Here is a 288,358-nt window from a genome sequence, read left to right as displayed (position 1 = left end):
GATGGTGAGGAAACTTTGATCAGGTGAACAAAAGTGTCCTTTGGGAAGGTTTGCATGCACTGCCACCAGCATCCCAGGCTCTCTGGCATACAAACCAGCCAGCTTCTTTAGAGCCAGGCAGAGGCTTCCCATGCTCTCACTCCAGGGCACTTTTATATCCTGCAGACTTGATCTATGGATTGTCAATGCAGTAATCAATGGGCAAGTCCTTCTCTGTCCTTCATCTACCAATGAAATGTTTCCACTCTCCTCCCACCACAGGGGAGAGTGCTGTGCTAGTTCCACAACATGGATCAGGCACCTATAGTACTATTATAATAAGTATGAAATTCAAGTTTTCATAAAGGAATGAGTGAATGTAAAGATGTGATATAAATCTCTGTAATTTCCTTTAAATTTATAATATGCTTTCTAGCCATCACGTTGGTCACTTGACTTCCAGGTTGATGTAGAGCTACTCCTAGCTGCTTAGCCATCATGTGGGGACTTTGAGCTATCATGGATGCTCGCAAAACACCCATCTCCATCCCCAGTCATGACTGGAGAGGTGCTTAAGGAAGGGAAGGAAAGCTGGGCTCTGTCAGTGGTGTTGTTACCTAAGGATGCTCATCTTGCCCGTATCTTTGTGCCTGTTGTGATCTGTATCCAGTGTTCCTCCAAAGACACAAGGCATCGAGATGCCTTTCCCACATGTGATTCCACTGCAGGACAGCTTTCCCGTCTCTTTCCCTCCCACCTCATAATGAAAAATTTTCCCAGAGAGTGAAGTAAGTCTGGCTCAGATTCCAGGAGAGACCATATCCTGTCTTGGAGTCTTGAGTTGTTTGTTTTGGGAGCCTTTGAGTTTTGATCCTACAACCCATCAGAATGGAGAATGAGTATATGATTTTAATATGCTCATATCATTAGCCTATTTATTTTCTCATGTTAATATATTCGTATTTATTATTATTTAATATTTACATTCTTCCTTCTTTCTAAAGATTTATGAAAGGTATAATTTGCTTGGGCATTTTTATGAACATGATTGAAGGGGTTCCTGTCATTATGGGACTTACGACTCTAGAAGAGGATACACTAAACAAATAAATGAGAAAATAAACTGTGACTACTACAGAGTTTCCCTTAGGACCATTTTTATTCTATCACTTATTCTTCAAAGTGCCTGCCATGCACAAACATCCTTTTCATGTGCTGACGATAGGGCAGTGAATAAGATATTAATATAATGTTTGTCCCCAGCAGCATATATTTAGGGAATCAGAAGTTAAATATCAAATTATACAGTTGTTTTAAAGAAAACTCCAGGGCGCTAAGAAGGTATAAAATGAAGCGTTATAATTTAGACTGTCGAGAAATGCTTCTTCGCAGATAAAGTGCTGGCCACCAATGAATATGTTTTGCTGAAAACACACTCTTGTGAGGACCCCTTCTACATTGACTTGGGGATTGGTCATGGTTAGCTTTGCTCAGGAAATTACCAAAAAGAATGTTGAAAAAATATCAATTTTGAAATGTTGAAAAAATATCAATTGGCCTCTTTTGTTTGATATGTTTGTTTGTTTGGCTGCACTGGATCTTAGTTGCAACATGCAGGATCTTTGATCTTTCTTGCAGCGCACAGAATCTAGTTCCCCACCCAGACATTGAACCTGGGCCCCCTGCATTGGGAGTACAGAGTCTTAGCCACTGGACCAACATGGAAGTCCCTTGATTGGCCTTTTTTTGCTACATGTGGTTAGGTACAGGAAGACAGAGATGAGCTAAAGAGAGAACTACTCACTTTGTAAACACTTTAGAGGGACAATAATGTAACCAAGACTTTCTAAGTTGGAAAATAAAACTCTTTCATAACCTTTTTTCAAGTAAGAAATGGCCTCAAGTTCGATTAAATCAAGAATATAGCTCTATAATTCTTTGTTACTATCTCTAAAACATTTAAAGTTATGCTTAATAGGCCCGCTCAGCTAGGCAAAACTGTTTCTAGAAATTTTAGCAGCATCTTCCTATGCAAGCATAATCCCAAAACAGCCTGGATAGAAGGTTATCTCAGAAAGGAATTGTGGATGTGGATTTTGACTATTAGAGTGGATGCAATGTGATACACAGCAAACCCAAAAAAGTTTTAAGAAAGTTCCACAATCTAAGATTAAAGAAAATGGGACCTTCCTCCAAACCCCCATTTTCCTTTGAATAAGAAGTCTTTATTCATTATTTATTCTGTTACAGGATAACAGTAGCCTGAGGAACCTATGGGGAGCACAGTCAGAGTAGGGGGTCCTGACAACTTGCACCTGGTTGTACTTTATAATTTTGATAAATCAGTGACTATTCTTTCTTCCTTCTATCCTTCCCTTTTTGCATGAAAGTATGTATTAGTTTTTGTTTCTATTTCACCACTGTGATTAGTCATTTGGTGGTAAATAACTTGTCTTTTCATGTCTCACATCTCTGCATCCTTAAGGACCATAGTAAAGAACTGCTCTCAAGGAGTTTCATCTGCATCTAGCCTTAATGCAGATTAGAAGACTGTACACTTTTAGACTAATACCACGATAGAATGATACTTGGGGACCCTTCTTAGGGAATTAATATGTTTTGCAAGTTAGAGGGACATGAATCATTAGGGTCAGAGGGAAAACTGTGATAAGTCCTCTTTTTATCATGACTCCCTATACGCAGGCCTTTGGGTAGTCCTCTCACGCATGACTCTGGGCTTGGCCACGTGACTGTTCACTGATGGAACATCATAAGATGTGATGCAGGCAGTCATTTTGTGCCCTGAAACGTTCTTTCTTGCTGCTGGAGACTCTGCATCCATCGAAGAAGCTCAGGACAGCCTGCTGGGGACATGGCCCAGCTGAAAACAACATATGCCAGGTCATGAATTTCAAACTATCTATCTTCACTTGGTGACTTGGATGACTGAAAATGAGGCAGTGATCTTAGAAGCCAAGCAAAACTGCCCAACCCACGCTGTTTGCCCATAGTTTCATGAGAATAAAATGGTATTTTAAGTCACTAAGCTTTGAGGCAGTTTGTTACTCCGCCAAAGTGTAATAGATTTTCTGAGGCAAAAATATGTCAATTGAAATATGAAGGCTTCGGGGAGATGAGTTAGGCAAGGCAGAGGAGAAGCAATTTTCCAGGTAGAGGAAATAGCATTGATGAAGAACTACCCATGTGGTGAGTTTGGGCCATATGGAAGCGTGTCAGAGCAGCTAGAACAAGAAGAGTGAAAACAGTAGGAAGTAAGTTTGGTGAGGCAAGAGGCAGACAGATTATGCATGGCTTCTGTATTCATTAGCTATTGCCATAATACTGCTGTATACTAAGTGTAGTGAAAAGTCTCAGTCGCTCGGTCACGTCTGACTCTTTGCCACCCCATGGGCTGTAGGACCCCAGGTGCCTCTGTCCATAGAATTTTCCAGGCAAGAATACTAGAGGGGGTAGCATTCCCTTCTCTAGAGGATCTTCCCAACCCAGGGATCAAACCCAGGTCTCTCCTGCATTGCAGGCAGATTCTTTACCACCTGAGCCACAAGGGAAGCCCTGTACACTAAAACACTCCAAAATTCAGTGGCTTTAAGTGACTATTACCCGTAATGTTTCTGCTATCAAATTTAGGAGCAGCTGAGCTTACAGCTGAGCTTACAAGCTGAGCTCAGCAGGGCAGTTCTGTTTCAGGATTCTGGTGAATCTGGGCTTTGCTCTTCACGGTTGTTTGAATGCATGTCTTTTCCACTTGTGTTTTATGCTTAGGTCCAGGCTGTGAGGCAGTAACTACAGAGAAAACTTTTTTTATTTAATTTATTTATTTTTGGTTGCACTGGGTCTTTCTCGCTGCATGTGGGCTTTCTCTAGTTGCAGTGTATGGGCTTCTCATTGCCATGGCTTCTCTGGTTGCAAAGCACAAGCTCTAGGGCATGTGGGCTTCAGTAGTTGTGGCACACAGGCCCTAGAACTCAGGCTGAGCAGTTGTGGTGCATGGGTTTAGTTGCCCTGTGGCATGTGGAACCTTCCCTGACCAGGGATCAAACCAAGGTTCCCTTCATTGGCAGGTTTAACAATTAATGTTGTCAACTCTTAACCACTGAACAGCCAGAAGAGTCTTGGAAAACTTTTCAGGGTGACAGCAGAGATGCAAGAGAGAAACCTAACCACACAAGCTTGGTTCTGTTTATCTGTGAATATCCCATTGACCAAAGCAAGTCACATGGATGAACCCAAAGTCAAGATAGGAAGTACATTTCAATCATTACTATTTACAAGGAAATACTTTTGGCCAAAGCAAGTCACACTGCTCATAACAGCACTATTTATAGTAGACAAAAAGTAGAAATGATCCAAATGCCCATTAACTGGTGAATGGATTTAAAAAGACATATCCTTATAATGAAGTGGATTACAGAGGATGAGATGGTTGGATGGCATCACTTGACTCAAAGGACATGAGTTTGAGCAAACTCCAGGAGATGATGAAGGACAGGGAAGGCTGGCATGCTGCAGTCCATGGGGTTGCAAAAGTCAGACACAACTGAGTAACTGAACAACAGCAATTCATATAATGGGATAGTCTTTGACAATAAAAAGATAAAAGTGAAGGTACATGATACAATATGGTTGAACATCAAAGACATTATGCTAAATGAAAGAATCCAGATACACAGGACTGCATATCGTATGGGTATATTCATATGAAATTTCTTGAAAAGCAGATTAACAGAGACAAAAGCTGTATCAGTGGTTACTTGGGACTGACGGTTAGAGTGAAAAGTACTGCAAAGGGACAAAAAGTCAATGGAAATGTTCTAATACTGAATTTGGGTAACAATTATGCTGCTGCTGCTGCTAAGTCGCTTCAATTATGTCTGACTCTGTGGGACCCCATGGACAGCAGCCCACCAGGCTCCTCGTCCATGGGATTTTTCAGGCAAGAGTACTGGAGTGGGTTGCCGTTGCCTTCTCCAATGGTAATGATTATATAACTGTATTAATTTACTAAATGGGCTTCCCTGGTGGCTAAGACAGTAAAGAATCTGCCTGCAATGCAGAATACCTGGGTTCAATTCCTGGGCCAGAGATCCCCTGGAGAAGGGAATGGCAACTCACTTCTGTATTCTAGCCTGGAGAATTCTGTGGAGAGGAGTGTGGTGGGCTATAGCCCATGGGGCCGCAAGAGTCAGACATGACTGAGCTATTAGCGCAACAACCGCCACCGCCGCCAAGTCGCTTCAGTCGTGTCCGACTCTGTGCGACCCCACAGACTGCAGCCTACCAGGCTTCTCTGTCCATGGGATTCTCCAGGCAAGAACACTGGAGTGGGTTGCCATTTCCTTCTCCAATGCATGAAAGTGGAAAGTGAAAGTGAAGTCACTCAGTCGTGTCTGACTCTTAGGGACCCCATGGACTGCAGCCTACCAGGCTCCTCCGTCCATGGGATTTGCCAAGCAAGAGTACTGGAGTGGGGTGCCATTGCCTTCTCCAGCACAACAACAATTTACTAAAAATCATTGAGCTGCTTACTTACAATAAGTGAATTTTGTTAAAAATAAATTGTATTTCAGTACCAGTATCAAAATGTATAACTAATGGAACGGAAGATACCTTGATGTTGTGCTTATAACAATGAACATTTTCCAAAGCACTATTAAATAATTAATTTATACAGTGTATAAATATTTTCAAAACTCTGGCTGACTACTGTCTCTTTAAGCAACTGCTGAGGTTAAATTTTTTCTTTAAAGGTATTATTCCGAATTTTAGTCATTTTCCTTAGTTAAACAACTTTGGCTGTAAATAATAATCATTATTTTTTGTATTTTGTTCTTTGAGCTACTGCATTTTAAATTAGTGCATGTGGTATAAAAAATTGGCATGCATAAAAGCAGCTGCAATTAATGAAGCATGCTGTACTTATTGAGTTCTCATATAATATGTACAACAGAAACATGCTCTTATAAACAGGTCAAGAACTGTAAAATGTTCACTAATTGCTGGAATTTGTTCTTCTGTCTGAAATAAAAATGGATTTAACAGTCAGAATAGCTATTCAAGGGGTAATAGAAGCAGGAAGAAGGGACCTCTGTTATTAGCTAATCTAGCAATTATTCCCACATTGAAGCCTTGTGTTCTACATGAATATCAACCGAGTTTGTTGAGGAGGTGCAGCTGGAGAGGTGAAAGCAGCTGCCTACTCTAATGCAAAATTCCTTTGGTTAGGAGAATGCACTAACATTAATCTAAGAGATGTAGAATGAGCTTAAATCTCTGAGTGGAAAATGCCTATCTCCATCACAGGCCAACAGCAATTTTTCATACTTCCTTTCAAGGCACATGGAGAATGCACCCAACGTGACATCATCTCATTTACAAACTCTTCCAAATTATGGTTTACATATTAAGCATTTATATTGAAGCAAGGTGAATGTGCCTGAGAGCCTAGTCAAGAGTAACCTTAGGAAATTTTATTCTTTTATTAAGAGGCTGGGGAGGAAGTCACAACTAAGACTCAACACAAGAATAACTAAATGTCTCGGCTTACAAAACATCATCACAGGCATTGTTTCTAAGTTGATATTTATTCGATAAATATTCACTAATTCTGTTAGGTGCTCTACTCACATTATCTCATTCAAACTCTCTGAAGAAATTCTTGTTCAAATCCTTAAGTAGTTTCTATACTTGGTTCTCAGTTTTGTGAATTCTGTGTCGTTACAATGTGCATTGAAGGGTTTAGGAACTTCAAGTGCTTATGTATTTTTTTTTTAATGAGTTGATTTACAATGTTGGTTTCACTATGCATGACATAGTAGTTCCATGGTTTTATAGATTACACCCCATTTAGAATTATATATACACACCCTGTGCTTCACATTACATACTTGTATGTTATTTATCGTATACTTAGTAGTCTGTTATTCATTTTGTACCCAGGAGTCTCTACCTCTTAATCCTCTTTGTCTATTTTGTCCCTCCCCTACCTCTCTCCACTGGCTATCATTAGTTTGTTCTCTGTATCTATGAGTCTGTTTATGTTTCTTGTATTCATTCACTTTGCTTTTTTAGATTCCACACACAAGTGAAAATACACAGCATTTGTCTTTCTTGTCAGACTTATTAAGGATATTCTCCAGGTCCATTCATGTTGTTGCAAATGGCAGAATTTCATTCTTTTTTTTGACTATGTTCCAGTGTGCATAATCATATTCTCTTTATCCAATATTCTGTTGGAGGATGCTTAAGTTGCTTCCATACCCTGGCGATTATAAATAATGCTTCTATGAACATCGGGGTGCACATGTCTTTTCTAGTTTTCATCTTGTTCATATGTATTCCCAGGTTTAGAATTGCTAGATATTGTTATGGCAGTTCTATTTTTAACATTTTGTGGAATCTCCATAGTGTTTTTCTATAGTGGCTGCAAAACTTTACATTCCCACCAACATATATTAGAGTTCCCTTTACTCTGCATCCTCACCAGCATTTATTATTTGTTGTGGTTTTGATGATAGACATTCTGAAAGGTGTGAAGCGATATCTCATCATGCTTTTGATCTGAACCTCATGGATGATTAGTGATGCTGAGCATCTTTTCATGTGTCTGTTGGCCATCTATATGCCTTCTCTGAAAAAACATCTATTCAGGCCTTCTCATTTTTTAATTGGGATTGTTTACTTGATACTGAGTTTATACATATTTTTGGTATTAACCCCCTATTCAACATATCATTTGTAAATATCTTCTCCCATTCAGTAAGCTGTTTATTCATTTTGTTTTTGATGATTTCCTTTACTATACAAAACTTTTTAAGTTTGAATAGGTCCCATTTGATTATTTTTGCTTGTTCCCCTTACCTGAAGAGATAGATCCAAAAAAGTATTGCTAAGACTTATGTCAAAGACTGAACTGCCTTTTTTGTTTTTTTGTTTTTTTCTAGGAGTTTTATGGTTTCCAGTCTTATATTTATCTTAATCCACTGTGAGTTCATTTTTGCATATGGTATGAGAAAATGTTCTAATTTCAATCTCTTATGTATAGCTGTCTAGTTTTCCTAACACCACTCATTGAAGACAATGTCTTTCTCACCTTGGGTACATCTCCTTTGTTGTAGATTAATTGACCAGAAGCGTGTGGATTTACTTCTGGGCTATCTATTTTGTCCAATTGATCTGTGTCTGTTTTTATGCCACTACCATATTTTGATTACTTTAGCTTTTTATCATAGTCTGAAGTCAGGGAGCATGAAACCTCTAGCTTTGTTCTTTTCCCTCAAGATCGCTCTGGTAATTCAGGGTCTTTTATAGATTATTTGTTCTAGTTCTGTGGAAAATGTCATGGATATTTTGATGGGGATTGCACTGAATCTGTAGATGGCTTTGGGTAGTAAGGACATTTTAGCAGTGTTGTTCAAAGCCATGAACATGGGATATCTTTCTATTTCTTTGTATCATCTTCAGTTTCCTTGTTCAATGTCTTACAGGTCTCAGATCATAGGACTTTCACCACCTTGTTTAAGTTTATACCTAGGTATTTTATTCTTTATGACGTGATTATAAATGGAGGGTTGTTTTCTTTCTTTCTCTTTCCAATAGTTCATTATTAGCATACAGAAAAGCAACAGATGTCTGTTTATTATTCTTGTATCTGTAACTTTACTGAATTCATGTATTACTTCTAATAGTTTTCTCATGGAGACTTTAGGGCTTTGTGTATATAGTATTATGCCATCTGGAAATAGTGACAGTTTTATTTCTTCCCAACTAAGTTGGATGCTTTTTGTTTCTTTATCTCTTCTGGTTGCTGTGGCTAGAACTTCAAATACTGTGTTAAGTAGAAGTGGTGAGAGTGAACATCCTTGTCTTATTCTTGATTTTAGAGGGAAAACTTTCAACTTTTCACCATTGAGGATGATATTAGCCATGGATTTTTCATAAATAGCCTTTATTACTTTAAGAAATGTTCCTTCTGTATTTGTTTTGAGGTTTTCATCATAATGGGGTTTTGAATTTTGCTAAATGTTTTTCTGCGTCCATTGATCTAATCCATGTGATTTTTAAAATTTATTTATTTTTTAATTGAAGGATAATTGCTTTGCAGAATCCATGTGATATTTTACCCTTCTTTTTGTTAAAATGGTGTATCGTATTGATTTTTTTGGATATTGAGCCATCCTTGAATCCCTGGGACAAATCCCACATGCTCATGAGCATGATACTTTTTATGTATTGTATTGTGGAATCTAGTTTGCTAATATTTTGAGGAATTTTACATCTCTATTCATCAGGGGTATTACCTGTAATTTTCTTTTTTGTTTTTGTAGTGTCTTTGGTATGTGTGTAACTAATCATGGCCTCTTAACAGTGAATTTGAGAACATTTTCTTCTCTTCAATTTTTTTTTTTTTCTTTTTTGGTCTTAACTCTTCTTTATATGTTTTGTAGAATGCCCCTGTGAAACTATCTGATCTTGAACTTTGTTGGGAGTATTTTGATTACTAATTTAATTTCAATACTAGTAATTTTTCTGCTTAGATTATATATTTCTTCCTGATTCAGTCTTAAAAGATTGTTTGCTTTTAGGAATCAATCAGTTTCTTCTAGATTTTCCAATTTGTTGACATATAACTGTTCAGAGTATTCTGATAATTTTTTGTATTTCTGTGGTATTGATAATATGTCCTCTTTCATTTCATGTTTCCTCTATTGGGGTCCTCTTTTCCTACCCTTTAAGATTTATTTTTATTTTATTTTTTGCCTGTGGTGGGTGTTCGTTGCTGCACATCAGCTTTCTCTAGTTGCTGCGAGCAGGGACTACTCTCAGTTATGGTGGGCAGGCTTCTCATTGCAATAACTTTTCTTGTGGAATGCAGGCTCTAAGTGTGGGCTTCAGTAGTCGTGGCTTATGGGCTCTAGAGCGCTGGCTCAGTAGCTGTGGTGCAAAGGCTGAGTTGCTCTGCAGCATGTGGGATCTTCCTGGACCAGGGATTAAATTGATATCCCTTGCACTGCAAGGCAGATTCTTAACCACTGGACCACCAGGGAAGTCCCTGTCCCTCTTTCTAGTGAACATACAAGCTTAACAATTTTGTTGTATCATTTTGAAAAACAGTTCTTACTTTCATATTATATTTTTTTCCCTCATTCGTTTATTTTATCTCTGATCTTTATTATTTCCTTCCTTCTGTTGACTTGGGGCTTTTTTTGTTTTTCTTTTTCTTATTTTTAAATGGTAGGCTATGTTGTTTATTTGAGATTATTTTTGTTTCTTGAGACATGATATAAATTTTTCTCTTAGAATTGCTTTTGCTGCATTCCATAGATTTTAGAAAGTTATGTTTTTATTTGTATTTGTCTCAAGGTTTTCTGTGATTTCCCTTTTGATTTCTCCATTAATCCATTGAATTTTTTGTTGTCATGGTAATGTTGTTCAGTCATCGTGTGTTTGTATTTTCCCATTTTTCTTCCTGTAACTGATGTTTAGTTTCAAACAAACAGAAAATAAGGCAACAGAAGGCAACAGTTTTAAATGAGAAAATAGATTTGTTGGACTTGATCTATAGGACAGTCCATCCCTAAACAGAAAAAAACAAGTATTCATTTCAAGTGCATATGGAACATTCTCCAGGATAGATTACATACTGGGCCACAAGTCTCAATAAATTTAAGAGAGTAGAAAATAATTCAGACATATTTTTCAGCCACAACTGTATTCATGGTAAAAGATACATTGGTTAAGAGTTAGGAGGGCTATGTTTGAAGGCCCTGCTTATTTGCAGGACCTACAGAATCTTAGGAGATCCAATCACCCTGCTGAGTCTACATTTTCTTATTTGTATCTGAGGGCTGCTGCTGCTGCTAAGTCGCTTCAGTCGTGTCCGACTCTGTGCGACCCCATAGACGGCAGCCCAACAGGGTCCCCCGTCCCTAGGATTCTCCAGGCAAAGAAGAAGTAAAACTCACTATTTGCAGATGACATGATCCTCTACATAGAAAACCCTAAAGACTCCACCAGAAAATTACTAGAACTAATCAATGATTATAGTAAAGTTGCAGGATATAAAATCAACACACAGAAATCCCTTGCATTCTTATACACTAATAATGAGAAAACAGAAAGAGAAATTAAGGAAACAATTCCATTCACCATTGCAACAGAAAGAATAAAAGACTTAGGAATATATCTACCTAGAGAAACTAAAGACCTACACATAGAAAACTATAAAACACTGGTGAAAGAAATCAAAAAGGACACTAATAGATGGAGAAATATACCATGTTCATGGATTGGAAGAATCAATATAGTAAAAAATGAGTATACTACCCAAAGCAATTTATAGATTCAATGCAATCCCTATCAAGCTACCAACGGTATTCTTCACAGACCTAGAATAAATAATTTCACAATTTGTATGGAAATACAAAAAACCTCGAATAGCCAAAGCGATCTTGAGAAAGAAGAATGGAAATGGAGGAATCAATCAGCCTGACTTCAAGCTCTACTACAAAGCCACAGTCATCAAAACAGTATGGTACTGGCACAAAGACAGAAATATAGATCAATGGAACAAAATAGAAAGCCCAGAGATAAATCCATGCACATATGGACACCTTATCTTTGACAAAGGAGGCAAGAATATACAATGGATTAAAGACAATCTCTTTAACAAGTGGTGCTGGGAAATCTGGTCAACACTTGTGAAAGAATGAAACTAGAACACTTTCTAACACCATACACAAAAATAAACTCAAAATGGATTAAAGATCTCAACGTAAGACCAGAAACTATAAAACTCCTAGAGGAGAACATAGGCAAAACACTCTCTGACATACATCACAGCAGGATCCTCTATGACCCACCTCCCAGAATATTGGAAATAAAAGCAAAAATAAACAAATGGGACCTAATTAAACTTAAAAGCTTCTGCACATCAAAGGAAACTATTAGCAAGGTGAAAAGGCAGCCTTCAGAATGGGAGAAAATAATAGCAAATGAAGCAACTGACAAACAACTAACCTCAAAAATATACAAGCAACTCCTACAGCTCAACTCCAGAAAAATAAATGACCCAGTCAAAAAATGGGCCAAAGAACTAAATAGACATTTCTCCAAAGAAGACATACAGATGGCTAACAAACACATGAAAAGATGCTCAACATCACTCATTATCAGAGAAATGCAAATCAAAACCACTATGAGGTACCATTTCACACCAGTCAGAATGGCTGCAATCCAAAAGTCTACAAGCAATAAATGCTGGAGAGGGTGTGGAGAAAAGGGAACCCTCTTACACTGTTGGTGGGAATGCAACCTAGTACAGCCACTATGGAGAACAGTGTGGAGATTCCTTAAAAAACTGGAAATAGAACTGCCTTATGATCCAGCAATCCCACTGCTGGGCATACACACTGAGGAAACCAGAAGGGAAAGAGACACATGTACCCAAATGTTCATCGCAGCACTGTTTATAATAGCCAGGACATGGAAGCAACCTAGATGTCCATCAGCAGATGAATGGCTAAGAAAGCTGTTGTACATATACACAATGGAGTATTACTCAGCCATTAAAAAGAATACATTTGAATCAGTTCTAATGAGGTGGATGAAACTGGAGCCTATTATACAGAGTGAAGTAAGTCAGAAAGAAAAACACCAATACAGTATACTAACACATATATATGGAATTTAGAAAGATGATAACAATAACCCTGTGTACGAGACAGCAAAAGAGACACTGATGTATAGAACAGTCTTATGGACTCTGTTGCAGAGGGAGAGGGTGGGAAGATTTGGGAGAATGGCATTGAAACATGTATAATATCATGTATGAAACGAGTTGCCAGTCCAGGTTTGATGCACGATACTGGATGCTTGGGGCTGGTGCACTGGGACGACCCAGAGGGATGGTATGGGGAGGGAGGAGGGAGGAGGGTTCAGGTTGGGAAACACAGGTATACCTGTGGCGGATTCATTTTGGTATTTGGCAAAACTAATACAATTTGTAAAGTTTAAAAATAAAATAAAAAATTTTATAATAAAAAAGAACACTGGAGTGGGTTGCCATTTCCTTCTCCAATGCATGAAAGTGAAAAGTGAAAGTAAAGTCAATCAGTCATGTGTGACTCTTAGAAACCCCATGGACTGCAGCCCAGCAGGCTCCTCCATCCATGGGATTTTCCAGGCAAGAGTACTGGAGTGGGATGCCATTGCCCTCTCCAGTATCTGAGGGCAAATCATAGCTATTTGTCTCCTAAGCTCATTTCAGCAAGTCAAATTTTGTTTGGAATATTTGATGGACAAATTATATAGGCTAAGTCTTCATTTCATTGAAAGCTGAAATTTTCACAATGAACTTACATCACATCTCTTTCATGGTATTTATTTGAGGTAAATGTCATGACGTGGGCTGCAATTTTTTGTTTTATTCAATTAGTCAAAAGAACCAGTAAGATATCCGGAAAACTTTTTTAAAACTCTGAATGTATTTATGTTTGGAGAAGACACTTGAGAGTCCCTTGGACTGTAAGGAGATTCAACCAGTCCATTCTAAAGGAGATCAGTCCTGGGTGTTCATTGGAAGGACTGATGCTAAAGCTGAAACTCTAGTACTTTGGCCACCTCATGCAAAGAGTTGACTCATTGGAAAAGACTCTGATGCTGGGAGGGATTGGGGGCAGGAGGAGAAGGGGAAAAGAGAGGATGAGATGGCTGGATGGCATCACCGACTTGATGGACATGAGTTTGGGTGAACTCCGGGAGTTGGTGATGGACAGGGAGGCCTGGCATGCTGCGATTCATGGGGTCGCAGAGTCAGACATGACTGAGCGACTGAACTGAACTGAGCATTCTTGCAGGTTAGTTTTAACTAAGCTGAGCCATGGTGGCTCAGTGGTAAAGAATCTGCCTGCCAAGCAGGAGACATGAGTTTGATCTCTGGATTGGGAAGATCCCTTGGAGAAGGAAATGGAAACCCACTCTAGTATTCTTGCCTGGGAAATCCCATGAAAGAGGAACCTGGCGTGCTATAATCTATGGAGTTGCAAAGAATCAAACATGACTTAGTGACTAAACAACAACAGCAAATCCTCTCTCTATGCTATGCAATTATTTTTTAAAGATCTCAATGTCACTGGGGGTTTAAGGTTATTCTATAACTGTCTCATCTCTCATGTAAGAAGTTGCATTAATTTTTTTTTTCCAACATAGTGTTTCTGGTAAGTCAATGTATCTGACAATCACAGGGAATAAACTACTTATCTTTTCAGTTATGTTTGACTAATTTCCTTTTTCTGAGGAGAATTGAAGGAGGAGGCCTCTGGAATTGTCTTTAGCTCTGCGGTGAACTGCTAATTCGAAACCACAGGGTGCTCTTTGAGAAACTGCAGACTTGCATCTGATAACCATTTGATGGGAATGTGCCTTGGTCCTTTAGTTGTGGTTCCCCACAAAATGCCAAGATGAGTGACATGCTTCCAGCAGATGAAAGCTCCACAGGGGTCTGTGCCAGAGACCTCTGACTACATCACTTGGCATTTGCTGATTTCTGCCTATTTTCAGCATAAGTGAATGTCTCTGGGCTATGCTCTCATTTGAATCTTTGGTATTTCAGTGAAATTCACATGTGGTCTAATGGAAATGCTGTCTCCAGAATGATACAAAGTGAACCAAGAGAATTAGATTCTAATGTTTGAGAAAATATATAGAGAAGTTCTCCAGTCATTGCCTTTAGGTGTCTTTTTAGGAAGAGTGTTTTATTTGTAAGATGTCAGCACCTCCATAAGCACTGGCTTTTGAATTTCTGCTCAGTTAAGACAGGGATGGAAGTAAGTCAGAATAAAAGGGAGACAAAAATTAAATAATAGTTGTTGAATCCTAGGAATATAGTATGCATTTTTAAAATATAGTATACTCTTAGGGAGGCAGTAAAATTGCTAAAGAGCCCTACACTGAAACTAGACTGCCTGGTTCAAATCATAGCTCTATCATTTAAAGCCCCAGGACTTTGAGCAAGTCAATTCCCTTCTGTGCCTTGGTTTTTGCACCTATAAAATGGAAATACTTTAGTAGTATACACGGTTCTTGTTAAGAGTACAACGACATTGGAAATTATGAAACGTTTGTGATTTCTCCTGTAACAGATTGCCTTTCATGCCCCTAGCTCCAACAGGACTTGACATGCTCACTCACACAAGAGGCAAAAGATATGTTTGACTTCTATTTATTGATGGTGTACTCTGTGCTGATACACTACATGCCAGAAAATGGGCATTAAATAATACATCCCCATTGCCCTTCAGACATTTATAGTGGGATACAAGAAACACACGTAAGAACAAATATCTTACTATTGCTTTTATAAGCCTAGTTCTTTTATGGAGGAAGTGTATTAATAGAAAAAAATGTCTTGGTTTGCAGAGAAAATAACATTTGGGCTCTATCTGAAATAAATATTAGGGATCGGGCATTGCAGACAGAAGAAAAAAGCACTAACAAGACAGAGGCAGGAAAGCACATGGTGTCTGAGTACACATTTGCCAAGACTGCCTCGCCTTTGGTTGATCATGGACGTGTTGATCTCACGCGTTATATTTAAAATGGCCTAATGGCCAGCAGAGACCCTTTTATCTCTTCATTTCCTTAGCAGAATGTCTTATATGTGATATAAGTGCAAGAAATGAATAGTGGATTGGTTTTAACTGAAAATGTGACTTAGATAATAAATGCTGTAGGATTTCAGAAAAAAATAGTAATTCATTCTATCCTGGAGGTTTTATGGACAAATAAAGGATCGTGGGGTTTCCCTGGTGGTTCAGTAGTAAAGAATCTGTCTGCCAATGCAGGAGAGACCATGGGTTTGGTCCCTGGGTTGGGAAGATCCCCTGGAGAAGGAAATGGAAACTCACTCGAGTATCTTACCTGGGGAAATCCTGTGGACAGAGGAGCCTGACGGGCTACAGTCCATGGGGTCACAAAAGAGTCGGACATGACTTAGCGACTAAACAAAAGACAACAACAAAGGATCATGAGGATATTTTGCAAGTTAGATTTTGGTAGAGAGGAATCCAGTTAGAGCAAAAAACATAAGCAAATGAATTTTTGATCCCACCCTAGTTATCCTTTGGGTTCCAGGAGTCACAGCATCAGAAGAGTATATAAGCTAGCTCCGTGTTACTCATCTCCCCTTTGCCAACAGTCTTTCTCTTCACCTTGAAAAGTATCCTATTCCAAATCTACAGGGATGGACATACAAGATTCAAGTTGACATCTACCTGTCTTCACTGAGCATTACTTTACTAGTGTGTGAGATGAGTGCAATTGTGCGGTAGTTTGAGCATTCTTTGGCATTGCCTTTCTTTGGTAATGGAATGAAAACTGACTTTTTCCAGTCCTGTGGCCACTGCTAAATTTTCCAAATTTGCTGGCATATTGAGTGCAGCACTTTCACAGAATGATCTTTCAGGATTTGAAATAGCTCCACTGGAATTCCATCACCTCCACTAGCTTTGTTCGTAGTGATGCTTTCTAAGGCCCACTTGACTTCACATTCCAGGATGTCTGACTCTAGGTGAGTGATCACACCATCGTGATTATCTGGGTTGTGAAGCTCTTTTGTGCACAGTTCTTCTGTGTATTCTTACCACCTCTTCTTAATATCTTCTGCTTCTGTAAGGTCCATACCATTTCTGTCCTTTATTGAGCCCATCTTTGCATGAAATGTTCCCTTGATATCTTTAATTTTCTTGAAGAGATCTCTAGTTTTTCCCATTCTGTTGTTTTCCTCTATTTCTTTGCATTGATCGCTGAGGAAGGCTTTCTTATCTCTTCTTGCTATTCTTTGGAACTCTGCATTCAGATGCTTATATCTTTCCTTTTCTCCTTTGCTTTTCACGTCTCTTCTTTTCACAGCTATTTGTAAGGCCTCCCCAGACAGCCATTTTGCTTTTTTGCATTTTTTTTTTCCATGGGGATGGTCTTGATCCCTGTCTCCTGTACAATGTCACGAACCTCATTCCATAGTTCATCAGGCACTCTATCAGATCTAGTCCCTTAAATCTATTTCTCACTTCCACTGTATAATCATAAGGGATTTGATTTAGGTCATACCTGAATGGTCTAGTGGTTTTCCCTACTTTCTTCAATTTCAGTCTGAATTTGGCAATAAGGAGTTCATGATCTGAGCCACAGTCAGCTCCTGGTCTTGTTTTTGTTGATTGTATAGAGCTTCTCCATCTTTGGCTGCAAAGAATATAATCAATCTGATTTTGGTGTTGACCATCTGGTGATGTCCATGTGTAGAGTCATCTCACATGCTAGTAGTAATGCTCAAAATTCTCCAAGCCAGGCTTCAGCAATATGTGAACTGTGAACTTCCAGATGTTCAAGCTAGTTTCAGAAAAGGCAGAGGAACCAGAGACCAAATTGCCAACATCCACTGGATCATTATAAAAGCAAGAGAGTTCCAGAAAAAACATCTATTTCTGCTTTATTGACTATGCCAAAGCCTTTGACTGTGTGGATCACAATAAACTGTGGAAAATTCTGAAAGAGATGGGAATACCAGACCACCTGATCTGCCTCTTGAGAAACCTGTATGCAGGTCAGGAAGCAACAGTTAGAACTGGCCATGGAACAATAGACTGCTTCCAAATAGGAAAAGGAGTACGTCAAGGCTGTATATTGTCACCCTGTTTATTTAACTTATATGCAGAGTACATCATGAGAAACCCTGGGCTGGAGGAAGCACAAGCTGGAATCAAGATTGCTGGGAGAAATATCAATAACCTCAGATATGCAGATGACACCACCCTTATGGCAGAAAGTGAAGAAGAACTAAAAAGCCTCTTGATGAAGGTGAAAGTGGAGAGTGAAAAAGTTGGCTTAAAACTCAACATTCAGAAAATGAAGATCTTGGCATCCGGTCCCATCATTTCATGGGAAATAGATGAGGAGACAGTGGAAACAGTGTCAGACTTTATTTTTCTGGGCTCCAAAATCACTGCAGATGGTGATGCAGCCATGAAATTAAAAGACGCTTACTCCTTGGAAGGAAAGTTATGACCAACCTGGACAGCATATTGAAAGCAGAGACATTATTTTGCCAACAAAGGTCCATCTAGTCAAGGCTATGGTTTTTCCAGTGGTCATGTATGGATGTGAGAGTTGGACTGTGAAGAAGGCTGAGCACCGAAGAATTGATGCTTTTGAAGTGTGGTGTTGGAGAAGACTCTTGAGAGTCCCTTGGACTGCAAGGAGATCCAACCAGTCCATTCTGAAGGAGATCAGCCCTGGGATTTCTTTGGAAGGAATGATGCTAAAGCTGAAACTCCAGTACTTTGGCCACCTCATGGGAAGAGTTAACTCATTGGAAAAGACTCTGATGCTGGGAGGGATTGGGGGCAGGAGGAGAAGGGGACGACAGAGGATGAGATGGCTGGATGGCATCACTGATTCGATGGACGTGAGTCTCAGTGAACTCTGGGAGTTGGTGATGGCCAGGGAGGCCTGGCATGCTGTGATTCATGGGGTCGCAAAGAGTCGGACACAACTGAGCGACTGAACTGAACTGAACTGTCTTCACTGATTGTCCTGAGAAGGGCAGTTACCCAATCAGACGGAATCACCTCAAAGATGATATAATCACACACCTTGGTATTATCTGAGACCCTCCAAAATTTCACAATTTTCCAGGTACATTGCAAAATAATCTCTTTTTCTCTCTCTTGTTGGTTTATATTTTCTTTCTGTGCTTTCAAATAAAAGATTATACCCTAATATGAGATGAATGGCAAAGGTTGAGCAACCATCATTTGGGGAATTATCTCCTTAGAATCAGAGGTTTAAGTAGCACATGGGAAGAAATTTTGCAGGTGTGATCTTAAAAACAGCTAACCAAAGAAGCCATGATTGGACTCAACATAAATAACTGATTACTCAGGTACAATCTAATGTTGACTCTTCATTACAGATATTGGATAGCCTCATACCAGGACTTGAAAGTTATAGACACAAGCAACATCCTACAAAGACTACATATATAGTCCTAGTCTTTAGTTACCATGTACAGTTGTCATTAATTTATCACTCATTCACAGCAGTCATAAATGAATTGTCAGGCCATTCATTCAACAAATGACCATATGACCAATTTGTAGAGTGTGGGAGAGATTGGGTATATCCTAGAGAATGGGAAAGCTAACTGGTTTTCGAAATTATTTTCTTCAATTCCCTAAATTTGCCTGAAGCATACCTCCAGCCAGTGTTTCTGCCAACTACAGTTAAAATAATGTTGTATAATTGTTACAGGCTATAGTGGTATTATGACACCTGAAATATTGTCAAAAGACTTTCACCAGTTTCTAATTGCCTTCTGACCTTTACCCCTTCTTTCCTCAACCATGTACTTGAAAGAGGACCAGCACTCAACCTGATACTTTTTTAGCTACTTTGTAACACATCTAAACCGTGTCTTACAGATCTTCAGTCAGCTATCATAACTTTGAAAAAACCACAGGGTACAGTATAAATATAAATGAGGGAAAGGTGGCTCACGGTGAAGTGAGCAGCATGGTGGCCCATTGCAGAGCATTCTCAACTCAGGTTAACATGGTAGAAGTCATGTGTCATTGGCTGAGACCTTTCACAGTGTGGCTCACCAAATGTCACTGCCCAACCAACTTGCTGAGAGTCATAAATAAGTAAAAAGTATACTAAGGGCATAATGTCATGTGTTGACATATGTATACATTAAAAATATTATACGGACAAATAGCTTTCCACTAATCAATGTTGTATGTGGAGTCATTCAAGAGATGTTTTTATCATAAGTGAAGAAATTACATTAAGAAAAACCTGGTACTTAGACGTTATCCCACACACTATGCATTATGCCACAGAGCTGGTGTGATCCCACTTCTTAGTATATATCCAAAGGAAAGAAGATCAGTACCTGAAAGAGATACCTAAACTCCCATGTTAATTGTAGCATTATACACAATAGCCAAAATATGGGAAAAGCCTACATGTATACTGATGAGTGGATAAATAAAATTGCTTGTGTATAGAGACAGAGTGTGCATGCCTGTATTTATCTCTCTTCAGCAGCAGTGGTCTTTCCTCAGATTTCTGTCTGTATGGTTCCCTCTAGTTTCAGACTTTACTGGGTTGAAGAAAAGCTATAATCTTTCACTCAATACTCTTTCCACTATTCTATATATTAAGTAGAAATGGAACTCTATTGTTTATCCTCTCAACAAGTGTTTCTGGAGAACCCATGATATTTCAGTAACCTCTCTGTGTGCTGGTGTAACAGGTTGAAAATTTAGTTCCTACCTTTTAGATGCTCAGTCTTTTGAAATAAAAAATGTCTCATATTTTAATTCAACTTAGCAAATTCTATTACAGGAATATAAGCAAAGAACTATAGGAATACGAAACACAAAATGAATACTTCTACATAGCGAGCTTAAACTGGGTGATAGAAACAATTACACCTGAGTTGGAGTTTAAAGAAAAATCCTTAGCTCCGCTATGCAGTAATCGGAAAAGAATTTCATGCAGAAGAAACAGCATTTGAGAAAGCACAGTGCTGTGAAAAGTCTATTGTGTCCAAGGAGTATTCTGCAACTTAATGTGTCAGAAGCATGGGGGAGCATGTGACAGGTGTTAAGTAGAGATCATCAAGTATGTAATAGATTTTAAAGCAAAGCCATGTGGCTTCAATTGTTACTCAGTGTTATTAGTTTTGATACAATACATTTGGGACACACAGGTACTCAGGTACTGCTGGGTAGATTCAAGTAATTAAACCAAGTGACTCACATTTCCTTCAATGATCAGTCTGCTTTTATAGAATAGGTAATTCATGCAAGTTTATTTCTTTCATTCACTGGAATATTTTAATTCCTATCTCCTCTTGAATTTAAAAAAAATTAAAGTTCAGTTTATATCATGTGGAAATCTCTATTTAGAGCTTCCCACAAATAATTGGAAGTGTCAGCACTTCTGCCTGGGATTCTTGTATGGGAGTGATAGACTGGGGCTGAGAGGCTCTTTCTTCCTTTGAAAAGATCATGTGTTATCTCAGTCCCCACTGACATATTACCCAGAATCCTCAGCTGGCCTGCTTCACAGCTGGTCTTTATTCCCCTGGTCCCTGTAGCATTTTGAGCATCCTTGCTCTATTATCTTCACATACCCTTCTTATTATAAACTGGAACACAAAAGTAGGAAGGCAAGAGCTACCTGGAGTAACAGGCAAATTTGACCTTGGAATACAAAATAAAGAGGGTCAAAGGCTAACAAGAGTTTTGCCAAAAGAACACATTGTTCATTGCAAACACCCTCTTCTAACAACACAAGAGAAGACTCTACACAAGGACATCACCAAATGGTCAATACAAACATCAGATTGATTATATTCTTTGCAGCCAAAGATGGAGAACCTCTATACAGTCAGCAAAAACAAGACTGGGAGCTGACTGTGGCTCAGATCATGAACTCCTTATTGCCAAATTCCAACTTGATTTGAAGAAAGTAGGGAAAACCATTAGACCATTTAAGAATGACCTAAATCAAATCCCTTATGATTACACAGTGGAAGTGACAGATTGAAGGGATTAGATCTGATAGACAGAATGCCTGAAGAACTATGGATGGAGGTTCATGACATTGTACAGGAGGCAGTGATCAAGACCATCCTCAAGAAAAAGAAAGGCAAAAAGGTTATCTGATGAGGCCTGACAAATAGCTGAGAAAGAAGAGAAGCTAAAGGCAAGGGAGAAAAGGAAAGCTATACCCATTTGAATGCAGAGTTCCAAAGAATAGCAAGGAGAGATGAGAAAGCCTTCCTCAGCAATCAACGCAAAGAAATAGAAGAAAAAAAACAGAATGGGAAAGACTAGAGATCTCTTCAAGAAAATTAGAGATATCAAGGGAAAATTTCATGCAAAGCTGAGCACAATAAAGGACAGAAATGGCATGGACCTAACAGAAGCAGAAGATATTAAGAAGAGGTGGCAAGAATACACAGAAGAACTATACAAAAAAGATCTTAATGACCCAGATAACCACTATGGTATGATCACTCACCTAGAGCCAGACATCCTGGAATATGAAGTCAAATGGGCCTTAGGAAGCATCACAACAAACAAAGCTAGTGGAAGTGATGGAATTCCAGTTGAGCTATTTCAGATCCTGAAAGATGATGTTGTGAAAGTGCTATACTCAATATGCCAGCAAATCTGGAAAGCTCAGCAGTGGCCACAAGACTGGAAAAGGTCAGTTTTCATTCCAATCCCAAAGAAAGGCAATGCCAAAGAATGTTCAAACTACCACATAATTGCACTCATCTGACACCCTACCAAAGTAATGCTCAAAATTCTCCAAGCCAGGCTTCTGCAGTTTTTGAACTGTGAACATCCAGATGTTCAAGCTGGGTTTAGAAAAAGCAGAAGAACCAGAGATCAAATTGCCAACATCCACTGGATCATCAAAAAAGCAAGAAAGTTCCAGAAAAACATCTACTTTTGCTTTATTGACTATGCCAAAGACTTTGACTATGTGGATCACAACAAACTGTGGAAAATTCTGAAAGAAATGGGAATACCAGACCACCTGACCTGCCTCTTGAGAAATCTGTATTCAGGTCAAGGAGTAACAGAACTGGACATGGAACAACAGACTGGTTCCAAATCGGGAAAGGAGTACATCAGGCTGTATATTGTCACCCTGCTTATTTAACTTATATGTAGTGTATGTCAAGCGAAATGCCAGGCTAGATGAAGCACAAGCTGGAATCAAGATTGCCAGGAGAAATATCAATAACCTTGGATATGCAGATGACAGCACCCTTATGGCAGAAAGTGAAAAAGAACTAAAGAGCCTCTTGATGACAGTAAAAGAGGAGGGTGAAAACGTTGGCTTAAAACTCAACATTCAGAAAACTAAGATCATGGCATCTGGTCTCATCACTTCATGGCAAATAGATGGGGAAAAAACAACAACAGTGAGAGACTTTATTTTTCTCGGCTCCAAAATCACTGCAGATGAAATTAAAAGACACTTGCTCCTTGGAAGAAAGGTTATGACCAACCTAGACAGCATATTAAAAAGCAGAGACATTACTAACAAAGGTCCATCTAGTCAAGGCTATGGTTTTTCCAGTAGTCATGTATGGATATGAGAGTTGAACTATAAAGAAAGCTGAACGTCAAAGCATTGATGCTTTTGAATTGTGGTGTTGGAGAAAACTCTTGAGAGTCCCTTGGACTGCAAGGAGATCCAACCAGTCCATCCTAAAGGAAATCAGTCCTGAATATTCACTGGAAGGACTGATGCTGAAGCTGAAACTCCAATGCTTTGGCCACCTGATGCAAGAAACCAACTCATTGGAAAAGACCCTGATGCTAGGAAGAATTGAAGATGGAAGGAGAAGGGGAAGATAGAGGTTGAGATGGTTGGATGGCATCACTGACATGATGGACAGGAGTTTGAGCAAGCTCTGGGATTTGGTGATGGACAGGGAGGCCTGGCGTGCTGCCATCCATGGGGTTGCGGAGTCAGACATGACTAAGTGACTGAACTGAACCCCTCTCGTGTCTTTCTTCTCCCATCTCCCAGGCCTTACATGCCTGGCACAGGTCATGCCAGGATGGTCTTCATTTTTTAAAGTATTTATTGATTTATTTTTGGCTGTATCAGATCTTAATTGCAGCTCAAGGGCTCCTTTTGCATCACACTGGCTTCTCTCTGGTTGTGGCACATGGGCTTAGTTGCCCAGTGGTATGTGGTATCTTTGTTCCTGACCAGGGATTAAACCCTCATTCCCTGCATTGGAAGGTGGATTCCTAACCACTGGACCACCAGGGAAGTCCCCAGGATTGTCTTCTTTACATTCTCAAATCAGTTATAGCTCCTGAGTTGAATTTACCAGACACATTTACATTCATGATTTTATTTGAAACTCATCTATTGAGGTGTGGATAACAAATATAGAAAGTGTTTTATGTATGTGTGTGTATAAACTCGTGTGTGTGTGTGTGTGTGTGTGTGTGTAGTGTTGTTCAGTCACTAAGTGGTGTCTAACTCTTTGCGACCCCATGGACTAGAGCACACCAGGCTCCCCTGTCCATCACCATCTCCCAGTTTGCTCAAACTCATGTCCATTGAGTTGATGATACCATCCAATCATTTCATCCTCTGTCGCCCCCTTCTCCTCCTGCCCTCAATCTTTCCCAGCATCAGAGTTGCTTCCAATGAGTCAGCTCTTTGCATCACTTGGTCAAAGTATTGGAGCTTCAGCATCAGTCCTTCTAATGAATATTCAGGGTTGATTGTCTTTAGGATTGACTGGTTTGATCTCATTGCTGTACAAGGGACTCTCTAGAGTCTTCTCTAGCACCACAGTTCGAATGCATGTGTGCTAAGTCATCTCAGTCATGTCTGACTCCTTGAGACCCTATGGACTATAGCCCACAAGGCTCCTCTGTTCATGGGATTCTCTAGGCAAGCATACTGGAGTGAGTTTCCATGCCCTCCTCCAGGGGATCTTCCACATGGTTTAAATGTTTGAGGATATCAAGCCCATACTAGAGCTAGTAAATGACTAAAATTCAGCTAAAGACTTACATCTTTTGTCACTTAGTTTCAGATTTTTCTCTAAGACACTGGGTTTCACATTTCCAGATTTTTTTTGTATAATTCCAACCATCACTGAGCAGTCCACTCATTGCAATAGTCTCTCACCTCACTGCCTTTCTCCAGGTTTCCACACATTTTTGGTTTCCTTATTATGTCTTTCTCACTAAATTTGAGGTAGCCTGGAATGAAGTAAATGCAAATTGTTTTAGTGGTTTAAATATTTATACTCCCACCCCCCTCCAAAATCAACAAAATCTGCTGAGTCTTTAAATTTTAAAAGTAGAATTTAGACCAGTAATTATAGTTACAGAGTTAAAGAATTTTCAATGTTTTTTTTTTTTCTTAGACTTATCATCTCAAAGTAGAAATCTGAATTCCTGATCCTCTTTTCCCAGAATTTCATCTGAGAGGAACAAATCTGTTTACATAGCATTCCTAATGACCATTAGTAGGATAAATAAGGGGAATCAATAGACTTATTATTTGAGTCTGTCTTTTGAAACCAGCAACATCACATGACACATGTTCCCAGAGGAATTAACTGCCTTTTTAAGCAAGGTATGTTTTTAAGACAAGGAATGCTTTTTTATTCTCCCTAACCCAGAGGAAAGTGTGAGAATTCAGATAAGATCAACTCAAAAATGAATAATGTAGGTATTTGCTATTGTGTGGAATAGAAATAACTCACCTTTTAAAACATCGTTATTTATGAATTTGACTTTAGCTGCTCTGTGTAAATCTTTTTTTTTTTTTTTTTCCTTTCCTGGCCAAGTATTTGTGACATGAAAAATGGAATAGCATTTATCACTAGTTTGATACTTTTAGAAGTATATTAAGTAGAAAGAAGTTGACCTCAGTAAGTGAAAGGACATCACACCTAAGAATTCAAGGAGCAGTTCACAGCTATCCTCCTTGTTTTACCTGATCTATTCTACTCCGAAGCTTTCCTGTTGGAAGACATCATGGCAATTGTAGACTAGAAGACAAATTAATCCTCCTCTTTCATCAGTAAGAAAAATAAGCAAGGATGGTGTTTAAACTGGAGTAGAAAATGGCAACCCACTCCCGTACTCTTGTCTGGAAAATCCCATGGACAGAGGAGTCTGGCAGGCTACAGTTAACAGGGTGGCAATGAGTTGGACATGACTGAGTGAGCATACATGGTGTTTAAAATAATGATTTTTGTCAAATAAAATCATTCAGAATTTTGTATATATATGTGTACATATGTATAATGTGTGTGTGTGTGTATGTGTGTGTGTACACATATAGAGAGAGAAACAGTGAGAGAAGTTAACAATAAAAAAACTGGCTCCTATAATTATTAAAGTGGGCAAATTTTAAAATCTACAGAGTGAGTCAACCGTGGAGACTCAGAAAAGCCATCAGTTTATTTCCAGTCTGAAAAGGCCTGAGAACTAACAGAGCTGATGGTGTAGTTCCCACCATAAGACTGGCAGACTCAAGACCCAGGAAGTGTTAACATTTCAGTTTGAATCTGAAAGCAGAGAAAAGAGTGGATGTCCCAGTCTGGAGTATGGGTCAACGTTTTTCTTCTAGCCAGACCTTCAACTGATTGGATGAGGCTCACTCACATTAGGAAGGGCAATCGGCTTTACTGACTCTGCTAATTTAAATGTTCATCCAGTATTCTGGCTGGGAGAATTCCATGAACTTTATGGGTCCATGGGGTCACAAAGAGTCAGACACAACTGAGTGACTTTCATTTTCACACAACTGAAATGCATGTGGAATGTTTGAGTGAGGAAAAAAATACAAACATTTGAACCGGAAAAAGGGGACTTATTTCAAATTTACAAAATCTGGATTTGAGAGTCATTTAAAAAATGTATCATGCTAGCTGTATGAGCTTGTGCGAGTTAATTACTATCATTTAGCCAATTTCTTCATTATTGAAGTGGATATGTTTTTATGCTATACTCTGTTTTTCCTCTGGTTAGATAATTTGGTTTTCTTTTTCCCTCCCATCTCAGGTCAAGTGATTAAGGTAGCGCTGATATAATTTCCCTGCTCTTTCAGGGATTGGCATAGGTCTGGCCATGCAAAGCCATAGTGACAAGCTCAGGATGGAATGCAAGATCCATTCTATGTTCAGGAGAATCAGGTATAGGGTGTTTTCTGGAAGTACTGGGCAAGAGAAAGCCTTTTCTCAGTGAGATTAAAGCTGAGAGAACATAAGCCTAAAATTGCCTGTGGCCATGTGGTTATCAAGTAGCAAAAGTCTTAAAGCAAAAGCTTTATAAGAATAAAGCTAATAAAGAAATATAATTCTGAGATACAGAGAAAGGTGGATTCCTAAAGATACTGAACAGGTGGATCCAGCCTCGCCTGAAGCTAGACAACCCTAACTCTTATATGGGGCAATACATTTCTGCTTAAATCCATCTGAGTTGTGTTTCTGGTCATTACCTGATCCATCCAGCACCCAGAACAGAGTGGGGCACACAGCCAACTCTTTAACACTGATTAATGTGCAAGTGAGCAATTTTTGGAAGATTGACATTGAAATCCAAGGGGCAGGAAGTTGAAATATATTCCCCCACCCTGAGTCTTCCTGAACCCTAAAATTCTGTTTGGCTGCTTCCCAGAATATTTATTTGAGACTTGTCTTTTGAACTCCTATCCAAAATATTTAGGGATGACTTAGGCGGCTCACTTCTATTCATTCACCCCTATCCCCAGGCTCACTGCCGAGTAGGTGGGCCAAACTCATAAAACTCTATCGCTCACCAGCCTCAGGCACAGGAAACTGGCTCATAGAAGTTCCAAAAGGAAAAAAAAAGAAAGAAAATCACCAAGCATATAAGACCCAGAACAGGAAGCAAAACTAATGAAAGAATGTCCTTGGCTTTCACAGGAAATTATTCTCACTCCACCTCTATAAAAAGTAACAGATTTGACCCCTCATCTCTCCCTACCTCCTTCTCTCCATAACTTTCCAATAGAGGTGATGGGGGAGAGCAGAGGCGAGGCTGAGGCAATGAAAGACAGACCACTTTTCAGAAAAATCATCATCAGAAACCACTTTGTCAGAGGCTGCCACTGACAAAAAAAAACCCCACTATAGCCAGAGGCTTCCATAGCCAGAGTAGTTAAGGCTGGTGAGTTGCTGAATTGGACAATTTTGAGTGAAGAAATTCATAGCAGTTACCAGTGATCACAGAATCAAAGTATCTCTTGCAGATAAAAAAACTAGAGACCTGAAGGGGTAGGTGGGGGGGGAAAGTTCAGGGTTTTTTTCTCACTGTATTTCTTACTGTTCATTAAGGGAAATTCAAAACATTTTACATCAAATACCTTGATTGGATTTTGGTACTATGTGGAATTGAAAGGGAAAGGATAAAATGCAATCAATGATCCTAGACCAACAATGTCCCAGGCTGAAACCTCCGAAGAACCGGTTCATTCTGCACTTTTCTCTATAGCCCCAGCAGCTAGAATTTATTTTTTTGGCCGATCGGTCCAGAAAACAGTCTGCTATCCACCCCAGCTGGGGTAGGGGTGGGGACATTGTGAAAAAAGAGCCAGCAGCCATCACCGCCACGCAAAGAAACAAAAGGTTCAGGTGCAAGGTCGAGCCAACCATGGATCAAAGGAAAGGTTCAGGTACAAGATCTAACCAACCGTGGATCAAAGCATCAGACCCAGTAGACAGTCCAAGGGAGAAGGCAGGACAGGACAGGCACTGAAGTGCCACTCAGCCCAAACCTGGGGGAGTTTCTCAAGTCTCATCCATTGTGACTGATATCCACAAGGCTCAGGGCCACTTTCCTGTTATTTCCACTCTCCAGCATCTGCTATGTAGCTTGGCGGGTATATTTATTGGTTGAATGAATGTGTGACTTTTCTGACATGAAAGTGAAAATATTTAAGACTACATGATCAAAATGGAGTTAGAAAATGTTTTGGGGACACTTCAGTAAATGATTCCTTACACAGGCACACTGTTGTGTAGTTTGGGGTTTAAAAAGAGCGTTAGTATTTAATATATGATTTGGTCATCATAATCTAAGATGTCAAACAGGCCTGATATATTATTTCATTTATTCCTGAATCAACATATGTTAAATTACTGTTACTGCAGTCAGTTGTTAGTTATTTGGCATATAGGACTCCAAGCCAGGCTTCAGCAATATGTGAACCATGAACTTCCTGCTGTTCAAGCTGGTTTCAGAAAAGGCAGAGGAACCAGAGATCAAATTGCCAACATCCACTGGATCATGGAAAAAGCAAGAGAGTTCCAGAAAAACATCTATTTCTGCTTTATTGACTATGCCAAAGCCTTTGACTGTGTGGATCACAATAAACTGTGGAAAATTCTGAAAGAGATGGGAATACCAGACCACCTGATCTGCCTCTTGAGAAATTTGTATGCAGGTCAGGAAGCAACAGTTAGAACTGGCCATGGAACAATAGACTGCTTCCAAATAGGAAAAGGAGTACGTCAAGGCTGTATATTGTCACCCTGCTTATTTAACTTATATGCAGAGTACATCATGAGAAATGCTGGACTGGAAGAAACACAAGCTGGAATGGAGTTTGCCGGGAGAAATATCAATAACCTCAGATATGCAGATGACACCACCCTTATGGCAGAAAGTGAAGAGGAACTAAAAAGCCTCTTGATGAAAGTGAAAGTGGAGAGTGAAAAAGTTGGCTTAAAGCTCAACATTCAGAAAACGAAGATCATGGCATCCGGTCCCATCACTTCATGGCAAATAGATGGGGAAACAGTGTCAGACTTTATTTTTCTGGGCTTCAAAATCACTGCAGATGGTGACTGCAGTCATGAAATTAAAAGGCACTTACTCCTTGGAAGGAAAGTTATGACCAACCTAGATAGCATATTCAAAAGCAGAGACATTACTTTGCCAACAAAGGTTCGTCTAGTCAAGGCTATGGTTTTTCCTGTGATCATGTATGGATGTGAGAGTTGGACTGTGAAGAAAGCTGAGCACCGAAGAATTGATGCTTTTGAACTGTGGCGTTGGAGACTCTTGAGAGTCCCTTGGACTGCAAGGAGATCAGCCCTGGGATTTCTTTGGAAGGAATGATGCTAAAGCTGAAATTCCAGTACTTTGGCCACCTCATGCGAAGAGTTGAGTCATTGGAAAAGACTCTGATGCTGGGAGGGATTGGGGGCAAGAGGAGAAGGGGACAACGGAGGATGAGATGGCTGGATGGCATCACTGACTCGATGGATGTGAGTCTGCGTGAACTCCGGGAGTTGGTGATGGACAGGGAGGCCTGGCGTGCTGCAATTCATGGGGTCGCAAAGAGTCGGACATGACTGAGCGACTGATCTGATCTGAAGCTGTGACCTGCTCCTCTGTCTTCAAGTTTACAGTGGAGTGGAGGGTGTATATATACCCACACACTGATAAAAATGACAATGAAATATGCATTTAGACAAATAATTACAATAAAATATAGCAAGTGTTAATGGAGGAACCAAGAATGCACGTAAGATGTTGTGCAATTTGTCTATGGGAGCCAGAAAAGCTTCACAAAACTGATGATAGGTTAAATGAAGAAAAAGATTTTGACAACTAGGGCTTCCTCAATGGCTCAGCCATAAAAGAAGTCTCGTGCAATACAGAAGACATCAGTTCGATCCCTGGGTCGGGAAGATCCTCTGGAGAAGGAAATGGCAACTCACTCCAGTGTTCTTGCTGGGATGATCCCAAGGACAGAGGAGCCTGGTAGGCTGTAGTCCATGGGGTCACAAAGAGTCAGACATGACCGAGCACACACACAGGTAGGGCAAGATTTGCCAGAGAAATAGTACCTTAAACACAGAACACCATTTAATACAACAGAACAAAAAATACTTGCCAGTCAGTGGCAGAATGAGACTGGAAAAAAAGTTGAGGCCAAATCATGAAGGCTTGGGAAGCATTGAGCTTGAACCATGACTTCTAGGTCATGGGAGTCATTTAGAAATGTTAATCGGGATGTGTGTTGAAAGTGTTCAGACTTGCATTTTATTATCTAGATTTCCAGAAGAGGACTCTGAAAAACAAAGGTAATTTCTCTGGGGTTATAGGGAGAATAATAGGAAAGCCAAGGTTTTGCTGGGTTGAAATTAAAATGCCCTATGTCTACTTCCTGCTCAGTGCTTACTCATTAGAGACAATATTTGTCATGTGGAAAAAGAGTTGATTATAATCAAACTAGAAATTCATGTACCTGAAAATCTTTAGAAGGGAATATGTAGGGGAAGAAACAAGATAGAATAGCAGATACAAATCAGTTCTTATCAGCCTGGATCTGTTTTACATTTCATTCCAGGCTCTGCACATTAGCACCAACACAATGAATCTTTGTAAATTAATGAGGATAACAGCGGGAAAGAATCAATCAGCCACTCTTGTTCCAAAACCCTCCTAGGTAATAACCTGAAATGAACCTTAGAGTCATGACCCCAGACTAATAGCCTGCTTCATACTCTTTGAACAAAACAATTAAATAATCACATTTCTCATGGCCCAACTTCCTGAATGTATTAATTAGATTAAAACACAACTTGTCAGGATCCCTTGAGAGGAAGGGGTTTGCTGAGTGCATTTTGTCCTGCCCTCCAGCTGCCAATGGCACATCCTGCTTTCACAATGGAGGGAACCCATACCTGCCCAAGCAAGCCTCTTTAACACACATCTGAGCATATTCCTTCTAGACCTGGCCCCCTTACCCCTTCCCTCACCTGGGCTACTCCTCTGATCTAGGCTCCTCCTCATCTACTGGGCAAACATAGGCATTTCAACTCCAATTGCTTACAGATCCTATCTTAAAATATAGAAGCCAGTTGATAGCTCTTCTTGGCTCAGTTTTAACATTCATTCCACATCCATTCATTCATTTATCCCTCCAGTTTCTATGAGAGACGTGCTCAAATCCTGGTACTGCTACTTCCTATCTCTGTGTTCCTAAGCAAAGTATCTAACTCCATGGCTCAGTTCCTTGATCTGTAAAATGAAGATGATAACAAGTCATGCTTTGGGTAGTTTACATGAGGATGAAATGAGTTAATTGCTGTGAAGCCATTCCAGTGGTGCCTGGCTCATTTAATGAACAACTTCTCCTTAGTAGGATTTGGGGGATTCAAGTATGAAAATTGCACTGTTCCTGCCACAAAGTTCTAAAACACAGAATGGATCCAGCCATACACCAGGATACATGCAGTGACGGGTGCATATGTCACCCTGAGAATAATGGATGGGATGACTACAGCCAGGCCAGGGTACTCCCTGCCAGGGTTTCTGCGTGTGCTGCCACTGGTCATGTGATGCTCTTGTGAGAAACCTAAAAACTTCAGGTTTCTGCCAAGAAAAATGCCCTTTCTGATGCTCTGACCTGAAGTATCAGCACCCACCTCCCTGCATCATTCTGTCCCTTTCCTTGAATTATTTTTCTTCATGGCAGTTATCTCTAGCTGGCATTATATTACGCATTTACCTGTTGATTTGTTTACATCAGTATATTTATATTGCTCTCAAAGTGTGGTCCATGGAGCCAGGAAACTTACTAGAAAAGCAAATTCTCAGAATCTCTAGGTGAGGTGTTTAGAAAGCTGTGTTTTAACAGTTACCTGCAGGAGACTTAGATTCTTTCTAAAGTTTGAGAACCATTGGTTTATAGTTTGCCTCTACTTGAGAATGAAGTAGGAACTTCAAGAAATGAAGTTCCTTGAAGCAGAGACTTTTTGCTTACCACTGTATCCCTGGTGCTTAGATCTGCACTGAATGCATAGTAGGTGTTTAAACAGTAGTTATTGAATGAGTAATGAGTGGACAAATGAATGACTACATCTTAGTGGCTGAGCCAAAATCAGTATCTAGCTATTTCTTTATTGCCCAGGTCTATTTCCTCACAACCTGGCTCCAAGATATAATTTCTATTAAAAATACCAGCATGCTAACATAAAAAGGTAAATCATTTATATTCAAGGTAAAAGACAGTGGGTTTTTTGACATATATATTGATACATATATCTTTTTGCTGGAGAAGATACTTAGAAAATGCTTAGTATTTATATAGAAAGATATACATGAAAACAACTGTCAGAAGCTCTTCAAAGCACAGTCTTTGGAGCTTAATGCTGAGGCTGGTTTCATAATACTCAAGAGACACAGGGAAAAGGAGTTTGATAGAAATCCAGTTTGCAGCAGATTTTTGTTAAAGTAAACATTTTCAACCTGACAAGAATGTCTATATCCACCACAAAGAGCACAAACATATAAATGGGAAAGGAGAGGGGAGGAAGGCAGGTGTTGACGATGGAGGCAGAGGGAACAGAGATGAATGCCCGTGTTAAAGATCTATGGCCTTTTCTTTCTCAAGAAAGCAGGCGTGCTGTCTCACCTGCTAGCACCATAGCAACAAGCCCACATCACATACCACCCCCTCAGTCTTGAGGTGATTCCTTGGAAAGTTAAGAAGCCAGAGATAAGAGAAGCAGAAAGCTTTCCCTAGAGAGAAGGTTAAAGATGGATGGTGAGAGCATTCCATGTGGTGACCTGGTGCTCAGACAGCAAGTCATTCAAGTCCATTCCTAGAGAAGGAAGTGAACAAGCCCAGTCTGTGGCTAAATGTTAGCATGTGTGTAGGGTGGAAGGTCAGGGTGGGGGCAAGGCTGCAAGGCACTTTAAAGACCAGCATCTTAGCAAAGACCAAAAGCATCACAAAATACAAAGCAGTTTTTTTTTTCTCTAAAGAGGAGATGTTTCTCTTCTTCCCAACATTTGATGTGTTTGATATCAGCATAATTATACAAGCAGCAGCAGCAAGGAAAACAGTTGATCTCTCAGGCCTTAGAGTCAGCATCTTTCCATTGGGTTTAAATTTCCATTTTTAAAGGTACTTATTTTCTCACATTTGTATAGATACCATAGGTTCCTAATGTACATTATTTTAAATAAAGGTGCATGAAAAATTCTTGGTGTTGGGCACTCTTTTTAGCAAGCACAGGCTAGGTTCTGCTAAATTAAGGTATCTACCCAATTAGAATGACTTATCTAAAGTTTACTTATTGTTCAAACTACCTGTTCAATGAAATTCAGGGAAGGGGATGTGAAGCATCCTTTCCAGGTGGGTTTGGCATATCCTTCTCACTGGGCCAACTATTATAACCAATACACTCAACACCCTTTAAAATACCTGCCTAGCAACTTCTTACCAGGGGTCCCTAACCCCCAGCCTTCCAGGGTGCAGACTGATACTTCCTGTCAGATCAGTGGTAGCATTAGATGAGAAATAAAACACACGCCAAATGTAATGTGCTTGAATCATCCTGAAACCACTCCCCACCCCCACCCCTGCCCCGGTCCATGGAAAAATTATCTTCCGTGAAACCAGTCCCTGGTGCCACAAAGATTGGGGACCACTGCTCTAACTACCTGTAAAAGATGACTTTGATCTGCAGCTACAGATGACTATTCTCATTTGTAAGAGAGAGGGCATTCTACATGAGAAGACCAGTATAATGAAAGACAAGGAGGCTGGCTTTGAGTAGATTTTATATTTAAGATATGCAAATATTTCTCCTTGAAACTTCAATGTCAAGGCATTTTTAGACACATGGGTCAATGGCCAATAAGCCACTGTGGGTCCTGATACCCTCCATTCTTTTTCTGTTAAGCATGATGTTCCCATAGCAACCAGACAGGACATCAGCTCTTTCCTTTTGCCTTCTGAATGGTTGAAGGTGCTTGGGAAGGTAGAGAGGAGGAAAATGAAATGAAAGCAGAATGTGTGTAGCCACTGAATGCCAGGCCCTTGGACATCTGCCTTTCATGCCATATTCACTCCATTCATTCCTGAAATAAGTTTTATTTCCTCTTTATTCTTGATTCTGCTGGATTCTCAGACTCCAGTTTGTCCAGTTTTCAAGATATTGCCAATTTCATCACACTCTTCTTACTCCAGATATGGTCCTCAGGCCCCCACCATGGTCACGTTCTGGGAGCCAGTTAGAAATACAGAGTGTCAAGTCTTTCTCCAGGCCTACTGAGTCAAATCTACAGTTGTACCACCTTCTCAGGTGATTCAGGCAGATTTTAAAGTTGGAGAAGCATGGTGCTTTACTCATGTTTCTCAACTTCAGGTGTCCAGGAGAATCACTTGGAGAGTTTTTAAATAATCCCCATTCCTGGATCCCACCCCAAGTCAATTAAGTCATAATCTCTGTGGTTGGGACTAGGACATCAGTGTGTCTTAAAAGCTTTCCCCACCCCAGTGATTCTAACGTGTAATCAGAGTGAAGAACTCTTGTGCACCAATTTACTTCATTATGGAGAAATGTACTAACTCTACTTATGGTAACAGAACCCTCTTTCTACTAGAGGCCTGGATACCTAAATCAGGGTTGTTGTTACATGCTCTTCTCTTAAGATAAAGCCTACAATGCAACAGGACTAGGAGGACTGTTTGTTTCTGTTGGTGTCATTCTCAAGGATGTCAGTTTTCCAAGTTCAGCAAAAAAAAACATACTTAAGGCAAATGCTTCCTTGCTTTTCATTCATATTCCAGAGCTGTTTAAAGTCTGGTGAAAACATGCTTTCTAAACATTTCACACCCCAATTACCAAAATACTAGTAAATGCTATAGAGGTCTTTAAGTCCCATTCCTTTTTTAAGAGGAGTGACAATTTGTTGGAGGGAAGACGGTAAAATGTTGTAAAGTAAAATAGTTGAAGCCTGAAAATTAAACCCTTAAAATTATAATGACTTTCAATCTCAGGATAATGAGAAAATGTTCTTTCTTTTAGCATCTGGTGGGAGATTCCTCTTAGGGAAAGACCAACCAGTATAGTGAAAATATGAGTGGTGCTGATTTGTTGGTTTAGTCACTGAGTCGTGTCTGACTCTTGTGACCCCATTGACTGTAGCCTGCCAGGCTCCTCTGTCCATGGGATTTCCCAGACAAGAATACTGAAGTGGGCTGCCATTTCCTTCTCCAGGGGATTATCCCAACCCGGAGAATGAAACTGTGCCTCCTGCATTTCAGGTGGATTCTTTACCAACTGAGGGTTTGAACCCGGGATGCCTGAATTGCAGACAAACACTTTACCATCTGAGACACCAGGGAAGCCCCCCAAAATATGGGTATCCCCTGCTCTCTGAAAGCAGAGCATTCCTATGAAACTTTTTTGAAGCTGAAATGTCTAAAGTGAAGAAGCGATTGCCTTAGGACACCTCTTACTAACAGATGCACAAAATAAATCGAGCTAAAGCACAGATGCTCACAGACACAGTCAGAGATATGACAGCCTGATGCTAGATGCTGAATGTAGTCACTGCAGAAGGAGCTTGATGGAGCTACTCTTGCTGCTCAGAGCATGTGTTGCCCCTGTGACACTCCCTGCAAAACGAACGCTAAATGTTGTTTTCATTTTTCTCCTTTTTTCACAAAAGCAAAATTCTTCTCTGAATTTCTTTTGGTTAGCAAAAAGTATAGGTCTTCGGTAAACACAAACTGGTGTATAGAAAATTTTGAAAACCAGGGAATATGTGTATATAAAAAAAAATGCCCCCTTGACGTACGTGAGTCCTAAGTGATGTAGGTAGGACTGCTGGTGTGGCTTCAGATGTAGGGAATACTTCTGCTGTATAGGAGGAAAAAAGAGAGAAAGGACTTCTATGATTCTTTGTGCAGAGAGACGTGTCTCCTTATAATGAAACAGTGAAACCTAGTCCAGTGCTGGGTGTGACCGGGTTTCTCTTAGACAATGATTAAGGGACTTGGAACTTAGTTCTGCTTTTAGGTTTATATGGAACAAATTCAGAACAGAGGCTGAAAATAGAATCGTTAGTTCTTGAGCATTTTGCTAAAATCTTGGAGAAAACGTTGGGTAGTCCAAGCTGTGGAATTTAGCAGACTGAGGAAGTTCATCCTAAAAGGAGAAAGTTCTGACTGACTGTAGCCTAGTACATTGGGAAAACATGTTGCTTTCTTCCCTGCATTATCATAGTAACATTTGGGGATTTTGTTGTGGTAGTTAGTAGATCACATCTCCACCAAAATTTGAGAGTCATCTCCCCAAATGATGATGTAGATTTTTAAAAAATCAGGAGTTCACAAGGCAGTATGCAGTATGGGTATTTACGTAAAGTAGGGGCATCTTCCAAGGGACTGGAGAGTGGGTCCTTCAAATACCCTCTTTCTTCAGGGAGTGCTTTCCATTGTCTGTCATTTGGTAAGCCCACATGAACTTGTCAGTTTCCCTTATTTGCTTTGTTCCTCAATCTTTGTTAGTGTCTGGTCTTCACCTGGGGTCTGAGGTAGACCTGACCAGGACATTAGCAACCCATGAGCTACTAATTACCTCTGAGAATGAAGGAAGTTTTCCACTCAAAATCACACATACACACACATGGACAAAAACAGATGTAACTGAGAGCCAAGTTCGAAATACTTCAAGAGGGTTGCGTATCAGTACAGGTAAATTGCCCAAAGTTCTAGCTAGAGCTGGAAAAAGACAATGAAAAAAGTGAAAAAAAAAAAAAAAAAAAAGCTATGCACAAATGAAACACAGTCTTGAAGTGTATAATGCATTAGACTGTTTACCGTACCCTACCCCCCATCCTCCGCCAAAAGATATGTTCATGTCTTAATCCTTGGAACCTCAGAATGGAAATGTGTTTGAAAAAAGGGTTCTTGGAGATGTAATTACATTAAGATGAGGCCATACTGGATTAGGGTGAGCCCTAAATCCACTGGGGCTGCACAAAAGTCAGACACGACTGAGCACACACACACACACATACACACACACACACACTAAATCTTAGAACTGGAAAAATCACACACAAAGGGACAAACACAGACAAGAAGTCCTTGGGAAACACTGGAAGAGACTGGAATGATGCAGCCACAGGCCAAGAAAAGCCTGGAGATGGCTCAGTGGTAAAGAATCCACCTGCCAATGTAGCAGTTGCAATTTCAGTCTCTGAGTCAGGAAGATCCCATGAAGAAGGAAATGGTTACCCACTCCAGTATTCTTGCCTGGGAAATTCCATGGCCAGAGGAGCCTGGCCAGCTGCAGTCCATGGGGTCTCAGAGAGTTGGACACTACTGAGAAACATGCAAAGAAGAAAAAAATTCTTCCTTAGAAACTTCAGAGGAAACACAATGATGCCAAAACCTTGATTTTGGACATCTAGCCTCGAAAAATGTGATAATAAATTCTTTTATTTTAAGACATCCATCTTGGGGTCCCTTGTTACACCATCCCTGGGAAACTAATACAGGCTGGAGTATAATTGGGGACCATATAGGAAAATATATCTAGAAGTGAGCAGGTTATATTTAATCAGTAGTATTTCTTGGACTGGCTAGTTCAGATGTCCTATAATATTACACTGTATTGTAAATGTCCATTCATATATCCCAACCCTGGAGACTCCACTCGCTGACAGGAGAGATCATGTCTGTCTTGTTCAGGGCGTATCTTCAGCAGTAGGCCCAGTGCCTGCCACATAGTAGGTGCTCAATAACTCTATTCAGCTGAATCAATAGGTTGACCTGAGTCAGGCAGATCCCTATCTGGACAGAACACAAGCACAAAGATCCTCCTGATGCTGTGTTTCCCTGCCATCAAAGCAGAAACTTGCTTCTTCAAGTACCCAGTTTCTCATGTTGGCTGTCTTCCTCCCTTTTGTTTTGCCTGCATTTAGATACAGTGATATGCCTGTGGAAGCAGAAAACAATCTGTACCCTATCTACGTGCACACAGCATCAGTATCTCAAAGGATCTTTGCGTTGCTATATGCCAAGTGTTACCACATATGCACTGGCATCCTCTAGGATCTATAACCTGGATGCTGCCAGCCATTGGGATTCATCATTTTGACTATCCTCAGACCTCTCCCTTTCAAAAGCCAGTGGGTCTGATGGATGGGATGGCCTCTCCCAGGGGCTCTGCCTGCCTGCGATGCAATTTTGCAAGTCTGGCAAGAACTGGCTTTCATTTCAAGCACGTCTCAAGGATGGAGACTTTTAGAGGGGAAAGCAAATTTACCAAGGAGGAAAGACTGCAAAACTCCAGGTAATAAATGGGGTTTCAAATAAGCTTTATCTTCCTCCTTTTTAACACCCTGCCTGCATCTAACACCATTAAGTCTGTGTCTAGTTATTGGAATTAAGCAACAATAAACACAGTTTACAATATATAAAGTATAGGTGTTTCTGTTCAGTTTTTTTTTTTTTTTACTGTCTTCTTCACAGTTGCTACAGAAAATTGAGGAACAATCAATCAGTAGTTTCATTCAAATACAGCAAAGCTGTATCCAAAATAAATAAGGGGTTCAAGTGCTCACCACACAGGCATGTGCTGATAATGGCTAAGCTGTGCCCTTGAAAAGACATGATAAAACATAGTTTTGCCCTCAGCTTGGCAATGGATCTTGACTCTTCCACCTAGTACTAGCATTATCCCAGCAGGAAAGATTCCCCTAGACACCTCAAGGTTACTTTGATATACCTATTTAATAAAAAAAAAAAAAGTAAAATATGCTTATAGTGACTTAGTCTTTATTAACCAATCACAAATGAGTTTTCACACTATAAAATAAAATCATCATAATTCTATTTAGACACCAATAGAAAATTATATGATATACCTCTCATATATTTCTCTTTCTAGATTTATAGACTTGGAAACAGTCTAAAATAAAGTCATAAATACATACATGTGTATCACAGACAAATAGGTCTGTGTGAGTATATAAATGCTTTACACACAACCGATCAGCATCTTTATTTCAAAGCAAGATTCTCTCTAATAAAGTCAACTCATATATTATGCTCAGAATCAACATGTCTTCCTTTAGGATTATATTGAGTATGGAATGAGTTAATGTGTGTGAACCGTTAGAAGAATGTCTGGCTTGATAAAGGTCACTCATTTTCATGCTTGTTTGTATCATTTATTCAACTAACTTGTAGTTAGTTTGTTGAGCACCTATTATATTTCAAGACAAAGGTAGCCACTTCTGCTCTTTTGGAGTTTAAAACCTAGAGGAAAAATGAACACTAAATATCATCACTGTGTCCAATCAATGTAATTTAGAAGATGTGTGGTGCCTCTGTAAGAAGAGATTTGTGCTGACATTCAATATCACTTGTGCCCCAGGCCTCCTTCTAAACTATAGGTGCCTTAACAAGGTCAGACTTACACTGAATCGAATCTAGCCATCAAGATCCCTTTTCCACAGAGGGGTCATAGACCAGTGAATTTCTACTGGTTTCCTGCCATTCTTGGCCACACCTCTGCCCTTCACTGTCTCAACAGCTCTCAATGGTTCAACTGAGCTTTTGGTCAAGCAGCGCACTCTCTCTTTCCACTCTTACATCAAATATTATTTTAAGAAACATCATCTGTGTTGATCATTCATCACATTCTCTTCTTTTAACTTTCCTTCACCTCCCTGACTCCAGCAGACATCACATTCTGTTGCTTTTCAAGACCATTTTCTAATATAGACCATTGTAACCACTCTACTCCTGAAATGAGTTTTCCCATCTATAAAATCTTAAAGGTCAGCCTTTCAGGGTTTGACCATGACTCCCTATCCTCTGAGATTTCCCTCTGCCGTATTTCCACCAGGCCTGATCTTTGGCTTCATTTGCCCTTTAAGTCTATGAAATTTTGCTTTGCCCCAGAAGAATTTTTGTCCCTCTCTAAGTTTTCCTTCAGCTCCTACTGAGCCCAGGTCCCTAGGCACATCTCCAGTGAATCCTTAATGTCTTTGGGCAACATTTCCACTTGTGTGCCCGGGGAATCCCACCGGAAGAAGGTGCCACAGCCCCATTGCACGTTATCCTCTTTAACGATGCCAGCCGATCACACAGTGCCACGTGGGGGCCCTTTGTATACTTCTGGATGTGTTCTCACCATTCCTCCTGAAATACAAGCTTGGGTCTCGCCCACCAAACGCATGTTTTGAAACCCTCTCCTTCAATGTGATGGAATTTGGAGGTGGGGACTTTGGGAAGTAATTATGTTTGCATGTGCATGCTAAGGCGCTTCAGTCTTGTGCTACTCTTTGCAACACTATGAACCATAACCTGCCAGCTTCCTCTGTCCATGGGATTCTTCAGGCAAGAATACTGGAGTCAGCTGCCATGCCCTTCTCCAGGGGATCTTCCTGACCCAGGGATAGAACCCGGGGTCTATTGTGTCTCCTGCACTGGGATGTGAGGCGGGTGGGTTCTTTTACCACTAGCGCCTCCTAGGAAGCCCATAATTATGTTCAGGTGAGGTCATTGGAATGGGGCCCAGTGGGGGATGATAGGATTAGTGTCTTTATGAGACAAGGAAGGGATTAAAGTCCTCTTTCTCTCTCTTTGCCATGTGAGGTGGCGGTCTGCAAGCCAGCAAGTGAGATCTCACTATACACATCCACCAACCGCTTGACCTCAGGATTTTCAGCCTCCAGAACTGTGAGAAGTGTTTTTTAAAACATTAAATGTTTTTTTAAGGTCACCTAGTTGATGCTATTTTATAATAGCAGCTCAAACTAAGATATATCTCAACCAGTCTTCTCAAATTTTCTCCATCAGCATATTTTTGCTTCCTTCTTTTATAAACAAAATTAGTCCACATCATCTGATCCATCTCATCTTTATATTGTCAAATGAGGATTCATAATAATCTATGTTGATTAAAGTGGGATTTGTTTTCCAGACCGTTTTTTTCTTTTTTCCCTTTTGTATACTTCACCAGTGTGTGGACATCCTAAATTTAATCTGTTATTATCTTGTAAACTTATTTTTTTCTGTGATCTTTGTTCTATACTATATGACCAACCTCTGAATGTCATTAGATTCTAGGTGCTGAAGAACCAGAATGACTGGTAGAATATTTCATCTGATATATTCAGAGACACTCATACAAGGATATTACCATTTAAGAGGCAAATGAAAATCTTCTGACTCAAAACTTCTCATTCTGTCTATTAAGCAACTATGGGACGATAAACACATCATATTCCAGCATTTGAGTTGTGATGAAAGAACCACTGTCCATCAGCCAATGCTTGTTTAAGATCAGGATACTATGTTCTAGCTCTAAAGCCAACTTCTGCCATTAATTGACTGTATGACTTCATGCAACTTGTTTCTACTTTCTAAACCACTAGTCAATCATGTAGAAATTAAGTGAACTGGACTAGGTGACCCCTGAAGTTTTCTTTCAACCTAAAAATAGTTTAAAATTGATACTTCTATCATGATATTTGTGTGCAGGCATGCTAAGTCACTTCAGTCTGTCCAGGTTTTTGCAACCTCATGGACTGTAACTTACCAGGTTCTTCGGTCTATGGGATTCCCCAGGCAAGAATACTGGAGTTGGTTGCCATGCCCTCCTCTAGGGGATCTTCCTAACTCAGGGATCAAACCCGTGTCTCTAATGTCTCCTGCACTGGCAGGCAGGTTCTTTACCACTAGCGCCACCTGAGTTTTAGTAATGTGTTTAATGTGGGTTCCACGTGTAGCAAGTCATATGGAAAAGTGGAGAAAATATAAAATGTTGAGAATCTTAGACCCTGCTTTTGGGGCCTAAGATTATAGAAATTCAGTTTATTGGAGCACAAGTGAGGAAATCTGCATTCTAGTTCTAATTGTGGCACTAATTTTTGAATATCTGAGGGTAAGATACTGCCTTTTTTAGATACTGCCTCAGTTTTCCTTTATATAAAATGTGATGATGAGCAGTTGGTCTTTAAGTTCTGTGATGCTATTGTCTAGCTACAAGACAAAGATGAAGACATCAATTAATTCAAGAATAAAACACAGTGGTACAAAATTATCTCTCCCTATCACTGAGCTGCTTCTACGAAGGATACAGATGTGGAGTAATTTATTCAGCCACCTCTTTTCGAATGCTTGCTTGAGCTCTGCGGGAGCTGAGCCAACCCCTCAGTGTTCTTCACTCAATAGCTTGTCAGTTCCTCTGTTAATAGTAACATTGCACCCTCAATGAAGTGCTAAGGCATTTTTTTCCTTGCAAGATGAAAAGAGGTGGCCACAGACCTGGCACAATTCTGGGCTGCAGACAGCCTTCCAAATCTCTTTTCTCTGAGGAGCCAAATGATTCATTCAGGAAATGTACGAGTGCCCAGCATGGAGGAAATTAGGAAGATTATCTCCTCTCCCCTCCCTCAATTTCCCCCATCCTCTTGATGTTTGCATTTTGGTAGTTCTCAAAAGGTTTACTATCCGGTTCCTCAAATTTTCTTTCAGGGGTAGGGAGCATGAAATCACAATCTAATGAATGCAGTGAATAAAAGCTATGTTTCATTTCTGAAAACTTGGTCATATGGAGGAATATATGAAAAAGATACTGTTCAAAGATATAGCTGTCTATTGAAGAGGGGCTCCAACCTCTGCCTTTAAAGCCTCATCACTTTCCTGACATCTGTCCAGTAGCTTCCTGTGGCACTGAGGTTGGGGGCCAAAAAGCTCAGCTTCAAAAGCATAGATGACCTCACTTCCTTGTCTTTTCTCTTGTTCCTGCCTCCTCCCCTTTCTGCTGCCAAGTGCGTACATTCTTCCAACAGATCTCTGTGGAGTGTCTGAGAGAATGCATGGTGTCATGGCCGTTGGCTTGGGTTTGGATGGGTGACTGGAGTTCGTGTTCCAGACCCGGATCTGTGTCCTATGTAACCATGGTAGGGCTGTTCTTTTCTCTGTGTTTCAATCTGTCCATCTGTCATATTGTATTCCTCTGCCCATAATTAGTCACCCCAGGACAAGCTGTGACAACTCTAACTGACCAGAAACTTTTTAAAGACAGAAATGTGAAATCTTTTACCTCTGTATTCCTCACCTCTAGCAAATGCCTTACTCACAGAAGGTATTCACTGTAAATCTGCAAAATGAATAATTTAATGGCTAATCCTGGGGCTTCCCATCCTGCTGCATAAACTAAGGTGGTTGAGAGCTTCTGACAGGCAGGCAGTGGGATTCAAATGGAAGGAATGCCTCCAGCTATAGCACGGCATGTGTGCGCGCACACACAGACACACACATACACACACACGAAGCTCATATAGGTGCTCAATTGGTTGCTCCTATCAACAAACCTGGCCTTTGTCTATCTCACCTATTTCCATTAGATATATTTTTTCTCTACAATGATCTTTGTGAATAATTTTCTGTGATTTTACATAAGAATATAAGAAAGCAGAAGACATGTTTAATGCTGTATTTACCTGGGACTCATGAGCTCCATATATGATGGGTCTATGGGCAGCAAAATGCTAGGGCTATGGAAATTATGAAATGAAATCTAGCAAAACAGAGGCTGTGGGTCATTTCCCCTTGGGCTCATCCCCGCAATTCAACCTCCTTAACCAAGGATCTAGATATTTAAGTCCAAAAATATAAGATTCATCCCAGATATCAGATGACTATAATAAACTATAGCCAAGCTACTTCAACATTACCAAATATATATATATATATCTCTCTCTCTCTTCCTGGCACATCCTAAGGGATGTTGACTCACCAGGTAGCTTAAGCATGGGCTTTGACATTGGAGAGTTCTGGGTCAAAACTTAGCCCTGCCACTTTTTCAAATAGTGCTTTCTTTTTTTTTTTTTTTTCAAATAGTGCTTTCTTGAAAGTCACTTAACTTTCCTGAGCTTGAATTTCTTCGTCTCTAAGCAGAAGCTAGTGTAATAATAATATATTTATAATTGATGAAATCATATGGAAAATCAAGGTGGAACGTGGAATTTTTTTAAACTCTAATATGTGTTGATGATCATCAAGACCCTGGAGCCACGGTTTGTTTTGGGGGGCCCTATACTCCCTGGTGGCTCAGAGGTTAAAGCGTCTGCCTGGAATGTGGGAGACCCGGGTTCAATCCCTGTGTCAGGAAGATCCCCTGGAGAAGGAAATGGCAACACACTCCAGTATTCTTGCCTGGAGAATCCCATGGAGGGAGGAGCCTGGTGGGCTACAGTCCATGGGGTCACAAAGAGTCAGATACAACTGAGCGCTTTCACTTTCACTTTCATACTCCAAATGGGGAGACAGAGTGTCATCTCATGAAAAGGCGTGTCAACAAGTGAGGAAACATTGCAGGACATGACACGAGGCAGTGGCAGATTGAGTGCTAAATGAATGGACGGAATCTATCAGGCTGTGTTTTCACAACTCACTGCTGTGCCTGGCTCTCAGGGAGCCTTAGTTGTTTAAGTAGCTGTCTAGGGTTCCATAAAACATGTAGGAGCTTTGTCCAGTCCCACACAGAGAGCTTTAAAAGTTTAAATGGACTTTATCCCAACCTCAGGTTTCAGCTGAACATCTACGCAAGGATTCAGTTTAGTATCTTTGAGAGATTAAGGAGTCTCCGGGGCCTTCCTACTAGTTCCAGAATCTTGCTAGAGAAAAACACACTGGCTCAATTTCAGAATTAAAGAGACAGATGCTCCAAAGTGATCTTCCCCTAACGTCCTGTGCAGGTTGGATGTCCAAGCCTCGTGCCAACATTTCTCTTATTGGGGAAATCAGTGCTTGGACATTATCCTAACCTCCTGCAAAAGGATTGCACGGCTTGATCACTTGCAGAAGAGACCTCAAGCACATAACTGACATTGTTGAGTGAGACTGACTAGGACATATTTATAACAATGATATAGTCATAACAATTATTTATCGAGGGGTACCGTCAGCCACAAACTGTGCTAATCCCCCTTGATACTGTATTATTGACAAGACTGAGCAAGAGCTTTGTGAGCTGGGTATTTTATTTCTTATTTTCTGGAGGAGGTAACAAACTTCAGGAGGTTTTATAACTTTCCCACAGTTGTTTGGGGCTGGTAAGTGTCAGAGCCTAGACTCTGGCCCATGTATTTATAATGATATGTATTATTATAATAATCAGAATGTAATAATTACTAATATATCAATGACAAGAAAAGCTGTAAATGACAATCCACTTTTCTTGAAATAGTAATGATTGAATCTTTATAACAATTCCATCCTTTCGGTACCACCATCCTCATGTCATGTTTGAGGAAAATGGGCTTTGAGAATTTGTAGGTACATGATCCACAGTTATGTAACTGGTGAAGCGTTGTTTCATTCCCACGCCTCTGCCCTTTACACTACTCTGCACTCCATTCAAAGAGAAAACATGATTTATAGTCTCCCTAGGCAGGAACTTTGCCATTTCAATCAAGAGCAGGCTGCCTTGTAAGACATGTAGGATTTGTCTGATGGTGAGCGGGAGAAGTGGACTGTTTGGGTGTGTCTGGACAAAGGGCATAGAGTGAGGGATTTCCTACATACAGAAGCTCTGCCGTTTGATTTCATGTTGAGGGTATTTGCCCAGATGGTTCTGAGGATAAAGAACAGCTCTACATTTTCCTTCTGTGGTTTCCGAGCTCACAGCTCAAGTGAGGTTGATGACCATCAGATGTGAGGAACACACAGAATGGGCTTGGAGTCGAATTCAGACAAGGGCTCACAAACCAGGGGCTTGCAGCCAGGCCCCACTAACAGACAGATGGTTTTTATTTATTAAGACTGTGTGAACAAAAATGGAACTGGTTAACAACTTTTAAAAATCAAGAGATTCCATGAGAAAACCCAGATTGCAAGATTCTTGAGGAAAACAACAACAACAAACAAACAAAACTCAAAAGTTCTGGTGGCTCTGGGCCTGCACACCTGCATGGCAGTGATCAGGCCTCTTGAGATGATGGATGCTCCCGTTTGCTATAATGTCCTTCCTGCTCATGTCACTTATCTAGGATGCTTGGTGCTATAGATATTTGAGTTTGCCTCTCCTGTTCAAGCGTCAAATCTGCTACTAGCTAGGTGAACATAGACGAATCTCTTAATCTTTCTAAAAACAAGAGAGCATTGGATGAGATTAGCAGTTTTGAAAGTATTTTTGAGGCATGAATCACTTTCTGTTAATAAAACTTGCCCTTGAAACTCAAGAGTAGTAAAGGTAAAACATATTTACAATGAGTGGAGAGGATAGTACCATTCTCTCCCCTACTCATGGAAATACTCTGAATTTTATTATTTTTTTTAGTGGGTTGCAATGGGTCTTCATTGCAATATGAGGACTCAATAGTTGCCACATGGGTTTAGTTGTTCTAAAGAATGTGGCATCTTAGTTCCCTGACCAGGGATTGAACCCACATCCCCTGCGATGGAAGGAAGATTCTCAACCACTGGACCACCAGAGAAGTCCCTGGAAGTACTCTTTAAACATGCAGTGTTGAGTCCCCTGGTTCTAAAAACTGTAGACTTAAGGCTGTGTCAGAGTTGGGAGTGAAGGATTGGGAGGTTATTCTTCACTGGTATCTGCAAACTGATCGTTCTTGTATATCCATGGCTATCCACTGTCCTCTCATCTCAATTCTTTTTTCTGTTCCTTCTTCATTGTTTTTTTTCTTTCTTTTGTTGTTTCTTAAAAGGGCTTAATTTGGTGTGCATATCACACAATAATATTTTTCAGTTCTTAAAAATAAGTCAATAATTTACATGCAAAACATTTATCATTTATTTTACAGCCTGAGTTTTAACAAATTTATACAATACTAGCACCACAGTGTCAGACTTTATTTTTTGGGGTTCCAAAATCACTGCAGATGGTGATTACAGCCCTGAAATTAAAAGACGCTTACTCCTTGGAAGGAAAGTTATTTCCAACCTAGATAGCATATTCAAAAGCAGAGACGTTACTTTGCCAACAAAGGTCCGTCTAGTCAAGGCTATGGTTTTTCCTGTGGTCATGTATGGATGTGAGAGTTGGACTGTGAAGAAGGCTGAGCACCAAAGAATTGATGCTTTTGAACTGTGGTGTTGGAGAAGACTCTTGAGAGTCCCTTGGGCTGCAAGGAGATCCAACCAGTCCATTCTGAAGGAGATCAGCCCTGGGATTTCTTTGGAGGGAATGATGCTGAAGCTGAAACTCCAGTACTTTGGCCACCTCATGTGAAGAGTTGACTCATTGGAAAAGACTCTGATGCTGGGAGGGATTGGGGGCAGGAGGAGAAGGGGATGACAAAGGATGAGATGGCTGGATGGCATCACTGATTCGATGGACGTGAGTCTGAGTGAACTCCGGGTGTTGGTGATGGACAGGGAAGCCTGGCGTGCTGTGATTCATGGGGTCACAAAGAGTCAGACACGACTGAGTGACTGAACTGAACTGAACTGAGCACCATCAAGATATAGAAGAGCTTCATCACCTCCAAAATCTCTTCCTGCCTGAAACTAGTCTGTTCCCAGTCCCTGGCAATAATAAGTCACCTGTTTTCTGTCCCTATAGTTTTGCCTGTGCAAGGATGTCATATAGAGAGGAGCTACTCCATGTTCAAGGTCAGGAGGGGCAGCCATGAAGAGATACCCCTCATCCAAGGTAAGAAGCAGTGGCTATGCTTTGGTGGAGCAGCCGTGAAGAGATGCCCTACATCCAAGGTAAGAGAAACCCAAGTAAGACAGTAGGTGTTGAAAGAGGGCATCAGAGGGAAGACACACTGAAACCATAATCACAGAAAACTAGCCAATCTGATCACATGGACCACAGCCTTGTCTAACTCAATGAAATTAAGCCATGCCGTGTGGGGCCACCCAAGACAGATGGGTCATGGTGGAGAGGTCTGACAGAATGTGGTCCACTGGAGAAGGAAATGGCAAACCACTTCAATATTCTTGCCTTGAGAACCCCATGAACAGTATGAAAAGGCAAAATGATAGGATACTGAAAGAGGAACTCCCTGAGTCTGTAGGTACCCAATATGCTACTGGAGATCAGTGGAGAAATAACTCCAGAAAGAATGAAGGGATGGAGCCAAAGCAAAAGCAACACCCAGTTGTGAATGTGACTGGTGATAGAAGCAAGGTCCAATGCTGTAAAGAGCAATATTTCATAGGAATCTGGAATGTCAGGTCCATGAATCAAGGCAAATTGGAAGTGGTCAAACAGGAGATGGCAAGAGTGAACGTCGACATTCTAGGAATCAGTGAACTAAAATGGACTAGAATGGGTGAATTTAACCCATATGACCATTATATCTACTACTGTGGGCAAGAATCCCTTAGAAGAAATGGAGTAGTCTTCATGGTCAACAAAAGAGTCAGAAATGCAGTACTTGGATGCAATCTCAAAAATGACAGAATGATCTCTGTTCGTTTCCAAGAAAACCATTCAATATTACGGTAATCCAAGCCTATGCCCCAACCAGTAATGCTAAAGAAGCTGAAGTTGAACGGTTCTATGAAGACCTATAAGACCTTTTAGAACTAACACCCAAAAGAGATGTCCTTTTCATTATAGGGGACTGGAATGCAAAAGTAGGAAGTCAAGAAACACCTGGAGTAACAGGAAAATTTGGCCTTGGAATACAGAATGAAGCAGGGCAAAGGCTAATAGAGTTTTGCCCAGAGAATGCACTGGTCATAGCAAACACCCTTTTCCAGCAACACAAGAGAAGACTCTACGCGTGGATATCACCAGATGGTCAACACCAAAGTCAGACTGATTATATTCTTTGCAGCCAAAGATGGAGAAGCTCTATACAGTCAGCAAAAACAAGACCGGGAGCTGACTGTGGCTCAGATCATGAACTCCTTATTGCCAAATTTAGAATTAAATTGAAGAAAGTAGGGAAAACCACTAGACCATTCAGGTATGACCTAAATCAAATCCCTTATGATTATACAGTGGAAGTGAGAAATAGATTTAAGGGCCTAGATCTGATAGATAGAGTGCCTGATGAACTATGGACTGAGGTTCGTGACATTGTACAGGAGACAGGGATCAAGACCATCCCCATGGAAAAGAAATGCAAAAAAGCAAAATGGCTGTCTGAGGAGGCCTTACAAATAGCTATGAAAAGAAGAGAAGCAAAAAGCAAAGGAGAAAAGGAAAGATATAAGCATATGAATACAGAGTTCCAAAGAATAGCAAGAAGAGATAAGAAAGCCTTCCTCAGCGATCAATGCAAAGAAATAGAGGAAAACAACAGAGTGGGAAAGACTAGAGATCTCTTCAAGAAAATTAGAGATACCAAGGGAACATTTCATGCAAAGGTGGGCTCGATAAAGGACAGAAATAGTATGAACCTAACAGAAGCAGAAGATATTAAGAAGAGGTGGCAAGAACACACAGGAGAACTATACAAAAAAGATCTTCATGACCCAGATAATTATGATGGTGTGATCACTGACCTAGAGCCAGACATCCTGAAATGTGAAGTCAAGTGCGCCTTAGAAAGCATCACTACGAACAAAGCTAGTGGAGGTGATGGAATTCCAGTTGAGCTATTTCAAATCCTGAAAGATCATTCTGTAAAAGTGCTGCACTCAATATGCCAGCAAATTTGGAAAACTCAGCACTGGCCACAGGACTGGAAATGGTCAGTTTTCATTCTAATCCCAAAGAAAGGCAATGCCAAAAACTGCTCAAACTACCGCACAATTGCAGTCATCTCACATGCTAGTAAAATAATGCTCAAAATTCTCCAAGCCAGGCTTCAGCAATACATGAACTGTGAACTTCCAGGTGTTTAAGCTGGTTTTAGAAAAGGCAAAGGATCCAAAGATCAAATTGCCAAACTACTGCTGGATCATGGAAAAAGCAAGAGAGTTCCAGAAAAACATCTATTTCTGCTTTATCAACTACGCCAAAGCCTTTGACTGTGTGGATCACAATCAACTGTGGAAAATTCTGAAAGAGATAGGCATACCAGACCACCTGATCTGCCTCTTGAGAAACCTGTATGCAGTTTAGGAAGCAACAGTTAGAACTGGACATGGAACAAAAGACTTGTTCCAAATAGGAAAAGGAGTATGTGAAGGCTGTATATTGTCACCCTGCTTATTTAACTTATACACAGAATACATCATGAGAAACGCTGGGCTGGAGGAAGCACAAGCTGGAATCAAGATTGCTGGGAGAAATATCAATAACCTCAGATATGCAGATGACACCACCCTTATGGCAGAAAGTGAAGAGGAACTAAAAAGCTTCTTGATGAAAGTGAAAGAGGAGAGTGAAAAAGTTGGCTTAAAGCTCAACGTTCAGAAAACGAAGATCATGGCATCTGGTCCCATCACTTCATGGCAAATAGATGGGGAAACAATGGAAACAGTGTCAGACTTTATTTTGGGGGGGCTCCAAAATCACTTCTGATGGTGATTGCAGTCATGAAATTAAAAGACGCTTACTCCTTGGAAGGAAAGTTATGACCAACCTAGACAGCGTATTAAAAAGCAGAGATATTACTTTGCCAACAAAGGTCTGTCTAGTCAAGGCTATGGTTTTTCCTGTGGTCATGTATGGATGTGAGAGTTGGACTGTGAAGAAAGCTGAGCACCAAAGAATTGATGCTTTTGAACTGTGGTGTTGGAGAAGACTCTTGAGAGTCCCTTGGACTGCACGTAGGTCCAACAAGTCCATCCTAAAGGAGATCAGTCTTGGGTGTTCATTTGAAGGACTGATGCTAAAGCTGAAACTCCAATACTTTGGCCACTTCATGTGAAGAGATGACTCATTGGAAAAGACCCTGATGCTGGGAAGGATTAGGGGCAGGAGGAGAAGGGGATGACGGAGGATTAGATGGCTGGATGTCAGCACTGACTTGATGGACATGAGTTTGAGTGAACTCTGGGAGTTGTTGATGGACGGGGAGGCCTGGCGTGCAGCAATTCGTGGGGTTGCAAAGAATTGGACATGACCAAGTGACTGAACTGAACTGTTTGATTTAGAATAATGCATTTTGAGATTTATCTATGTTATCATGTATGTCAGTCATTTCTTTTCACTGTTGAGTGGTATTCTGTTATATACCAATTTTTTCATCCATTCACCAACTGATGACTTTTGGAGTTGTTTCCAAGTTCTTCCAAACAGGAATAGAGCCATAACAAATATATGCATACAGGATTTTATGCAAACAAAAGTTTTTATTTCACTTGGGTTTTTACCTAAGAGTAGGATTGCCAAGTCACTAATAATATACTGGTTTAAAGGCTGAGGTACCATTTTGCTTATATGTTAGCATCTGTGAGAGATTCTTTTTCCACATCCCCACAACCTTGGAATTGTCAGTTACAGAGAGATTTTGTTTAATGGCTTGTCTTGTCATTTCAATAGTCATATAACAGTATCGCACTGTGACTTTAATGTACATTTCCCTAGTGACTAATGATGCTAAAAAATTTTATGTAATTATTTGCCATCTATGTATGTTCTGAGCTGAAGTGTCTGTTCAAATTTTTTGCCATATTCTTTTGGGCTGTGTGTTTTCTTATTATGGGTAGAAAGAGTTCTCTACCTTTTTAGGTCCTTTAACAGATGTGGGATTTGTAAAAAATTATCTCCCAGTCGGTGGCTTCCCTAAATATCCTCTTTCGGTATCTTTAGAGGAGGATAAGTTTTTTATTTTGATGAAGTCCAGTTCTCATTATTTTTCTTGTATAGATTGAGCTTTTGCTGTCAAACTGAAGAATTATTGGCCTAATAATAGTTTACAAACATTTTTTTTTCTGTGTTTTATTCTTGAAATTCTTTTCATTTAATTTTTTCTTTTTTATTTTTCCTTCTGAAATTTTTATATTTAGTTCATTGTCAACTAATTCTTATGTGGATAGAGGTTTCTTTTTGCTCATGGATATATAAATATTCCAGTTCAAGACACTATCCTTTTTTCAATGAATTGCTTTTGCACCTTTGTAAAAAATGATTTGACCATATACGTGTGTGTCTATTCCTAGACTCAATAATATTTTGAAATGAAGTATCTTCTACTTAAACATAGACATGATATAAATATATAGCCAAGATTTCACTGTGTGGCAGAGAGAATAAACACAAAAAGAGTAGGGGGAGGATTTGTGGAACATAAAACTTTGCATCATCTCTAAAAGTAATGAGGAACCTGTGGATTATATAAGCAAAATTAGAAAGATCTTTACCTAGGCACGAGAAGATCTGCATTAGAGTACGAGTTCTGCCACCAACTAACTTCAAGAACTTTTGCAAGTTATTATAGTGGTTATCTGCCACAGTATTGAGAAAGACTATGTACATAGTTTAGTCTAGTGCCAGAGACATAGTAAGTATTCCAAAAAAATAAACAGTGCAATGATTATGAAAATATGGTCTCTAGGATTCATTCTAGCTCTAAATTAGGAATCCAACAAGGTCCAGTGAACTCAAGAGACCTAATTCTACTCCACAGTCTGAGGCCCACTGGCCTTGTGGTGAAGCAGTAACATTCAACTTTTTGAACGTCAATCTCTTTACATGTAAAACGGGGTAATTATGCCCCATCTGCCAACCACTAAAAGTGCTCATGAAGATTAAATGAATTTCTTTGTGAATGTATTTTTAAAATGCATATTGTATTGAAGGAATATGAAAGGTCTTTACAATTATCTGGCTGCATGAAAAACAGAATGATGAAAGGGTGTTTAAAATAACATCTGGGTAATAATTTGTCTTATATTTTGAAGTTTTAACTAAGTTATTTAAAACTTACCAAGAAACCAACTTACACGGAAAGGTCTTAAACAGCAAACAAGCTGTTCAGTTTGGAAAAGCATAGACTGTAAATGTCTGTGCCAGAATAATGGGAGTGAGATTGCGATCCACAGAAAGCGGTGAGGAATGAGATGCAAGGATAATGGGTAAACAGGTATTGTTAAAAGATAAACTAAGGCATATTAGAAAATTTTAAGAGTTTATTTCTGCAAACATGGATTCAACTGGGCAGCATGAAAAGCTTTTAATAGAAAAGACACAGAAGCAAAGCAAGGAAACTATTTGACCGGCTATAATGTAAGCAGTTGCCTTACATGGGAAAGTCCATTTGGCTTTTTGTGATGGGTTGTCTTCAGGTTTCAACTTCTTTTTTTTTTTTAATTTTATTTTTAAACTTTACATAATTGTATTAGTTTTGCCAAATATCAAAATGAATCCATCACAGGTATACATGTGCTCCCCATCCTGAACCCTCCTCCCTCCTCCCTCCCCATACCATGCCTCTGGGTCGTCCCAGTGCACTAGCCCCAAGCATCCAGTATCGTGCATTGAACCTGGACTGGCATCTCGTTTCATACATGATATTTTACATGTTTCAATGCCATTCTCCCAAATCTTCCCACCCTCTCCCTCTCCCACAGAGTCCATAAGACTGTTCCAAAGATCAGTGTCTCTTTTGCTGTCTCGTACACAGGGTTATTGTTATCATCTTTCTAAATTCCATATATATGCGTTAGTATACTCTATTGGTGTTTTTCCTTCTGGCTCACTTTACTCTGTATAATAGGCTCCAGTTTCATCCACCTCATTAGAACTGATTCAAATGAATTCTTTTTAATGGCTGAGTAATACTCCATTGTGTATTGTAATGCCTTAGCAGTTTCATGAACAAACCAAAACCTACGACTGTAAATGCTTCAAGGATAAGAAGTTGAAACCTTGGTGCGCCGGTTTTACACCAAGGTTTCAACTTCTTATCCTTGAAGCATTTACAGTCTTAGGTTTTGGTTTGTTCATGAAACTGCTAAGGCATTACAATAACCTCAGTCTAATGGCCTCTTTATTTAATTAATTTGACAACATGAAGACATTATCCAGAGGTCGAAGGTCCAGATGAACTTGTTAAAAAAAAAAAAAAAAAAGTTCAAGACAAACAATATGTTAGAAAATAGATGTCAGAACCACAGGAATATAATGGTGAGCAGGGGAAAACAGTATTAATATTTAATGTTTTGAGCGTTTGCTATGTTTCAGGTAATGTTCAAAGCACGTGACATGTATGAACTGTTTCAATACTCAGAACAGTTCTATGGCAAAAAGTAACTATTATTGCTCAGTCCACTCCCATTGTGAATGAGCAACCAGAGCAACAGGAGGGGAGGTGATGCCCTGGACTTCCTCCGTTTGCTTCTCCATCGTGTTCCGTGCACCATCTCCTCCACCGTGGAGCCAGTGTGCTGACACATGCTTCCTTGCCCTGTGATACCCAGTTGGGTTCAAAGCAACAGAAAACCTCACCAGGAGACCTCAGGGAGGAAGAAAGGGCCTGCACCCCTCCCAGCTAAGTCATATAACTGACTGCATCCCTCAACCTCTGTGCTGAAGGCTCAGCCTCTTGCTTCCCTAGGCAAAGAGGGTCACAGTAGGCTCCTGCCCAGAAGAATTATATGTCCCAGTTCTGGAGGATTTGGTGAGGAAATGGCAATCCACTCCAGTATTCTTGCCTGGAAAATCCCATGGATGGAGGAACCTGGTAGGCTACAGTCCATGGAGTCTCAAAGAGTCAGACTGACTGACTGACTTCACTTTCACTTTATATCTGTTCAAGGGTGGGGTTGCTGATAAGATTAGCTTGTGTACAGGGTCTGCACTCTTTAATCTTGCCTTGGGTGGGGTGGGGGTGGGGTGTCTCTGGTTGTCTCAGTCCATTCTGACTCTTTGAAACCCTATGGACTGTGGGCAAGAATATTGGGGTGGATTTCCATGCCCTCCTCCAGGGGATCTTCCCGACCCAGGGATCGAACTTGCCTCTCTTGCATTGGCAAGCTGGTTCTTTACCACTAGCTCCACCTGGGAAGCCTCTGTCTCTACAGGCTATCAAACCATGACAAGTGTCTCTGGAATGAGGATTGCTTCATCTTCCATTTGTTGGGGGGTTTACTTCTATAAGATCATTTCTTGGTGGCTCAGATGGTAAAGAATCTGCCTGCAATGCAGGAGACCCGGGTTTGATCCCTGTGTCAGGAAGATCCCCTGGAGAAGGAAATGACAACCCACTCCAGTATTCTCGCCTGGGAAATCCCAAGGACAGAGGAGCCTGCTGGGCTATAGTCCATGGGGTCACAAAGAGTCAGACATGACTGAACAACTAACACTTCAGGTCTGTAAAGAGTTCAAATATTGTCCCCCTGAGGCAGAACCCAGGACCCTGCCCCAGAGCTGCACTATCGTTTCTTGGCGGCTGGCTCGTCCCTTGTCTTTGCATCCCCCACCTCTTCCCTGATTAGCAACTGTTTGAATCTGCTCTGTGGAACTCAGGGAAGGTCTTGGAGACTGGACTGTGTTCCCTAAAACAAGGACCAGGGAACACAGAAAAGCTTCCATGCCCAGGAGCCCCACAGGGTCCTGCTCAGTTTCACCTGGGGGCTCAGGATCCCTTCTCTTTGGACAGTTCTCTTTGCCTTCTTCCTGAAGGTTTTAGGACAGTAAAGGAAACCACCTAGTAGTAACCCTGGGGTTCTGCATTGTGAACAATCAAACAGGCTCTCACTTGGCGCCTGAGAGCAAGGTGAAGCCATTTTTCATATTTTAAACAGGGAAGTGTTAATTCCATTTAGGATGAAGGCACTGCTTTAAGTGCTGAGCAGACAAAAAAAAGTAAAATTCTGCTCTCAAAGGACTGGCAGACTGGCTGTGCACATGGACAGAGTTAATATGAGCTCATAGAAGAGGAATATATGATCTCTGGAAGAAGGCAAATGAATGTGGTGGCTGGAGCAAGCTTAGAGGGCATGTGGCTTGTGTAAAATGATGTAGTGATCTTCCAGGCTCTTTGGATGAGGGCTTCTGAATGCAAAGAATTGCTTAGAGAAAGGTAATTCTTTTCTTTCAATGTTAAAAGATTTAACTATAAGTTAAATCATGATATAATCATGACAGATATACATTATTTTTTTAGGTTATGAAATATAATAAAAAATCAGATAATCAAAACCTATCCAAAACATATGAAACAATATAAATATTTTACATATATGAATATTGTTTATATATAAAACAATTATACAGGGTATAATACACCCTGTTCATTTTCATTTTAGAATATATGATGAGTCTTTTACACTGAGTTATTTTTATGTTATTATAGAAGCCACCCTAGTTTGCCTGCAAAATTGCATTTTTTTTCTAGTACAGTATTTAACCTATGATTTAATTTGACAGGCTCCCAACTTTTCTGAAACATATCCTCATAGTTAGAGGAGTTTTTGCCAGTATTTCAGGAAAATTTCCACATAGCTGTGTCTACTTAAGACAAATGTTTCCAGCCACAATAAATTATAGGGCCACAAAAATATCAACCATCTTTCAAAGAATGCCTTTTGGCCTAATAAGGCAGGTACAAGTCCTTTATCTATACACTTTTGGTTCATGAATAACCCATTCTTGGGAGACCTAGTCATGGTCATAATAATAAATAAGGTACTAATACATACAGTAAACAGGGAAGGTTCAGCCATCAGATTTTCATCTATTCATTCCTTCACTTATTTCTTCATTTATTCAACAAATATTTAAAAGGTGCTTCTATAATTCTGGTCCTGGAATGGCTTTGGGTTTGGGCTGTGCTGAGTCCAAGCTTGAGATTGTATGTGATGTGCTTTCCAGTGCTTGGTCTGTAGACTTGGTTCTGGAAACATCTGTGTCATCTGGCATTGGATACTTGAAGCATTTCAGACTAAATACTTTTTCATCAAGGCTACACCTCCCTGTCTATGTCCCTGATTTTTGCCTCTTTTGCACACTAACTTAAATGTCCCGTTACATAAGGCATTATTTACAGATGTTTTAAGTGTCAACACAATGTAAAAGTGAGGATTTGGGGTCATACCAATGCCTGAATACTACCTTTGCTATATATCATTGTATTATTTGGGTTAGGTCTGTAGCCCAGGTTTATATCACAATATTCCCAACCTAAATAAGGGCAATAACAATAAAAGATAACTCTTATGATTATATGGATTAAATAAAATAATCTGAGCATTCAAGATAGTCTCAGGAATGTAGAAAAGTCCAGTATCTATTATTTTGAATATTTTCACATTATTGACCAGGGGATTTTTGTAGAAATGAATGTCTGTAGCCTTAATATATCCCTAGTCAATATGGTGCTAACAGTATGAGGGAAAAATGCAAAGTGATTTTCAAGTGCTATGCAAAATTAGTCCCAGCAATCTACTGCACATACTCTGCTTCGTTTTTCCTCAGTCACTAAGTCATGTCCGACTGTGACCTCATGGACTGCAGCACACCAGGCTCCTCTGTCTTCCACTATCTCCTGGAGTTTGCTCAAATTTACATCCCCTGAGTCATTAATACTATCTAACCATCTCATCCTCTGCCATCCCATTCTCCTTTTGCCTTCAGTCTTTCCCACCATCAGGGTCTTTTCCAGTGAACTGGCTCTTTGCATCAGGTAGCCAAGGTATTGGAGTTTGAGCTTCAGCATCAGTCCTTCCAGTGAATATTCAGCATTGATTTCCTTTAGGATTGACTGGTTTGATCTCCTTGCAGTCCAAGGGACCCTCAAGAGTCTTCTCCAACACCACAATTAGAAAGCATCAATTCTTTGGTCCTCAGGATTCTTTATTGGTCCAACTCTCACATCCATACATGACTACTGGAAAAATCATAGCTTTGACTAGACAGACCTTTATCAGCAAAGTGATGTCTCTACTTTTTAATATGCTGTCTTTGTCTGTCATAGCTTTCCTTGCAAGGAGCAAGCATCTTTTAATTTCATGGCTGCAGTCACCACAGTGATTTTGGAGCCCAAAGGGGGAAAAAAAAAATCTGTCACTACTTCCATTTTTTCCCTTTTTATTTGCCATGAAATGTTGGGACCAGATTCATATTCTGCTTATCCAGTCTCTACTTGACATTTCGTCTTTGAATCTAGTATAGAAAGCTGGCTCTTGAGGTTTTGTGTACAAGATTCAGTCAGATACCTGAACTGAAGAAGAAACTGTGAGGAAGCATAGTCTTTCTTTTAAAATATGTAGAAATACTTTTCTCAGTGGAATCTTCTGTTTTACGGGAAAGAGTATCTTCTTTCAGGTTTTCAGAATTCTTCATTGCCAATCACATGGTGAGCAGCCGTCATGGAATTCACCTTCACTATTTACTTAAATAGATCTGAAATTACAAAACTGACTCTTAGATTATTTCTTTAAATTCTCTCCAGACCTAGCCTTACTTTCATGTTTTTATCTTGATTTTGCAATCTGGACTGGGGGGAAAAATACACATTCATATGATCTCTGATTTAGCATGACAACCTTATTGGTGATACAGGAGGAAAATGCTTTCCCTATAAAACAAGACAAAAGCTTTGGACTCTGTAGAACGGTCCAAAATGATATATTCCAGGTTTTATAAATTAGCTCCAGGATATCAAGGTCAGGCTTCCGCTATCTCCCATCTTTCGGATGTGGTTTAACTACATGATTCAAGATGGCTATGTGTCCTTCAGCTAACAATGCCTGCCTTTCAGGCAGCAAAATGGAAATACGGAAGAAGAAAGCTTGTCCCTTCTTTTAAGAATCCTCCAAAGTTACACAAAACATGTAACTTGATTTTAATGAAAATATCTTCAACAATGGCCATAATTTACATAAAAGGGAGCAGGAAATTATAGTCTTATACTGTGGAGGAGGAAATGGCAACCCACTCCAGTGTTCTTGCCCAGAAAATTCCATGGACAGAGGAGGCTGCCAGGCTACAGTCCATGGGGTCTCAAAGAATCAGACATGACTGGACACACACACACATACGTAGGTGGCAATATGACCAGCTGTAAATGAAGGTTGAACTTCCCAGTTGGCTCAGTGGTAAGAATCCTCCTGCCAAGCAGGAGATGTGGGTTCAGTCCCTGAGTTGGGAAGATCCCCCAGAGAAGAAAATGACAACAGACTTCAATATTTTTGCTGGCAAATCCTGTGGACAGAGAAAAACTGGCAATAGTCCACAAGATCACAAAGAGTTGGACACACTTAGCAACTAAACAACAATAAATGAATGTTATATAACTAAAGAGGAGAAGGCAATGGCACCCCACTCCAGTACTCTTGCCTGGAAAATCCCATGGACGGGGAGCCTGGTAGGCTGTAGTCCATGGGGTCGCTGAGGGTCAGACACAACTGAGCGACTTCACTTTCACTTTTTGCTTTCATGCATTGGGGAAGGAAATGGCAACCCACTCCAGTGTTCTTGCCTGGAGAATCCCAGGGATGGGGGAGCCTGGTGGGCTGCTGTCTCAGGGGTCGCAGAGTCGGCCACTACTGAAGTGACTTAGCAGCAGCATATAACTAAAGAAGAATGTACATTTGTTATTAGAAGGGAACATATAGATTTACCTTCCACACATAATAATACCTAGGTCTTCCAGACTCACTCACCTACTCCAGCACACAGGCCTGGGCTCAAAATTAGGAAGAACAGATATTATCTGTTCACATTATCTTAATTCTTTTTTTAATAAAATTATTGCATGCAATTCCAGTTGAGTTATTTCAAATCCTAAAAGATGATGCTATGAAAGTGCTGCACTCAGTATGCCAGGAAATTTGGAAAACTCAGCAGTGGCCACAGGACTGGAAAAGGTCAGTTTTTATTCCAATCCCAAAGAAAGGCAATGTCAAAAAATGCTCAAACTCATCTCACACACTACTGAAGTAATGCTCAAAATTCTCCAAGCCAGGCTTCAACAGTGCGTAAACCATGAACTTCCAGATGTTCAAGGTGGATTCAGAAAAGGCAGAGGAACCAGAGATCAAATTGCCAACATCCACTGGATTATCGAAAAAGCAAGAGAGTTCCAGAAAAAACATCTATTTCTGCTTTATTGACTATGCCAAAGACTTTGACTCTGCGGTTTACCACAAACTGTGGAAAATTCTGAAAGAGATGGGAATACCAGATCACCTGACCTCCCTCCTGAGAAATCTGTATGCAGGTTAAGAAGCAACAGTTAGAACTGGACATGGAACAACAGACTAGTTCCAAAAGGGAAAGGAATACATCAAGGCTGCATATTGTCACCCTGCTTATTTAATGTATATGCAGAGTATATCATGAGAAATGCTGGGCTGGATGAAGCACAAGCTGGAATCAAGATCACTGGGAGAAATATCAATAACTTCAGATATACAGATGACACCACCCTTATGGCAGAAAGCAAAGAACTAAAGAGCCTCTTGATGAAAGTGAAAGAGGAGAGTGAAAAAGTTGGCCTAAAGCTCAACATTCAGAAAACGAAGATTATGGCATCTGGTCCCATCACTTCATGGCAAATAGATGGGAAACAGTGAGAGACTTTATTTTGGGGGGCTCCAAAATCACTGCAGATGGTGACTGCAGCCATGAAATTAAAAGACACTTGCTCCTTAGAAGAAAAGTTATGACCAACCTAGACAGCATATTAAAAAGCAGAGACATTACATTGCCAACAAAGGTCCATCTAGTCAAGCTATGTTTTTTCCAGTAGTCATGTATGGATGTGAGAGTTGGACTATAAAGAAAGCTGAGCACAGAAGAATTGATGCTTTTCAACTATGGTGTTGGAGAAGACTCTTGAGAGTCCCTTGGACTGCAAGGAGATCCAACCAGTCCATCCTAAAGGAAATCAGTCCTGAATATTCATTGGAAGGACTGATGTTGAAAATGAAACTCCAGTACTTTGGCCACCTGATGCGAAGAACTGACTCATTTGAAAAGACCCTGATGCTGTGAAAGATTGAGGGTGGGAGGGGAAGGGTATAACAGAGGATGAGATGATTGGATGGCATCACCAACATGATGGACATGAGTTTGAGTAAACTCCAGGAGTTGGTGATGGACCGGGAAGCCTTGAGTGCTGCAGTCCATGGGACCACACCAGACAAATGGCTATCGCTCAGTTGGAAATGACTGAGTGACTGAACTGAACTGATTGCATGCAAATTGTTTTCAAAATAGAGGAAAAAGTAAACCCAGAAGTGTAATATGATACACAAGCAAATTTTTTCTTTCCTTTTGGATTGATAGACCCTGATTCCATAAATGTCTCTTTATCAAACATTTTGTATATTCATCCAGAAAAAAATTTAACCCTAGTAGTGTACCTCACAAATGTTCCTACCTTTGTGTTTTTGTTTAAATAATGATGTATTTTTGTTTAACCATGTGTTCTTTAAAGGTTATATGGAACTCAACTATGAAACTGCATTGCTCTGATACACCTATTTTCCTGAGTATACCTTTAATCATCTTTCTAATTTCATTATCATTGATCTATTCAATTTTTCTGCTTCTTAAGAAGACATTTTGGAAATTTCCCCTAGATTTACAAATGTCTTATGTAGTCTTACGGAGCATATGAGCATACTTTAATCTCTTCATTCTTTTTTGTTCTTTAAATTTTCTTTTTTTTAATTGAAGGATAATTGCTTTACAGAATTTTGTTGTTTTCTGTCAAACCTCAACATGAATCAGCCATAGGTATACATATACTCCTCCCTTTTGAACCTCCCTCCCATCTCAGGCCACATTCCACCCCTCTAGATAGGTACAGGGCCCCTGTTTGAGTTTCCTGAATCATAGAGCAAATTCCCGCTGGTTATCTATTTTACATATGGTAATGTAAGTTTCCATGTTACTCTTTCCTTATATCTCACCCTCTTCTCTCCTCTCCCCATGTCCATGAATCTATTCTTTATGTCTGTTTCTCCATTGTTGTCCTGTAAATAAATTCTTCAGTACCATTTTTCTAGATTCTGTATATATACATTAGAATACAATATTTATCTTTCTCTTTCTTAGTTCCCTCTGTGTAATAGGTTGTGCGGTGCACCCACCTCATCAGAACTGACTCAGATGTGGCTGAGTAATGACTCTCATTGGAAAAGACTCTGATGCTGGGAGGGATTGGGGGCAAGAGGAAAAGTGGACGACAGAGAATGAGATGGCTGGATGGCATCACTGACTCAATGCACGTGAGTTTGAGTGAACTCCGGGAGTTGGTGATGGACAGGGAGGCCTGGCGTGCTGCAATTCATTGCGTTGCAGAGTCAGACTGGACTGAGCGACTGAACTGAATATTCCATTATGTATATGTATCACCACTTCTTTATTCTTTCATCTGTTGATGGACATCTAGGTTGCTTCCATGTTCTAGATATTGTAAATAGTGCTGCATTGAACAATGGGATACATGTGTCTTTTTCAGTTTTGGTTTCCTCAGGGTGTATGCCAAGAGTGGGATTGCTGGGTCATATGGTGATTTTATTTCTAGTGTTTTAAGGAATCTCCATACTGTCTTCCGCAGTGGCTACATCAGTTTACATTCCCACCAACAGGGCAAGAATGTTCCCTTTACTCCACACCCTCTCCAACATTTATTGTTTGCAGACCTTTTGATGATGGCCATTTGACTGGTGTGAGGTGATATCTCATTGTAGTTTTGAATGGCTTTTCTCTAATAATGAGTGACGTTGAACATCTTTTCATGTGTTTGTTACCAATCTGTATGTCTTCTTTGGAGAAATTTCTGTTTAGTTCTTTTTCCCACTTTTTGATTGGCTTGTTTGTTTTTCTGGCATTGAGTTGTATAAGCTGCTTGTATATTTTGGAAATTAATCCTTTGTCAGTTGTTTCATTTCCTATTATGTTCTCCTATTCTGAGCATTGTCTTTTCACCTTTTTAGTGTTTCCTTTGTTATGCAAAAGCTTATAAGTTTAATCAGGTTCCACTTGCGTACTTTTGTTTGTATTTCTGTTGTTCTAGGAGGTGTCATAGAGGATCTTACTTTGATTTATGTCATCGAGTGTTCTGCCTATGTTTTCCTCTAGGAGTTTTATAGGTTTAGGTCCTACATTTAGGTCTTCAATCCATTTTGACTTTATCTTTGTGTATGGAGTTAGGAAGTGTTCTAATTTAATTCTTTTACATGTAGCTGTCCAGTTTTCCCATTTATTGAAGAGGCTGTCTTTGCCTCATTGTGTATTCTTGCCTCCTTTGTTAAAAATACCCATAGGTGCATGGGTTTATTTCTGGGCTTTCTATCTTGTTTCATTGGTCTATATTTCTGTGTTTGTGCCAGTACCATACTGTCTTGATGACTGTAGCTTTGTAGTGTAATCTGAAGTCAGGAAGCTTGATTCCTCCAGCTCCATTCTTCTTTGCTTTGGTTATTCAGGGTCTTTTGTGTTTCCATGTGAATTGTGAAATTTTTTATTCTAGTTCTGTGGAAAATGCCATTGGTAATATGATAGGGATTGCACTGACTCTGTAGACAGTGATTGTCTACAGAGTATAGTCATTTTCACAATATTGATTCTTCCTACCCAGGAACATGGAATATCTCTCCATCTGTTTATGTTGTCTTTTATTTCTTTCATTAGTGTCTTATAATTTTCTGTGTACTTCTTTTGTCTCCTTAGGTAAGTTTAGTCCTAGATATTTAATTCTTTTTATTGTAATGGTGAATGGGATTGAGTCCTTAATTTCTCTTTCTGATTTTTCATTGTTAGTATATAGAAATACAAATAATTTCTATGTATTGATTTTGTATTCTGCAACTTTGCTAAATTCACTGATTAATATCTTTAGGGTTTTCTAAGTAGACTATAATCTCATCTTCAAACAGTGAGAGCTTTATTTTCCTTCTCCGATCTGGATTCTTTTTCTTTTTCTTCTCTGATTGCTGTAGCTAGGACTTAAAAAACTATATTGAATAATAGTAGGGAAAGTGGACACCCTTGTCTTGTTCATGATCTTAGGGGAAATGCTTTCAGTTTTCACCATTGAGAATAATGTTTGTTGTAGGCTTATCATATATGGCCTTTACTATTCTGAGGTAGATTCTTTCTATGCCCATTTTTTGAAGAGTTTTAATATTGCCAGGAGAAATATCAATAACCTCAGATATGCGGATGACACCACCCTTATGGCAGAAAGTGAAGAAGAACTGAAGAGCCTCTTGATGAAAGTGAAAGAGGAGAGTGAAAAAGTTGGCTTAAAGCTCAATATTCAGAAAACTAAGATCATGTCATCCGGTCCCATCACTTCATGGCAAATAGATGGGGAAACAGTGGAAACAATGGCTGAGTTTATTTTTCTGGGCTCTAAAATCACTGCAGATGGTGATTGCAGCCATGAAATTAAAAGACGCTTACTCCTTAGAAGGAAAGTTATGACCAACGTAGACAGCATATTCAAAAGCAGAGACATTACTATGTCAACAAAGGTCCATCTAGTCAAGGCTATGGTTTTTCCAGTGGTCATGTGTGGATGTGAGAGTTGGACTATAAAGAAAGCTGAGCACTAAAGACTTGATGCTTTTGAACTGTGGTGTTGGAGAAGACTCTTGAGAGTCCCTTGGACTGCAAGGAGATCCAAATAGTCCATCCTAAAGGAGATCAGTCCTGGGTGTTCATTGGTAGGACTGATTTTGAAGCTGAAACTCCAAAACTTTGGCCACCTGATGCAAAGAGCTGACTCATTTGAAAAGACCCTGATGCTGGGAAATATTGAGGGCAGGAGGAGAAGGGGATGACAGAGGATGAGATGGTTAGATGGCATCACTGACTTGGTGGATGTGGGTTTGGGTTTACTCTGGGAGTTGGTGATGGACAGGCAGGCCTGATGTGCTGCGGTTCATGGGGTCGCAAAGAGTCAGACACGACTGAGCTGAACTGAACTGAATCATAAATGGGTGCTGAATTTTGTCAAAGGCTTTTTCTGCATCTATTGAAATTATCATATGGTTTTTACCTTTTGATTTGTTAATATGGTGTATCACATTGATTGATTTGCATATACTGAAGAATCCTTGCATTCCTGGAATAAACCCAACTTCATCACCGATTATGAGCTTTTTGATGTGTTGCTGAAATCTGTTTGCTAAAATTTTCTTGAGGAATTTTGCATCTACGTTCATCAGTGATATTGGCCTATAGTTTTCTCTTCTTGTGTTGTCTTTGTTTGGTTTTGGTATCAGTGTGATGGTGGCCTTGTAGAATGAGCTTGGAAGTATTCCTTCCTCTGCAATTTTTTGAAAGAGTTTTAGAAGGATAGACATTAGCTCTTCTCTAAATGTTTGATAGAATTCTCCTGTGAAGCCACCTGGTCCTGGGCTTTTGCTTTACGGAAGATTTTTTTATCACAGCCTCAATTTCAGTGCTTGTAATTGGGTTGTTCACAGTTTCCATCTCTTCCTGGTTCAGTCTTGGGAGACTGAACTTTTCTAAGAATCTGTCCATTTCTTCCAGATTATCCATTTTATTGCCATATAGTTGTTCATAGTAGTCTCTTATAATCCTTTGTATTTCTGCATTGTCTGTTGTAACTTCTCCCTTTTCATTTCTAGTTTTGTTGATTTGATTCTTCTCTCTTTTTTTCTTGATGAGTCTGGTTAAAGGCTTGTCAATTTTGTTTATCTTCTCAAAGAACCAGCTTTTAGTTTTATTTATCTTTACTATTGTTTCTTTCTTTTTTTTTTTTCATTTATTTCTACTTGGGTCTTTATGATTTCATTCCTTCTACTAATTTTGGGTTTTTTTGTTCTTCTGTTTCCAGTTGTTTTAGGTGTAAAGTTAGGTTGTCTATTCGATCTTTTTCTTGTTTCTTCAGGTAGGATTGTATTGCTATAAACTTCCCTCTTAAGACTGCTTCTGCTGCATCCCATAGGTTTTGAGTTGTCGTGTTTTCATTGTTATTTGTTTCTAGAAATTTTTTTAATTTCCCTTTTGATTTCTTCAGTAACTTGTTGGTTATTTAGAAATGTGTTGTTTAATCTCCATATGTTTGTGGTTCTTACAGTTTTTTTCTTGTAGTTGATATCTAGTCTCATAGCATTGTTGTCAGAGAAGATGCTTGATATGATTTCAATTTTCTTAAATTTATTGAGGTTTGATTGTTGATCCAAGATATGGTCTATCCTGGAGAATGTTCCATGTGCACTTGAGAAGAAGGTGTACTTTTCTGCATCTGGATTGAATGTCCTGAAGATATCAATGAGATCCATCTCATCTAATGTATCATTTAAGATTTGTGTTTCCTTATTAATTTTCTGTTTTGATGATCTGTCCATTGGTGTGAGTGGGGTGTTAAAGTCTCCTACTGTAATTGTGTTACTATCAATTTCTCCTTTTATGTCTGTTAGTGTTTGTCTTATGTATTGAGGTGTTCCTGTGTTGGATTCATAGATATTTGCAATTGTTATGTCTTCCTCTCGGATTGATCCCTTCCTTGACCATTATGTAGTGTCCTTCCTTATCACTTATAATCTTCCTTCATTTTAAGGTCTAATTTGTCTGATATGAGGATTACTACTCCAGCTTTTCTTTGCTTCCTATTTACATGGCATATATTTTTCCATCCTCTCACTTTCAGTCTATATGTGTCTTTAGGTCTGAAGTCTGTTTCTTGTAGACAGCATATATATGGGTCTTGTTTTGGTATATATTCAGCCAGTCTGTATCTTTTGGTTGGAGCATTTAATCCATTTATATTTAAAGTAATTATTGATATACATGTTCCTATTGCCTGGGGAAGGAAATGGCAACCCACTCCAGTATTCTTGCCTGGAGAATCCCACGGACAGAGGAGCCAGGCAGGCCATGGTCCATAGGGTTGCAGGCAGTTGGACATGACTGAAAGGATTAAGCATGCATGCACGCACGCATGCATGTTTCTATTGTCATTTTCTTTATTTTATGTTGATTTTTTAGATCTTTTTTCTTCTCTTGTATTTCTTCACTATGTAAGTTGTTGTCAAGCTGGTTTGGTGGTACTGAATTATCTTAACTTTTGTTTGTCTGAAAAGCTTTTTATTTCTCCATCAATTGTGAATGAGATCCTTGCCAGGTACAGTAATCTTGGTTGTAGATTTTTCCCTTTCAGTACATTAAACACATCCTGCCATTCCCTTCTGGCCTGCAGAGTTTCTGCTGAAAGATCAGCTGTGAAGCATATGGGGTTTCTTTTGTATGTTACTTGTTGATTTTCCCATGCAGCTTTTAATATTCTTTCTTTGTGTTTAGTCTTTATTAGTTTGGTTAATATGTGTCTTGGCACGTTTCTCCTTGGGTTTATCCTCTTTGTGCCTCTTGGAGTTGATTGACTCTTTCCTTTTCCATGTTGGGGGAATTTTCAACTATAATCTCTTCAAAAATTTTCTCATATCCTTTCTTTTTCTCTTCTTCTTCTAGGACCCCTATAATTCAAATGTTGGTGCGTTTGATATTATCCCTGAGGTCTATGAGACTATCCTCAGTTCTTTTCATTCTTTTTACTTTATTCTGCTCTTAAGACGTTATTTCCACCATTTTAGCTTCCAGCTCACTAATCCGTCCTTCTATTTCAGATATTCTGTTATTGGTTCCTTCTAGAGTATTTTTAATTTCAGTAATTGTGTTGTTTGTCTCTGTATGTTTATTCTTTAATTAATTCTTTGTTAATTGATCCTCTCTGCCTTTTCATCATTTTTTTTTAACTTATTGTTTTTGAGGTCCCCTTTTCCCAGGCTTCAAGTTTGAATTCTTTGTTCCTTTTGGTTTCTGCCTTCCTAAGTTTTGCCCAGTGTTTTGTGAAAGCATAGTATAGGGTGAGATTTGTGCTGAGTTTTGCTTGTTTGTTTGCTTTTCCTCTGAATGGCAAGGCTGAGTGAGGTGATAATCCTGTCAGCTGATGATTGGGTTTGTATTTTTGTTTTGTTTGCTGTTTAGATGAGGCATCCTGCATGGGCTGCTATTGGTGGTTGGGTGATGCCCAGTTTCATATTCAGGTGGTTTCCTTTGTGTGAGTTCTCACTATAGGCAATGGCAACCCACTCCAGTACTCTTGCCTGGAAAATCCCATGGGTGGAGGAGCCTGGTAGGCTGCAGTCCATGGGGTCTCAAAGAGTTGGACACGACTGAGTGACTTCACTTTCACTTTTCACTTTCACGCATTGGGGAAGAAACTGGCAACCCACTCCAGTGTTCTTGCCTGGAGAATCCCAGGGACGGGGGAACCTGGTGGGCTGCCATCTATGGGATTGCACAGAATCGGATATGACTGAAATGACTTAGCAGCAGCAGCAGCAGCAGGGTTAGTTCTCTAGTGATCTAGGGTCTTGGAGTCAGTGCTCCCTCTCCAAAGGCTCAGGACTTGATCTCTGGTCAGAAACAAAGATTCCACAAGCATTTTTTTATGGCATTAAGTAAGATTAAAACAAATATCCAAAAACAAGAAATCAAAGATGAACCCCAGACAAATGGCAGTTATAAAATCAGGCAAATAATTAATATAGTATAATATACACATACACATATACACCCATAAGCAAAATCAAAAAATCCAACAAATATAAAGTATAGTAGATTGACCTGGCGAAAAAAGGAAACCAAAAATTATATTTACCAGTTAAGAAAAAAACTAACTGAAGCACAAACTGGAAAACAAAACTAAAGCAAGGTGTCAAGTGGGGAATAAAGCAATGGGGAAAAAAAAAAAAAAAACTAACAAATACTTTGAGAGGAAAGGAAAGAAAGAAAAGAGAGAGTAGACATGCAAAGTTAAATAGAGGTAGATGAAGATTTATATACATTAAAGATTAACTGCAAGGGAAAAAGAACAGTAGGGAAGTCAAAATAATAAATGTAGAAAAAATATAATAGGTTTTAAAATTTTTTTAAATAATATTATAAAAAAGAATAAAGAGGGAAAAAAAATAGAAGAAAAAAGAAAAGAAAAGAAAAAGTCCACAGAACTGCAAAAGCCCAACATAGAAGCAGAGGTTTATAACAACAATAAAAAGTGTGACTGAATATACACATATACATATATACCCATAAGAAAAATCAAGAGTCCAACAAAAATTAAGTACAGTAGATTGACCCAGCAAACAAAGGAAATCCAAAATTATGTCTACCAGAACAAAACTAATTAAAGCACAAACTAGAAAACAAAACTAAAGCAAGGTGCCAAGTGGGGAATAAAGCGATGAAAACAAAACTAACAAATATGTTGCGAGGAAAGGAAAGAAAGAAACAATAGATATGCAAAGTTAAATAGAGGTAAATAAAGATTTATATACATTAAAGATTAACTGCAAGGGGAAAAGAACAGTAGGGAAAGCAAACAAAGGAATAAATGTAGAAATAATAGTAAGTTTTAAAAATTAAAATTAAAAAAGAGGGGGAAAAAAAGGAAAATTGCACAGAAGTGCAAAAGCCCATGTAGAGGCAGAGGTTTATAACAATAATAAAAAATGTGACTAAGAAAAAAAAAAAAAGGCTCAAAAGCTTAAGTAGATTTCATAGTGGCAATAAAATCAACAACTACAACAGAGGGAAGATAAAAGGAAAAAAAGAAAAAAATCAAAAAGAATCTACAGAACAAGTGAAAACTTAAGAATAATATGTTTTTCTTGAGTCACTGTTGTCAGAATCCTTTCCCTCACTGGGAGTCACAGTCCACCTCACCTACCTAGGATGCTAATCTCTGGACCTGCTTTGGGGGCAGCTCAGATTTTAATTGGGTCCTACTCATGTGTGTTCTTGCCTCCAATGTCCCAGCTATCATAACTAATGTGTTTTCTTTTGTGGGAGCTCTCAGTGAGCTTTTATATATTCTATAGACAGAGTCTCCCTAGTTGATTGTGTGGATTTAATCTGCAGTTTTTACAGCTGGTGGGAAGGTTTTGGGTCTTCTTTCTTGACCATACTGCCCCTGAGTTTCAATTGTGGTTTTATTTCCACCTCTGCATGTGGGTCGTCCACTGGGGTTTGCTCCTGAGGCTGCCCTGGAGGACTTGGGTTTGCCCCTGTGAGGGCCAGGTGTGAGGTGGTGCAGCTGCTTGGGTCCCAGGGTTTCTGGCAGCACCAGGTACTCAGGGGAGTTGGTGGCTAGAGCAGCAGGAAATATACTGCTCTAGAAGGGTATGGCAATCAATATCGGCCAATATGCTCCAGTATTCTTGCCTGGAGAACCCCTGTCCCTGACAGAGAAGCCTGGCCGGCCACGGTCCACAGGGCCACAAAGAGTCAGACACTAATGAATCAACCCTGCGCACATAGACCCAAGACTTTTTTTGCCTCTGGCAGCTCTGCCCCAGTGAGAGTTTGAGCATGAAGGTGGTGCAGCTGCTTGGCTTGCAGGGACCCTGGTGGCACCAAGTGTGCAGCGACACGGACTGTCTCAGCCACAGGAGTTATGGCCCTATCAGAGTCTTTTTTCCAGCCTCTTGTATCTGGTGATTAGAAGGCCTCTTTGGCCAGTCCTTCTCTGTAGCTCCACCCATTCAGGCATTTAGAGGGCTCCCTTGCCTGGGGTCCTTCTCTGTTGTTTGGCGCGTCAGGCACATAGAGGGGGCACCCTGGCTGGGGCCCTACTCTGTAGTTTCCACATCAGGCACTTAAAGAAACACCCTGGGTTGGGGTCCTGCTCTGTAATTCAGTGCATCAGGCATTTGATGGGGCAGTCTCTCTATTGTTCAGCTGCAGATGCTGGCGTGTAGGGGGAGAGAGGCTATGGTGAGGACTTTACCCCCTACATGTGACTCAGCAGTATCGCCTTGCTTCCATAGCTGCCCAGCTTTCCTCCACAGACATATCCCACCACAATTTCCTCCCTCACCTCCCCTCGATCCATCTGTCCACAGTTAACAGTAGCCCTTGCTCTGGGAACATTCCATAATCCCTAAATTCCAGCTCCTGCACCTTCCTGGGGACCTGCATCCCTGTCCGGGGCATGTATGGCTGCAGCAAGGACTGTCTGATTCTCATTCCATTTAGGCTGCCACAGATCACCTGTTTCACTGTGAGCCTTAAATCTTTCTCCTCTGACTCAGACAATTGCCCCAATGTGGGGATCGGACCCCTGCTTCAGTTCCCCCACCCACCGAGGGCAGGTGCAGTCCTACTAACACTCCTGTTTCCCCCCGAGTTCCTTCCTCCTACCGAGTTTTGCGTGGTTCTATATATTCTTTTCCTCTGGTCAGGCCCTCCTGTATGCTCTCAGCTGGTGTTCTGCATGCACTTCTGTGTCTGAAGGGGTATTCCTGATGTATACGTGGAGAGAGATGTACTCCACATCCACCTACTCCTCCACCATCTTGTTCTCCTCCAACTCAACAGTGACAGAGATGCTGGGTTCTTCAGGGCCACAGGGTTCCTGCTCTGTTCTTCATTCTTAACATTGCTTTGATGATCTCTCTGTCATTCATCTGTTTAGTAAGTTAAATAGAACAATTTATTTTGTAATTATTCAAATTAACTTTCCTTAATCCTACTCAGTTTTTTACTTTGCTTTTGTTAAAACGTATCTTGGAGATTATTCCATGTTGGTATATGCAAATATAGATCTTTTTTCTTACAGATTTATGTTACTTCATTTTTTTTAATTTTATTTTTAAACTTTACAATATTGTATTAGTTTTGCCAAATATCGAAATGAATCCACCACAGGTATACCTGTGTTCCCCATCCTGAACCCTCCTCCCTCCTCCCTCCCCATACCCTCCCTCTGGGTCGTCCCAGTGCACCAGCCCCAAGCATCCAGTATCGTGCATCAAACCTGGACTGGCGACTCATTTCATACATGATATTGTACATGTTTCAATGCCATTCTCCCAAATCTCCCCACCCTCTCCCTCTCCCACAGAGTCCATAAGACTGATCTATACATCAGTGTCTTTTTTGCTGTCTCGTACAACAGGGTTATTGTTACCATCTTTCTAAATTCCATATATATGCATTAGTATACTGTATCGGTGTTTTTCTTTCTGGCTTACTTCACTATGTATAATAGGTTCCAGTTTCATCCATCTCATTAGAACTGATTCAAATGTATTCTTTTTAATGGCTGAGTAATACTCCATTGTGTATATGTACCACATCTTTCTTAGCCATTCATCTGCTGATGGGCATCTAGGTTGCTTCCATGTCCTGGCTATTATAAACAGTGCTGCGATGAACATTGGGGTACACATGTCTCTTTCCCTTCTGGTTTCCTCAGTGTGTATGCCCAGCAGTGGGATAGCTGGATCATAAGGCAGTTCTATTTCCAGTTTTTTAAGGAATCTCCACACTGGTCTCCATAGTGGCTGTACTAGTTTGCATTCCCACCAACAGTGTAAGAGAGTTCCCTTTTCTCCACACCCTCTCCAGCATTTATTATTTGTAGACTTTTGGATCGCAGCCATTCTGACTGGCGTGAAATAGTACCTCATAGTGGTTTTGATTTGCATTTCTCTGATAATGAGTGATGTTGAGCATCTTTTCATTTGTTTGTTAGCCATCTGTATGTCTTCTTTGGAGAAATGTCTATTTAGTTCTTTGGCCCATTTTTTGATTGGGTCATTTATTTTTCTGGAGTTGAGCTATAGGAGTTGCTTGTATATTTTTGAGATTAGTTATTTGTCAGTTGCTTCATTTGCTATTATTTTCTCCCATTCTGAAGGCTGCCTTTTCACCTTGCTAATAGTTTCCTTTGATGCGCAGAAGCTTTTAAGTTTAATTAGGTCCCATTTGTCTATTTTTGCTTTTATTTCCAATATTCTGTGAGGTGGGTCATAGAGGATCCTGCTGTGATGTATGTCGGAGAGTGTTTTGCCTATGTTCTCCTCTAGGAGTTTTATAGTTTCTGGTCTTACATTGAGATCTTTAATCCATTTTGAGTTTATTTTTGTGTATGGTGTTAGAAAGTGTTCTAGTTTCATTCTTTCACAAGTGTTGACCAGATTTCCCAGCACCACTTGGTAAAGAGATTGTCTTTAATCCATTGTATATTTTTGCCTCCTTTGTCAAAGATAAGGTGTCCATATGTGCGTGGATTTATGTCAGGGCTTTCTATTTTGTTCCATTGATCAATATTTCTGTCTTTGTGCCAGTACCATACTGTCTTGATAACTGTGGCTTTGTAATAGAGCCTGAAGTCAGGTAGGTTGATTCCTCCAGTTCCATTCTTCTTTTTCAAGATAGCTTTGGCTATTCGAGGTTTTTTGTATTTCCATACAAATTGTGAAATTATTTGTTCTAGCTCTGTGAAGAATACCGTTGGTAGCTTGGTTGTGATATATAATCCTTTTAGGGCTTCCCTGGTGATTCAGTGGTAAAGAATCTGCCTGCCAAGCAGTAGATGTGGGCTTGATCCCTTGATTGGGAAGATTCCCTAAAGAAAGAAATGGCAACACACTCCAGTATTCTTGCCTGGAGAATCCCATGGACAGAGAAGCCTGTTAGGTGACAGTCCATGAGGTCGTAAGAAGGTGGACACAACTTAGCAACTAAACGACAACAACAAATAGTCTTTTTAACTAGTTTCCTATTAGTAACTGTGGATTGAGTTGGAGAGTTATTTGTCAAATCTGTTTCCTTTGCCTCTGAGTGAATAAGTAGGCTACATTGTCTAATAGATTCCCATGTGAGTGGCTGTGGCCATACAACTGATATCTGGCCAATGGAATGTCGACAGATTTTACATAAGCCTCATCCTCACTTGATGATTAACATTTGTGGCTACTTTTTCTCCCCTCTCTTTTGGAGACCTTAGAAGTCCAAGATTAAAGATGACTGGAGTCACATAATGGAATCAAGTCATATCCCTGAATTACTATGTGGGAGAGCGTCCCCTACCAATCAAGAATACCCATATTGACTACATGAGTGAGAAATGAACTTCTGTTGCAATGAGTTCTTGTGGTCTATAGGTTGATGTCATTTACCTAATTAAGACATACCCTATAAGTATTCACAAATAGAACAACACTGTATATTCTTTTACCAAAGACTTTGAATTCCTATAAATTTAACATACAGAATCAGTTTCTGAAGATAACATTGTTGATCAAAATGTATTCAGTTTCAAAGATAACTTTAAAGCACCTCACTAAGAGTCTGAATCACTTTATGCTTTTACACTATTCTAACAATATTCTGCACTATCAGATTACTTGATCTTTGGTAATCTTTGAAAAGTGGTAGCTGATAGTTTTGAGTTAATAGTTGAGACAGAGCATCTTTCCATGCTTGTGGTTTCCATGAATTGTTCACAATTCTTGGATATGTAGACTGCCCAGTTATGTCATTTTTCAGTTTGCTCTTGAGATTTGAGTCATTTTCTTGGTGATTTGTGATTTCATACATCAAGATTTTAAAACATCCTAATACATATACATCACAAAAATTAACCCCTTTTTCTTCATATACTGCAAATGAGTGTCTCTAATTTTATGCTCATCTTTTGACTTAGATTATAGCTTTATGACAAAGAAATCCTTTCAAATTATTATTTAGTCAAATTAATATTTTTTTCTTTCAAGAATTTTGGGTCACCTTTTCTTATAAAGGCCTTGCCTTATTTTCTAACACTACTCTTGTGGTGCTCATATTTAACTTCAAAGATTAATTTAAGGTAAATGGGAGCTAGAAGGTATAGCTTAATCTTTTTTTTTTTTTACCAAATGGCTAAACAGTTGTCCAAACACCCCTTATTATTCTTGTCTACACTGACTTGACATGCTTTCTTTATCATATGTCTACACACATATGCAGTTTCTTGATAGACTCCAATTAAACAACTGTCTGTCTATTTGTAGACCAGAATGAAACAGATTTGTTACAGCATTAAAGCACACCTAAATATTTAGGTTAGTCTGAGTGTCTCTTTAGTCCCATTGTGCAGCCTTTGATATCCATTCTTATTTTCCAACTTATTTCTAAAAAAAATCAATTGATATTTTTATTGGACTCATATTAAACATATAGATTGTTAAGTCCAAATATTAACAGAGAGCTAAAAGCTTTATATCACTCTCTTTTTAAGAAAAACTTGTGTCAATTACAAAACATCAGACTCCTTAAAATTCTGTTCTAATTTTTCAAAATGATTTTAATTTTTCTTTTCTAAGTACACTTAGAAAATCATGACAATTTTATCTTCTTTCTCATCTTTCAACGTATTTATTCTTCTTGACAAGAGTCATTGACTACTACTTTCTAGAACAAATTAAATAATTTAGAGCTAAAAGTCAACTTTGTTTACTAGCAAAGACAAATTTTCTGCTTGCCTAAATTTAGCAAGCGATGTCCTTTTTTTCTGTTTCATTCAGATGGAGCTATGTCTGGAAAATACTCTTCAGAGTAATTTATTGGGAGGTACCCATTCCTTAGGCTCAGGGTTAATAATGTTTTATTTCTTCTTAATCCTTTGTCACTTTTGGTTCCTTTTGATAAGTTTTGGGAACAGAAAATAAGTAAACATGCATGTACCCTTCACATTTCCTGAAGTCCAAGTTTTTCATAAATCTTTTCGAAGCATTTTATTATTCCTGACATCTTTTACGAGAAATAGTTAGATGGATAGCTCACAGATTGTTTTGGGATCCCAAACAGGAAGCACATTTGTGTTTAAAGCCGAAATCACTCACGTAATTATATTTATGTCAACCTACAAGCAGAGAGTTTCTTAATTATTATTATTGATGACTTCTACAGAGGATGTCCTGAGAAGCCCACATATGTTCTGAATCAATTGCATTGTCTCTAGTTAGTCCTAAAACTACCATGACTGAACCCAAATCAGGGAGCCTGGGCACAAGCTGGGTTCACGGCTAATTAATCTCCTTCATGGGAAGTCAAGGGAGTACCAAGACTCAAACGTGGGATGGTGAACACAAGGAACCCCAGGCATGTACTTTCTGCTTGTAAAGAAGTAAAGAAGAGAGGATGTACACTTCTTGAACTTTGTCTCTCCCAGTGGGAAGGAAACTGAAGGTATTTGGTTCCTCTCACTAGAAGATACCAAGATATCTGGCCATGACCTCTGTGCCTGAGAAAAGCAACGCAGAAGTCTGTGTGGAACATGAGGCTGTCTGACTCTTATGGGTATCTGTGATAGAAAGTTAATTAGGGCCTGATATAAAATAAAGATCAAATGCCCAATGAGTCAAGGCCCTGGGCTAGATGTATTTGAAGGGATTGAGATGCAGTCTCTTTCTCTAACTTTCTAGTTTGGTTGATGATGAAAAGATAGTTTAAGTCAAGCCAAGTAGTTTCTGAAACTAAGATTATGACATCCAGTCCCATCACGTCATGGCAAATAGAAGGGGAAAAGTGGAAACAGTGACAGCTTTTATTTTCTTAGGCTCCAAAATCACTGCAGACAGTGACTGCAGCCACAAAATTAAAAGATGCTTGCTTCTTAGGAAAGCCATTATAAACATAGACAACATATTAAAAAGCAGAGACATCACTTTGCCGACAAAGGTCCATATAGTCAAAGCTATGGTTTTTCCAGTAGCCATGCATGGATGTGAGAGTTGGACCCTAAAGAAGTCTGAGTGCTGAAGAATTGATGCTTTTTAATTGTGGTATTAGAGAAGATTCTTAAAAGTCCCTTGGACAACAAGGAGATCAAACCAGTCATCTTAAAGGAAATCAGTCCTGAATATTCACTGGAAGGTCTGATGCTGAAGCTCCAATACTTTGGTCACCAGATGCAAAGGGCTGACTCATTGGAAAAGACCAAAAGTACCGGGAAAAAGAGAAGGCAGGAGAAGAAGAGGGCAACAGAGGATGAGATGGTTGGATGGCATCACTTGACTCAAGGGACATGAGTTTGAGAAAACTCCAGGAGATGGCAAAGGACAGGGAAGCCTGGAGTCAGACACGACTTAGCAGCTGAACAACAACAAGAGGCACTAGACTGGTCACAAGTGTATTGATGCTAAAAAGACACAAGCATATGAATTTGAACAAGACACAGAACAAAACAGATCTATATTTGAATCCAGGAAGGAAGTTGGAAAAGATAATAGACCGTTAGAAACTATAATAAGCACTAGGATCACAATAATGGAAAGTAGTGTGAAAACATACAAGGCCAGGTAACGCAGCTTATATGGAGTAATTGAATGTTTCATCAAAGAAAAGTGCTCCCTGGATGTCTTGAATGGTGTTTAAGAGTTAGATAGGCAAAGAAGGCTCAAATGGATTTTCTAGATACAGGGAACAGGAAACAAGTAATAAAAGGCAACATTTCTTATGATCCATTTGCAAGCTGGTCACTATCTGAAACATTTTAATCTGTATTCACTCATTTAATCCACACTACAACCTCAGAGTGATCTGAGGTCAAGTGTTCATTGAGGTTACTGTGTTTGAAATGTGAGGTGGAGGGATGGATGCAGGAGGTGCGGTAGAGAAGCTGGTAGGATGCAGGTCAGGGAAGCTTAAACAAACAGCTGGGCTCACAGGCATGACAGTGTAAAAAACAATACTGAAGAACGTGCATTGTGAGGGTCTCTGATGTACTCTAACAATGCAGATGCTTGCTGAGGAATGTTCTTGTTTGTAAAACGGGAAGGATAATTCTCTTTGCCCTGTTAACATGATTATTATGAGAATGAAAAATGAGCCTATAAACATTAAAGTGCTCCATGAACTATTAGGTCCTATGCAAAGGTTGAAGGATAAAGGGCCAGAGGAATTCATTTTCCTATGGATACACTTGCAAGTTGTTTTCAGGGAGAATGACACTGCCTCCAGATACCCTGAAAAGTTACTCTTCTCCCAAAAATTTTGTCTGTAGCCTGGATTCCCTCTCAAGGGAAAGAAAAGGGTTGGCCCTACCCAGATTCTAAGATCTTTCTCTCTGAGGATAGTACAAAGAACTTACATAGTTCAATCTGATTATTTTCTGTTGAATATAAATGCATGGTAGGCATGCCACCAATCCATTTCTGCGTCCAGAGTACAATCAGCCCTTACAGAAGAGGTTGCCAGCAAGCATTCATAAGTCTTCCAGACATAACTCTGTTAATCCATTAGCACAATGGATTATCATGTCCCATATCCATTTGGCAGTGTGTAACTCAGACTTCTTTTTCAAGCATTCTCCTCCTGGTCAATGGTCAAGCTAACTTTTATTGAGGGTCTGTAATGTACAAAGTGCTGTACATAGATTATCTACAATCCATGCAACAGAGCTGTCCACAAGGTCACCTCCCCAGAAGGGAGCAGATTTGGGATCAAAGACCTTATGTCTAACTGCAAAATGTATTTTATTTCCTTCAAAACATATTTTTCTGCACACTTACAAAGAATGTGGTTGCAAATTAGAGACAAAAATAACCAAGAGTTTTATTCCCTCTGCTTCTTTCTAAGTAAGATTTGGTGAAGACTATCTAGTGTCCTAGGTCTCAATTTTTTAACCATCTGCAATGAAGGGATTGGACATAATCATTTTTCATATTGCTTTTCCCTATACATCCATGCAGAGGGGTACAATTCCGCTCTCCATACCTCTATGTCTGCCAGCCAATCATCTGAGTTAAGGCAGCAAGCAGCATAGTGACAGATGTCACAGCCAGATCTCCCCAAAACCCAGTATGTGAACCTCAGCTAACATTTTCCACATGTCCTCATCCACAAGGGATAAGAGAAGAACAAACACAATCTAAGGAAAACTTCAGCACATTAAACTCTGCACCTGATTGGGAAATGTACAGAGTTTTAAGATTCCTTTCAAATGAGACTGAGTGGCTGATAGCCAGAAAACTAAAATCTTAAGCAGACATAAGATGGAGAAGCCAGATCTGGGGTGGTGGGAGGGGGGAAACTGGAGTAAAAATTGTTGAAACTAAGAAATGGGAACAGCATCTGAGGGAAAGATGAGACATACATATAAACTCTTCTGACCAAGTAGATATCTCATACAGAAAATCTAAGAATTTCTGGTATTCATGCAACACCTCCTCTTCCGAAAAGTTCAAAAGGCTAGGCAGTCACACCGGACTTCAAATGCAAGTGCAGTGAATTCTAATAAAGAAGGGATGTGCTGACCTGGAATTCATTCCTCTCAGGGGCATCACTATCCAGAGGAAATGCTTTCAGCATGAACATTCTGGATGCACTAAACTGTAGCAAAATCCTTGATCATTGTACTCAGGAAGAGAGGCTCTTAGAGCAAAAAGTCTCAGAAAGGTGATTTCTTTCCCTCCCATCCTCCAGCCATTTTCTCCCCAAGGTTAAATGATATAAAGTTAAAAGAAACCTATTAATTACGCAAGTGGTGACCACTGAAAGGGGGAAACATTCATTTCAATATATATTGATAGAGAAATAAGTCTTAATGCTTTATTATTATATCTCTCAGAGTGTTATTCTTTCAACATCCTTATAGTGAAGAGTAGATGTTAAAGGGTGATTTGAGGTCTAAAGTCTTAAAGGTATGATGGTGGAGGAAGGGAAACACAAACTGGGCGCCTACTATGTCAGGCAGCCTATAAGGTGCATTCTCAGATTATCACACAACTTTATAAGATGGGCAATATACTCATGCTTCAAGGTGAGCAAAGCCAGGCTCAGAGAACTTTATGTAAGTAGTTCAAGTCTAAACTTTTTCTGGTATCAGTTCAGCTCGGTCACTCAGTCAAGTCCAACTCTTTGCAACCCAAGGACTGCAGCGTGCAAGGCATCCCTGTCCATCACCAACTCCTGGAGCTTGCTCAAACTCATGTGCATTGAATCAGTGATGCCATCCAACCATCTCATCGTCTGTCATCCCCATCTCCTCCTGCCTTCAATCTTTCCCAGCATCAGGGTCTTTCCCAGTGAGTCAGTTTTTCGCATCAGGTGGCCAAAGTATTGGAGCTTCAGCTTCAGCATCAGTCCTTCCAATGAATATTCAGGACTGATTTCCTTTAGGATGGACTGGTTGGATCTCCTTGCAGTCCAAGGGACTCTCAAGAGTTTTCTCCAACACCACAGTTAAAAAGCATTAATTCTTCAATGCTCAGCTTTCTTTATAGTCCAACTCTCGCATCCAGTCATGACTACTGGATACCATAGATTTTACCGTATCCCTGTCCTACTATTTAGTTCAGGATTAAATGGTAATTCAATGTCTCACTCTGTCTTCAATACCTTGTGCTTTAGCAAAAGCAGAATTACTATCAGTTCCCTGAATTGATCCTTCTCTCTCATGCCCTCATGATCTTTGTAAATGTTTTTACCTTGGTAAAAACAAGTCCTTCCTGGACACCTCCACTGCTCGTCTCCATCCCTCTGGTGAACCTCAAAGTGAATTAGACTCTTCCTCCCCTGTGCTCCCACTTCATGAAATTATTAAACAAGAAAAAAAGTACCGTTGAAATTATCTGTTTTGTGTCCATAACCTAATGAGAATTAAATCCTCCTTTGAGGGCAGGACTGTGTTTTTAATGTCCATAGCTTTGGGACACCCAGCATGAAGTAAGCGTTCATTATAACTTTCTGATGGAGGAAGGGAAGTTGGGAGGAGGAGAGTGGTAAGGGAAGACAAAAGAAAAGAGAGAGATGATGATGGAAAGTCAGAAGTATATAAAAGGGGGAATCGAGTAAAAGGAAGGAGGAGGAGGAGCAGAAAGGAGAATTAATGGAGAAAAGGAGAGACATGAACAAAAGAGGAGGCAAGGAAGTTAAGCTAACTATCTACTAAAACATAAATTATTCCAACATTTAGTAGCTAAAATAGTAAGTATTTTCTCCCAGTCTTTGGTTCAGGAATTCAGAAGTGGCTTAGCCTAGTAGTCCTGGCTCAGAGACTCTGAGGAAGTTTCAAGTATCCACTCAAGGTGGATCATTTGGAGGCTCAGCTGTGCTTAGAGGACCTATATCCAGGATGACTCCTTCACATGGCTTGCAAATAGGAGCTAATTGCTAGCAGGAGACCTCAGTATTTCACCATGTGGACCTCCATAGGTAAGTGTGAGAATCCTCATTATACAGTTGGTGACATCTCCACAAAACCTAGAGCATCAGGTTTTGAGATGAGAATAATTTTAGCTGCACGTTGGTTCATTCAGTTCCTGTAGCCAAGAAATATGCTTATGCTTCATCATTCAGTTGTGTCCAACTCTGCAACCTCATGGACTGTAGCCTACCAGACTCCTCTGTCCATGAGATTCTCCAGGCAAGAATACTGGAGTGGGTTGCCATTCCCTTCTCCAGGGGATCTTCCTGATCCAGGGATTGAACCCAGGTCTCCTGCATTGCAGGTGGATTCTTTACTGTCTGAACCACAAGGGAAGCCCAAAGAAACAGCAACCAGATAATCAATCCGTGCTCCAAAAAACAGGGTAGTTTCTCTCTTTACTGGGATTAGGAACACAGGAGAAGAAGAATTAAGGATCTTGAGTGCTGTATCAGTTCCCTGTGGATAATGCAGCAAATTATCATAATCTTGATAGCTTGAAATCATAGAAATTTATTCTGGAAGCTAGAAGTCTAAAACTGAGGTGACAGGAGGAATGCACTCCCTCCATAATCTTGAGGGAAGAGGACTCCCTGCCTCTTCCATCTTCTGGTAGCTCTGGGAGTTCCTCGGTTTATGGATGCATCATGCCAATCTCTGTCTCTCTTCACTTGGCCCTCACTCTTTTTTGTTCACATCTTTTTTTTTTATTCTGTCTCTTGTAAGAATACTGTAGTTGGATTTAGGACTTCTCTGGTGGATCAGACAGTAAAGAATCTACATGCTAATACAGGAGATGCAGGATACCCAGGTTCGATCCCTGAGTCAAGAAGATCCCATGGAGAAGGGAATGGAAACCCACTCCAGTATTCTTGCCTGGAGAATTGCATGGACAGAGGTGCCTGGCAGGCTATAGTCCATGGGGTTGCAAAGAGTCGGACACGACTGACTAAACATACATGCACAAGTAATCCAGGTAAACTCATCTCAAGATTTATCTGCAAAGACACTTCTTCTAATAAGATCGTTTTCACAGGTTCTGGCTAGACCTATTTTTTAAGGGGCCACCATTCAACCCACTACAATGTATTTGATTATTATAAAGTGCTTTTATCTTTTTTTTCCTACTTGGTTACTACTAATATGTAGAAAATGTCTTGACTATTTGAAGATGTATCTATATCTCGCCTTCTTTCTGAGCACTCTTTTTAGTTCTTATTGTTTTTAAGTGATGCTTAGAATTTCTAGGGAGACAATCAAATCATCTGCATAAATGATAATTTTGTTCCCTCTTTACCATTCATAACTGCACTTGACAATCGTACTTTTGAGACGTGGTTCTTAAAAAGCAAATTATCTTAAGAGCAGGCGTAGGAGTTATTGCTAACAGTTAAAGGAAATCAGATTTGCCAAGGCACAGGAACAAAGTAAAAATGTCAGGGTAATTCAGGTCACAGACTTAAAGAGCTGTTTTGTCTTCAAAATTATTTAATCTCTTCCCTTGATTCTGCCAATGGATACAGCAAGGCTCAAATACCTGAAGCTACCACAGAGAAAGAACTAACAACACAAAAAAATAAGTCTCACCTTTCAATTTCCAATAGCCAAAATGACATTTTAAACTTGAATGTATAACCATGTCACTCACTTTAAAATCTTCTTTGATGGCACTGTTTCTAAGGCAAAATACTTTGCATGGCCTGCAAAGCCCTGGGTGACCCTGCTCCTTCCTGTCCCTGCAGTCTCCTCACATTAGGTCACTGTTTCATTCTGTTCAGGGTGCATTTCTCTGAACCTGCCAAGCTGCTCTCAGGGCTCTCAGCTTTCTGGATGAAGGAGAATTATTATACATAAAATAATGCACATGCCTCCATTCTCCCCTTGCTAGACCCAGTTCTCTGTTTAACTCTGGTTGCCCAAAAGAAGACTGGTGTCACCATCCTCCTTAGATGCGACCAATGCTAGACTTTTCACACTCATCACAAATCGAAAAGTACCTTCATATCATATAGAGCAACTGCAGTTAATTAAAGTCTTTATTTAATGTATTTGTTCAATGTCTTTCTTCCCCACTAGAACGCAAACTGCATGAAAACCAAAACTTACTTATTACCCATTATTATGTCCGGCACCTTGCACATTACCTGGCCCACAGTATTCATTTAGTTTTAAAAACTGTTGAATAAACGAAACATTCATATTTATACTTGTTTTGTGACACTATAGCCTTTCATTCTTCATTCTTTCAAATATTCCATTGGTCTCTCTTCTTGCTATTGCTGTGTATTTCCTGAGACTCTTCTTTTTCATTTTCTAACCACCTAAGGCAGAGTGGTGATTTTAGAAAAACACAGAGCTTAAATAGCATCAAATAATAATTTCAAACACTTGGAAGAATCAGAAAGATTGCATAAAAATTAGTGTGGGCAGAATCAGTTATAATTCTGGAAATGTCTTAGGGGTCCTTTTTTAGTGATCTTTATTTATGCTATAATGAGAACAATAAACTTAATAGTGAGCATTTATGACATGTCTTCTTTATAGAGACATTTATTTATTCTCAATTCTCACTTCCTTCCCAGACCTAAAGGATCTCATCTTTCTAGAGTATATTGTAAATTGAGGAACCAAATGTATAACTCCTTCTGTTGTTTTGAAAAGTTTTGCGGGTCATGAGCCATCTTCTAAAGCTTAAAGTTTCCCAAAATGAGAATATCCAGCCACCCTACAATTGTCACAATTACGTATTGTTCTTGTTTTCTATTTTATGCATATAAAAACAAATAATAAAATACCGCAAATCAATTTTTCATGAAGGCAATAGAATACAGTAATTATTTCACTAAGAGCCTGCCAAATTATTTTCAGGAAGTATGTATAGAAAATGGTTGTGTTCTCAGCAACCCTCACATAGCATCAAGTCTCAGGCACAAATTGCATGGCGTGAAGGAAAACAAAATGCCATTCCAAACATCAGGTTTCTATCCTCTTGCAATGTGTGTGAAATGCACCCATGATGAGGTCCTGAGGGTGAAATCATTCTTCCTCCTTCTTGGTAACTTTCTTAAACTGTGCAGTGATTACTGAGTAGCACCAGATTTCCAAACCTGGAATGTTATGCACAGTCCTTCTTTTCTGTGCCCTGATTACACAGCCAAATGGCCATATGGGACATGTTAACAAATATTAACAATAATTCCTCATTGTGCTGGATTGGTCATGTTCCACATGGAGGGAGTTTCGTCTTTAATTCTAAGTGCTTATGTAAATGAAAGAAAGATAGAATGAAATATAGTATACCCAGTAGACCCAGATGGGATAGGAACAAAAACTATGTCATATGGTCAAGAGTTAAAGGGAGGAACAGGTGGTGCGTAACCTGGATCTGATAGACAGACACCTGAAGGCTGCCTGCACACATGTGAAAGATGGTCATGTTGAAGACGGATAGCTTCTTCATCTTTAATGCCTCATGGGAGAGAAGGACCCAGTGGATAAAATCAAAGTTTAGTTTAGGAAAAGTATTCAAACTTCAGAAATACAAATTTAGTTTTAAGGAAAAGTATTCTTTTTAAAATTAATTTTTAAACTTACTGAAGTATAGTCAATTTGCAGTACTATATTTGTTTCAAATGGACAACATGGTGATTCAATATTTTTATAGATTACACAGCATACAAATTTATCATGAAATATTGACTATATTTCCTGTGTTGCACATTACATCATTGTAACAATTTTATAACTGCTAGTTCTACCTCTTAATCCTCCTCATCTGTGGAGGTAGTTGAGGAAAAGTATTCTTAAAAGAAATGCTAAAGAGGATCGGGATTAGACTCTCTACCACCACTTTTGCTCTGGCAGAGGCTGACAGTGTGAGCAGCCGTTTGCTGGGACGTTCTTAGAGAAAATGTGTGTGTCCTACGGAAACATGTCCTGCTTCAGTCATTTTCAAACCATAGTCTGGCAGGGCAAGAAAAACGTATGAAGAGGCAGACATCTGGGTCTCCTGTTTTTGTTTTTTGCATCTTTCCCACTACTTAAGAATTTCCAGAATAGTGTTTGTGTCCAGTCACTCTCTGTGGTCATCGCTGAGGGTTGTTGATTTTGTTTTAGGTTTCTTTTGGCATCATTAGCAAATGGTAGACTGTGATGTATTCAATGTATTGAAGTCATTATTCTTTCTTGATTCCCAAATATCCCATCTTAGCCTAGTGAGAGCTCCTTCAAACTGTCCCTTATGTCCTTTTGATGTGACACCATTAGTCTCTGTGTGGCTTTTCACCCTGGCACAAGATGTCCCAGGCTCATCAAATATATCCCTGCCTCAGACTGGAATCAGCTGCTTCTCCAAGGAGCGCTGTTTCTTTGTTCAGGAAAGTATTTAGTGGGGGCAGAACTGATCCATTTATATATGCTTTATATATAGGAGTTTGGGGAGGTATTCATTTGAAAATAAAGCAAAACTTTGCCATAAAGTGATTTAAAAAAATAGTCATCCCTTAAATCTCTTCTTTTTTTTGAGTGCCTCTAGATAAAATTCATTCCTAATGGAGGAATTCAGTATTTTGCACAGAATTCTTTTGGACCTAGAAAGTTCATCACAGGAATTCCATCTAACAATAGTTTCCTATGTAATACTTGGGAAAACTCTCAGTTGGTAAGCAGAATTTTTATAAAACATTGAAAATGTGTGGCTTTGGGACCAGATTGAAATAGCAAACTTTTTGGCTAACACAGTTCTAACTGCTTTTGAAAAGGTGTTTTCATCATAAAATAATTCATACAAGCATAGACTTCCATAAAATCATATATCTGTATGGCCAGAATCAAAATTTTAATACTTTGCCATATTTAATTTTTTTCCAGATAAATCTTGCTTCTGAAATACAGCCTGCAAATACATGTAGTTCTTTTTTATTTGTGTTAAGTGCTGTATTATATTCCATTCTATGAAAATACTATAACTTATAGTAGTTATATTACTAGTATCACATAGAAGACTCCTGAGGTTGTTTTCAGCTTGTATTATTATAAGTGCTATTACAATACACATTTTTAAACATGGGTCTTTGTGCTTTCGAGTGAGCTGCTTTAGATTATAGACACAGAGAAATTTCTAGATCACACGACACACATCTTCAGCTGTGCTGTATATTACAGAATTGTTTCAAAACCAGTTATACCATTTTTCACTCCCGCCAAAGATGGATGACTTCCCCAAGCATAACAAACACATGCTTTTTTATTGTTTCCAGATTTCTGCCATTTTATTATATTACCGTATTTCTTAAGTTTTAAATGTATTCTATTTATCCAGTTAAACAGAGCTTTGATTTAAATCCATTTATATTTACTACTTCTAATTTATAAATAAATATCTCTAGATTATAAATTTACTGATAAGTAAGTATCACCTTGGATATTATACTTTTATTGACATTTCATTCTACCTTGTTTGTGTGGTGGTGTATGCTGTCTTGAGTCAGGTTTTCTGTGGACATGAATGTGCTTATAGGGTCTATTTTGGTCTACTTACTTACCTTGGGGTATGTCACACTGATTTATTTACTGTAGCTTCACAACACATTTTGATGTCAAGAAGGAAAATTCCCCCAGACTTATTCATCCTCAAAATTATGTTAACAACTCATAGTTGTTCTATGTATATTTTTAAATCAGCGTATTAAATTCCACAGAAAAGCTGAACTTGAGTTTTATTTACAAACCATTTTGGAGTGAATGATATGTTTATGGTATTTATTTTTGACTAAAAATAGGTATATTTCTCAATTGACTTAGGCTTACTTTAGTATTGCTTAGAAAATATTAAAATTAAATTTCCCAATGAACAGTATCTTCTGTTAGGGTTGTTCTTTGGTTCTTATATTTTTTGGTGATTTTATAAATGATATATATTATTTATATTTTATTTTTAAACAACCTGTGACTGCTGTTTATAAAGTAACTGTATTTTGCCTATTGATAGTCAATATAGAAAGTCTGCTAAACATTCTTAATTCTAAAAATGCATATAACCTGGATGGTTTAGATAGATAACCATATTATCTACATGTAAATCAGTTTGCTTCTTCATAGAAAAATGTGTCTAATTTCTGACTTTTAAGCAGATAGTTCTAACATTTCGCTGTTAAATATTACCTGCTCTAGAGTTATGGTATATATTCTTTGTCAGCAAAGCAGTTCTCTTTTATTCCTAAAATTTTAAGAGCTTTAAAAATTAGGAATAGTTTCTGAATTTAACCGAAGGGTATTTTGTTATCTGTGCAGATTATTACTTTTTCTTTCTTCATTAGTCTATCAATAGATATTTTAATATTAAGCCATCCTTCAATTCCTAAGAAATTTTAAAAAAATATTTTGATACTTTTATATTGATGGTTACAGTGAAATCCTTCTATATTGGCTCTTGTACTTGTTTAATATTAAGTAATATCTGTATAAGATTAGAATGACCTGTTGTAATCTGTGCATGTGTGTTGAACTCACTTGGAACCCATCTAATGTTCTCCTTTTGAGAAGTTTTAAGCTAATCATTTAATTTCTTTAGTGGTAACTAGTATATTTATTTCCCTTTTATTCTTGAGTCAATTTTGGTAATATATATGGTCTTGCTTACTGTTCTCTGACAATCTTGGATATGTCATTTGTTGTCTTCTATTATTTTGGACAATTCTTGGCCTTTGGTCTTCACATATTTATGTTTTCCCTACTCTCTCTTTCCTCCTGGGAATTAATCATGTTAGATCATTTTATATTGTCCCAAAGTTTTTGGATTCTAACTAGTTTGGTTTTTAATTTACTATATTTTTTCTCTTTACATTTATGTTTCCATTGAACTATCTTCAAAATCTTCATGGAAGAAATATGCTTTGCAAAGATAAATTTATTTGTTCTCTAGATAACAGACTTGGACATACACCTTACATTGGCAATGGAATGTGGGTGGAATTGTTATTTGCCAGTTTTGAACCTAAGCCTTAGAGACATATACTGTTTCTGCTTGTCCACTTGGGGCTATGAAAAGAATGTAACCTGGGAAATTTGGCATTGCACTTGACCCATGAGCTGGAGAAAAGCCCACCTAAGCCCTACCTAGATCAACCAAAGCATAACTGTCCTGTGTTTAGATGAGCTAGAATGATACTCATTGCTATATGGCACAAAGGCTGCTGGTGCTTTCCTACTTAGAATTATGTGAAAACTACAAACTTGTGCATTTGTTTAACTTTAGTAGTTACCACTAAAATTTTTCCAGAGTTCTTGTATAAATCTATACATCAACCAACAGTGCTCAACATTTTTGCCAAAATTGGGAGTTGTAGATCAAGTTAATTTTAGTCTGTATGGTGGCTAAGAAAGACCACTGTTTTATTAAACACACAAAATATGAGAGTAATTATGTAATTTTAAGTAAGTTTTTAAAATTTAATATAATCTAATGAAGTATTAATAGCAGTAAATAAATATTTTGAAAATCAGGCAGGTATCATTATATGGAAGAAAATTAAGTGAAAGTACTTTACATGGTAGAAGCAAGACAACTGCTAATGACCTAAATAATTCAAGGACATTGAATTTTTAAATAATTAAAATAATTTTAATTTTCTAAGGTTTCAAAAAATCAGTGACAACAGGTTGGAACACACCTACTTCAACAGAATAGAGTTTATGTAACATTGGTTTTATTCATTGCGATTGAATGGCACCTGTACAGTATGCCTGCTGTTCTTGTCTTTAACCTTAAAGGAAAAGAGAAAGTCTTTTGTTGCACCTATTTGAAATAACTCTGAAACAAGGCTCCCTTAATTATAGTATCCATTCAGGTGAAAATACTGATTCACATTATAATATTCATTCACATGAAATAACCTATAATGGTAGTAAAAAGACCAAAAGATAAAGGATTCCGTAGTTGCCTTTCTGGGTGAGTTTGGTTAATTATATAAAATTAAAGATAAATACAAGCATGATCTGTTTAACAAAACTTTGAGGTACATAAGAAAGAAAAATATAAAATGTTCTAAAATCATCTGTGATCACCAAGCATGTAAGATTGAAGTTAAGTCTGTTAACTTGATACCTTCCACTTCATCAGTGCTCTGATGAAGAGCTCGACTTCCACAGGTGGGACTTTTATCCTAATGGGAAAGCAAGCACTTCTGATAACAAGCCACTATAGTTTTTACTAGGGTCTGCCTTAGGGCAAAAATTAGTCAGGTAAAAGTCTTTGGGGTAAATTTCAGTACCCACTTACCACTTGAGGCACTCAAATTACATTGACTTCAGCTGTACTTGGAAAGAATTCTTGCACAGTCAAGTTTTGGCTCTCTTGTACATAGCTGCATACAGAGGTATGAGGCATGTTTAGGGAAAAAGTGACACGTATACTAGAAATTTATATGTTTTATATAAATATATAATTTTTTTCCAAGTAACCTTTTGGTACTGTAGATAAAAGCAGTCCTCAGATGGTAAAAGAATATTTGTTAATGAACTAAATTGTGTGCTAAGCAAATTTTACTCATCAGGTAACCCCCAAATTATATTTGCTTTAGTGTCTATTTCCTTAATTACAAATGCATTTGATCTTCTTTAGGTTTTTTGGTTCAGGGTTTCTTTTGTTTCACTTATTTGTTTTATTGAAGCATAGTTAATTTATATTATATTAGTTTCAGGCATACAATATAGTGATTCAGGATCTTTATCAATTATTCTCCACTTAAAATTATTGCAAAATATGGCTATATTTCCCTGTGATGTGCAAAATAGGCTTTTTACTTATTTCTTTTATACATAGCATTTTTTCTCTCTTAACTCCATAGGATCATGTCCGTCTTCCCATTGGTAACCACTAGTTATTTCTCTGTATCTGTGAGCCTTTCTTTGCTTTGTTATAAACATTTTACTTTTTATATTCCACATGTAAGTGATAACAAACAGCATTTGTCTTTCACTGCATTATTTCACCAGACATTAATACGTTCAAGCTACATACACCTTATTGCAAATGGCAGGATTTCATTGTTTATTATGGCCAAGTAATATTCCTGTGTGTGTGTGTTTGTATGCCGCATCTTTTCCAGTCATCTGTTGATGGACAGTTATGTTGCTTCTATACCTATATATGGTTATCATAAATAATGTTCCTATGAACATTGGGTTGCCTATATCTTTTCCAGTTAGTGTTTTCACTGTCTTAGGATATACCCAGCAATAGAATTGCTGGATCACATGGTGGTTCTATTTTTAGTTTTAGGGGGAACCTCTATAGTGTTTTCCACAGTGGAGTCACCAATTTACAGTCCTACCAACAGTGTACTAGGGTTCTCTTTTCTGCACATCTTATCAAAGTTCGTTGTTTGCAGACTTCTTGGTGATAGTCATTCTGAAAGGTGTCAGTGTGGAATGATATCTCATGTGGTTTTCATTTGCTTTTCTCTAACGATTAGCAGTGTTAAACAGTTTTTTGTATGTCTGTCAGGCATCTGCATGTCCTCTTTGCTGCTAAGTTACTTCAGTCGTGTCCGACTCTGTGTGACCCCGTAGATGGCAGCCACCAGGCTCCCCCATCCCTGGGATTCTCCAGGCAAGAACACTGGAGTGGGTTGCCATTGCCTTCTCCAATGCATGAAAGTGAAAAGTGAAAGTGAAGTCGCTCAGTTGTGTCCAACTCTTCACGACCCCATGGACTGAAGCCTACCAGGCTCCTCCATCCATGGGATTTTCCAGGCAAGAGTACTGGAGTGGGGTGCCATTGCCTTCTCCGTATGTCCTCTTTACTCTAATGCTTATTTTTTGTTTGGGTTGTTCGTTTTTATTTCACACTGAGTTTGTATGAGTTGTCTCTATATTGAAGATATTAACTACTACAAGTCACATCATTTTGAAATATTAAATATTTTCTCCCATTCGGAAGGTTGTCTTTTTTATTTCATCTATTCTTCCTTTGTTGTGCAAAAGCTTTTAGTTTTGTCCCATTTGTTTCTTACTGCTCTTTCTTTTGGCTTAGGAGATAGATCAAAAAAATATTGCTTTATGTCAAAGACTGTTTTGCCTATATTTTCTTCAAGGAGTTTTATGGTTTCTAGTCTTAAATTTGGGTCCTTGACACATTTTTAGTTTATTTTTGTACGTATTGTGAGGAAATGTTCTAATTTCATTGTTTCACATGTACTGTCCAGTTTTCCCAGCATTACTTATTGAAGAGAGTTCTCTTTTCACCATTATATATTCTAGATTCCTTTTCATAGATTAATTGACTGTAAATGTGTGAGCTTATTTCTTGGATTTCTTGGATCTCTTTAATTCTTTTGATCAATGTGTGTCTGGTTTTGTGCCTCTACCATGCTGTTTTGATGATTATACGTCTGTATAATATTAAATCAGGGAGCATGATACCTCTAGCTTTACTTCTTTTTTTCTCAAGAATGGTTTGGCAATTCAGTCTTTTGTAGTCCATAAAAGATATGGGATCATTTGTTCTCATTTTGTGAAAAATGCCATGATATTTTGATAGGAATTGCATTAAATCAGTAGATTGCTTTGGGTAATATAGACATTTTAACAACATTCTCTCAATCCAAGAACACGTGATATCTTTTCATTTCTTTGCATCATTTTCAAATTCCTTTATCGATGGTTTGGAGTATTCAGAGTAGAGATCTTTCACCTACTTGATTAAGTTCATTCCTAGGTATTTCATTCTTCCCTACTGCTGCTGCTGTTGCTAAGTCACTTCAGTCGTGTCCAACTCTGTGTGACCCCATAGACGGCAGCCCACCAGGCTCCCCCGTCCCTGGGATTCTCCAGGCAAGAACACTGGAGTGGGTTGCCACTTCCTTCTCCAATGCATGAAAGTGAAAAGTGGGAGTGAAGTTGCTCAGTCACGTCCAACTCTTAGTGACCCCATGGACTGCAGCCTACCAGGCTCCTCCCATGGGATTTTCCAGGCAAGAGTACTGGAGTGGGGTGCCATCGCCTTCTCCATCATTTTTCCCTAGGTGATTATAAATGGGATTGTTTTCTTGCTTTCTCTGATGGTTCATTATTAGTGTATAGAAAAGCAAGAGATTCCTGTATGCTAATCTTGTATATTGCACCTTAACTGTGTTTGTTTATTCTAGTAGTTTTGAGATGAAGATGTGTCAGTTTTCTATATACAGTATTGTGTCATCTGCAAATAATGACGGTTTACTTCTTCCCTTCTGATTTCTATGTCTTTTATTTCTTTTCCTTATCTGATTGTTGTGGTTAGGACTACAAAACTTCCAATACTACAATAAATAGAAGTGGTGAGAGGGGCATCCTTCTCTGCTTTCTGGTTTTACATCTTCATGTTTATTCCTCTACTGATTATTATAGTCGTAGTCAATTGTCTGCTTTTAGTCTTTGTACTAGCTTATTTAAATGGTTGGTTCTCAGCATTTACTATATTTTAATTTTGTGGAATTTTTCCTTTCCTATAGCTCCATCTTGTTATAGCTGTTAATTTCTACTCAGAGAAGAACTTTTAACATTTCTTTTAGGGTCAGTCTAGCAATGATGAACTATCAGGTTTTGCTTATCTGAGAAATTCTTTCTCCTTCAACTATAAATGATAATCTTGCTGGGTAGAGTATCTTAGTTTTGCAGGTTTTTCCTTTTCAGCACCTTGAGTATATTATGCCACTCCCTTCTGACCTTTAAAGTTTCCACAGAATAATTAGTTGGTAGCCTTAGAAGGGTTCCCTTGTATATGACTTTGTTTTTCTCTTGCTTCTTTTAGAATTCTCTCTTTAACTTTTGACATTTTTATTGCAGTATTTTTGATGTGGTTATACTTGGGTTCATCATGTTTCAGACCCTCTGTGCTTCCTGCACATGGATATCTGTTCCATTCTTCACATTTGGGAAGTTTTCAGCCATAATTTCTTCAGATTCATTTTTGACCCCCTTCTCTTTCTCTTCTGCTTCTGGGACCCCTATAATGTGAATGTTTGTATGCTTGATATGGTCCTCAGTTCAGTTCAGTTCAGTCGCTCAGTTATGTCCAACTCTTTGCAACCCCATGAATTGCAGCATGCCAGGCCTCCCTGTCCATCACCAAATCCCAGAGTTCACTCAAACTCACATCTATCGAGTCTGTGATGCCATCCAGCCATCTCATCCTTTCTTGTCCCCTTCTCTTCCTGCCCCCAATCCCTCCCAGCATCAGAGTGTTCTCCAATGAGTCAACTCTTTGCATGAGGTGGCCAAAGTACTGGAGTTTCAGCTTTAGCATCATTCCTTCCAAAGAACACCCAGGACTGATCTTTAGAATGGACTGGTTGGATCTCCTTGCAGTCCAAGGGACTCTCAAGAGTCTTCTCCAACACCACAGTTCAAAAGCATCAACTCTTGGGCGCTCAGCTTTCTTTACAGTCCGACTCTCACATCCATACATGACCACGGGAGAAACCATAGCCTTGACTAGACGGACCTTTCCTAGATGTCCCTTAAACTGTTCTCATTTTTTAAAATGTGTTTTTCTGTTTACTATTCTGATTAGATGATTTCTATCCAATCTTCTGGGCCACTTGATCATTCTTCTGTATCACGTACTCTGCTGTTAATTCTTTCAAGTGTGTTTTTCACTTCAGTTATTATATTCAGTTCTGGCTTTTTCTTTTTTATATTATCTAGTTCCTTGTTGAAATTCTCACTGTGTTCATCCATTCTTTAATTCAGTTAGCACTCTTACTATGAAAGCTTTGAATTCTTTACCTGGTAAATTGCTTATTTCTGTTTGATTAGTTGTTTTTGTAGGACTTTCTGTGGCTCTTCAATTGAGGCAAACTCCCCTGTGTCTGTGAAATTAGGTGAAATGCTTTCCTATTGTGGTCTTGAAGGGGAGTCCTTATGCTGGAGCATCCACATAGAATCTGTGTGTGCCCAGCGGCTTTGGTGGAAGAGCTGACTTTGAATGAACATGAGTCAAATCTTTCCTCAATGTGTGCTGGTAGCTATAACCTTGGTAGAAGGTGAGGCTGGAAATGGAGGGGCTGGAGTCAGAGTCAGATGTGAGTGGAGGTTTCCCCTCTGTTAAACAGCCATCATCACCCTGTGAGGGATGGAGACAGGTCCCATGTTGCCAAAGTAGAAGCCCTAAAGAGGTGAGGCTGAGCTGGCTCTGTTCCCTCTCAGTGCCTACATCCTCACCACAAATGGGAACAGTTCTGAAGCAATGGGTGGTGTGGGCATGCAACGTGGGGGCTTGGGGCATTGGCTGCAGCAGTTCAGCTAGGGTCAGAGACCCAGCCTGTTTCAACGCACTGCTTGTCTAAGCACCAGTAATGGCTGCACCCACCTGGCTCCTGAAGATACCACTGCAGGTCTGAGCTTCCTTTGTCCCTCACAGCTGACTTCCTTCAGCCTTTGCTCCCTCATCCTGGAGTGGAACTGTACCCCAGGGCATTGGTGCCTGTGTGGGTTCTTGGTGCAAGTCAGGACAGGGGCTGAGGGGGTCCAGCCACAGAAAGAGATCTGGGCTTTTTCTGATGTGTTGCATGTGTAAGCACCCATACTACTGTCCCTGCCCTGCTCAGACAGATGTGGCTTTGGGTCTGAGCCACCTCTCTGTCTCAAGGCCAAGTTTTCACCTAGGATGTGGAAGCCTTCGCCCCAGTGTGGGACTGTGCTGTGATGCAAGCAGGGTTAGAGGGGTCAGTGAGCTCAGGGTGGAGCATGTGCCATGTCGGTCAGGGGAAACCAGGCAGCCACTGGAGGAACTCTCCATCCACCCTTCCCACCCTGTTTCAGGAGCAAGCATGCACATTCCTCATGAGTGGAGTTCTGGTTTCCTCCAGCCCTGATGTTAGTCCTGGTGGCCCTCCCACCAGCCAAGGGGACCTGTCTTCTGGAGGATCCCAATATGTGGCTGGCAAAGCTCACTCCTCAGGGAGGGGCTCTGCCCACGTTATAGCCCTTTTGATCTGAGCCCCCTCACAGAGGCAGTTCCAGATCTGACCACTTATCTTTTCTTCCTACCCAATTCTGTGTGTGTCTTTCTTACAGCCTTGGTCATATAGGAGTCTTCCAGCCAGTCTCATTAGTTTTCAGTGAGAATTGTTCCACATATTGATGTATTTTTAATGTTTGTGGGGAGGGAGGGGAATTTTGCATCCTCGTACTCTGTCATCTTAATCTCCTCTCCTCTTTGTCTTTGTATTAGCATATTCACCTTTTTTCTTCTCCTGGGACCTTTTGTCTATTATTTGTCTATTTTGGTGTTGGTCTTTTAATATTTGACTTGTTACACTTACTGTGTCTTAAGGAAATTAGCTTGAATGTGTTCAGCAAAAGGTAAATTATGAATAGGCAGATAAAGTCACTCAGTAAAGGTGGATAAGAGATAAATCATGCTAAAAATAGTTTTTATAGATGAAGTTGCTAAAAGTTACTTAAGATATTAAATGAATTTTCACATTGGTTTGTTAGCTGAAATTTCAATCCAGGCTTGGTTCACTAAAAAGCCTATGCTTTGAAAGATTAAGCTTATTTTCCCGTGTGTCAAGAAACAGACACTGGCATTGGCAGTGTCGTGTGTGTGTGTGTGTGTGTGTTTATGATCACTACCACAATCTCTGAATTATCGTTTATTCAGGATTCATATTTCAGCCATTCATGTATTAGTCATATGAATTTCTGCTGGGGTCCTTTAATGGACCAGGACCTGGCAGTCCAGAGGTGATGATAAGAAAAGTGAAAGAGAGAAAGAGGCTGGTACTCCCTGGTTTACGCAGAGAACCAATCAGGTCCTTGACATAGGACTTGCGTCTCTCATGAAGGCACCGGGCGCCCTCTCAAGGGGGGTGAAGGCACAGGGCGCCTTTCTTGAGAAAGTCTTAGAAGCCCAGGCAGGAGAGTGAGCAAGACAGGTCTCTGCACTCCAGAGAATCAGCCTAGGAGAGAGAGAAAGAAAGACAGACACGGGGACCCAAGCTCTGATGGAGCAAAGGTGCTTTATTAGCAGAAATGCAGGCTTATATATCTTTAGAAAGATGATTACTCAGCTATTACACAGGATGAAATTTTATCAATAGCCACAATATGGATAGTCTAATACATACAAGGTCACTGACGCTGAAAAGAGTCACTGCATGTCTCATCTCATGACCTCAGTCTTGAGAACTGCATGCAGCTTTACTCATTCTTAGAATAGGAACTGATAAGGAACAGAGAACCCTTGAGAAATAGAAAACAGCATGCAGGAATCATCCTGTTAAATACTCCCTGACAAATTTCAGCAAAGTATTTAAACTTTGTATTGCATCACTTTCTTCACCTGTAAAAGCTGATATGATAATACTTACTTACCTCTTATTACCTAATATTTCACATTTGTATGGTTTTCATACAGACGAAATGTAAAAATTACATGTGTTCTCCTCTCACATGAGAATTAAATGAGAAGTGGCAGTCCTGCAGAGTTCAGGAGGCCTGTTCTCTTTTCTCTCTGCTTAGTCTGAGAGGCAATTCCTAAGCATTAGTCGGACGACAGAGAAGAAAGTTTCCTTGTGTGCGTGTTGCTCAGTCATGTCTGACTCTTTGCAATCCCATGGACTATAGCCCACCAGGCTCCTCTGTCCATGGAATTCTCCAGGCAGGAATACTGGAGTGGCCATTCCTTTCTCCAGGGGATCTTCCCAACCCAGGGATTGAACCCAGTTTCCCCATATTGCAGGCAGATTCTTTACCATCTGAGCCACCAGGTTTCCTTGCTACTGCTGCTGCTGCTAAGTCACTTCAGTCGTGTCCGACTCTGTGCAACCCCATAGATGGCAGCCCACCAGGCTCCTCTGTCCCTGGGATTCTCCAAGTACTGGAGTGGGGTGCCATTGCCTTCTCCGCCAGGTTTCCTTAGGCTTCCTCAAATCACACAGCAGCAAAACCCAGTCTCCACCTAAAATATGGGTGGAATTTGGAAACATTTCTGGATGGGTGTTCCTCCTGTGGAGAATTTGTGACAACTTTTCCAAAACTTTTCCTCAAATCTTTATTATATTCTGTTAATGACTCAGTGGACTTTTGGCAGAAAGGACAAGTTTCCTTTGGTTCAAACACTTCTATAGAGAGTTCTGATTAATCTATCCAATGGTCTGAAATCCAAATAACATATGCAATCTTTGGCTGAAAAACCTCACCCGTGGTGTTATAACAATAATTCCTCTCCTTGTTTTCATATATAACCTTTTGGAAATATTTCTGTTGGAGCCAACATTTCTATATTTTGGAAACTTGGCCTATGGACAGATGATGGCTCAAGTCTGCCATTTATTTTCCTTTCAGGGTGTACTGGAACAGGAAGAATGGTTGTTAGACTATTTCTTACAGGAAAATTTGTAGGACAACCCAAGTTAATGTGGAATAAAGCCCCTTTCTCTGTCATCCATGTCACAATGCATATTCATTTCAAGATGTCTTTCCTGACCACCCAAATTAAAGTAGTTGTACCCCAAACAGTCGCTTTCTGGAACGGGCCAGAAAGTAAACATTTTATGCTTTGCAGGCCATATGGTCTCTGTTGTAACTGCTGAACTGTATCACAGCTGCATGAAAACAGCTGCAGACAACACACGAACAAATGAGCAGGGTTGTGATCCAATAAAACTTTATTTATCGATGCTGAAATTTGAATTTCCTATAGTTTTTTTGTGTCACAAAGTATCACTCTATTTTTGATATTTTTCCAACAATTGAAAAAAATGTGAAAGCCTTTCTTAGATCACAGACCATACAAACCCAGGTGGTAGGCTGGATTGTGCCGGTGGACTATAGTCTGACCTCTTGTTCTGCAATGGTGCTCTATTTAGGAATTTTTTTTTACAGCACTTATTTAATTAAAAAATTCTACTTATGTATTTATATTGTTTCTTTACTGTCTTGTGCTAGATTCTAAGATTTATCTCTGAAAGAAGGGACATTATATCCTGTTCACCCTTGAACACAGCATCACAGACACTCAGTAAATATGTATTGAATGTGTAAATCTGAAGCTTCCTGCTATATCAGTTCTTCTAAATAAGTAATTCATTTAACATGTAGACCAGATTGAATTCTTTAAGTGATTTATTTTTTTTTCAAATTTTACATATAGTAGAGAATTTCATGGTGAAGAAACAGGACAGAAAAATGCTTTTAGGCTTTAGAGTTATGAAGCTCAGCCATTTCTATCAATTCGTGTTTGTGATTTTGAGTAAGTCATTAAACCCGTCTGTTTTCTCAATATAAAAAGAGAATAGGAATAGTAGCTATTCTATAAGACTTATGGTGGAGTTTTGCCTGAACTTCCATTTTCCTCCCCAAGCCCACCCCCCACTCTTATCCACCCTGTTCTGTGCCCTGGTAGGCCAGCATGTAAGGATCACATTAGTGATGTGCCTTGCCCTCTGAATTCCAACTGGGCTTTGCTAATGTGGGAGGGAGAAAAATGAGCTAAGAAAAATTTATTCTCTTAACTTGCTCCTAAGTTTCAAGACTGGCTGTTCCTGGAAGAAAAAGTATCAGCTCACAAAATTATAAATTTATAGGTGTTCTGTAATGTACCCAATCAGTGAGAACAATCCTGCTACTAGCTCCAGGGTTCTACACTATCTCCCATGGTTTCTCTATACTCACAACATTAAAAATAATATTTTTTCAAGTTTAAGATAGACCTAAATTCTTTCCAGGACCATGAACTGATTGTAGAAGTTGAAAGAGAAAGTTCTTGAGAATGAATGGTAGCTCAAATTGAAACTGTTCTTAGAAATCTGGTTGCCTTCTTTGAAATTATATTAAAATACTGACTGATTCTTCTTGATTCATATTTCTTTACAGAGTTATGAACTTGGGGGAAGGGGTGTTTATAAGGTATTTCCTAGCTTGCTAAAACTTTTTTTTGTTCACTAGATATTTAAAATCAGGAAAATTTACATCAAAGTATGAATTTTCAAATTCTCTTGAAAAGGCCACACTTTCTGACTACACTAGCCTGGATCTGAGAGCATTTAACCATTCCCATCGCTTTGGATTTGGCAGGCAGCTTTAGTCCCCATCATTCCCTATTATGCACTACTCCTAATTCTGCATAGTTTTATGTTAACAACCTAGCCCCTGTGAACATTTTTCTTAGAGAATAAGAAGCAAAGTCATCAGCTCCCAGGGAGGGTGGGGCCAGAAGGGCGTAAGGAACAAAATGGGGTATACAGCCCTCTAGGACAGCAAAAGAGTGATAAGACCTGGACACAGTAGGATTGCAGGGTGGGAAAAAAAGGCCCCTCTTGGAGTTCTGGGTTATAAATGGAAATTGTGATCCATGAGCAAGGCTGTGTGTATGTATCCTGCCCCTTTGTCTTTTCTGGGTAGATGTTGAGAAGACAGTCGAGTTGGGCTTGACCAGAGTAGAGTTTTGTCCAGAGAGAACAGGAGAGCAAGAGAGGCCAGAAGGATGAATCTCTTTATGAAGGAAGGAATGTAATTATGGATTGCGGAATCTAGGTTGATTAAAGAGGGTTGAGGACAGGAAGGGGTGATGGGCATTGGTTAAGAACATGTGCACAATGGAGCCAGACTGCATGGATTCAAATCCTATCTCTATCTGTACGACCTGGGTAAATATATATATATTGTCACATATAATATATAGAATAACAATGTATGTTACATATTACAGATATATGTAAAGTGCTTAGAACACTGCATAGGTCATGGTAAGTGCTAGGCAGTGCTACAAGAGTACCTTTCATGCCTTACATTGAATTTAATTTTAAAAATAAAATTTTAATTTACATTTTCATTAAGATATTTATGGAAAGTTTACAATGTAAAAAAATATTAAGAGATATTCTGTGGGGGCTGGAGAGATAAATCAGATACGAAGCAGATTGCTGCTGCTGCTGTTGCTGCTGCTAAGTCGCTTCAGTCGTGTCCAACGCTGTGCGACCCCATAGATGGCAGCCCACCAGGCTCCGCCGTCCCTGGGATTCTCCAGGCAAGAACCCTGGAGTGGGTTGCCATTTCCTTCTCCAATGCATGAAAGTGAAAAGTGAAACTGAAGTCGCTCAGTTGTCCCCGACTCTTCGCAACCCCATGGACTGCAGCCCACCAGGCTCCTCCGTCTGTGGGATTTTCCAGGCAAGAGTACTGGAGTGGGGTGCCATTACCTTCTCCGATGAAGTGGATTAGAGACTTACAAAGCGTCTTTAGGGCATATAAAGCGATAAGCTCCATAAAGGGAAGCACAGGGAAGGCTCACTGTAGGGGGTGTTCCTGACAGACCTGGTTAGTTTTGGACACAGAGCAAGAAAACACAAGTGGCTACTATGTGACGTTCACCAGTAGGTGCTAAGTCTGAGATTTCATGGATTTTTTTCTAACAGTGCCTTTGAAGCAGATCGTGGAATTTCCCAAAGTCTGATTCATAGAGAGAATTTCTAATACTCTGTCAGTCTAAGTTGGGAGATATTTTTGAGGAGGTAGAACTTTTTTTCTTTAATAACTAGTTTTTGTTTTGAAATAAAAAAAATGAGGAACATGTATGTTGGCAAACATATCAAGGAGTAAAAGTACCTGTAGAAGGATAATGAATTTTGCATCCAGCACTCAGTCCCTTTCTAGAGCAATCATAGTTAGCAGTTGTTTGTGTCTATCAAAAAATATTCTTTTCAACTGTATTATGTATATTTATACACATTTTTAAAACTTAATTTTTATTTGGAAGATAATTGTTTTACAGGGTTTTGCAAGTTTCTGTCATTTATCAACATGAATTAGCCATAGGCATATTTATGTCCCCTCCCACTTGAACCTCCCTCCCACCTCCCACCCCATCCCATCCCTCTATGACTTCCCATTGTCACAGAGCACCAGTTTGAGCTCCCTGCTTCATACAATAAATTCCCATGGCCTATTTTACATATGGTAATGTATTTCCATATTACTCTCTCAATTTAGCCCACCCTTTCCTTCCTCCATTGTGTCCACAAATCTGTTCTCGATGTCTATTTTTCCATTGCTGTCTTGCAAATAGGTTCATCATCTTTCTAGATTCCATACATATGCATTAATATACAATATTTGTTTTTCTCTTTCTGACTTACTCCACTCTGTTAATAGGCTCTAGGTTCATCCACTTCATTAGAACTGATTCACGTGTGTTCCTTTGACATGTGCTGATTGCCTGCAGGATGAAAGTGAAGTTGTTAAATGATGCGTGCACTTTAAAATAAATTGTGTTTTAAGAATATTAGGAAATACTGTCAAGTCGCCCTCCAAGAAGATTATGCTAATTAATGTTCCCAACAATAGTTTGGGAGAGAGAATGTTGTTTAATATAGTCTCACAAAAACCAAAAATATTTTATTATATCTACTCTGTAAAAAAAAATAATTTTTGTTTCATTATACCTCTCTGATTTGAGGGAAGTTAACATCTTTAGAAAAATAAATACAAATTAAAAATATATATGGAACATTTGTGCCTTTGTCCATTTTATATAGAGCTAGTGTCTTTCGTTAATTGATTTGTAAGAATTTTAAGAAATTTATGCATTTTCACCTATCATATTTGCTACAAGTATTTCCCAAGTTGTTTATATTATACTGATTTTATTTAGTATTCTTGCCAAGTAGAATTTCAAATTTTTATGAAGTTATGTTCATCAATGTCTTGGAACTTCTGAATTAAATACTTTGCTTAGAAAAATGTGACTGCTGTTAAGTACAAAAATCTGTATACTAAATTATTGGTAAATTTCTATAAATGATAAATTTGGGATTTTTTAAGTTTTATTGTATACTGTAGTTGATTTACAGTGCTGTGTTAGTTTCACATGTACAGCCAAGTGATTCAGTTTTATATATATATCCATTCTTTTTCCATTTTTTTTCCCATATGGATTACTACAGAATATTGAATAGTATTCCTTTTGCTATACCATAGGTCCCTGTTGATTATTATTCTATGTGTAGTAGTGTGTAAGATATTATATAATATTTATCTTTCTCTGTCTGACTTAATTAACTTTTTAGTATAATCACCTCTAAGTCTATCCTTGTGGCAAAGGGCAATATTTCTTTTTCATGGCCACGTAATATTACATTGCATATATATACCATATCTTCTCTATCCATTCCTCCAGTGGACATTTAGCTTGCTTCCATGTCCTGGCTATTGTAGATGGTGCTGCTATGAACACTGGAGTACATGTATGTTTTCAAATTATGGTTTTCTCCGGACATATGCCTAGGAGTGGGATTGCTAAATTATATAGTAGTTCTATTTTTAGTTTTTTAAGAAACGTCCATACTGTTCTCCATAATGGCTGTAGCAATTTTCAGTCCCACTGACAATGCAGCAGGGTTCCCTTTTCTCCATACCATTCCCAGTTACTTATGGTTGTAGACTTTTTGATGATGACCATCCTGAACTGGCGTGAAATGATATCTCATTGTAATTTTGATTTGCATTTCTCTAATAATTAGCAGTGTTGAACATCTTTTCATGTGCTTTTTTGCCATCTGTATATCTTCTTTGGTGAAATGTCTATTTAGAATTTCTGTCCATTCTTTATTGGGTTTTGTTTGCTTGTTTGTTTTCTTTACATAGAGCTGCATGAGGTGATTTTGGGGACTAATCCCTTTTTGGGTGCTTTGTTTGCAAATATTTTCTCCCATTCTATTGGTTGTCTTTCCATTTTGTTGGTGGTTTCCTTTGATGTGAAAAGCTTTTAAGTTTAATTTGGTCCTATTTGATTATTTTTGTTTTTAGTTTCATTAAGCTACAAGGTCCATTCAAAAAGACGTTGTGATTTATGTCAGAGAGTGTTCTGTTTTCCTTTAAGAGTTTTATAGTATTCAGCCTTCATTTAGGCTTTTGATCCATTTTGAGTTTGTGTATGATGTTAGAATGTTCTAGTTTCATTCTTCTATTAATACATGCAACTGTCCAATTTTCCCAGAACCACTTATTGAAGAGACTGTCTTATCTCTGTTGTATATTCTTGTCTCCTTTGTCAAGAAGATTAATTGACCGTAGGTGTGTGGGTTCATTTCTGGACTTTTTATCCTGTTCCATTGATCTGCATTTCTGCTTTTGTGCCTGAACCATCCTGCCTTTGATTACTGTAGCTTTGTAGTATAGTCTGAAGTCAAGGGTTCTGATTCCTTTATTTTTCACTTTTCTTTCTCAGGAAAGTGCTAAATTTTGTATGAGATAATTTGTTCTTTTCTCAGTAGATTGTCCCAACATCATTTATTGATTATTCTGCCTTTAACACACTGATTTAAAATGCTGATATCACCATAATCTAAATATCCACATTATTTGAATCTTTGTTAAGACTCTATCTTGTTTCTTTATTTATATACAATGTAAAAGTACAAAGCTCTTACAGAAGCTTTGTAAAATGTAAAAATGTAGTTTGTTCCTTTATATTCTACAAAATTTTCTGCCTAATCATTACCTGACTATAGACCTATCATGCCTAGTTTTATAAAAAATAATTCTATTGGTAATTTTATTGGGATCACATGCAATTTATACATTAAGAGAGGGTAAATTAGAATCCTTACAGTATTGTATTATTTTAAATAGAACTGGGCATTAATTCCCATTCAAAATGTATTTTAATCTTTCTTAGATGACTTAAAATTTTTTTTTCATTTTTGGTGTCCTTTTTATTAGAGCACTTGAAAGTTTATTCATGTAAATCTAATACATTCCTACTCACCCCTATCTCTGGGTATTTACTTAGTAACTGGTTTTTCTTTAACATAAGTACATCTTATTTGAACAAAATAAAGCCAACAGCATTTTCAATATCAGTTTTTAAATTTTTCTTACTAAATTATTCCTTCATTCACAACAGTTTTCCCAGTTGATTTTGGGTTTTACAAGGTTATACAATTATCTAGGTATTTGTAAATTAAATTTTTACTTCTATGTTAGAACTTCTATAATCTCATATTTATCATTCTCAAATCATTGGAAAGTATTTCCCACAGAATTTTAGGTTAAAGGAGTGATAATCAGCATCCCTGTCTTATTTCTTTATTTAATGGAAACATTTTTATGTTTCACTATTAGGCACATTGCTAATTAAGTATTATACAAATTTGTTAATCTATAATGATATTGGCATTTTTACCAAGCACTTTGTTAGCATCAAACATGTTTTTCTGCCTTGACCTGTAATTAATATGGAAAAGATATTGATATATTATATTTATTAAAAGAATTACTCCTGAAGAGTATCTCTCAATCTTTAAATAAGCTGCTGAATTTGATTTGCTAGCTCATTTTAGAAGTTTTACATCAATATCCATTAGGCAAATCCATCTTTAGTTTTATTTTATTATTCTGCCTTTATTACATTTTCTACCAAAAATTTGCTATATTTGTTAAAAACCTTTTAGAAACTTTCACTTCCTTTATGCTTTCAAACAATTTAATTGCATTCCTTAGATATTTTGTAAAATTTACTTATGAAATAAATTGTTGCTGATGCTTTTTGAGATGGCTTTTGACAAATTTCTTAATCTCTTGTTTCATTACATGTATTTTCTAGAACATTATGTTTTATAGTCAAAATTTCAAATTCATTTGCATGAGATTAAGCAAAGTGATCCTCATATTTATCACCTCAATATACCTGGTTGTTTATTCTAATGTCTTATTTTTATATTTATGCCTGTTTCTTCGATTCAGTGTTATATGTATTTCAATATATTTTTCATAGACTTGATCATTTTCTTAACTTGTTCTGAGTGCTAGCATATGTTTTAAGCAGGTAGTTGTATTGGTAATCGTTCCTGTAATCTGTCATTTATCTTACCTTCGTTCACCATTTATGATGTCCCAGACACTAAGCACATGCTGTAGAATACAAGAAGGCATCCAAAGTTCCCTTTACTGTCAAAGACTTTATTCAGTCATGTTTTGGCACACTGCACTAGAGCGTAAGAGTAGCATCAACCTGGAAATTGATGAAAAAATGTAAAGACTTATGGTCTCTCAACTAGAATGAAGCAGAGCAAGTTCTTAAACATGGGTCTATAGGACATCAAGGTTAATCCTATGTATTTAGTGATATACCTTCAAGTATATTTTTAGACATACTCCTTAACAACTATTTTCTGAATCTGTAGATATCTGAGAATGTCTTCCTGTTGCTCTAATATATGTCCACATACTTACTCCATCTACCATAATGGTTTGAAAATAGAGTTGTTGAATCATAAAGTTCATTCTTCATGATTCCATGATTTTCTGGAAAAGTCCTGGTCAGGCTTACTTACATTCCTCTGGAGATGAACTGTTTCTTCCTAACTCACTGATCACAACCTTACATTGAGAATTATTTTCATTATCTTTACCTTTCTAAAATTTCACAGAATATGTTCAGATGGTTTCCTAGTTTCTTAATTTTTACCTGGAATATAGTATATGGTGTATTTCACCCTCTGTATTCTGGGTTTTTTTGTTTTTCAGCTCAGGAAATTATATTTTATGTCTTTGGCTTTTTCCTTGTTTGCTTTTTCTTTCGGTTGTTGTCGTGTCTTGCTTTAGAGTTATAAAAGGCAAGGTCACTGAAAGTGCTCCTTTGCTTTATAAAAGTAGGTCCTAGATAAAGCATCATTTCTAGGTCATTGCCAGACTCACAGAAGATAAGCAAAATGATCAAATGTCAGTAAGAGCTGTACACTATAAGGAACACCTAAAGATTCCATTGTCTAGGGATAAGTTCTGATACTACCACTACAAAATACAGAATATTGTAAAGAGAATCGAAAAAGAGGAGAAATGTGGAGAATCTAGTACAAAGATCTGAAATGCATATAACCACAGTCCCAGTCCAACCAGACATACAGCTTAGTAAGCTGATGGTAGTTGAGGCTTAAAAGGATCAAAACAATGTATTTGCTTATGAATCTGCAATTCAGGCAGGGACCAGGAAGGATGGCTTGTGTGCACTGTTCAGCATCAGGCAGAGCAGCTCATCAGGGAGCTGCAGATCCCATTTTCAGGATGATGAGCTGGGTTTGATTGCTACTGGGAGTTCAGCTGTGCCTACGATCCATAATCCTAGGTTTTTCTCTATGTGATACTTCCTACAGTCAACTTGAAACTCCCAATTAATTGGGATTTTTTTTAATAATAAAGTGGCTGTGTTCCAAAAGAACACATTGTATGGCATTAATCACACAGCAACAACTCCACGATATTCTGTTGGTCTAAGCCTACATCATCCAGTACAACAGCCAGCGAACATATATGTCTATTTAACTGTAAAACTAAAGTTCAGTTCTACAATTATACTAGCTACCTTACAAGTATCCACTATGGCTAGTGGATATTGTATCAGTTCAGTTCAGTTCAGTAGCTCAGTCGTGTCCAACTCTTTGCAACCCCATGAATAGCAGCACACCAGGCCTCCCTGTCCATCACCAACTCCCGGAGTTCACTCAGACTCAAGTCCATCGAGTTGGTGATGCCATCCAGCCATCTCATCCTCTGTCATCCCCTTCTCCTCCTGCCCCCAATCCCTCCCAGCATCAGTCTTTTCCAATGAGTCAACTCTTCGCATGAGGTGGCCAAAGTACTAGAGTTTCAGCTTTAGCATCAGTCCTTCCAATAAACACCCAGGACTGATCTCCTTTAGAATGGACTGGTTCTCCTTGCAGTCCAAGGGACTCTCAAGAGTCATCTCCAACACCACAATTCAAAAGCATCAATTCTTCGGCGCTCAGCTTTCTTCACAGTCCAACTCTCACATCCATACATGACCACTGGAAAAACCATAGCCTTGACTAGACAGACCTTTGTTAGCAAAGTAATGTCTCTGCTTTTTAATATGCTGTCTAGGTTGGTCATAACTTTCCTTCCAAAGAGTAAGCGTCTTCTAATTTCATGGCTGCAATCACCATCTGCAGTGATTTTGGAGCCCAAAAAAAAAAAAAGTCTGAACACTGTTTCCACTGTTTCCCCATCTATTTGCCATGAAGTGATGGGATATTGTATAGGCAGCACATTTCAATAATTGCAGACTGTTCTGTTGAACAAGACCTTGATAAGGAAGCCACAGGGACCCATTCAGGTTCAAGCAGAAGGAGCTAGAATACACCACTTGCTGGAGGAAGCATCAAGGTTGTAATATAAGAAGTGTGTGGGATGGGACATATTGTTGTGTCTGTCCTTGTGAAATACAATTTGCTACATCAGTTGGGCTTCCCTGGTAGCTCAGCTGGTAAAAGAATTCACTTGCAATGCAGAAGACCCCAGTTCAATTCCTGGGTCTGGAAGATCCCTTGGAGAAGGGATAGGCTACCCACTCCAGTATTCTTGGGCTTCCTTGGTGGCTCAGCTGGTAAAGAATACATCTGCAATACAGGTAGGCCTGGGTTCGATCTGTGGATTCATAAGATCCCCTGGAGAAGGGAACAGCAACCCACTCCAGTATTCTGGCCTGGAGAATTCTATGGACTGTATAGTCCATGGGGTCACAAAGAGTTGGACACGACTGAGTGATTTTCACTTCACATCAATTAATTCATACTATAAAAAATGATGTAGAGAAAAACTATCAACTGGTATGTGTACTATAGCTTAATATATGCATATCCTATAACCCAGCAATTCTACTACTAGGTATATCCAAAATAGAAATGTTGCATGTGCAACAAAAGAACAAGAATATTTTTTAGAACAGACCCAAGGTGGAAGCCATCCAAATGTCCATCAGTAGATAAATATTCAAGTAATGACTTAAATCTTAGATCTGACTGTGTTTTCTGTGAAAGTTGGAAAACCTCTCCAAACTGTACTTTTATTAACTATAAAATAGAGGTGATTCTATCCAGAATTGTTGTGAAAATTAACTAAGATCACATATGCAAAAGCATCTAGAATATGGTTAGCACTTGATAAAGTGTTAGCACTTTTTGGAACACCAGTGACTACCACAGTTACTTAGTATGCACAGGGTCTTTATAAACATGTGTGGAATGAATGAATTTATGTAATAATCTGATTTACACATCTGAAGTCTGCCTCTCTACAGCTCATAGAAGTGGATTCTCAAAATTAGAAAAGACACCCCTCTTTGAAGACAATAACTAGCATATCATGAGTATTCAATATTTGTGTATAAGTGGATAGATTTATGCAGAAATCTAACACAACTCACTTATTGAGATTCTATTCTCTGTTTAAAAAATCCCACCCCCTCCCCACAAGAACTCTTCTTAATTATTGAACCCATACTTGGCAAGATAATAATGGAATCTCAGAAAAGTAAAAGAGGAAGAATGGTTATGGATCTAAGAGCATACAGTGACCCACCTCTGGTCTGGGAACTGCAGCTGGAAGTCTCTTGAGAAAATGACACCCACGTGGAATTCTAGCACTTCAGGCTTCAGCAGGGTTTCAGCAAGGGAGGGAGACCACAAGTATGACCTTCCTGTTGGTATTTGGGAACCTCCACTTCAGGTCCAAACCAGAAACAGGAAGCTCAGTGCTTGCTAAGCAAGAAAAGGGAATCGACTAGAACACATTCCAGCTTGAGGCTGGCGTTGGAATAGTTCTTCCTTTGTCTAGGATATTTCTTTCATTCCTGCTAATGGTCCCAACCTGCTGAAAAGGAAACATTCCTTTCAATAGTATGTAGCAAAAATGTCTCAAGCACTTCCTAGGTATGTCTGTCTAATTGTAAGATCTATTCTCATTTTACATAAGCATTGTTTTACATTTGGTCTCAGAGAGATAGGTAAAACACTGAAGATGGAGGGTGAGACAAACACAAGTTAAAGATACAGTTCAAAGTCAAAAGGTTTTGGTGACTTGCGATACAGAAAACATGGTCTTGGATTTTTTTTTTTTAGTATCTTTCCCATTTCAGTTAAAGTCACAACAGAACTGTACGTGAAGGACAAGGATGAATATTCCAGGCAAAAACATATGAGCAAAGACATAAGGGGCAAACAAATGAGATATTTTGTAGGGAAGGTAAATCGTACCTTCCTTTGGGGTCCAAGGGCATATTGAAGGGATAGGAACAAGGTTAAAAAACAAAAATGTGGCGGATTCATTTTGATATTTGGCAAAACTAATACAATTATGTAAAGTTTAAAAATAAAATAAAATTTAAAAAAAAATGTATTAAACACCTATTATGGCCTAAAACATATGCTAAGCTCCTCACTCATGTTACTCATGTTCCTTAGTTAGGTGGTTTAAGCTAATTGTAAACGATCAAACAGAAGCCAAGAAGCTGCAATTCATATTTTTTGTGAGCTTTTTTTTTTTTTTTTTTAAAGGGCAGTGCATTTTGGAGCATGAAAGATAAAGCATTTAGGACACTTCAGGGTAGACAAGGGGATATCTTAAATGCAAAGCTAGGCAGCTAATTTAAGTGTTACAGGAAGTTTGAAGCATGATTCCAATATGATGGAGTCTGACTGTGCTAACTGTTGTCAGTGGGGTGGGCAGGCTGGGGAGTGAGTTACACACAGGGCCTCAGATCCTGGGAAAGCTGGTTCATTCATTTGCAAAATGCCCAGCCAGTGTATGTGGACTGGCTCTGGTTTTCATTATTAGCAGCAGAAAATTGGGGTGGAGGCCTGGACGGGGTCACCACTGGAATCAGAACCAGAACTGGAATGAACTCTCAGGGCACTTGGATGCTAATTACGCACATGTCACCTCTTGCTACTCCACCTAGGTTCCTAACCTCCTAACCTCAGTCTTTCTTTCCTGTGTGAGCTTTGAAATTTTGAAAGCAGATTAATTTATTGTTTTCATCTGGAAGAATTTTCCTATTTGGATACAGATATTTTAAAAAATCCTCCTAGCTTTTCTGTGTTTCATATAATGTGCACACCATGCATGCTTATCTAGAAGCCGAAGAAGGCAAATATTTACCATCTTCTCACCCTGGATCGCTATAGCACTTCATCCTCCTTTCAAGGTCCTTTAGTGCAGACTGATTCTAATGAATACGATACCCTCAAGAGGCAGAAACTGTCCCTTCTACTTCAGAGCCCAGAAAATATCACATCTATCTTAGGTTGCTTCTAACTTCCAGTGTTATGAACATTGAGTTCTACATGTTTGTCCCCATATCTTGTATATTTGTGACTTTCTATTTCCCTAGAAGTTGAAATTCCATTATCAAATATCTTAAATCTTTAAAATATTAATCCAAAGTATTCTCTAAGTTTCCATTTTTACCCCCCATCAACAAATTAACACATTATTGACCAGGGGATTTTTACAGAAACTAACATCTGTGGCTGGCGATTTGTTATGTAAGTGAATATTGAAACACTCTAGTCAATAAGGTTTGGGTAGAAGCCTGGTGGGCTATAATCCATGGGGTTGCAAAGAGTTGGACATGACTTGGTGACTAAACAACAACAAAAGACATATTAATACGTCTCTGGTCAATAAGTTGTTTAAATACTTTCGGATGCTCTTAAAAAGCAAGTTAAAAAGACATTGCTTTGAAATTTGACTGAGGAAGTTTCAACGGTTCACAAGGTGAATGGCTTGCTGTGCCAGGATCTTTCCTGTCATCCCCTGACTCCACCCACTGCTCTGGATGGAGCACTGGGGATTACATCTTCCAGGTGTTCTTGTCAGCTGGCTTCCAGGCAGATGTGGCCACTGGGTGACGCTGGTGGAAAAGTGCAAAGTCAGCAGGGGAGAAAAAACAGGGGATTTCTCCCCTCTTGCTATATGCTTCTGGCAGTGTTTCTGATGGTAGCTGCATCTCTTCTGAAGTTGGTTCCAAATCCTTTCCAGACAGACCCTCTCTCGTTGGTTCGGGCTCCCACACGGCAGCCCCATCACAGTTTAGCACCTGTCTCATCTTCTGCTCTCTGGTACACTAGCATCTCCCTGTCTTCCCTCAACCCCTCTATTGCCAGTGGCCTTCTGCTGCTGTTACTCTCTGGCTGTCTCACCGTCTCCAGTTTGTCTTAACAACTTCTACCTGTGCGTTAAATTGCCTCTGTGAATCTCCGTAGTGTGGACGCTGTTTTCCCAATGTCCCCCTGGCTAATACACTTAACTGAAATATGCTTGTCTGAGTGGTGATATGAGAAGCAGGATCTAGACCTGCTAACTGACGTCTGGTGCTCCTGCTGAATCATGAAAGAAGTCTTAGTATTTAGAAGAGGGCTTTAAGTGACCAGTGTAGACAACTGCTGTGGCAGACCAGAGAGGGAAGCTATGGCCTGAACTGGTCATAGATGGCTGTGTGGAAAAGGTGTCACATAGACAATGTCTCAAGGGTGTGCCTAAAAGCAGACCATTCTTGGGCAGTTAAAAATACCATCATAACTACTGCTGGATATCCTCAATCAAATTCTGACCTACATCCTCTTTTTTACTGCCCCTAGGAAAACATTTTTTTCATGTGAGAAAAAATTTTGAAAGATTTTAAATTTGAAATTGCAAAGTACATATTAGATGATTAAAGATAAATATCAGAAATACTCTAATCCTACTTTCCTCTTAACCTTACTTTACTGTTAGTGATGCTTTGATTTCTTCAGGTATCTAAGAGATGGCATAAAGCGAAGAAGCACTAAAGAGCCTCTTGATGAAAGTGAAAGAGGAGAGTGAAAAAGTTGGCTTAAAGCTCAACATTCAGTAAACTAACATCATGGCATACAGTCCCATAAATTCATTGCATATAGATGGGGAAACAATGGAAACAGTGAGAGACTTTATTTTTTTGGGCTCCAGAATCACCGCAGGTGGTGATTGCAGCCATGAAATTAAAAGATGCTTGCTCCTTGGAAGAAAAGTTATGACCAACCTAGACAGCATATTAAAAAGCAGAAACATTACTTTGCCAACTAAGGTCCGTCTAGTCAAAGCTCTGGTTTTTCCAGTAGTCATGTATGGATGTGAGAGTTGGACCATAAAGCAAGCTGAGCGCTGAAGAATTGATGCTTCTGAAGTGTGGTGTTGGAGAAGAGTCTTGAGAGTCCCTTGGATCGCAAGGAGATCCAACCAGTCCATCCTAAAGGAAATCAGTCCTGAATATTCATTGGAAAGACTGATGCTGAAGCTGAAACTCCAATCTTTTGGCTACCTGATGCAAAGAGCTGACTTATTTGAAAAGACCCTGATGCTGGGAAAGATTGAAGGAGGGAGGAGAAGGGGACGACAGAGGATGAGATCGTTGGATGGCATTACCGACTTGATGAACATGAGTTTGAGCAAGCTCTGGGAGTTGGTGATGGACAGGAAAGCCTGGCATGCTACAGTCCATGGGGTCGCAATGAGTTGGACACAACTGTGCAACCGAACGGAGAAGGCAATGGCACCCCACTCCAGTACTCTTGCCTGGAAAATCTCATGGACGGAGGAGCCCAGAAGTCTGCAGTCCATGGGGTCGCTAAGAGTCGGACACAACTGAGCGACTTCCCTTTCACTTTCACTTTCATGCATTGGAGAAGGAAATGGCAACCCACTCCAGTGTTCTTGCCTGGAGAATCCCAGGGACGGGGAAGCCTGGTGGGCTGCCGTCTATGGGGTCGCACAGAGTCGGACACGACTGAAGCGACTTAGCAGCAGCAGCAGCAGTGCAACTGAACAGAACTGAAAGAGAAAACATGATCTTTTACTAGATGTTTTTATAATCTCTAAACTTTATACTCTATTCTCGGGTATGAATAAAAGAAATGAAAAATCACAGAATATCTACTACGTAAGACTTAGAACTTTCTGAATCAGAGATTAATAATGATTTTATTTAAAAACCACTACTTGATTGGGTCTGCTTAGGTATTCATTTCACAAAGCCCCCTGATAGTTCAGTTGGTAAAGAATCAGCCTGCAATGCAGAAGACCCCGGTTCGATTCCTGGGTCCAGAAGATCCTCTGGAGAAGAGATAGGCTACCCACTCCAGTATTTTTGAGTTTCTCTGGTGGCTCAGCTGGTAAAGAATCCACCTGCAATAAGGAAAACCTGGGTTCAGTCCCTGGGTTGGGAAGATCCCCTGGAGAAGGGAACGGCTACCCATTCCAGTATTCTGGCCTGGAGAATTCCATGGACTGTATAGTTCAAGGAGTCTCAAAGAGTCAGACACGACTAAGCGACTTTCACTTCATTTCCCTTTTCTGACTGGAGTATTTCTGTTGTCTAATATCAACCTTTTAATTTATTGTCACCAATTTGTATTCCAAGCATCTTGTTAGGAATTTTGTTTGTTTGTTTTTTTAGCAGTGACTTCCATTCATGTAAAATGAACATTCTCTAAGAGAACTTCAGTGACCTCTACAAGGTTCATGTCTACAAAAGAAAGTATAAATATGGCTTTTTGTGTATCTTCCTCCTCGATCTACATTTAGACTGTAATTGATTGATTCTAGCTTTCAAGTGTCTCATTTGCTCTTTCAGAGCAGTAAAAAGTGAGTAACCTAAAAATCTAATTGACTGAAATGATCAGTTTTACCACAGTTCACTACACTTGTTCAGAAAGCTGCTCTGAGTGGCAATTTGAAAGAGCTGTCCTTTGAAACTGGCATTCTCTAAGTATTCTAAATTACAGTTGGGCCATAAATACTACAGGTTAAAACTAAAGCAGCTGAGAAATTATATAGGTGAAAAATTACAAGGATACAGTCTTTCCACTCGGGCATGTAAAGATTTAATCTCCCAGAGTCAAAACCCAGAACACAGTGATGGGGTCAAGATAACAGTGGGAAGATGCCTCAGGACAGAGTTCCCATGGTGTTTTCAGGGGACCAGGTCTGTGGCTAACAGGGGCAGGTGCTACGCAAGAGGAGCCCAGAAGCCCTTTCACCACATCGGGCCAGCTGGGAGCTTATCTGTGGCATCTTGCTTTCAAGGAACGGTTCCCCATTGTCTGCTTAAGAGAACAGAGATAAACCACCAACATGGGAACCTCACTGCATATTGACAGGAGAAAAAAGTCATGAAAGAGAAAGGCTAAGGGGTTTAGTTATATAAAAGAGGGATCTATTCTATTAACATATCTGTCATAGAAGATACTAAAATATCAATTGTCCGATTAACTAAATAAGCAGTGTTGTTCTTCCCAGTTGGTCTCCGGAATCTCTCCTGATCCTAATTCCCATATGGATGCCCATGACCACTGCCCTTCTTTAAGTCCTATTCAGACCACACCAGAGGCTTGCTTCTCAGCAGATGATGTCTCCAAACCACTGTTGCTTCCTTCTAATGCAATCTTATTATTGCAATCAGAGTGGTCCCTTTGGAAAAGTAACTTGTCCATTGTCCTCCTACCCATAAAACTCTCCTACGGCCACACACTGCCCTCAAGGTCCAGCCTGAGATCCAAAACCTATTATTTAAATCTTCCATGAAATAGCTCTGCTGACATCACTGGCCTAAGCTTTTAACTCTCTGCCCCATATACCTTATACCATAGTCACAGAATACACATGGACAGCTCTTTCTTTGCCTGTGTCCACATCTGCTTTGGAGAAGTTTAATGAAAGCCTTTAAGAGGAAATAATAGTCATCACATGCATGACAGTCCCAGGATCTGCAGGCACAGATCCTAAAAGAGACATGTTCTGTTATAACAGAAGCTATGTTATCTTTTGTGATCCAGGTTATACATCTCATAGCATCACTTATGTAGCATTCTATTAGTTGTATTCACAGAGGTCTGTCCAGTTTCAAGGGGAGGGAACACCAATACTACTTCTTGATAGGGGTTAAGGGAGGCAGCATGATTCTGGAAGAGCATCAGAGACTAGTAGCATTATTGAAGCCATTTCTGTAAAACACAATTTGCTACAGAGAAGGAGTACAGATTACTCTTTTAAGAAGCTTGTCTAAGAAAAGGATAGAAAGATAAGAGAACAAAGCAGGATCAAAGTAAATGTTTCTTTGACCTGGACATATAAATGCACCATTGGCAACAGGAGCAGTTTGGAAACAAACAGTCTGCTTAAGAGATTGAATATTTTTTAAAAGTTTGCACTTTTAATCACCTTGCTGAACAGTAAGGGTCCCCAAATTATAACTTGTAGATTAAGTACAGACGACTGTCTGTTTTTGTAAGCCTGCAAGCTAAGAATATATTTGTTTTAAATTATCACTGTAGTGTGTTTGATTTACAGTGTAAGTTTCAGATGTAAAGCAAAGTGAATCATTATACATATATAGTGATATATGTGTATGTGTGTATATATACACACACACACTTTCTTAGATTCTTTTCCCATATAGGCTATCACAATATATGGAGTAGAGTCTGTGCTATACAGTAGGTCCTTGTTCGTTATTCCATATGTTAAATAAATGTGGTGAGAGTGAACATTCTTGTCTTATTCCTGATCTTAGGGGAAATGATTTCAGATTTTCACTGTTGAGTATGATGTTAGCTATAGGTTTGTCATATATGGCCTTTATTATATTTATATTATATTATTATATTTATAAGTAAGTTTCCTCTGAGATTCCCTAGTGGCTCAGAGAATAAAGCATCTGCCTTCAATGCAGGTAGACCTGGGAAAAGTTCTATCATGAATCAGTGTTAAATTTTGTCAAAAGCTTTTTCTGCATCTATTGAGATGATAATGATTTTTTTTTCTTTAGTTTGTTAATGTGGTGTATCACACTGACTTGAAGATGTTGAAGAATCCTGTATCCCTGGGATAAATACTGCTTAATTATGGTGTGTAATTCATTTAATATATTGTTGGATTTGGTTTGCTAGCACTGTATTTTTGCCTCTGTTCATAAGTGATATTGATCTGTAATTTTCATTTTTTATGGTCTCCTTGCCTGGTTTTGATATCAAAGTGATAAGTGGCCTCATAGAATAAGCATAGAAGTGTTCCTTCCTCTTCAATTGTTGGAAGAGTTTTAGGATGGGTGTTATCTTTTTCTAAGTGTTTGTTAAAATTCACCTATGAAGACATCTGGTCTTGGACTTTTGCTTGTTAGAAGATTTAAATCACTTTCAATTTTAGTACTTGTGATGGGCCTGTTCACATTCTCTATTCTCTATTTTTCTTCAGTCTTGAAGGTTGTCCCTTTCTAAGAATTTATCCATTTCTTCTAGGTTGCCCATTTTGTTGGCATATAGTTGTTCATAGTAGTCTCTTATGATCTTTTTTATTTCTATGTAATTTTTCCTCTTTCATTTTTAATTTTATTGATTTGAGCCCTCTCCCTTTTCATCTTGATGATTCTAGCTAAAGGTTTATCACCTCCTCAAAAGAGTTTTCCACTCGTTTCTTCTCCAGAGTATGTGCAAGGTAAGTTTGTAAAAGATAAATCTGATCATCCTTCAGTGACTTTATAGTGTTCACCAGAAATGATCAAAATATCTTAAGTATGGACACACGGACCTTTTAGATGTTGCTTAAAAGTCCCGTTTCCAACCTTAAGTCCTTCTCTCCTTCCCCAAGGATTGTCCCAGGAAATGCTCCGTTGCTGACACAAAACAGGACCCCTTCTTAGTCTTCTCTTTGTCTAGGATGCCCCATATTTTTACATGAAACTCCGCCTCCTCTACTTCAAGATTCAGCTCAAATATGAACTTCTGGGAAACCTTCCCCAAGGCTCCCCAAGGAGAGTTTACGGTTCTGTCCCCTCTGTTTCCTGTCTCTATGGCTCTGCTTGGCCGTGTGACTCTCCTGGTGTGTGTTCTGTGTCTCTAACTCTCTTGTTCTCTCATGGGAACATAATGCATGATGTTATAGTCTTCCTGTTTCCAATCTACCTTTGCCCTCCTGCTCAATTACACTGTGTCATGTTTCAGACCAGCAGCAATTTATTATTCTTTCTGAATCCTCAATCCTGAATATATCTCCTAGAACACAATTATTGCTGGAAAGAAAAAGGAGAAGGAGAGGAAGGGGGTAAAGAAGAGAATAAATACAGGAAGGAAAGCAGTGTCTGTAGAAGTGAGTGAAATTGAGTCAGCAATGACCATGGAAATGCTTTTTAATGGCTACAGCACCTGTGCTGAATGGTCAACACCACTCAGCCAGGGAAATTGATCCTAGAAATGATGATGCCCCAAGAGGCCACTACAGTGGGTTGAATTGGTGGAGATTTGTCATCTAAAGTCCAATTTCCTGGTTTCCTTCTTAATAGCTGTACAGCTTTGGGAAAAGTGGGTATCTGCTGAGTGCTTCCACTTCCTCATCTGCCATCTGGGATAATACTATATTTACCTTGATTTTTAAATTTTAAAATATCACCTTAAAAATAGATAAATGTGAGAAATATTTGTTTAGATCACAGCCCAGTACATTGAAAATAAAGCTAGACTACATAAAAACTACAAGCAATGCTAAGATAATCAGACTGAATCATAACTCAGAAGTCTTTTTGCAATTGAGAAAACAGGCCCAGGAAGTGGGAGGAGAATAAGCCCTTCTTAATAAAAATCCAGAAGCAGTGGATTTGGTGACTTCCCAGAAGTCACCACAGCTAAAGGGGCAATAAGGACAGATAGGAAAGGACTATGGAGAAGAGGACAGGGTTAGTAACTAATAATTGTTACAAAGCAGAAAGCATATGCCAAGAGCTAGTTCATCTGTTCCTCCTAGCATCCACCAGAGAAGGTGACATTATTCCAGCTTTGTAGATGTGGAGATTGAGGAAGTGGCCGCTTAGTAGAGACAGAGAGGAGAACATATTCACTAGTGTTGCCTTAAAGCCCTTATTAGACAGACTAGCCTGTGAAAACACAAACCCCATACCTGCTGTAGAGGGCCAAACACTGGTGGGGAAAAAAATGACCAACGATGCCATGAGTAATGAGAATACAGCCTCTGAGTTAAGAGAAACATTATTCTAAGTCATTGTTGTAATAATCAAAAGGGAGAGTGAATTGTAAAATACACGTTGTTTCAAAAAAAGAACATAAATTGAAGTTGGGCTAGTTGCATAGTCCTGGTTTATACGTTAAAATACACTGGCTTTGAACAGCTTCTTTGAAATGCTCAAGGGAGATGACAAAGTATAAACTGCTTTGAGAAGATTTTCTTTTCTATTTTTTTCTTTTGTGTCTCTCAAAACTTTTTAAAAGTACCTTAAGGAAAACTCACCAGTTTGGCTTAGAAACCATTTTTTTTAAGCTTGTTAGGCATATACTTTCTGAATATTATTCAGAATTATTCTTGTTTCCATCAGTTACAAGCCCTTAAAGCATCAGGGTCATCACTCTCCTTCTAAAAGATAGTTACTGGTTTCTTAATCCTCTTAGGGAAGTGTCCTCAAACCTATGCATGTAGAGAATTGCCAGAATACAGCTTTAGGGGGATTTGTAAGTTATACCAGAATAATGTGTATCAGTGTTTCTGAAACTCAGGGGTCTAATGCCTGATGCTCTGAGGTGAATCTGATGTAATAACAATAATAGAAATAAAGTGCACCATCGATGCAATGCACTTGAATCATCCCCAAACCATCTCCCAGCCCCCAGGGTCCATGGAAAAAATTATCCTCCACAGAACAGGTCCTGGTGCCAAAAAGGTTGGGGACCGCTGATGTATATGGAGTTATCTTTGAGACTAAGATCAAATTATGTTTACTCCATTACTGAATTCCCAAGAGTGTATGTGCAAAGTCATTTCAGCAGTTCTGGGTCCTGACCTCCAGTAATACTTTAAGAGTATAAGTTTTTTTTAAAGTTTTTGTTTTTTTTTTCTGGAGACTTCAATTAATGACAGTTTCACATATACCCCTCTATTTCCTGGTGGCTCAGATGGTAAAGAATCTGCCTGCACTGCAGGAGACCCGGGTTTGATCCCTGGGTGGGGAAGATCCCCTGGAGGAGGGAATGGCTACCCACTCCAGTATTCTTGCCTGGAGAATTCCATGGGCAAAGGAGCCTGGCAGACTACAGTCCATGGGGTCACAAAGTTGGACATGACTGAGCGACTAACTCTCTCTCACGCACACACACACACAAGATGTTAAGAGCTAGGGCTACATAGGACAAATTCAGCAGCTGTCCACAAGTAAGGAAGTTACAAGGGATACCGAGATTTGAACCATTTGAATGGTTTCACACGTGATGTTTCTTCAGGTTCTTGGGAGGTCTTGATTGACATGAATCATGGCAGAGTATCCATATCATACCCTCAGTGGTATTGACAACTCTAGACACAATGGCTCGAAATAAACAAGAAAAGCCTTGTTGCACCCAGTGCCCTAGTGGTCACTCCTAGGGCCACTGGTGCTACGGTTAGGGTCTTGAGGGCTAGAATTGGTAGCAAGTGTTTTTCTGGAAAGATGAAGATGAGGCGCTTAGAGAAAGCAGACAGTGAATAAAGGGAACCGAACTTAATTGTATGCAAGGAGGCTGTGGGTTATAATGTTTTGAGAAATCTTTGTAGAATATACTGTGTGCACCTGGGTTTAATGGGCTAAACGGCTCAAATCCAGAATGCGTCTATTTTTTCCTCCAGTTTTGGTTTCTTCTTTATGTCTTTGAGTCAGTCGAAAACAGCCAAAGTAATCTCTACATTTTTTTTCAAATACTCTTTTTTTTCTGTTTTGTCACTATGATAATCTTCCTATAATATGTAATTATGATAAAGAAATTTCTAGCTAGAAGCTATTGACACATATAATTGAGTTTTTCAACCTGTGGGACCACATACCTTAGAGGGCCACAATAAATACAATAAGAAAAATATAGCACATATCAGAGTGTGGAGTCCAGATATTTGGGAACTAGCCAAATTGTGATAAATATTGTAGCCTATTTTAATCAGTAGTATAAAAAAAGAGTTGTTTGAGGAGATGTAATAAACTTGCATAAGCTACAAAATATGTAAATATATATATAATTATGAAATAACAGTTGAATATTTATCCTATCGATATATGGTAAAACATCTATTTGCAAATAGAAGCTTTCTACAAAGAATTAGTAGGATTTATATGAAAAACAATGGTATTTATTTTGAAGGTGAAGGTGAAAGAACCTCAGTCGTGTCTGACTCTTTTCGACCCCATGGACTATACAGTCCATGGAATTCTCCAGGCCAGAATACTTTCCCTTCTCCAGGGGATCTTCCTAACCTACAGATGGTACCCAGGTCTCCTGCACTGCAGGTTGATTCTTTACCAGCTAAGCCACAAGGGAAGCTTTGGGCTTCAAATCCTAGGTCTGCCACCTACAAGGTGTTTGGTTTGGTGTCAGGTAAGCCATCATGGAGAAGGCAATGGCAACCCACTCCAGTACTCTTGCCTGGAAAATCCCATGGATGGAGGAGCCTGGTGGGCTGCAGTCCATGGGGTCGCGAAGAGTCCGACATGACTGAGCGACTTCAGTTTCACTTTTCACTTTCATGCATTGGAGAAGGAAATGGCAACCCACTCCAGTGTTCTTGCCTGGAGAATCCCAGGGACGGCGGAGCCTGGTGGGCTGCCATCTATGGGGTCACACAGAGTCAGACACAACTGAAGCGACTTAGCAGCAGCAGCAGCAAGCCATCATAACCTCTTAGCCTATTGATTCCCTTTTAGAAGGGTGAAGATTTAAACTGAATATGCACAAACATAATGTGTTTAGAATAATCCTGAAACCCAGTGGGCATTCAATTGAAATTAGCTTTTTTACATTCAAATTCTCTCTACCTGGCTTTCATGGATGTTAAGTATCAATAACAAGTCAATAAAAGAGAATACACTCACTGGTTGGTTCAGTTGAATGTGATCCTGAAGTTCTAAGAAACCATGAGGGTTAAACATTGTAATCTACAGTTAACATACAAGGATGTTGTCTATTGATGAAGAGAAAGCCACTGTTTTTATAAATGGGGAAGTAGGGAGAACTTATTAATAGAGAGGTTTTCTATAATCTCTGTGCAGTTCTAGAGTTTGAGGAACTGAAACAGAGAACAAATTGGATTTATATTGATTTCCCTCCAAATTCACTCAGATCAAAGAGAAAAGCAATGATTTTCTTGAGCAACTCTTATAGCTGTACACAGTCTTCAGACCCAAGAGGCTTAAACTCTCATGAGAGAGACTAATACATAATGCCTAAGATGCACAGCTATTGAGAAAGCATACATAGACGTGGAGAAAGATGGCTCAAGGAGTCATGTATTCTGACCCTAGCCACACAGAAAGTTTCCATTTATGAAGGAATATCAATAAATAAGACTCTTGAAAGTCTCACAAGCCATCAGCTGCTGCCCCCTTGATACACGTCCCCATTTTTCACACCGGTGTCCTCTTCCATGGCTACTAAGAAGCATTCTGATTGGAGAGGAAGAAGACCCAACATCATGCGTGCCCTCCTCTCCCCCATGAAGTGGCTTTGTTATCAGCATAGTGACAGGGACCTCACTACCCCTCCAGATCTTCACAGTGCTTGGCTTCTTGTGGGCTCTACCTGCTGGTACTTGTTAGGCTCCTGAACTATCAAAGATGAGAAAGGCCTATATGCAGTCTAACTGTGTACAAGTAAGCATTTCCCAACCAGCTCCAGTGTGTCTGTGTAAATATTTACATTTATATATAAACAGATATACTTTGGGGCTTCCCTGGTGGCTCACTGGTAAAGAATCCGCCTGCCAATGCTGGAGAGATGGGTTTGATCCCTGGGTTGGGAAGATCCCCTGGAGAAGGAAATGGCAACCCACTCCAATATTCTTGCCTGGAGAATCCCATGGATAGAGGAGCCTGGCAGGCTACGGTCCTGTCACAAAAGAGTTGGACACAACTTAACAACCAAACAACATATATATTTCTATAAGGGATATGTAGCTCAAGTTAAATAAAAATAACTTATAAATTCTTTAAAACCAAGTGACTCTCACTAAATATTTTCAATGATTGTACTGAATTCTTCACTATAGCTAACCTATCACAACTGACAAATGAAAACTGCCAACTAATGTTCATTTATGTTAATAAATAGAAAAAAAAAAAAAAACTTGGTTGGAACTTCTCTCATTTAAAGACATTGAGAGCTTTCTTTTATGAACTGGATCATAGTTTTCAAATATTGGGAGAATATTTCTTTACTTTTTGTGCAACTCAGATGAAATGCCTATAGATGTGACATTTTACCTTTAATCTGTATTATATTTTCTATTCCTTTCATAAGGCAATACAATCAACAAAAGAGTAAACCCAAAAAAACCCAATAAACCAAACTCTGATTAGTGGTATTTGTCAATTTTCATCATGTAAATACTCGCATCTGTCAGATATTAAGCTATAAAATGATCCCACTGAATGAGAAAAGATATCAGTAGCACAGCTATTTTATAATATTTCCCCCATGGAGGTGCAATAGCTAGTAATATCACTATCCTAAAGAGAATAGATCATAGTCAGATGAAGTCAAATATTAGAAAATAATGATTTTGAGTACTTTATTTTAACGTAACATGTTAAAGCTGCAATCTATATAGTTTGTCAATGGTGCTGTTTCTTTTAAATTTTTTTATTGAAGTATAGTTGCTTTAAAATGTTGTGTTAGTTTCTGCTATACAGCAAATTGAATCAGCCATGCATATGTGTATATCTCCTATTTTTGGATTTCCTTCTCATTTAGGTCACCACAGAGCATTGAGTAGAGTTCCCTGAGCTATGTAGTAGGTTCTCATAATTATAAAAAATGATGCTGTTTAAGACAAGTTCCCAAAATTTCTGAAAATAAAACCATCATCTCTCAAATTCCACAAGGGCTCCAATCCACAACTGCATATATAAACCCTAGGATTCAAACTGCTCATTTTACAGATGAGAAACTGAGGCCCTAGGAAGAAATAAAAATGGTCCAAATTTCAGTAATTTCACTATTTTAGGTTTAGTGAGCAGAGCTATGGATTTTATTCTTATTACTGCTTACTCCTAAGTAGTTTGATTCTCCAAACCTCAGCTGCCTTTTTATATTTTATAGAAATAATAGTTTCAAAATGTTAATAATTCCAAAATAATAAACTTATAGGGAATACAGTATATTCCAGGTCACATACTTAGCTGATATTTAGGAAGTGCTTCATTGTTAATAGTTATCATTTGTTATTGTTTAGTCACTAAGTCATGTCCAATTCTTTGCGATCTCATGGCTTATAGCCAACTGGGCTCCTCTGTCCATGGGATTTTCCAGGCAAGAATACTGGAGTGGGATGTCATTTCCTTCTCCAGTAATAATTATTAGTAGTAGAAGGTTACTACATGCAATGGAGGCAACTTGAATCCTAGTTCCACATGACGAACTTTCAGATACCTGTAGACAGTTCTTACATTCCACTAAATAAATATCACTCAACTGCACAACCCAAGTTCCTTCAAAATCTCAATGTTCAACCTGTGCTAGGCTTAGCACTTGGTGCTAGTAATAAAACTTCTAACTGGAGCGATTTTCCTCTTTGATCATCTACAATTAAAAGTATCTTGAATGAGGGTTTGTTTGGTTTTGATTTTGGTCTACATCTAGAATTATTAATAGGTTCAGATCTGAGCAGTATTTCAAGAATAACATTAACAAACAGAGTGTGTTGCAAGGAGGTTTTTATGATAAGGGTTCTAGAAACCCTTGTACTTCCAGAGAGAGTTAAAGGAAGAGGGCCTGTTTGTCCTGGAGGAAAGAAGATTTGAAAAGAATTAGATGCAAAATCACATAAAACAGAGTTTAATTGACTATTTGACCCTTGCTGTAATCTCAACTTGCCATTTGTGTTCTCACTGGGCTTTTGTGAAAGTATAATGAAATACTGAATGAGAGAATGCATAAGTGAAAAGATTATGAGCCACATAAAAGCACTGCGTAAATGAAATTGGGCTGTTTACTATAGGCTCTTGACCCTGAATTTCCTCACTGGTGATATGGGATGACAGTAACCTCTTCAACAGGTTGTTATAAAAATTAGTTATATAACAGAAACACTCGGCACATGACATACACTTGATAAATGGTTATTATCCTTATTCTTGCTCTCCAGCTTTCTAACTTTCTAACTAACTGATCAATCACATGAGTCCCTCAAAGAACTGAGGGGAAACAGGGCAAGAGCTGGACAGTATGTTTCAGGGATCTGTGTTCAGCGGAGTAAGTCACATACTGGAAGCTCGGGCTTTATAAAGTTTTTGGAAGGAATAAGGGGGATTCATAGAAAAGTATTGTTGGTACAAGTGACATAAGCTTAAACAGCCTAATGTGATTCCTACATCTTTAAACCTATAATGAATTTCAATAAGACTCAAATAATTTCACAATTTGTATGGAAATACAAAAAACCTTGAATAGCCAAAGCAATCTTGAGAAAGAAGAATGGAACTGGAGGAATCAAACTGCCTGACTTCAGACTATACTACAAAGCTACAGTCATCAAGATAGTATGGTACTGGCACAAAGAAATATAGACCAATGGAACAAGATAGAAAGCCCAGAGATAAATCCATGCACCTATGGACACTTTACCTTTGACAAAGGAGGCAAGAATATACAATGGAGAAAAGACAATCTCTTTAACAAGTGGTGCTGGGAAAACTGGTCAACCACTTGTAAAAGAATGAAACTAGAACACTTTCTAACACCACACACACACATACACACACACACAAACTCAAAATTGATTAAAGACCTAAATGTAAGACTAGAAACTATAAAACTCCTAGAGGAAAACATAGGCAAAACACTCTCCAACATAAATCACAGCAGGATCCTCTATGACCCACCTCCCAGAATAATGAAAATAAAAGCAAAAATAAACAAATGGGACCTAATTAAACTTAAAAGCTTTTTCACAACAAAGGAAACTATAAACGAAGTGAAAAGATAGCTTCAGAATGGGAGAAAATAATAGCAAAGTAACTGACAAAGAATTAATCTCAAACATATACAAGCAGCTCATGCAGCTCAATAACAGAAAAAAAAATGACCCAATCAAAAAACGGGCCAAAGAACTAAGCAGACACTTCTCCAAAGAAGATATACAGGTGGCTAACAAACACATGAAAAGATGTTCAACATCACTCATTATCAAAGAAATGCAAATCAAAACCACAATGAGGTACCATCTCATGCCAGTCAGAATAGCTGCTATCAAAAAGTCTACAAACAATAAATGCTGGAGAGGGTGCAGGGAAAAAGGAACCCTCTTACACTGTTGGTGGGAATGCAAACTAGTACAGCCACTATGGAGACCAGTGTGGAGATTCCTTAAAAAACTGGAAACAGAACTGCCATATGATCCAGCAATCCCACTGCTAGGCATACACACCAAGGAAACCAGAATTGAAAGAGACACGTGTACCCCCAATGTTCATCACAGCACCGTTTACAATAGCTAAGACATGGAAGCAACCTAGATGTCCATCAGCAGATGAATGGATAAGAAAGCTGTGGTACATATACACAATGGAATATTACTCAGCTATTGAAAAGAATGCATTTGAATCAGTTCTAATGAGGTGGATGAAACTGGAGCCTATTATACAGAGTGAAGTAAGTCAGAAAGAAAAACACCAATACAGTATATTAACACATATGTGGAATTTAGAAAGATGGTAACAATGACCCTATATGCAAGACAGAAAAAGAGACAGAACAGATTTTGGACTCTGTGGGAGAAGGCAAGAGTGGGATGATTTGAGAGAATAGCATTGAAACATGTATATTATCATATGTGAAACAGATTGCCAGTCCAGGTTAGATGCATGAGACAGGGCAATCAGGGCTGGTGCACTGGGATGACCCTGAGGGATGGGATGGGGAGGGAGGTGGGAGGGAGGGTCAGGATGGGGGACACATGTACACCCATGGTTGATTCATGTCAATGTATGGCAAAAAACCACTATAATATTGTAAAATAATTAGCCTCCAATTAAAATTAATTAAAAATATTATAGGAAAGACTTATAAAGAGCTAGTGAGGAAGTATACACCAACGTCCATACATGGGTCTGAGATATTTGGGAAGAGTGACAAGTGCATGTAAAACCTTGAAAAAATTACCTCCTAATATCTATCCTCTGACAATGTGTTCACCTAAAAGATTATTTTTGATCCTAATAGGTAGATGAGGTTTGTGCTAATTCTGGCCAAAGTGATTAAGCCAGAATTATTTTCTAGAATTTCTTCCAAGTTTCCTTTAAAAGAATCAGTAAGGTTTTTTGTTTGTTTCTTTCTTTCACCTTTTAAGAAGTCTTTCTTTGGCCTACGACTAGGAACTGAAGCCTGGAGTTTCACCGGCAGCATTCTGGGAATGGAAAGTGACTATAGGAATGGAAGGCATGAAGTGGATCCAAACAGACAGAGTTGCCACTTACCAGACGGTCACCATCCTACACTGAACTGTACAACCTCCTTTTGCATAACAGAGAAAGGTACTCTCTCCCATTTCCTACCCCTGTTAAATATCAGACATGTTCAGTAGTAAGGGAAAGAACTCAACACTTTGCCTAATATTTGAGGCCTAGTATATTAAGAAAAAGCTAACAAAATCTCTAATAGGCAGGGGTGCCCCAAGCGATATGAGTTCATTAATAACCAGACAGTAGGGAATTTGCCTTCCAAGCCTGTGAATACTGATCAAGTTTCTTAAGGGTCGGTATTAAAAAATATAACTCTCACTACAAATGTTGAAACTGAGGTCCTAAGAGGAGAAACGACATTTCCAAGTTCAACTGATACTAATACAGTATCCAGATTTGGGAGCTTCATTTCTGTGTTCTCCCCACCATATCATGCTGTCCTTAAAAGACATGAAATACTCACTCACTACAAGTATCTATTTTTGTCTATTTTCCTAAACTGTGGAATCTCAGTGATTGCATTCACTTGAAAACTATGGCAGAAAATGTAAATTTACTTGAGTCAGTCTATTCTTAATGCATTCAGAGATTACAAGTGAGCTTTTTTTCTTAGAGTATCCTGAAAAGAATTCCAACCTTATTTAGCAAATAGGAACTAGAAAGAACATGAAGGCAGGCCACGGCAGAAACCCCATTTTTTTAATCTTCAAGTTGAATCCCTCATCTCCCCACATTCCTAACACTGGGGGTTGAGTCTGTACTTGACAAATGGCTGCCTGGTAAAGAGACCCCCCATCATCACCCAAATCCAGTTAGAAAAGGAATGCACCCTCGAGAACGGGGCCTGGTGAAAAGGGCTTAGAGACAGTCTGGGCTGAAGCAGGGTCCTTCTGATTCCATTTATCAGTGGTGTGGTGGTGTCTTTTGAAGTGGCTTCCTTCAGTCTTGGCAGGAGCTCAGAGAGCCACCAGCGTAGGAGGAAATGCCACCCACAGCCTCCATGAGGCTCCTCAAGGAGGGGGCACAGCTGGAGCCAGGCCTTGCTGAGACCAGGCTGTGCCAGGGAAGAAGAGGAGAGAAACATGCTGACTCATGCCTTTGGCCACCTCCAAATCATTAGGAATTTCCTGAACCAGAGACTGCACATACACTTATTTTTTTCTGGGATAAGAGAAATCAGGAGACCTTTTTCTAAATAGGAGGGAAAAAAGAATTTGCTACCGTGAAAGTGTTCAGTTCAGGTCAGTTCAGTCACTCAGTCGTGTCCGACTCTTTGCGACCCGATGAATCGCAGCACGCCAGGCCTCCCTGTCCATCACCAACTCCCGGAGTTCACTCAGACTCACGTCCATCGAGTCAGTGGTGCCATCCAGCCATCTCATCCTCTGTGGTCCCCTTCTCCTCCTGCCCCCAATCCCTCCCAGCATCAGAGTCTTTTCCAATGAGTCAACTCTTCGCATGAGGTGGCCAAAGTACTGGAGTTTCAGCTTTAGCATCATTCCTTCCAAAGAATTCCCAGGGCTGATCTCCTTCAGAATGGACTGGTTGGATCTCCTTGCAGTCCAAGGGACTTTAAAGAGTCTTTTCCAACATCACAGTTGAAAAGCATCAATTCTTCAGCACTCAGCTTTCTTCACAGTCCAACTCTCACATCCATACATGACCACTGGAAAAACCATAGCCTTGACTAGACAGACCTTTGTTGGCAAAGTAATGTCTCTGCTCTTCAAGTGAAAGCATTAGGGACATCATATACACAAATATTTTTCAATAGCCCCTACAGATCCACTTTCCAGCCTTCTCTTCTCTACTGTGTTACCTAGGAGGTTGACATCATATATACTGTATCAGTGGGCTCTGTTGCCATCAAGCTACAGATGACTTTGGCCAGTTGGAGACACCAGTAAAGAGATCAGAAGGGCTGGAAAGAAGTTTGGTCAAACTACTTAATACTGCAGTCTTCTTTCTATTAGATCCCATAGGTTGGTTGAGCCCCTTTTCCAGTAGTTAGGCCCTATCAAGCAAAATTCATGGAGCAAATGAATTCATGGTCCATCTTCTCTATTATCTGTTGACGTCTTAGTAAGACTGTCAATTGAGGGGCATATGATGGGCACATGATCTAAACTAGGCCAATGAATTTTTTTTTTTCTCTTGGGAAGCCTGGTGATAGAGATGGAGAAAGAGTTGGAACTGAATGATGCCTGTGTTTGAGCCTCCTCACTACCACCAAAAAAAAAAAAAAAAAGTCCATTGGTTCCTTAGATTCCAAGAGCTACACACTGGTTTTCTATTCTTTTTATTTATTTTTTTTTTAAAGTCCTGGTTATTCAGTGTTTTCTTAAGTTTTTTGATCCATCTACATTCAATTGAAAAGAAAGCTATAACTGAAGAAATTAAAGTTCAGAGCATTGTAGCAACACATCCAAAGTCACACAGCTAGTAATTAGAAATCATGGGATTCAAATTTAAGTTTGTTTCTAATATAAAACACTGCTTACAGGAAGGCAAGATTTAGGAGTTCAAGACCTATGTACACAAAGACTTGAAAAAATGAATCTTGCTAGTAAAAACTGAGTAAGCTCATGGAAAATGTCTGCCCAGTGCCCAGATAGAGAAGTAAACAAAATAAAGAGCAATTTAGAAAGTTTCCATGACCAATAGAATTCTATTTGATATAGTGTATGCCCTCCTGAAGAAAAACTATCAGTGCATGAGTCTATGGTCATTTTCAGAGGACAGTTCTTTCTCATACAGGGCTCTTTCTTATATTTTTCACTGCTTGCTCTCTCTTCTGAGAGTAACTGGATAAAGAAGCATGTATTTATATATTACTGACAATGGGTTTTATAGTGTATGGTATCTGATATAGATTGAATGTGTGTCCCCCAAAATTTATGTGATGGAATTAGGAGGTGGGGCCTTTGGCTCTGCCCTCATAAATGGGATTAGGAGCTTACACAAAATGACCCAGAGAACAACTTTGCCCCTTTCATTATGCTATGCTATGCTAAGTCACTTCAGTCATGTCTGACTCTGTGTGACCCCATAGATGGCAGCCCACCAGGCTTCCCCGTCCCTGGGATTCTCCAGGCAAGAACACTGGAGTGGGTTGCCATTTCCTTCTCCAATGCATGAAAGTGAAAAGAGACAGTGAAGTCGCTCAGTCGTGTCCAACTCTTAGCGACCCCAAGGACTGCAGCCTACCAGGCTCCTCCATCCATGGGATTTTCCAGGCAAGAGTACTGGAGTGGGGTGCCATTGCCTTCTCCACCTTTCACTATATGAGTACACAAATGAGAAGGTACTGTCTATGAACAAGAAATGGGCCTTCACAAGACAACAAATCTGCCAGCACATTGATCTTGGACTTCCCAACCTTCAGAACGTCAAGAAATAAATTTCTGTTGCCCGTTAAACTATCCAGTTTATAGTGTTTTATTATAGCGGCTGAACAGACTAAGGCAATATCTCTTAATTCTTACCATTATCCTGTACAGAAGTTATTTTTGTCCTACTTTTCAGGAAATAAAGGCACCATTGCCCAAAGTCATATCATTGCAAAAGAGAGAGCAGAACCTTAGTTTGGACCATGTTTTAAAGAGCACTTCTCAGCAAGGATGCTATCTCACAGGCATCCCTGAAACAACCGCAAAAATGCTACCCTGATTGAGAACCTCAAAATTACACAGGCCTATGAACATATATTTCTATCCCATTTTTCTTCTTAAAGCTCTACTTTATTCTTTTTCTTTTCCCCTACATGCAACAACATCTTTGTTACTGTTTTTAAGATGTGATAGATGGGTATATCTAGCAGAGGATTGGATGTAACATCCTAAATAAGGAAAGTGTTAGTTGCTCGGTTGTATTCAACTCTTTGTGACCCCACCAGGCTCCTTTATCTGTGGAATTCTCCAAGCAAGAGTACTGGAGTGGGTTGCCATGCCCTTCAGGGGATCTTCCTGACCCAGGGACTGAACCCTGGTCTCCAGCATTACAGGTAGATTCTTTACCATTTAAGCCACCAGGGAAGCCCCATCTATTAGCAGCCTCGCATAATGTAAAAGCCCAGTCATTAAATATTTGAGTATATAATATGTTTCTGATAGTGTCCTAGTCATTGTGAATAAACTGTTACATTCTGGCTTTTATTTAAAAAAATCACATTTAAGCAAGTGAAAAACTTTTTTAAAATGTACGCAAATATGCTATATACAATATCTGTAAGATAACTTTGACTTTAAAAATTAACTGATGGATTTTCAACAAATGGTGCTGGGACAACTGGATGTCCTCATGCAAAGACTAAAGCGGAACCTCACCCTCACGCCATATAGAGTAATTAACTTAATGGATAATAGACCTAACTCGATAAAGCTGAAAATATAAAACTTATAGAAGAAAACACAGGAGGTAATCTTCATGATTTTAGGTGATGGTTTCCTACATATGGGTTTCCCAGGTAGCTCAGACTGTAAAAAATCCACCTGCAATGCAAGAGACCTGGGTTTAATCCCTGGGTTGGTAAGGTGCCTTGGAGAAGAGAATGGCAACCCACTCCAGTATTCTTACATGTATCACCAAAAGCACTAGCAATGAAGAAATACTGATTAATTAGACCTCATCAAAAGTAAAATCTTTTGTGCTTCAAATAATGCATCAAGAAAGTGAAAAGATAACCCACCAAATGGAGGAAAATACTTGCAAATCACATGCCTGATGAAAGCCTTGTATTCAGAAGATATAAAGAGATCTCATATTTTAGGTCATTTTTTAAATTTGTGTTTTCTTCTCTCTGAGAGCAATTTTTAAAATGGGTAAAGAATTTGAATAGACCGTACTTCAAAGAAGACATGCATATGACCAGTAAACACACATGAAAAGGTGGTCAATATTAATCACTAGAAATATGTAAATCCTAACCATAATGAAATACCACTTCTTTCCCACCAGCATGGCTATTAAAAACAAAAAACAAAAAACAGACAACAAGTGTTGGCAAAGATTTGGTACTTTGCTGGTGGAACTGTAAGATGGTGCAGCCACTGAGGGAAACAGTTTGGCAGTTCCACTCTTAGGGATACACTACGAAATGAAAACATATGTCTACAGAAAAAGAATATCCATAGCAGCATTATTCACATTAAGAGTTTGGGATTGACATGTACATGCTACTCTACTTAAAATGGATAAGCAATAAGGAACTGCCGTATAGCACTCAACATTATGTAAACAACCTAAATGGCAAAGGAAGTTGAAAAAGAATGGGTATATGTATATGTATAACTGAATCACTTTGCTGTTCACCTGAAACTAACACAACATTGTTAATCAATTATACTTTAATAGAAAATGTAGAGGCGGTCCTAAGATGGCAGAGGAATGGGACAGGGAGGCCACTTTCTCCCCCACAAATTCATCAAAAGAACATTTAAATGCTGAGTAAATTCCACAAAACAACTTCTGAATGCCAGCAGAGGAACATCAGGCACCCAGAAAAGCAGCCCATTGTCTTCGAAAAGAGGTAGGAAAAAATATGAAAGACAAAAAAAGAGACAAAAGAGGTAGGGACGGATCTCTATCCCGGGAAGGGAGTCTTAAAAGAGAGAAGTTTCCAAACACCAGGAAACACTCTCACTGCCGAGTCTATGGCGAGCCTTGGAAGCACAGAGGGCAACATAACAGGGAGGAAAAATAAATAAATAATTAAAACCCACAGATTAGGAGCCCAGTGGTAACTCCCCCAGCGGAGAGGCAGTTCAGACGTCTGCATCCGCCACTAGCAAGTGGGGGCTGGGCAGGGAGGCGAAGGCTGCATTGCTTAGAGTAAGGATCGGGCCTGAATGCCCCGAGGGTAATCAGAGCGAATTAATTTGGGCTAGCAAACCAGACTGTGGGATAGCTACCATGCGAAAATCCCTAAGACACCACCAGGACCATGCACAGAACAAAGGACTGAACAGTTAGCCGGCTGCAGACCATCCCCCTCCGGTGACAGGCAGCAAGAGCTGGAAAGGGGCAATCGCAGCCCCAGAGAGACATTATCTATCAAACTGCAAGCAGGCTTCTTTGCTAACTAAGATTTCTTGGGGTTCTAGACAGTCATCATCTGCCTGAGAAGGTGCACAGGCTGTACACCCAGAAAACCGAACGGCAGGGACAGGACAGGCAATAAATCGCAGTGACCGCGCTCGCCAAACACCTCATCAGCTGAGCTGCTCGGACCTGGGAAGGGCACAAAACGCAGGCCCAACGGAATCTGCGCCATGCCTGAACCTGAGCAGCTTAGACCTGGGAGGTGAATGCAGCCTAGGGCTGGCCTCGGATGGTACCCGGCGGAGCAACCTAGAGCCTGAGCTGTGTGGGCAGGGAGGGCACATGTGCCGTGAGCAAGGGCAGGCCCAATGTGGCTGAGACACTGCGAGCACACGCCAGTGTTATTTGTTTACAATGTCCCTCCCTCCCCACAGCGTGACTGAACAAGTGAGCCTAAAAAAAAGTGTCCACCACCGCCTTGCCTTGTGTCAGGGCGGAAATCAGACACTGAAGAGACCAGCAAACAGAAGCTAAAACAGAGGGAACTGCCTTGGAAGTGACAGGTGCAATAGACTAAAACCCTGTAGTTAGTACCGACTACATAGGAAGGGGCCTGTGGATCTTGAGGAATATAAGACGGACCAAGGAACTATCCAAAAATAAACTGACCCCACACTGCCCACAACACCAGAGAAAGTCCTAGATATACTTTTACTATTTTTACGATCATTCTTTTTTTTCTTTTAACTTTTTTTTAATTTTTAAGTCCTCTATTACTCCTTTAATTTTCATTTTTGTAACCTACTATTACCTTTCAAAAAAAAGACCCTATTTTTTAAAGCAAACTTCATATATATATATATATATATATATATTAATAATTTTTGTGGTTTTGTTTTTTCTTCTTCTTCTTTTCTTTAATATTGTATTTTTGAAAATCCAACCTCTACTCTAGATTTTTAATCATTGCTTTTTGGTATTTGTTATCAATTTTGCACCTTTAAAAACCCAATCTTCAGTACCCATTTTTACTTGGGAGTGAGATTACTGGCTTGGCTGCTCTCTCATCCTTTGGACTCTCCTTTTTCTCGACCAGGTTGCCTCTGTCTCCTCCCTCCCCCTTCTCTTCTCTACCCAACTCTGTGAATCTCTGTGTGTTTCAGACAGTTGGAGAACACTTAGGAAACTGATTACTGGTTGGATCTGTCTATCGCCTTTTCATTCCCCCCTTTTATCCTCCTGGCCACCTCTGTCTCCTTCCTTCCTCTTCCCTTCTCTGTATAACTCCGTGAACATCTCTGAGCAGTCCAGACTGTGGAGCACACATAAGGAAGTGATTACTCGCTAGCTTGCTCTCTCCTCTTTTGATTCCACCTCATCTCATTCGGGTCACCTCTAACTCCCTCCTCCCTCTTCTCTTCTCAATGTAACTCTGTAAACCTCTCTGGGTGTCCCTCACTGTGGAGAAACTTTTCATCTTTAACCTAGCTGTTTTATCAATGGTGCTGTATAGAAGGAGAAGTTTTGAGACTACTGTGAAAATAAGACTGGAAACCAGAAGCAGGAGGCTTAAGTCTAAATCCTGAGAACATCAGAGAACTTCTGACTCCAGGGAACATTAACCAATAGGAGCTCATCAAATGCCTCCATATCTACACCGAAGGGCCAACAAATTTCAGAGCAAGACATACCATGCAAATTCTCCAGCAACAGAGGAACACAGCCCTGAGCTTCAATATACAGGCTGCCCAAATTTACTCCAAAACCATTGACATCTCATAACTCATTACTGGACACTTCATTGCACTCCAGAGAGAAGAAATCCAGCTCCACCCACCAGAACACCAACACAAGCTTCCCTAACCAAGAAACCTTGACAAGCCACCGATACAACCCCACCCAAAGTGAGGAAACTCCACAATAAAGAGAACTCCACAAACTGCCAGAATACAGAAAGGCCACCCCAAATGCAGCAATATAAACAAGATGAAGAGACAGAGGAATACCCAGCAGGTAAAGGAACAGGATAAATGCCCACCAAACCAAACAAAAGAGGAAGAGATAGGGAATCTACCTGATAAAGAATTCCGAATAATGATAGTGAAAATGATCCAAAATCTTGAAATAAAAATGGAATCACATATAAATAGCCCGGAGACAAGGATTGAGAAGATGCAAGAAAGGTTTAATAAGGACCTAGAAGACATAAAAAAGAGTCAATATATAATGAATAATGCAATATATAAGATCAAAAACACTCTGGAGGCAACAAATAGTAGAATAACGGAGGCAGAAGATAGGATTAGTGAATTAGAAGATAGAATGGTAGAAATAAATGAATCAGAGAGAAAAAAAGAAAAACAAATTAAAAGAAATGACAATCTCAGAGACCTCCAGGACAATATGAAACGCTCCAACATTTGAATCATAGGAGTCCCAGAAGAAGACGACAAAAAGAAAGACCATGAGAAAATACTTGAGGAGATAATAGTTGAAAACTTCCCTAAAATGGGGAAGGAAATAGTCACCCAAGTCCAAGAAACCCATAGAGTCCCAAACAGGATAAACCCAAGGCGAAACACCCCAAGACACATATTAATCAAATTAACAAAGGTCAAACACAAAGAACAAATATTAAAAGCAGCAAGGGAAAAACAACAAATAATACACAAGGGGATTCCCATAAGGATAACAGCTGATCTTTCAATAAAAAAATCTTCAGGCCAGGAGGGAATGGCAAGACATACTTAAAGTGATGAAAGAAAATCACCTATAGCCCAGATTACTGTACCCAGCAAGGATCTCATTCAAATATGAAGGAGAAATCAAAAGCTTTACAGACAAGCAGAAGCTGAGAGAATTCAGCACCACCAAACCAGCTCTCCAACAAATGCTAAAGGATATTCTCTAGACAGGAAACACAAAAAGGGTGTATAAACTCGAACCCAAAACAATAAAGTAAATGGCAACGGGATCATACTTATCAATAATTACCCAGCAAATGGGTTGAATGCCCCAACCAAAAGACAAGGACTGGCTGAATGGATACAAAAACAAGACCCATATATATGTTGTCTACAAGAGACCCACCTCAAAACAAGGGACACATACAGACTGAAAGTGAAGGGCTGGAAAAAGATATTCCATGCAAATAGAGACCAAAAGAAAGCAGGAGTAGCAATACTCATATCAGATAAAATAGACTTTAAAACAAAGGCTGTGAAAAGATACAAAGAAGGACACTACATAATGACCAAAGGATCAATCCAAGAAGAAGATATAACAATTATAAATATATATGCACCCAACATAGGAGCACCGCAATATGTAAGACAAATGCTAACAAGTATGAAAAGGGAAATTAACAATAACACAATAATAGTGGGAGACTTTAATACCCCACTCATACCTATGGATAGATCAACTAAACAGAAAATTAACAAAGAAACACAAACTTTAAATGATACAATAGACCAGTTAGACCTAATTGATATTTATACGACATTTCACCCCAAAACAATGAATTTCACCTTTTTCTCAAGCACACACGGAACCTTCTCCAGGATAGATCACATCCTGGGCTGTAAATCTAGCCTTGGTAAATTCAAAAAAATTGAAATCATTCCAAACATCTTTTCTACCATAATGCAGTAAGATTAGATCTCAATTACAGGAGAAAAACTATTAAAAATTCCAATATATGGAGGCTGAACAATACACTTCTGAATAACCAACAAATCACAGAAGAAATCAAAAAAGAAATCAAAATATGCATAGAAACGAATGAAAATGAAAACACAACAACCCAAAACCTGTGGGACACTGTAAGAGCAGTGCTAAGGGGAAAGTTCATAGCAATACAGGCATACCTCAAGAAACAAGAAAAAAGTCAAATAAATAACCTAACTCTACACCTAAAGCAACTAGAAAAGGAAGAAATGAAGAACCAAGGGGTTAGTAGAAGGAAAGAAATCTTAAAAATTAGGGCAGAAATAAATGCAAAAGAAACAAAAGAGACCATAGCAAAAGTCAACAAAGCCAAAAGCTGGATCTTTGAAAGGATAAATAAAATTGATAAACCATTAGCCAGACTCATCAAGAAACAAAGGGAGAAAAATCAAATCAATAAAATTAGAAACGAAAATGGAGAGATCATAACAGACAACACAGAAATACAAAGGATCATAAGAGACTACTATCAACAATTATATGCCAATAAAATGGGCAACGTGGAAGAAATGGACAAATTCTTAGAAAAGTACAACTTTCCAAAACTGGACCAGGAAGAAATAGAAAATCTTAACAGACCCATCACAAGCACAGAAATTGAAACTGTAATCAGAAATCTTCCAGCAAACAAAAGCCCAGGTCCAGATGGCTTCACAGCTGAATTCTACCAAAAATTTAGAGAAGAGCTAACACCTATCCTACTCAAACTCTTCCAGAAAATTGCAGAGGAAGGTAAACTTCCAAACTCATTCTATGAGGCCACCATCACCCTAATACCAAAACCTGACAAAGATGCCACAAAAGAAGAAAACTACAGGCCAATATTACTGATGAACATAGACGAAAAAATCCTTAACAAAATTCTAGCAATCAGAATCCAACAACACTTTAAGAAGATCATACACCATGACCAAGTGGGCTTTATCCCAGGGATGCAAGGATTCTTCAATATCTGCAAATCAATCAATGTAATACACCACATTAACAAATTGAAAAATAAAAGCCATATGATTATCTCAATAGATGCAGAGAAAGCCTTTGACAAAATTCAACATCCACTTATGATAAAAAAAACTCTTCAGAAAGCAGGAATAGAAGGAACATACCTCAACATAATAAAAGCTATATATGACAAACCCACAGCAAACATTATCCTCAATGGTGAAAAATAGAAAGCATTTCCCCTAAAATCAGGAACAAGACAAGGGTACCCACTTTCACCACTACTATTCAACATAGTTCTGGAAGTTTTGGCCACAGCAATCAGAGCACAAAAAGAAATAAAAAGAATCCAATTTGGAAAAGAAGAAGTAAAACTCTCACTGTTTGCAGATGACATGATCCTCTACATAGAAAACCCTAAAGACTCCATCAGAAAATTACTAGAGCTAATCAGTGAATATTGGAGAAGGCAATGGCACCCCACTCCAGTACTCTTGCCTGGAAAATCCCATGGGCAGAGGAGCCTGGTAGGCTGCAGTCCATGGGGTCGCAAAGAGTCGGACAAGACTGAGCGACTTCACTTTCACTTTCATTTTCATGCATTAGAGAAGGAAATGGCAACCCACTCCAGTGTTCTTGCCTGGAGAATCCCAGGGATGGCGGAGCCTGGTGGGCTGCTGTCTATGGGGTCACACAGAGTTGGACATGACTGAAGCGACTTAGCATCAGCAGCAGTAGCAATCAATGAATATAGTAAAATTTCAGGATATAAAATCAACACACAGAAATCCCTTACATTCCTATACACTAATAATGAGAAAATAGAAAGAGAAATTAAGGAAACAATTCCATTCACCATCACAATGAAAAGAATAAAATACTTAGGAATATATCTACCTAAGGAAACTAAAGACATATATATAGAAAACTATAAAACACTGGTGAAAGAAATCAAAGAGGACACTAATAGATGGAGAAATATACCATGTTCATGGATCAGAAGAATCAGTATAGTGAAAATGAGTATACTACCCAAAGCAATCTATAGATTCAATGCAATCCTTATCAATCTACCAACAGTATTTTTCACAGAGCTAGACCAAATAATTTCACAATTTGTATGGAAATACAAAAAACCTCAAATAGCCAAAGCAATCTTGAGAAAGAAGAATGGAACTAGAGGAATCAACCTACCTGACTTCAGGCTCTACTACAAAGCCACAGTCATCAAGACAGTATGGTACTGGCACAAAGACAGAAATATAGATCAATGGAACAAAATAGAAAGCCCAGAGATAAACCCACGCACCTATGGACACTTTATCTTTGACAAAGGAGGCAAGAATATACAATGGAGAAAAGACAATCTCTTTAACAAGTGGTGCTGGGAAAACTGGTCAACCACTTGTAAAAGAATGAAACTAGAACACTTTCTAACACCATACACAAAAATAAACTCAAAATGGATTAAAGATCTAAATGTAAGACCAGAAACTATAAAACTCTTAGAGGAGAACATAGGCAAAACACTCTCCAACATAAATCACAGCAGGATCCTCTATGACCCACCTTCCAGAATATCAGAAATAAAAGCAAAAATAAACAAATGGGACCTAATTAAATTTAAAAGCTTCTGCACAACAAAGGAAACTTTAAGCAAGGTGAAAAGACAGCCTTCAGAATGGGAGAAAATAATAGCAAATGAAGCAACTGACAAACAACTAATCTCAAAAATATACAAGCAATTCCTGCAGCTCAATTCCAGAAAAATAAATGACCCAATCAAAAAATGGGCCAAAGAACTAAATAGACATTTCTCCAAAGAAGACATACAGATGGCTAACAAACACATGAAAAGATGCTCAACATCACTCACTATCAGAGAAATGCAAATCAAAACCACAATGAGGTACCATCTCGTGCCAGTCAGAATGGCTGCGATCCAAAAGTCTACAAGCAATAAATGCTGGAGAGGGTGTGGAGAAAAGGGAACCCTCTTACACTGTTGGTGGGAATGCAAACTAGTACAGCCACAATGGAGAACAGTGTGGAGATTCCTTAAAAAAACTGGAAATAGAACTGCCTTATGACCCAGCAAACCTACTGCTGGGCATACACACTGAGGAAACCAGAATTGAAAGAGACACATGTACCCCAATGTTCATCGCAGCACTATTTATAATAGCCAGGACACGAAAGCAACCTAGATGTTCATCAGCAAATGAATGGATAAGAAAGCTGTGGTACATATACACAATGGAATATTACTCAGCCATTAAAAAGAATACATTTGAATCAGTTCTAATGAGGTGGATGAAACTGGAGCCGATTATACAGAGTGAAGTAAGCCAGAAAGAAAAACACCAATACAGTAAATAACGCATATATATGGAATTTAGAAAGATGGTAATGATAACCCTGTATGTGAGACAGCAAAAAAGACACAGATGTATAGAACAGTCTTTTGGACTCTGTGGGAGAGGGAGAGGGTGGGATGATTTGGGAGAATGGCATTGAAACATGTATAATATCACATAAGAAACGAATTACCAGTCCAGATTCTATGCAGGATACAGAATGCTTGGGTCTGGTGCGCTGGGATGATCCAGAAGGATGGTATGGGGAGGGAGGTGGGAGGGGGATTCAGGATTGGGAACACTTGTACACCCGTGGCAGATTCATGTTGATGTATGGCAAAACCAATACAATATTGTAAAGTTACTAGCCTCCAATTAAAATAAATAAATTAAAAAAAGAAATAAAATGTAAAGTGGAAAAAAAAAAAAAAAAAAAACAGGTAGCCAGCATAACCATCAATAGATGAATCTATGAACAAATTAGGGTACTTCCCTACAACAGAATATTATTAAGCCATAAAAAAATAAATTACTGGTACAGGTTACAATGTGGATGAAGCTTGAACACATGCTAAGTGGAAGAAATTCTTCGCAAAAGACCACATACATATGATGCCATTTATATGCCATGCCCAGAATAGCCAATTCCATAGAAACAGACAGTAGATTAATAATTACTAGAGGCTTGGGGGAAAAGGAAATAGGGAGTGATTACTAATGGGTGTGGGCCTTCTTTCAGGAGTGATGAAGTTTAAATAAGTAGAGTTGATGATTGCAACCAAATATATCATATATATATATATATATATATATATATATATATATAAATATACCAAATATATCTGAATATACCAAAAAGCACTAAAATGTACATTTTAAATGGGTAAATTTTATGGAAGGTAAAATATACCTCAATGAAGTTGTTATTTAAAACAAAAACTGGTGGGGCATCCAATTGCTCAGTCCCCATCATCGTATTAAATGATAGATGCGTGTGAACATTTTAGTAATAAAAAGGGTTTGCATTATAATTGTGCATGTATATGTGTGTGTGTGTGCACTTTGAAAATTTGAAGCAAAAAAAGGCCTAGAATGCATAGTATAATAGTTCTGGGGTGCTCTGGAGTCAGATCACTTGGGTTCAGATTATAACACCACACTTTCAAACTATAGAACCTCAGACAATGTTACTAACCTCTCCAAGTTCCAGATTACTTATTAGTAAGTAGGAAAGAATACTGCTTATCTTCTGTATGTTGCATGAGCATTGCACTCAATTAAGCAATGTTTGCAGTAGCTCAATTTATGTTAACAGTTATAATTTTCATGGTTATTATTACTTTTTCAATAGGCTCTAGACTTAATCTGAACCACCATGGAGTGGTGATCAAGACAAAGGGCCTCTCTCCCTTTCTGTTGACGTCAGTAGATGGCTGTCCCCTGCTGCTCATGTTTCTGTCCCTATTTCAACTTCTAGAACTAGCTCCAATCCCCACTATGCACCCCACAGGTCACTGACAATAGTTTTGCTTTGGGGATGAACCCATGTAGGTGGAGGAGGGCTGGGGGCAGCTGAGCCCCACTTCCATCCTCTCTGTCTCCCCACTTTCTCCTGTGCCCAGAGACGGGAATCATCAGCAAAAGGATTTATCCTTCATGTGACCTTCCAGGGGACTTCTGGAACCATCCTTTTGGTATATCTCTGAACTACACGTGATGCATGCAATGGTTTAGTTAAAACAGTTCTGTCCTACTTTGGAAAGAGCAAAGTCAAAGTGATAAGGAGGGAACTGTAGTGGTGAGAAGGCAGAATCATCCTTGAAGCTCTTGGAAGAAAAGAAACACAGACTGTAGACAAGCAAGTACCAAAGGTGTTCCGGGAATGAACACTCCACCCACCACCAATGCTTCATGTCCAGGCCCCTGACTCACCATGCCTGCTCCTCCTCACCCCTCCCAACTTTGGAGCCAGTGACCACTACTCAGACTGAGGGGCCCAGACAACCCTATTCTCCCTCAGCTTGGGAGGCTATAGAGGAGGGGAAGTCAAGGAGCACACTTCCTATCTAAAGTCTAAACTCCAAAAAGTGCAAGTGTTAGTAGTTCAGTTGTGTTCAAGTCTTTGCAACTCCATGGACTATATAGTCTGTCAAGCTCCTCTGTCCATGGAATTCTCCAGGCAAGAATACTCACAGTTCCTTGAGTACTTGCCCTGAGACAGGCCTAGAATAAATAAGTTACTGGGGAACCTAAATTAAGGAAAGGAGATGAAGGGACAAATGTCTGTACAAGGGAGCCCTGTAGCTAGACAAGGGGTAAAAAAGCTGCCTGTGAAAATCAGGGGTGGCTTCCCAGAGGAAACAGCAGTGGAGCTTTGAGGAGATTCCCACTGAGATGTAATGCCCCTTTATGGCCTCCCATATGTTATTTTATAGTATTTTATATGAATAAGCTAATCTATTTTGTATGAATGTGAAATGTTAGTTGCTCAGTCATGTCTGACTCTTTGTGATCCCATGTACTGTAACCCACCAAGGTCCTCTGTCTATAGGATTCGCCATGCAAGAATACTGGAGTGGGTTGCCATTCCCTTTTCCAGGGGATCTTCCGGAGCCAGGGGTCAAACCTGGGTCTCCCGCATTGCAGACAGATTCTTTACTGTCTGAGCCACGAGGGAGGCCCATTTTATGTGCATATGCTAATATAACCTAGACAGCTTGAGCCCACTTCAGCTCACATCCAAAATCAGTCTTTTTCAAACTCACATAAATACTTACCTCTGTGGGGCTCGCCTGGAGGTATTTGAGGGGGGCTGTAAGAACCTTGGCAGGAATATTACATGACTGAGGAGGAGGGATTGGATTTACACACTGTCTTAGTAAGAGCACAGCCTCTTACCAGATCATTGACCATCAGCATCTATCTGGCTGAACACCTTACCTGCCTCCTAAAAAATCTGTATGCAGGTCAGGAAGCAACAGTTAGAACCAGACATGGAACAGTAGACTTGTTCCAAATTGGGAAAGGAGTACATCAAGGCTGTAAATTGTCACCCTGCTTATTTAACTTATATGCAGAGTACATCAGGTGAAATGCTGGGCTGAATGAAGCACAAGCTTGAATCATGATTGCAGGGAGAAATATCAATAACCTCAAATATACAGATGACACCCCCTTATGGCAGAAAGTGAAGAGGAACTGAAGAGCCTCTTGATGACAGTGAAAGAGGAGAGTGAAAAAGCTGGCTTAAAACTCAACATTCAGAACACTAAGATCATGGCATCTGGTCCTATCACTTCATGGCAAATAGATGGGGAAATAATGCGAGACTTTATTTTCTTGGGCACCAAAATCACTGCAGATGGTGACTACAGCTTTGAAATTAAAGACACTTGCTCCTTGCTCCTTACCAACCTAGACAGCATATTAAAAAGCAGAGATATTACTTTGCTGACAAAGGTCTGTCTAGTCAAAGCTACAATTTTCTAGTAGTCATGTATAGATGTGAGAGTTAGACCATAAAGAAAGGTGAGCGCTGAATGATTGATACTTTTGAACTGTGGTGTTGGAGAAGACTCTTGAGAGTCCCTTGGACTGCAAGGAGATCCAAGCAGTCCATTCTAAAGCAAATCAGTCCTGAATATTCATTGGAAGGAATGATGCTAAAGCTGAAGTTCCAATACTTTGGCACCTGATGTGAAGAACTGACTCATTGGAAAAGACCTGATTCTGGGAAAATTGAAGATGGGAGGAGAAGGGGACGACAGAGGATGATATGGTTGGATGGCATCACCAACTCAGTGGACATGAGTTTGAGTAAGCTCCGTGAGCTGGCAATGGACAGGGAAGCCTGTTGTGCTGCAGTCTAATGGGGTAACAAAGAGATGTATATGACTGAGCAACTGAACTGATACTATCTGGCAGATGTCATAGGTAAGGCTCATCTTTACATTGGCAAACATGTCCTGAACACTTCTATGTCACATATTGGAAATAGCATGTTGAATGTCCTCCACTGCCCCCTTCCTCTGTCCTCAACACACAAGCAGTCCAGGCATTAACTTCCAGAGCCATTGCCTTTGTTTGTCAAGTGAGGTCCCCCTGGAGCCTGGGGGTGATCCTCACCCCACCTGTTAGCAAATCTCTCAGCATCTATCATGCACATCTGAGAAACCCCCTGCCAGACAAAGAGGGGATTAAGGCATGTATACTGGAGATAGAGCAAGAGGCTCTTTATTGGAAGATCAGCCAGAGACAGTAATGTGATAAAGAATAAATGTCAGACCATTTTTAAAAAGAGAGAAAATCTACAAGTGGCTTTAGAGAGGTTTTCTGCATTGGGAAAGTTTATGAGCAAGCATTTGGCAAGCAGGTATTGAAGCTTCGTTTTCCTCCCCCTGTTCTTTGTCAGCAGAGCTATTAGTACAAATATAAGAGCTGACATCAGACATACCGACGTTCCAAGCAAAGCCTAGTCCCAAGTTAGAGACCTCGATAAGGAAATAGTGAAGAAACACACCAAGCAGAATGTTAGCCAAAGATGCTGGTACGATGCTGGAAGTGTAACAAGATCAGAGAGTCAGCCCAGCCTCTGGAAATTCAGACCTCACCTTCTACAGCCAAAGAAACCGACTTCAAGCACTCATCATGTGCAAAGCCCATAGATTCACACTTTCATAAAAGAGTCTCTTGTTCAAGTTACATTAACACTTGTATCTACCTTTATATTGACTAAATGATTTCTCAATTTAAAATGAACTGGTTCTTTTCTCTAAGGGTTTCACTGTATGGAATGATGGCCATTTATTGAGAACCAGGAACCTGGCCAGATTCTCTACCTCGTTTATTTAATTTAACGTCACAACAAACCTGAATGTAGGTATTATAATAGAAATCTTTATTACTGATGAGAAAAATTAAGGCTCCAGGGGCCTATGGAAACTGCCCCCAAGCCAGAGAGCTGAGAATTGAAGCCATAATTCAAGTCCATAATTAGAAAAAAAAAATCCCGATTTTTTGTACAAAACTTGTTCTTCCTTTTAACATGTTCATAATTACATTTTATATAAACTGGAAAAAAAGTAAAAAGCTTCTATGTTCACCCTGGACCATAAATGAAGAAGATGTTTTCCAGTATTAGCTTCTGTATCTTTTTTTAAATAGCACATTGGATTTTTAGTTAAGAGTATATTTATGTTACAAATATCTAATAGATTCTTCTTAGGAAAGATAGAAAATATGTTATTTAAGAAAGAAAAAGCATAAAGAAAAGGAAGCAGGCACAACAATGTTGGCAATGCCCTCCCCGCTATGTCACACCCATTTTTACTCTGTAAGCGGAATTTTTGGTGAGCACATGGAGACTCTCTGAGGCTTTTGGATACATATCAATGAATCACCCCCTGGAAACATCATGGTAATTTTTCTCCAGTCTTGAGTTTTATCTCAGTGTTCATTTAATTTTCTATTGGATCACAAGGAAGTATGAACTTTATCTGATTATTGTATTCATTTTTTATCATGTATTTACTCAGTTTGTTTTTTGATAGGCTCATTTTTCTTATTGACATATTCACAATATTATTTTTCTGACACATATGTTACTGTGTACCATTTACCACTAAGTAGTATGATATGCAAAAATACTATTTTCAAAATATTTATATTATCAATCTTTTTCTTTACTTTTTCTGACCAATACCAGTGTCTTAAATAGGTCTACTTTTAGCACTTGTTATATTTTTATAATTTCATGATTTTTGCTTAAACAATTGATATATATAAAGCTTATTTTGGTGTGTAATAGGAATCAGAAAGCATTTTTTGAAAAGTGAAAGTGCTCGTCACTCAGACATGTCTGACTTTTTGTGACCCTATGAACTGTAGCCCACCTGGCTCCTCTGTCCACAGGATTTCCCAGGCAAGAATACTAGAGTGGGTAGCCATTTCCTTCTCCAGGGGATCTTCCTAATCCAGGGATCAAACTCAAGTCTCCTGCATTGCAGGTGGATTCTTTACCATCTGAGCCACCAGAGAAGCCTCATACCTTTAGTAAAATGAAAGACAAACAATATTTAATACTTATATTTGTTACAATTTCCCTTAGAAAGAAAAAGAAAAAAATTCCTTTGCTCTAAAATGTGTCCCGGTTGCTTAGAAATTTGTAGGCACTGTTAATATAAGATACATAAAGGAAAACAGAATATGTGGATCTTCCTCATAGGAATGCATACACTGTCAGGGAGGTCATAAAAATATGAAAAAGTGTGTTATGGTAATTATGGCAATTGTGAAATATTAATGAAGGCCAGATGCATAGGGCAATTTGGGGGAAGAGTTTGAGAATGAAGTTGAGCCACAGAGAATAAGTAGAATTTGGCAAAATGGAATGGAGGACAAAGGACACAAATGCTGAGAGGAATTACTGGGCAACATCAGGACATGTAACAGCATCAAGGACACCAAGCTGAACAGTGCTGAGTTGAACAGGAGATGAAATTAACTATGGGACGTGTTACAGCTGACAGTGAGCAGTTAATCTGACTTCTTATGTTTACAATCATTTTGCAACAGAATATGACTATTCTTTAATAGATTAGATTAAGCCAACCATTGATCTAGAGAAAACCAAAAAGAAAATACAATTTGAACCAGTAGCAACAATTCGCATAATTCATCCCTATGTTCCCTTGCCCGTTGACATTCCTTCGGAATTTTAGCCACTAGTTATCTTTCTACTCTTTCATTGAACAAATAGTTTCTGTGTCTCCATGAGGTACTAAGCACTTTACAAAGTACTAGGGGTCGAAGGAAGCAGCCTGATTCCTGCTCCACACATGCTCACAGCATAGAGGAGGGAAAAACAACATGATTGAAGAGACTGACTGCTGTCACACAGGAGTGTTAACCGTGAGAGCACAAGAGGAAGCATAAGCTCATGTATGCTCAGTCGTGTCTGACTCTCTGCGACCCCGTGGACTGTAGCCTGCCAGGCTTCTCTGTCCATGGGATTCTCCAGGCAAGAATACTGGAGTGGGTTGCCATTTCCTTCTCCAGGGATCAAACCTGCATCTCTTGTATCCCTTACATTTGCAGGCAGATTCTGTACCACTAGCACCACCTGGGAAGCCCTGTGAGAGCATGAAGGAGCAAGGAATGCTACCTGGGTCCTTCACAAAAGCTTGACAGTTGATGGCATTGAGCTGATCTCTGAAGGTTGAATGGCAGTCTATCAGTTTGGGAAGGCATGGTTCCTAGGTGAACCTCAAGGGATTGGAGCCCATAGTGTGTGTAAGGTAAGATCATCAGAGAAGCCCCTATTTGATAGCCCTTTTCCCTCTGAGGGTGGGTCTTCACTGAAGGCGTTGCTGCTGCTGCTGCTGCTGCTGCTGCTGCTAAGTCGCTTCAGTCGTGTCCAACTCTGTGTGACCCCATAGACGGCAGCCCACTAGGCTCCCCTGTCCCTGGGATGCTCCAGGCAAGAACACTGGAGTGGGTTGCCATTTCCTTCTCCAATGCATGAAAGTAAAAGGTGAAAGTGAAGTCGCTCAGTCGTATCTGACTCTTAGCCACCCCATGGACTGCAGCCTACCAGGCTCCTCCGTCCATGGGATTTTCCAGGCAAGAGTACTGGAGTGGGGTGCCATTGTCTTCTCCGCACTGAAGGCATTAAGCCTACTTAAATCCCTCTTCTTAATCAACATATGCTGATTGGATGCTCAACCACTGATTGGGTGTGAGAAAAACCATCAGTTGGATATCATGTGGGCATCTATGCAATAAGGAACATAAATCATGATATATGACATTCACAGAACACTCATTATGTGCCAGAAAGCATTCTATCCATTTTTACTTATTTCATCCATACAATCCTTACAACATCTTCTTTTTGCAGCTTTGGAAACTGAGGCCCAGAGCTATCAAAGACATTATCCAAAACTCCTGGACACAAAATAATGACCTTGAGATTCAAACTTAGGTAGCCAGACTCCAGAGCTGTCCTACTGAATATTAAATACCATCCTAACTTGAGTTTCCTGGAATTAGGAAAAGAAAACAAAACTCTGACCTAGAATAACACAACACTGACAATTCATCTCCCAGATTAACCTGGAAGGGAACACAGAAGGTTGAAAATAATCAGAGAAGAGTAAATAGATTTTATGGCTTTTAGGGTAGACACAATGTAGTTCACACTGGGTTATAACATCATTATGTTATTTTTTTCTTGGTTAAACAGGCTATGTGTGCGTAGTCAGGTAAACAATATATGATCCCATCGATTTGGTCCCTTTTTCTCCTCCACTCACTCCAAAATAAGAGTGGGATTTTTGCTTTCTTCATACTAAGATGCAGATTACAATGATATGGTATTTAGTAAGGTCTCTATAATTATGACTTAAGTAAAAATGCATCTTTTAGTTACAACCTCAGAGATTGTTTAAACCTTCTTTACATTATTTAGGTAGAAAAGCAGAGCATGTCCAGTAAGTACAGCAAGGAGACTAGATTAGCCCTCCCAGCTCCCCCTTCAGCCATCTCCCCCCTACCCCAAGCACTAACAGTTCAATCAAGAGCAGTAGCTGTCTGTGATGCTCAAACCCTTGTCTAGAGAATATCCAGTCTGACTCCATCTAGATGAGAATAGCATTAGAGTGAACAATCAGAAGTTGAATCAGAATGGTCAGTGGTGGTCTTCCCTTCAGAATGGCCTTAGGATGACTCTCCCAGGTGGGGTAATGAATGACTTAACATCTTCATGATTTCTCATCACCATTTAGAGCTGAATTCTTCAGCAGTGGCTAGTGGACTACAGCCAGCCCTATAATGTGTTTTTGCTTAACTCACTATTTTAAATGAATGAGTGATGAACAAATACTACACTAAAATATTCAGAGATTTCCATAAAAATCTGGTTTTCCAATTTCCTGTGAAGTCAGAAGGCCTGGCAACAACAGCCCACTTTTCTGCATGGTGCCTGTCAACAACTCGCTGTAGTTTACTAGAAGCAACACCACTGAGATGGGACATTCCTTACCCTATGCATGTGGCCTGTTTCACTCAAGGTATCTGTCTGGCCCCAGTCTGGATTTGTTTTTGAATACTGACTTAGAGCATTGGGAAGAATGAAACCTAATTTTCACAGACTAGTCTCCTACATATTTGTATGGCTATTTGCTAAGTGATAACTATGTCAGAGCAAATGATTGAACCATGGCTAAATCAGGCAGCAAGCACTGAACAAACATCATATGTGTTTATGTTTCTATTTTGATTGTGTATAGTCTTTTATTTCCAACATAAATCAAAGCCTGTCGGAAGAATTTATCTATCAATGTGATTAATGCAAGAAATTATATGTGAACTACTTAGCTCCCTGGGGTGAAATTCAACTACTCCTGCAATGTGCAAAGAATACTCATGTTTCCTAATATTAATAATCAGAAAAGAAACCCTTGGGTTAAATGATTAACCAAGAAGATAGTCCCTTAAATAAAGTGTGGTGTCTATGTGCAAAATCTATAAAAATTATACCCAGCAATGGGAAAAGCATCCAGATTTAAGGAAGACCTAATGTAATGAAAGGTTTTCCTGAGATACAAAAAAACAAAAATATAACCTGTTAAATTAAGAAATGGGTATCATGTTGTCAAGCCATTGTTCTTTTAATTAAGTATAATAGACTTTTAGGCAAAATTAACATAACACGTTTTTCACATGTTTAGCCACCTGGCAAAATCTTATCTGTCAAAAGCCACATCAAGCAGCTTCTGTGAAGCATTTAAACAAAACTCCATCTCTCCTTTGTAGCTCCCCATGATGATCTCAATCCTCAGTTGCCGTATTTAATTTACTTAAGTATGACTATTAGTTACATGCTAACTTTTCTTTTAAAATCGTGAGCTATTTGGTAACAGAAAAGTAAGTCAACTTCTTTAACGTGGATGAATAAATACATGAATGAATATTAAGTAATCAAGCTTTAAGCAAGCTTTGGGAGGCAACTGTATAGCTATGAAAACAGCACTGAATATATTTGAAATATTTAGAACTAAACTTTGTGTCTGTCACCTACAGCTTTGAGACACTGAACAAGGAATTTTACAGATGGACAGATATATTTCCTAATCTATTTGCTAATGGGGCTATTGTGAACATCTAACGACATATTGCCTATAAAAGTAACTTGAAATCGTTAAGAGTTTATCAAGTATACGGGGCTCAAGGACATGAATTCTATCATTTTCAGAAACCCATAACAATCATTTGCATTCATCTTCAGCTAAAACTTGCAAATACGGCCAGTAACATTTTTGTTTTTATATTTGTCAGTCGGGGCTCTCTCAACAGAGACATTCCATAGTGTCCATATTGTTTCCATGGGTACCTCTGTGAAAAACCAAGATGGTGGTGCATTTTCAAGTTAGTCAGACTTGACATTCGATTTCTGGTGGGAGCAGGGGATGGAAACAAAGAATTCTGAAGTAAGTGAAAAGAAAATGATTGCAGGTTTCCAATCAAAGAATACAAAACAAATCTAAATTCTTACCATTCATAATGGGAGAGGTGGAGAATACATGTTGGGGTGAGCATAATTATGCAGAAATTCTATTTATTCTCAAAAAACCAATGACCATGGAGCCTCAGTACTCTCATGTGTAAATTGGGAATGATGATAAATAGGCTTTCAGGTGTTGGGGATTAAATGAAATAACCTATATAGGGCATCTGGTACAGCATCTGGCACATTCCTTTTGGAGGGAAATGTTCAGCCTCCCTAGGTATGCTGACAAGAGAGAGCTAGATTGGCAGTCTATGGTGTGCCTAGGGGAAGATTTAATGTTGCCTTTCATGTGGCACCCAGCCGCAGCAGTCTTCAAGGGAAGTTATTGCATCTGGCCCCAGAAGCTGAGCTGACATATCTGACAGGGCCCGAAGTGCAGCTCTCCCTGGGGTGTTGTAACCGAGACAAGACAGGGCAGGTGGCAGTAATTGGCATCACATCCACTCAGGGATTGGATATAACATGGATTACCATGGAATTCTCTTTTTAAAAGAGAGGCTCCTATGAATCTTAGCCAGTTCTAAACCCTTTGATAATTATTTCTATCATCAATTACACAGCTGAAGGTTGAAAGGAAAGGCCATATTTTCTTGGGAATAAGCAGATTTACCCTACTGTTCTCGAATAGAACAGTGGTATTAATAGCTAGCGTTTCCCATCACTATTATACTACTCAGAGTTATACATCAGTGCTTGGACCCAGAGGGTACCACTTCGTTTCCTGATACACTTCACCATGTAAATTCTAAAATTCTAAGTTCCCTATACACATCATGCCCTTCCACATTTTCATGCCTTGCTTCTTGTAGATCCTTCAACTTACAAAAAAAAAAATCTGTTCCATTTTCCACTTCTATAACATCAAACATCTTTAGGAGGCAGCAAAGACTAAACCCAGATCCTAGGGCATAAGGCTTGTCCTTTCTAATCCTCAGTTGTGTGCAAAATAGGAGCAAAACCCTACCATGTGGGGTCAGAACATGTATGTAACAGCCACACAGAATTTGGCGGAAGTAACTCCAATGTGCTTAGGTCTCTGCAAACCAGCCCTGCCCCTCCACCTTGAAATTAATGGCAGCATATTGCTACATGTTTCAAAGAGAAGATAGATATTAATAGGTGGGGAACTGTGGTGTTGGAGAAGACTCTTGAGAGTCCCTTGGACTGCAAGGAGATCCAACCAGTCCATTATGAAGGAGATCAGCCCTGGGATTTCTTTGGAAGGAATGATGCTAAAGCTGAAACTCCAGTACTTTGGCCACCTCATGTGAAGAGTTGACTCATTGGAAAAGAGTCTGATGCTGGGAGGGATTGGGGGCAGGAGGAGAAGGGGAGACAGAGGATGAGATAGCTGGATGGCATCACTGACTCGATGGACGTGAGTCTGAGTCAACTCCGGGAGTTGGTGATGGACAGGGAGGCCTGGCGTGCTGCGATTCATGGGGTCGCAAAGAGTCAGACACAACTCAGTGACTGAACTGAACTGAACTGAACTGAAATAGATAGACAGACTAATGATAGATTCCAAAAGCAATACTTGAAAATGTGGCATTTGCTGACGGTTTTCTGGGGAATCAAAGGATATGGTTCCCTTACTTAGCAGCATTCACCTTCAACAGGTACTTTTCAGCTCTGTCATCTCATAGCTTAATTCTATTCTGAGTGGAGAAAGAAGAGGATATTACATTTATAAACAAAAATATCAAATGAAAAATAACTTTTTAATAGCAATTATTTTTAAAGGTCTGTCTCTATTAGTTAGGGTTCTTTAGAAAAAATATATGTGTGTATGTGTGTGTGTGTGTATGGCTTCAAAGTGGTGCTAATCAAGAACCTGCCTGCCAATTCACAAGACTTAAGAGATGCAGGTTCACTCCCAGGGTCAGGAAGAGGGAATGGCAACCCACTCCAGTATTCTTGCCTGGAGAATCCCATGGACTGAGGAGCCTGGTGGGCTACAGTCCATGGAGTTGCAAAGAGTTGGACACAACTGAAGTGACTTAGCACACACACCCATGTGTGTATATAGATTTACTTTAAGGTACTGTTTCATGAGATTTTAGAAACTAAATCCCATGATCTGCCATCTGAAAGATGAGCAAGGCCAGTGATACAGTTCAAAGACCTCAGAACTGATGGTGTAGACTCTAGTCTGGGTCTGAAGTCTTAAGAACTAGGAACATGAAAATAGATTATTTCCAGGATGGTAGTCAGGCAGAGAGTGAATTCAACCTTCTTCCATCTTTTTGTCCTATTCAGGCTCTCTATGAATCAAATAAATAAGTGATAAATGGTTGGATTAATGTGGCCTATCTCTTTGAAGAAGGCCATCTGATAGTCTTAATCCACCAATGCAAATGCTAATCTCGTTAGGAAATACCCTCACAGACACACTCAGAAACGATGTTCAACTTTTATCTGGGTAGCCAAAGGCCCAGTCAAGCTGGTGCATAAAACTAACCATTATAGTCTCCAAAGGCTTATACTGGGAGTTTGTGAAGAGTAATGGACTTGGGGTAGGTACTTGTACCTCTACTTCTCATAATGACATTGACACAATTTCTTCTTACTCTGGGTGGGAGATATGAAACTGGGCTTCTTCAAATAATTTCCCCTTCTCACCTGCTGTTTGGAATCACTGATTTAACAAACATCTATTAAGCACCCACTCTCTGTGAGGTAACAGTAAGGAAAAAAGGAAAGATGATAAGAGAGAAGTTAGGCCCTGCTCTCATGTAGATTATACTTTAATGTAGGAAAACACATTCACACCAGTTAACATACTGCAACCATGCAATAAGTGTACATGTGGCTATAAAAAATATAACGGGAAGATCTATTTTATATGAGAGTGGGGGCACAGAAAAAGCCTCTAACAATGATTATGTTTCTTAGAAACGAACGGCTTACTTTCTAATAGGCATGTGTTCTGTTCTTCATTTCTCTTCTCCTCCCTTCCTCTCTCCCCTCCTTTTTTTTTCTTTTCATTTTGGTTATAAAAGATAAAACACAAAAAATGACCCATTTAAAAAAAAAAATCTAGACAACAAGTCTTCAGCTATAACTTCCCAACAGCAGAATTCAAAAATAAAGAAATAATAGTCCTAGTGAAATTGGGCTTGGCTCACCTGTCCTCAGAGCACAGGGAATGAATATTCAGACAGACCTGGAAGCTACAATAGATTTGGTCGCTGTCAAAAAGACAGAGAAGCTGAAGAATACACATTTAATAATAGCCCCAAGTAGATTAGCAGACCCATTTTCTAAATTAATAATAATAATTGCAGTGATATGATGATAATAGGCTATGAACCATGTGCCAGTTCCGGTTTGAGGGATATCCTGTACACAGTGTCCTTTAATGCTGATAACAGTCTATTTTATTCACATAAATGTTCAAATGGCTTTGTCTAAAGAGCCATACAAAAACTCTCAGCTGGCTCTGGTCAGTAAACTCTCAGGGAAGCTGAGAGAGAGGCCTGGCAGGGAGATCTGCAGTGAGTGGGGCTGGTGTCATGGTTCCAGGTGAGGACAGAGGAAGGAGGATTCAGTCATCTCCAGGTGTAAAAGCCAGCAAGATGCCAGAGAATATTCTTAGTTCCTGCACAAATTTCAATTTATTGTTTAATCTTTCACCCAACAAAAAGTATTTTGAAATCAAACATATGATATATCAGTAAGTAATTACAATTAGCCTTTATAGATATAGTACTATTATATTACCATGGACAAAGATGCTGGGATGCAGAGAGGATTATCCAGCCTACAGTCATCTGCTGCTGCACACAGAGGCCCAAGGTTGGGAAAGAGTATCCCATAGGCTCTTCTGATCTAAGTCCAGATCTTTTGTTTTCCATATAGGAAAAGTGGAAAAGGGAAGCCATGCAAAGGGAATAACCAGCTCAAGGTCACATAGTAGGATCAAAGCCACAACCTATACCACATTGTTGGACTCCTAGGCTCAACAGCATTTCAACGTGCTAAGCTACCTGTTTCAGAGATCAGACTGACCCTTGGGTCAGCTGCCCCTTTAAAGGTTGAAACTGAGTTAAATCCTCCACTGATCACTACTCAGGAAAGATAGTTGGGGAATGGCCCATCACATATCAAAGCCAGACAAAAGAATATGCGTGACTCAGTGCAAATCATATCTACTTTCAGAAGAGCAAGTTAGAGCCTAGGCTTGTCCCATTAAAGGGGAAACAGCATTTTCTCCATGTGCAAGAAACTGTGATAATTAAATCAGGATCAAGTTGCTTTTCTCTCTCACATGTAAGCTCTCACATCCAGCAACTCTCACCATCACCCACAAAAAGAAAATAAAGCTACTTAGATTTATTTTGTTTCTATGAAGCATGGGCTTGATGAATTGTGCACTTTCTATCCATTTCTTAAGGGTGTTTTACAAAAGGCAGAAAGATTACTCCCAGAGTACTGGGACAGTTTCTCAAAAATACAAGCAAACAGTTCAAGTGTCAACAAGCAGAGTACAAAACAAAGGAGTACTCTAGAAGCCATCCGAATAAACTGGGTTTTAATACTACTCTACGTGTAGCCTTGGGCAAGAAACAGGGTTCTTCTAGACTTTGGTTTCTTCTTCCATAAGCAGATGAGCTCTGATGTCTTTAGTGGCTCTGCCTTTCTGAAAGTTTCTAATTAAGAATATGTATAAACTACCACGTATAAAAAAGATAGCTAGTGGGAAGCTGAGGCATAGCACAGGAAGCTCAGCTCAGAGCTCTGTGATGACTTAAATGGGTGGGATGGAAGAGGTGGGAGGGAGTTTAAGAAGGCGAGGATATATCTATATGTATAGCTGACTCATGTTGTTGTACAGCAGAAACTAACACAATATTGTAAAGCAGTTATACTCCAATTAAAAAAAGAAAAGAATATGTGTAAAGTACATAAGGTTATTCCAAGGCACAGGAGTACAGGTCATCTCTGGAGTGGAAAATCAGGGTTCATACAAGAGATGATTGTTGGATAGTCGAAGGTACCCAACGAGTCCACAAGGTATTCATAACCCAGTCAAGTGTCAAAGGATCATTGAGGGGAAATTCCACTCTCATCCCCAGGCTGTTTTCCTATGAATCCCCATCCAATTTAAGCACATAAAAAGGGCCTTTTTTATGTTAATATTTGCATATCCCAACTCTAACATTTCCCACCAAAATAGAATACTTTTGTACCCCCATCAATTCGTCACAAGAGGATGTCTAAAATCCACACATTTACAAATTAAAAGTACAAGGTACAATTTGTATCACTCTTAAAGAGGGCAAAAAAGAGGGGAGGGTGTGAGTAGTCTAAAAACATCATGTAAGAAATAGAATAAATTATATGGCAGTAAGATTAATGTTCCTAATACTTGCTGAAACTTAAATTCAAGATGGTATGAATTCAAGGAATAAAAATGACTGTATCTATGAAATTTTGAATTTTAAAAAGAGCTCTTTTATAGGCTTCATCTAATTTGTAAGTACTTTTTAATTTTTAAAATAACACAGTGTAAAATTAATTTTTGTATGTGAGTACAGCTCTATGCATTTTAACACAAAGAATAGATCTGTGCGGTCACCACCAAGCCACAGGAGCATCAGGCTCATCACTCTGGATAACTCCCTCACACTACTCGCTTCCAGTCATCATCTTCCCCCACACGTGAGCCCTAGCAACCTCCTGATGTGTTGTAAGTTTACACAGCACCATGTTTGAAACTTCCTTCATTCACCTATGGGATTCATTCATGGGCTTGTGTTTATCAAAATTTCATTTATTTTTATTGGTAAGTATTATTTCATCCCATGGAGGCACTGCAGTTTACCTATTCTCCCATGAAGAACATTTGGGTTGTTTACAGTTAGGGGCAGTTACAGGCACAGCTGCTGTAAACATTCATGTATAAAGTTTCGTGTGAACAAACACATCTATTTACCCAGGGTTAAATACTTAGGAACAGGCCACACTGTATGCATAGATTTAATTTTATAATAAATTGTTAAACTCTTTTCCAGAGTGCCTGAACTACTCACAGGTATCTGAATGAATGCACACATTTTCTGCCACCGTTCCCCACCTGCCTCCTGGTTCAGCCCCACCCTCTTGCACGTATATCCTACCGTATTGCCCAGCCAAACCAAAGGATTTGCATGTGTTAGAGACCACCATGGTCTCTCACTTTTAGGCCTTTGTTCCCTCTGCCTGAGATGGCTGACCTTCCTAGAAAACTTAGCATTTTTGAAACAGAGTTCAGGCCAAAATTCTCTTAAGTCTTTCTTGATTTTCATTCAAGCAGGATAATGTTTTCTGCATTGCTCTCTAATCATGCTTCTTCCACCAAATCCTGACTGTAAATAAGCAGTAACAGTGAAGTGTTTGATGTTCGACCTTCATTCATTCACTTACTCATTCACACCTTCAGCAAATATTTATTGAGGATCTACTATGCTCCAGGCATTGCCTAGATATTCAGGTTAAAGCCCAGTCTGGCGTCTGGCACAAGATCAGGAGAGGTATTCTGGGTGCAGAGCATAAACAACATGGCTAAGGTTACACATGCTTTAAAAATTAAAACTTAGATCTATTGCTCATCCAGCTGCCTTTCAATTAAACATACGTAACCCCAGGGGCAACTGCATTATTCTAAAAGTTTCTTTGCAGGGAAGGAACTGTTTTATTAATCTTTATATCACATGAGCTAACATGTGAGTACTCAGTAAATATTTGCTGGAATGCATTGAGTCGGTAGTGGAAACTGTATTTTACAGTGTTAGGTTTGCCATTTGATACAAAACCAAGCTTTTTTTTTAAATATTTTATTGGACAATAAACTTCTTGTTTTTATATTGAAAGATTTTTGTCCAACAAAAATTATGTCTCCTCATCATAGTCAAGGTTTCCTTAAACATAAAATAAAACATATCCTCTCATTTCATATTTCATGTAGTAAGCATATTTCCTCCATGGCAGCTCATTTTCTTTGGCATCTGAGATTTGCTCAAATAATTGACTGTAGTCTGCAACAGCAGTTTGTAATGCCTGTGGTAGTGCCTAGATAATAAGACATTGTGGTAATTTGGTCATTTTGTTCAAATAGCTGGCAGGTTTAATAAATGCCCATTGAAACTGTTATTTAACTAATGTATCATTTATTCATCAAACACTGAGTGCCAGCACCATAGTAGGCGCTGATACTGTAGAGATGAATAACACATTGTCCTGATCATTCTGAATAAGAAAAAGACACTGTGTAATCTAGTCCAGGAAGGATGGGGACAAATGGTTAGTAAAGCAATGCATTCCACAGAGATTTGAAGATTACCACCTACCTCTATATCTTTGCCTGCTTATTCTTTTGTTTCAAGTTCAACAAATGCAAATCCCTTAGGGTTTCTTGTAGATGACAGTAAAGGGTGTTGGATTTAGCCAGCATTTCTCAGATACTCTCTGCATCTAAGCATGATTAATACTCTTTTGAAGCACTCCTAAAATGCAGCTAGATGTGAGCAAGAATGTTTTAAAGCAATCTAAAGTCAAAAATTGCCTTAACTAGGTACTTGAAATATTAGACCTTCACTCTGTCCTATGTGCTAGAGAAGGAAATGGCACCCCACTCCAGTACTCTTGCCTGGAAAATCCCATCGACGGAGGAGCCTGGTGGGCTGCAGTCCATGCGGTGGCTAAGAGTCGGACGCGACTGAGCGACTTCACTTTCACTTTCCACTTTCATGCATTGGAGAAGGAAATGGCAACCCACTCCAGTGTTCTTGCCTGGAGAATCCCAGGGATGGGAGAGCCTGGTGGGCTGCTGTCTATGGGGTCGCAGAGTTGGACACGACTGAAGCGACTTAGCAGCAGCAGCAGCTGTCCTATGTGCTAGTTACAACTAAATTACTGTCTACAGTATGTTAATATGTGTAACAACCACCACCATGTCTTTCCAAATGGAGCCCACAGTTTAAGTGGAAAATAAAAAAGCCTGTGATGATACTATGAGAGTATAAAGAACAGAGTAATTAGCTTTGTTTGAAGGGAAGGAGTCAGCAGTGACTTCATAAAGGAAAAGATACTTAATTGAGTCTCAAAGGATTATTAGGTGTTTATCAGACAGACAAGGGACCAAAAGGGTTATAGAGGAAAGCAGGGAATTATGCAGAGCATGATATTTGGAAAAAAATAAGTATTTAATGATGGTTTGATGAGCTGATAGAACCTATTGCCAGTAGACTATATGGAATCTTCCTCTATCTTTTCCACTGAGGCATTTCAAAACATTGAAGAGTGCCTCACTCACATTAGATGCTAAATAAATACTTGTCAAATGAGAAGCAAGAAAGATTGGCAAGAAGGAGGCCACACACACACACTCTTCCATGTTTATCGGATTTTCACAAATGCCGAGGTATGGACACAGCTTAAGTGCATATCAGTGGGTGAATAAGCCAAAACAATGTGCCATATATATAAATGGAATATTATTCAGCTTAACAAAGAATGAAATCCTGCCACTTCCAATAACATGGATAACCTGGAGGGTATTATGCTGAATGAAATAAGTCAGGCTGCTTCCCTGGTGGCTCAGACGGTAAAGCGTCTTCCTGCCCTGCGGGAGACCCGGGATCGATCCCTAGGTCAGGAAGATCCCCTGGAGAAGGAATTGGCAATCCACTCCAGAACTCTTGCCTGGAAAATCCCATGGATGGAGGACCCTGATAGGCTACAGTCCATGGGGTCGCAAAGAGTCGGACACGACTGAGCGACTTCACTTTCACAGTGGTGGGAAAAATGCAGAGAGGTTTGTATAAGGGTTCAAACGTTTAGTTATAAGATGAATAAGATCTGAAGACCTAAACTATAACATAGTAACTGTAGCCAAAGACACTGTACTGTTTAACTGAAATTTGTTAAGAAAGTATAAGTGTTTTTATCATTAAATAAATATGTGATGTTATGAATATGTTAATTAGAGGGAATTCTTTCACAATGCCTGCATATAACAAAGTTGTGTTCTATAAACATATTATAATTTTTATCTGTCAATTGTATCTCATTAAATTCAGAGAAAAATCTACAAATGAATCCTGCTGGCCTGGGGAATACCAGTTCTGTGGCTACATCCTCCAACTGCCCAGATAGAGAAAAGGAAGTTCCATGTGCATCTTTGGTGATATTAGCTCCAGATCTCCTACCTTGGTATGGATTAGGAGGATGGTGATGCCCCGGAGCCAGCTTGTATTGGGAATTTTGCTATCCGGAGGTTTTGCTAGCCAGTTGTTAAATACTGCCATCCTTGAAATCAACCATAATGGGAGTATTCACATGACAAAGATCAACAAAAGCTACAGAGCAGGGTTGCTTTTGTTTTCTGAGAGCTGGTTCATACACCTGAGTGGAAAACTGATTAGAAGCTGCCTTTTTGTAGAAAGTGAAAGTGGCTCAGTTGTGTCCAGCTCTCTGTGACCCCATGGACTATACAGTCCATTTCCATGGAATTCTCCATGGAATTCTCCATCTCCATGGAATACTGGAGTGGGTGGCCTTTCCCTTCTCCAGGGGATCTTCCCAACCCAGGGATCAAACCCAGGTCTGCCACATTGCAGGTGGATTCTTTACCAGCTGAGCCACAAGGGAAGCCCAAGAATACTTGAGTGGGTAGCCTATCCCTTCCTCAGGGGGTCTTCCTGACCCAGGGATTGAACCAGGGTCTCCTGCATTGCAGGTGGAAGAAAGGCTACCCACTCCAGTATTCTGGCCTGGAGATTTCCATGGACTATAGAGTCCAGGGTGTCGCAAAGAATCGGACACGACTGAGCGGACTTTCACTTTCACTTTTGGAGAAAACCTACTGTTTTCCCTTTGAGTACATGCTTTTCTGGGCAACACATGAAGAGAAGTCGTGAGGAACATGAAGAATTCCCAAAGCTATCCCTTGATTTTATGACTTCACTTGGTTGACCAGTTGAACCACGACAAGTCCACTTTGGGATGGAGTAGAATTTTTCCTATAAAAGGAAATACAAAGTGGATCCCAAGGGTGGACGCCTCCAATCTTCTCTAAGTATATATGATTAAGCTGAAACACACAGGGTGTGATATTATTGATGAAAACAGTCTAGGACCAATTGACCCATGTCTGTAAAATTACAAAACGGTGCTATATCAACCAACATTTGTTTTCCAGTATGAATGCAGTTGTGTTTTACATTATGAATTGTGGGCCTGCATAATCTTCACTCCTGGAGAAGATGAAAGCTTACATATTACATGTCTTCCCAACTCCCACAGCTCCTCTCTTAATCAGATAAGCCTTTCTAGCAATTATAAAAAGCTATCCAGTTGTAGCAAGGCTTTGTGAAACTCTTCAAATCTCCCCAGTCTGTCTTACATCTTGTGTATCACCCAGCCCTCCTGGATCCTCTCACGTTGCCACAACCCACTTTTATGCTCAGCCACATTTCCTCAGTACCTTACAATCATTTTGTTCTGTATTTTTGGCTCATCGTCAGGTAGAGAGACAAGAGTAGCCAGCTGTGGAACATGGTTTACTTAGAGGAGTCCTTGCAGGAAAAAAATACCTTGACTTTGAGAAAGTAAAGGATCCCTATCAAGTTTTTATATGACTTTACATATGGCCGTGCATTGAGATTCGGGCATTAGCCTTGCCCATCTGAAGTCAGTTTGTCTTGGGTTTGGATCTGAGTGGACTCTGCCATATCTCACCTTTGAGACCCTGCCTAACCTATTCAACATTTCCCCGCCTCATGTCCTCACCTGGAATATGGAGATAAAATGCAGCAGAGGCTTGTGAGTGTTGGCCAAACTAAATGGTGTATGCACGGTGCCTGGCATAAAGTAAGAACTTAATAACTGTTTTTTGGCTTATTTTTTAATGCTATAAAACCTTAGCTCAAGGGAAATTTATGTCACATATGGTCTTCTCTGTAGATTATAGCGTAGAATGCTATAGTTATTTATAAGACAAGCGTATAAGACAGAGAAGGTCAACAATACAGTTATATAAACACTGATAACAACAAACACTAACAGACTTAACAGCAGTTACCAAGCTCCAGGAACTCTTCTAAATGCTTTACATAATCTAACTCATTTAATCAACAAAATAACCCTATGAAGGTTCATTTCCAATTGATAGATCAAAGGAACGGAGGCCAAGTTTAATTCACCCAAGTTCACCCAGCCAGAAAGCTACAGAGCCAAGATTTAAACTCAGGGAGTTTAGAATCTTTGCCCCAAACCACTAAACCATCTAGCCCTTTACAACAAAGAAAACATTTTTATGTACATTGTCTCACTGACTTCACAAAACCCTGGGAAATAAGCCACTTCAGAAATTCCCTGGCATTCTTCCCTTTGGGCTTCAGCTTGATTTGCTGTCCCTGAATCTTAGCTGTAGCTCTGCCCAGGGCTTTCAGAATTCAGTTGTGTTGCCTTGAAGTTGGAGACTGAACTTCCTGGTTGATTTCTAGAACTGTAAAATACACGGCCATCCCTGAGCCAGCCTCTGCTGGCCTCCGTGTGATCAACAACTTAAGTGTTGTTGTTTTTTTTCATTGGAGTATGATTGCTTTACAATGTTGTGATAGTTTCACAAGAAAGTGAATCAACCATATGTACACATATATCCCCTCCCTCTTGAGCCTCCCTCCCACCACCCACCCATCCCATCCCTCTAGGTCATCACAGAGCACCGAGCTGAGCTCCCTGTGCTACACAGTAGCTTCCCAGTAGCCATCAATTATAGCCTGGTGGGCCACAGTCCATGGGGTCGCTAAGAGTCTGACACGACTGAGCGATTTCACTTTCACTTTTCACTTTCATGCATTGGAGAAGGAAATGGCGACCCGCTCCAGTGTTCTTGCCTGGAGAATCCCAGGGACGGGGGAGCCTGGTGGGCTGCCGTCTATGGGGTCGCACAGAGTCGGACACGACTGAAGCGACTTAGCAGCAGCAGCAGCAGTGTATATATATGTCAATGCTACTCTCTCAGTTCATCCCACCTTCTCCTTCCCTGTGTCTGCAAGTCCATTCTCTACATCTGTGTCTATTCCTGCCCTGCAAATAGGTTCATCTGTACCATTTTTCCAGATTCCATATATATGCATTAATATACTATATTTTTATCTTTCTGACTTACTTCGCTATATGACAGACTCTAGGTCCATCCACTTCCTACAAATGGCTCAATTTATTTCCTTTTTATGGCTAAGTAATATTTCATTGTATATATGTACCATATCTTCTTTCTTTGTTCATCTGTCAATGGACATCTAGGTTGCTTCTCATGTCTTGGCTACTATAAATAGTGACAGTCTGGGGTTTTAATCAAGGCTCTTTGGGTAGCAAGTAAAACAAATAAAAAACATTCTGCACAAACAAGCTTAATCAGAAAAAAACTAGGAAGTGTAGAATCTAATAAAAGGAGATAGAGATATTCGATGGAACCCAAAGAAAAGGAAACACAGAAAAGATTAAAACCGAGAAGCTGAAATCTGCCAGGAAAACCAAACCTCAACATCCCTTGGCCCCTCTCTCAATGACATCATGCTTCAGCCCATGTTTTGTTTACATTTCCTTTAATTTTTTTCTTTCTACAAACTGGTTTTCTCTCCTTTCCTGGATGTCCACACAGAATGGTCATCTTATACCTCCAAAGTTCATATGCTTCTCATATGAGACCAGCGGACTCTAACACCTTGAATTCCCATTTTAAATTCTACGTTGGGAGAATATGCTTAAGCTCTGGGAGGACTGTGTGTCCACTCTTGATTCTGTACCTGTATGGAAGTGTTGGGAAAATAGGGTCACACAGTAAAATTCTAGTGGACAAAGCAAAGCCCATGCCTGTTGAAAGACAGCATTTGTTACAAAATGACATATCACTTGTTGGCTGGGCAGAGACCCCAGGAAAAACATACCATAGAAAGGTCTACTTGATTCAAATCTCCCTTCACTGAGGAATTAGTGACATTCCTCAGTTCTGTCCTTCTCTTTGCCATTAAGGTCCTGATGACTATATTATTCACTGGGATTCTTGCAGATGGCTTTTTATCATAGCAATGGAGAATCTTCTTCAACATAAAATTCTCTATCAGAACACAGCTCAATATGGGCAGTGTAACCTAACAGACGCTGTAATAAATGGAGAACATCCTCCAAACTGTGAACTGTTTTTCAAGATGAGAGTTTAAAATGTTCTCCTATTTTAAAATTCAGATTTTTCAAATGCACATTTACTTATCACAGGGTGGAATCTTTGTCACTCTTAGAAAAAGAAACTCTGCAGATTCTAGCTTCAAGTCAGAACATTTTTTACACTCAGAAAATATTCTCTGCTTGCAGAAATATTACTGAGAGCAGGAGATGACTGTTTCTGCTGCTCAAAGCTGTCTCTTTGCCAGGTGGTTTTAAAAATCATTAGTTGTATACCAAAAGTACTTATTTAACACATTTTTCCTTAAATCACATTAGTTTTTTTTTTTTTTAAATCCTTGAAGAATAATTTAAACTGAGTATAAAGCATGGGTTTCTGCTCAGCTCTTCTCTCTGATAGCGAGTTGGGCTTAACATAACCAGGTATTAGAAATCCCACATCTTCTCTTCCTTACCCGAGAACTTCACAAAGTGATTTAATCTCTCAGAGCCTCATTTCCCCATTTTAAAATAAAGATAACCATGCCTAAGGATAAGGAAACATGTAAGATTCTTAGCAGAGACCCTGTACTTATAGCATAAACTCCATAAATATTTGTTATCTATTTGCCTAACCATTTCTTTGTCTCTGAGCCCATTTTATTTTACACTGGCCCATTTAATGAGAGGAGTTAATACTTTACTAACCTGAGATTTACAGGACATTTTACTAATTGGCTGTACATCCGAACATATACATGTGCCAGGTAACACTGGAGAAAAGAAGGTACAATTACTTCTGGCAAGAAATAGCTCCTATCATGTGTCTATAACCAAACACAAGATATTACATTGTAATCAGAAAAAGACCTGGGATTGTATGAGAGGACCTGTGTTACACTGCCATTCCTCCCAACCCAAACCCTACCTCTACCACCCCAAAGACCATCAAGGTACCAACTCATAGTCCCTTGTCTATGTGGTCCCCAGAACAAAAATTACTGATGTGTGTTATGGTTCACTTAAATTTCTTCAACTACTAGTGAGTCTTCTCAGTTTTTCTTAGGTTAATTTGCTAGTTTTATTTCCCTTTTCTAATTACAACTTCATGTCTCATCTATTATTCTGTTCACTGATAATCTTCCTTTCATCAGTTTGTAAGAGACCTCACTTATGACATTGTCTGCCAAATATGTCATAGTGTTTCCAACTAATTGTTTGATTCATCCATGTTCCTTTTTAATCAACATGGTGTTTAAAACTTTAGATATTCAAAACAAGATATTTGGTTTCAAAATTTGTTTTTTTTTTTAAATTTTCTATTCACTTCATCTTTAGGAAAATGTTATAGTTAAATGACTATCACCAATTACTGTAGGATAGCTTAGGGCCACCTCAGTAAGTAGAACTTACTAAGTGAAACACAAATAAACAAATTTGAGTTAATGAGAAGAATTCAACACAAATGATGTCCATCCAGAAGCAGAGAATCTGTCCCAAAGTAAAAATTTAGATTTGATCTGAGGCTGTTTAAAAACTGCACTTTCCAATGAGCTGCCCAAATGAACAGGAACCAGATGCAGAGGGGTAGGGGCCCTTCTACAAGGACTGGAGCAAATTGTGAAGGCTTAACCAGAGCAGGGGAGAAGGTGATGGCAGCCCGCTCCAGCACTCTCGCCTGGAGAATCTCAAGGATTGGGGAGCCTGGTGGGCTGCAGTCCATGGCGTCTCTAAGAGTCGGACATGACTGAGCAACTTCACTTTCACTTTTCACTTTCATGCATTGGAGAAGGAAATGGCAACCCACTCCAGTGTTCTTGCCTGGAGAATCCCAGGGATGGGGGAGCCTGGTGGGCTGCCGTCTATGGGGTCGCACAGAGTTGGACACGACTGAAGCGACTTAGGAGCAGCAGCAGCAATCAGAGTAGGAATTGATGCCAGAAGATTCATGGCCCTGAGCTGCTAGCCTAGGACACTTCCAATTGCCCTGTCTAGAGAATGGACTAGCTTTGATTCAAGTCCCTTTCTGCTACACAGTGTGCCCAAGGTAAGGTTGCAATAAAGCAGCCAATAAAAACCCATGTAGCCACACAGAATCCACTTACCATCAGCAGGAAAGGACCTCATATGTCTTAAGTACCTGCTATGTGACAGGCATCTTATCTTCCTTATCTCATATAATTTTCACAATAATACTCTGTGATGTAACTCATTATTCCCATTTCACAAATTAGGAAACTGAGTCTCAGAGAGATGAACTGGTGTAGTAAATATTAAACAGCTAATAACTGGTGTTGGGAAACGGGAACTCATGTCTGATTATCAAATATATTTTTCTATTTATTGTATCATAGAATTCCTTCTCCAATATTTTGGCCACCTGATGTGAACAACCAATTCTCCAGAAAATAACCTGATGCTGGGAAAGCTTAAAAGCAGAAGAAGAAGAGGGTGACAGGGGATGAGATGGTTGGATGGCATCACCAATGCAATGGACATGAACTTGAGCAAACTCCAGGAGATGGTGAGGGACAGGGAAGCCTGGCTTGCTGCACTTCATGGGGTCATGAAGAGTCGGACATGACTTGACAATTGAACAACAAGAAGAACTTGTGGCCAAAGACTCCTCCAAAAAGCCAAATTATTTTTAGTCAAAATATACTTCTCATTGTCTGGTGATGAGTATCATCTCTCTACTCTAGAACACATGGCTTTCTTTCACTTTGAATATCTGCACATATTTGTAGCCAGAACATCCATCCATCTCTGACACTGCGGTGGGAAGTCCCAGGACTGCCTAAAATAGGCTACAGTTCTTTGAGCTGAGCTAAAAATAAGAGCCAGTCTCCTTGAGGGACTTGCTCTCCCACTGTAACTGCTATTTCATTAGTGGAAAACACTGCATTGCCCTTTCCCTGACCTCCTTTGCAAAGAAGGAAATGTTTCTCTCCACCAAGCCTTCCAAGTCTAAAAGACAGCTAATGAGGTCATATGGTCCAAACACCTGCATCAGGGCAGTATCCTCTTTAGGAGAGGGACATGGTTAAAGGAATAAATATGATTTAATTATGGGAATAGAGATGAAAAATATAATAGAATAACAAAAGTAATCATAGTGAACCTTAATTAAATGTCTGTTATGTATTCGACCATAACACAATATTAAGTCTGAAGAAATTTTGTGCTCTCAGCCAAACTTAGGTAGGTTATATTATATTCCTTATGTTAAATAAGAAGCAGCAGAAGTGTATAAGGATCCCTAGTGGCTCAGATGATAAAGAATATGCATGCAATGCAGGAGACCCTGGGTCAGGAAGATCTCCTGGAGAAGGAAATAGCTACCCACTGCAGTATTCTTGCCTGGAGAATTCCATGGACAGAGGAGCCTGGCGGGTTACAGTCCATGGGGTTGCAAAGAGTTGGACATGACTGAGCGATTAACACTTTGACTTTCTGAGTCCCCCAAGGTCTCACAGCTAAAATAAGTAAACCTAGGATGTGACCCAAGATCTGTCTGATTTTTGCTCCATTACTATCGTAATGGACTGGCAAAGGATGGTGAGGAGAATGCAGAACAATAAGGAAAAGATCTGGCTTTAAAGCAAAGTACTGAATTCAGTTGATTCATTTGGGGTTGCCAGAATATTTGGAGATGTCTGAGAAGGACTGAGAAACCAGCAGTGAATACTTGTGGGGAGACACGAGGAAGAACGACAGGACCCAAGAGGGTGTTCAGAGTGAGATGAGTGGGTGGAATCCTAGAGAAAACCTGAATTTGAGAGGTGAGATATAATGGAAACAGTTTTTTAAAAAGAAGAAAAAGAGGGAAGTATTCCAGAACCACAACAGTAGCCAATATTTATTGAGCACACAGGTATAAGCACTCTTAGAGCTTCAACTGAGTAATGTATTTCTCACAACTTAGGAAACAGATGCTATTAGTATTTTCCTCTTACAGAGGAGGCAATTGGAGCACAGTTACATAACTCAGGCAAGATCCTTCATCTAGGGAGGAAGAGAGCCAGGATTTGTACCCCATCTAGTACCAGAGCACATGTTCATTTTCTTCCCTAAAATCTTTTTTTTTTTTTTTTGAAGCATAACCTATAGAGAAAAAGTTAACAAATCATGAGCATAAAATACAATAAACTTTCACAAATTGATACATTTTTATAACCACTATTTGGTTAAAAAGTAGGTTACTGCCAGCAATTCCAGAAGCCCCTTTCTCACACACCTTGAATGACTATGCATTCCCCTCCCTAAAATGTAACAATCATATGACTTCTAACACCATGTATCAGTTTTGAACTTTATATAAATTGAATGGTACAGTTTATATCTTCCATCTCTAGTCTTCTATTCAGAATACTTCTGTGAAATTTATCCACTTATTGATTTAGTTATTATGAGTATATTCCATCTCTGTGCAGTTTGATTTTTATGAACATAGCAAAATGCATTCTACCCTTACTGATGATGGACATTTGCACTGTTTCCATTTTAGATCTAACACAAATAGTTCAGTCACAGACATTTTCCAATCTTTTGGTCCATATGTGCACACATTTCTGTTGCATATATAACTAAGAGTAGGATTGCTAGATGATATGAGACATATGAATATATTCAAATTTACCAGATAATACCAAATGGATTTTTAATGCAACTAAGTTATACCTGTATATTTGCAAATAATATATCTGATAAATTATGTATATCGTAGAAAACTCCTGCAACTCTGAAGTAGACAAACATCACAAAAATTTTAAAGGGTAAAATATACAAATAGATACTTTACTAAAGATGTCATACAAATGGACGTTGGCACATGAAAAGATACTAAATATCATTAGTTAATAAGAAATACAAATTAAAACCATAATACAAATACTTCTGTATAGCCACAGAAGAATGGCTATAATCAAAAGACTGACAATACCAAGTGCTGACAAGGAAGTCGATAAATTGAAACTCTCATACATTACTGGCAAGAATGTAAAATGGGACAGCCTCTTTGGAAAACAAATTGGCAATTTCTTATAAAGTTAACTTTAAAATGCATTTAATTGTACACTTGAAAAGGGTGAGTTTTAGGATATATGATTACAACGCCACTTGCACGTGTGTGTGCTCGCTCACTCTTATCTGTCTTTGCAACAATATGGGCTATAGCCCACCAGGTTTCCCTGCCCTTTACTGTCTCCTGGAGTTTGCTCAAACTCGTGTCCATTGAGTCCATGACACCATCCAACCATCTCATCCCTCTGTTGTTCCCTTCTCCTCCTGCCCTCAATATTTCCCAGCATCAGGGTCTTCTCCAATGAGTCAGCTCTGCATCAGGTGGTCAAAATATTGGAGCTTCAGCACCAGTCCTTCCAATGAATAGTCAGGGTTGATTTCCTTTAGGATTAACTGGTTTGATCTCTTTGCAGTCCAGGGGATTCTCAAGAGTCTTCTCCAGTACCACAGTTCAAAAGCATCAATTCTTGGGTGCTCAGCCTTCTTTATGGTCCAACTCTCACATCTGTACATGACTACTGGAAAAACCATAGCTTTGACTCTAAGGACCTTTGTTGGCAAAGTGTTGTCTCTGCATTTTAATACACTGTCTAGGTTTGTCACAGTTTTTCTTCCAAGAAGCAAGTGTCTTTTAATTTTGTGGCTGCATTCACCATCTGTAGTGATTTTGGAGCCCAAGAAAATAAAATCTACCACTGTTTCCCTATTTGCCATGAAGTGATGGGACTGGATTCCATAATCTTAGTTTTCTGAATGTTGAGTTTCAACCCAGCTTTTTCTCTCTCGTCTTTCAACTTCACCAAGGGGCTCTATAGTTCCTCTTTGCTTTCTACCATTAGGGTGGTATCATCTGCATATCTGAGGTTTTGATATTTCTCCCAACAATCTTGATTCCAGCTTGTGATTCATCCAGCCTGACATTTTGCCTGATGTACTCTAATTAGAAGTAAAATAAGCAGGGTAACAATATACAGCCTTGTTGTACTCCTTTTCCAATTTTGGACCAGTCTTCTTGCATCAGATCTCATGATTTGATTTTACAGAGTTCTCTGAAATACAAGAAAATTACATATACATACACATACTCATGTACACATATGTGCATGCACATGTTTGGGTGGTTTTGTTTTTTGTTTGCTTTTTTTTAAACAGGTGAGGAAGAAAGATATGTCTAAGAAAAAGAGTTTATAAAGCTAGGTTTGTAAAGCTGTAAAAAAAAAAGTCTGTAAAGCTCAGAATGGAAACTCCTATTAAATATTCAACCATACTAAAGGAAATGAAATCATGCTCTTCAGGCTAAACAGAGGTGCATTCCTTGGGTGGGAAATCAGAGTAATTTTGTATAATCACCAAGTGTTTATTTGGCACTTTGTCTCTTTAGCCTACTCTGTATCATACTTAAATGGTACTTCAAAAAGAAACGTGACTCCTCTTGCTGCAAACTCACATGTCTTATTGGAAAGTAAGATATTACATCTCTCTTGACCCATATCTCCCACTCCATCATCAAAACGTATACTCAGGTTCGATGTACGAGACAGGGTGCTCAGGGCTGGTGCACTGGGATGACACGGAGGGATGGGATGGGAAGGGAGGTGGGAGGGGATTCAGGATGGGGAACACATGTACACCTGTGGTAGATTCATGTCAAGGTATGGCAAAACCACTACAATATTGTAAAGTAATTGGCCTCCAATTAAAATAAATAAATTTATATTAAAAAAAAAACTTAGACACAGATGCAAATACACGTACAAATTCTTACAATAGGAATTCTTAGATACATTAGTCACACATGCAGACATGTTCGTACATAAATGGCATCTTAACCACACTTACATCAGTATTCATTCAGGTACATGAACACATTGCACAACTCCAGGGAATGTTATTTACATCATAAACCATGCAAATGGTGACTCCTTTCGTTGTGCAGTACTCAACCTATACAACTAAAGGGCAACCTTGCTCATTCACCCAATCAAGGAGTCATAAATCTATGGTTCCTTTTTCTCTCTAAAGCTTGCCTTTCACCAAGCATAAAAAATCAAAATGAAAAGGAAAATAAAAGCAAGGGGAATTTTAAGAAATGAGGTAGTGACCTAGACATGAAATAAGAGAATATCAATAAGATGAATTGCCCACAGCTTGCTGACCAAGACCATCATCAGATGGAGAAAAATGAACATATTTTAAAACTTCTAAATGCACAGCCAAGCATGCTGCAGCCAGGAACTATGACTGCTTTTCCAAAAAATATATAAAAATTAGATGAAGACAAAGCTGATCAGAACATGGGTACTCAAATCAAACCATAGTTTCATAGTTGTCTAGTTTTACTTATTGTTCAAAAACACAAGTTTCCCTTTTCTCACTTCTAATCAAATAAGGAAAACCATAGTGAACCATTACATTTCAAATTATAGATTCTTTAAGCCAGTATTTACTAATAGGCTATGAAGTTCACAAATCTTAACCCTTATTTGAGAACTGAATTCTAAAAATATTCTATTAGGATTAAGTCAGAGGATCCCAGAATCACCTGTATTGAATCTCATCACCATTACTTCTAATCATGTGATATTGGGTAAGCATGTTAATAACTTTCACCTTAGTTGCCTTATCTATAACATGAAAAATATGTTTCATGAAGTATAATGAAGATTAAATGAGTTAACATGTATAAAGTCTTAGAAATTTCCTGAAAGATATTAAGTGCTCAGTAGATCATGGATTAAAACATCTGTGACTTGCAATTTCAGATGTGCTGCTTGAGCTGAGTCTCTCAGCCACACACATACTTGCATTCAAAGCCCAGCTTTGCCACTTGGGATCTTCAGAAATCTTGTGCAAATAAACATCTCTGAGCTTATGTTTCCCCATTTGTAAATGTGTCTAGTGGTGGAGGATTATGGTGGTGATAATGAAGGCAATAGCACAAAGTAAATATTCAAATACCAGCTCCCTGCTTCACCAGGCCATATGTAGAGCACTGCTATTTCTGAAATTTCACTTTGCAAAAGGCCCCTGCACCTGTTACCCCTTGCACACCTCACTAATAGCCACATACATCATCGCTGCATCAAGACTGTATTTCATGACACCAGGGTTCTGTTGGTCCCATGCCCCCAAATTTCTTCCTCCCTAGACCATTCATGCAATTCCCCAGATGCAAAACCTAAAAATAATGCATCTTCTCACAAAGGAGATACAACCATTACAAGAGGTAACGTTTGTGAAAACGGTTTCATAGTTTCTACATACTTTAAATATGTTTTTTATTAGAGTATAATTGCTTTACAATGTTGTGTTAGTTTCTGCTATAAAACAACATGAATTAGCTATATGGCTACATATAGACACTTTAAAAAAATAATTCCAAGTTCATCCCAGAAACTTGATTAGTGATTTACACAAATGATTTCATATGTGTTATCCCCATTTTATAGAAAAAGGAATTGAGTCAGAGATTAACTAGCTCAAGTTCATGCAGCTGGTAAGAAGCAGAATTTGACTTTGAATCCCAAATGTACTAAGCCCAGAATGTTTTTCTGTAGTCTGCTGCTAATTTATGGGTGTCAAAAAGTAGTAACTGGTATGCTGCTGCTGCTGCTAAGTCGCTTCAGTCATGTCCGACTCTGTGCGACCCCAGAGATGGCAGCCCACCAGGCTCCCCCACCCCTGGGATTCTCCAGGCAAGAACACTGGAGTGGGTTGCCATTTCCTTCTCCAAAGTAACTGGTATAATACCTCCTAAATATTTGGTGAATGAATGAATATAATAAGTAAATAATTAAATAAACATACATTAAACAAAAGTTCAGGAATACTGTAGTATTACCATATACTGTAGTATACTGTAGTATTACCATATATATACCAAGTATTACTATGGCATAGAGTTTTCATAATCTTTCATCCCATAAGTTTTAAGAAAGACCAGAAGTTCAATCATGTGTTGGGATTTATTGATCTAAGAACATTTCTGGTCAATATACATATTTGAAGAATCTGCCCCACACCAGGTACCATGCTAGGTAACAGAACTATCATAAGGCTGTGAGCATTTCAGAGACTAGTTTGTCAATTCATGGGTTTGGATTTCATTCACATAGAGAAAATGTAGACATTAATCCTGTAATGTAAAGGCAAAACCTGTCTCCTGAGAGAGACATTAAAGAATGATGCCTAGTAAGAATTAGACAACCTCCCATTCTGGAGCTGTTTTTTGCAGATGTCACTTTGGTATAATCCTTTTGAAAGGAGATGCGTCATGCTCTACAGATCACTAGGCTACCTACAGGCCACCATTCATCCACATTGTTACCTTTCAAAACGGCACCAAAAAAAGGCTCTTGGAGAAGAGATCCAGAAAATATTTTCAGGTTTTAAAATAGAATCTCCAAATTAGGCTGTTTATTTTTCAAAGAAAGGTTGTGACTTGAAACAGTTTCTGAAATGGATCAAAGATTCTTTTTCTTGCGGTTGACCTGGGAGACAGGTGGTATTCCAGAAATATGTTAAAGAAGAGAAGCTTCCTGAAATTAAGGGTGTGCCATTTGGAGCACTATGGGGATTGGCTAGTAGAAAGACTCTAGATATTTGGGGATGGGGGGTGTCAAGCATACAGCTGGTTACCATTTGTTAAACACTCACACACAGTCAGAGAGTTGGGAGGAGAGAAAAATGCTAAGCTTAAGTTTTTGGTTTTTTGGGTTTTTTTTTGGTCAGAGGACTCATCATAGACAATTAGATGTGGCTATGGAGAAGAGAAATGGCAACCCATGCCAGTATTCTTGTCTGGAAAATCCCATGGACAGAGGAGCCTGGTAGGCTACAGTCCTTGGGGTTGCAAAGAGTCAGACACGACTGAGCAACTTCACTTTCCTTTCCTTTCCTAAGGGGAATTCATCCCAAGGACTTTCATCACCTTTTATAGATGAGGAACTGGAACCCAGGGGGGATGACTAAATTTTTCCCAGTCAGCTCAGAAATCCAAGACAAGAAGGCTGGTCTTCCAGCTTTCTTCCAGTAAGCTACCCCATCACTCAGCTGCCTCCAGCTGCCCCTTCCTCAGTCACTCCTCTCTCCCTCCTCATCCAAAGCCAGAGACAGAGATCACATGCATGTGGAGGGAAGAGAAGTTGTGGGGAAGTGTTCCTAGCTTATAATGGTTGTGAGAAAGGTTAAATATTAAGGTTGTGAACAAGGTTAAATATTATCCAGGTTTCTTTTGCTTGTATACAGACCTAGAATGCATTCCTTGTGAGAAAAGTTGTAAAACTCATTAAAACAGAAGAAAAAAAAATACACGAGTCACTCAAAATTCTACTATTGAGATACTGTTATACTTTTCAATCTTTCATTGTACCTTTCATATAGATTAATATTGAATATGCAACTTTGTTTCCTATGCTTTTTGCTTAGCAATATATCAGACAATTTGCCACGTCAAAAATTTTCCCATGCAAAAATTTTAGTGACAACACAATTCTTCATTAGAAATATATATCATAGGTTAACTGTCCAGTAATGCTAGACCCTAAATTATTTCGTTACTAATTTATATAACAAAAGGATAATGAAAATCTTGATGCTTCAATCTCAGTTGCATTTCCAAATGTTTCCTGATGGTTGAATCCTGGATGTAAGATTCTTATGTCAAATAGTATATATGAACATTCTTAAACCTCTTGGTGACTTTCTTGGAAGGGCTTATAAATTTATACTTTTTTCAGAAATGTCTGTGAAAAGGAATTTGAACTTCTTCTTTCCATTTTCTTCCTACTTTTCCCAAGGTCACCTCTTAGCAAAGTAAGTTCTAAACATACTGAATTGTATAGAGAAGTCAACGTGATAAAATTGTATAAAATTAAAATTAAACCCTATACATTCATTGTCCTGCCTATGCAGTGAAAATACGTAGGCGATCATTTTTATGTCTTATGTCCTAGTATTTGTAACTTACAAAATATTTTTGTTTTCTTTTTTCCTTTAAAATCTAATTAAAATACTTTATCTAAAAAAAAAAAAAGTTACTTAACTTTACTAAATGTCTTGCTCCTCGTTTTTAAGATGTGGCTAATGATACCTACTTCTAGGGTTATTGTGAAGATTAAATGTTACAATGGTTGTGAAAACTGTGTAAACTTCTCAAAACTCTGAAATCTTCTCAAAATTTGATAATGTATTCCAAGATGATGTGTAAATTCTAAAGTGCTATAATAAAAAATATATCATCAAAAAAAAAAGAAAAGAAAAATAGTTTATCTTTTTGGAAATACCCAAATGTTCTAGGTTTTGAGCTTTCTGATGTGGGATCATTAGCCATACTGTTCACTGGAAATGTGGCTCATTCAAAGTGAGATTTTCTGTAAGTATAAAATCTTTTTGACACACCTCCTGCTGCTGCTAACTCGCTTCAGTCATGTCCGACTCTGTGCAACCCCATAGACGGCAGCCCACCAGGCTCCCCCGTCCCTGGGATTCTCCAGGCAAGAACATTGGAGTGGGTTGCCATTTCCTTCTCCAATGCATGAAAGTGAAAAGTGAAAGTGAAGTCTCTCAGTTATGTCTGACTCTTAGCGATCCCATGGACTGCAGCCCACCAGGCTCCTCTGTCCATGGGGTTTTCCAGGCAAGAGTACTGGAGTGGGGTGCCATTGCCTTCTCTGTGACACACCTCCTAGAGTAATGCAAATAAAAACAAACAAATGTGAATGAATTAAACTTAAAACCTTTTGCAGAGCAAAGGAAACCATAAATAAAATGAAAAGACAACCCTCAGAAAGGGACAAAATATTTGCAAAAAAAAAGCAACTGACAAAAGATTAATCTCCAAAATATACAAACAGCTCATGCAGTTCAATATCAAAATGACAAAGAATCTAGTCAAAAAATGGGTGGAAGACCTAAACAGATATTTCTCAAAAGAAAACATACAGATAGCCAACAAACGCATGAAAAGATGCTCCACATCACTAATTATTAGAGAAAGGCAAATCAAAACTACAATGAGATATCATCTCACACAGGTCAGAATGGCCATTACAAAATCTACAAACAATAAATGATGGAGAGGAGGTGGAGTAAAGGGAACCCTCTTGTGATGTTGGTAGGAATGTTAATTGATACAACCACTATGGAGGTTCCATAAAGAACTACATGACACAGCAAGCACACTGCTGGGCATATACCCAGAGAAAAGTATAATTCAAAAAGATACATACACCCCAATATTCATTGTAGCAGTATTTACAGTAGCTAGGACATGGAAGCAACCTAGATGTCCATCAACAGAAGAATGGGTAAAGAAGATATGGTACACCCACACAATGGAATATTACTCAGCTATAAAAAGGAACAAATATATCCAGATAGACCTAGAGACTTTTATACAGAGTGAAGTCAGAAAGAGAAAACCAAATACTGTATATTAACACATATATGTGGAATCTGAAAAAAAATGGCATAGATGATCTTATTTACAAAGCAGAAATAGAGATACAGATGTAGGGAACAAATATATGGACCCCAAGGGGGAAGAAGGGATGGAATGATTTGGAAGACTGCAATTGACATATATACACTATTGATACTATGGATAAAATATACAACTAATAAGAACCTATTGTATAGCTCAGAGAACTCTACATATGATCTGTGGTGACCTAAAGGGGAAGGGAATCCAAACAAGAGGGGCCATATGTAAACATATAGCTGATTCACTTTGTTGTACAGTAGAAACTAGCATAACATTGTAAAACAACTATTCTCCAATAAAATTTTCTAAAAATAAAATACATAATAGATTTTGATGATCACTGCAAAAAATTAGAATATCATATTTTATATTGATTACATGTGGAAATGATAATATTCTGAATATATTACAGTAAGTAAAATATATAATTAAAATTAATTCCATCTGTTTTTAACCTCTTTAATGTGGCTACTGCTGCTAAGTCATTTCAGTCGTGTCCAACTCTGTGCGACCCCATAGACAGCAGCCCACCAGGTCCCGCCATCCCTGGGATTATCCAGGCAAGAACAGTGGAGTGCGTTGCCATTTCCTCCTCCAATGCATGAAAGTGAAAAGTGAAAGCGACGTCGCTCAATTGTGTTCGACTCCCAGCGACCCCATGGACTGCAGCCTACCAGGTACCTCCGTCCATGGCAAGAGGAGCATTTTCATTTTCTCCATCCATTTTCTAGGCAAGAGTACTGGAGTGGGTTGCCATTGCCTTCTCCAATGTGGCTACTAAAACATTCAAAATCACACAACTGGCTCTCACCATGTAACTATTAGATGGCATTGCTGTACTAGTTCCCAGATTTACCCATGAATATACGTGGCTAAGGGCTTCCCTGGTGGTTCAGCAGTAAAGAATCTGCCCTCAATGCAGGAGACGTGGGTTCGATCCTTGTGTCAGTAAGATTATCTGGAGGAGGGCACAGCAACTCACTCTAGTACTCTTGCCTAGAGAATCCCATGGACAGAGGAAGCTGGTGGGCTGCACAGTTCAGTTCAGTTCATTTCAGTCATTCAAGCGTGTCAGACTCTTTGTGACTACATGGACTTCAGTGTGTCAGGCCTCCCTGTCCATCATCATCTCCTGGAGTTTACTTAAACTCAAGTCCATTGAGTCAGTGATGCCATCCAACCATGTCATCCTCTGTTGTCCCCTTCTCCTCCCGCCCTCAATCCTTCCCACCATCAGGGTCTTTTCAAATGACTCAGTTCTTCATATCAGGTGGCCAAAGTATTGGCGTTTCAGTTTCAGCATCAGTCCTTCCAATGAATATTCAGGACTGATTTCCTTTAGGATGGACTGGTTGGACCTCCTTGCACCCCAAGGGACTCACAAGAGTCTCCTCCAACACCACAGTTCAAAAGCATCAATTCTTTGGTGCTCAGCTTTCTTTAGAGACCACCTCTCACATCCATACATGACTACTGGAAAAACCATAGCCTTGACTAGATGGACCTTTGTTGGCAAAGTAATATCTCTGCTTTTTAATATGCTGTTTAGGTTGGCCATAACTTTTCTTCCAAGGAGCAAGCATATTTTAATTTCATGGCTGCACTCACCATCTGTAGTGATTTTGGAGCCCAAAAATATAAAGTCTGACACTGTTTCCATTGTTTCCCCATCTATTTGCCATGAAGTGATGGGACCAGATGCCATGATCTTCGTTTTCTGAATGTTGAGTTTTAAGCCAACTTTTTCACTCTCCTCTTTCACTTTCATCAAGAGGCTTTTTATTTCTTCTTCACTCTCTGCCATAAGGGTGGTGCCATCTGTGTATCTGAGGTTATTGATGTTTCTCTCGGCAATCTTGATTCCAGCTTGTGCTTCATCCAGCCCGGCATTTCTCATGATGTACTCTGCATATAAGTTACATAAGCAGGGTGACAATATACAGCCTTGACGTACTCCTTTAGTGATTTGGAACCAGTCTGTTGTTCCATGTCCAGTTCTAACTGCCAGTTCCTGACCTGCATACAGATTTCTCAGGAGTCAGCTCAGGTGGTCCAGTATTCCCATCTCTTGAAGAATTTTCCAGTTTGTTGGATCCACACAGGCAAAGGCTTTGGCACAGTCAATAAAACACAGCAGCTGTGCGGTACTGGAGCGACTATGAGGAGATACTCCACATCCAAGGGCAGAGAAGCGCCAGAAAGATGGTAGGAGGGAGGGATTTGTATTTATAATCAAACCCCTTACCCGCCAAAGATGCCCAGAAGGCTCAAACAAACCTGATGCACACCAGGATCCAGAGACCCCACAGAGACTGAGACAGAACAGTGTTTGAGTGTCTCCTGTGAAGGTACCAGTCAGCAGTGGACTGCTACAGGGACAGGGGCTCTGGGTGGAGCAGACCTGGGTCCGGCATAAGCCCTCTTGGAGGAGGTCGCCATTAACCCCGTCACAGAGCTGCCAGAACCTACACAGGACTGGGGAAACAGACTCTTGGAGGGCACAAACAGAACCTTGTGCATACCAGGACCCAGAGAAACTAGCAGTGACCCCACAAGAGAACGACCCAGACTTGCCTATGAGTGTGCAGGAGTTTCCCGTGGAGGTGTTGGGTCAGAACTGGCCTGATGCAGGGTTGGGAGCACTAAGTGTAGCAGTGCACACTTGGGACCTTTTGAAGGAGGTCACCATTATCTTCATTACATCCCCCATAGTTTAAGTAATAAGTGTTAGTTGTTCAGTTGTGCCTGACTCTTTGCGACCCCATGGACTCCAGCCCACCAAGCTCCTCTGTCCATGAGATTTTTTCATGCAAGGATACTGGAGTGGGTTACAGTTTCCTTCTCCAGAAGATCTTCCGGGGCTAGGGATCAAACCTGAGTCTCCTGCACTGCAGGCAGATTCTTTATTGAGCTACAAGGGAAGTTCCCACCATAGTTTGGCCCCAGGTAAATAACAGGGAGGGAACACAGCCCCACCCATCAATAGAAAATTGGATTAAATATTTACTGAGCATGGCCCATTTTGGGGGCTCCAAAATCACTGCAGATGGTGAGTGCAGCCATGAAATTAAAAGACACTTACTCCTTGAAAGGAAAGTTATGACCAACCTAGATAGCATATTCAAAAGCAGAGACATTACTTTGCCAACAAAGGTCCATCTAGTCAAGGCTATGGTTTTTCCAGTAGTCACGTATGGATGTGAGAGTTGGACTGTGAAGAATGCTGAGCACAGAAGAATTGATGCTTTTGAACTGTGGTGTTGGAGAAGACTCTTGAGAGTTCCTTGGACTGCAAGGAGATCCAACCAGTCCATTCTAAAGGAGATCAGTCCTGGGTGTTCATTGGAAGGACTGATGCTAAAGCAGAAACTCCAGTACCTTGGCCACCTCACACGAAGAGTTGATTCATTGGAAAAGACTCTGATGCTGGGAGGGATTGGGGGCAGGAGGAAAAGGGGACGACAGAGGATGAGATGGCAGGATGGCATCACTGACTCGATGGACGTGAGTCTGAGTGAACTCCAGGAGTTGGTGATGGACAGGGAGGCCTGGCGTGCTGCAATTCATGAGGTCGCAGAGAGTCAGACACGACTGAGTGACTGAACTGAACTGAACTGAGTATGGCCCCACCCATCAGGACAAGACCCAGTTTCCCCCTCAGTCAGTCTCTCCCATCAGGAAGCTTCCATAAGCCTCTTATCCTTCTCCATCAGAGGGAAGACAAACAAAATCACAATAATAGAAAACTAACCAATCTGATCACATGGACCACAGCCTTGTCTAACTCAAAGAAAATGTGAACCATGCCGTGTAGATCCACCCAAGACGGAGGGGTCATGGCGGAGAGTTCTGACAAAACGTGGTCCACTGGAGAAGGGAATAGCAAGCTGCTTCAGTATTCTTGCCTTGAGAACCCCATGAACAGTACGAAAAGACAAAAAGATAGGACACTGAAAGATCAATTCCCCAGGTCGTTAGGGCTGCACAGAGTTGGACACAAAGGAAGCAACGAAGCAGCATACGTGACTGACACTTAATTCCATTTCACCTTAATGACCTTTATGAATCCAGAAATTTGGAAATCTGGAACTGATGCTTTCTACTTTATTGTAAACTCCTCATCGGGTTAAGTATAGTCTCTTCTGTCTTTCTTAATTTCCTTCTCTTTCTTGTGCCAGCCTGTATTCTCTAAACCAAACTGTACCTTGAGAATTCACCCAGTAAGGCATTTCCCTTCTCTCCATTCATGCACTTAAGAAGAAATCCCTGATTGCTCACCTGTAAGATAATCACTGTGCTTTCTAGGCCTAGGAGTACAAAGACTAATAAAGACAATATTCTTGTCTTCATGAAGCACACAGTACAGCAAGAAAGGCAGACCACATAATAATTATGGTCTAGCGAGATAACTTCCAAAATAGAGTTAGGTTCAAGATGCTTTGGAAGGACAAAAAAGAAGGACTTGTTCTCTCCACCTGTTAGATGGGGCAAGAAGAGTGATAAGACCGTGTATGATGCAAGTGATAGCTGATCTGGGCTTTAAAGTAGAAGCCCACATGTTGGAGCTTGCCAAAGCAGAGGGAATACCTTGGGATAACCATCAATGTGTGAAGGAGCCCAGCTGAGAATTCACTACTAAAGGTTGCAGGCAAGGAGGGGGCACGTAGTAATGTTGAGATCATGTTGTGAAATATGCCATGCTCTGTTTTCAGTCTGTATATCCTGGAGAGAGGATGGGAAGCTGCTTAGGTTATTAATTATGGAATTTATATATTCAGACATAAGCTTTAGAAAGATCAGTCTTACAGCAGGAACTGGGGATAGAAATGCAAGAGTTGAGAGAAGTTAAGTGCCAGTATTGATTTCACAGCCTGGAAGGTTTCAAATAGGCTTTCTCATTCTCCAAGAGTCAGTGGAAATATCCTTTCCTCTAGGAAAGCTTTCCCCATGGGCCTAATAAGAGCAGGTAAGCCCCTCTTTGTTCTCCATCCACTGCTATTTTCTGCAATTGTCCTCAGCAGGAAGTATCTACTGTAGATTCCTACTCGCATTGCCCACCAGTCTTTCAGTTGCTCCTGAGGTCAGTGTCTGGCAGCAAGCTGAGAGAGCTTCTCTGACCACCCTTTCATTTTTATTCTCTATAACTGCACCTTTTTAGTTTCTTCCAAAGCACATATCACAATTTATAACTTTGTATTCATGCCTTTACATTTGTATTGACTGTTTTGTCCAGGATCCTATGATTCCCGCTAGAGAAGTGTTCCTGTTACAGTCACCAATTCACCCACAGCTTGAACACTTAACAGATAATAAATATGTGTTGAGTGAATGAAGGAATGCACAGAATGAGTGACAAACAAGGGTTGTTTTTGTTTGTATTTTCTGGCTGTGCTATGTGGCTTCTGGAATGTTAGTTCCCCAACCAGGGATCTAAGCCCACCCTTTGCAGGGAAGGCATGCAGTCCTAACACTGGACTGCCAGAGAATTCCCCAATTATGGCTTTTTAATAAATGTTTAAAAACTTATTGAAAGAATGAGTTGATTTATGGATAAGTAAATGAATGACCTATTCCAGGAAATAAATGTGGATAGACTGGTATTGATATTTTATTCTATTCAGAGCCTCGTACACTAGCTCTCCAGCAATTAATCCCATAATCTATGCTAAGTAATAATTTCAAGATAGGAGTACATACACTGGTGTTGGCAGAAATTTCCCAGGGATTCATTCTCCCAGGTGTGTTAGAACTAGAGAGTTTAGTCACTGTATACTGAAGGTGGTAATGCACCCTTCTCCCCAAGTTGTTCATGGTTTGTTGAAGAAGACAGGTGTGTCTACAACTTGCACTAAACTGTGAAGCAGTGGGCTGAGGTAACACAGGGTCACAGGGACTCCCAAACCTAGAGTTGTGATCAGGGAAGGCCAGTCCTGAGCTGATTCCTGAGGAAGGAGTAGGAGCTATTCTGTAGAGAGCTGACTGGGTGGTTGCACCAAGCAGGCAGAGGTGAAAGTGTAGACACCAAGGAGGAACAGAATATAGGATCAACATCTTCACAGGTCCATTCAAAAGGAAACCCCAGCATCTTGCTTTCTTCTTCTCCTTTGCTGTTTCTCCTTTCTGGCCAACTTGTACCCTCTCCTTTTTATTCTAAAAAAGTTACTACTTCCTCTTGTCCTCATTGTTTATATTTATTTTGTCCTCATTGTTTCCTGATATCTCTGCTCTCCTCAGGTAACCTGGGAAAGGGCACAGTTAACTGAGGCAGTCTGTTGTAGAAGATAAAAGCATGAAATTCAGAACTAGGTTGCCTGGCTTGGGATTTTGGTGCTGCTACTTACTAGCCATACAACTTTGGAAAAGTTTCTTAATCTCTCCAAACCTCAGTTTCTGCTTCTGAAAAATGGGGATAAGAACATCATCCATGTCACTGGGGTGTTGGGAAAACTGGATGAGTCAGCGTATAAGAGTGCCTTTCGTGTCGTGAGAACCTCACACACGTTAGCTCTCGCTGCTGACTAGGAGGCAGAGCACTACAAAGAGAACAGTACAAAGTCAAGGAACCGCATGACACGTTCAGGCAAGAGGAAGTCATCTGACGTGACTGGTCACTGTGTTGAGTGGTGACAAAAAAGCTTGAAAAGAAAAGTGAGCTTGGGTCAGACCATGGAGAGCCTTCGGCTGGTTGGTGTCCACAGGCTATTAAATACTGTCAAACAATAGAGATTGTATTTATCTATTACCCATAACTGTGCTGAATTCTATAGGGAAGATGATAGAATTATTAGACCCCATTCTCATATCATATGGAGGACAAATTTGCCACATGGTCTGGTATAAGCAGCCAAACTAGGAACAAGTATATAATTCAAGCACTGACTTACACACAATGGAAACTAAGACAAGCCCTAGAATGTCGTCACAATACTAGTTACAAAAATACGTAATGAAGCACCTGAGCCAGTCTTTCTCAAGCCCCAGTATCACAGACTACCAAGGACAAATGGAACATTAGGAGAGAAACATCCAACCCCATTTTTCACTTTATAAAGGATAGAATTAAAATGCAGTGAAAAGCTTGCCCAAGGTCTCAAAATTTCTAATGGCCCAGCTGGGATCAGAATGCAGATGTTTTAATCAGTAGAAGATAAAGATTATGCACAGAGAAAAGAATGAAATGAAGCCAAAATCTTTATCGAGCACCATTCTGTATGGGTTCTCTATGCTGGCTGTGATGTCATCATTTCAGCAAAACATTGAACACTTCGAAAGATCACAAAAAATAATAAACGTATCCACATATATGAAAAAGAGTGAAAGTATTAGATATTCAGTCGTGTCTGACTCTTCTCCACCCCATGGACTTAACCTGCCAGGCTCCTCTGTCCATGGAATTCTCCAAGCAAGAATATTGGAGTGGGTTGCCATTCCCTTCTCCAGGGGATCTTCCCAACCCAGAGACTAAACCCAAGCCTCCTGCACTGCAGGCAGATTCTTTATCACCTGAGCCATCAGGACTATACTTATTGAGTGATGAATGTCCACCCTTCTCTCTGAATGTCAGGAGTACTATGTTCCAAATGTGTGTCAATAACAGCTACCAAGACTTAAATACCTACCCCAGGACAGAGAGCCTGAAGTCTTTGCAACATGTTTTGAGACATACTAAAAGGAGCGTTCAACTATCATACTGTGGGATCTGAGATGGCAAGAGAAGGGATGATCTCACTCTCTCAGGGTGGAGTGGGGAGGAGAGGAACTAGCTCAGCCCCCAGTCAACCATAAGAGGCTAAGGAATACATTTTTCCTCACTGCTCAGACATAGCAGCAGCACAGCAGATTGCTTACGAACATGGGCTCTAAATAGGGCTGCCAGCTTTAACAAAAACTAAGCAGGGACTTCCCTGATTGCCCAGTGGTTAAGAATTCGCCTGCCAACTCAGGGGACATGGGTTTGATCCTTGGTCCAGGAAGATCCCACAAGCCACAGGGCAACTAAGCCCATGCACTTCAGCTACTGAAGCCTGGGCACCTGGAGCCCATGCTCCGTAATACGAGAAACCACTGCAACAAGAGGGTAGTTCCCACTTATTGCAACTAGAGAAAGCCCATGCACAGCAACAGAGACCCAGCACAGTCAGAAATAGACCAATTTTAAAAAAGCTTAAACAAAACTAACAATGCACATAGCACACTCAGTTAAATTCAAATTTCAGATAAATGACAAAGTTTGTCTTTGTTTTAATTTTTTTTTTTTTAGCATTTGAATGTCTCCTGCAATATTTGGGATGTATGTTTACTAAAAAAAATTTATTGCTTATCTGAAATTCAGAATCTCATGAATGTCCTGTATGTAAAGTGTCAATCTAATTCTGCAGTTAGACCGCCTGTTTCAAACATTGTTCTGCGGTTTATTAGCTGTGTGACATTATATTCTTAAAATTTCAGTGCTTCTTTAAAAATGTATGTAGAGGAAATATTAACAGCATAGAAAATGAGAAAATGTTTGCAATATACTTAGGACAGTAGTGTCTGAATCATAATGTGCACTCAACAAATTACTGCTGTTGATGTTGTTGTTGCAATAATTGGGTGAGACTAGATGATTTCTGAGAAGAGTTGAACCTTGTGTTTCTCCCAATAGTATCTCTGAGAAGCATTATGTTTGAGTATCAAAGGCATAACTTCTATAAATAACATCTGAGTGTGACAAATATAGGGCAGAAAGAATTTAGTATGTGACTGAAATATTACCCTTTTCATTGAAGAATACCTGCAAATAAAAAGGTGAAAAACACAAGAAATAACACTTTACAATGAAAAGGTCTCACAGTTAAATGTAAGGTGAGTTTAAAGCAATTCAAGAAAAGATTTGCTAAATGGCACCTTGGCCTCTTTCCCACGGCTGTATACTGAAGAAGTCAAAGCAAGCCCAGTATTTCTGAGCAGAATAATTAGGTCGGCCTCGTTCCCAGAGGATTAATTCAATTTCCACCAGATCATGGCAACCACCTTTCATTTCCACGAACAGACTCCATCATCACAGTGATTTCAATTAGAAAAGTGATGCTCTATTGACTTATGGTAGACACGAGGAGACGCAGCAGACAGATAACAAACTGGATAACAGCATTAATCTTACAGTCGTGGCATCAGAAAGATTTTTAAACGTATTATCTCTTTCCCATAGGAATAACAGAGAAGATGTTTTACTCTCCTGTTGCAGGAGGTTTAATCTTTATTTGAGGTGATGGGTTGATACATAAATTGAGACTGAAGTTAAACCTCTCTCACTTCCTGAGTGGTATTAAGTTCCTAACTGGTCTTTGGCTGGAGCTGTGTCCACCAGAAACCACACCTCCAAATGCCAGCCCTCAACAAATCTCTAGGTGAAAAGGAAACTCTAGGTGAATAAAGGAGGCAGATAGGTTGACAAAACTACACAGACAAGATAGAAACAGCTCCATGCTAACAGTTAATATACCCCATGACCTTAACAAATGGAATAAAAACAAGAATATTTGGAATGTCTGCTCATGTTATGTATTTGAACTTCTAATCGTCTCATGCCTCTTTTCCCTCCTTGTTGTTTAAAATCTCCTTGTTTAGCAGTGATTCATCCTTGTCATCATGCCCTGTTTGAGCTGGGTGGCCAAACATGGCCCACCTCTCCCTGAATGATGCATAAATCCATAGGATACTCTATTTAAGATTTTTCTAAGGCATCTTGGCCCAGACCCCAAATACCAGGCTGCATCTCAATGTCTGCCCTGGCCTAGGATAACACCATCCAGATTTCAACCTCCTAATTACCTTGGGAAGAAGAAATAGTAAAGGAATATAAAAAGCTGTCACAAATCTAAGCATCAAGTGAATTTTTAAAAGCTCCAACCCCATCAAAAGAGACAATCAACAGAATGAAAGGGCAACTTATGGAATGAAAGAAAATATCTGCAAAGCATGTATCTGATGAGCAGAGCAGTTATTATCCAGAATATATAAGGAAGGCCTACAACTTAAACAAAAACAAATCACATGATTAAACAATGGTGAAGGGCTTAAATAGATATTACTCTGAGGAAGATATACAAATGGTCAAAAATAATCACCAATTATTAGGGAAATGCAAATCTAAACCACAATGAGATATCATTTTATACTCAATAAGATGACTCCTATCATAAAGCAGAAAATAATGAATGTTAGCAAGAATGTGGAAAACAGAAAATAATGAGTGTCATCAAGAATGTGAAGAAATTTGAACTCTTGTGTGCTCTTTGTGGGAATATAAAATTATAAAACCACCATTTCAAACAGTGTGATCGTTCCACAAAAAATTAAACATTGAATTATCATAATATCTAACAATTCCACTTCTGGGTATATTCCCAAATAATTGAATGCAGGGTCTCAAAGGGATATTTGTACACCTATGTTCATAGCACCATTATTTATAATAGCCAAAAGGTGGAAGCAAATCAAGTGTCCATCAACAAATGAATAGGTAAATACACATGCAACTGAATATTATTTAACTTTAAAAAGAGTGGTAATCTTGACAAATACTCTAACATGTATGAAACTTAAGGATATTTTACTAAGTGAAATAAGCAGTCACACACACGAAAAAAAGAACAAACACTACAACATTCCACTTATATGAGGTCCTCATATACAGTACTCAAATTAATAGAGACAGAAAGTTGAATAGTGGTTGCAAGGGGGAGTGAGGAGTGGGGGTTTTTTAATGGATACAGAGTTTCAGTTTTGTAAGATGAAAAGAGTTTTGGGACTTGGATGCACAATGAGAATGTGCTTCACATGAATGAACTGCATACTGAAAAATGGTTAAGATGATCCATCTCTACAAATGATCCAATATGGTTCCTTTGGTGGCTGAGTAATATTCCATTGTATATATATACCATGTCTTCTTTATCCATTCATCTGTTAGTGGACATTTAAGTTGCTTCCATGTCCTAGCTATTGCATATAGGGCTGCCGTGAACATTCGAGTGCATGTGTCTGTATGAATTACTGTTTTCTCAGGGTATATGCCCAGTCATGGGATTGCAGGGTCACACATCATACAGAGGTAAGTCAGAGAAAAACAAATATGTATTAACACGTGTATGTGGAATATAGAAAAATGGTACAGATGAATCTGTTTTCAGGGCAGGAATGGAGATGCAAATGTAGAGAACTAATGGACTTGTGGACACAGTGGGGAAAGCGGAGGGTGGGACAAATTGGGAGAGTAGGACTGATAGATGCATTACCACATATAACATGGAGAGCTAGCAGGAAGCTCCTGCGCAGCACAGGGAGCTCAGCCTGGTGCTCTGGGCTGGCTTAGAGGGATGCGTGGGGGGTAGGGGTGGGGGGTAGGCTCCAGAGGGAGGGAATACACACACACACACACAATTAACACAATATTGTAGAGCAATTATACTCCAATAAAAATGACTAAGAGGGTAACATTTACATTATGTGTATTTTTCCAGAGTTAAACATATTTCGGAAAGGCTCAATCAAACTCATGCACCCTCCACAGAAATGATACCACCATCAAGGGCACAAAACTGGTCTTCAGGGAGAGAAATGAAAAAAGATTCTCATCTTTTTATGTATAAAACATAGATAAGCATAATGGTCATAGACAAATATACAGTGTATCTGGGGTTTTAAAATCCTATGGGGATGATTAGAAGTGAAAATGTCTAACAAGGCTCCTTGCTGCTGCTGCTGCTGCTAAGTCGCTTCAGTCGTGTCCGACTCTGTGCGACCCCACAGACGGCGGCCCACCAGGCTCTGCCATCCCTGGGATTCTCCAGGCAAGAACACTGGAGTGGGTTGCCATTGCCTTCTCCATTGTGTGAAAGTGAAAAGTGAAAGTGAAGTCGCTCAGTCGTGTCTGACTTGTAGCAACCCCATGGACTGCAGCCTACCAGGCTCCTCCATCCATGGGATTTTCTAGGCAAGAGTACTGGAGTGGCTTGCCATTGCCTTCTCCGAACAAGGCTCCTTAGGGGGCCAATAATGAAAAATACTGAGAAACTCTGCCCTAAGCTATCATCCATGCTCCAGTTACCAATTCCAAATTGAAGCGATCTCTGCCCACCTCAGACACTTGGCCATGACCAAAGTTGTTAGAATCCTCACCTACAGCCAATATTTATTGAGCACCAAGTGTCAACAGTAATGCATCAGACCCAGGATTGTGCTGAATGGAAAACTCATATTAATCAATAAGAAAGCAGTCACGTCAAGCTCTATTAAACCAAACCCTCAATGGTCCTAAGCACAGAACACAAGTATAAAGCCCAAGAACAACTTACCCCAATCTAATTAGGCTCATTTCTCTCCAGTCATATTCTATCTTTGACGTCCTATTACGTGGGTCTACAAAGCCCTACCTTCCCATGGCTTATTCTTTAACAAATGAAAAGCAATCTGCCTTTTACAAGCCAGGCCAAACGTGATCTTCTCAGGAAAGTCAAGTGAGTCCCTCCTCCTGTGGTTCTGAGCCACCGTAGGTGCTGTACATGTTTTTTAAATCACTCTGTTAATTATATGCTTACCTTTCGCATAGATGGGGCTCTTTTAAGACAGAGAATATATGTTATGTTCTCTATTTAAAGCACTGAGTATAATACACAGATTTATGACAGATAAATTAGTAAATGAGTGAAAGTATAAGAGAGGGTGTTTTTTTTTTTTTTTTTTTAATTTAGAGGACATGAGATTTCATAAAGGGAGCATTTTGATTTCAGTGTAATACTGTCTCAATGTCAAAAACAGGTGATTAAAAATTATTTTGAAATCCCCTCTGGGTCATTAAACTAATACTTAAGGTAAAAAAAAAATCAGAAATTACAGACATATTCAGTGAAGCAGGGAAGAAAATCACTTATTCTCTCTTCCCAGAAGCAACCATCATTAATATTTTAGACATGTTTTCTTTTAGCCTTGTACTAAGCATTTTTCTCTCTATAATTGAGATAATATAATTTTATAATCTACTTTCCTTACTTAATGCTATATCAAAGTATTTTCATTATCATTAACAAGCATTATAAATATAATTGCTAGTGATTGCATTCTATTCCTTCACATGAATATATATCATAATTTACATAATCATTTTCATAGTACTGGATCTTTAGGTGGTTTCCAGCTTCTTGCTCTCATAAATAATGCACATATTTGTTCATAAATATTTATTACCATTTCTGATTATTTCCTTGGAATGCATTCCTAGAAATAGAAATAGTGGGTCAAAGAGTATTAGAATGTGAAAACTTTTGAGAAATAAGGTTCAAATATTTCATAAAATGTTGGTTGCTATTTATACTTCCTCTAGCACTGTGAGAGGTGTATGTTTGATAACATCTTGGCACGCACTAGATAATACCAGCATTATTATTAAATTATCTTTATCTTCTCTTTCCTTTTTTCACTGAAACAAATCTGTTATTAGGTCCAGCTGTTTCTTATTATAAAATGCTACTAAGCTTTTTCCCCTTTCAATTTTCAAGTTGCTGTCGTAAACCAGATTCTTAGTTATTTTACACAAACAGATGTACCAAAATCTCTCATGCAAGTGTATCCCACTCATATCCAGGCTGATGCAAACTTCAAGGTTAACTTCAACCTAGTCTTCAAAGTCCCTTTGCCTCTATAGTCAATATCATATAAGCTCAAGTTCAATTGTTCTTTGATCCAAATGAATTGTTTGTTTTCTCAGGGCAAGAACCATTCACATAATGACTGTTTCCACCAACATCTGATGAGCATGTATGATGTATAAGACACTACACTTAACACCAGACCTACAAAGAGAAGAAACACAGTCCAGGCATCTGAAGATCAAAAGGAAAAGAAGAAGAAGAGTAAGTGAACAGACAATAATAACACAGACCAGTGGATGCTTTGGGAGTAAGAATCATAGTGGTAGAAAGGAGTGGAAACTATTATTATCTAGACTTTACAGAAAAAGCAACATCTAGCCACAAATCTTACAGTTTCAGGTAAGAAATGAGTGAGGCAAAGCCATCTGTTATGAACTTCATATGTGTGTCCACCCTCCTCAATTCTTACCTTGAAATCATAGCCCTCAATGTGACAGAATCAAGAGGCAGGGCCTTTGAGAGTTAATTAGGGCTTGAGGATGGAGCCCTTATAAATGGGATTAGTGCCCTCATAAGAAAAGATACAAGACCTTGCATCTTGGTGCTCTGTCTGCTGTGTGAGAACAGAGCAAGAAAGTTGCCTTCTGTAAACTAGGATGAGGGATCTCACCAAGAACCCAGTCATGCTGTCACCTGATCATGAGTATTGCAGACTCCAGACTAAGAAATGCTGCTAAGTCACTTCAGTCATGTCTGACTCTGTGTGACCCCATAGACAGCAGCCCGCCAGGCTCCCCCATCCCTGGGATTCTCCAAGCAAGAACACTGGAGTGGGTTGCCATTTCCTTCTCCAATGCATGAAAGTGAAAGTGAAGTCACTCAGTCGTGTTGAACTCTTCTTGACCCCATGGACTGCAGCCTACCAGGCTCCTCCACCCATGGGATTTTCCAGGCAAGAATACTGGAGTGGGTTGCCATTGCCTTCTGCAAGACTAAGAAATAAATGATTGTTAATAAAGTCACTCAGTTTATGGTATTCTGTTACAGCAGCCAGAACTACGAAGATACCATTCCATACAGGGGCACAAACAGGTATAAAGACACAGAGGTAGGAGAGAGGGAAATGTGAGAAGACAAGCCATAGAGTGAGGAAAAGCATCTGCACAACATCCACTTTACAAATGATTAATAATCAAAGGACATTAAGGAAAACTGAATAAAGTATGGTCTTTAGTTAAATAATAATGTGTCTTTTTAAATTTATTTTTATTTTTTGTTTTTTTAATTTTTACAATGTTGTGTTGGTTTTTGCTGTATAATGGCATGAATAAGCTATATATATACATATTTGCCCTCCCTTTTGAGCCTCCCTCCTATGCCCCAATCCCACCTCTCTAGGTCATCACAGAGCACCAAGCTGAGCTCCCTGAGGTATGCAGCAGCTTCCCACTAGCTATCTATTTTACACATGGTCATGTATAGGTCAATGCTACTCTTCCAATTCATCTCACTCTCCCCTTCCCCCACATGGTCAAATGTCTGTTTTCCACATCTGTGTCTCTGTTCCTGCCCTGCAACAAGGTTCATCTGTATCGTTTTTCTAGATTCCACATATACACATTAGTATATGATATTGTTTTCCTCTTTCTGACTTACTTCACTCTGTATAACAGACTCTAGGTTCATCCACCTCACTATAACTGACTCAATTTCATTCCCTTTTATGGTTAAGTAATATTCTATCGTGTGTGTGTGCATACACATAACAAAAAGTGATGTGTCAATCAATACTGGCTTATTACTTGTAATAAAGTTACCACAAAATGTAAGAAATAATTAAAGACCCAAAGGTGAAATGTATACTTTTAAAACTATTGTACAAAAACACAGGATAATTTGTATATGAAACTAGGAGAAGAAAGGATTTCCTGAACAAGACATTAAAAACATGTCATACAACCTAGAGGGGTGGGATGGGGTAGGAGGTGGGAGGGAGATTCAAAAGGGAAGGAACATATGTATACCTATGGCAATTCATACTGATGTACAGCAAAGAACAACACAATATTGTAAATTAATTCTCTTTCAGTAGAAAATAAAATTAAAAAAAATACAAATCATAAAAGAAAAAGTTGCTAAAATTGCCACATCAAAATGTTTACATTTTCAGTAATTGTGTATACAAATATATATATTTATATTTGGCAAAACTAATACAATTATGTAAAGTTTTAAAATAAAATAAAATTTAAAAAAAAGAGAGAAACAATTTGGTCAGGCTGAAAATGTGCATGTTGATAATTTGGACATTTAACATTTAGGGATGTAACCTACAAAATTTCTCATACATCAACCCCAATGTACACTCATGTTTGATTCATGTTGATGTATGGAAAAACCACAATATTGTAAACTAATTAGCCTCCAGTTAAATTAAAGTAATTAATTTTTAAAAAGAGAAACTTGTTCATTGTAGCACCAATTGTACTAACAAAAGAAAAAAGAAAAGAGGAAAAAAAAACAAAGGCCGTCAACAAAAGAACACTTACACTGTGACTTTTTAAATAGAACACAAAAGCTATTCCATGGGTCTATGTGTGTCAGCAGAAACAATAAAAGATAAAGGAAAAATACAAACGGCATATACAGTTTGATATCTCATATATATATATTTTTTTAATACACATATATATATACACATAATACTTATCAAATGTTATGTGTAAATACCTGCACATATAATAAATATTTTTAAAAGCATAAATTAGAAGAATGAACAACTGGGTGACTTCTTGCCTCTGATTAAGGAGCAAAGAAAGAGAAAGGAAATAGAGCAACTAAAAGTAATTTCAAGTAAATTTATATTCTTCTTTGTCAAAGCCTGAAACATGCATAAAAATGTGAAGATTTGTAAATAACAGAGCGGCAAGTACATGAATGTTTATTATATTACACCATAACTTTGTTCATATTCAAATCTTTTATGTTGAAAAAAAGTAATTTTAGTAATCCAGTGACAGAGGAAGGTGGCATGGGGGTAATGCAATGTTAATCAGGAGAAGCCAGCTGATCAGCAAACCTGATCTTAATGCAGAAGTTGAGAGCAGGCAGTGAAAGGGTGAGTCCTGGATTTCTAGTGCAGTAGAGTATGTAGGAGGAGGTACCACTCACTGAGAGGGAGCTGGAGGAGATGAAAGGAGTTCGATGCCATGAGAATCTTCTCTTGTACTGGTCGTCATGGGAGGCATGATAGAACACTCAGTAAATGTTTTCTTGACTGATTAAGAAGGAAATACTGGGGAAGCTGGCACAAAGATGCTCTCTTTCAAAGACCACATCCTCCTCCTTCCTGGGTATTTGGGTACATTAGGTCTATGCACTCATCACAGGCTAAGTCAACCAGGTAGATAAAAACAGGGACAGCATTCTTGCATAATCTAATACAGATATATAGACAAAGAATTCCAAGTGAATCGTATTCTGAACTTCAACAACACCCTGGAGAACACAGCTACTACATTTCAAGTGGCAGAATATGGTTCCTCTTTTAAAAAAATCAATAAGATTCTCTGGAGGAAAGCCATAAATGACTTCCTTTTTAGAATTTTATCACTAGCTTTCCCGTTATACAGGCACAGTCTATAAAATCATAGCCAAAGATAATAGGGCTGAAAAAAAAAGTCAACAACAATACAGAACAAAAGCTTTTCTCATACTTGACACATCTGAGACATTTGCCACTTGTTAGAAGTCCCTTCAAATGTAACCCAGCTTTCTAAAGAGCCTTGGTGACCAAAAGGACCGCTCATTTCCCTTTGCCCACTGCTAGGTGCCAACCAGAAATAAATAGCACAATGTACACCACCTGGGGACTCCCCAGGTGGCTTGGTGGTAAAGAACCCACCTGCCAATGCCAGAGACATGGGAGACGCAGGTTCGACCCCTGGGTCGGGAAGATGCCCTGGAGGAGGAAATGGCAACCCACTCCAGTATTCTTGCCTGGAGAATCCCATGGACAGAGGAGCCTGGTGGGCTATAATCCATGGGGTCACAAAGAGTGGGACACAAAGAAGCATAAGAACACATATCACAGCAGTCTGTAATTTTTTTGTCTTCATGCTCTTTTTAAAGCCTTTTATTTTATATACTGGAGCATAGTTCATAAACAATGTTTTATTAGTTTCAGGTGTACAGCAAAGTGATTTAGTTATCCATGTACCTGTATGTATTCTTTCTCGAATTCTTTTCCCATTTGGGTGGGTGGCTTCATAATATTGAGCTGAGTCCCCTGTGCTATGCAGTAGGTCCTTACCGGTTATCCATTTGTAATGAATCATTAGACTACTAGGGAACAAGAGGTATTGCTGGATTAAGGAGTGGACCAGCCAAGCAGCTACTCAGTCTCTGTAATCTACAATGGATTTTAAAACAAAGCTGGAGCAAATCAGAAATGTGTCACCCATTGGATTGTATCTGTTCACTCAAATCTTATATAACAAGCAAAAGGGAAACTGCCCCCACTGCCTTAGATAAGCAGAGATTCAAAATACACCTCAACCGCCTCAGTCTCTGTCCCCTACAAAGTTCATTGCACACACGTGTAAATTACAGTGTGCAGCTCTGGCCTCACCACTAACCCCAATGACTAGCCAACTAAGCACTACTTGGTATCAGCAAATTACCTATAATCTCCAACCCAAGTGATGCATAATCTCATTGTATTAGCTAAGACCCAACAGGATGAGATGATTGGATGGCATCACTGACTCAATGGACCTGAGTTTGAGCAAACTCAGGGAGATAGTAAAGGACAGGGGAGCCTGGCGTGTTGCAGTTCGTGGGGTCACGAAGAGTTGGACATGACTTAGTGGCTGAACAACAATGAAGGGGCATGTCTTTATCATGCCAAGCAGGAGATGTGGGTGCAATCCCTGGGTCTAGAAGATTCCCTGGAGAAGGAAATGACAATCCACTCTGGTATTCTTGACTGGGAAATCCAATGGACAGAGAAACCTAGCAGGGTACAGTCCATGGGGTCACAAAAGAGTTGGATACAACTTAGGGATTGAACAAAAAACTCTTTAAATATGACAACCAAGTTGTCTGGCCAAGAAAATTATAATACATTGCAAATAAGTAAAAATATTTCACATCTGGATATTTAACTTGTGTTTTAACCAGATTCACAGGTGATTCTTATACATTTCAGCTTTCAAGAACCACTGGTCCACAGTACACCTAGATAACTCCCCATCTCTCATTTGTCTGAAGTGAGCATCCCACGTTTTTGTGTCTGTTGCCACTCACAAGCCCCTTATCACACATGTATGGCACTGTGTTGAAATGGTGTGATTAAAAGTCTCCCTTTCATTTCTGGATGTACGTTCTTCAAGGCAAAATGGTGCCTTGCACCCTCCCCACTATAATCTTTGGCACCTAACAGTGCCTGGCACAGAAAGTTTTCCCTAAATATTTAGCAACTCCACAGGATTGTGAGCTTCTCAAGGTCAAGAACCACATGTGAGTATTTGTGCATCTTTTAAAGCTACAAGGTTCTGGCATATAATGATTGCTCAATTTATGTTGATCCCCTGATCACTCTTCTCTACTATCCTGATTATTGTAATCAGATGGTATCTGATCTTTTAAGAACGTTAGACATTAGCTGAGACTTGCTTTTAGTTTGTATTTTTGTCATCACTATTTCATACAGTTTTGTATATTAATTGTCATGATTTAAAGGAACTGTGTCCATTTGGTTTGCACTGAGCACCTTCTTCATCTAGACATTCATTTATTTATTCAATCATGCATTTATCCAACAACTTTTCACTGACTTCTTTGCACTGTGTTGGTCCAAGAGTACTCATTCAATATTTGTTTAATTGAACTTATTAGCTTTCTTTGATCAATATTGATGATTTGGGTCCCTGAGATTCACTGGTAAAATAATCACACTGTGAAATAAAAATTATAAAGTCATCAAACATTAGAGCTGCCAGATGCCTTTGGAGATTATTTCCTCTAACTCCCATTTCTAGCAGATGAAGAGGCTGAGCATCAGAGAGAAAGGGGGACATGTTTGACTGTACATTACAAAATGTTTTATGTAGCTTTTCCTGTAGGGATCTACATTATCTGTCTGATATGCTTGCATTGATCACAAGCCAGGTTGTTGACAGATCCCCACTTAACTTGGGCATAGAATCAAATAATTTTAAAAATACCCCCAAAGCCCCCATATAATAGTTAGATGCTTTCTAAAGCTTACAGCTGACAAAGTACTCATATTGCTGATCCTAAGAGAAATCTGGAATGACTGGGATGGACAGCCACATATAAATATTCATGATACAAACTCATCAAGCTTTGAACAAGAACATATGTGAATAATTAACAAGGTAGTGATTTGTAGTATCATCATAATAGATAACCTGGCTCCTAACACAAGGCTAACTGAAGCTGTTTTTCCCTTTACAAGGCAACAGGAAATTCAAGACAGTACATTTAGTATTTGTTTTCACTTTTGTAATATAGTTTTAGAAGTTAAATCTTCAAGAAACAGTTTTTCTTCTTAAGTAGTTATTATTGCTAAAGTGAAAGTCACTCAGTCGTGTCTGACTCTTTGCAACCCCATGGACTATACAGTCCATGGAATTCTCTAGGCCAGAATACTGGAGTGGGTAGCCTTTCCCTTCTCCAGGGGATCTTCCCAACCCAGGGATCAAACCCAGGTCTCCCGTTGAGTGGGTGGATTCTTTACCAGCTGAGCCAGCAGAGAAGCCCCATTATTGCTAAAGCTGTATTTAATAAGATATGTTCTAAACTTTTAGAGAAAGTGACACAAAGGTGTAACTACGGAGTTTATCCACTACTTCCTGCTATTAATATTTTTCTTTTCCTTCTTTCCCACCGTGTATCTAAGGAAAAGAAACGTGGACTCTTGCGGCTACTTGATTCAGTACTGAAACATCCGGGGTATTTTCAGTTTACCACTGTGATTGCACCTGACATCCTCATTTCAGTCTCCCATCTGTAGGCTGTAGTCTGTATCTTCACCATTAGGCAGGAAGCAAGGAGAAGCAGCAAAGGGAAGAGACAGAGACTCAGGATTCCTCCCACGGCGGCTTTTCCTTAAGAACAAAAATTCCCTCCGCCTTCTCCACCTTACAAAGAAGAAATCCTGAGAAACAGTTTCATGTGCATCCTATAAAGGTATGGACACACTTCTCAGAAAAAAGTCTCCTTTTCTCTCTTACAAGAAAATCATGACTTTGGAAAACCTTTTGAAACCATCAACTTTTTTTTTTTTAAACTTTACAATATTGTATTAGTTTTGCCAAATATCGAAATGAATCCACCACAGGTATACATGTGTTCCCCATCCTGAACCCTCCTCCCTCCTTCCTCCCCGTACCCTCCCTCTGGGTCATCCCAGTGCACCAGCCCCATCGACTTTTAAAGCTCTCAAGTTTTAAAAGCTAAATACATGTCTATCCTGCTGCTGCTGCTACTGCTGCTGCTAAGTCACTTCAGTTGTGTCCAACTCTGTGCGACCCCATGGACTGCAGCCTACCAGACGCCCCCATCCATGGGATTTTCCAGGCAAGAGTACTGGAGTGGGTTGCCATTGCCTTCTCCTGTATGTCTACCCTATGAATGTGCAATTCCATGCCTTTGGATAGATAAATGAATATATTTGTCTGCCAAATGAGAAGGATAAGAATTTCATGGCAGTTTTATTCATAATAGTTAAAGCCTCATTTCAGTTCGGTTCAGTCACTCAGTCGTGTCCGACTCTTTGCAACCCCATGAATCACAGCACGCCAGGCCTCCCTGTCCATCACCAACTCCCAAGAGTCCACTCAAACTCATGTCCATTGAGTCGGTGATGCCATCCAGCCATCTCATCCTCTGTCGTCCCCTTCTCTTCCTGCCCCCAATTCCTCCCAGCATCAGGGTCTTTTCCAATGAGTCATCTCTTCGCATGAGGTGGGCAAAGTACTGGAGTTTCACCTTCAGCATCAGTCCTTCCAATGAACACTCAGGACTGATTGATCTCCTTTAGGATGGACTGGTTGGATCTCCTTGCAGACCAAGGGACTCTCAAGAATCTTCTTCAACACCATAGTTCAAAAACATCAATTCTTCAGCACTCAGCTTTCTTCACAGTCCAAATCTCACATCCATACATGACCACTGGAAAAACCATAGCCTTGACTAGATGGACCTTTGTTGACAAAGTAATATCTCTGCTTTTCAATATACTATCTGGGTTGGTCATAACTTTCCTTCCAAGGAGTAAGGGTATTTTAATTTCATGGCTGCATTCACCATCTGCAGTGATTTTGGAGCCCAAAAAAAGAAAGTCTGACTCTGTTTCCACTGTTTCCCCATCTATTTCCCATGAAGTGATGGGACCAGATGCCATGATCTTAGTTTTATGAATGTTGAACTTTAAGCCAACTTTTTCACTCTCCTCTTTCATTTTCATCAACAAGCTTTTGAGTTCCTCTTCACTTTCTGCTATAAGGGTGCTGTCATCTGTATATCTGAGGTTATTGATATTTCTCCTGGCAATCTTGATTCCAGCTTGTGTTTCTTCCAGCCCAGCATTTCTCATGATGTACTCTGCATATAAGTTAAATAAGCAGGGTGACAATATACAGCCTTGACATACTCCTTTAGTGATTTAGAACCAGTCTGTTGTTCCATGTCCAGTTAAAGCCTGCTGCTGCTAAGTCACTTAAGTCGTATCCGACTCTGTGTGATCCCACAGACGGCAGCCACCTGGCTCCCCCATCCCTGGGATTCTCCAGGCAAGAACACTGGAGTGGGTTGCCATTTCCTTCTCCAATGCATGAAAATGAAAAGTGAAAGGGAAGTCGTTCAGTCGTGTCCGACTCTTAGCGACCCCATGGACTGCAGCCTACCAGGCTCCTCCATCCATGGGGTTTGCCAGGCAAAGTACTGGAGTGGGATGCCATTGCCTAGCACAATCCAAATGCCTGTCTAGAAAGGATAAATTGCAGAATATAAATAAAGTGGAATACTAAGCAACAAAAAAGACAATGCCTGTTACCAGAAATATCACAGTTGAATCTCACACACATAGCAATGCATGAAAGAAGCTAGACACAAAATAGTCAACACTGTATAATTTAATTTTATGAAATTCACAAACAGGAGAAATTACACAGTTGATGATGAAAGTCAGAACATTGGTTACCTGATCTTGGGGTGAGAGAGGCATGAGGGATCCCTCTGGGGTATTGAAAATATTATATATAGTATGTAATAAATAAATATACACATATGTATATATTTACATATACATGTGAAAATCCATTGATTTGTACACTTAAGATTTGTGTATGTACCTATACCTCAATAAACATTTTGTTGAAATGATAATTGGCCCTTTCCTTCCAGCAGTGGGAAATTTCTGAAATTGTATATACAGTGGTGTTTCTAGTCGACTGCTCTTTCCCTCTGCTACCATCCAGTTTGGGTTATCCACATTTTTTTCATAGGGGACTTCCTCTTAGGAAAGCATGTATCCTGACCATAACAAAATATTTTGAAATAAAAATTTAAAGGCAATTTAACAAAACATTTTAACAAAGCATCATTTTCATTATACATGCAAATTCAGGGCAGATGTGTTCAGAAGAATAATGCAAGTCCACCCACCCCTAGAAGAAAATTAAAACTGAATATGAATTTCTGAAACATTATAATGATTTCCCGCCTTGGCTTCTAGTCAAGTCTGGCAACAGGAATACAGAAATGCTGTGAGAAAGTCCTCTCAGGGTACACATGACTGGAGTTATCAAAGTGCTGGTTGACTGGGGAAATCTGACTCAGTTTTGAAGTCTAGGCGAGCCATTTAGGAGGAAAAGATGAAGCTCATTTTGGGGGTGAAAATCCCATGGACGGAGGAGCCTGGTAGGCTGCAGTCCATGGGGTCGCAAAGAGTCAGACACGACTGAGCGACTTCACTTCCACTTTTCACTCTCATGCATTGGCGAAGGACATGGCAACCCACTCCAGTGTTCTTGACTGGAGAATCCCAGGGACGGGGGAGCCTGGTGGGCTCCACACAGAGTCCCACAGAGTCGGACATGACTGAATTGACTTAGCAGCAGCAGCAGCAGCAGCAGCAGCATTCTATCCTTTTTTTTTAAGTGGGGAAACTACTGCATTTTGAAGAAGTATATTTATGTTCAGTCCTTGAACTAGGAATTACTAACAATTTAATTTTGAACAAGTCACTTTATCTCTCTAGCTACACAATTTTCTCTTCTGCAGAACAGAATGTTTACCCCTAAAGGGTACCCTGTGAGGTTCTTTAAAGCTGTGTCTCATATCACAGGAGAGTTATTACATCATTTAACACCTTTACCATCAGCAGCATTATGAAGTATGGCTTATAGACATTAAGCAACTTTCCCACCAAGGCAAAGCGCTTTTTGTTTGGGGACCCCACTTAGAGTCCTCAGAGTCTGACTCCCAGCTTCTGTGGCATGCGTCTTCTAATTTGACTGGTTGGCTTTCTTAGTGTTGTTTCTAGACTAAAATACTTGGGAAGAGGCTTATCAATCACTCAAGTTAGTCATGGCAGGCTTTTCCCAAATAAACTGTGTTGTCATTTTTTTATAGTCTATCATGATGAAAGGGCTTCCCTGGTGGCTCAGACAGTAAAGATCTGCCTGCAATGCGGGACACCTGGGTTTGATCCCTGGGTTAGGAAGATCCCCTGGAGGAGGGCATGGAAACCCACTCCAGTATTCTTGCCTGCAAAACCCCCATGGGGATTTTGTCTCTGTCTCCATGGACAGAGAAGCCTGGTGGGCTATAGCCCATGGGGTCGCAAAGAGTTCAGTTAGTCAACTGAACGACTAAGCACAGCACAGCATCACGATGAAAACTTTGTGACTTTATCTTGTCACAAATCAAATGGAACAAAAAGTGATCTTTTATAATTCACATAACAGTTTATCTTTCTGCCCTAACTTGTCCTTCCTTGCTGCTGCTGCTGCTAAGTCGCCTCAGTCGTGTCCGACTCTGTGCAACCCCTGAGACGGCAGCCCACCAGGCTCCCCCGTCCCTGGGATTCTCCAGGCAAGAACACTGGAGTGGGTTGCCATTTCCTTCTCCAATGCATGAAAGTGAAAAGTGAAAGTGAAGTCGCTCAGTCATGTCCAACCCTCAGCGACGCCATGGACTGCAGCCCACCAGGCTCCTCCATCCATAGGATTTTCCAGGCAAAAGTACTAGAGTGGGGTGCCATTGCCTTCTCTGGTCCCTCCTTGAAGAGAAGAGAATGTTGGAGGTGGGTTAATGGGCACGATCCCTGACTTCAACCTGACTTACTTCTCTCAGATACCTGTTCATGGTACATCTTGGTAACCAGGCAGTTCACACCTGGTTTCAACCACCAGCTTACCCCTGACTGTTAACTGGCTCTCTGCTCTTGACATTGGAAACTAATAGAACCACAGTCTAGAAACCAGCTCCCAATTCCCAACACCCACTCCCCTTCAGACTCTACTCTCCAGCCATCCTGGCCATTTTTTCACATATAGCCTCCCAGTGACCTCAAGAGGTATCAGAAGCCTGCTATGTATTGAAAACCTTATTTAGAAACAATGCCTGAAGGAACTAGAACATTGCTAGCCTGTCCAGGCTTCCCTCAACTCTACATCAGTCTTTCTCCAAAAAGCTGTAGTTCACTGGTTCCCCAGACAGACTTGGGGCAATCTAATCAGGTTCCATTGTCTCACGGTCTATTTGCAATTGGAGATGCTTCTTCAGAGCATCATAAGGAGAGCATCATAAGTTCTTGAGGTGGCAAAGACTCCACCTGATGGTCACACAAAGGATATTTGCAACCTCATCTGTCCAAATAAGAACAGCAGAACTCTTTATAAGTCTGCATACGATGACCAAAGCCATAGTTTATAGAAATAGGGTAGGTGGTTCAGATGGTACAGAATCTGCCTGCAATGTGGGAGGCCCAGTTTCGATTCCTGGGTTAGGAAGATTCTCTGGAGAAGAGTATTGAGCATGTTTTCAGATGTTCATTGGCCATTTGTACATCTCCTTTGGAGAAATGTCTATTAACGCCATTTTTTTTTTTTTTTTTTTTGTGGCGGGGAGGGGCGGGAGCTTCTGTGGTAACTCAGACAGTAAAGAATCTGCTTGCAATGCAGAAGACCTGGGTTCAATCCCTGGGTCAGGAAGATTCCCTGGAGAAGAAAAATGGCAACCCACTCCAATATTCTTGCCTGGGGAAAAACCATGAACAGAGGAGCCTTTCGGGCTACAGTTCATGGGGACAAAGAGTGAGCAACTAACACTTTTACTTTCAGCCATGTATAATTTGGATGCATTTTGATATTAACAAAACTTTTGTTTTTATTGAATAGCATAAGGAGAAAATTTCAGGTTCTCATTATTAAAATGGCAATGGCTGGGCCACATAATAGGAACTGCTACCCACTTAGAAATAGAGAGGAAAAGTTTGTGACCTTCTTTCTCTTCCCCCATCACTCATGCCTCTGTCCCAGGAAGATTAACGGCCAGGGGAACAATCAGCTCAGCCTCTTTTCTCTGTGACTGCTGTCTTATGATAAGGTCACTAGAGCAGGAATTCTTTGTTCTGTGCCAGGTGGACAAAGTAAGTCCTGGAGAAAATACTGGGAGCCCATTTTGTTCTTGAGCCCAAGCCATGTATCCCAATGTACATTTGCCAACCACAAAGTTTATGAAAATACTTTATGTGTGTGAATAGTGAACATGAGCTTCCCTGGTGGCTCAGTGGTGGGAAGATCTCCTGGAGTAGGAAATGGCAACCCACTCTAGTGTTCTTGTTCAGAATACTGTATTTTCAATATGCATGTGAACTGAACATGTGAACTGAATTCCAGCTATTCAACAACTTCAGATAATGCTGGAGAACAAAGAAAACTACTCCTACCACTTGACTTAAGAGCTAAAACACTATCCCTACAATGGCAGTTCTTTGTATACTCTGTCTTGTTCCCATTTTTCTCCTACACATTTCCCACTGCAGAGAGAACCACCACTGAACTTTGTGTTTATCATTTCCCTGAATGTTTTTTATATTTACACCACTTATGTATTCTTCAACAATACCAACATTTGTTTTGCTCATTTATAGACTTTGTATGTGAATAGTATCACATTCACATCTTTTTTATAAAAAGTTCCTATTTTTTAACCTGAGTAAAATATTTTACTCAATAGTATGTTGTCAGGGTTTAACTCATGTTGATAGATGCATTGCTAGCGCATTCATCCTAACTGATTATAGTATTCCCAAGGATTAAGATACTGTATATATGTGGTGATGGATATGTAGGTAGTTTCCCATATTTCATTATTATAGACACACTACTATGAGTATTCTGTGATATGTTTCCTTATAAACACATGTGAGAGCTTCTCTAGGGTATGTATCTCAGAGGAGAATTATTGCCTCCTAAGGTAAGTGCATTTTTACTGTTACTATATATTGCTAAAGCTGATATTTGGATCTCTGATTCTTAGTTACTGCAGGTCCCATAGCAGAGTGGAGATGATTAATGATTCCTCCTCCCTCCACCTAAGGTAATCTTTCTTTCTCCTCTTTCTCATAAATACTTAATCATTTTCTAAGACTCCGCTAAGTTCCTCTCTTCTGTGAAAGCTTCCCTGAACCCCACAGGTAGAGTGATTCCTCCCTCGTTTGAGTTTTCATGGATGGCACTTTCATATGAGACAGGCCAATTACCAAACCCTCTATGTAGCTACACAAATTTCATAAAAACTATAATCTCTAGAAGAGCAGGCTCAAAACCACCATACTGTAGGGACATTATGTCCTTTAACTCAGGGGTCCCAACCTCCAGGATTTAATGCCGGATGATCTGAGGTGAGGCTGATATAATAAAAATAGAAATAAAATACCCAATAAATGTAATATGCTTGAGTCACCCTGAAACCATCCACACCCACTGCCAAGTCCATGGAGAAGCTGTCTTCCTCAAAACAGGTCCCTGGTGATAAGAAGGTTGGAGACCGCTGCTTCAACTGATTCCTAATCACCCAAAGCACCAACAACTAGGATTAGCCCATGGTAACATCCTTGGCATTGCCCTTGATCCATCATAGCCTCTTTTAAAGAAGTTGGAAAGGAAACCAATTCTATTAACTCTAACACCTATAAGCACACAGATAACATGGTCCAGACCCTTGCCATCTACTTGACCAGAGAAGGTACACATGAGAAACTATTATAGGAAAACTCCTTGTGCAGGATGACAAAATTATGGGGCTTTAAAAGGTGAGAGGGCTTAGCGGTGATATCAGCAAGATCTCCTTTTGATAAATAAGAAATTGTCTTTTGAGGTGATGCTTTACCTGAGATAACACAGCCAACTAGTAGCAAAGTCAGAGTTCATAGTTACTCATTTTCTTTAAATCAGCAAATATTTATAGAACACTCAACCATACCACCTATCTCTATATATGTTAATTTAGGATAAACCTGAAGAATTCAGCTTAATTAAAACCATTTTCTTGCAGTCTCCTGATATGGAATCTCATTGGAAAGATCAGCCATTTAAATAGAAATCTTACCAAAGGGAGCTTCCCTTCTTTCCACATAGACTGGCCTACTGGGGCTGCCCTATCAAAGTGAGTGGACTGAGAGGAGAGGTCTCAGTTTTGAATGAAGACTTAAGTATTAATTTGTAGATCATCATGTCCATTATTCATTGAACATTTCTGACTCACTTGTTCTTGATATACAAGGTAATTGATTTTCTATTATCCAAGAATGCCTAAAAAAGATGCATTCTGTCACAATATTCGACTTCTTGCCTATGTAATTGCCCCCAGTAATTAAATAATAGAGTTGAGCGCAATATGGAAGCTGTGTTTTGACTGCATTCCATGAGTCCTGGTTGTTAAATATACCAATTACAAATTTTACTAAGTAACTGGTAGTTTAAATGATCTCATTTAATTCTTATCATGGCCCCATAAGTTGGATATTAATACACTCACTTTTCAGAAATGGCTCAGAAGTCAAGTCACTAACCTAATTACATATAGTATTTGGTGAATAAAAAAATTCTTCTACTCCCACCCCATCCCACCAGAAAAAAAAAAAAAAGAGCATCTTTGTGTTTCCAAAGGCCATTCTCCTTCTGCTGTATCATGGTTTCAGATCAGCAGGCAAATGCTGCTGCTGCTGCTGCTGCTAAGTTGCTTCAGTCGTGTCCGACTCTGTGCGACCCCATAGACGGAAGCCCACCAGGCTCCCCCATCCCTGCGATTCTCCAGGCAAGAACACTGGAGTGGGTTGCCATTTCCTTCTCCAATGCATGAAAGTGAAAAGTGAAAGGGAAGTCGTTCAGTCGTGTCCGACTCTGTGCGACCCCATGGACTACAGCCCACCAGGCTCCTCCACCCATGGGATTTTCCAGGCAAGAGTACTAGAGTGGGGTGCCATTGCCTTCTCCAATACAGGCAAATGGAAAGATTAAATAACAAAATAAGTAGCACAATTTTAATAGGTATAACCTGAAAGGCAGGTCTCATATTACTGTCAAATCCAAAAGAAAACCTATGCCCCTCCAAAAAAGGACATCTTGGGAAGAACTATAAGTACTGACTAACATCATTTAAGGCACCAAAGAGAAACTGCATTTGTAACACATAATATTTCTTAGAATCTTTATTTTCTTCTAATTTCTCATGTAGTCAGCTGCTCACAATCGTTCATCTCTACTTTCAAAACATTCAAAACTCTCTTTCTAAACTCAAGGAGTTTACTGACTTTTCTCTCTAAATTCCCTTACTAGCCTACCAGATCAATGGTTTCATGCGAGGAGAAGTCCCTTACTCTTCATAATAATAATAAAGTAAACATTTCTCCCATCCTGTATCCTGTCTACCTGACCCTCATCACCACAATCAACTTGCTGAGAAGTGTAAGAGATGACAGGAGAGGGGAGAAGGCCATGAAGACTACAGGTTATTGTGTTTTATAGTACATATATAGCTTTACAGAACAGGTATCTCCATTTTATTGGAGTAACTGAAGGACTTCAAATAAGAATAGCAATTATATCAGGCCTTAAAACAAGTGCTGTGTTGAAGTATTTATAATACTAGCACACCAACACTATACCTACTCTTATCCAAAATAATACAAAGTTAAGATTCAAGTATTCTCCATCATGAAACATTTCCTCCTACCTTTCAAAAGTATTTCCTGAGAAGAGCAGCCATCCCTAAATGCAAGCTCTAGGAAACCTATAATCAGTTTCTCTCTCTCTCTAATTGAGCACTTTCTTTCCTTAGATTTTGGAAGAAGCATGAAAATGATTTACTGATTTAGGAACTGGGTGGAGCAGACCACAAAAGGACAAATCAGAAACATCTGGAATGAACTAGCCGAGGGAAAGGGGTTGAGAAAGAGAGAGAGAAAGAAGTAGGGCTTTCAAATGAAACAAAGTACAGATGATTTGGCCAAATTTAAGCCAAGCCAAACACTCACATTAAACATTGCACTTGGGTCTGGTTCAATAGCGGGAGCCGGCAAGAGGGAGCGTCAGCCAGCATTGCATCAGACGCACATTGTGGATGGAGGAAATGAGTTTAGTCAAGCCAGCTGTGACTTCAAAGGGGCTGCTCTCCCAGAGAACAGTGGGAAAGGGTTCCCTCTTCAGTGAAGACTGCAAAGTTCAGCCAAAGTCAGTCCAAAGGGAATGGACTTACAGGAGGAGAAAATTACATTCAAAGTATGAGAAAGAATACTTTCCTTCCATGAAGTAGCTTGAGAGAAAAGGAAGACACATGGCTAGGAGGAGGGGTGACAAGAAAAGATTCAGATGCTCATTTGAGGACTGGAGTCCTATGTGCGGATTGCGAAATGGAGTGGTTTGTGTACGGATAACGTTGCTTTTCGGTTCGGACACCTCGTTATATGAATCATGTTTTCAAATCTCTGAGAGGAGAGGCCAATGGATCCCTCCCCCAAGTGACTCCCCAAAACAGTCTCTTTCCCTCTTTGTACTTCTAGAAAACCACACATTTCTTTCCAATTGTTTATTCAACCCAAGTTTATTGAGAGACAAACAGTGGGCTAGACCCTGGAAACACAAAGACAAATGAGACAGTCCTAGTTCAGGAGTTCACAGTCTCAAGGAAACCGAGACACATAAATAGAGGATTATGGTTTGGAGCAATAAATCTTATACTAGAGCAATGATTCCCGAAGTATGATCACCTGACGGGCATCAGCATCACCTGGGAAGTAGTTAAAAATGCAAATTTGTGGGGACCCCACCCAAACCTTTCCTTTCCATTTCCTTTCAATCCTAAAGGAAGTCAACCCTGAATATTCATTGGAAGGACTGATGTTGAAGCTGAAGCTCCAATATTTTGGCCACCTGATGCAAAAAGCTGATTCATTAGAAAAGACCCTGATGCTTGCAAAGATTGAAGACAGGAGGAGAAGGGGATGACAGAGGATGAGATGGTTGGATGGCATCACTAACTCAATGGACATGAGTTAGAGAAAATTCTGGGAAATGGTGAAGGACAGGGAAGCCTTGCGTGCTGCTGTCCATGGGGTCACAAAGAGTTGGACACAACTGAGTGACTGAACAACACCACCACCCAAACACACTGAATCAGAAAGCCCAGGTTGGTTTGACAAACTCCTGGGGTGATTCAGAAAAGCTTGAGAGCTTCTGCTTCTGTAGGTCACTTCTCATTCCCTTCCAGGCCTAGATTCTAAATAGACTGCTCTCCAGTATTTCACAAGAATGAGCCTCAGGTATAAGTCTTGTCTAAGTAAACTATAAGAACTTTAAGGGCAGGAGTTAATTTTCCTTTTATGAATTTTTTCCTTTCTCCTCCTACTTTCAGAAATCACCCAGTACTAAGAAGATACGGGCATTGAAATTTAGATATGTAATTCAATAGAAATTTAATTCAGAACTTAGGTGGGGCGAGGGTTTAACACTCACAAGGAGAAATGGGCACATCTATACCTACGAGTTTTCATAATTCTCATTGGTGGGAGGAGAACATAAATACTATCTCTCCCAAGCACTCACCTGATGCTCAAGGCCTCTCGGTGATACCTCCTTGCCAAGCATTTGTTTTTCTTATGCTTGAGCACCTCTCCTAGTCTCACTATCTCAGGCTGCAGTTTCCTTTCTTTCAGACAGCTCTGGTAGAAGCAGCTAGCTTCTTCTGGGCTGAAATCCATCATCATTTAAATTCCATTTGTTAGTTATAGTCCTACCCCTTGGGAATCCACAGCAAAGATACTTACATATTAATGTGACATTTTTCAAGTATTTGAAGATAGTAATTATGTAGCATATGACATAGGTTAAACTCACAGTCTCTGGAAGCAGCCTGCCTGCATTTAAATTCTTGTTCTGTCACTTATGAGCTCTGTGACCTTGAGAGAATTATTTACTATCTCTGCAGCTTTGTGTATGTGTGTGCATGTGTGTGTGTGTGTGTAATGGCATTATATAAAAAGACTTTTATAAGGAGTGCATGAATTAATATATGTAAATGTTCCCAGAACACAGTAAAGTGCTTTAAAAGTTTTAGCTATTATTAATCATCATCATTATCATAGAGAGCTTGTCAGATACCTGACATAGGCCATCTTTCCAATTCTATAGTCAGGCATTAGGTGAGCCTATTCATTCCTTTGGGTTCAAACGCTATCGATACACTTGTGAAACATCTCTTCATTCTCCTTCTGAGCACACAGCTAAATGTAAGTGGCTAGTTGTGGATGCATGAATTGTTCTAGTCACTATAATTTGGATAGAAATGATGAGCACTACTTCTAGACCTGAGCCCTAAAGTCATCCTGAGAAATCCTGCATTCTCTTAGTCCATCAGCCAGTTAAAGGCATAGGAAACAGCCAAGGACTCCAAGAAGGTCGTGGGCAGTGGTGGAGCCTCGCACTGGAAGAAGTCTATGTCCCTGAGTCAACACTTAGATGGGAACTGCCTAGGAAAACCACCAGCCTGGAGCATCCACACTGGGCTATGTGCGAGTGAAAATAAACATCGGTTGCATTAAACCTTTGAGAATCTGTAGCCCACCACGACTACTACATTGACTCTCTAATTTATCCCTTGTTCAGCTTTTGCTTCTGAGCTTCAGAACTCTATATTTTGCTTTCTATTCAGTCTTTCTACATGAATTTTTCTGGGCTCCAAAATCACTGCAGATGGTGACTGCAGCCATGAAATTAAAAGACGCTTACTCCTTGGAAGGAAAGTTATGACCAACCTAGATAGCATATTCAAAAGCAGAGACATTTCTTTGCCAACAAAGGTCCGTCTAGTCAAGGCTATGGTTTTTCCTGTGGTCATGTATGGATGTGAGAGTTGGACTGTGAAGAAGGCTGAGCGCCGAAGAATTGATGCTTTTGAACTGTGGTGTTGGAGAAGACTCTTGAGAGTCCCTTGGGTTGCAAGGAGATCCAACCAGTCCATTCTGAAGGAGATGAGCCCTGGGATTTCTTTGGAAGGAATGATGCTAAAGCTGAAACTCCAGTACTTTGGCCAGCTCATGCGAAGAGCTGACTCATTGGAAAAGACTCTGATGCTGGGAGGGATTGTGGGCAGGAGGAGAAGGGGACGACAGAGGATGAGATGGCTGGATGGCATCACTGACTTGATGGACGTGAGTCTGGGTGAACTCCAGGAGTTGGTGATGGACAGGGAGGCCTGGTGTGCTGTGATTCATGGGGTCGCAAAGAGTCAGACACAACTGAGTGACTGATCTGATCTGATCTGATCAGTCTGTTTAGGTGATTTTGTGTGTATGTATCCCATGTGAATTTTTATTTACTTGGATCATGAAACAAAGCCCTACAGACGACACAAATTAAATTCAGTCAACAAATTTAGAAGACCCAGCATCTGACCTCTTTGAGTTGAAAATCTAGTTGACTTGACTATAAAAGTAAAAACAATTTTTATAAAGTAAAAACTGTATTATATAATTATACCAGGGCTTCCCTGGTAGCTCAGTCAGTAAAGAAACTGCCTGCAGTGCAGGAGACCCAGATTCGATCCCTGGGCTGGGAAGATGCCCTGGAGAAGGAAATGGCAATCCACTCCAGTATTCTTGCCTGGAGAATCCCATGGGCGGAGGAGCCTGGTGGGCTACAGTCCATGGGGTCACAAGAGTCGGACATGACTTAGTGACTAAACCACCACCAATATATTATATAAAGTAAATGTATGTTATAGTATCATGCATGCATGATAGAATGATTCTAAGACCTCCACCAGGGTATGGGGCATGGGTATTTGGGATGGGTCAAAAAGTTGAATGTTTCTTGAATCAGTATTATGAGTGCTCTCATATTCTAAGCATCCAACAAGCTCTCCATCCACAGTTCACAGAGCATATGTGACACCAGACCAGATTAAGAAATACAGATGAGGAGGCTGCAAGCAAACTGGAGTTCAGAATTCAACCAGGTTGGTTTTCCATCAAGAAAAGATTTGTGTCGATGTTGGCCCAAAATTTGATGAAGTGCAAGGTTGGTTGGAGAAGGACCGACAGAAGGATGCACAATAAGCAGTGCCATCTAGAGAAAAATGCATTCCAGGGAAGCAGACACTGTAGAGCAGACTCGGCATAGTCACGGAGTTGTACCAATGAGGTTTCAGAGCCTAGCTCCAAACCCACTAACTCACTCTGTTCTGGGTGTAAGGATGGAATTTCTCTAACATTTTTTTCTCACCTATAAAGTTGAAACTACAGGCTCCAAGTCACCAGACTGCCTATGACAACCTTAGCTATCTCTTAGCTATGGCTCAAAGAAGTTTGGAATTTTTCCTGGAGCAACAAACTAATAACTGATAATAGGTAGCATTGTACCTAATACATCTCCTGACTCTCAGTCTACAGCTCTTTCCATTAAATCTTCAAGGAATGCCTTCTCCCTTACAAAAATAATAGGTGGCTATGGCCAAGAAAGTAACAAGTTAGCCTAAGTTTTACTGAGCACTCATAAGCACCTTGAGTTATACCGGTGATATGTGTCCAATTTAAACCAACAGATGATGTTTTCGGTTTTAGAGAGGTTTATGGTTACAGTTTCCAGAAGAGTTGAAAAAAAAAAAAAAGCCAAAAATAAGTGGTCCAAATTCAGCACTACCAGTACTTCCTTCTGCCCTCAGCCAAAGAGGAAAGAATTGTGACATGAGCCTTTGGCTCTGGCAATAGCTTTCCATTAGTTCCTGAATGGTGTGGGTTTTCTCTAGCTACTTTGGAGTCACAATCAATGGTTCTGTTGCCTTCCCTGGTTCTAATAAAACTCTGTGTTGGGTTTCAGATTACTTTCATTCCAAGAGGACCCCTTGTCAGTCCTCTGGTGGCCTTTATTGTCCACAGCCGCTGGCAATGAATCTGGGGGCAAAGGCCTCTGGTTACACCCACCACTGAAATCAGTCTCAGCTACACCACACCAGGAACGGATTATAGGGTGGAATTCAGCATTTGTCCCCACAGGACGAAGGCAATAGCTTTGCAGTTATTCCCCGACTACTTCTGATTCTGTAACTCATTGCCTCCTGCACTGGAGACAGCCAGCATTTCTTAGCAACTCTGACCTGAACAGAAAATAAAACAGCATGCCGCAAAGGAGTCAGATTAAGTCTTGGGAATGTTTTCTCTAAGAGAAGAGGTCGAATGAGTTTAAATACAAAGACTTCTAAATCCCTCCAAGTATTTTCCCCTCCTTAATGGTTTCAACCAGTGCCTTATTATTATTCGCCCCATGTTTGAATAATGGAACGCTAAGATCACTGTATTCATCAAGGGAAGGAAATGCTATGTATTCTGAAAAGCACATTGAATAAAGCTCTCTCCCTCTGTGAGGCCATGCTTCATGGAGTTTTCCTGACTGCTAAATGAGTGGCCCTGGCTTGAAATTCAAGAATTTGAAAAATTGTAGAACACTCACCACACCAGTGCCATCAGACCACATCACATTCCAGGGCCTTCATTATCCAAGCAAACTATGCCAACCCCAGATTACCACAAATAGTATCAAGAGTTTCTATCTGTATACATAAATATCAGATTATTACAAATAGTGTCAAGATTCCATATAAATATGAATTATATTTATAGTAGATGAATTATATATATGAATATATAGAAAGAACTAGGAGAGAGAAGGCCTAGGTTCTGGTTCTCAGGTGCTGCTACCCAACAGTAGACTGAGTTTGGAAAAGTTCTGAGTCTCAGTTTCTTCATCTGCTTAATGGGTTAATGAGTCTCTTGCTCACAAGTTAAGGTTCTTTTATCACCCTAATGAAATAATGAGGGTCTTGGGGCTCAGTGATGCAGGACATGTCCAGTGACTTCTGGGGGAAAGGGGTTTACTTAGGTCACCTGTAGTATCTATCCTGGAATCAAAATAATTCAGAGGATGTATTCACTCCTAAATCCTCAGCATCCCTGCTATCTTCTATGGGAGCTGTGACAGAGCTAATTGTAAGGCTGGGAGCCCTGCTCTGAGCAGGACACAGACCCCTCCTACTTCCCGTCTAGCATCATCCTGAAGAAGTTCATTCAAGTGGGACAACCAACCCATTGTGTGAAAGAAGCCCACGTTTCTTGAAAATCTAATTTTCAGGTCCATTCCCCTGGGTGAGTGGTAACATTCACTTAATTCAATGCTTTATGAAAAAAGAATTAAAACCCAACTTCACTTGTTCCAAATGCGTTATATGGTTGTACATGTGTAATTCTGAGTGTAAAATGTAAATTACTTGGAACCATCCAAACACCCCCAAATCACTGGGGAAGCACAGGCATCGGATGGATTGTTATGCAGCCATGAAGTAGTTCTGTAGATTCTTTTGACTATGAGGAAGTGCTCCTGTTATAACCTTAAATAACAAGGCAAGATTCAAAATTGTGTAACCTGCGTTACAGGTACCCCCTGCTTTTCAAAAATTAGCTTTCTGCTGCTTCACTTTTACTGAAAATCTACTCCAATACCTGCTTCCGCAAGAACTAACCACAAGAAATTAGGAGTTTCACTCTTACGAAAAAAAAGGCAAAAAGCAAAAACAGTGTTCGGCATTTGCTTGACCACGAGCTTTGATAGAGGCAGTGGGCACTCTGAACGGTATATCCATTAACAGAAGCAAGTTTGCTTTATCACGATGGACTTCAGTGTATAAACAGAAAGTAGCTTTCTTCTTTGTTTTGGTAGTCCCTTTAAATCTGCACAGTGGACTTGTAGAGACAAGCCTTTAACTTTTCCAGTCATCTCCAATTCATACATACACACACGTGTATGTGTGTACATACACACACACACACACATACTCTCAAGTCATCTTCAGGTACGAAAACTATCACATTTCAATAATTAAACTATCCAATTCAGTACACACCACCACCCACTAATACAGATTCAGATTTCCCTTCTAGGCCAATGTGGGGTCCTATTTCATGCCTTGGGGCCATTGATGAGGTGCAGGTACACAGTCAGCCTCCTCCTTTTCCTTTTTCTGCTTCACAAGGCTGCCTCAGGCTGCCCCAGAGTTGAGACAGGCTTGGACAACATCTGATCATTGTGTGTCCTCTGGGCTGGCAGAGTCCCATATAGACAACTTCTCCTTGAAGAGTTTCCCTAAGTTCATCAGAAATTCCATGGGCATCCACCACTTGCAGCTCCAGTGACCTGCCCTGTCTCTCACTACACCTTTCCTCTCCAGGTCCCAGCCCTTGACAGGGCGCTCCAACTCTCTGTTGCATTACTCAGACACCTCAAAGAGTCCTTTCATGGGGAGCCACTTTTAAAACAGCCCAGATCTATTGCCTGTAGTTATATGTAGGGTTATTGACTTATTTGAGCATCTGATGGCTATCAGATGAGATCAGTCACTCAGTCGTGTCTGACTCTTTGCGACCCCATGAATCACAGCATGCCAGGCCTCCCTGTCCATCACCAACTCCCGGAGTGCAGTGAGTGCAGACTCACATCCATCGAGTCAGTGATGCATTCCAGCCATCTCATCCTCTGTCATCCCCTTCTCCTCCCGCCCACAATCCCTCCCAGCATCAGAGTCTTTTCTAATGAGTCAACTCTTCGCATGAGCTGGCCAAAGTACTGGAGTTTCAGCTTTAGCATCATTCCTTCCAAAGAAATCCCAGGGCTCATCTCCTTCAGAATGGACTGGTTGGATCTCCTTGCAGTCCAAGGGACTCTCAAGAGTCTTCTCCAACACCACAGTTCAAAACCATCAATTCTTCGGTGCTCAGCCTTCTTCACAGTCCAACTCTCACATCCATGCATGACCACAGGAAAAACCATAGCCTTGACTAGACGAACCTTTGTTGGCAAAGTAATGCCTCTGCTTTTGAATATGCTATCTAGGTTGGTCATAACTTTCCTTCCAAGGAGTAAGCGTCTTTTAATTTCATGGCTGCAGTCACCATCTGTAGTGATTTTGGAGCCCAGAAAAATAAAGTCTGATTGGCTATGCCATGGTCTAAAAGCTGCATACATCATACACCAATGCCACTACCACTGGCACCGACTTTGGGCACAGTTCTGTGTACATGCTAAAAAGATGTCAAAACATCCCAGACACCATGTCTTTTCCTCAAGTTATTAACCATCTTCCAGGGAAAAAAGGTATGTTCACACCTAGCTGCAAAGACCAGCAGGATGAGCCACCTGCCTGACCTTGGTTTTCCGAAGCAAATCTGACATCTGTTACTGTCTACCATGACGTTTCTAAACCTTTCTTTGAATGTCTATCTTTCTCCAGCAAGACTGTGACCCCCACAGCAGGAAGGGTCTATGCTTTGCTCATCTTTTCCCCTTCAGTTCCAGCCTTGGCTTATCATAGGAATACAATAAGAATGTGGTTATCAAGTGACTTAAATGCTAATTTTTTGAAAGAGTGTGAGGATCAGATAATTTTTGTAACAGTATGGTGTGAGTGTCAAAACTGAAATCTGTTTCTAGTTGATTTAACTCAATTCCACTATTGCCTCTCAAGGTCCAATTTCAGAGTGAATAATGCCCTCCTTATTCATGAGTGCTAATACATTTTGAGAAAGATAGACATGCTAGAGCATTTGGTGAGCTGTGTAAGTGTTCGGCAAGCATTACTCATTATTTGAGCAATGGGCATAAGAACACTGATAAGAACGGAATTCTCTGATGCTTTTTAGCTGAGTGCTTTCATAAGACCCTCTCTGAAGTTCATCTGGCTCATCCAGGTGATTGGTACACAAAAAATGTAATAACACATAATACACTACAGTATTCTGTGAACTACTGTAAACACAGTGCCTAGAGTATAAAAGGGATTTAATAAATGTTTATAAAAAATTACATTTGACTTTACAAAAAGTACTAAATCTATAGGGGGATTGTAAGGCTCATTCCATCCATCTACTCAAAGCTATGGTTTTTCCAGTAGCCATGTACGAATGTGAGAGCTGGACCATAAAGAAAGCTGAGCACCGAAGAATTGATGTTTTTGAACTGTGGTGCTGGAGAAGACTCCTGAGAGTCTCTTGGACTACAAGGAGATCAAACCAGTCAATCCTAAAGGAAATCAGTCCTGAATATTCATTGGAAGGACTGATGCTGAAGCTTTAATACTTTGGCCACCTAATGCAAAGAACTGACTCATTGGAAAAGACCCTGATGCTGGGAAAGATTGAAGGCAGGAGAAGATGATGAGATGACAGAGATGACAGAGGATGATGACAGACAACAGAGGATGAGATCGTTGGATGGCATTACCAACTCGATGGGCATGAATTTCAGCAAGCTCCAGGAGGTGGTAATGGACAAGGAAGCTTGGCGTGCTGTAGTCTATGGGGTCGCCAAGAGTCAGACATGACCAAGTGACTAAACTGAACCGAAGGCTCAGTCCATTGTAACAAGTATAGAAATAGCTGTGATTTCATAAACAAAGTTCCCTGTGAGTAAATTTATTCAGTGTCACAAAGCAAAATAATCGAGTTGCCTGTCTGGGAGATGGTGAGCCCCCCTTTCTGGAATGGTATATGTTTATGGTAACAACCATTAAGCCAGGTACAGAATGCAGGTTAGGCTAGATGGTTTTGAGAATCCCTTCTGCTTCAGACTGTATGAGTTTGAACATTCATAAATTCATCATTTATTCACTCAACAAATAAAAAAAAAAATTGCTGTCCAAGTCCTGGTCCCCAAAATCCCTAACCATACAGAAGTTATTTATATTGAAAGAAGATAGACAATAAACACATAAATGAATCAACGTTTACTATGCCAGATGACAACACCTGCTAATATAAGACCTAGCATTTTTAGTTAGTGCTGAGTTTTAAACTTAATTTAGAATGCAAACCTAAGTAGCAGGAAGGCAAAGAGTTTCAAATTCATGGGCCTCTAAGTCCCAGATGTTTCCTTTTCCTCTAACATTTAATATCATCTGATGCAGATGGATCCCTGGTCAGCTGAGTGAACTAATTAATAGTTGATAAGTTTCATGAGAGAGAAGAGGATTTCTATCACAGGGGTTCGGTATCCTTCATCAAAGCATCCAGGTAATACTATGAATTTTTCCCCTCTGGTTAATCAGGAAGACTAAATCCAGAAGGAGGGTTAAACAAGGTCAGAGAGATGGAAAAACAGTCACAATTTGCATTTGAGAGCACATGATGGAATCTATTTATATCTACCTCCAGGGACACAAGAGAAAAAGACTCCAATATGCACAGATAAGATTTTCAAAGATCCTAAAAAGCTAAGTGAACCATTCAACCCACTCAGAGAAGATTAGTAATAAGTATCTGCTACTAGACAGTATTAGGTTATTTATCACAAAACATTTACAATTTAGAAAAGCAATTTTGATACATTTATATCCAAGACAGGATTAGATTATGTTTAAACAAAGACAAAGAATATTTCTAGGCTTTACCTCTCATACAAATAATTCCTGAAGTGACCTGGAATCTATTATTTAACACATTTATCCATGCACAAACAAACCTAAGATCTAAGAAGCAAAATGAGCCTTCAGATTCCAGGTGGAAGTATGAGAAGAACATAGATTTTTGATGTCACAGGTCTTCATATATGTTTAACCCCTCCCAGTTGGAAGCTGTCTTGAAGTTTAATAGGCATATAAGAGAGGGCACATAGGCTGCAATGTACCATCCATTGGCTTGTTCTTTTTTTTTCACACACAAACATGCTAGTCACTGGCAAGGGGTCTGAGGCTTACAAGTCCAGGAAAGAGAAGACAAGTTCCAGCAATAATGAAAGCTGGGATATGGAAAACACCATTAGAAAGTAATAGAGTGTTATGGGAGTTCACAGGAGTAATATACCACATTCATTTTCTTGTCAGAGGATCCCAGTGGGCTTAGTGGCAGCTGTACTCAGCTCAGCTGGTGCAAGGAAGGGGCGGAAGAATGGAATCACTATGGTCCATTGTTCCAACGTACCCAAAACTTCCCAAAGCATCATCTTTGTCAGACACTGAGCACAAACATCTGTCCTTGTAAGGATGTGCCCATGGGGTCAGATGCCAACCCAGAGACCCACCCTGTGATGCTGGACATTTGGTACCAAGAAACCAAATGAGCTGGTCATCCTACCTGAGAAGGCAGTTCTCCACACCTGAGCAGATCCTGAAGGCACTGACAGCTGGCATCTGTCTGCTGAACCTCCTCTGGGTATCAGGTCCTTCCTAGAGACCTCTCCATGGGCACCACTCTTTCCTTTGCCATAGTTAGTCCACTGTTTTGTAGACAAGGAAGTTCAGCCAGATGAATTTCAGCACATTGCAAGAGAGTCGGAGCTCTGTAAAATCAAAAGAATTGAGCCTGTGAACCTCACCCATGTAGATAATTCTCCGTCCAGTTCTCTATTAAAATGGTCTCTGTCCCTGAAAAGAGACAAGGGGTTTGTCTCAAGGGATAGCATCCAGGAGAGGTTGGGGGTGTCAGGAATATTTTTCTCTGGCCAGTTTAAGAAATGGGGCATCCTAGAGAAGAGACCAGTGGCCAAAGCTTTGGAAAGAGGAGGAGCGACAGCCCTTGGTTTTACAGTGAGAAAGGGGCTGAGCCCTGGATCCTGCCTGGTAGGACTGGTAGCCTGGGGACAGGTTTGATGCAAGAATTTGTACTCCCAAAGGCAGTTTTCCTCCCCCTTTTATTAGGCCCACTTTATAAGCCAGCAGTGAGATGCGCTGAATTCTATAAAGGTGTTCACAGAAGCTTTCCCCCTTTCCTAGAGGGAAAAAAAGATGAATGTTAGGTCTGTTAATGGCAAGGAAAGGAAGTGGTTGAAGTGAATTCTGCACTTCTTGGCCTTTTAAACCTGAAGATGACTAGTTAAAATAATCTGGTGTGCAGACCCTGACCACCATTCTAATGAGCCCTGCTAGCTGGCACAGAAAATTAATAATAACAAATTAATTCCAGAGAATTCCATTTTAGGTACTCAATTATTAATGGTATTACAGTGTTATTAATGGTGTCAATTATTAATGGCATGAATAATTAAGAGATCACATCCATGCTATGATGTACAAGGGTTCTAACATTGAGCAAATTGCCCAGGATAAATAAACCTACCAGGGTTCAGACGTATAACACTCAGCCTTCGACATGTTTCTTGAAAGAACTCGGTACCATCTGTCATTAGAATAATTCTATTGATGAGATTTCTGTTACCAGGACTCCTGCCCAAGTTTTATGTTATGATGGTAACAAGAAAAAGGTTATGGGACGGAGTTGGGGAAGGGGCACATTTTCTTGGAAGTTGAGATCTTTCTGGGAGGACTCTGGCTGAAATTGGTGTCCACGGGAACCTAGGAATGAGATCAGGGAGAGCTCTGTGGATTCAGTGAATCCAGAAATGCTAATCAAGTAACCTAAGGCCGGTCAGTTAGGGTTGAGCTTAATTTTAAAGACAGCAGAAACCCCAAACAGCCGTTACTCCCAAATAATGCAACCACTGTTTTGATAAGTAAAAATGAGGGAGATACTTCAGCAAAGTGTATTTGGGCGGGGGGTGGGGAGGGGGTTGGTTGCACAATTTAGCCACTATGTGAATGAGTATCCTGTAATCTCTCTCTGGGCCTCAGTTTTCTCATTTGTATGATGGGGATAACATAGGGTTGGCCAAAATATTTGTTCAGGTTCATCCATAAGATGATATGGAAAAACGCAAGCAAACTTTTTGGCTAACCCAATATTTACTCTGAAGACTATTTGACAAAATGAATGTATGGTTCAGAATAAAGCCACAACAAATAATTTATATCTGTGTTGCTGTTTTATTTATTTATTTAAATATTTTATAATCCAACTTGCCAATTGATTAAGTGAAGAACTCAAAGCCTAGGGAGTTGACGTGATTTGTCAGAGTGTGTGTGTAGGTTGTTCTCCCTCGCCCTTCCAGATTGCTATCTTCTCTATCCTTCTCTGAATTCCAGGAACCAACTTCCAGCCATGATATTGACAAGGCTCCAGTGTCTGGATGGGTTCCACCAACAGAGAGACCCAGCAAAAGGTGGGAAGAGGGAGGAGCATGAGATCAGGAAATTTCTTCTCTTAGCTTCTTCCCTCAGCGGATCCTATCAGCTGCTGGCTCTACAGAAGGTACTAGTGCTCCAAAGGGGCTAACTCAAAGTGACTTTATCGAATTCTGAGCCCGCTCCCATCTCTGTGCCCTTCCAGGGGACAGATGGTGACATGTTCGCTGCTACTGTCTCTGCATTACTGCACTGCCCTTTGTGAAAAATGTTTATCAAATTATCCTACTTTGAGTTTTCTGTCAGATAACAATAAGTGACAGAAATGATACTGGAATGCAAGACTCCTGGTTCTTGGTAGAGAATCTATCCTTCACACTCATTTAACTTTCATTCATATGTTCATTAAATTATTGGCCACAAAGAGAAGAGCCCTGCGCTGGGCAGACAGTATAATAATCAGCAACACATGGCTGCTCATTCTTCCCAAACACAACTTGCTAGTGCTCCAGTGCATGAGTTAGCAAACTTTCTGTATAGAGAGCCAAATAGCAAATATTTTAGACATTGGACCCTATGCCTTTGGGTCAACTATTCACCTCTTCCATGGTGGGACACTAGCAGTCACTGACAGCATGTCCCTCAATGACTGTGGCCATGTAACCAATAAAACTCCCTTCATGTCCACTGAAGTGTGTACTCCATATAGTTTTCATGTGTGACAAACATTCTCCCTTTGACTTTTTTCCTCCAGATATTTAAAAATTATTTTTAGCTTGTGGGTCATACAAATCCAGGAAGCAGGCCCAAATGTGACTTTAGGCCATACTTTGCTAACCTCTATGCTGACACGTGAACTCAGTCAAGGAGGCCAAGAGCTGGGAAGAGAAAGCTGAGAAAGGGTTCACAGAGGAAGTGACATCTGCACAGAGGATTAATGGATGATTGAGTTGGTTTGGCAGGGAAAAGGGAAAGTACTTTTGTGACACAAGTAATGAGCAAAGGTAGGCTTCCCTGGTGGCTCAGACAATAGAGAATCCGCCTGCAATGCAAGAGACCCGAGACACGAGTCTGACCCCTAAATGAGGAAAATCTCCTGAAGAAGGGAATGGCAAGCCACTCCATTATTCATGCCTGGAGAATCCCATGGACAGAGGAGCCTGGAGGACTATAGTCTATGAGGTTGCAAAGAATCTGACATGACTGAGCAACTACGCACAATGAGAAAAAGTGAAGAATCTTAGAAGAGCAAGATGTGGGCAGGGAGTGGAGTCTGACCTAGTAGGGCCAGAGAACAGAGGCTTTGGGTGGTAGGAGGGGAGATCTTAGGGTTGAGGGGGTGGGCAGGCTGCTCCCAGCCACATCCTAGAGGGGCAGAGTGCCTGCTGAGAGACTGGACTTCAAAGGTAGAAAAACCAAGCAGTGGGGTTCTGGGCAGCAGCAAGACCTGAGTGCAAAATCCAGCTCTACTCCTCTCCAGCTGAGTGATCACAGACAAATTACGTAACATGTCTGAGCCTCATTTCTTACGTGCAAAACGGTCCTCATAACAGCTCCAGCTTCATGATGGAAGTAGCGAGGATTAAATGGGGTGATGCACACAGATTGCTCTCAGCAGTGCTGGCTCACAGTAAAGGGCTCAATAAAGGTTTGCTATTATTAGCATTATCATGATTGGGCTCATTGACTAGCCTGGCTCTCGTGACGCTTTCTCTAGCCCAAATTCCGAGTGCTCCTTGCCACTGCTGATGCGGATGGCTGCTGGACAATTGGCAGCCCTGAGGTGAACATAAGGTTTTCCTTTTAGCCCTGTGATAGCATCAGCTCTAATGAGTCTGCAGTGGCAGAAATCCATTTCTCTGAACTCGAACCTCATAGACCTTGGTTCATTGAATGTGTAGCCAAAGCCACAGTTCTCCCAGTTCAGACAATACCCTTCTTAGAGTGTTTGAGCACACAGAGCACTGATTATTACTTACCTAAGAGTTTTATTTCCTGTATAGGCTCCAAAGAGAGAGGACAATGTTTGGATAGTTCTCCTTTTTAATAATACCTTCTTGAGTCTCCTAGATAGCAGCCTTCAGTGAATTTCCATGGTGCTCCATCCATCTAAAGGAGGAGAAGAAAGGCAAAGCAGATGGACATTAGTCAGTGACATCACGTGAAATAAACAAGTTCTGTATATCCAAAAGATGCCCAAAGTGATACATTTTGTGATTAATTCAGTGGATCCTTAAAAGACTTAAGATTTTATTTAAATACATAGGAAATCATAAATTTAATTAAGAGACACTTAGGAAAACTAAGAAATGATGAGGAAGAAGACTGATTTGTTATTAAGACAAAATAATTTTGGTATTTAATTACAATTTAGGCACTTAACCATTTCACAGATTTTGGGGGTACATTTCAAGGTAATGATTTTAATGTCACTTAAAAAAAAAACTAAAAATTCTGTTGTAAATGTAATAAATGTTCATCACACAATATTTGGGGAGAAAGGGAAAACTATAGAAAATTAAATATCAGTTACTCAGTAAGTCTAAACCCATAAGTTGTATTGTAATATTAATTACGTAGTTTCTCCAAATTTTCTTTTCTTGGCATATTGTAAATCTAGATAATGTCAAGGGAGACCAAATAAAGAATGTGGGAGGTCTCACTAGAAAATATGAAATGGCTGAAGTGAAAATGGCAGAATGAGAGCTTAAACTGCACAGTCAGAAGAGTACTGAGCCATCACTGTTTACCACCTCCCTAGGGTGGAGAGGCATGTGTTTTTCCTTCAGCCCAAGTTCAGTGGGAAAAGGACAGACAGATAAAGAGATAGGCAAGTAGATAGATATTTCAAATGAGTATCAACACTAGCAATAGTGACAGCTGATTATATAAGAGAAAAGATGGGAACCAGAAAAAAAAACTGAAATGACATATTCAAGATATTGAATAAAACAATGACTACCCTAGACTTCTATACTTGGTGAAAATATCCTTGAAAAATAAAAGTTAAAAGACATTTTAACAGAGAAAATATAAAAGTATTTTCCATATTCAATTCTACACTCAAGGAATGAATAAAAGGAGACCTTCAGGCAGAAGAAAATGATAGAGGCCTGGGGAAACGGGAAGGAATGAGAAGCAACTGAAATAGTAAACAGGTGGGAAAATCTAAATGAACACTGACAACATGGAAGAAATGGACAAATTCTTAGAAAAGTACAACTTTCCAAAACTGAACCAGGAAGAAACAGAAAATCTTAACAGACCCATCACAAGCACAGAAATTGAAACTATAATCAGAAATCTTCCAGCAAACAAAAGCCCAGGACCAGACAGCTTCACAGCTGAATTCTACCAAAAATTTAGAGAAGAGCTAACACCTATCCTACTCAAACTCTTCCAGAAAATTGCAGAGGAGGGTAAAGTTCCAAACTCATTCTATGAGGCCACCATCACCCTAATACCAAAACCAGACCAAAGTGCCGCAAAAAAAGAAAACTACAGGCCAATGTCACTGATGAACATAGATGCAAAAATCCTTAACAAAATTCTAGCAAACAGACTCCAACAACAGATAAAAAAGATCATACACCATGACCAAGTGGGCTTTATCCTAGGGATGCAAGGGTTCTTCAATATCTGCAAATCAATCAATGTGCTGCACCATATTAACAAATTGAAAGATAAAAACCATATGATTATCTCAATAGATGCAGAGAAAGCCTTTAACAGAATTCAACATCCATTTATGATAAAAACTCTCCAGAAATCAGGAATAGAAGGAACATACCTCAACATAATAAAAGCTATATATGACAAACACACAGCAAACATTATCCTCAATGGTGAAAAACTGAAAGCATTTCCCCTAAAGTCAGGAATAAGACAAGGGTGGCCACTCTCACCACTACTATTCAACATAGTTTTGGAAGTTTTGGCAACAGCAATCAGAGCAGAAAAATAAAGAAAAGGACCAGATTGGAAAAGAAGTAAAACTCTCACTGTTTGCAGATGAAATGATCCTCTACATAGAAAAACCTAAAGACTCCACTAGAAAATTACTAGAGCTAATCAATGAATATAGTTAAGTTGTAGGATATAAAATTAACACACAGAAATCCCTTGCATTCCTAAACACTGACAATGAGAAAACAGAAAGAGAAATCAAGGAAAGAATTTCATTCACCACTGCAATGAAAAGAATAAAATACTTAGGAATATATCTACCTAAAGAAACTAAAGACCTATATATAGAAAACTATAAAACACTGATGAAAGAAATCAAAGAGGACACAAATAGATGGAAAAATATACCATGTTCATGGACTGAAAGAATCAATATAGTGAAAAGGAGTATACTACCCAAAGCAATCTATAGATTCAATGCAATCCCTATCAAGTTACCAACGGTATTTTTCACAGAACTAGAACAAATAATTTCACAATTTGTATGGAAATACAAAAAAAAAAAAAAACTCAAATAGCCAAAGCAATCTTGAGAAAGAAGAATGGAACTGGAGGAATCAACCTGCCTGACTTCAGGCTCTACTACAAAGCTACAAAAGCTATTTGTGTCTTTCTGGCACAAAGACAGAAATACAGATCAATGGAACAAAATAGAAAGCCCAGAGATAAATCCATGCACCTATGGACACTTTATCTTTGACAAGGGAGGCAAGAATATACAATGGAGAAAAGACAATCTCTTTAACAAGTGGTGCTGGGAAATCTGGTCAACCACTTGTAAAAGAATGAAACTAGAACACTTTCTAACACCATACACAAAAATAAACTCAAAATGGATTAAAGATCTAAATGTAAGACCAGAAACTATTAAACTCCTAGAGGAAAACATAGGCAAAACACTCTCCACCATAAATCACAGCAGGAACCTCTATGATCCTCTATGACCCACCTCCCAGAATATTGGAAATAAAAGTGAAACTAAACAAATGGGACCTAATTAAGCTTAAAAGCTTTTGCACAGCAAAGGAAACTATCAGCAAGGTGGAAAGACAGCCTTCAGAATGGGAGAAAATAATAGCAAGCGAAGCAACAGACAAAGAATTAATCTTAAAAATATACAAGCAACTCCTGCAGCTCAATTCCAGAAAAATAAACGACCCAATCAAAAAATGGGCCAAAGAACTAAATAGACATTTCTCTAAAGAAGACATACAGATGGCTAACAAACACATGAAAAGATGCTCAACATCACTCATTATCAGAGAAATGCAAATCAAAACCACAATGAGGTACCATTTCATGCCTGTCAGAATGGCTGCTACCCAAAAGTCTACAAGCAATAAATACTGGAAAGGGTGTGGAGAAAAGGGAACCCTCTTACACTGTTGGTGGGAATGCAAACTAGTACAGCCACTGTGGAGAACAGTCTGGAGATTCCTTTAAAAAAACTGGAAATAGAACTGCCATATGACCCAGCAATCCCACTGCTGGGCATACACACTGAGGAAACCAGAATTGAAAGAGACACATGTACCCCAATGTTCATCACAGCACTGTTTATAATAGCCAGGACATGTAAGCAACCTAGATGTCCATCAGTAGATGAATGTATAAGAAAGCTGTGGTACATATACACAATGGAATATTACTCAGCCATTAAAAAGATTACATTTTAATCAGTTCTAATGAGGTGGATGAAACTGGAGCCTATTATACAGAGTGAAGTAATCAAGAAAGAAAAACACCAATACAGTATACTAATGCATATATATGGAATTTAGAAAGGTGGTAACAATAACCCCACATGTGAGACAGCAAAAGAGACACAGATGTATAGAACAGTCTTCTGGACTATGTGGGAGAGGGCGAGGGTGGGATCATTTGGGAGAATGGCATTGAAACATGTATATTATCATATGTGAAAAGGATCGCCAGTCCAGGTTGATGCATGAGACAGGGCACTCAGGGCCGGTGCACTGGGATGACCCAGAGGGATGGGATAGGGAGAGAGGTGGGAGAGGGGTTCAGGATGGGGAACACATGTACACCCGTGGTGGATCCATGTCAATGTATGGCAAAACCACTACAATACTGTAAAGTAATTGCTGCTGCTGCTGCTGCTGCTAAGTCACTTCAGTCATGTACGACTCTGTGCAACCCCATAGATGGCAGCCCAGCAGGCTCCCCTGTCCCTGGGATTCTCCAGGCAAGAACACTAGAGTGGGTTGCTATTCCTTCTCCAATGCATGAAAGTGAAAAGTGAAAGTGAAGTTGCTCAGTCATGTCCAACTCTTCACAACCCCATGAACCAGAGCCTACCAGGCTCCTCCGTCCATGGGGTTTTACAGGCAAGAGTACTAGAGTGGGGTGCCATTGCCTTCTCCAGTAAAGTAATTAGCCTCCAATTAAAATAAATAAATTTATATTAAAAATGTTAAAAAATAAATGAACACTGAGTATATAAATAAAGATAAAGCTTATGGAATATAACATACAAGGAGAATATATTTAGAATTAAAATACATAACAATAATGTTCAATAATGTGGGACATGGTAAATGGAGTTGAATTCTCTAGGATAATGACAGAAAACATATAGCTAATAAAGTAATAAAAGAAAATTAAATAATAAAAAAAATTACTCTAAGTGAAATTGATAGAAATGGAGAAATGGTACATAGAAATAAAAATAGACTATTAGTTACTTAAAGTAAGTGAATTAAATATTTCAGTTACAATAACAAAGATTAATAGCACAAATTAAAAGTAAATTGACTATATATTTCTTAAAAGAGACATATCTTAAACACAATACAGAATACTTGAAATTAAAAATTGGAAATATTTACACAATGCAAATATTAATACATTTGATATATAGTAATATTTGGCAGTTATTTTAAAGCAAGAAACATCTCTACAGTTTCAAAAGTGTGGGGATTTTTTTTTTATTATTATAAAAGGATCAACCCATGTGAAAATGTACTAAGTTTACATCTATCTAATTACACTGTTTTAAAATACATAAATCAAGTACTAATAGAACTTAAAAGAGAAACAAAGTCACAGTCGTTTGGCAGATATTCATGCATTTCTTACTCAAGTTCTAATCAAATAGGCAGATACAAAATCAGCAAGAATGTAGGATATTTGAGTAACAAGAAAAACAAACAACCTGACACATAGAAAACAATGTACATGTTAACTACAGACAAAAATAATCAACAGAAGGATGGGAAGAATGAACACGAAACAAACTTTCATTACTGTAGAAGGCGACTTACAAGACAGGCTTTAACCCTTTGTCGGAATAAGTCTTGCAACCATTCCTCCTGCCACCACTGTCTCCATTATATTAAACTTTTCTCCCTGTAGAAACTGGACAGTTATAGGCCCGCTCCAACAAGGAGGAAGGAAAGAAAGCTGAAGCTGTGTACAAGCTTCACACCCAGATCTGGAACTTGCTTTGTCAGGACAGTGGCTCAAAATATTCCTGTCCTAATTCACTTCTCTCCTGAAAGTAGAAGTTTCTTCCTAAAAACACACAAGTAGGAAATTTCCCCTAACACTAGCTCAAGGAGATTCTATGATTCAGAGAGTGACATATGTTAGATATAATTCTAACACTGATCGCAGTTTTAATGAAATGTCTGTTTTCCTTGCACTTCATCTCTAGAACCAGACATTATTAACACATGTATCCCAACCCTTCACACAGTGCTTGGCACTTCACAGATTTCTAAAAGAATTTCTCGAATAAATAAAAATTGGAATAAAATAAGAAAAGGCTCCTGGCAGAGACAAAACAACAGTCTAGGAGTAAGATAAGCACTTTCCAGAGTAACCCTTCCTGAGACATGTGGACCCTTGCATTGTACATGTGGTCCTTGGAAAACCTGGAAATCACCCAAATTCAACCAGAGTAACTGTGTGCATCTTCAGATCTCAAATATGACCCAGAACAGTTGCTAGTTCATGCTGAATTACAGCTGGACATCCTGAGAGAAGATACGTGTTAATAGATCCATGTGGTTCACACGGCGATGAAAACTGCGTCAAAGTCAATAGCATACTACAAGGAAGAAGCAGCAGCCAACCTCAGGTTTTTTATATCCTGGAGATGGGGGCTCCTGCATTTGCACTGCCAGGAATTTCCACTTAATCCTCCACATCAATCATTTAAAATCATTGCCTCTTTGAAATGAAATAAAACACTGAGGTCCAGAGAGAATGAGGAAACTGTTCTAATTACTGTTATAACTGAAAATCAGATCCTGATCTTTCTATGCCCCCAAACCTGGGCCCTTTCAACTTTTGTCTACAGATTCCAAAAACACTGTTTAAAAGATGCTGTGGGTCTAACTGCCTTTGTTCAATAAGCTACTGATACTGACTTCAGTTTCCTTGGGAACTTCCCCACTGGGGAAAAATGCAATGACAAACAGGAACTCCTCAGTCCTCATTATAACTATATTCTCTATGTTTCATTCATAAAGTAGAATATGGACTAATAATCAGTATCTGAAGATATCCTTTACTCACTAGGATTGGAATTGCTTCTTGCAGGAAAGACAGGGAAAGGTAGGGTATCCAAAGGTCAAAATCTGGCCCATCCATGGGCAATTCTGCCTTCGTGAACAGCACATCCAGAATACTGTTTCCTTGATACCTTTTTTTAAAAGTGTTAAACAGCTTACCCACTAGTTGCATAAGAAATAAAAAGGTCAGGGACTTCCCTGATGGTCTAGTGGTTAAGAATCTGCTTTGAAATGCAGGGGACATGGGTTTGATGGTTAAGAATCTGCTTTGCAATACAGGGGACATGGGTTTGATCCCTGGTTCAGGAACTAAGGTCACACATGTCATGGGGCAACTAAGCCCATGCACCACAACTAATGAGCCCGCTGTCTAGAGCTCAAGAGCCACAACACAAGAAGCCACTGCAGTGAGAAGCCCGTATATCACAACTAGAGAAAGTCCATGAGCAGCAGTGAAGAGACCATGTGCTGGACCAAAGACCCAGCACAGTCAAAAACAATAAATAAAAGAAATAAAAAGGTCACCCCAATCTATATTTCCTTTTTATATGTTGGAACTCGGTGGATTTTGAAACTTGTTAATATGTGCTGCCAACATTTTCTTCATCTTTCATTGCTGCCTCAAAATGTGTGATTTCTTTTTTTACATAATAAAGAAGTACTTTTACAAATAGAGAAGTATTTTCTCTTTTACTCCTCTCTTTCTCTCATCCCCACTCTATCTCTGTCTTGCCTCATTTTTCTTCTGCTTCATTCTTTCTCACAGTCATCTATTATTCCTCCTTTGTTGACCCTTATCTTTTTATCATGGTGAGCTTTTCTTATTGAAGTATAGTTGATATACGATATACCTTCAGGTGTACAATATTTGTGATTCACAAATTTTAAAGGTTATACTCCATTTGCAGTTATTTTAAGATTTGACTATGTTCACCGTTTTGTACGGTGATCAGCCCCGGGATTTCTTCAGAAGGAATGATGCTAAAGCTGAAACTCCAGTACTTTGGCCACCTCATGCAAAGAGTTGACTCACTGGAAAAGACTCTGATGCTGGGAGGGATTGGGGGCAGGAGGAGAAGGGGACCACAGAGGATGAGATGGCTGGATGGCATCACTGACTCGATGGACGTGAGTCTGAGTGAACTCCCAGAGTTGGTGACGGACAGGGAGGCCTGGCGTGCTGCGATTCATGGGGTCACAAAGAGTCGGACACGACTGAGAGACTGAAATGAACTGAACTGAACTAAAGCTTATTTTATACATAATAGTTTGTATCTCTTAGTTCCCCCTAACCCTATATCACCCTCACTCCCTTCCTTGGCCAATTATCTTTTCACACCAATGATAACCAGATGCAACTCCCCAAATTCTACCCACTAGAAGTCTTTTTCCTTGCTACTGTCTTTCAAGGCCATTAATGCAATGCTAGCCCAACCAACCCTCCATCACCCTGGGGCGGGAAAGCCTCTGGAGTAAATATTACCTATCAGAGTATCCCCACATTGGCCACAAATGACTGTCTTATGCCTCCACCTCAATTAGGCACAAGATATAGGCTTCCCAAGGAACGGTGAGGTCCCAGGTTAGGTAGTTCTGGGTAGCTGAGGTAGACACTGAAGAGCTGATTGATGAAGGCTGTCACACACTCAGTGCCTCGAATATAGTACCCATATATGTACATTTGCAAGAAGCAGAAAATCTGACCTCAGTGACTTACTGTTTTCTTTTATATTTTGATTGAAGTAGAGTGAACTTACAACATTATATTTGTTTCAGGTATACGATATAGCAATTCAACATTTTTACAGATTATGCACACCATGCAAATTTATTACAATACCATTGACTATACTGCCTATGCTTCCATTACATCTTTGTGATTTCTAACTAGTAGTTTGCAACTCTTAATCTCTTTCACCTCTTTACCCCTTCTTCACCCTACACCCTTTCTGGTAACCACTCATTTGTTCTCTGTATCTTCGAGTCTGTATCTGTTTTGTTATACTTGTATGTCTGCTTTGTTTTTTGTTGTTTTTTTTTTTTTTAATTTAGATTTATTTTTTTGTTGTTTTTTTAATTTTTTTATATTTTTTTTAACTTTACAATATTGTTTTGGTTTTGCCGTATATCAAAATGAATCCACCACAGGTTCTATATATGAATGAAAACATACGGTGTATGATAGACAGATAGATACGTATAGATCTTTATCCATTCATCTGTCCCTGGACACTAGGGCTGCTTCTGTATCTTGGCTATAATAAATAATTCTGCTATGAACATTGAAGTGAATATATCTTTTCTAATTCATGTTTTCGTTTTCTTTGGACAAATACCCAGGAGTGGAATGTGGAATTGCTGGATCGCATGTTAGTTCTATTTTTAAAGTTTTGAGGAACTTCCATGCTGTTTTCCACAGTGACTGTACCAATTTACATTCCTCCTAACAGTTATATAAGAGTAACTCGTGTCTGTTCAATAGATCAATAAAGTCTACAGCCTTCTTGCCAGTACCCTTACGGTCACAAGGTGGCAAGTGTCATATTTACAGTCGAGGCCAGAATGAGAAAGGACATTGCAGTGTGTCTGTCCTTTTTCATCAGAAAAACTAAACCCCTTTAAGAATTCTGCAGGAAAATTTCATTTTCCTAGGTCTCCTTGGACAAAACTGAGGTACACTGGGGCTTCCAAGAATGCTAAAAGAGTGAGAATAAGATTATCATGATCGACTTACACCAATAAAAACTTATTGCTTGGCAAAAAATCCATGAGAGTGCTGTTAGCAAGGAGAAGGGAAGAACAGCTGAACAGTAGGTAGAATACCAACAATATCTGTCACAAGGAATAAATATTTATAGAATGGAGAATGATTTTTTGGCTACACAAATAATTCCTGCCTTGGGAAGAAGTTTGATTCAATCATTTCTGAGGTCATTTCAATACCAGTCCATGAACTAAGGGGAACATTAAAGACTACCCATAATTAATCAAAAGAAATCTTTTAACTGTGGCAAACCATCAAGAGAGCCAGCAAAAGAGAGGAAAATTCTTTAGTATCATAGCCAGACTCATTCTGTATCCCCAGAGATACCTCCAGGCAGCCACTGACTTTCAGAACAGAGCTGTTGGGGCCACAGTGAGCCAAAGAGGAATAATAACCACTTTGTCCTCCTCCTGGACCAGGGAAAAAGTGATCAGCTGTAGCCTCCATGAAAAGCCTTCCTCTTCCCACCTTTAACGACTCGCCCCCGCCTTCCTCCCCACCCTCAACGGAGTCCCCTGCTCAAAATCTGACGTAAATTGTTTCCTTACCGTGGCAAGCTGCCCAAGATTTCTGGGAAGTATGTTTGAACAGGAGTCCTGCCAGGGCTGGAGTCAGCAGTGCTTCTGTGTAGCCTGCAGTATAAGTTGTGATTAGGGATATTGAGATCCCTGAAGTTGTAGGCCAAGCAAGTGTGTCGTCTGTGTGTGTGTGTGTGTGTAGTTTTTTTTTTTCCTATTCGCTTCTTCACTTAGAATATGAAAACCAAAGGCCATTAGAGACTGTTAGCTTGATGGAGTACGGCATTCCTCCCAAGGCTGTTTTCGCTTTCCTCTCCATTCATTCATTCACTCACTCATTCTTTCAACTAAAGAACTTTTCTCCAGTAAAGAGTAGTTAACAGGGAGATAAGGGTCTAGAGATTATGGTGAAAGGCAGACTTTAAGCCAATACTTTAAATCGTTTCTTGATGACGTCTACTCTTTTACCTCCTTCTGTTTTTCCTATTCTTTACTGTTTCAGGGTTGAAGTAAAATATTGCCTGCTGAGATGGTATAGCTGAAGAAGCATGAGCTATGGAATAAAAAGACGCTGATGAGAATTCCAGCTGAACCACTTATGAGCTGCTGGACCTTCAGCAAGTTACTTAATCCACATGAAGCTGTTTTCCTTCATCTGAGCAGGTGGCCGGTGGTCTCTTCACACACTGATATTCCAATTTGCATTCTTCTTCACTTCCTCACTTATACTTTCTTAAATACACTATCTCCAAATTTGTTAGTAATTTTTCATGGAGTCATCTCTCTTCGTGGCACACAGAGATACTCATTGTGTCCTGAAGGCTCTAGTTCACTATGTGGTCCATTTAGTAAAATGCTCCAATACTTTGGCCACTTGATGCAAAGAACTGACTCATTGGAAATGACCCTGTTGCTGGAAAAGATTGAGGGCAGGAGGAGAAAGGGACAACAGAGGATAAGATGGTTGGATGGCATCACTGACTTCATCATCACTGATAAGTCTGAGCAAACTCTGGGAGTTGCCAATGGACAGGGAAGCCTGGTGTGCTGTAGTCCATGGGGTCGCAGAGTCAGACATGACTGAGCAACTAAACTGAACTGAGTAAAATGCTATTGAGGAATAGTATACAAATCATGAATATACAGCTTCATGGATTATCACAAACTGACAAGCTTATGGAACCAGCATTTATATCACAGAATTGAACATCTTTAGCACCCCAGAATCCTCTGCATCCTTTTCCACAACCAAAAGCTAACTTCTATCCTTATATTTAATACCGATAAGAGTATTGTAGGGACCCTTTCATTGCATGGGGCTTCTTTCATTAAACTCCATGTTTATAAGATACATTAATGTTGTTACCTATAGTGTTACTCTTCACTATCATTGTTGTATAATATTCCATTGTGTGACTATATCACGATTTGTTTATTCATCTCTCTGTGGATGAATATTTAGATTACTCCAGTTCCAAACTATGATAAATAGTGGTGCTATAAACATTCCTCCACATGATTTTTTGTCAACAGATGCACACTCTTCTTTAGCATATCTAGGACTAGAATTACTGGGTCATAGGGTATGAAAATATTTAACTTCAGTTAATATGGTCACTTTTCCAAAGTGCCTGCAACAATGTCCACCCCCACCACCAACATGTATAGAATTCCTCTTACTCAATACATTCAGTAACTCTTCTTGCTGTTAACTACTATCATCATTCCCTGTCAGTTCCTTCTAAATAATGTACTTATTGTTCAACATGTTTTGATACGTTCATCTCTTACAGCTGAGCCATTGTGATCAATGTACATTGATGGACATTGCTTTGTGAAAGTGATTTTCATTTCCCTGAGGACCAAGGAAGGTGAGCAGCCTTTCAAAAGTTTATTGGTCATTTGAATATGCTCTTTTAATGAAGTTTCTGTTCAAGTTTCTTGCTCATGTTTTCCTGTTGAATTGTCTATCTTTTACTTATTGACTTGTAGTTCTTTGTATATTTTGTAGAGTCCTCTGGCTAACATATGTGGTGCAAATATTTTCTCTTGCTCAGTGGCTTGCCTTTGGTTTGAATCATTCATTTCTAAATATTCCTCTAGAAACAAATGAAGTGGAATCACTCCTCTGAAGCTTCTTATCTGTGAGACTTCAGGTGAGTTAATAAGCCTTTCTGAACCTCAGTTTCCTATCTATAAAATAGGAATAATAACCCTCACCCAACCTATATCATATTGCTATTGGGAGGAAGAAATGAAGTCCTACCTATGCAACAGCTTGAGAATTCATACATTATCTAGGTCAAGAATTATAACTATGGTTTATAACTATTATAGATAACTCATATTACTATTATTAGTGGTAAGTTGGCAGGCACCAGAGGAAAAAATAATCGAATTGTATGCTGGGTAGTAAAACAGCTTAGGAATAAATCACCTGAGAGGGTGATATCCTTAGTTCACATCCATGGGACAAAGAACTTTTAGTTATACATCCTACACAAAAGAGGGATCTTATAAGACTGAAACAGTATTCCCAGACGTGAGCCTCAGCACCCATACAGGCATTTCAGAACTTGACACTGAAATTCTCATTTCCTCTCAGTTCCCTTACTTTCCACTGAATACATCCAGTCAGGCAAAGATGTCTTCCCCAAGAAGGTAATGCCACTTCTCAAAAACCTGAGCCTCTAACAAGATGTGTTTTCCATCCATTTTTATTCTTAAACCAAGCGACAGTTGACTTTTGTTGAGAACTTAATGATATAAGGGCTGTGAGGGAATAACGTGGAGTACTAGAAGGTCGAGTGCTGACACACTGAAATCATCTTATCCTACCTCCTAATCTTACACCTGGAGAAATGGAGGTCTAGAGAGACAAAGTACTTACCTAAGGATGTGCATGAAGTGAGTGAAGGACAAAAGCCTGCAATTTTGCTTTACAGACCATAGGCTGTGGAGGGCCATGTCTGTTTTGTTCATCGTCGTAACATGTGGCACACCAAGCACGGTGCCTATCAAACAGCCTTCCTGACACTTCCCAAACACACCAAGCTCATTTCTATACACAGAGAGAACTCACTACATGGGAAGGGCTTGGCACTTAAAATTTTATAGAATAATGTAAATAAGTGACTGATTGTTTACAAGAACACAGAGCTGGGAAAACCTGTACAGATGATTAATTGTGGGATATTTCCCATGTTCCTCAGAGAATCCTTCCAAAACCACCTAAAGCCTAAGACAGAGGTAGTCTGTGTTCACATAGCAATATGTTCTTAACTCTGTTATAGCAGTGTGTATTGCATTACCTCATGTCATAGATAGCCATTCATGTGTTTAAATCCACTAGACTATGCCTAGTACAGACCTTGATACCTGGTAGGTAATCCACGAATAGTTACTACATGAGTAACTCAACCAACCAACCGATAGGCAACAGTTGATCTCCCTACTACTTTAGCATCTCAACCTACATTCCCAGGGCTGAAATTAGGGATATCGAAATCCCTGAAATTATAGATCTATTATAGTATGTTGTCTTTAGGGAAGGAACGCACACACACATATTTTTTTTTTCTATTTCTATGTCTTCTACCTCTATTGTTGACTTCGCATATGAAGAAAAACAGAGTGTAAGAGACTGCTAGTTTGACGACGTATAACAACCATTCTAAGTCTACTTCTTTTCACTGTATCCTCACAAGGCAGAAGGGTTGTGGGAGCTCTTTGAGGTTTCTTTCATAAGGGTATTAATCCATTCACAGAGGCTCCACCCCCATGACCTAACTTACCTCCTAATACCATTACATTTTGTTTAGCGGCTAAGTCATCTTCGACTTTTTTGTGACCCGAGGGACTATAGCCCACCAGATTCCTCTATCTATGGGATTCCCCAGGCAAGAATACAGGAGTGGGTTGCCATTTCCTTCTCCAGTGGATCTACATTGAGGGTTAAGATTTCAACATATGACGTTGGGGGAGACCAAAGCATTCAGGCCATCCACTCATCCTTGAACACATTGGTAAGATCACCCATTGCAATCAGGACCAAAAAGCTGAGCTAAACTGATAGCCCCTCAAAAGTTCTCCCTGTCTGCGCAGACTCAATGGTCCCATTAAGATAAGTGCACTGCAGAGGCACTGAACTAGTTTCTGCATGACCAATCTTTAAAAATGTAATCATTTAAAATAAATACAAAAATACATATATAGCTGATTCACTTCATTATATGACAGAAACTAACACAACATTGTAAAGCAATTGTGTGTGTGTGTGTGTGTGTGTGCGCGCTCCGTTCTGTCCGACTCTTTACAACCCCAGAGACTGTAGGCTGCCATGCTTCTCTGTCCATGGAATTTTCCAGGCAAGAATATTGGAGTGGGTTGCCATTTCCTCCTCCAGGAGTTCTTTCTGACCCAGGGATAGAACCCACATCTCTTGTGTCTCCTGCATTGGCAGGTGGATTCTTTACCACTGCGCCACCTGGGAAGCAGGTGGGAAGCAATTATACTTCCATAAAAAATAAAACCATCCCTTTTTAAAAATGAAGAATAATAATGCATATTTAAGTAAATAGCATCCCTATTTTTCATTCTGATCTTTTAGGAAAAAAACAGTCAGGCACCATTTTTCCGACTTTGTTGAAGAAACTAAGGCTCATAGAGTTTAGTTGCTTTGACCAAGGTCACAGATTTACGATTTCATGATTGAATGACTAGGACTTTAGCCGCTTTTGCCCGAGATCCTTTTCCTCTTTTTATATCATCAGCATCATTCATCTACTCTCCATCATCATTTTCTCCAGAGGAGGGGGGGGAAAGTACAAAATTCAGGCAAGTATGGTACCTCTGAGGATTCTTCATGACTCACTAAAATAACTGGACACATCTTCTGGGAAACAGAGTCAGAGAAAAGAATGTGGGAAGATCCTTGCCTTCCTCTGAAATGACAGGGCAGGTCTCTGACTGACATTCTCAGATTCCCACAAGGAGAATAACACTTCTTGTCTCTCAACTGTGTAACTCTGAGCCAGAGGCATCTCTTTATCTTTTCCAAGAAAATGGAAACCAAAAGAAAACTGTCTTTACCAAGAGGCACAACTGAAGCAAGACAATGTCCCTTGCAAAGGATGCCCACAGAGTCCAGGTCTGGCTGTGGTCAAGTAGACCAGACATGTTGCAATTGAGTCATCACTAGGGTAGACAGCCTTTAATTTCACTTCAAACCATTTTTATCAGCCTCAACTAAAATTTGACATATTGAGACACATATAATATCACAATAAATGTGCATTTTTGTATTGAGTTATTCCTAATAACATATATTCCCTAATGGGGTTTTGAGAACACAGAATACTAACAAGTAGAACCATGCCCGTTGGTCCCAGGACCATCTCTGATACAGGAGCACAACTGAATCCATGGAGTGTGGAAAATGATGTGTTATCAGTAATACTATTATGCTTCTTGATTAGGGTGAATTTATTAATTTATATAATAATACCAAGAATAATTGAGAGAGCTTTTTGAAAGTATAGTTGTACTAGAGAGAAGAATCAGACACAATTTCACTCTTATGAAATAGACACAATTTCACTCTTATGAAATAACTATTAAGTGCTATTAAATATATCAGTTTAAGTACTTCATCTATACAGTTTTTTTTGATTCATACAAGAGATACAAAGAAGAATTTGAGAAGCAATTCCTAGCCTCAAAGAGAGACAGCTACCTCCTTAAATAATTACAGATCATATCATGCCATAGCGGTTGTCTGCACTCTGTGGTATGTTAAGAACAAATGTAGGAATGACCAATTCTGCATGGGGGGGCAAAAACAAATCCAGCAAACATTTGAGGCTGCTGGGATGGCCAGTAAATCAATCAGCCTCAGTCCCTGTAAGATGGTCTTCCAAACCCCAACTCAATGACCAGTGGTTGATTCAGTGACCACACAGACACACAGACGTATTTAACTGCCAGCCCTCATTGAGTCTGGTTTCATCGGGTGAGTTTCCTTCAGGGCTGTTGCATTCAGTTTTCTTCTTCCATTCCAGAATACTTAGGTCAGAACACTGGTCCAGAATGTGATGAAGTCTAAAGTCTTGCAAAATTTTCACAAGAAGGAAAGGTCATCGATTGTGTCTACAGGGCGAGAGTTCAGTGTTCAGGGGGAGTCTGATATTTAGTCTTTTAACTCCAGATAGGCATTATTTCTTCCAACTCATTGAGTATCACATAATATTATATAGTGAATCTTTGGTCTCTGGCCTCTCAAGAACCAGTCAGTTAAGCTTTTCCAATATTCCATGACCCATCAATAAATAGTACCAAGTCTTACACTGGGCACTGGAAATCAAAAATAAATGAGCCATGATCCTTGTCTTCAAATGTTATACAGTTCAGGGAAGAGACAAGAATCAAACAAGGCAATTAAAAGTCTGATTCCAGGGGTTGATGTGAGCAGGGGAGAGTGACAAATTGCAGGAGTTGGGAAGGTGGGAGGTGGAAGGAAAACTTCCTAGAAGAAGTAGCATCTAAGCTGAGTTCTGAAATGAAATGCAGAGGATATGCAGGTGATAAAGGGGGAAGGAAGGGGGGCATTCCAGGAAAGTACTAGTGAAAACAGACATATGGAGGAAAAAAACATGGAGTGCAGTCAGAGCCTCAAGAAAGTTCAGAATAGAGGGAACATGGCAGGGAAGACAGAAGACTGAGAACCGAGAGGAGCAACTCTAGAGTTGTATTTTTTACAGGTTTCATAGATCATATTTTGAAGGCAGCAAAAACTCTGAAGGTTTTCAATAGGGTAATAAGTATGTGTGTGTGTGTGGTGTGTTATTGAAGGATACCCCAAAAGCTACTTCTTGGAAAGTGAGTTACAGAGAGTGAAGTTAGAAGTTAGAAGCCAACCAGAAGGCTGTTTTGGTAGTCCAGAAAGGAAATGACAGAGTACTGACATTTTTTTAGAAATGACAGTGTGGTAGAGAAACATTAGTGCAATAAAGAATCTCTAACAATTTATAAAGAAGAATTGGTAGTTAAATGGATGTTGGACATAAAGGAAAGGGAGGAATCAAAGCTAACATCTAAGTTTGAAGCTTGGAAACTGGATAGATAATGGTTCTATTTATTAAGAACAATAATACTTTGTTTTCAATGGGTTTTGTTTTTTCATATTTTCAGTCTCCATATCAAATAAGAGATAATTTGCTGCTTTCTAGAACCAGAGCTCTGGAACGAAGTTATCTTTTCACCTGATATGAAGTCATCTAAATTAATACAATTTCCTTAAATATGTACAAGGGAGGAAGTCAGACACAGAAGGTCACCCTGTATGATTCCTCTTCTATATGAAATAATCAGAATAGATAAGTCCATAAAAACAGGACACAGCTTGGAGGTTGCCAGGGGCTTGGGAGAGGGAGGGTGGGGAGGAACTGCTTGCTGGCTTTAGAGTTTCATTCGGGAGTAATGAAAATATCCTGCAACTAGACAGTTGTGGTGGTTGCAGAACAATGTAAATATACTAAGGACTGATGAATTGCTTGCTTTAAAATGGTTAATTTTACATTAAATGAGTTCATCTCAATACATTTTTTAAAATGTACACTCCTTAACCCTTTCTGGAGGTCCTCACTTCCTCTACACAAACGTAATATCAGTCCTGACAAAATCAATGCTACAATCAGACAAATAGGAGAACTTTCAGAATAAAGTAAACAGCACAGCCCTTTGGAGTCTTTAGTGGAATCTCGTTGACACTTTGATGATTCCATGGGGGAGGGACAGCCACGGATGTGTTGATGTGCCTGTCTGTCTGGAAGACTTTTCTTCTTTCTCTTACAGTAAACAGTTTTCCCCCGGCTTGCAGGCCATTCAGCAAGCACTAAAGGAGTCATGGGACCACCTCACAGCCTCCCCTCCCAGAGTAACCTGTTGTGGTGGCTCTCCAAGGACATGCCACGTTTATGGGGTATCCATTTCAAAGATTGGCTAATTGCTCCACAGGCTGCAAAAAGTGCACTCTCAAATCATAAAAGGGAACCACTCTGGCTTTTCCCAGGCCACAAAGCATGACCAAGTTGATTAGGACTCATAATTCACACTCCCAATACCTGAGCTTGATCCTCGGAGAAACAGCTGCCCTATAAAAAGCCCAGACGGAGCACGTATATCAGGCTGTTCAAGCTGCCCCAGTCACAGCTTTGCATCCGCAATAAATGGCTTCTGCCATGTCTGGACTGGGGCTGCGCTGGAAATGAAACAATAAGAGTGGAAAACCATCCTTATTTATTGAGTTCACTTGCCCTTAACAGCAAATCAAACCCCTGCTGATGCAGCTCACAGAATCCAAAGAGCTAAAGATGGAAATGCTTCAGTGGACCAGCTATGCTCTCCCGGACTCACCCTGGTCTTTTCCCCACAGCACACTCATCAATGTCCACGTCACCAGCACTTGGAATGACAAGGCAATCAGTGTTCTCTGGTGACACCCGGCACCAAAGCTGATAGGTCTCACCAATTAGAGTTCTAGAGCCTTGAAAAGGATCAACTTGTTAGTGGAATGAGTGGAAAGCAAGCAGAAGATAGAAGTTACACAAAGACACATTTTATGACCGTTCGTGTCAAGATGAGAGATGCAGTGTGAAGGAACGTGTTTTATAGCACAGAGAAGAGCCACATTGTATGGCAAAACCAGGTGGGTGAACAATGTTCAGGGGAAGATAAAGCCCATCTTGGATTCTGTATGCTAAGACAGGTCTTGTTCTTGCTGACAAGGGCTCTCAAGTGATGCTGAATATCATTGGGTTAGATAGACACACAAGTTTTGGGATTGCCTCAAAGTGGCTTTGAACCATAGCTCCACCACTCCATCCACACATCCACTGACTCATTCATTCACTTACTGGACAGTTATTTCTAAGTGTCTATTTTGTACTTGCGTATAAAGCACTGGACAAGCTACGGTCTTCTTCTCAAGCTTATTACCCAGGAGTTATGGAACAAGAAAGCTAGGATCACAAGAAACTTGAGACATGCTCTGATAAGAGGTGACACAATGTGGGACTACCAAAGGGAGGAAATTGACCCAGAGGGACGGGCTGGAATTCCTAGAGGAAGTGACATATAAACTGAGGCTCCAAGGACAAGTCAATAAGCAAATTGGGATACTGTGTGTGTGTACGGAGAAGTAAAATGGAGATTAGAAAGAGTGGATTAAAAGACTCAGAATATAGAGTATTTGGGGAAATTAGAGAAAAATGAAATGAACCTAAAGAGTCTTTGTAGGAAGAAAAAAAGACAAAGACTTAAAATTTTTACATAGAGAAATGACATAGGAAGAGAAATTTTAGGAAAATGCTACTAATCAGATAAATTTGGACCAGCAAGTTCATCCCTCTGAGCCTCAGTTTTTAGCGTGCATAATACTACCTAACTTGCTGTACAAATTAAATAAGAATACACATAAAATGCTAAGTGCCTGAAACTTAGTAGCTAATTTCTCAGCTATAACCACAAGGAACTATCCATTAGCAAATTTGATGTAACTTTCCACCTTCTCTTCCTGTACAAGTTCAAACATTTTATGAAACATTTCCTGTAAATTCAGGTACAAATTGGTTAATTCAATATTACAGCTCTGACAGAAGTTTAAGTTCATTTATTCAATCAATTATGCAACATATATTTAATTTACTGAGCATCTTTTCTGTGCTGGTCACGAGCTTGTGACTGGGGATGTTGTGATGAAAATACTGATTGGGGCAGATTCATTTTGATATTTGGCAAAACTAATACAATTATGTAAAGTTTAAAAATAAAATGAAATTAGAAAAAAAAAAGAAAATACTGATTGGATGGTGATTCAGTTAGAAAAAAAAGTGGTTGCTTACATCAAATACTCAGCAAATTACTGTGGTTCAGTGTGGTTTGGGGTTTATGCCAGAGACTACCAGTTGCCAACAAGTATCTATTCCCTTCCTTTCTTTATGTAAAGAATTCTCATTATAGGTGCTGCGAATGTTCTGTTTCGGAGAAGGCAATGGCACCCCACTCCAGTACTCTTGCCTGGAAAATCCCATGGATGGAGGAGCCTGATAGGCTACAGTCCATGGGGTTACTAAGTCGGACACAACTGAGCGACTTCACTTTCACCTTTCGCTTTCATGCATTGGAGAAGGAAATGGCAACCCATTCCAGTATTCTTGCCTGGAGAATCCCAGGGATGGGGGAGCCTGGTGGGCTGCCATCTATGGGGTCGCACAGAGTTGGACACGACTGAAGTAACTTAGCAATGTTCTGTTTAATTACTTGGACATTGCTTACAGAAATGTATTTAGTTTGAGAAAATTCATCAGGGTACATATTTATTACGAAACTATATATAATTATAAAATATGTTATATATACAATCAAAGAAAATTAAATTTTTAAAATCTTCATTTTTATCTGGGCCTATTGTTGTTCCAATGCACAAGATACAGGAGATGTGGGTTTGATCCCTGGGTCGGGAAGATCCCCTCGAGTAGGAAATGGCAACCCACTCCAGTATTCTTGCCTGGAAAATCCCATGGACTGAGGAGCCTGGTGGACTGCCATCCATGGGGTGGCAAAGAGTCGGACACAACTGAGCATGCACAAATTGTTGTTCCAGCTTAAAAGGTATGCTCTAGGACTCCTGTGTAGCTAGGAATATGATGTGACTGAGTTCTGGCCAATGAAGTATAAACACAGATGCTGAGCAGTACTGCCAGTAATTTTTTTTAATTTCTTTATTTTTAATTGGAGGATAATTGCTTTACAATGTTTGTTGGTTTCTGCCATACATCATCATGAAGCAGCCATAGATATATCTGTCCCCTCTCTCTTGAACCTCCCTCCTACCTCCCACCCCATCTCACCCCTATAGGTTGTCACAGAGCAGCTGGATGAACTCCCCGAGTCATACAGCAGATTCCCACTGGCTATCTGTTTTACATATGGTAGTGTATATGTTCCAGTGCTACTCTCTCAATTTGTCCTACCCTCTCCCTTCCCCTGTGTCCACAAGCCAGTAAGTCTTTTACAGGGACATACACATGTTCCCCCTCAATTCTCTCCTCGACCCTAGGCCTGCGAACACAAATGATGTAGAGGCCATCTGTAGTCAAGAGAACAAGAGCCACATCCTAGGGATATTTGAGGGGTTAGATAGAAGAAGTTTTGACTCAGTTTGACAACTTTTTACAAATGCTAAAACAGTCCTGACTTCTAAATTTAGTTTCTGTGAGAAAGTAGGGGAGTAGTCTTGTTTTCACTTCAGTTCAGTTCAGTTCAGTTCAGTCGCTGAGTCGTGTCTGACTCTTTGCGACCCCATGAATCGCAGCACGCCAGGCCTCCCTGTCCATCACCATCTCCCAGAGTTTACACAGACTCACGTCCATCGAGTTGGTGATGCCATCCAGCCATCTCATCCTCTGTCGTCCCCTTCTCCTCCTGCCCCCAATCCCTCCCAGCATCAGAGTCTTTTCCAATGAGTCAACTCTTCGCATGAGCTGGCCAAAGTACTAGAGTTTCTTCTTTAGCATCATTCCTTCCAAAGAAATCCCAGGGCTGATTTCCTTCAGAATGGACTGGTTGGATCTCCTTGCAACCCAAGGGACTCTCAAGAGTCTTCTCCAACACCACAGTTCAAAAGCATCAATTCTTCAGCACTCAGCTTTCTTCACAGTCCAACTCTCACATCCGTACATGACCACTGGAAAAACCATAGCCTTGACTAGACGGACCTGTGTAGGCAATGTAATGTCTCTGCTTTTGAATATGCTATCTAGGTTGGTCATAACTTTTCTTCCAAGTAACAAGTGTCTTTTAATTTCATGGCTGCAGTCACCATCTGCAGTGATTTTGGAGCCCCAAAAAATAAAGTCTGACACAGTTTCCACTGTTTCCCCATCTATTTCCCATGAAGCGATGGGACCAGATGCCATGATCTTCGTTTTCTGAATGTTGAGCTTTAAGCCAACTTTTTCACTCTCCACTTTCACTTTCATCAAGAGGCTTTTTAGTTCTTCTTCACTTTCTGCCATAAGGGTGGTGTCATCTGCATATCTGAGGTTATTGATATTTCTCCCAGCAATCTTGATTCCAGCTTGTGCTTCTTCCAGCCCAGCGTTTCTCATAATGTACTCTGCATAGAAGTTAAATAAGCAGGGTGACAATATACAGCCTTGACGTACTCCTTTTCCTATTTGGAACAAGTCTGTTGTTCCATGTCCAGTTCTAACTATTGCTTCCTGATCTTTCTTTGGTCTTGTTTTTAAATATTCTTATTTTGGATTTTTCTGTTAATTCAGCTGAAGTTAACTTTCACTAATACAAAGTTCAAGGTAGAATTATATTCAGTCCTTGCTTTCACACCAGGAACACTCAAACAATTATACACACACACACACACACATGTATTATATATACACACACACATAAATGCACACATACGTATATATATATATGATTTTTGAGTATGTGTTTATATTTTTGCTGTTGTTTTAGTCACTAAGTCATGTCTGACTCTTTGAGACCTCATGGACTGCAGCCTGCCAGGCTCTATTGTCCAAGAGACTTCCCTGGAAGAATACTGGAGAGGGTTGCCATTTCCTTCTACAGGGGATCTTCCCAACCCAGGGATTAAACTCAAGTCTCCTGCATTGGCAAGTGGATTCTTTCCCACTGAGCCACCCAGGAAGCCCATGTGTGTGTGTATATATATATACATATGTGTGTGTTATATGTGTGCTATATGTATCTGTGTGTGTGTGTATATATATATGTATGTATGTATATGTGTGTTTTGTACAGAAAAACTATAAGAAAAAAATCTTCATGACCCAGATAACCACAATGCTGTGATCACTCACCTAGAGTCAGACATCCTAGAATGAAAAGTCAAGTGGGCCTTAGGAAGCAACACTACAAACAAAGCTAGTGGAGGTGATGGAATTCCAGTTGAGCTATTTCAAATCCTGGAAGATGCTGTGAAAGTGCTGCACTCAATATGTCAGCAAATTTGGAAAACTCAGCAGTGGCTACAGGACTGGAAAAGGTCAGTTTTCATTCCAATCCCAAAGAAAGGCAATGCCAAAGAATATTCAAACTATCGCACAAATGCTCATCTCACACACTAGCAAAGTAATGCTCAAAATTCTCCAAGCCAGGCTTCAACAGTATGTAAACTGTGAACTTCCAGATGTTCAAGCTGGTTTTAGAAAAGGCAGAGGAACCAGAGATCAAATTGCCAGCATCCATTGGATCATCAGAAAAGCAAGAGAGTTCCATAAAAACATCTACATCTGCTTTATTGATTATGCCAAAGTCTCTGACTATGTGGATCACAACAAACTATGAAAATTCTTCAAGAGATGGGAATGCCAGACAACCTTACCTGCCTCCTGAGAAATCTGTATGCAGGTCAAGAAGCAACAGTTAGAACTGGACATGGAACAACAGACTGGTTCCAAATTGTGAAAGGAATACATGAAGGGTATACATTGTCACCCTGCTTATTTAAATTATATGCAGAGTACAAGATCATGCAAAATGTCAAGCTGGATGAAGCACAAGCTGGAATCAAGATTGCTGGGAGAAATATCAATAACCTCAGATACACAGATGACACCACCATTATGGCAGAAAGTGAAGAAGAACTAAAGAGCCTCTTGATGAAAGTGAAAGAAGAGAGTGAAAAAGTTGGTATAAAATTAAACTTTCAGAAAACTAAGATCATGGCATCTGGTCCCATCACTTCATGGCAAATATTGGATGAGGAAACAATAGAAACAGTGACAGACTTTATTTTGGGGGGCACCAAAATCACTGTAGATGGTGACTGCAGCCATGAAATTAAAAGATGCTTACTCCTTGGAAGAAAAGCTATGACCAACCTAAAAAGCAGAGACATTATTTTGCCAACAAAGGTGCATCTAGTCAAAGCTATGGTTTTTTCAGTAGTCATGTATGGATGTGAGAGTTGGACTGTGAAGAAAGCTGAGCACCAAAGAATTGGTGCTTTTGAACTGTGGTGTTGGAGAAGACTCTTGAGAGTCCCTTGGACTGCAAGGAGATCCAACCAGTCCATCCTAAAGGAAATAAGTCCTGAATATTCATTGGAGGGACTGATGCTGAAGCTGAAACTTCATTACTTTGGCCACCTGATGCAAAGAACTGACTCATTGGAAAAGACCCTGATGCTGAGAAAGATTGAAGGTGGGAGGGGAAGGGGATGACAGAGGATGAGATGGTTCAATGGCATCACCAACTCAATGGACATGAGTTTGAGTAAGCTCCTGGAGTTGGTGATGGACAGGGAGGCCTGGCATGCTGAAGTCCATGAGGTCACAAAGAGTTAGACACGACTGAGTGACTGAACTGAACTGATGTATATTAGTTGTTCAGTTGTGCCTGACTCTTTGCAGCCCCATGGAATATAGCCCTCCTGGTTCCTCTGTCCATGGGGATCTTCAGGCAAGATATTGGAGTGTCAAATTACCAATGGCATTTTTCACAGAAGTAGAATAAAAAAATTTCACAATTCACATGGATACACAAAAAACCATTAATAGCCAAAGCAGTCTTGAGAAAGAAGAATGGAACTGGAGGAATCAACCTTCCTGACTTTAGACTATACTACAAAGCTACAGTCATCAAGACAGTATGGTACTGGCACAAAAATAGAAATATAGACCAACGGAACAAGATAGAAAGACCAGAAATAATCCCATGCCTATGGGTATCTTATCTTTGACAAAAGAGGCAAGAATATACAATGGGGCAAAGACAGCCTCTTCAATAAATGTTGCTGGGCAAACTGGACAGCTACATGTAAAAGAATGAAATTAGAACACTTTCTAACACCATACATAAAGATAAACTCAAAATGGATTAAAGACATAAATATAACACCAGCAACTATAAAACTCTTAGAGGAAAACATAGGTAGAACACTTGATAATGTAAATCAAAGCAATATCCCCTATGACCCACCTCCTAGAATAATGGAAATAAAAACAAAAGTAAACAAGTGGGACCTGACTAAACTTAAAAGCTTTTACACAGTAAAGGAAACTATAAGCAAGGTGAAAAGACAACCCTCAGAATGGGAGAATATAATAGCAAATGAAACAACAAAGGATTAATTTCCAAAATATACAAACAGTTCATACAAGTCAATACCAGAAAAACAAACACCCCAATAAAAAAGTGAGGAAAAGACCTAAACAGACATTTCTCCAAAGAAGACATACATATGGCTAACAAACACATGGAAAGATGCTCAACATCACTCATTATTAGAGAAATGCAAATCAAAACTACAATGAGTGGAATTGTTTCCTTAATTTCTCTTTCTGTTTTCTCATTATTAGTGTATAGGAATGCAAGGGATTTCTGTGTGTTGATTTTATATCCTGCAACTTTACTATAGCATTGATTAGTTCTAGTAATTTTCTGGTGGAGTCTTTAGGGTTTTCTATGTAGAGGATCAGGTCATCTGCAAACAGTGAGAGTTTTACTTCTTCTTTTCCAATTTGGATTCCTTTTATTTCTTTTTCTGCTCTGATTGCTGTGGCCAAAACTTCCAAAACTATGTTGAATAGTAATGGTGAAAGTGGGCACCCTTGTCTTGTTCCTGTCTTTAGAGGAAATGCTTTCAATTTTTCACCATTGAGGATAATGTTTGCTGTGGGTTTGTCATATATAGCTTTTATTATGTTGAGGTGTGTTCCTTCTGTTCCTGCTTTCTAGAGAGTTTTTATCATAAATGGATGTTGAATTTTGTCAAGGAAACCAGAAGGGAAAGAGACACGTGTACCCCAATGTTCATCGCAGCACTGTTTATAATAGCCAGGACATGGAAGCAACCTAGATGTCCATCAGCAGATGAATGGATAAGAAAGCTATGGTACATATACACAATGGAGTATTACTCAGCCATTAAAAAGAATACATTTGAATCAGTTCTAATCAGGTGGATGAAACTGGAGCCTATTATACAGAGTGAAGTAAGCCAGAAAGAAAAACACCAATACAGTATACTAACGCATATATATGGAATTTAGAAAGATGGTAACAATAACCCTGTGTACGAGACAGCAAAAGAGACACTGATGTATAGAACAGTCTTATGGACTCTGTGGGAGAGGGAGAGGGTGGGAAGATTTGGGAGAATGGCATTGAAACATGTAAAATATCATATATGAAACAAGTTGCCAGTCCAGGTTCAATGCATGATACTGGATGCCTGGGGCTAGTGCACTGGGACAACCCAGAGGGATGGTATGGGGAGGGAGGAGGGAGGAGGGTTCAGGATGGGGAACACATGTATACCTGTGGCGGATTCATTTTGATATTTGGCAAAACTAATACAATTATGTAAAGTTTAAAAATAAAATGAAATTTAAAAAAAAAACTACAATGAGATATCACTTCACACCAGTCAGAGTGGCCATCATCAAAAAGTATACAAACAATAAATGCTGGAGAGGGTGTGGAGAAAAGGGAATGCTCTTGCACTGTTGGTAGGAATGTAAATTGATACAGCCACCATGGAAGACAGTATGGAGATTCCTTAAAAAACAGGAATAAAATGACCATATGACCCAGCAATCCCACTCCTAGGCATATATCCTGAGGAAACCAATATTGAAAAAGACATATGTATCCCATTGTTCAATGAAGCACTATTTACAATAGCTAGCACATGGAAGCAACCTAGATGCCCATTTACAGATGATGGATAAAGAAGTTGTGGTCTATATACACAATGGAATATTCAGTTCAATTCAGTCGCTTAGTCGTGTCTGACTCTTTGCGACCCCATGAATCGCAGCACACCAGGCCTCCCTGTCCATCATCAACTCCCGGAGTTCACTCAGACTCACGTCCATCGAGTCAGTGATGCCATCCAGCCATCTCATCCTCTGTCGTCCCCTTCTCCTCCTGCCCCCAATCCCTCCCAGCATCAGAGTCTTTTCCAATGAGTCAACTCTTCGCATAAGGTGGCCAAAGTACTGGAGTTTCAGCTTTAGCATCATTCCTTCCAAAGAAATCCCAGGGCTGATCTCCTTGCAGTCCAAGGGACTCTCAAGAGTCTTCTCCAACACCACAGTTCAAAAGCATCAATTCTTCAGCGCTCAGCCTTCTTCACAGCCCAACTCTCATATCCATACATGACCACAGGAAAAACCATAGCCTTGACTAGATGGACCTTTGTTGGCAAAGTAACGTCTCTGCTTTTGAATATGCTATCTAGGTTGGTCATAACTTTCCTTCCAAGGAGTAAGCGTCTTTTAATTTCATGGCTGCAGTCACCATCTGCAGTGATTTTGGAGCCCCCAAAAATAAAGTCTGACACTGTTTCCACTGTTTTCCCATCTATTTCCCACTCAGCCATAAAAAGGAAGACCTTTGAGTCAGTTCTAATGAGTTGGATGAATCTAGAGCCTGTTGTACAAAGTGAAGTAAGTCAGAAAGAGGAACATAAGTATCATATTCTAGTGCATACATACAGAATCTAGAAAAATGGTACTGAAGAATTTATTAACAGGGAGCAATGGAAAAACATAGAGAACAGACTTATGGACATGGCAAGAGGGGAGGAGATGGTGAGATGTACGAAAAGAGCGACATGCAAACTTACATTACCATATGTAAAACAGATAGCCAACAGGAATTTGCTGCATGGCTGAGAAAACTCAAACAGGGGCTCTATATCAACCTAGAGGGGTGGGATGGGGAGGGAGATAGGAAGGAGTTTCCAAAGGGAGAGGACATATGTATACCTATGGCTGATTTATGCTGAGGTTTTGACAGAAAACAACAAAATTCTGTAAAGCAATTATCCTTCAATTAAAAAATTAATAAATTATTTAAAAAACAAAGAATACTGGAGTGGGTTGCCATGCCCTCCCTCCAGAGAATCTTCCCGACCCAGGGGTCAAACTTTGGTCTCCTGCATTGGCAGGCAGATTCTTTACTGTCTGAACCACCTGGGAAGCCCGTGTGTGTGTGTGTGTGTGTGTGTACATGTACATATACAAAAGTTCCCCTGGAGGAGGGCATGGCAACCCACTCTAGTATGCTTGCCTGGAGAATCCTATGGACAGAGGAGTCTGGCAGGCTCCTCTGGGTTTCAAAGAGTTGGGCATGACTGAAGCAACTGAGAACACCTACAGACATACACAGACACACACACACATATATATACACATATATGTGTGTGTATATATATATGCATACACATAAATACATACACATAGATACACATAAATGTGTACACATAATATATGTATATACACATAATATATACATATATACACATAAATGTGTATATACAGACATATATGTGTATATACACACACATATATATACACACATATAAGCAAACAAACAAAAAACCAAGGAGCTACCAAAAGTGCAAGAAAAATTGTAGAACAGTATGAGTCTTAAATTAAGACATAGTCTTAAAATCTTAAAGGTCTGGCTTCACTTTCTACGATTTAATTGCAACTCTACATTCTTGTATGTAATATGGAGATTTTTTTTTTAATCTGCTGTGTTTTCTCCATTGTTTCAGTTCTTTCCTGGTGGCAGCTCAGGCTAAATCTAGTAAACTTAAAAAGGGAATGTATTGGAATGTTGTCAAAGATGTCACACAGTAAATTGATAGGCTTGTATCCAGCCTCAGGAATGAGGCAAAAATCGGAATGAAAATCAGTATAGGATCAAGGTAACAAGAGCATCCTACCAACTCAGCAGAGCGCACACCTGAAATGAGAGCCGGACCATTCCCCACCCCCAACTCCTGCTGTGAGTCACTTGATACAACATGCAAACTTGAGGGAGAAAGACTCTAATCGACTAAGTGTAGATTACAAATCCATTGGCTGCTTTGAAATAGTGAGAGAAAGAATCTCAAGGGAAGAGAACACACCGCCTCCAGGGGCCTCCAGTCCTCTATTAGGAGGGCAGCGGACATTGATTAATAGTCCCACTGAAATTGTACAAAGTGGGGGCTACTTAGGTCCCTCAAATTAATGGATGCTGGACAGTCATAAATCAACAAATGTCCACTCTTACCACCTCATAAGGTTGTTGAGAGTGGAATAAATCAGAGACAAAAGCTCTGAAAACTGAAACCCACTACACAAATTATTACTGTTGTTATTATTAATAATACGAGAATTTGTGAAAAAAACAAAACACCTCTAAAATCATGGTCATTTCAAACTTTGAATATTTCCCTCCTTTACTAAAGAAATTATTCATTAGTATTGGGCCCAAAATTAATGTCTCTCAAATTAATAGCAGGGAATATGTGTAGATAATGTTGACATTGACTGATAAGTAAAAAACAAGTGCCCTTTTTACATAGATTTGGAAGATCACATTTCATTTTAGGTGGGCTTCAAAGCAGAGTGTGGAGGATGGGGAAGTGTGAATTTCTAGACAAAAGTCATCATCTAGAACGGAATTCTTAGCAGTGGTCTTTAAGTGCATGAATGGCTTCAGAGCTATTAAATCCTGAAATTGCATTTAAATATTTTGTTTGTTGCACATAGAAGTCTGTGTGTGTACATGTTCAGGCACTAAGTTGTATCCAACTCTTTGAGACCCAATGGACGGCAAGCCCACCAGGCTCCCCTGTCCACGGGATTTTCCAAGCAAGGATACTGGTGTGGATTGCCATTTCCTTCTCTGGGGGATCTTCCCAAGCCAGGGATTGAACTTGCATCTCCTGTGTCTCCTGCATTGACAGGAGGAGTCTTTACCACTGCATCACCTGGGAAACCCAGAAGAGTGTGTATGTTTATATTTCTCCAGGATATAGCCAATCCATTCACAGTTCACCTTTTTTTCCCTTTAGAGTACTCTGTACTATTCAAGAAATATTAGACAACAAAATGATTAGATAAAAGCATGAAACATTTAAATAATAATACATGGCAGGCAGAATTAAATGAGCATTTTAGACACCACAAACAATAGATCAAAGAAAAAATTGTACATTAAAAAGCTACTAAAATTCAAAAAAGTTCCTAAAGCATATCATGCTTCAAATAGAGAGAGACAGAAATAGTATTTCCAGCACAGAGTTAGTGCTTTGTTTAAAGTAAATAAATTCAAAAAGGAAAAAAAAAAAGAGAGATACTAGATTTCTGAGGAACTTTCCATCCATTCCAACTGGTTTCATATTTTAAGTTGTAAAATTTTGAAGTTATTAGGACTGTGGAATTTTCCATGGAAACTGTGTCCTTCCGAATCTCATTACCTCATGCAACAATGGTTATGACCTAAAGTAGTTAGATTAATATATATGAAGATGAGGTTGAGGCTTACTTCTTTTATGCAATAAAGACTCATTTTTTTAATCCTCTACTACTGTTTTTACAGCTCGTTTACATATTCATTGATAACTTTCCATACGTCAAGCCCTGTGTTTGGTACTTGTTTTTTTTTTTACCTTTCACAATAAGGTTCAAATTATTATTTTGACTTTCACAATGCAGGGAAATTGGAAGCCCACTGAGGGCAGGTGACTTGGCTAAAATGACCAATTAATAAGTGTCAAAGCTGGAATTACAATACAGCTCTGACAAGCTCATTTTAAGTATTTATATTCTGTTTAAAAGATCAAACTACTTTTTTTTTTTTAACTTTACAAAATTGTATTAGTTTTGCCAAATATCAAAATGAATCCACCACAGGTATACATGTGTTCCCCATCCTGAACCCTCCTCCCTCCTCCCTCCCCATACCCTCCCTCTGGGTCGCCCCAGTGCACTAGCCCCAAGCATCCAGTATCGTGCACCAAACCTGGACTGGCAACTCATTTCATACATGATATTATACATGTTTCAATGCCATTCTCCCAAATCTTCCCACCCTCTCCCTCTCCCACAGAGTCCATAAGACTGTTCTATACATCAGTGTCTCTTTTGCTGTCTCGTACACAGGGTTATTGTTACCATCTTTCTAAATTCCATATATATGCGTTAGTATACTGTATTTATGTTTTTCCTTCTGGCTTACTTCACTCTGTATAATAGGCTCCAGTTTCATCCACCTCATTAGAACTGCTTCAAATGTATTCTTTTTAATGGCTGAGTAATACTCCATTGTGTATATGTACCACATCTTTCTTAGCCATTCATCTGCTGATGGACATCTAGGTTGCTTCCATGTCCTGGCTATTATAAACAGTGCTGCGATGAACATTGGGGTACACGTGTCTCTTTCCCTTCTGGTTTCCTCAGTGTGTATGCCCAGCAGTGGGATTGCTGGATCATAAGGCAGTTCTATTTCCAGTTTTTTAAGGAATCTCCACACCGTTCTCCATAGTGGCTGTACTAGTTTGCATTCCCACCAACAGTGTAAGAGGGTTCCCTTTTCTCCACACCCTCTCCAGCATTTATTGCTTGTAGACTTTTGGATCGCAGCCATTCTGACTGGTGTGAAATGGTACCTCATAGTGGTTTTGATTTGCATTTCTCTGATAATGAGTGATGTTGAGCATCTTTTCATGTGTTTGTTAGCCATCTGTATGTCTTCTTTGGAGAAATGTCTATTTAGTTCTTTGGCCCATTTTTCCTCTATGACCCACCTCCCAGAATATTGGAAATAAAAACAAAAATAAACAAATGGGACCTAATTAACCTTAAAAGCTTCTGCACACCAAACTACTTTTTAAAATACCATCAGTAGTGCTTCCTGGGCGGCTCAGTGGTAAAAAATCCACCAGCCAATGCAGGAGACACAGGTTCAATCCCTGATCCAGCAAGATCCCACATGCTGTGGAGCAACTAAGCCCCTGTGCCTCAACTACCAAGACTATGCTCTGGAGCCCGGGAGCCACAGCCACTGACGCTTGCACACCCCAGAGCCAGACCTCCACAACCAGAGTATCCACCGCAATGAGAAGGCCACATACCGTGACTAGAGAAAAGCCCAGGCAGCAATGAAGACCCAGCACAGCCAAAAATAAACCAAATTATTTTAAAACAAAAGTGTTAATATGCATTTGCGCCACCTAAGAGATTTTCTGTTTGTTCCTTTGTTGGCTCTTCAAGGCTGTGTCAAAGATTCAGAGATTACATGATCACCCAAAGAGAGCTGACACAGTTGAAATAGGTCTAGTATCCTTTTGTGAAAGTCAAAGTGTCAGTCCCTCAATCAGGTCCCACTCTTTATGACCCCATGGACTACAGCCCTGCCAGGCTCCTCTGTCCATGGGATTCTACTAACCCATTAATACTAGAATTTTTATCATCATGAAAGAAATATCCTGGAACACATAGATAAATATTACTATTTCACCCCACCCAGTCTCTTTAAGAGGACCTGTGATTCATGCTTATATGTTCCAAGGACCCCAGCCAGATTTGGAGTGTGGTCCAGATTTAAGATCTTGATTCCTGCCATAGTTCTTGGTCCTCTTGACCCTCCTATTAATTTACCAAGCCTGAGTCATAATTCTAGATGGTCTTACAGGGGATCTTTGACTCAAAAGAGACTCATAAAAGCTTTTGTGGGAAATTAGACACTAATGTCAGGGTTTCACACAATTGAGATATCTTGTGGTGTTGGACTTGTGGTGCAGTCCTTGGACTGCAAGGAGATCAAATCAATTAATCCTAAAGGAAATCAGTCCTAACATTCATTGGAAAGACTGATGCTGAAACTCCAATACTTTGCCCACCTGATGTGAAGAACTGACTCATTGGGAAAGACCCTGATGCTGGGAAGGATTAAAGGCAAGAGGAGAAGGGGATGACAGAGGATAGGATGATTGGATGACATCACCGACTCAATGGACATGAGTTTGAGCAAGCTCCAGGAGTTGGTGATGGACAGGGAAGCCTGGCATGCTGCAGTCCATGGGGCAGCAAAGAGTCAGACACGACTGAGCCACTGAACTGAACTGACAGTACCCCAGACCAACCCCACCAAGATGTTCCCCCCCACTGCCTCCTGCTGCTGCTGTTTAGTCACTAAGTTGTGTCCGACTCATTGCAACCCCATGGACTGTAGCCCTCCAAGTTCCACTGTCCGTGGGATTTCCCAGGCAAGAATGCTGGAGTGGGTAGCCATTTCCTTCTCCAGGGGGATCTTCTCGACCCAAAGACCAAACCTGGGTCTCCTGCATGGCAAGCAGATTCTTACCACTGAGTCACCTGAGAAGATCCTCAAATTAAAAGATATATTTTTCACTGAGGTGTGGTAGTTTTCATATCTCCATTTCTCTTTGGGAAACACAGGAAACCAGGCCAGAGTGTAGGGTTATAGCTTATTTTCTTAGGATCATAAAATTTCAGTGCTAGAAGTGATCTGAGAGACATTCTGGCTCAGTATTATATTGTTAAGAACACTGAGACCCTTAGACACACACAAAAAAATTTGGCCAAAGCCAGATAAGAAGTTGATAGCAGGCTGATACTAAGATCAAAGGTTCCTAACTCCTAATTCAATACCCTTTCCAATATACAGGCCTCTATGCACTGACCCAATCATTTTCAATACACAATTATGGACATTCTGCTCCAATTTTACAAATCAAAGCAGTAACCAGTGTGACATGTGATTTGTCAAGTGTAGTAAAAACTGACCCCAGGTCCCACTTCCTGTTGTCTTCAGTTTGCCTACTTCTTCAACATTAATTCTGAGACTATTGATTTTTTTATTCAACAAACTTTTACTTAGAAACTGTAACACTGTGAACTGTTTATTACCAAAGACCAGCTTTGCTCATCCTGGTCACCTCTGACAATGTGAAGGTCAGAATATGGTAGGGGAAGGAGAAATCTACAGAATTAAGGAAATATAATTTGGTAGAAACAACCATGTAAGAGATGAGATTTGGAATATGAAGGAAGGAATGACTCACTCTTCCAGCAGGAGATAAGAAGACTTCATGATGGACATGACATTGTAATACTGGGCCCTGAAGACTGAGAAGTACTTTGCTAACTGTATAAGGTAAAGGGTATTCCAGACAGAGGAAAGAGCAAAATCATATTGGGATTGGCCAAAAAGCTCATTCAGGTTTTTCTGTAAAATGTTATAGGGAAACCCGAATGAACTTTCTTGCCAATCCTATATAACAGTGTGGAATCACCTGTTATAGAGTTCATAGAGTTCGTAAAAGGTAGTTGGGAGATATATCCTGGTAAAGAATCCTCATGCCAGTTCAGGAGATGCAAGAGACACTGATTCTATCCCTGGGTCAGGAAGATCCCCTAGAGGAGGAAATGGCATCCCACTCCACTATTCTTGCCTGAAAAATTCCATGGACAAAAGAGCCTGGCAGAGTCTCTCTGCAACCATCCATGGGGTCACAAAGAGTTGGACAGAACTGAACACACACACACACACACACACACACACACACACAACTTAAATGCTAGACTAGAACCAGGCAGTCAGGGGTCTTGAAGGCCATGAAATATGAAGAAGGTTGGCTTGCAGATGTTAGGAAGCCAGTAGAAGCAGAGTAGCATCAGGTTCGGACAAGGCAATGGCACCCCACTCCAGTACTCTTGCCTGGAGAATCCCATGGATGGAGGAGCCTGGTAGGCTACAGTCCATGGGGTCGTGAAGAGTCAGACACGACTGAGCAACTTCACTTTCACTTTTCACTTTCATGAATTGGAGAAGGAAATGGCAACCCACTCCAATATTCTTGCCTGGAAAACTCCAGGGACAGGGGAGCCTGGTGGGCTGCCATCTATGGGGTCGCACAGAGTCGGACACGACTGAAGCGACTTAGCAGCAGCAGCAGCAGCAGGTTATATGTGTGTTTTGGGAAGGTCCATGTGACAAGACTGCAGAAGATCACTCAGAGGTACCAAGAGTAGAGGCAGGAAGACCATTTCAAATATTTCAGTAGTCCTGATGACAGATGATGAAAGTCTCAATGATTAAAGTAAGCTTGGAGGAAAATTACACTTTTGGAGAATTCACAAGGTAGGACTCAGTGATACACTGGATACTGCTTATGACAGAGCAGCAAGAGCTGAAGGTGATGGAGATTCTAACTTAGGTGACTGTCACATGGTCATGAAACTATATACGCTAGAACAAATGTTTAACTATTTGGGTTCACTGAGACTTTTAAGTATCTGACAGAAACTCAAGCCACTACCCAGAAAAAGTCACATATGGACATATACAATTGTTCGTGCAACTGTAGATGCTTTATTGGCTCCCTGAAGCCTGTGAATGAATGGGACTTCAGATTACGAATCCCTGTTTTAGAAGAATTCAATGTACAAGCACTGGTGAGGTTTGGGTTGTCAATTATTAACATCCTAGAATTACTCTGTCAGCTTCTGACACTGGAAGCTGGATTACCTGTACTCCAATGTATCAAGTGGGGGTATGGTTAAAAGCACTAGCCATGTGGTAGCCATGGGGCAGGAAGTGTGATCACAGAGTGGGAACAAAGCACAGAGTGGGGATCAGAGAAATGATCATCACCACCCCCCGATTTTTCTGAGTTATTGTGAGTCATGGTCCTGAATGAATCAAGCATATCCCATGTTTTTACCATCCCTCCACATCTGAGACTCTATTTAGTACTCACAATAGCCTTGTGATGTCAAGAGATCCATGTCAGAAGATGAAATGATCAAAGCTCAGAGACATGGAGTGACTTTCTTTCCCAAGATCACAGTTAGCAGCAGAGACAGGGCCTCATCTGTTTCCTTCCTTCTCAAGGCTGTTTTCTTTGAAGACATGTTGCCTGAGACACCAAGATGAAAGATGCCTGGATACTGATCCAGTTTTTTTTGTTGTTGTTGTTGTTTTTTTTTTCACTTCACACTGATGATGCTATTCAGAGCACTGATACCCAGGACACTGCTGAGGTCACGGCATTCATCAACAGTGGGGAGGCCATGGGTTGGAGCCACGAAGGACATTGTCTTCAGCTTAAGGCAGACATGGGTTCAAATGCCAACTCTGCCACTGATATCTCTGTGAGACTGGGTAAGCTCTGTAATATCACTGGTGTTCAGTTTCCTTGTCTTTAAAATAGAGTTAGCAACACGCGTCTCCAAATTTACCAGGCTCAAGTGAGCATGAGAAGTGAAAACGACCTCTCCGCACTGGCTCCTCTTCTGAAGGCTTTCAGCAGGCACCGCAATTTCCCTGGGATCATAAATCCTATCTGCAGGCTCCTGACACCAATCCCCTTCTCTCAGATCACTCACTGGGGGCAACCAGCCTTCCAGAATGGTCCACTGGCTGCCCTGCCTGGAACAAGCATCTCTCTTGTGTACATCGCCAAAACAATATGTGCCAAGAATATCTGAGACCTTAATACTTGAAGGGTGAGTCTTCACAGACTTAATGAGCATCTATTTTTAAATGACACATGCTCAGAAATAAAGGACAGTAAGATTGTAAATGTGGAACATTCCTGACGGAGAGTGGTTACTGGGTCTGTGTCATGGAACATTCCAACTGTGTTGACTGTCCTCATAATATTCATATATTTAGATAGTCACTTGCAACATCTGAAGGCCCACCACCTATAAGGAAATAAAACATGAGGTAGTGTGTCTTAGTCCAGGAAACAGCTAGACAAGAAAATGCTGAGTTATTTTTTTCATTTAAGTAGTTAACTGTAACGAATACGAGTAATCCTGCCATGATAGAGAGGCATGCCTTTCCACACCATTTACTGCAGAGAGAAAATGAGAAAACCCCAAAACTACCATTTTGAACATATGATGTCTATCCGCTTACTAACTCTGTGACTTTGAGAAAACCTCTCTGAGATCATGATTCCTGATTTCTCAACTGGGGATGTAATGCAGGCTTATCATCCTCACATTGTGCTTCCCCCATGGTTTAGTGGTAACGAATCTGCCTGCCATTCAGGAGATGCGTCAGGAGCTGCAGGTTTGAGCCCTGGGTCAGGAAGATCCCCTGGAGAAGGAAATGGCAACCCACTCCAGTATTCTTCCCTGGGAAATTTCATGGATAGAGGAGACTGGTATGCTGCAGTCCATGGGGTTGCAAAGAGAGTCAAATATGGCTGGGTGACTAAACAACAACATCTTTACAGCCTCTTTAAGAAGAAGACGATAAAGCCCCATATTACACTGAGGGATTATTATCCCCTTTCTGAACTTCCTTCTTCTATTGTGTTGCTTCTTAATTAGAGTTTTCAAGATTCAGTGTGCCAAGGACATGCACTGTGGTTGTCTTCCAGGGCATTAACATGCCACTCTGGATTGTTGTTCTTTGTCAACATTAAACAATGGGATATGCATAAGATCATTTTCTTGGATGGTGTGTATATATATATATAAATATATATATATATATATATATATACACACACACACCGTATGTCTGGTGCCACCATATATATATATATGGTGGAAAAACATGGAACTTTATTCTGATCCAAAGTTTTCTGGGGGATTTTAAGTCCTTCAGTGTTCTCTGTATATTTTAAAATCATCTTATCAATTTCTACAAAAACATATGATGGGATTTTTACTGTAAGATATTGAATATTTTACTGTAAGGTATTGAATCTAGATTAAATTTTGAGATAAATGATTGGTTATATGTGTTTCAGATTCTTGATCTTATCTCTCTTTTATTGGAAGCCATCTGCCCACAAGGAAAAACATACCTTGTATCACCCTCTGTGCCCTAAATTTACTTGAGGAGTTTTCTAGAGGTGGGACAGTCTTTAAATTGTCTGCTTATATCTATGACTGAATAATTCCATTTCATGTGTGGAATATCAAAGTTATTTGCTCATGCACCTAAGCCAGTAGATCTATCAATAATAAAGCTGACAGCTCGCTTTCTACATCTTAATTATTTTTTCTACCTCTCAATCAACTCTAACATCAAATGGAAAATAGTCATTAAGGACATCTTCAGTTAGATACACCTTGACGAGCCAATAAAATAACCAGAATTACAATTCCTTCAAATAATGCTTGCTTTGCTTAAATTTAAATTTAGATTACCTGGGCTAATAAAATAGAAGCAGTACTAAAATTTGCATTTGATATTTTGATCAGTCACATTCATAAGGATACATCTTACAAGGAGAGAATATTGAGGGATTAACAATTATTGAGCATCACATTTATACCTCATTGCAGATTTCTGGGGTACTATTATTCCCATTAAGCAAAGTGAGGAAACATCATTTTAGAGGTTAAGTAACCAGAGGCTTGAACTTACACACTTAAATAGAATCCTCAGAAAAGACATAATCAACTTTTCATGTAAAATGCTTACAATCTTTAAATGTTTTCACATATATTTTATATGCTACTAGGAATTATATTGTAAAGATGTCAGGCAGTTAACCTCAGCTTATAGAGGGCAGAACTGAGGCTCAATAGATTATCTTATTTACAAAACAGAAAAGGAGACACCAATGTAAAAAACAAATTCATTGATACCAAAGCAGGAAAGGGGGCCAGGACGGATTGGGAGATTGGGATTGACATGCATACACTACTATGTATAAAAGAGATCACTAAAGAGAATCTTATGACAAACCTAGACAACATGTTAAAAAGCAGAGACATTATTTTACTGACAAAGGTCCATCTAGTTAAAGCTATGGTTTTTTAAGTAGTCATGTATGGATGTGAGAACTGGACCATAAAGAAAGCTGAGCACCGAAGAATTGATGCTTTTGCACTGTGGTGTTGGAGAAGACTCTTGAGAGTCTCTTAGACTGCAAGGAGATCCAGCCAGTCCATCCTAAAGGAAATCAGTCCTGAGTATTCATTGGATGGACTGATGCTGAAGCTGAAGCTCCAATACTTTGGCCACCTGATGCAAAAAACTGACTCATTTGAAAAGACGCTGATGCTGAGCAAGATTGAAGGTGGGAGAAGGGGATGACAGAGGATGAGATGGTTGGATGGCATCACCGACTTGATGGACATGAGTTTGAATAAGCTCTGGGAGCTTGTGATGAACAGGGAAGCCTGGTGTGCTGTAGTCCCTGGGGTTGCAAAGAGTAGGACATGACTGAGCTACTGAACTGAATTGAATAAGAATCTACTGTGTAGCACTGGGAAATCTACTCAATGCTCTGTAGTGACCTAAATTAGAAGAAAATACGAGTAAAAAGGGATATGTGTGTGCTTGTGGCTGATTCACTTTGCTATACAACAGAAACCAACACAACATTGTGAACAACTATATATCAATTTAAAAACAACAAAAACTGAGCCTCAAAGAACTTAAGTGACTTGCTCCTGGTCATGCACTCACCACCAGAATATGGTAATGGGTCTTGTTACTCACAATGAGGCAACCTATTACTATATCATACTCAAAAGTGGGCTATTTCTAGTCACTTTTATTACTTTTGACATAAGGTCCCTAAGCACTTACCCTATTTTTAGACAACAATGTAGGCCAGGAGAGAACAGATATGAATGTTTCCTTCACAGTTAATAGGAAAGAAGGACCCCAGTATTGATCTACTACAATCAATATAATGGATGTTTTAGAACTGGATAGATGGAAATCTATACCAATTCATTTGGCTGTTTTGGTGCTTGTAACTAGTAGAAAATACTTGAGTAACTGTCTCATTCCAATCACTGTAAGGCAACTGGCTCTTAACTTTCTAACTCATCATCTATGTGATATTTTTTCCTCAGCATGGATCCCATATAAATAGATTAGAATCAAATGTGGTTCTAATTATAAATCAAAGATGTCAACTTATGATAAAAGAATGAACAGTCTGACCTAGTCTAATTGGTTTTCTTGTCAACTAATCCTTACTTATCTAGTCTAAGCCCTTTAAATAGCCTCAGTCAGTCACAAAATAATACTCTTAATCCAGATAAAATGTAATGAGAGCATAAATGAAGACAGTGTCACATGTCATGGAGAGACGTGCCACAGAGCCTATGACATACCAGGTGTTCAGTGAATAATTGTGGAATCAAATATTCCACTTTCTATTAATGTGCCCATATTCTATGAATATTTAGGTAATTGAATTCATAGTATATTGTGGGAAGTGGGCAATGAAAAAGGATCAATCGAAGATGGGCATATACGCAGAAAAAACTCTATAAATATATATGCACCCAACACGGGAGCACCGCAGTATGTAAGACAAATGCTAACAAGTATGAAAGGAGAAATTAACAATAACACAATAATAGTGGGAGACTTTAATACCCCACTCACACCTATGGATAGATCAACTAAACAGAAAATTAACAAGGAAACACAAACTTTAAACGATACAATAGACCGGTTAGACCTAATTGATATCTATAGGACATTTCATCCCAAAACAATGAATTTCACCTTTTTCTCAAGCACACATGGAACCTTCTCTAGGATAGATCACATCCTGGGCCATAAAGCTAGCCTTGGTAAATTCAAAAAAATAGAAATCATTCCAAGCATCTTTTCTGACCACAATGCAGTAAGATTAGATCTCAATTACAGGAGAAAAACTATTAAAAATTCCAACATATGGAGGATGAACAACACCCTGCTGAATAACCAACAAATCACAGAAGAAATCAAAAAAGAAATCAAAATTTGCATAGAAACGAATGAAAATGAAAACACAACAACCCAAAACCTGTGGGACACAGTAAAAGCAGTCCTAAGGGGAAAGTTCATAGCAATACACGCACACCTCAAGAAACAAGAAAAAAGTCAAATAAATAACCTAACTCTACACCTAAAGCAACTAGAAAAGGAAGAAATGAAGAACCCCAGGGTTAGTAGAAGGAAAGAAATCTTAAAAATTAGAGCAGAAATAAATGCAAAAGAAACAAAAGAGACCATAGCAAAAATCAACAAAACCAAAAGCTGGTTCTTTGAAAGGATAAATAAAATTGACAAACCATTAGCCAGACTCATCAAGAAACAAAGGGAGAAAAATCAAATCAATAAAATTAGAAACGAAAATGGAGAGATCACAACAGACAACACAGAAATACAAAGGATCATAAGAGACTATTATCAACAATTATATGCCAATAAAATGGACAACGAGGAAGAAATGGACAAATTCTTAGAAAAGTACAACTTTCCAAAACTTGACCAGGAAGAAATAGAAAACCTTAACAGACCCATCACAAGCACGGAAATTGAAACTGTAATCAGAAATCTTCCAGCAAACAAAAGCCCAGGTCCAGACGGCTTCACAGCTGAATTCTACCAAAAATTTAGAGAAGAGCTAACACCTATCCTGCTCAAACTCTTCCAGAAAATTGCAGAGGAAGGTAAACTTCCAAACTCATTCTATGAGGCCACCATCACTCTAATACCAAAACCTGACAAAGATCCCACAAAAAAAGAAAACTACAGGCCAATATCACTGATGAATATAGATGCAAAAATCCTAAACAAAATTCTAGCAATCAGAATCCAACAACACATTAAAAAGATCATACACCATGACCAAGTGGGCTTTATCCCAGGGATGCAAGGATTCTTCAATATCCGCAAATCAATCAATGTAATACACCACATTAACAAATTGAAAAACAAAAACCATATGATTGTCTCAATAGATGCAGAGAAAGCCTTTGACAAAATTCAACACCCATTTATGATAAAAACTCTCCAGAAAGCAGGAACAGAAGGAACATACCTCAACATAATAAAAGCTATATATGACAAACACACAGCAAACATTATCCTCAATGGTGAAAAATTGAAAGCATTTCCTCTAAAGTCAGGAACAAGACAAGGGTGCCCACTTTCACCATTACTATTCAACATAGTTTTGGAAGTTTGGGCCACAGCAATCAGAGCAGAAAAAGAAATAAAAGGAATCCAAATTGGAAAAGAAGAAGTAAAACTCTCACTATTTGCAGATGACATGATCCTCTACATAGAAAACCCTAAAGACTCCACCAGAAAATTACTAGAACTAATCAATGATTATAGTAAAGTTGCAGGATATAAAATCAACACACAGAAATCCCTTGCATTCCTATACACTAATAATGAGAAAACAGAAAGAGAAATTAAGGAAACAATTCCATTCACCATTGCAACAAAAAGAATAAAATACTTAGGAATATATCTACCTAAAGAAAGTAAAGACCTATATATAGAAAACTATAAAACACTGGTGAAAGAAATCAAAGAGGACACTAATAGATGGAGAAATATACCATGTTCATGGATTGGAAGAATCAATATAGTGAAAATGAGTATACTACCCAAAGCAATTTATAGATTCAATGCAATCCCTATCAAGCTACCAGCAGTATTCTTCACAGAGCTAGAACAAAACAAACAAACAAACAAACAAACAAAAAAAAAGACCCATCCACCCCAATATTACAGCACTGTTTACAATAGACAGGACATGGACGCAGCCTAAATGTTTATCAACAGACTGATGGATAAAGAATAGGTGGTACATGTATGCAACAGAATGTTACTGAACCATAAAAAGGAACAAAATTGTGCCACTTGTAGACATGTGGATGGACCTAGAGACCACCATACAGAGTGAAGTCAGAAAAACAAATATTGTGTATTAATGCATATATGTGATATCTATAAAAATGGTATATATTATCTTATCTGCAAAGCAGAAAGAGATACACAGACAGAGAGAACAAAAGTATGGACACCAGGTTTGAAAGGGAGAGAGGGGAAGAATGAATTGAGAGACTGGGATTCACACATATACCCTATTGATACTATGTATAAGATAGATAACAAAAACCTACTTGTTAGTTATCTATTTAATCTATAGCCCAGGGAACTCTACTCAATGCTCTGGGGTGACATAAATGGGAAAGAAATCCAAAAAAGAGGGGGTATATGTTTATATTTGAATCAAGAAGCAACAGTTAGAACTGGACATGGAACAAATGACTGGTCCAAAATTGGGAAAGGAGTACAACAAGGCTGTATATTGTCACGCTGCTTATTTTATGTATATGTAGAGTACATCACAGAGAAGGCAATGGCACCCCACTCCAGTACTCTTGCCTGGAAAATCCCATGGACGGAGGAGCCTGGTAGGCTGCAGTCCATGGAGTCAGGAAGAGTCAGACATGACTGAGCGACTTCACTTTCACTTTTCACTTTCATGCATTGAAGGAAATGGCAGCCCACTCCAATATTCTTGCCTGGAGAATCCCAGGGATGGTGGAGCCTGGTGGGCTGCCGTCTATGGGGTCGCACAGAGTCGGACACGACTAAAGTGACTTGGCAGCAACAGAGTACATCATGTGAAATGCCAGCTGGATGAATCACAAGCTGGAATCAAGATTGCCGGGAGAAATATCAACAACCTCAGATATGCAGATGATACCACTCTAATGGAAGAAAGCGAAGAGGAACTAAAGAGACTCTTGATGGGGGTAAAAGAGTAGAGTGGAAAAAGGTGGCTTGAAACTCAACATTAAAAAAACTAAGATAATGGCATCCAGTCCCATCACTTCATGGCAAATAGAAGAGGAAAGAGAGAAAGCAGGGATAGATTTTATTCTCTTGGTCTCCAAAATCACTGAAGACTGACTACAGCCATAAAATTAAAAGACACTTGCTCCTTGGAAGAAAATCTATGAAAAACCTGGGCAGCATATTAAAAAGCAGAGACCTCACATTGGCAGTAAAGGTCTATATAGTCAAAGCTATGGTTTTCCCAATAGTCATGTACAAATGTGAGGGGTGGATCATAAAGAAGAATGAGAGCCAAAGACCTGTTGATTTCAAATTGTGGTGTTAGAGAAGACTCTTGAGAATCCCTTGGACTGCAAGGAGATCAAACCAGTCAATCCTAAAGCAAAACAATTCTGAATAGTCACTGGAAGGACTGATGCTGAAGCTGAAGCTCCAATACTTTGGCCACCAGATGCGAAGAGCCAACTCATTGGAAAAGACCCTGATGCTCAGAAAGACTGAAGAAAAGAGGAGAAGATGGAGTAAGAGATGGTTGAATAGGATCACCGAGTCAACAGACATGAGTTTGAGTAAACTCCGGGAGATGGTGAAGGACAGGGAAGCCTAGAGTGCTGTAGTCTATGAGGTCACAAAAAGTCAACTTAGCAACTGAACAAGGTGTAGTAGAAAGAAAGTAACCCTTGGATTCAGATATATCTCAGAGCAAATCCATTCTCTCTACTTACTGGTATTATTCGGGACAAATCAAGTAATCCCTAATAAGGTGGGTTTCTTAATGTGCGAAGTGCTGATCAGTGCTTTAACAGGAAAAGTACAAGAAGCGACTAGACCTAGACCTAGGCCCATGACCAGGAGTAACTAACCAAACTAGGAAACTTCAAAGGAGGCATTCCAGAAAGGAAGTCATATAAATAAATTCAATAAGGATGAGTAGGGGTTACAAAGCAAAAACTGGAAAAAGAAAATAGTAAATATTTTGCAGTCTATACAGTCCCTGTCACAACGGTTTCATTCTGTGCTGTAGTGCAAAATCAGCCATAGACAATATGTAATGGATGGGCATTGCTGCTGTTTGTTTAGTCACTAAGTTATGTCCGAGTCTTTGCGACCCCATGTACTGTAGGCCACCAGGCTCCTCTGTTCATGAGATTTCCCAGGAAAGAATACTGGAGTGGGTTGCCATTTCCTTCTCAAGAGTGGACGGGCATGGTTCTGCTTAAATACAACTTTATTACAAAAACAGACAGCAGGCAGTATTTCGTCCATAGGCTATAGTTTGCTGATCCCCAGTATAAAGAATACAAGAGGAAGTCAAGCATAGAGATTGAAAAATATTTGAAGGACATTTAGTTATTAAATTCACTCATTTAGCACATCTTCAAGGAATGTGTTCTATGTACTAGGAACTTCCCTAGATGCTCAGGACACAAAAGACAGAGTTCCTCTTCTGGTGATACCATAATACAGTGAATCAGAACCCTATATAACTGAGAATAGACTGAATAATAGCTTTGTAAGCTAAAAATCCTGAAATACATATAAATCACCATCATTGCGATAATTCAATGTCATATTCAGTATGATTACTTTATTTTGAGGCCTTTTGTAACACAATGTCAAGCGCATATTTACTGACCACTTGAATAGAAAGACATAAGTTGCTGAAAGTTCCAGGAAAACAAACCTAGTGTAGAATTTAAGACTAATGAGGTGGATGAAACTGGAGCCTATTATACAGAGTGAAGCAAGCCAGAAAGAAAAACACCAATACAGTATACTAACGCATATATATGGAATTTAGAAAGATGCTAACAATAACCCTGTGTACGAGACAGCAAAAGAGACATTGATATATAGAACAGTCTTATGGACTCTGTTGCAGAGGGAGGGGGTGGGAAGATTTGGGAGAATGGCATTGAAACATGTATAATATCATGTATGAAACGAGTTGCCAGTCCAGGTTCGATGCACGATACTGGATGCTTGGGGCAGGTGCACTGGGACGACCCAGAGGGATGGTATGGGGAGGGAGGAGGGAGGAGGGTTCAGGATGGGGAACACATGTATACCTGTGGTGGATTCATTTTGATATTTGGCAAAACTAATACAATTTGTAAAGTTTAAAAATAAAATAAAATTTAAAAATAAAAAAATTAAAAAAAAATTTTTTTTAAGAAAAATAAATAAAAAAGCTAAACTCTGGGGAAAAAAAAAAAGTCCCACACCAAGAACCTGCTAGTCCTATAAGTGATCTCCTCTGGCACTCACAATAGCTTTTCAAGGTGGTTCTTCTTGGTCCCACTTTACAGATGTGAAAATGTGGCCTAAAGAAATTTCATCTCTTCCTGGGTGCTAGGGAGTTGAGATTTAGACACTAAAGATGGTTGACTTGTCCTACCTCCAAACTGCCTATTTGGAGAAAAACATGGACAAAGCAGCAGGGAGTTGGACGCTGGAGTTTCATGGCAGGGGAGTAAGCAGAGAAGTTAAGATGAGTCTGTCAGAGGCCCACAGAGAACTCACGATAGTCCTGGGAACTGAAATCAAGCATCCTAATTGCCACTTCCTGCTTCTAATCACTTTCCCAAGAGAGCTGCCCCAGTGATTCCTGAGTGGAGGGAAGGCTGAGAGAATCTTTTAAATCCCAGCCCTTGTTATAAATTTAGACTTCAGGAGAGGAAAAGAAGAAAAAGAAGAAAAAAAAAAATGTTGGCTTAAGAAAGTAAAGTTTCCCACTCATCAGATCAAGGGCAGTAGACAGAGGAAAAGAACATAAATTCAGTCACTTTGCCTGCTGGCCCCAAGGCAGCAGAGCCCTAGTTTTCCCTGAAAGCTCAGCCACCCAACTTGGAGGGAATGCAGTCATGCCCAGAATTACGTAGCAACACAAGGCAGGCTTCTGTTTCTCCCTAATGAGTTGATTATATCCTGTCAGAAGAATCATAAGGCCATCAAATGTCAAGTCAATTTTCTCAAACATATTATTTTCATAGCAGCTGGGTCTGACTAAACTCTTGAAACAGAGCATCCTATTGTTACACTTTACTGGGAATGTTAAAGTGAAACTCAATTTAAAAAGAAAGAAAAAATCCTCACAGGACATATGATCCTGATTCATGCAAGTTTACAGTTCAGTATTCAGAGGCCGGTTTTATTAAGATGATTCGGTCACTTAGTTCATAATTAACAGATCATGACAGAGGAAATAAACGTGGGATGTGTTATCTGCCCATAAGAGCCATTTGCTCAGAAGGCAGGTGGGATGTGTCTTTAGCTACTGACTTGACTTACGAAAAGTTTTAAGGAGAAAATTTGAATTTTCAAGGTACTGCATTCTGATCCTTATATTACCAACACATGATCCTTTATGAAACTAGTTTATCACAATCTCGAAAGACACAGACATGATACTGAGATAAAATACTGGACTTGAGTCGCACAACTAGAGTTTCAGCCACTTATGTGCTGAATGGTCTTAAGTGAATTTATGAAATGAACACAGTAATAACTAAGTAAGAGCTGCTGAAGGAATTGAAAAGATACATGGCACACTGATGCAGAATAAATATTCAATGAATGGTAGCAATGAAAATGATGGCAGCAAGGATAATAATGACAAGTGGGAAAAGATAAAGAATTTGGTAAAACATGCATCCAGGGCCAGTCAGAGAGAGGGAGAAAGCTATGAAATGTGGAGCTAAATCAATAACACAGCCTCCAATTTACATTGACTGATGTTTGCATTGGACAAGGTCCTCATTCTATAACATCAAACATCACTATTAGGACATGTCTCCCTCCACCTAAATCCAACTATGAGCACCAAATTCTGTTGTAGATTTTCTATTTGGTTTTCAGTCATTTTTATTTTTTATACAATTTGCTGATGTGGCAGGCGAAATTCTGAAATGCCCCAGGAGACTTTTGGACCCTGGCATATTCATACTTCTTATTTAGTCACTCAAACACTAATATAGGTACTGCTGTGAAAGGGTTTTGCAGAGGTAATTAAGATCCCATATCAACTGACTTTATGACAAAGAAAAAATAAACTTTCAGTTGCTAAGGGGGAAAGTGGGAGAGGAATAAATTGGGAGACTGGAGTTGACATATACATACTACTACACCATGGCTGATTCATGTGAATGTATGGCAAAAACCACCACAATATTATAAAGTAATTAGCCTCCAATTAAAAAAAAAAAATAGATAACTGATAGGACCTACCGTAGAGCACAGGAAATTCTACTCAATACTGTAATGACATACATGGGAAAAGAATCTTACAAAGAATTGATATATGTATATGTATAACCGATTCACTTTGCTGTATACCAGAAAATAATGCAATGTTGTAAATCAACTATACTGCAATAAAATTTAAAAAAAAAGAAAGAAAGAGTATGAGGGTGGGCCTGACCTAAACACATGAGCCCTTTAGAAGCAGAGAGTTTTCTCCAGCTGACAGTAGAAAAGAAAGTCAGCAATTCAACCATGCAAATAAGTGGCCACACCATCACAGGCCTGCAAGGCAGGGGACCTGGGTTCAATCCCTAGGTTGGAAAGATCCCCCGGGAGAAGGAAAATGGCAACCCACTGCAGTGTTCTTGCCTGGAAAATCGCATGGACTGGGAGGAGCCTGGTGGGCTACAGTCCATAGGGTCACAAAGAGTCGGACACAATTGAGTGATTTTCACTCTCACTTTACTGACTTGAATATGGAAGGGGCTACCTGGCAAAGAATGTAAAAGGCTTTTAGAAGCTGAGAGCTGACAGTCATCAAGGGAACAGGAACCTGAGTTCTACAATTATTAAGAATTGAATTCTGCCAACAAGAATGAGATTAAAAGAGAGATTTTTTTCCTAGAGCATGAAGATGAAAATTCAATCCAGCTGACATCTTAATGTCTACCTTGTAGTACCCTGGGCAGAGAACCCAGACAGTTCATGCTGGACTTCTGACCTAGAGAACTAAGAGCTAATTAATGGGTATTATGTTAAGTCCACTGATTTTGTGGTAATTTGTCACACAGCAATATAAGACCAATGTAAGTGGTTTGACTTCTCAAAGTCAGAAGTTATTCTAAGTTCTCTGGCCTCTGAGCAAGACTTGTTTATTCATCCAAACTCAGATAAGGAAAGATTGACAGTAATAACACTAATCACTCAAGTTAGACGTGTATGAACATGCGCTCTGTCTCTCTCAGGCTTCATCTCAAAATATCAGAATAATTGAGACAAAGTAATTTGCTGAAGCAATTCAGCAAATGCCCCCAATTTCCTTTTTCCGGTAGACATGCCATAACTTCAATAAGTATTTATTGAACGATTACTGTATGCTGGGCTCTATGACAGACTGCAGGATGTAATTTTAGTAACAGAACCACAGATCTTCAAAGAGGTCACTGAACAGTAGGGGAAGCAGATAAGGGAAAGCCTAGTCCTAGAAATCAGGAAAGGCTTCCAAGGGCAAGCAATTGTTAAGCTGAAATCTGAAAAATTACTCACTCAAATGGATGTAAAGGGAAGCAAAGGTTTCCAGGAAGCAAGAGTACCATGTGCAGACTACCAAGAGTGATGGAAGCCGGAGTCCTCGGCAAGAAGCACACAGCATCCATCCTGGCTGAAACATGTCAGCAGTGTGGTGGGGTGGGGGATGGAGGTGAAGAAGGTGGCAGAGACCATTGGCACAGTGAGATTCTCCTAAGAAATGTGGAATTCTTCCCGAAGTCAAGAATAACCCCTGAAGATTGATAAGCAGATAAGCAACACTATCAGTCTCGCTTAAACCAAAAATTACCTTGCTAGAGTTTACAGAACAACAGCTTGAAAGGGACCACTCAGCACTGGAGACAATATACCATTGTGTCAATTCAAGTGAAGTTGACAAAGGATGGCGGCCTGAATTCAGGCAGTGCCAGGTGGATGTTAAAAATGGAGATTTGCAAATTATTGATTTTAGATTTTTCAAGTCTTGGTTAGATGTAGGAGGAGAGGGAACATGAAGTGAGATATCTGGTTTGGGAAATGGGCTGGGTAGAAATGCCAATCAATGAGCAGAGTACCCAGAGAAGATGATCATTTGCTTGGGGGTGGGTGGGATGGGGGAGGAGGTGGAAGGTGATGGGTTTGGTTTGGGACATGCTGGATTTTAGGTATTCATGGGAAACTGAAAAGGATATACAGAGGAGGGAGCTGGTTTATTTGGTAGCATCAGCTGTGACTCTAGAACCTGGTTTATGTGGATCGTAAATGCCAAAACATGAATTCCCTATCAGCATCATGTATTTCTTAATATTTTTTCTTAACTCTTCCTTCAGATAATCAAAGTTGTTTTAACTTCTAGAACGTGTGATCGATAAAAACTGAAATACCGCGTGTGCTGCCATCACAATCCGTCCTCTCCTTTCCTTTAAGGCGGATGCAAGTACATTTTAAGTGTTGTGAACACAGAAGTATTCAGAAATCCAAAAGTCTGAGAAAGCATTGATCAATGTGTAGGACACAGTTTCCTTTTATTAAACCTAATTTCTTCAATGTGTTAATAAGGACACCTATTACTCATATTGTGAAATTTAAATAGGGGAGATTAAAGATAAGTAGCAGAATCAAGTCCACTCTAGAAAACAAATGATCTCATTAAAGAAGCGCTTATTTGTGTCTGCCTTCTTATAAAAATAATAGCAACATCATTCCATGGTGACTAGTAAAATAGGAACTGATAGGGAACATCTTCCATTAGAGATATTCTAATTAGGTTTTATTTTACATAGTTATTTACTGAACAAATATTATAATTTGAAGTAGTTAGTAAACAATGACAGGTGTAGTCAGAATATAATTGGCGCTCTGATCATGCAAGCAAGCCTTCAAGGTGGCGCGAAAGAAAGACAAGAAGCCTAAGTCAACCTGGAAGTTTAATTTAGATCTTACTCATCCAGTAGAAGATAGAATTTTTGATTCTGGAAATTTTCAACAGTTTCTGCAGGAAAGGGTTAAAGTGAATGGAAACACTGGAAAACTTCGGAATGTTGTTCACACTAAAAGCTTCAAGAATAAAATCGTGGTCATTTCTAAGAAATGGTATTTGAAGTATCTTGGCTGAAAGGAGCTACTCCACGTTCAAGGTCAGGAGGGGTGGTGGTGAGGAGATACCCCTCCTCCAAGGTAAGGAGCAGCAGCTGCACTTTGCTGGAGAAGTCGTGAAGAGATAACCCACGTCCAAGGTAAGAGAAACCCAAATAAGACAGTAAGTGTTGCAAGAGGGCATCAGAGGGCAGACAGACTGAAACCACAATCACAGAAAACTAGCCAATCTGATCACATGGACCACAGCCTGGTCTAACTGAATGAAACTAAGCCATGTCCGTGGGGCCACCCAAGACAGACGGGTCATGATGGAGAGGTCTGACAGAATGTGGTCCACTGGAGAAGGGAATGGCCAACCACTTCAGTATTCTTGCCTTGAGAACCCGATGAACAGTATGAAAAGGCAAAATAATAGGATACTGAAAGAGGAACTCCCCAGGTCAGTAGGTGCCCAATATGCTACTGGAGATCAGTGGAGAAATAACTCCAGAAAGAATGAAGGGATGGAGCCAAAGCAAAAACAATACCCAGCTGTGGATGTGATTGGTGATAGAAGCAAGGTCCAATGCTGTAAAGAGCAATATTGCATAGGAACATGGAATGTTAGGTCCATGAATCAAGGCAAATCGGAAGTGGTCAAACAGGAAATGGCAAGAGTGAATGTCAACATTCTAGGAATCAGTGAACTAAAATGGACTGGAATGGGTGAATTTAACTCAGATGACCATTATATCTACTACTGCAGGCAGGAATCCCTTAGAAGAAATGGAGTAGCCATCATGGTCAACAAAAGAGTCTGTAATGCAGTACTTGGATGCAATCTCAAAAATGACAGAATGATCTCTATTCATTTCCAAGGCAAACCATTCAATATCACAGTGATCAAGTCTATGCCCCAACCAGTAATGCTGAAGAAGCTGAAGTTGAATGGTTCTATGAAGACCTCCAAGACCTTTTAGAACTAACACCCAAAAAAGATGTCCTTTTCATTATAGGGAACTGGAATGCAAAAGTAGGAAGTCAAGAAACACCTGGAGTAACAGGCAAATTTGGCCTTGGAATACGGAATGAAGCAGGGCAAAAGCTAATAGAGTTTTGCCAATAGAACGCACTGGTCATAGCAAACACCCTCTTCCAGTGACACAAGAGAAGACTCTACACATGGACATCACCAGATGGTCAACACTGAAATCAGATTGATTATATTCTTTGCAGCCAAAGATGGAGAAGCTCTCTACAGTCAGCAAAAATAAGACCAGGAGATGACTGTGGCTCAGATCATGAACTCCTTATTGCCAAATTCAGACTTAAATTGAAGAAAGTAGGGAAAACCACTACACCATTCAGGTATGAGCTAAATCAAATCCCTTATGATTATACAGTGGAAGTGAGAAATAGATTTAAGGGACTAGATCTGATAGATAGAGTGCCTGATGAACTATGGACTGAGGTTCGTGACATTGTACAGGAGACAGGGATCAAGACCATGGAAAAGAAATGCAAAAAAGCAAAATGGCTGTCTGGGGAGGCCTTACAAATAGCTGTGAAAAGAAGAAAAGCAAAAAGCAAAGGAGAAAAGGAAAGATATAAGCATCTGAATGCAGAGTTCCAAAGAATAGCAAGAAGAGATAAGAAAGCCTTCCTCAAGATCAATACAAAGAAATAGAGGAAAACAGAATGGGAAAGACTAGAGATCTCTTCAAGAAAATTAGAGATACCAAGGGAACATTTCATGCAAAGATGGGCTAGATAAAGGACAGAAATGGTATGGAACTAATAGAAGCAGAAGATATTAAGAAGAGGTGGCAAGAATACACAGAAAAACTGTACAAAAAAGATCTTCACGACCCAGATAATCACGATGGTGTGATCACTCACCTAGAGCCAGACATCCTAGAATGTGAAGTCAAGTGGGCCTTAGAAAGCATCACTATGAACAAAGCTAGTGGAGGTGATGGAATTCCAGTGGAGCTATTTCAAATCCTGAAAGATGATGCTGTGAAAGTGCTGCACTCAATATACCAGAAAATTTGGAAAACTCAGCAGTGGCCATGGGACTGAAAAAGGTCAGTTTCATTCCAATCCCAAAGAAAGGCAATGCCAAAGAATGCTCAAACTACCGCACAATTGCACTCATCTCACATGCTAGTAAAGTAATGCTCAAAATTCTCCAAGCCAGGCTTCAGCAATACGTGAACTGTGAACTTCCAGATGTTCAAGGTGGTTTTAGAAAAGGCAGAGGAACCAGACATCAAATTGCCAACATCTGCTGGATCATGGAAAAAACAAGAGAGTTCCAGAAAAACATCTGTTTCTGCTTTATTGACTATGCCAAAGCCTTTGACTGTGTGGATCACAATAAACTGTGGAAAATTCTGAAAGAGATGGGAATACCAGACCACCTGACCTGCCTCTTGAGAAACCTATATGCAGGTCAGGAAACAACAGTTAGAACTGGACATGGAACAACAGACTGGTTCCAAATAGGAAAAGAGTACATCAAGGCTGTATATTGTCACCCTGCTTGTTTAACTTATATGCAGAGTACATCATGAGAAACACTGGGCTGGAAGAAGCACAAGCTGGAGTCAAGATTGCTGGGAGAAATATCAATAAGCTCAGATATGCAGATGACACCACCCTTATGGCAGAAAGTGAAGAGGAACTCAAAAGCCTCTTGATGAGAGTGAAAGAGAAGAGTGAAAAAGTTGGCTTAAAGCTCAACATTCAGAAAACTAAGATCATGGCATCTGGTCCCATCACTTCATGGGAAATAGATGGGGAAACAGTGGAAACAGTGTCAGACTTTATTTTTGGGGGCTCCAAAATCACTGCAGATGGTGATTGGAGCCATGAAATTAAAAGACACTTACTCCTTGAAAAGAAAGTTAAGACAAACCTAGATAGCCTATTCAAAAGCAGAGATACTACTTTGCCAACAAAGGTCCATCTAGTCAAGGCTATGGTTTTACCAGTAGTCATGTATGGATGTGAGAATTGGACTGTGAAGAAGGCTGAGCACCAAAGAATTGATGCTTTTGAACTGTGGTGTTGGAGAAGACTCTTGAGAGTCCCTTGGACTGCAAGGAGATCCAACCAGTCCATTCTTTTTTTTTTTTTTTTTTTTTGCATTTTTAAATTTTTTTTTTTATTTTTAAACTTTACATAATTGTATTAGCTTTGCCAAATATCAAAATGAATCCATCACAGGTATACATGTGCTCCCCATCCTGAACCCTCCTCCCTCCTCCCTCCCCATACCATCCCTCTGGGTCATCCCAGTGCACTAGCCCCAAGCATCCAGTATCATGCATTGAACCTGGACTGGCATCTTGTTTCATATATGATATTTTACATGTTTCAATGCCATTCTCCCAAATCATCCCACCCTCTCCCTCTCCCACAGAGTCCATAAGACTGTTCCATACATCAGTGTCACTTTTGCTCTCTCATACACAGGGTTATTGTTATCATCTTTCTAAATTCCATATATATGCATTAGTATACTGTATTGGTGTTTTTCCTTCTGTCTTACTTCACTCTGTATAATAGGCTCCAGTTTCATCCACCTCATTAGAACTGATTCAAATGAATTCTTTTTAATGGCTGAGTAATACTCCATTGTGTAAATGTACCACAGCTTTCTTATCCATTCATCTGCTGATGTCCATTCTAAAGGAGATCAGTCCTGGGTGTTCTTTGGAAGGAATGATGCTGAGGCTGAAACTCCAGTACTTTGGCCACCTCATGGGAAGAGTTGACTCATTGGAAAAGACTCTGATGCTGGGAGGGATTGGGGGCAGGAGGAGAAGGGGATGACAGAGGATGAGATGGCTGGATAGCATCACCAACCTGATGGATGTGAGTTTGAATGAACTCCGGGAGTTGGTGATGGACAGGGAGGCCTGGTGTGCTGCAATTCATGGGGTCGCAAAGAGTTGGACACGACTGAGCGACTGAACTGAACTGAACTGAACCAAGAGTTACCTTAAAAAGAACAGTCTTCTTGATTGGCTTCATGTGGTTGCATCTGACAAGGAGACCTACGGGCTTTGTTACTTCCAGATTAGTCAAGATGAAGGTGAATCTGAGTCTGAGGACTAGATGAAGCCATCCTTTATAGGGCTTTGCTTGCTAATAAAACAAATCAATCATACAAAAGAAAGAAACATCTTGAAATGGACCTTTAGCTTATCAGTGAATAAAAAACATTACTCTGTATGTTAAGCATTCATCTCTTTTATTTAAGTGTATGTTGTTTATATGGTGCTGGCTTTCCTTTAATACTTTTTAAAATTTTTATTGGTGTAGTTGACTTACAATGTTGTGTTAGTTTCAGTTGTACAGCAAAGTGAATGAGTTATACATATATCCACTTGTCCTTTTGTCATACAGACCATTACAGAGTATTGAGTAGGGCTCTCTGTGCTACACAGCAGGTTTTATTTATCTGTTTTATGTATGCTAAGTCACTTCAGTCGTGTCTGACACTTTGCACGACAGTGGACTATAGCCCGCCAGGCTTCTCTGTCCATGGGATTCTCCAGGCAAGAATACTGGAGTGGGTCGCCATTTCCTACTGTTTTATGTATAGTAATATGTATATGTCAGTATCAATCTCCCAATGTATTCGTCTCTCCTGTATCCCCTGGTAATCATAAGTTTTCTACATCCAACTTCAGTTTTGTAAATAAGCTAGTGGAATTTCTTTCAGGATTTCTGTAATGTACTGATATTACAAATGTCTTTAAGTTAAAGTATATAGAAAACTATAAAACACTGGTGAAAGAAATCAAAGAGGACACTAATAGATGGAGAAATATACCATGTTCATGGATCAGAAGAATCAATATAGTGAAAATGAGTATACTACCCAAAGCAATTTATAGATTCAATGCAATCCCTATCAAGCTACCAACAGTATTCTTCACAGAGCTAGAACAAATAATTTCACAATTTGTATGGAAATATAAAAAACCTCTAATAGCCAAAGCAATCTTGAGAAAGAAGAATGGAACTGGAAGAATCAACCTGCCTGACTTCAGGCTCTACTACAAAGCCACAGTTATCAAGACAGTATGGTTCTGGCACAAAGACAGAAATATAGATCAATGGAACAAAATAGAAAGCCCAGAGATAAATCCACGCACATATGGACACCTTATCTTTGACAAAGGAGGCAAGAATATACAATGGATTAAAGACAATCTCTTTAACAAGTGGTGCTGGGAAATCTGGTCAACCACTTGTAAAAGAATGAAACTAGACCACTTTCTAACACCATACACAAAAATAAACTCAAAATGGATTAAAGATCTAAATGTAAGATCAGAAACTATAAAACTCCTAGAGGAGAACATAGGCAAAACACTCTCTGACATACATCGCAGCAGGATCCTCTATGACCCACCTCACAGAATATTGGAAATAAAATCAAAAATAAACAAATGGGACCTAATTAACCTTAAAAGCTTCTGCACATCAAAGGAAACTATCAGCAAGGTGAAAAGGCAGCCTTCAGAATGGGAGAAAATAATAGCAAATGAAGCAACTGACAAACAACTAATCTCAAAAATATACAAGCAACTCCTACAGCTCAACTCCAGAAAAATAAATGACCCAATCAAAACATGGGCCAAAGAACTAAATAGACATTTCTCTAAAGAAGACATACAGATGGCTAACAAACACATGAAAAGATGCTCAACATCACTCATTATCAGAGAAATGCAAATCAAAACCACTATCAGGTACCATTTCACACCAGTCAGAATGGCTGCTATCCAAAAGTCTACAAATAATAAATGCTGGAGAGGGTGTGGAGAAAAGGGAACCCTCTTACACTGTTGGTGGGAATGCAAACTAGTACAGCCACTATGGAGAACAGTGTGGAGATTCCTTAAAAAACTGGAAATAGAACTGCCTTATGATCCAGCAATCCCACTGCTGGGCATACACACTGAGGAAACCAGAAGGGAAAGAGACATGTGTACCCCAATGTTCATCGCAGCACTGTTTATAATAGCCAGGACATGGAAGCAACCTAGATGCCCATCAGCAGATGAATGGATAAGAAAGATGTGGTACATATACACAATGGAGTATTACTCAGCCATTAAAAAGAATACATTTAAATCAGTTCTAATGAGGTGGATGAAACTGGAGCCTATTATACAGAGTGAAGTAACCCAGAAGGAAAAACACCAATACAGTATACTAACGCATATATATGGAATTTAGAAAGATGCTAACAATAACCCTGTGTACGAGACAGCAAAAGAGACACTGATGTATAGAACAGTCTTATGGACTCTGTGGGAGAGGGAAAGGGTGGGAAGATTTGGGAGAATGACATTGAAACATGTAAAATATCATGTAAGAATCGAGTTGCCAGTCCAGGTTCGATGCACGATACTGGATGCTTGGGGCTAGTGCACAGGGATGACCCAGAGGGATGGTATGGGGAGGGAGGAGGGGGGAGGGTTCAGGATGGGGAACACATGTATACCTGTGGCGGATTCATTTTGATATTTGGCAAAACTAATACAATTATGTAAAGTTTAAAAATAAAATAAAATTTAAAAAAAATAATAAAGTATATAGCAAAAAAAATGAAGCTCAAATTTGGAGATAACTATATAATAAAATATTTAAATTCTGTCAGAAAAAAGAATATCATTGGCGATAAAATCTTGAATATTAGGGTGAAACAGACTTGGGTTTGCATTTTAGTTACAATATTTATGACATATGGAAACCTGCATGAGTTTTATATTCTTTCTACATAGTGGTTTTTCTCACCTCAGAATTAGGAGAATACTAAAATTCATACAGCTGACATCAGCATTGTTTGAAATAATATGTGGAAAGATCTTTACTCATAGAAAGAACTTTTGAAAGTGGCACATTCACTTGATAAATATTGGCCACTTATCCTTTTTATCATCTTATATTAATTCCCTTTACGAAGGGCTTCTGACATCTGTTATTATCCTCTTTAGTTACCATTCTATAATTCTATACCACCAAACTTATATACATGGAGATTAAACATTTGCAGTCCAAATAGAAAATAAAGTAGAAAAAATATTATGTAACATTTTTAATTGATCAGCCCTATATTCCAAATTGTTCTTTTTTAATTGTATCTTTATTTTTTAATCTTTTTTATTATCTTTATATTTATCTACAAAACTCTAGGTGTGAAACTGGATTTTAAACAGAACTCATCTTTCTATCTCAAGTCATATTGAACCACTCTAATATGATAGACATCCACATGAACCACCTTATGTCTGTATGTTTGTATGTTGTTGTTGTTCAGTCACCCAGTCGTGTCCAACTCTTTGTGACCCCAAGTCTCAGTGACCCCATGGACTGCAGCACTCCAGGCTTCCCTATCCTTCACCATCTCCCGGAGTTTGCTCAAACTCACGTCCATTGAGCCGGTGATGCCATCCAACCATCTCATCCTTTGTCATCCCCTTCTCCTTTTGCCTTCAATCTTTCCCAGCATCAGGGTCTTTTCCAATGAGTTGGCTCTTCGCATCAGATAGCCAAAGTATTGGAGCTTCAACTTCAGCATCAGCCTTTCCAATGAATATTCAGGGTTAATTTCCTTTAGGACCAACTGGTTTGATCTTTTGCAGTCCAAGCAACTCTCAAGAGTCTTCTCTAACACCATAGTTCAAAAAGCACCAATTGTTCAGTGTTCACCCTTCTTCATGGTCCAATTCTCACACTCATACATGACTACTGGAAAAACCATAGCTTTGACTACACAGAACTTTGTCAGAAAAGTGATGTCTCTGCTGTTTAATATGCTCTCTAGGTTTGTCATAACTTTTCATCCAAGGAGCAAGTGTCTTTTAATTTCATGGCCACAGTCACTGTCCACAATGATTTTGGAGCCCAGTAAAATTAAGTCTGTCTCTGTTTCCATTGTTTTCCCATCTATTTGCCATGAAGTGACAGGACCGGATGCCATGATCTTGGTTTTTTGAATGTTGAATTTTAAGCCAGCTTTTTCACTCTCCCCTTTCACCCTTATCAAGAGGCTCTTTAGTTCTTCTTCGCTTTCTGCCATAAGGGTGGTGTCATCTGCATATCTGAGGTTATTGATATTTCTTCTGGCAATCTTGATTTCAGTTTGTGCTTCATCCAGCTCAGCATTTTACATTATGTACTCTATATATAAGTTAAATAAGCAGGGTGACAACATACAGCCCTGATGTACCCCTTTCCTAATTTTGAACCAGTTTGTTGTTCCATGTCTGATTTTAACTGTTGCTTCTTGACCTGCATACAGGTTTCCCAGGAGGCAGGTAAGGTGGTCTGGTATTCCCATCTCTTAAAGAATTTTCCTCAGTTTGTCGTATGTTTGTATGTGTGTATGTGCTATTTATATGCATTTTTTTTAAACTGATAAACTTACCAACCATTTCACTTCTGAATCTCCAACACCTGTCCTTTGGCTTCAGCGATGTCCAGGATGTGTGTTGTCAATAACCTGACACATTTATCTGAAGCAAAATAATCCAAGGTATTTACTAGAGCTCTAAACTAACATACATAACTCTGAATATTACAATCTGTATAAAACCATGGTATCAAAATAGTCTTCAAGTCCTGAACAAAGACAATTCTAGTATACGTAACATTTACTGAGTGCTTTACCATAAGCTGGGCACTGTGCTTTGCATGCAAGTGTTGTACATGCATTTACTCCTCAATACCACTTTCTGAATTGAGCATTATTATTATTGCTTTCATGGTAAAATTGGCATTTAAGGAAGCCAAGAGTCTTTTAAGTTGGAGATATTTATGGAGTCTCCAATACCAGGACTCAAAAATTATTCTTCCTACCTCCAAAGCCCCTGCTCTGAAATTCACTTCATTTTATTGCCTTCCTTTCTCATCCTTAAATATGCATAATTTTTATTAATAATTCAGTATCGACTTTATGGCTTGGACTCCACTTCCAGATTCACTGAGAAATTGATTGGCCATGTCAGATAAGCAAGAGCAAGAAGGAGAAGCAGAGATCGGGGGAAACCAACGGGATTAGAGGATAAGACTTGAACTGGACCTGCAAGGTATTTTGGCAAACACTGTCCCGTGTCTCCTCTGTTCCCAGAACACCTTTTTGCCCAAATAACCTAGATTTTGTTGTGACTCATGATGTACTCATTCCTGGGTGATTAATTGTTATTGATTAGTAGCCAATCATTATCATCTTATGCTCTACTTTTCCTGTCACCAATATAGCTGTGGTTCAAATTTTAGCTCGTGAAATGTAAGAAGCTTTCGGGGGGTTTGAAAAAAAAAAAAGACTTTTGTTTTCCTGATTTCAAAAACAAAGTCATGATCATTTCTTCCCACCATCTTAAATACAAAAATGACGTCTGGAGATACAGTATCCACCTGAGCCCATTTGAGAAAAGCCAAGTAAATCATAATTGAACCTCAGCATAATGGAACCATTCAACCAGCACTGTCTTCCAGTTTCTTGTTACAGGCGATATCCACTATCAGTCAAATGTCCCATTACTTGGATTCAAAGACTTCTGTCTCTGATAAAAAGATATAACCTATGGATAAATACAGAGATATAAGTATTTATATTATGAGACTTCAGAAGCAAACAAAAGCAAAGGATTTATAGTTATTTTACTGCTTTATGCCTTCTTCTGGTTGCTTTTCCTGCCATATTTAAATGGCTTTCCTAAGTATGATGATATGTTCCTGGAGAGACAAAGTTTAGTTCTATAAATGACCCAATACCAGATATGTTCAGCTTCATATTTTGAAGCTACAACTCTGTCACAAAAAAGCACATAGCTACATACCTCAGAGCACTGAATGATGGCAGAACCAACCAAAGACTTAGTGGAAAACTCACTCTGCTTCTTCATATGCATCTAACTCACTGCCCCTTGGTACCTCAGCAAGTAACAGACACAATAAAATTTCAGTGTAATAGACCCAGCTCATAAAGTTTCCATTTCTACCAGGACTTTTCCTAACATAAAACTGGACACCCCAGCAGCACATTTGCTGTCTACAAGTGCTAAAACTGTGGTTAAAGCTGAATATTAACAGCATTTCACACTTGTGCTGTCATCTGGATTATATAACAATGTGTGGATTTTATAAACAGCAACTGCTCGTTTTTGTGGTTGGCTTTTTACTGGATGTGCCCAAGAGCCATGTGACTGTATGAGCTGGAAACAATGAGGTCAAGCAGAAGCGAGAAGTGGCATTCCATGGCACAGGCAAAACCAAGTTCTTCAGGAACTTACAGAAGAAATGGCTACCAGAAAAGTCCTCACACTCCCAAACTGTGGTCAAAACACCACAAAAATCTAAATGTGCATTTTCTTGTCGATTGACTCAGCCATGTGAGAGCTTCTCACGGCTCTTCTAACACGTCATTTTGTCCTAAGAATACTGCTGGACTGTGAAACTGAAAGAGTAGAGCATGGTACTGTCTAAAGGTAAACCACTTTTAGAAGATACATGTCAAATAATAAAAGCACCCATTATGTTTAAAATCACTGTTGTAGGTATTGATTCCTTCAGTTCAGTCACTCAGTCATGTCCGACTCTTTGCAACCCCCTGGACCACAGCACGCCAGGCTTCCCTGTCCATCACCAACTCCCAGAGTTTTCTCAAACTCATGTCCATCAAGTCAGTGATGCCATCCTCTGTCGTCCCCTTCTTCTCCTGGCTTCAATCTTTCCCAACATCAGGGTCTTTTCCAGTGAGTCAGTTCTTCACATCAGGTGGCCAAAGTATTGGAGTTTCAGCCTCAGTATCATTCCTTCCAATAAATATTAGCACTAATTTCCTTTAGGATTGACTGGTTGGATCTCCTTGCCGTCCAATGGACTCTCAAGAGTCTTCTCCAACACCACAGTTAAAAAGCATCAATTCTTTAGCACTCAGCTTTCTTTATAGTCCAATTCTTAGGGCTTCCCTGATAGCTCAGTTGGTAAAGAATTCGCCTGCAATGCAGGAGACCCCGGTTTGATTCCTGGGTCAGAAAGATCCACTAGAAAAGGGATAGCCTATCCACTCCAGTATTTTGGGGCTTCCCTTATGGCTCAGCTGGTAAAGAATCTGCCTGCAATGCAAAGAGTCAGACACAACTAAGCGACTTCACTTTCACTTTTCACTTTCATGCGTTGGAGAAGGAAATGGCAACCCACTCTAGTGTTCTTGCCTGGAGAATCCCAGGGACGGTGGAGCCTGGTGGGCTGCCATCTATGGGGTTGCGCAGAGTCGGACACGACTGAAGCGACTTAGCAGCAGCAACAGCAATGACCTGGGTTCAATCCCTGGGTTGGGAAGATCCCCTGGATAAAATTGATTCCTAAGAACCAACATTTTACATCTGTCTGACAAATGACCTATTACTTTATGGAATGATGCAAAGTTTTTAGAGGTTTTTTTGTAATACTGAGGGCTTCCCAAGTAGTTCAGATGGTAAAGCATCTGCCTGCAATGTGAGAGACCCAGGTTCGATCCCTGGGTTGGGAAGATCCCCTGGAGAAGGAAATGGCAACCCACTCCAGTATTCTTGCCTGGAAAATTCCATGGATGGAGAAGCCTGGTAGGCTACAGTCTATGGGATCAAAAAGAGTGAGACACGACTGAGCAACTTCACTCACTCTTTGTAATATTAGTGCTGAGAATGGAAGTGAATGTAATTGCCCATGACTGTGTCCAGAGAAAATGTATGTAACATAAAAGATGAAAACAAATCACAATGGAGATGAAAAAGGAAGAGCAAATTCCCCAAATACTATATATGGATAACATCTTTAGGGAAGAGCCAGTGGAGGTAGAGAATTAGGTACAGATGGATAAAGGGTCCTGTGGTCTACTAAAGATCCTGTTCTAATATAAATATTAGAAGGCCCACTTGTAAATCAATATTTTTAATGTATTGTTGTGTCAATTGGCTAATACTGACATTTAAAGAAGACATTGGAATTTGTCAAAAGAGGCAAACAGAGATACTTCTATCACTGTAGATCTTCTAATACAACTGTGGGTTTGAGGCATAATCTCATAATGAACTACATAATAATACAAGAATTAGATAACAACCAAAGTTAGGCAAAAGATGTTCCAACAGAGAATGGGATTAGAAAGCAAGTGCATTGACAATACATAAGTGTTAATCAAGTTGTACTTGATAAAGATGAACTGCATTTAGCTGTGTGGTTATAACAAAAGTAAGACATGACTGACCTCAGGACATTCTCAGCTTGCCATGGAGACAGTCTTACTGTTTCAGTAAAATATCTGTGTTGCAATCCTTTTACATCTATTCCATCTCAAAACTTACAGTCTTACACTCAAAGCTTATACTCATCATCTCAAGGCATCAACTTTTTTATAACATCTCACTCTTTCATTAATTCTGGACCCACACCCTATCCTCTACTCCAATATATCTCCAACGTGATTCTATTTCATGGTGTCTCTCTACCCAACATTTTCAAAACTTTAGTTGTTCCTGCTATCTATCTGATCCCCTCCATGCTGCCTATTTCAAATTCCAAAGAGAAGACCACTGATGGGATATGGCCATGTTTTCAGGACAGGACACATTATGGTTTGCTTATATCCTGCAGGTTAACCCTCCCTGGATAAGTGTCCTTCCTGATCCCAGGGCTCGCCAATAAAATGGATTAATAGTCCATGAGAAACCACCTAGTTCGTTTGAGAATGAAATGTGATATTAAAAGCCACGTGTATAGAACTGGCACCTTGCAGACACTCAAGAAATGCTATTCCACTTTTTTCTTCCCCACCTACTAATTCTAGGGCACTGACCTATTTTCCTTTCCATCTGTGACTAGGAATCCTTTTGTGATCCAGGGACTAGAAACCTTGCACCGACTGGAACATGGCAGTCATTCAACATCTCCCCTGTCTGCTCTCAATAAGTTCATCTGACCCAATGGGAATGGAGAATTTCAGACTGCTTCATGGGTCACTCTGGAAAATTCCAAATTGAAGCTTTTTTGAGAAAGGAGACATTACCTCAGAACTTCCACATGTAGCTATTATGGAGTTTCTGTTTATGTGAATGGATATTTTCACCAGATATTGGAAAAATGCTAAAGCTCAACTCTAGTGCATAAAGGCAGCTCATTTAGCCATTAGCTTAAGGTATTATGAGAAATATAGTCTAATTAGACAAATGCTCCATGAGAACTGTGGCCAAAGCAAATTATTAATTCAAAAAGAGAAAAATATATAAAGAAAAAACAGATGTCTGTCATTTTCTTTTTGTCAGTGCCTTTGAAAAAACAGACTTGATCTCAAATGAATGCTTTAAATTCCAAATGACCATTGAGAAATTGGGGAAGCCTAGTCTCTCTGCTGATTGGATGGATGAATAGATGAGTGTTCAAGGTTTTTTTTTTTTTTAATTTTTATCTACTGTGAATAAATCAGTGGAATATTAACTGAGAAGGGCTTTAGAATGCTTCTTGGATCACAGGCATTTGAAGAAAATAATAAAGGATGAGTAATTAGAAGTGAAGTTTGGGGAAAGAATATTTTTGATTGAATAGAAAGTATAGAGAAAGGCATAGAGAAAACTAAAATAAATAAAATTTTATCTCCCATGTAGTGAACAGTAAAAGTACCTCTTCACTTTCACTTGTCAATAGAAAGAAGACTTTTTTCCAAAAGAAATCAGAAAACTTCAAAAAGTACATAAAATGTGTTTTTGGTAAACAATATTTTCTTATTAATTTATGGCCCATTTCTTTTTTAAAAATACATTTACTTTGGATAAAAGCAATGAGTATACACTTGATTTGAAACTAGAAAAATTCTATAACCTAAAATATAATTTTTATTGTCCATATGTTTCTACTATTCTTAGTCATACAAATACATATGTATTTAATTACCATAGTATATTTGATATTTCATTTTAACATTATTTTGTAAATGTTTTACCATTATCTTTATAATTATTATGTTTAATTATTCATAACACTTTATTGAATGGAGAAATCATAACTTACTGAGTTGTATCATTTAAGTGTTTCAATGTTTTTGTCATCATATATAAATTTACAAAGAATAATCTCTATTAATATGCCATTTTTATTTCAATTAGCTTCTTTCTTTAGGATAAATTCTCAGGAGTGACATTACTAGATCAGAGGACACAATCTTTATTACTGGGGTTCTTGATGCATATTGCCAATTGCAATCACAAGACAATTACCAATCACACACCAACCAGTAGTGAAGTGAAGTGAAAGCCGCTCAGTCGTGTCCAACTGTTTGTGACCCCATGGACTATACAGTCAATGGAATTCTCCAGGCCAGAATACTGGAGTGGAGTAGCCTATCCCTTCTGCAGCGGATCTTCCCAACCCAGGGATCGAACCAGGGTCTCCTGCATTGCAGTCTTATTCTTTACCAGCTGAGCTATCAAGGAAGCCAACCAGTAGTACATCAGTGTATTAATTTGGTAGAGCACTGCCAGCTTTGGGTGCCAACATTTAATTGTTGAATAATTTAGCAGGTATACAAATAATTGGGAGAATTTTAACTATAATGAACTATTCCACTAATACTAATTAAGCCCAGGTCCAGGTAGGGAGTGTAGAGATGACTTTTCATTCTCACTTCATGCAGCAAAATAGTAGAGAAAGAGAAACAAGATGAGAAAGGGAATCACAGCCCTGGACACCAAGACCACTAGGCCTTGGTTAGGATATTGTCTTTGATTTCAGTGCTGTGCAGAGCTGCTATAAGGGAAATTGGGGATTTCATTTGACCCCTGACTTCTAAGAGCTTTTTAAAAATCTTAGTGAAGAGATTAGAATCAGGGGCTGTTCCCCATCTTTCAAAAAAAAACCTGCCCCTAACTCCATCCCCACCAATGTGCAGAAACCAGAGTACCACAACCAATCCTTGGAGGAATGACTCCACATCTTTAAGTAAGACAGGAAAAGGGCAGGATATTAAGGGCCCCCTGTACTGGGAGCAGTGCTGGGTGCTCTACACATCTGGTCTCTTTACCCTAACAACAGTCCGTAAGGCCAGTCCCATTCTTCCACTGAGGGAACTAAGGTTCAATGTACTTACTTTGGAAACACCTTCTATTTGTCCTTCTTACTGATGGAGAAGCCAGACCATCCTCAAAGAACTTTGATAGAATTAGAACCATTCTTACCCTGTCTTTCCTTTTTAAATCCCCGAGGTACCTTCACTGTCTCCACCCTGGGGAAACTGGGGGCCTCCATACTTCAGAAGACTGGCACATCAGGTGAACTGAACCTATTCCCTTCACCCATCCTATACATGTTTAGGACTTCCACAGGAGGTCAGCTGGATCCCACTGATCTAGGAATGAACTTAACTGAAAGTCTCTCAGTCATGTCCAGCTCATTGTGACCCCATGGACTGTAGCCCACCAGATCCTCTGTCCACACAATTCTCCAGGCAGGAATACTGGAGTGGGTAGATGTTCCCTCCTCCATGGGATCTTCCCAACCCAGGGATCAAACCCAGGTCTCCTGCATTGCAGGCAGATTCTTTACTGTCTGAGCCACCAGGGCAGCCCAAGAATACTGGAGTGGGTAGCCTATCCCTTCTCCAGGGGATCTCCCTGACCCAGGAATCAAACGGGGGTTTCCTGAATTGCAGGTAGATTCTTTATCAGCTGAACTACCAGGGAAGCCCAGTCTAGGAATAAATGAGATTAGAAGTCCAAATCTTGACTATCTTCTATGATTTTAAGCTAGTCCCCTCTGTTCCCTAGATCTCAATTCCTCAAATGTGCATGGAGACACAGGGAGAGACCAGGAGATTTGGGGGATTATTCCTGCTTTACTGATGAATCACAAAACTTTCCCCATGGATGGCACAACCAGGAAGAAACCAGGCTGAGAACTGGTTCTCCCCAGAAATGTGATTCTACAGTTTCAGTTTCCTGGAATAACTGAAGAGTGTGGTAATCAAATCCATGGAGAGCAACTTTATGTGGCTAATATTCCAAAGCTTTTTAAGTGCAGTAATAAACAGAGCACATCTTGGTGACACAGAAATTACGAGGCAGAGACCATAATAATAACTCATGTCTGCTTCTATTCACCAGAATAGACAAGAGATACTTCCACTCCCAAGACACTAGTGCAGCAAAAAAAAAAAGCAATTCCATTAGTTGCCACCACATGTATTTTGCTTTATGCTAGTTTTTTTTTTTTTTCCTGCCACCCACAAAAGTGAAACCCAATCATCTGGAGAAGTTGTCTTATGTCTAGGAGTTAGTGGTGGTTAATTAACTGAATCATTTGAAGCTAGGCATCATGCTTTCCGTCCTGGAAAGCAAAGGTCTTTTTTATTAGGCATTTTTGGTTTACAACAATATATATTCAATAGCTGGGAAATGATTTTGAATATTAATACATCACATTTGCAAAAGATTTCCCAAATTCTGAAAATTTCAAGGAAATTCAGTGATCATGTTAGCCTAAGTTTATCTCCTCCATCTCACCACCTCCCACCCTTAAAATAACTCTTGGGGAGATTTTTATCTAACTTTTGCTGAATACATAGACACTGAACCTTACTATTTGATTTTCTATGATTCATCCCATTCTATCTTGTGTAAGAGTTCCAATTAATGGTGTGAGAAAGGGAGGAAGCATTTATTTTTTGGTACATCTGTTCTTCGAGGATGGATAATGAGCCTCACACTTCTTCTCCCCATGTTAAGCACAGACAATTCCTCCACCATTCCTGGCTGGTGATAAACATCAGATCCTTTTCCCATCTTGCTTTCGCTTCCCAAAGTGGAATGCACACTCGACCAATGCACAATTTAGAACAATCCATCTACACAACAACACCTCTAACGTGGGCTGTGTCTGAGAAAATGATTAGAATTATCACCTCCCTTAATCTGTACACTCCATCTCTAGTAATATTGCCTAACCACGCTTTAAGTCTCTTTCAGCACCTGTGGCAGTCATCTGGCTGTGCTTAGTCCTGTGGTCAATTTGTGAGCTGTACTCTTTCTCCAAGACACAAGCAGGGGTAGATTGAGAATCAAAATGCTCACAGT

The 288,358-nt window shown here is 39.6% G+C and overlaps 1 protein-coding gene and 1 long non-coding RNA gene across 4 annotated transcripts; one reads left to right on the top strand and one right to left on the bottom strand.

Annotated features, from left to right (window-relative positions):
- Positions 1–101,002: 101,002 nt before the first annotated feature.
- Positions 101,003–231,030, bottom strand: LOC113904103. Of its 3 annotated transcripts, none has more exons than XR_003514408.1 (6): positions 230,748–231,030; positions 220,911–221,040; positions 217,049–217,253; positions 108,507–108,794; positions 105,001–105,141; positions 101,003–101,346 (listed from the first exon to the last, which is right to left on the bottom strand). It is a non-coding gene; the product is annotated as an uncharacterized LOC113904103 (long non-coding RNA). The 3 variants fall into 3 exon arrangements; XR_003514407.1 differs by lacking the exon at positions 230,748–231,030 and adding an exon at positions 226,182–226,341 and having other exon boundaries at positions 108,507–108,797; XR_003514406.1 differs by lacking the exon at positions 230,748–231,030 and adding an exon at positions 226,182–226,339.
- Positions 231,031–269,814: 38,784 nt separating this feature from the next.
- Positions 269,815–275,351, top strand: LOC113904508 (60S ribosomal protein L22-like 1). Its single transcript, XM_027561722.1, has 3 exons — positions 269,815–269,850; positions 271,021–271,256; positions 275,222–275,351. The coding sequence occupies exons 1-3, from the start codon at positions 269,815–269,817 to the stop codon at positions 275,349–275,351; spliced, it is 402 nt and encodes a 133-aa protein (XP_027417523.1).
- The last annotated feature ends 13,007 nt before the right edge of the window (positions 275,352–288,358 follow it).

The sequence above is a fragment of the Bos indicus x Bos taurus genome, chromosome 14 (assembly GCF_003369695.1).
Source record: "Bos indicus x Bos taurus breed Angus x Brahman F1 hybrid chromosome 14, Bos_hybrid_MaternalHap_v2.0, whole genome shotgun sequence".
NCBI classification, from domain to species: domain Eukaryota; kingdom Metazoa; phylum Chordata; class Mammalia; order Artiodactyla; family Bovidae; genus Bos; species Bos indicus x Bos taurus.
The sequence above is the reverse complement of the archived record's forward strand: the minus strand, read 5'-3'. Positions and strand labels throughout refer to the sequence as shown.

Coding starts and splice junctions, on each gene's coding strand:
- LOC113904508 (XM_027561722.1), top strand. CDS start 269,815: ATGGAGGTGAAGAAGGTGGCAGAGACCATTGGCACA. Junction 269,851..271,020: donor TGGCAGAGACCATTGGCACA/GTGAGATTCTCC, acceptor TGATCATGCAAG/CAAGCCTTCAAGGTGGCGCG. Junction 271,257..275,221: donor AAATGGTATTTGAAGTATCT/TGGCTGAAAGGA, acceptor TGAACTGAACTG/AACCAAGAGTTACCTTAAAA.